This window comes from Dunckerocampus dactyliophorus, chromosome 9 (assembly GCF_027744805.1).
Source record: "Dunckerocampus dactyliophorus isolate RoL2022-P2 chromosome 9, RoL_Ddac_1.1, whole genome shotgun sequence".
Taxonomy (NCBI): Eukaryota; Metazoa; Chordata; class Actinopteri; order Syngnathiformes; family Syngnathidae; genus Dunckerocampus; species Dunckerocampus dactyliophorus.
In genome coordinates this window covers 1,230,587-1,472,766 of record NC_072827.1, presented here as the reverse complement: position 1 = coordinate 1,472,766, position 242,180 = coordinate 1,230,587, and the positions used below count along the sequence as shown (strand labels likewise).

Here is a 242,180-nt window from a genome sequence, read left to right as displayed (position 1 = left end):
CTCCTACGCACAAACACACTCTTACTTACTCAAGCGCGCACACACACACACACACACACAGTGGTCGACTGCCCGACACCCGGAAGCCCCACCCTATCCCCCGTTGGTAACCCAAGGAGCAGCGGAGCCGGGGACCCCGGGGTCCCAGACATACGATCCAGAACCCAGGGGCGGAGAGCGCAGACCGCCGGGGAGCAGGAAGACACCCGGCCACACCCCCCCAGCGGTAGGACGCCGCCAGCGAGGCAGACAGGGGAGTCAGCGAGGAGGAGAGCGGGAAACTGAGCAGGCAGGCGGGAAAACGGTCGAGCAGCCAGGCGAACCACCACACAGCGCCAACCGACACCCGCGGGCCAGCAAACCCCGAAGAGAGAGCGGGAGCACCACACCCCAAGCCGCAGGGAGGCCAAGCACCGGAGCCGAGAAGGCGAGACCAGCAGCCGACCAGCCGACGGCCCCCACAAGCCACCAGAAGCCAGACCAGCCACATGCCACCAGAGCCGACAGTGCACCACCCGCGCACCGGAGCCCAACCCCCGACAAGCCCACAGACAGACCGGGGGAGGCGAGGACACAGACAGCGGCCCGGCAGCGCACAAAGCGCAACGGCGACAGACGCCCAAGCGCCCGGCAGAGCACGACCCCCCCCAGCGAGCCCGGCCCCAGGGCACCCGCCCCCCCACCCCCACCCCGCCACCCAGGCCCACAGTACCCGCAAGCATGACCAAGCCCCAACCCACCAGCTGGCCCGGCGCCCCAGCAGCCGCCACAGCGCAGCAACCACCGGCCGCCGCGACAGCACACGGGCCACCCGAAGCACCAGCACCACCCCCCGGAGACCGCTGAACCCACCCCAAGAGCGCAGAGGCGCCCGCGGCACGTGTCAGTCCAAGGGGGGCACCGCAAGCCGCCCCCCCCGGCGCAAGCCCCGGCATCAACAGGCCCCAGAGGGCCACCCCAGGGAAGGGCAGGCGAACCAGACAAGGGCACCCCACAGGCCAGGCCGCCCCGGGCGAGCCACCGCGACGGCCAGGCCCTCGGCCACACCGCCGACCCTGGCGGGCAGACGCCGAGGTGCACGAGGCACCCCAATCCAGCCCGCCCCACCCGTGTATGTGATAAGGTGTGATAGTGTCTATGATGCAATTAAAAAAAAATAAATAAATAAAATAAAATAAAAGAGGATGGTGTATCTGCGTGCATGTATATGGAGTGTATGTGGATGATAGCTAATGATGCAATTAAAATCGGGGGACAGCTGCCGCTCGGAGGGCCCCTCACCTGGCCAGCCCCCCCAAACCCTAAGTGTCTACTCTGCGATTAAAATTGGGGGGCAACAGGTCAGTGGCACAGCAGGAGCAAAGGAGCCCCGCAAGGCAGCTCCCCTCCCCAATCACGCCCGACCGTAGGCCACCCCCCAATGTCCTATATATATGTGAGGTGGTGCAGTGGCACAGGAAGGACGGGGGCCCCACACCCCAACGCCGCCCAAACCGAGCAGGGGGGGGACCAAGGACACATGACCGACCGGCCGCCCACCACAGCCCAGGCTCGGGCGTGCCACAGGCCGCAGGACACACCACAGGCCCTACCCGGCCCGCCAGGATGCCCAGTCCGGCCCACCCAACCCCCCAGAGGCGATACCCCCAGCGCCCCCCAACACCGGAGCCCCACCGGAGGTAGCGTTCACAGCGCCACCCCCAAACCGCCAAACACCACGGACAAGCCACACGCCCCCAAGGCAGATCCGACCGCCACCAGGACAGCGGGAGCCGCGCCCACGCGCCCCCCGCATACCACCACGGCCGGCAAGGGAGCAACACCACGACGACCACAAGAGCACCGGTCCCCACATAGAGCGGAGCACGGCCGCACCCACGAAGCACGCAGGCCAGAGGCGCCAGGGAGGGACAGAGAAGCAAGCACCGCACGACCGGGCCCGCGAGAGGAGCGGCCCCCCGCCCAAGCAGATGCCCCCGCCCGCCCCGCCCCCCGCCACGCCGCAGACCGGCCACCGCCCCACCCCCTGCCCATCCACCAACACGCCAAGGGGGAAACCCCGGAGGGAGGGAGACAACCGCCGGCCCGGAAGCAAGGACCAGCCCGACACCAGCAGGCAGCAGGGACCGCCAGCCCGACCCCCAAGCCCCCGGCCAAAGCCACCCCCCGACCGCCCCACCCCGGAGCAAGCATCCCCCGCCGATCCCGGGAAGCACCACGCAGATGGACACCACGCCGCCCGCCCCCACGCGCAACCCGCCCACGGCCCCCACACGCCCCACCCACCGAGCCACAGCGGCCCCGTCCCTGAGGGGAGAAAGCAAGGGATCCCCCCCACCCCAGCACCACGCACCCCCCACCCCGAGCCCAAACCGCACATCCGCGACCCCCACCTCCGCGCCCCCCGTCACCCGGGGGACAGCCACAGGCGCCGGAGGATAACAGGCAGCTCCCACCTATCACACATACACCACACACATAAATCATAAATGTGTATATTTTTCACAATGTTAAATTAAAAGTTTTACATTTTCGTTCAGCCTGAATAAAATGATTGGCGTTGAAGGCTGTCCCTCACTGCTGGTGTTCACATAGATGTTCGTGGCACGTGCAATCTTAGAAGCCATCAACAGTTTGTATTCATGTTATAATAGGATGTACATTCAGTGATAGCTCATGCTGGGAGATAAACTTTGCCAAATTGCTATCATAACAAAAACACAATTTCCTATCCATCCTGAGGAGGCATACATCAAATCAGGGCTTCTCAACTGGCAGTGGCAGGGATCAACTTATTGCCACCCGTATGTGAGTAATGGTTTCACCTTGGCCACCGTCAACTGATAGGTGGTGGCGGTGGTTATCTTTGCCTGGGCAAAAAAAAAATAATGTAATGATCCGATGTCCACGAATGCACCTCACGGAAGGCGAAGGACATTGAGTGGGGACATAACATGCCGTCTGTCCGACACAGCTGCAGATATCTGCTGGAGAAGAGCGCACCATGAAGGCAGACAACAGCGTCTCATCGTTGCAGCGCATGTTGTGTTTCAGACGGTCCTCCGTGGTCACGTTGAACTGTAGCAGATGACCCTGAGCGCAGTGGTTTTGCCACCAGGGGCAAGGATGACTCATGAAAATAATAACTCCAAAATAATACTTTCATCTCAATCAATTTATTAGAATTTTTTTATCTTGAAACAATGTATTTCATCAAGTGGAAATAACAGATGCTGGTCCTTCCTTTTCACAGTAACCCCTGAAGTGCAACACGCCACCCTCCCCCCAAGTTGTTTTCATTCCAAACTATATTTCTTCCCATAGGAAGCAACATAACGTGACAAAAGAAATAACTTCTGAGGCAAGGAATGTGTTTCTTTTGTCAAACGTCAACGAGTTCATGTGGTTTTATTGATGTTGAAGTCCCCGCTTTTACAAACTGTGTCCTGATTGGCTGACTGGCTGTCCATCAAACTGTTCACCATGGCTTTACCAATCATGGCTCGGTTTTTAAAGAGACTCCTGGAGCAGTCCCGTCCACGTCCACAAGAGGGAGGCAGATGCCACATGTACTACGAGTGCTAAAACATGCTGTGTGGTTTCTAAGAGAAAAATACTTTGTTACAATATGTCTTTAAATTCAATAAGAAAATGTGTAAGACAGAAAAAGTGATCTTAGCTTTGTGTTACTGGTGACAAAGCAAATGAGTGTAATATCCAACATATTTCATTAATAATGAGTTGGTTTTATCTTTCCAATGTGCCAAAGGCCAATAAAAAACACGGTGCGGGCTGAAAAAGGCCTGGCCGCACTTTACAAGTGTCAGTCAATTAGTGGATTGGGCAGATACATTTCCAGAAGTTCCTATCTAATATCAAATATATTGTGACTAAAAGCAGCAGGTGTGTGTTTATGCCAAATATGGCAACAGGAAGTGAGTGGTGCCTCATAGAGAGCCTCCACCCTCCCGCCGCGCTAGACTCAGCGGTCCACAAACTGCAGGTTGATGGGTTTGGCCGGGCAGAGGAGGGTTCTGGTGATCGGCGTGACAGCGGTGCCGGAGGGGTCAGGCCTCACCTCAAAGTGTCGTATCAGCTTTGAGAGAAGAGAATGCTTAACTTCTTTTTACACTTTCAAGTCAAAAGGGGGCTCACCGTGGACAGCAGCAGGTACATCTCCAGCTCGGCCACCCGCCGACCCAGGCACGCTCGGATCCCAAAGCCGAACGGCACCGATCCAAAGGGGTGCTGCGTGGCCTTCTCCTCGGCGCCGCGGAGCCATCGCTGTGGCAGGAAGCGGTGCGGATCGGGGAAGATGCTTTCGTCAAAGGAGACAGCGTAGTGACACAGGTGGAAGAGAGTCTGGCGGGGGGAGGATAAGACACACGCTGTGATTTTAAACAAAATCCCAGCTGGGAAGTTGTCCACACTGACTTAAATATTATTTTCGAAGCCCAAACATCCAAAGCGGCGGTGTGAGTGCTGGTTGCCATGGTGAAAGGCGTCCTAAGAGCCCCACACAAGGAAAAGTGATGGCCAAGAAGTGGGCGTACCTGAAGTTAACGTGCCAGGCTGCGTGCTGGTTGGTTACCATGGCAAACACAGCCTCAGGTCCGTTCTTTTGTGATATTATAAAGCTGCTTTTTAGGATGAATAGGGATGTTCCCGTGAATGAATACGTTGATAAATTAGGGACGTACAGTATCGTACATTGGCTTATTCTAACCCAAAAATCTAATTAAATATGACCTGCATCAGAACATTACAAAGGTTTAGATATCGGTGGGGGGACACTGTTTTTTGATTATAAATGTTTAGGACGTCTACTTTGGATCAATGCGTGTGCGATTCATATGGAAAAACCAAAAGAACAGTGAAGTGGTCTCCCACATTGCAAAGTCTGGTCACCCCTGATTAAAGGTAGGGGTAATCATCAGGCGGGGGCCGTATCAGGAATGATGACATCATGCAGATGTGGAACTTCTCACAGTTTCAGAGACATTTCGCCGAGTGCACTGCAAGCATTCCGCGATGAGGAAGCTTCAACACATCAAACCGTATCAGCCACCTGAAACGCCAGCGTTGATACGACACCCCGAGTTCGTTCCCTTCGGTGTGGCGTTGGAAAAGTGCCAAAGAGGTTTGCCAGAGACGGCCTGAGAGCTAAAGCTATCTGTGATTTCATCATGGAAACGATGGCGTTGGATGACCAGCCCTTTAACATTGTTGAAGAAAATGTATCAGTTATCGGTATCGATCTCCAGACACAGGAAGTTCTCGATATCGTTATTGCGCATCATAGGACGTTTTTATTTATGGCCCTGATGGGGTACACTTAACGACCTCATGCTTCTGTCCGATTTGAATAAAATTTGCTAAAAAGGTGGTTTAATCCAGCTCCGATCCAGATTGCACATTTGCCAGCAGTGTAAATGCAACGTACTGTAAGGATGTTCAGTCACACGTAAATGTGCAGTTTCGCTTCTGGTTATGTCAACAACCGGTTATGTCGACGTCAGCCAAGGGGCATCGACATAAACGGATTCCGCTGTACAACAATGTAAACCTGTTAGGAAGGACTTGCCACACGCTAATTGAGTTTTTGTTGTCATCTTCCACAAAGATGACGATGATTTGATTTATTTTTTCTCACCCCTTTCGGGAAGAGATGATCTCCCACCACGATCTCGTTTTCCACAGTGAGGCGAGCGTTTCCTGGGACGACAGGATAGAGCCTGGATAACAAAAAGATGACATCATAGCGGACGTTGCGTGCATCGTCTTAGAGTGGCACACATGCGCTCACCGCAGCGTCTCCCTGATGACGGCTTTCAGGAAGGGCATCCGAGCGATGTCGTCACCATTCGGCATCCTTTGGGCAGGATAAGCGCGGATCACTTCCTGGTAGAGCTTTTCCTGGATGTCCGGCTCCCTCGCCAGGTGGTACAACACCCAGGAGATGGTGTTGGACGTCTACGCCACACAGCGCATTTCTCAGCGTTAGCGGAAGGGCTAGTCGACAAAGGCCTGCAACTTCTCTGTTAGACTGTCGCTCACAGTGTCCACGCCTGCCAGGAGGAGCTCCGTGATGCTTCCCAGGATCTCTGTGACGTTCATCTTCTTGCTGAGGAGGAGGTGAGTCAGGTAGGCACCCTCAACGTTACGCTCAGCCTGCTCCATATTCTGAAGCTCCTCCACCTTCTTCTGCACCAACTCCTCAGCTGTGCGCACACAACAGACAACAATGTAGTAGTGATGCAGTAAAGTCACAATAATAAACATTACAGTGTTCCCTCACATGACTGCAGTCTACTAGGGGAGGTGGGTTGCCAGTAAATGGGGGGGGTGATATGATATTTTTATGTCAAACAAGGTGGTGACACCTGTGAGTGAGTGAGTGAGTGAGTTACAACGACAGGCTGCATTCGCTACCATTATCATGTCTTTATGAGCACGGGTAGCGCCAAAGCTACTTGTGGCTGTCCACAATTCTTCATGGCGAGCTGCCATAAATAAATGAATGGATGGATGGAAGGATGGATGGGTGGATGGATGGAAGGATGGGTGGATGGATGGATGGATGATGAATGGATGGATGGGTGGATGGATGGATGGATGGGTGGATGGATGGGTGGATGGATGGATGGATGATGAATGGATGGATGGGTGGATGGATGATGGATGGATGGGTGGATGGATGGATGGATGATGAATGGATGGATGGGTGGATGGATGGATGGGTGGATGGATGGATGGATGGGTGGATGGATGGATGGATGGGTGGATGGATGATGGATGGGTGGATGGATGGATGGATGGATGGATGAATGGATGGGTGGATGGATGGATGGATGGATGGCAAACACTGATATTGTTGGAAGAATAGCTAACCAAGTGGCTGTCTTGTTAAATAAAGATAATCCACACTGTGCCACTAGTAAGAGAGCCAAGCAGGAGGAGGTGACCTTTGCCCTTCTGAGAGGGTTATCAGGATGTACTGACCTTGAACTGAAGTGACAAAGTAACCTGATAAATGGCCTTCAACCAGTATTGATTTGCTCATGTGAACTATTTTTAACTTTTGTGTGTAATGATTGATGACAAAACAAAAAGTAGGATGCAAACTAGTTTGTTTTGATAGGAACATTATGAACAGGCTAACTACGTTTCTATTGAGTATATTTCTACATTTCAGTACCGTTACAGCTTCCATTCATGTGTACAAAGAAGCTTTTGGTTTTGTTTTTCATTCTTTAGGAGAACAAATCGTGTGTTGCAGGTTGAAAATACAAAACTTTGTACATTTGAGTGACAAAAGTACACTTGTACTTGTTGTACTTTTTCACTGCTGTTACTCACCAACTTTAAAGAGGTGATCCCAGGCCGCCACAAACTTGGTCCAGGGGGGCAGGTAGGGCCACTGCCACTTTGGGAAGAGGACAATGACGGGAGAGAGCCGGAACATTTCCCCCACAGAGAAGATGAACTTCTGTGTCTCGTCCGGCACCTCCTTGTTCATGCAGCCCATTCGGGTCTCAAACAGCACAGAGCAGATGCCTGCAAGGGACGGGAACGTACAGCACAGCAGCACAGGCTTGAAACGACACACCTGTTCAAGGTCAGGCTTACAGCAAGTCTTTGTGCAAGAACATTTCATTGTCCTGCCTGTCCACCTGACACACCTTTTATGGTTACGTCTCCTTTCATTTTGTAAAAAAACTATATCAAAAAACAAAGTACGGCTGTCAAAGTTAGTACGTTAATAACAACTTAACGGAAATTCCCTTTCACGTCACAATTTTTTTGATGTGTGATTAACGTGCACACTTCCTTTCCGGTGTGGCAGTTGATGTTGACCCACAGCCGGGAACAAATATTGGGCAGGCATGGACAAAGACAAGCGTATTTTAAATGCTACGTTTATCTTCAAAGCCCTGGCAGATGGCTCACTCGACAAGACCGAAGCTGTTTGTATCTACTGGTGCTGCGAGTTGAAGTGACGCAGGAGTAAGTTGAGTCTGACATGCCAGAGAGAAGAGAGAAGATATTTTTTATTGTCACTCATACAGCCGTGCCTTGGCATACGAGTGTCCCAACTAACACGTGTTTTTTAGATACCAGCAGTCTCTCGGCTGATTTTTTGCTTTGAACTACAAGCTAAAATTAGGGTTACAAGCAATGTTCCCCCTTATTTTCTAAGTATCTGAGCATACACAAAAACGACCTAAGCATTTCTTGGACCTCTCTGAGCGGCATCAGATGTGCACACCGTAGTATCGCACCTGTCCAAAACCTGGCAACTGACAACTTCCATTCTGTCATATTTTGTACGTGACTGGTTACACTTTTCGGCCTACACTTTGAACACCCCTTTTATAGTCAGGGTTGAGCTTGTGATGTGACGTTCATCTCTGTGAGTAACCACAACTCTTGTCGACCATTGAGCTTGTTAGCTTCCTTCGTTGCGCTGGTAATTAAACAGAGACAGGTAGCATTCATGCAGCTGGAGCTAATCGGTGTCGCTTTATTGCAAATGTTGAGCCGAAATCTGAGAAGGTGTCCGCGAAGGTGGGCGGCGCGCCCTCCGGATGAATCATACACAAAATAATGTAAAAAAGCTGGCCAATCACAGCCTTTACAGTCTGCATTGCGAGATTTTTTTTGCACATCACACTACGCAGGAGGATTTGGAGGGGGAGGAGCTGGCGAAGCGTACACCGACACCTCCACACGGGAGCATAGGCTTCAGAGACTGAACGTGAAAGTGCAACCCATGAAAGCAACGAAATAGGAAGCGTACGAGCGTTTTCAATGGTCAAAATGCGTGCTCGCTGGCATACATACACATTCTTTGCAGTGAATAAATCATTCTCAAGAACAAAGAAGGGTAGTTGGGGGGCGGCGATAGACACAGTGTTGATTGGTGAACAGAGAAAAGTCAATTCAAGCCATTTTTAAAGAGGAAAAACGAAAGGAAAGACCTTCAAAGGCAAACTTGTAGAGTTCTTCCGTCACGTCGTGGACCATGACCCCGCTGCCGGCAGTCTCCCTCAGCCAGCGCACTCGCTCCACAAAGTCGGCCACCACCTCGTTGACTCTGTCGGCATAGGAGGAGACGTGCTTGGGCTTTAGCATGCGGGGGTTCAGGATGCTGCGAATGCGCTGCCAGTTGGCTCCCATCCTACAAAACGCAAAAACACAAAGGTGGCTTCACAGCGTGGCTGCTCCCCCTAGTGGGGAAACAGGCAAATTACAGTTGCATATACCCCTTGACAAAAAACAATGTCATAAATTGGTCAAAATCCAAGACAGACTCCATTTTTGGACCATGTTGAGCTGTACAATAGTGTTGCAGACACACAACATGTCAAAGTCTTACAAATAAGACTGTGAGCTGTGTTCCGTGCAAAGCAAAAAGCAGCCTTGGAAGAGCGCTGATAAGTCCAAAGCATTCAACAGATAGAGCGAAAAAGGGCTTGCCCCCTTCCTGATTTCTTATTTTTGTTTGCCACACTTAAATGGTTCAGATCATCAAACATATTTTAATATTAGTCAACTGAACACAAAATGCAGTTTTCAATGAAACTTTTTATTATTAAGGCAGAAAAAAAACATCCAAACCTACATGTGAAAAAGTGATTGCCCCCCCCGTGTTAAAACATAGTTGAACCAAGATGAATTGAGATCCGTCAGTGTGTAGAAGGTTATAAAGTCATTTCTAAAGCTTTGGGACTCCAGCCAACCACAGTGAGAGCCATTATCCACAAATGGCCAAAACAATGAACAGTGGTGAACCTTCCCAGGAGTGGCTGCCCACCCGAAATTAACCCAAGAGCACAGCGATGACTCATCCAGGAGGTCACATAAGACCCCACAACAACAATCAAAGAAGTGCAGGCCTCACTTGTCTCAGTTAAGGTCAGTGTTCATGACTCCACCATAAGAAAGACGCTGGGCAAAAACGGCCTGCATGGCAGAGTTCCAAGACCAAAACCACTGCTGAACAAAAACAACTCATCTGATTTTTGCCAGAAAACATTTTGATGATCCCAAAGACCTTTGGGAAAATACTCCGTGGTCTGACGAGACAAAAGTTGAACTTTTTGGAAGGTGTGTGTCCCATTACATCTGGCATTTCAGAAAAAGAACATCATAGCAACAGTAAAACATGGTGGTGGTAGTGTGATGGTCTTCAGGACCTGGAAGACTTGCTGTGATAAATGGAAGCATGAATTGTGCTGAAGGAGAATGTTGGTGACCTCAAGCTGAAAGCAACTTGGGTTCTGCAGCAGGACAATGATCCAAAACACACCAGCAAGTCCACCTCTGAATGGATGAAGACTTTGGAGTGGTCTAGTCCAAGTCCTGACCTGAATCCTACTGAGATGCTGTGGCATGACCTTCAAAAGGAAAAGCCTCTAATGTGGCTGAATGACAACAATTCTGCTAAATTCCTCCCCAGCGCTGGAAGAGACTCATTGCAGGTTGATTGCAGTTGTTGCTGCTAAGGGGGGCCCAGCCAATTATTAGTTTTAGGGGGCCATCACTTGTTCACACAGGGACATGCAGCTTTGGATGTTTTTCTCCCTTAACAATAAAAAGTTTCATTTAAAAAGTGCATTTTGTGTTGTTGTGTTGTCATTGAATAATATTTATATTGAATAATATTTCTTTGATGATCTCAAACATTGAAGTGTGACAAACATGCAAAAAAAAAAAAGAAATCAGGAAAGGGTCAAACACTTTTTCACACCACTGAATATTTTGGGGTGCACTGCTGCATGCCAACACAAAACAGACAGAAAGACTAAAAACACACTATCTGTCACCATGGCTCATTGAGGTGGCTTAGACCTTGCGTCGTGCTAGCTTTCTGCTATTTCACTCCAAAACCAAGAGGGTTCTTGACAGACTCACTCAGAGAGCGGTCCGTGGGCTTGATTGCGGAGCTCCCTGTAGGCCCTCCAGTGTGGCATGTCGGTGCGGACCGGGAGTCGCCCTTCCTGCCTCAGCACCTGCTCAATGAGCTCAGCGCTGGCCACGTTCACCACCACCATTGGGCCGTATTTGGACTTCCACAGGGGGCCGTAGATCTTCTTGTGTTCGATCTGCAAACACCGGCGAGCATGTATCACTAGGAATCACACCTGAGCAGGAAAAGTTGTCGAACGACCAGAAAAAAGCATAAGGGAAAAAACGTGCAGCAACTTTAGGATGAGAACTGTTGACCGTTAGATTAGAGTTTTCCCATCGGTTTGCCTCATTTCCTGAAACACTCAATTACATTCGCTCAATAACACGGACAAACCTCCAAACAACCTGGCAATTGTTCACAACTGAATTACATTTCCAGTTCATTTCATCAATTTGCAAATGTCTTAGTACATGTCCCAACGTGTAGGGAACATCTTTGCACATGATTAAATCCAGGTAGCTTCAGCTAGCACCGTTAGCCTGCATTTAGCAAGGTTCCCGACTCAATAGACTTATAATGAGCTTATGAAAAGTTACTCTTCCTTTTCATGAGCTCATTATCGTTACTCGCCTTATCCAACTATGTTTTCTTATGCCTAGTTCATATTATTTATTAGGATTGTCAACTCAAGTAGTTACAGTGACAAGAAATCCGACTACATTGGAAACTTGACTCCTATTTTTTCTACTATTTCCCACATTTACATTATCTCATTAATTTTCTATGTATTCAACTAGAAGGGAGTGTATTTGGAATACAGGAAGTGAACAAATGCATACTGAATATAGGATTAAATCAGCTTTTGGACATGCGGAACTGTGAACTGTAATATGTGATGTATTCCGATGTAACTTGGAAGCACGTTCAAGTCAATGCAACCATTAAACCATGGTGTTGTGCTGAAACCATCCAAATGTATTTTGCCAAAAGACCCTAAGAGTGTTGAGAACATCCGCTCCGTTGAGAAGGATCTTTGCATTTTGGTGGTAGTGACTTGTCATATGGGAAAGGAATTGGCTCGGGAGACACATGAACGTTTGCAAGTCAGCTATGGTGAGCCTAACCCAAACTTATTGCAGCAAGGGCCACATACTGAAAAACGATAGGATACGAGGGCCACTTTGATACTTTTTTAAACTAACTCATAGAGATGTGCTAAGAAGCCTTATGTAGCTCAAGAAAAAACGACTAATTTGATGTTTATTTCATAATAATATGAGTTTATTCTTGCAAAGTTGCGACTTTTGTTCTTCGTTCAATCAGGACTTTTTTTCTTAAGATTTTACTTCATTCACGTAAAATTAGTGCTGTTTTTTTATTTTCCAATTATTTCCGCTTGTAAATTTTCTTATGGTAATTATAACTTTATATCTTTTAAAACCAATAATGTATTTTTTCTTTATTTCAGCATTGTTACTCAAATGAAATTTTTCCTCATTTTACAAGTTTATTCTCATAAAATTGCAACTTTTCTCATTTATCATCACTCTCATAACATTTCTGCTGTTGATTTTTTTTGTCTAACTTTCCAAATATGTCAACTTTCTTCTTGGATTATTTACTTCTTCTAATATTTTGACTTTATTCCCATGTTATAATTTTTCCCCCAACCTAAGTTTCCAAAAATTACAACTTTAGTCATTGTTTTTGGTTTAAAAAAAAAAATCTAAGTATTGTCTTTAATACTTCATGCAACATTTTTCCTCATACTATTACTTTATTCTTGTGAAATGATGGCTTTTTTTCCTTGCTAGGTTACAACTCTTGTCTTAATATTTTGACTTTTTTTGATGCTATTGTTTTTTTTTTAAGTTTCCTTGTTAAATTACATTTTTAGACTCTGCTGTGGGCTGATAAAATCACAGCTGCGGGCTGCAAATGGCCCCCGGGCTGCACTTTGGACACCCCCGGCCTAGCCAATGGAAAAAAACTGTAATTTGCACAGCAAAATAAGAGACATTTGTCAAAATGCTAGTCATGTGACACTTTATCCTTGTGACATTAGGAATTTTTTTTGACAGCGAGTCAATTGGATGAGCAGGTTTGGCTTAGTTTTTCAAGATTTAAGATTCAAGATTCAAGAGTTTTATTGTCATGTGCACAGTAAAACAGCAGTTATACTATGCAATGAAATTCTTATTCTGTTCATTCTCCCAAGAAAAGAAAGAAAACACAAGAAAGAATAAGAACATAAGAAACATAAATACCAATAAATTAAGGAACAACAACAGAAGAGACATTAATACAGATAAATAATACAAATAAATAAATAAATAAAGTGCTATGAGTGTGTGCGTGTGTTGCGTGCGGCGTGTGTGAGTGCTTCGTTGAGAAGCCTGATGGCCTGTGGGTAAAAGCTGTTTGCCAGCCTTGTGGTCCTGGACTTCAAACTCCTGTAGCGTCTGCCTGACGGTAGGAGTGTGAATAATGAGTGTTGTGGATGTGTGCTGTCCTTGATGAGGTTGTGTGTTCTTCGTAGGACTCTAGATTTATAAATGTCTTGCAGTGAGGGGAGGGCTGCCCCAACAATGTTCTGTGAGGTCTTGATCACCCGCTGGAGTGCCTTCCTATCACGTGTTGTACAGTTACCGTACCAAACAGTGATGGAGGCACTACTCTTGTGTAAATATTACAATATTATTCCTCTTCGTAAGTGTCTTCTTGTAAACAGTGCAACTTTTTCCCCTCAAAAATTGCCTTTTTTATTTATTTATTGTTTTGGCTTTTTGTTGGCAAAAAAAATGGGATTAAATTGAGAAAAAAGTCAGAATGTAAAGAGAAATAAACTAAAGTAATTACAACAATACTAATCATTAATAACACAAAGATTTGTCTTTAAATATGTCGACTACATTTTTTTTGTCATTTTACAATAAAAAAAAGATATAAAAAATCAGCCCTGATGCATGTCATATTCGCATTAAGTATTCTGACAAACTTTTCAAACAGCTAAAAATGATGCATAATGCAAACAATAACTTGCAACAAAAAAATGCACAATACGGGGTGAACAATGGCGCTTGGCAGAGGTCTGACTACTTTTCTAGTTCAACTATGTTTCTGTCAGTTGCCCTTTAATCCATTATTATACAGTATATTTGTTATCATTATGTCTGTATATCATTTCTTTACAGTAATTATAAACCTTCACTCCAATTGTACCACATTGTTCATTATGTACTTGCCTTATCATCTTCCAAAGTACAGTGTTTACAATTGGCAAAGAGTACAACTGGTATACAGCAGGTGAGCAAATGTACTGTGATTGATGTGAAACGGAAAGGAGGTAGAATCAAATTAGCTTTGCTTCTTCTAGTCCTTTTTGGACACGTGGACCTGTGAATTGTAGTATGTGATGTATTCCAATGTAACCTATATGCACATACCGTATGGTAATGGTAACAGTAATAACATACAACCGTTACCATACATGACTTATGAGAGCCACTTCCTGATGTTTGTGTTGCAAATCAACTGTCACTGTGGTGAATAATCCCAGAGAGAATGTCATAGGAGTGTCAGTATTCTGAGGTCAGAGGAATTGAGTGCGCACAAAAGACAGCAAGGATGGCTGCACATCAACACTAAAACAAAAACAATCGTAGTTAGTGCGCGGCACGTCTTACTTGCATCTGCTGCGTGGTGTTGAAGTATCTCTTCACGAAGAGCCAGTACAGTGTGGTCAGGAAGCTCGGTCCGCCCAGCTCGTCCATGCTTTTGGGTTTGCTGTCGTCAACCATCGTGCCGCTGTAGCTGGACGACGCGTTGCGGCGCTGAGGCTCCGGCGCCGCCGCCGTCGATGGCGACGTCGTCTTCGCCGCGGTGGTCTGGAGCCAGCGGCGGTTGGCCCGCAGGCCGAAGCCCGTCACAACTTTGGCCAACATGCTCGGCTGGGCGCTGACTGCGTGAAAATGGCGCAGCGAGACTGCACATCTGCGGACTTTGCACTCTCACACGCACACACACGCTGAGGACAGTTCATCTCAGTGCGTGTGTGCTCGTGTGTGACATGAAGAAACATGTTGCTACGCGCTGCAACACATGCGTGACTTCAGGAACACGGTGTCTTACTGTGCCGGAAACAATCATTTTAGTCACCCGATTGGCATCTTCGTCACAGACGCCTACATGGGCACACTTGCAAACCACAGCCTGGAATTCTCAAATTGTTCGCCAGGGACCCATCCTGCCCATTTCTGGGGCTTTTATGAAATGATATTGGATCCCAGCAGAAGAAGACAGCAATTTAAAAAACTAAACTAAATACTCCATAAATACACTATTGAGTTGTGTACAGGATAAGTCTGCATTCTTCTCCTTTTGGCCCCCACGCTGGAGTTCTGCAGTCTCCATCTTCGACCACACATACTCTGTTGCGATTGGTCAAGGGTGGAAGCTCCCCCTGCATCCAAGTTGTTCAACAAAGCAATCAGGTTCAAATGAGACAATGTCACGTCATAACCTCATAGTTTTTAGTCCACATCAAGTAGTTACTAATCAGAACGTAATACATATCAAACTGTCACTTATTTTATGTTCATTAACGATAATTAATGCAATGTAATTTAGGTATTTCTGCTTGCAAAAGGCCAAGTCCCATGCAAGTACGCCCCCTAGCGCCTGTGAGCAGTATGCAAGATCACTGGCCGTACGGTTAAATAAAAAAATAAAAATACACAGTAAACCAATTAAAACCTTTATTTTCCTTGACAGAAATGACACGGATCCTTTTACAAATAAGGCAAGCGGTTGCTTCTCCAAAGACCAAATCACCAAAGAGGCGGAGCTCGGCAGTGCTTCTGATTGGCAGAGAAAGAAAAAACGCAAGGCGACCTAGCACGACCTCTCAGACCCTTTTACAATACATTGAATCTGTTAGGCTGGGGGTGTCCTAAGTGCAGCCCGTGGGACAAAATTCTAAATGGGGTATATTGTAAAAACAATATGAATAGATTACTAATGACATATTTGGTATTACACTCATTTGCTATGACGAAAAGCTAAGATGTGGTTGTTCACATAGCTTTGCATATATTTACTGACACTGCTTTTACTTGTTTTAATGTACAAAATGTTAAATCAATTTTACTGTATGCAGCACCACCCTGGAAAGGGTTTGGACACCCTTGTATCACCACTGGTGAAACATATGCTTCTGAGAAATAAATACATGATTTTTGGATTCAAGTAATGCAGGTTTAAAGCTACAAGTCATTCCTGACCTGGTCAAAAGAAAAGAAATCAGCTACATTGGCAACTTCATACACTAGCAATGCTAGCAACTAGTCTCATTTCCGACCACTTACATTGACACCCAGATCCAATGGCAACTGGCTAGCTTGGCGATTAAATTCAGCAGCAACAAGCCAGCAATGGTGGCTACTAGCTACACCGCTAACACAGTTTGTCACAAGAGAGTGAAAAAGAGTTTTGGTCAACATGCGAACATAGACGAGATGAATGAATGGACTGCTGCAAGTCTGAAACAAAAAGCATGTCAGCTGACATGCCAATTGAAGGCTTGACAAACAAATTCAACCAGTTTTCTTGAGACGGGAGATGCGCGACACGCATAATGTGGAGCGTAAACGTGAAACGTGGAAAGCATCAGTGAGACTTTGAAGACATGATCAGCAGGCAGACTGCATTGGATATGTTTGGTCAGCGTAACTGCGGCGGGGAGAGGACGCTGGAGTTTCCCATGATTGCCGAACATGACCTTGCATACGGTGGTGCACTGAATAAAAATTCCCCCAGAAAAGATGAAATAGAACTGAGAGAAAAGGAAGAATAGTTTGTGGAGACTGACGAGGCACATGATGCATGTAAGCTAGTGATGGGAGCAGATGTCCTCCTTGGTGATTGGTCAGTCACTTTCGCTGCCCGATTCACTCAGCTGGAGATCATTCTCTGCACAAAAAAAAATAATAATGACTCAACGGGAGCCCATCCCCCCCATTTTGAAACAAAAGCAAATTCTCTCGGAAGGTTGTTAGCGGACACGTCGCCTTTGCCGTTTGCCGAAAGAGGTTCACTCTGTGCACTGGTTTCAGCACCTTGGCGCGTTTGTTCCATAGCGTGAATGGAGTCCTTTTGTAAGTCGTAGTCTCCGTCTCGGTGGGGTCGGTAGAATATACACACACAGGGCACGGAAGGGTGTAGCCTCGTGAGGAGCGATGCAAGGTAACGTAGTAGAAATGTAATGAGTACATTGCAACATATTGTCTTATCTCATCTCATTCTCATAGACCCAATCGAGACCCGAGTGTCTCGTGACACCCCTCCTTTTTATTGTTTCTTTTCAAAGCTTTGAGCGGACTGACCCCCACAATACATCACGGACCACACCCTAATTTACACTCCAGCATGTGCGCTGACGTCCGAGGGCCAGCTCCAACTGGACTTAAAACCAGAGCAGACTGGGCTTTCTCTGTGGTCGCCCTCAAATTGTAAAACACTCTCAGTGGAACGCTCACGTCAGAACAGCCACCGCAGTCAAATGCTTTAAGTCTAGTCTTAAACCCAAATTTCACTCACTGGTTTTTGACTTGGTGTGAGTCGTGCGGGCCTCCGTGTCTTTTATAAATTTGTTATTTGAATGTCTTTACTATAGCTGCTTGAAAAGCATTGCTCCCATTTATTTTCTAGTTTTTATGCTTTGAACTGGAACTGGAGTATTTACAATGTATTGTTTTTTACGATCTGTTTCTGTTTGTAAAATGCGCCTTGTAAAAAAAGAATGTGGATTGGACTGGAATAAAACTGAAGATGAACAAATATGAATATTTGAGTCCTGATTCATGACAGCTGAGCAGGGAATGCTTACATGCTTGCTGTGGGGGAACACAGAGAGGCCAGTCGGCTTTCAAAAAATACTGTTGACCTGTACGGGAGTCTAAACTAAGGTGATCCAGAGGGCGTTTACTCACTCAGCGTGTTCATGAGTCCTCCTCCAGCACTGCCACCGCCACCGCCTCCACCTCCTCCCCCTCCCTCCTGTGAGCCGCTGCCGGCACCGACGACTGGCATGCTGTGGTTGGTCTGGGCCAGGGTGGGCGCCGCACCGCGCTCGTCCTCTGAGTCGCTGCTGCTGCTGGAGCTGTCATCGCTGCTGGATGACGAGGAGCTGTTAGACGAGCTGTCGCTGCTCATCTGGTCCATGACGCGAGCCTCTGCCATCAGCTCTGTGAACACAGTGGCAGCAACACTGCTAAGCCTGGGTTATGCTCCTGCACAAAGGCGCCGGCGTAAGCCGCGCCGGCTGACTCCTCCCCCTTGCGTTTTGCATGCCACGTGCTCAACTGTCGGAAGGGGGGGGCGTCGTGACACCACAGAAGCACGTTCCATAACGAGACATTTAAGAATAGCAGGTGCTACCATATTTCTACTATATACACACTGCATTATGTTCTGTAGCCAATTTCAATCCAAATGATGAAACACTTTCAAACATGCCTTTTCACGCCAGTACCTTTCTCAATGTCGTCCATGGGTGACGCAGGGGACGTCTTCTCTTTAGGGGGAGAACTTTTGGAGCCTGCTGAGCTCTTGTTGGAGCTTCCGCTGCCAGTGCTGCTCTTCATCTGCTGTCCCAGTCGACTGGTCTGCTGCTCCAGACGAGAATGGATCTTACTGCTCCCCTCAGCCCTGCAGGAAAGTAACACAAAAAACCCAGGATGAAACGTTGTCAGCAAATGTGTTGTGACGAAAGTGAAAAACGTTTTGCTTGTTTTATTTAGTTTGAACTAAGTGGTCTTGATTTCAAAGTGTATACTACCTGTGCCTGCATTTTTATTTTCACTTTTATTTTTACGGTGGCCAACAAAGGGCAAACACGCAGCAACGTCCAAACGCTCCAATCTCAGAAATAATCCAACACCAAAACACACAAACGCTGTAAAACACATGCTAAGGGGAAAATACTGCACTCAAACGTCGCAGGATCAAAAATAAATATGAAAGAAAAACGCTGCAAATGCCAAAAACACACAACAGCCAATTTTCAGAGCCAAGAGTTTCACAAAGATATAGAAAAAATGTTCATGTTTTCATTTTTACCGACTTTCTTTTGGCCATCTCATTCACGTCTTTAAAGTCTGATATGCCCCAGGTCTCTAGCCTGGCTAATCTTCGTTTTGTTCCGTTTTTGTCACGCATGTGTTTTGGGGGTTTGTGTGTGTTTTGGGCATTGCCACATTTTTCTTTTGCATTTGTTTTTTGTCCTGCAGCATGTATAATTTGCAGCATTTTCCTGTTGCATGTCTTACGATGTTTCTCATTTGGGATAATTTCTGCTTTGTATGTTGACCCAAGAGCGGGGAAAAAGTTTGAGTACATATGGACACAGTCTTTAGCCCCCACTCAGCCCACCTGGTCTTCTTGACTGCAATGTTGCTGCTGAGCTTCTCCAGTCTGTACTCGCCAGTGTCGTGGTTCACGATGAGGATGCACTCTTTCATGTACGACCTCTTAGAGCCCTTGAAAACAGTCACCGGAGTGCTCGAGCCCTAAAAGCACAAGCAAAACTTTTCAAGCACTTTACCCCTTAATCTGTAATGATAACGTTTAACATTCACCTCCAAGTTGGGTAATGTGATGGTAACTTGCTCTCCTTTGCCCACTTCAAGTTCCCCTTCACAGGTCGTATCGATGGAAGCAGGTTTGAAATCATCTGTGGAAGAAATACAGAAAGGTCAACTTTTACGTGACACCGTAAACAACATGGCCTCTACAGTTTGTCCATATTGACTTGTCCTTGCACTCTACTGCCACAAGATGGCGGTGTCGCCCTCGTTTAAGAAAGGCTAACACGTTAGCTACCAATTTGACAGCTGCTACAGTATCTAACCATTTTGATCACCAATGAGCGTTTTAAAAACAAATAAAACATCGACATTGTGGTGAAACATAACGCTGGTAAAACTGGACCCGGTAGGCGGCTAAGTTTTATGACCGGCGGTCTTCAAATGGAAGGCTAACCACCTAGCAAGCATGCTACTGTTAGCTGGGGTAAAAATGCTCAGCGTCACTTTCCGCCTGAAGCGTCCACTTACATCGCACCGTGTGAAAGGCACTTTTGGGGTGCTTCTCGAACGTCTCCCCCAATTTCAAGACGTGCTCTTGGTTGTCAAAGTTAGCGTATGTCGTCCCATTCATCCTGAGAGTTTGGTCAGCTGAAAACTTTTCGCTGTTCTTTTTTTATTCGACAGCCATGCAAGGTGCCTCCGAGCTTCGCCTCTTCTTCGTTCTGATTGGTCGGTCGACTGGATCTGTTTGTTCATTGGCTAATGGCCTATCAATCTAAATACGTCATGCTTCCTATTTACCACGATCATGAATGTTTTTTTTTATTGAAGTTAATTCGTTGTTTTGATGCCGTGATATGTGACGTAATTATATAAGTGTTAATATAAGACAGTATTTTTTATTATACATTTTATTTTTTTTATTTATTGCGTTAAAATATATATATATATATATATACACGTATATATATATATATATATACTATGATATTAATTATACTATTTTTGTTGTTTTGCCATTAATTTTGCCGCCTGGGCCTTGCATGGTCTATGGCAGGGGTGTCCAAATGTTTTCCAGCGAGGGCCACATACTGAAAAATGAAAGGATGGAAGGATCACTTTTATATTTAGTAAAGTAACACATAGAGATATGCTAAGAAGCTATACTGTATGTAGCTCATGAAAAAAATGCATTTCACCTTTGTAACAGAGGTGAAATGCTACTAAAAATGACGTGTTTTCCATAATAATACGAGTTTATTCTTGCAAAATTGCGAATTTTGTTCTTCTTTCGATTATTACTTTTTTCTTAATATTTTGACTTTATTGTCATAAAATTGCAGCTGGTTTTATTTCCATTTCTGGTGTTTTTTTCAAAATTGTCCAACTATTTCATTTCAGCTTCCCTCTTGTAAATTTTCTTCCTGCAATTATAACTTTATATCTTCTAAAACAACAATGTATTTTTTCTTTAGTTCAACATTGTTACCAAAATGACATTTTTTCTCATTTTACAAGTTTATTCTCATCAAATTGCAACTTTTTTGTCATTAGAAATGGTTTTTTTGTTTGTAATATTTACTTTACATTTCTGCTGTTGATTTTTTTCTGCATCATTTTCAAAATATTTCAACTTTCTTTCTAATATTTTGACTTTATTCCCATGTTATACATTTCCACCCAACCTATGTTTCCAAAAATTACAAATTTAGTCATTGTTTTTGGCTTTAAAAAAACAATAAAAAATCCAACCATTGTCTTTAATATTTCAACTTCATGTTCCTAAAATGACATTTGTCCTCATACTATGACTTTATTCTTGTGAAATTATGGCTCTTTTCCTCGCTAGATTACAACTGTTCTCTTAATATTTTGACTTTTGATTTATTTTCCCATTTTGTTGCTGTTGTTTTTTTTAGTTTCCTTGTTAAATTCCATTTTTAGACTGTGCTGCGGGCCGATAAAATCACAGCCGCGGGCCGCAAATGGCCCCCAAGCCGCACTTTGGACACCCCTGGTCTGCGGTCTTTCAGCCATCAAGTACTTACAGATATACCGAGGACGCAACAGATAGAGCGTACATTCAGTTTTAAGAATTTATAAAAGCCATTTCACAGAGTTTGGTTTACTTAAGAGTGTTCTTGATGCGTTGGGTTAAATGTGCAGCATCGCTGGACACGTGTGCATGCATGTGCAAAGTAATCACAAAGGTTCGCAATGCATAAAGATTCTCCATTAGCAAACGCACTGATATGACCGTGGAAAAGCTAAACACCTCACCCAGATAAGTGAATGCAGTGGAAAGCCAATCCGGACCTCAACAGATTGACGAATCCCACACATTAGCGGCATGGCTGAGATGTAGAGGGACAGCTCGTCTGACCTGAAAATAATCTCTTTCTTTCTTTCTTTAAACTGTTAATGAATCCGATAAACCCGGCTCAGTCTGCACTTTAGTGAGGGGGTAGGTGGGCGGGTGCACATGCTGCTATCACATTAAAGGATCAATGTGTGACACAAGTTCTCCTGGTCACTTTGGGCGACTTATCTTCAGTTTGGGCATGAAAGAAGGTGGACATGGACACTTTTGTAGGTGTATCATAATATAATGATGAACTTCTACCATTTTAATAATGGGGGGGGGTATCATGGTCAACATATGGACTATTTTCAGCGAGCAAAGATGTCGATAGCCTGTCCATTGTTAACATCCTGTTACTGTGAACCGAACACACTTCTGCTATGCTTAAAACGTTGATTTTCTGTACCACCGCTTCCTGTTCAGGGCCGGGGGGTGGAGTCTATTTCAGCTGATTGATCACTTGTCAGTGACGCAGAACCAATCACACACACACACACACACACACACACACACACACACACACACACATCTTGTGCATTAAGTCAAGTCACGGCATTTTAGGGGCTACTTCAGACATTTGTTTAAAAATATATATTTTTAATCAATATTCTCAGCAACTGCATGTGTTAGATTTTTGTACACGGATTATATGACAATTTGGGGCTTTTTCATTGCTATGTAACGCTCATGTGTTGGCCCTCAATAGGCTATGCTAGTGTTGTGGCTGGTATTGATATCATTTTCTCGCGAGAAACATATTTCTTTTTGTAATCTTCAGAAAAAGTTTTATGTCAACTGTATTGACCAGTTACCGGTTAAAAGCCATTATTTTGATGCTTGGTGTGAGAGTAAGCACATGGCGTACAGTGGGAGGAAGAGGCTGTTCGGTTTTACGAGGCGTCCGTGAAGGCAGCGCAGTTCCCAAGGAGAAAGCCGCAAAGAAAGAGGTCGCGTGCTCATTATCCTCCGAGGAGAAAAATCCAGAAAACCACTGAGCGTTCAAGCTTTTTCTTCGTTTTTCGTGTCAATACAATACATCGATCTAAGTGTGTAGATGGGAGGCTTCACCCTGCACACCGAGCCTACTCGGTACCGGACCCAGATAAAACCTGTGATGGAGGTGATGGACCACAACTAACTCAGAGTGAGTGTATATTTTTCCACATTTCGTACAAAAAGAAAGACTTTTTAGGACAAATGATGATCCATCTGCCTGGCTCGATGTACACCTCTGCAGCCCTTCACCTACCGATCAACTATTGATCGATTGGACCAGCAGCCATTCAGTTAACACGTGAATGTAAAAGAGCATTGAAGGCAGCTTCAGAGGTCCTCAATGTTGCTAAGATTACAAAAAGAACAAACACTATAAATAGTGAGGCTGTCAAACAAAGAACGATGTATTTCCTAATTTTCCGAGTTCATTTAACATTACAATAATAAGAAATCATATAAAAACACGCTTTCTTGGTGTTTCGGCTGAAAAATAAAACCATACAAAATTTGGACATGCATTTGACTAAATTTGCATGTAAAAAAACATCATGCTAATCTTATTATCTTATATTCGTGTGAATGCGGAGGGAAGAGATGAGAGGCTGAGGACTGTAACACTGGTTAGCACATCACAGCATATCATAGCAATCGTAAGACACCGTGCAAATAGGCCCCATGGTGGCTGTGAGCAAGAGGGACTACATCAGAGTCATTTGGATCGACCCGCCCACCTCTATTTAGTTGCTTCTAGTGCAAGGATAATAGGATAATAGTGTGTGGATCTCAGTGTTGGATGTAGTAAACTATAACGCCATGCAGTGTAGCGCTTGCCTTGGCTGCTCAATCACTTCAAAGGGAGGGATGGATTTCCTGCAGGTGCATGATGGGTAAATTGGCTTCCATGCCCTGTGAAGCGGCTGAATTAATGAACTGCTGTGTTGTTACACGCTGCTTCCCTCGGGGGCGCTCTGGAGCCTCTCGTGAACGGTTTTGATGGGAGGCGGTGTGTGTGTGTGTGTGTGTGTAGGTGTGTGTGTGTGTGTGTGTGTGTGTGTGTGCCGTGAGTGGAGATGCCTCAGGATGATGGCGGCGTGCCCGGCTCGCTGCAATCACAAGTCGCTCATGAAAACTAATGTGGTTGTGCTGTTTGCGCAAACAGCGTGGAACCTTAGCGTCAGAGAATTAGCAATTACTGTATAGTGGTCACATGACTGCAAAAGGACTTTATTAATTAGCTTCCGTTCTGCAAAACAAGCTAAACACATACTGGCCCACACTGGATTGGTTTTAGCATCTTTAATGTACAAAATGTATCAAAGTACAGTGGAACCTCAGTTAGTGTCCACCCCCGGTTAGCGTGTTTTTGAAAATTTATAGCAACATTTTGCCTCGGTTTGCGTATTTTTCGGTTAGCATGAGTCCAACTGTGTTCTTCATGTACTTTTTGTCACAAAAACGTCCTCGCTCGCACCCTTAGCTTGCCAATAAAACAGCAACTGGAAATGTTACGTCGATGTCAGCGGTTGACTCTGAAAAACTTGAACACAAAACATTTTTTTTATAGCTTGACATATTTTTACATGCATGAAACAATCCTAAATGCACATAAACGAGGAACAAAATAGATAAATGAACATTTAAGGTTACTTTTACCTTCAGTGACTGTTCTCAAAGACATTATATGGCGGCGAGATCAGCACCTTCCTCTTCGACAGCACCTGCCTGTTTTGCCATGAGTTATTTCTTGAATTCGATCGCGTTTCTCACCTTATTTATGAAAATTCTGGCACTGGCAACTTTCTTTGGCATTTTGGGTAATTGAGGTGAGAAACACTATTGAGCGGGCCTTTTCATGCGGAAAAACTCCCGCCCTGTGCACTTTCAAATTTTTCAAAGTACGCGAACGGAAAAAAATGGCAGACGGGCAGGAGATCCTCGCAGCTGAAGTACAGAAACATCGGCAGCCTACCCTGACGCACATTAGTTTAAGCATGAAGAAACACTGAAACAAGCTGTGTTTTAAGTCAAGTTGTTTGTTTGCAGCACTCCTATTCAAAGGACGAGTGGACCACCTTCTCTTCCTTTTCTGTCGCAGCAGCAAATAAATACAACATGGTTCCTCTTCTTCAACAAGTAGGCACGCAAGTGTTGCCATGTTGGAAGTCAAGTAAACAATGGTAAACTTCTTCCGCTGGTAGACGCGTGTTTCCGATACACCGCCCCCTGCAGTTCGGGAGCAGATGCTGCACGGAGTAGAAAGTCACACGCAGCCTCTCGAGCGGATTCCCGCACGGAAAGTAAACCTCAGCCTTAACAGTATCAGCTAAGGTGCATGAATAACGCCTTACATGGAGTTTCGGTGTCCGTGTTGTCTGTGAGTCTGCGTGTCGCTCTACAAGAGGTCGGGATCAGCAAGGCGAAAGGTCGCGTTGTGAAACCTGCAGACAGACGTGCCTGTCGGCACAGCGAGCCTCATCGGGATCAATAAGACGAGATTTAATGAGACAAGCCAGTGTGTTGTTGTCAGACACGAGATAATGTGAAAGGCCCCCCGAGGCCCCGCAGTGTGTATTTACTCCCCCCGGCCTGTCGTTTGTTGCTCCCTCCTCTACCTCAGTTCGCATCCATTAGCTCATTGGCTGAGATCAGCTGTTTTCTCACTTCACTGACTTTCCAGACGAGTTGAATCAATGCACTCAAGTCATGTTACAGAATGTTCAGGAGTTCTACGCTACAGTGGAACCTGATGCTGGCTGACTTACGTCGACATAAGCGGTTGTCGACATAACCGAAACCGCTACTGACTTTGTTCAGAGACACAAGGGGAATGTGTAATAAAGGAGTTTTGTTTGTTGACATGGTTTTCCTAAAATAAAATGAATGTTACTTTTACCTTCATGGCAGACGTGACGGTTCCCAAAGACACAATGTGGCAGCGGGACACCACACGGACACGATCCTCCTGTTTTGTCATGACTTATTTTGTCAATTCACTAGTGTTTAAATATGGTTTTTAACATGATTACAGCCCGCTAGACATGAAATAACACCCCTATAGTCACCATAGTCACCTGTAACATAAGGCATATAAGACATAATATAGACTCACTGATGTTAGCATTGACAGTCACAGTATCACCGAATACTTCCTGCGGTAGCTACTGACTCATCAGTGTAACATTATTGACACCAGTGTAGAATGCTACTAGCCTACGGTTTGCTTACTGCACGCTTCTATAGCAATAATGCTTATGTACTTGTACAGTACATTAGAATTGCCTTCTGAAATCCTTATTAGTATTTGAGTTCATTTAGCCATTTTGCTTAATTTACACCAAAAACACATCAAATTTGCTTTTTCACTAAAAATATGCCATAGTGCACCACCAAACAGCGATGGCTTTTTAAAATGAACATATTTAGAAAAAGCGTGAAAGTGTGAAGCCGCAAAAGTTGACACAAGAAGTGGCGAGGGACGACTGCACTCTCTGGTTTTTGACATTTGTATTCCAACTAAAGCTCACAGACAGCAAACTGGCTATGTGAGTCATGATTCAGAATTCACAAAGCGAGCTAGCGCAGTAGCGCCTGTTTCCACGTTTGTAACCTTTCGTTGCTAGGCAGGATTCGCAGAACAACTGACCCATCTGCCAATGAGAAGGGTCACATGCAGGCCACGCCCACAAGGAAACGATACCACACACATCCCACTGTCAAGATCATGAGATGATGTGTATACATTTATTTTGCAATTAAAACGCCACTCTATATCATATATTTTTAAACATTTGTATTTATTTTGAACACAACATTAATAATCTTGTTATTAATACAATTAATATTAATCATAATAAGAATGTCTCCATCAAGATCATTTCAACAAAATAGCAGCACTAAAAACAAAACAGTGACCCAGAAACATTTTTAAAAAGACCAAAAAATACATTAAAATAATGTCATGTCAATAAATAACATATAAAACTCCTTGAGAACCCTAAACCCTCTGCTGCATTTAGTAGCTAAGGAAATTGCTCCAATTAGGAGACAACTTTATACGTAAAAAGCACAAAATCCTCACAGCAAGCCTACTCATTTCTTGTCCGAGCAGGGACGCTTGAGCTAGTCAGTACTAGCCTTGACAAGAGGAACGCCGCCGCCATTGAGCGATTACGTTGCGGTGCATGTGCTATCTCCTGCTGATTGCAGCGGAATGTGAAGGGGAGGGAAAAAAATCCAAGGGAACAACCTCGTCATTCCCGTGCAGGAGAAACTCCTTTGTGTCCGTCCCGGCTCGTCCTCTTAGAACAGACCGAGAGTGGATCGAGTCCAAATTAGGTCTGACCTACCAGTTAGTGGTGGAGTCATGAAGAATGAAGCTGAACAGGTAAAAATACGTTCCAACGCTTACATTTGCTCCCGTATGACATGTGAGAGATGTGGCCCACTGTAATCCTGTAATAATTCATCGGGATCATTCGACATAATCCCTTCATGAGTGTGATTACAAGGACCGAAATTCATTAGTTTAACGCTGGCCCAGTCCACAGTCTGCCATCATGCAAATGCCCGGCACACAATGTAAAATACCCACGGAAGCTTCTAGTTTCAAGATTCAAGACATTCAAGATTCAAGAGTTTTATTGTCATGTGCATAGTAAAACAGAAAGTTCTACTATGCAATGAAATTCTTATTCTGTTCATTCTCCCAAGAAAAGAAAGAAAACACAAGAAAGAATAAGAACATAAGAAACATAAATACCAATAAATTAAGCAACAACAACAGAAGAGACATTAATACAAGTAAATAATACAAATAAATAAATAAATAAATAAAGTGCTATGAGTGTGTGTTGCGTGCGGCGTGTGCGAGTGCTTCGTTAAGGGAGCCTGATGGCCTGTGGGTAAAAGCTGTTTGCCAGCCTTGTGGTCCTGGACTTCAAACTCCTGTAGCGTCTGCCTGACGGTAGGAGTGTGAATAATGAGTGTTGTGGATGTGTGCTGTCCTTGATGAGGTTGTGTGTTCTTCGTAGGACTCTAGTTTTATAAATGTCTTGCAGTGAGGGGAGGGCTGCCCCAACAATGTTCTGTGAGGTCTTGATCACCCGCTGGAGTGCCTTCCTATCACGTGTTGTACAGTTACCGTACCAAACAGTGATGGAGGCGGTAAGGACACTTTCCATAGTGCATCTGTAGAAGCAACTCAGGATTGTGGTGGACATGCCAAATTTCCTCAGTCTTCTCAGGAAGTACAGTCTCCTTTGGGACTTCTTCAGAATTTGTTGGGTGTTGTGAGACCAGGTGAGGTCCTCGCTGATGTGTGTGCCAAGGAACTTGAAGGTTTTCACCCTCTCCACCTCAGTCTCATCAATAAACAGGGGTCTATGCGGCTCCTTTTCCCTTGTTCTTGGGTCGATGATCATCTCTTTAGTCTTATCTGTATTGAAAAGGAGATTGTTATCACGACACCAAGCTATGAGGTCCGCCGCCTCTCTTCTGTATGATGTTTCAACACCACCAGTGATCAGGCCGATGACTGTAGTGTCATCCGCAAATTTAATGATGCTGGTGTTGTTCTGGGAGGCCACGCAATCGTAGGTGAAGAGCGTGTAGAGGAGTGGACTCAGCACACACCCCTGTGGGGTCCCAGTGCTCACAATTCTTGAGCTGGATGTGCGATTGTGGACTCTGACTGACTGGGGCCTGCCTGTTAGAAAGTTAAACACCCAGTTACAGAGGGAGGGAGACAGGCCAAGTGGGAGGAGCTTTGTTGTGAGTTTGTGGGGGCAGACTGTATTAAAAGCAGAGCTATAGTCTATAAATAGCATTCTGACGTATGTGTCCTGGCCCTGTAGGTGAGAAAGGGCTGTGTGGATGGCAGTGTTGACTGCATCATCCGTGGACCGGTTCTGGCGATATGCAAACTGTAGAGGGTCCACAGTGGCCGGGATGCTCTTTTTGATGTGGGTCATGACTATTCTTTCAAAGCACTTCATAACAATAGGAGTGAGTGCTATAGGGCGATAGTCATTCTTGCTAGTCAGTTTTTCTATGCCGTGCACCTCAGCGTCAAGATTACGCTTCCAGATGTTTAGCAAGTCAACGTACTGGAAGGCTGCCTTTGCATTTGCCTCATTTGTTCAAGAAAGACATCACTCAGCGCTAAAAAAGCAACTTCAACATGTTGGTTAGTGAAGGATCACCACCATCCGTAAATTACACGCACAGGAAGTGGAAAGCATTTTCATTGCAAAACATGGCCTTTTGAAGCAAAACACAACACTAGCATTTTGTTGTCGTTTTTGTGAGCAAAAATAGGGTTAGAATGGTAAAATGTGCGCATAAACATGACCAAACTATCCCTTTCCTGAACTAATCAATTGCAAAATATAGCCTTTTGATGCAAAACATAACACTAGCGTAGGCGTAAAATACATGTAAATAGCCTAATCCGTTCCAAGATGTTCCCAATCTCACCCCTTTGCCCTTCAAAATATACAAAGTTCACCAAATATGGTGGAAAAATCTAAGAAAACGTTAGCATAAACATAGTAGAGTAACATTCCAATATAAAATAAGGTAATAAATAAGATTACTGTAAATGAATAAAACTGAAAAACAAAAACAATCCTACCGTTCACGAGATGTCTTGATCAGGAGCGCAAGTGGAGGCAGGAAGGAGGAGGAGGACTAGCCTTAAAGAGTCTAAGAGTCAGCTGGTCTCACAGACAAACGCACACGCGCTACACGATAATGCTGTGTGCTAAATTTTAATTTGTAACTTAACTTAATTGTTTAAGTTAGTTTAATGTCGACTACGAAGAGGAAGGAGGTTGAAAGGAGAAGCCCGTCTCTCACACAAACTCACGTACGTGCTGGATAAGTCAGCCAATGAGATGAGAGCGTAGGCGGTGCCCCGATAATCAGCCAATGAGATGAGAGCGTAGGCGGTGCCCCGAAAATCAGCCAATGAGAGCGTGAAGCGTCAGAAGGCGTCACCAAGTGTTAGTCTGAACTTGCACGACTTGAGGCATTAATAAAGTTGATTGAAAAAAAAAAAACTTGCACCGACTTGATGCTTTATGTTATATGGAATTTCTTCCGTAATACGAAGCAAAAACTTTACATAAATTCTTTACGTTCAGTGGAATTTACGTAAAAGGAGGTTTACGTTATGCGAGGTACTACTAAACGGTTGCATTTTCACCAAACTAACCTTTTTTTCTGATCTAATACAGCATTTTAATGGAAGAATATTGCATTTCCCAGGGAAACCACCAATTTCCTGGCTAAATACATCATTTTTGTGCAAAATATGGTATTTTTTTGTGGCAAGTACAAGATTTTGGAGTGCGTCCATTTGTTCACGGATGTTTGTGGCAAAATATGACATATTTTCGAGGTCTAACATAGATTTTGTGATCAGCTGTAGTATATTAATGGTAAAATGCGTCTGTGTAGGCTCTCAGTCGTACAGGAGTTGTCCATCGAGGGAAAGGCTTCTTGAGACGTCATCTGTACTTCTGTGAAGAAGGTGTCGGACGTTTCGCTCCTCATCCGAAGAGCTTCGTCAGCGAACTAACAAGTGCTGGTAGCCTAGGCCTTAAATACAGTAAGAGTGGGCGGAATTGGTGTGCCAACACCCTCCTCCTATTGGTTCCTTACACTAAGCCTGGGCGGAGTAGTGGTCTAATCCTCTCCTGCCATTAGCACCTCCGATCAACAACTCTGATACTGGCTCGTTAGCATCTATTGTTCTGGCTCGGCCCTGCCTTCACCTCATTAGCAAGACTAAGAGCTGTGGGTTTTGGTGTCAGTAACCTGCTGAACACAGGGTCCAAATTAAACCTCAAACCACCATTCCGATTCAATGATGGCTTCTGTTGTTTGACAAAAATAGCTTCCTTTACTCCTCTTTCAAACCATCTGTTTTCTTTGGCCAAAATCTTTACCTCGCTGTCCTGAAAAAAGTGATTGGTAGCTTTAAGGTGTAGATGTACTGCTGATTGAGGTCCACTAGAATTGTCCCTGCGATGTTGATAAAGCCTTTTTTGGAGCATTTGCTTAGTTTCCCCAATGTAGTGCTCTTTTGGAAAACAAAAAACAGAGCAATGTGGTCTATTCCATCTACTGTAAAGATGAGGAATGCAAAATGGCAAAATGTTTCATTCATTTACCAAAATCGCCTTTTCCTGAACTAATGCCGCATTTTAATGACAAAACATAGACTTGTGAAGTAAAACATAACACTTGCATCGCCTTTTTTGTGAGCAAATAGAGTTTTAATGGTAAAGTGTAACACCAGCAGAGCCTGTTGTTGCCTCTTTTGTGAGCAAATATAGGGTTTTAATGGGAAAATGTTGCATAAACGTGACCAAACTGGCCATTTACTGATCTAATATAGCATTTGAATTGCAAAATATATCATTTTAAAGCAAAACATAACACCAGCAGAGCCGTTTCCTGACCTAATACAGCATTTTAACGGCAGAACAGTGCATTTCCCTGTGAAACAAATATTTTTGACATTTTTGTACCAAAATATGGCAATCAATTGCATATATGGAAGACTTTATATACGATTTGGGTCATGTTTGTCCCTTTGTGTGGTCACAGGTGAATGATGATGAACAGAGAAAGGACCTTTTTAATCAAAATGTTCCCACAAGACATGAATTGTCATAAATGTCTTCCAAGATGAAAAATGAAGACTCGGTTGTACGCTACAGCAGGTGACCTGGCGACCAACTGGAGTGTGAGTGTGTGTGTGTAAATAGGTCACACACAAACACGGAGGCACATTTCCCTCATCCATTATTTAATTTTCCATCTGTAGCGGATAGGGAAGCACCGTCGGGGAAGCGGCATTTACATCAGGTCAGGTGTTGCGTAAAGGAACACACTGACCTGCATGTACTTGTGCGGACAGTATGCATGTCAGGAGGGGTGTGCACCGAGCGGGCCCTGCCCTCTGCATCATACTGCAGCACACTGTGTTCTGGTTCACACCTCCATCCAGGTTCTTGACAGCCGTAGAGGGACCGTCGTTTACACATCAGCAGGAGCGACTTGTGATGTCGGCAGCAGGCAAAGAGAAGACACAACGCAACACAGCAACGATGGTGTCACTTGAGAAGACGGCAGCGAGCGAGGTCACCGGACTGAAAGAGGACACGTGGAGACGCCATTAAGAGACGACCTCGGGGGTCGTGTGTGATGCTGATAATAAAAAAGGATAAGATATTTTTGGTGCATGAATGGAAAGAAGAGCCTCAGCCAGAGAGAAACAACAACAGAGACTCAGAGGCCTGAGAGGCAACAGGAATAGTTTACAGAGTAAATATTTAAAAGGCCGCACGGAGGTCGTCTTCTGCCTCGAGAAGCAGACAGCGTCTCCACGGAGACCGCCAAGCATCTTTAGCGTGTTGAGGAATGTTGCAAAGTCATTATTATCATCATGATAATGATGTTAATAAGTCTTACAGTATAATTAATAATTATTGTTAATGACAATGAAACCGAGACACCGCTCAATGGACCTGTCAGGAAGGTGCACTCACACCAGACCACGCATACCATGATGGACTTGGGCACGGTTCCCTGTTCCTCTCCTGACCCCGCTGGCCTGCGCTCATACCGAGCATTCAAGCAAGCCCGTTTGCTTGTGTTCTTTACTGCCATTTATCTGACTTTGTGGACTATTTCCAGTCTTACTTGGAATGGTTGTGATCATTCATTGTGTGCAGGTGATGCATCACAGCACCCAGCAGAAAGCTGAGTCATCAAAAATAAGATCCAGAAGCGTGAATACAATAGTTAAACATACCTGGGAGGAGTCGTCAGAAACACAGTCACCGCGGGGGGTCTCCACTGGTCTCCTGGGACCCGCATTTTCCCGTGGTCGTTAAGTCATGACCCACGTTTATAGAGGGTTGATCGCAGTGAATTGGTTCCAGACTGAAGACGCACCAGAGTTGCCTTCCCAAACCGCTCTGAATACGCTCTCCGAAAAGCTCTCTTTATTTTCTATTGGGCGTTCCCTAGTTACAGGAGAGTTCAGCTTCTCAAGGAAGGGGCCTACTACAGCTGGACTGTGTGTCTTTGTTTGGCTATGTGTGTGTGTGTGTGTGTGTGTTGTTATCATGCATGTGTTTAAATCACTTTTTTTTTTTTTTTTTTTTTTTTTTTTTTTTTTTTTTTTTCTTTTTTTTTTCTTGACCTTGATGCTTGTTATAAAGCAAATTTGGAGCGCCCGGACCGGAGCAGGAGGGGACAGAGAAGAAGAGAAAAGGAAACGGGGGGGGGGGGCGAGAGGGGACAAAAACAAAAAAAAGAGAGACAAGAGACAAGGACAACAGCAGCAACAACAACAATTGTGACAGAACAACAGAAACATACCGAACGACATCAGCAAATAAATGTCCGTGACAACTATAAAGACGAACAAGGATAAAGGACAAATCAATATCAACAACCACAATGACAAAGCTGTCAATGACAATCAGACATAATAGCAGTCATGAAATGATGACCTATGACAGTGATCACAATGACAATACTGCATTGAAACAGTCGCACACAATAGCAGTCATGAAATGATGAATTATGATAGTGATCACCATGATAATACCGCATTGAAACAGTCACACATAACTGTAGTAATGAAATGATTATCCATGATAGTGAATAGAATCAAAGTTACTGTAATGCACATCATTGTAAAAAAAAAAAAAAATACATATACACACATATATACATACATACACATACATAAATACATATATACATATATATATATATATATATATATACACATATATACCGCACATACACACATATATATATATAGTCATACTGCTGAAATCACCGTCGCTGTAATAGAACCAACAACATAATAACACCCTGGATAACTCAGTGAGTAATGTGGGGAAGTACGTATGTACTGTGAGTGTGCATATGTACAGGTATCTCTGTATGTAAGGAAGACTTCATATATATATAAAGGTGCAGGAATGTGTGGGCGTGTGATTGTCACTGAGAGTGCATGAAAGGAAAGGGGCCGCCTTCCACCTCCCAGAGAGCCCCGCCCCAAATAGCAAGGCCGGGCCCCGGCCGCCAGAAGGCCACCAGGCCCATAGGGGCAGGCAGCACAAAGAACAGTGCCCCAAGAGCCAGCCCAGAGAGCCCCCCCCCCCGGGAAGACCAGTAAGGGGCCGAAGAGAGGTAATCCCAGCCAAGGACAGGGCGCCAGCGGGCCGGAGGACTGCCAACCCCCGAGACCAGCGAGAGATCACACCCCACAAAGGCAGACGGGTACCGGGGGCCACAAACCGGCAGGCCCAGAGACGCCTCCACAGCCGGAAAGAAGCCCGCCCGCGCCGGAAGCGCCAATTCTCCCCCACCGCCACCCCCACCCCCAGGGAGCGGAGCCCGGCCCGCCCCGGGCCAACCCCCGCCCGACCCCCGACACAGGGCCGCCCCGCCAAGGGATGCAGGAGGCACACCCTCCACCCACCCGGCGGAGGCACGGGCGGCAGAGATGTATCGCCCAGCACCTGACCCCACGGAGCAAACCCCTGTATGCCCCCCCCCAAATAAATAACTAAAATAAATAAATAAATAAAAATACACACACGCACGCACATACACACTCCTACGCACCCACACACACGCACATAAACGCTCCTACGCACAAACACACCCCTATGCGCACGCTCATACACACTCTTACTTACTCAAGCGCGCACACACACACACACACACACACACACACACACACACACACACAGTGGTCGACTGCCCGACACCCGGAAGCCCCACCCTATCCCCCGTTGGTAACCCAAGGAGCAGCGGAGCCGGGGACCCCGGGGTCCCAGACATACGATTCAGAACCCAGGAGCGGAGAGCGCAGACTGCCGGGGAGCAGGAAGACACCCGGCCACACCCCCCCAGCGGTAGGACGCCGCCAGCGAGGCAGACAGGGGAGTCAGCGAGGAGGAGAGCGGGAAACCGAGCAGGCAGGCGGGAAAACGGGCGAGCAGCCAGGCGAACCACCACACAGCGCCAACCGAGACCCGCGGGCCAGCAAACCCCGAAGAGAGAGCGGGAGCACCACACCCCAAGCCGCAGGGAGGCCAAGCACCAGCGCCGAGAAGGCGAGACCAGCAGCCGACCAGCCGACGGCCCCCACATACCACCAGAAGCCAGACCAGCCACATGCCACCAGAGCCAACAGCGCACCACCCGCGCACCGGAGCCCCACCCCCGACAAGCCCACAGACAGACCGGGGGAGGCGAGGACACAGACAGCGGCCCGGCAGCGCACAAAGCGCAACGGCGACAGACGCCCAAGCGCCCGGCAGAGCACGACCCCCCCCAGCGAGCCCGGCCCCAGGGCACCCGCCCCCCCACCCCCACCCCGCCACCCAGGCCCACAGTACCCGCAAGCATGACCAAGCCCCAACCCACCAGCTGGCCCGGCGCCCCAGCAGCCGCCACAGCGCAGCAACCACCGGCCGCCGCGACAGCACACGGGCCACCCGAAGCACCAGCACCGCCCCCCGGAGACCGCCGAACCCGCCCCAAGAGCGCAGAGGCGCCCGCGGCACGTGTCAGTCCAGGGGGGGCACCGCAAGCCGCCCCCCCCGGCGCAAGCCCCGGCATCAACAGGCCCCAGAGGGCCACCCCAGGGAAGGGCAGGCGAACCAGACAAGGGCACCCCACAGGCCAGGCCGCCCCGGGCGAGCCACCGCGACGGCCAGGCCCCCGGCCACACCGCCGACCCTGGCGGGCAGACGCCGAGGTGCACGAGGCACCCCAATCCAGCCCGCCCCACCCGTGTATGTGATAAGGTGTGATAGTGTCTATGATGCAATTAAAAAAAATAAATAAATAAATAAAATAAAATAAAAGAGGATGGTGTATCTGTGTGCATGTATATGGAGTGTATGTGGATGATAGCTAATGATGCAATTAAAATCGGGGGACAGCTGCCGCTCGGAGGGCCCCTCACCTGGCCAGCCCCCCCAAACCCTAAGTGTCTACTCTGCGATTAAAATTGGGGGGCAACAGGTCAGTGGCACAGCAGGAGCAAAGGAGCCCCGCAAGGCAGCTCCCCTCCCCAATCACGCCCGACCGTAGGCCACCCCCCAATGTCCTATATATATGTGAGGTGGTGCAGTGGCACAGGAAGGACGGGGGCCCCACACCCCAACGCCGCCCAAACCGAGCAGGGGGGGGACCAAGGACACATGACCGACCGGCCGCCCACCACAGCCCAGGCTCGGGCGTGCCGCAGGACACACCACAGGCCCTACCCGGCCCGCCAGGATGCCCAGTCCGGCCCACCCAACCCCCCAGAGGCGATACCCCCAGTGCCCCCCAACACCGGAGCCCCACCGGAGGTAGCGTTCACAGCGCCACCCCCAAACCGCCAAACACCACGGACAAGCCACACGCCCCCAAGGCAGATCCGACCGCCACCAGGACAGCGGGAGCCGCGCCCACGCGCCCCCCGCATACCACCACGGCCGGCAAGGGAGCAACACCACGACGACCACAAGAGCACCGGACCCCACATAGAGCGGAGCACGGCCGCACCCACGAAGCACGCAGGCCAGAGGCGCCAGGGAGGGACAGAGAAGCAAGCACCGCACGACCGGGCCCGCGAGAGGAGCGGCCCCCGCCCGGCGCCCAAGCAGATGCCCCCGCCCGCCCCGCCCACCGCCACGCCACAGACCGGCCACCGCCCCACCCCCCGCCCATCCACCAACACGCCAAGGGGGAAACCCCGGAGGGAGGGAGACAACCGCCGGCCCGGAAGCAAGGACCAGCCCGACACCAGCAGGCAGCAGGGACCGCCCGCCAGCCCCCCGCCAGCCCGACCCCCAAGCCCCCGGCCAAAGCCACCCCCCGACCGCCCCACCCCGGAGCAAGCATCCTCCCGCCGATCCCGGGAAGCACCACGCAGATGGACACCACGCCGCCCGCCCCACCGCGCAACCCGCCCACGGCCCCCACACGCCCCACCCACCGAGCCACAGCGGCCCCGTCCCTGAGGGGAGAAAGCAAGGGATCCCCCCCACCCCAGCACCACGCACCCCCCACCCCGAGCCCAAACCGCACATCCGCGACCCCCACCTCCGCGCCCCCCGTCACCCGGGGGACAGCCACAGGCGCCGGAGGATAACAGGCAGCTCCCACCTATCACACATACACCACACACATAAATCAGCGAAATAAAATAAAATAAAATAATTTTAAAAAAAAATAAAATAAAAATAAATAAATAAAAAGGGGCAACCCAAACCACCCTCCCACCCAGGGGAGATGGCTCCGCGGGGGCAGCCGGGCTCAGGCACCCGCGCCCCCACCAGGGGGAGAGGCCGGCCCCCACACCCCACACCGGACGGCCCCACGCGGCAGCCGAGCAGGAGGGCCCAGGGCAGTCCCCGCCCCACCCCCAGAGGCAGAGGAGGCGAGGGAGAGCCAGCGCCACCAGCCGCACACGGGCCCCCCCAGCAGCAGTAGGCGCCCGGCACCAGCAGGATGCAGCACCCCATCCACCCACCACCCCGGAGGCCAACCAACGCCGCCCCCTGGGCGACCCCCCCGACCCCGCCCCCGCCCCATCACCCAACCCGGACCCCTCCCCACCCCCACCCACCAGCCCCCCCAGGCAGGCAGCCCAGCAAAGAAGACCCGGGACACCAAGCCCGCCACCGCCCGCCCCCGAGGTACCAGGCCCACCCAGCGACCAGGACCACACCCCACGCCAGATGAACGAGACCCCCAGGGGCAGAGACAGATGCCCTCACCCCCCTGAGAGTCAGGTCAGGGAATTAATTATTGGTGCCCATATAGACTGAAATTCTGACATTTGTTCTTTAGGTTCAGCAGACATTCTCTCCATAGCTATATGATCTAACAAAAGATTTTTGTAAAGAGCTATGTTCAGTTTCTTCCTTGATTTCCAATTGATGAGAATGGTTTTCTTGGCGATGCTTAATGCAGTGATGAGAAGCTGTGTTTGATTTGTTTCTACATCAATTGTGGAGAGATCGCCCAGCAGGCATAGTAAAGGAGAGGTAGGAATGGAGAACCCAAGTGCCAAAGATAGGTACTCACACACTCCGTGCCAAAAATTTTTAATGGGAGCACAGGTCCACATGGAGTGTAAGTAGTCATCTATTCTATGGTCTGAGCAGTGTGTACAGATGTTAGAGTCAGTTAAGCCCATTCTAAACATTCTATGTCCTGTGTAGTGTACTCTATGAAGGATTTTAAACTGAATCAGCTGTAGGTTGGGATTATTGATTAACCGGGAAGCATTAAGACATATTTGCTTCCAAAATTCAGGGTCACAGCTTGTAGATAAATCTGAGCTCCATTTGGAGATTGGTACTCCAATTGTGTTGTCATTTTTTGAAAGTAGAATATATAATTTAGATAATGTTTTAGGGGCAGATATTTTTAAAAATTGGTCAATAGTGGTATTGCTTTCCCATGATATGGTCCTGAAACTTGCTTTAATTATGGATTTAATTTGTATGTATTCAATAAATTTGTTATGATTTATTCCATACTGTGTAACAAGGTCGTTAAATGAGATAAAGTTGTTTCCTATAATTATATTTTTCATACAACTTATTCCTTTTTCGTGCCATGTTGGGAAATTTAATGGTTTCTTTTTAAGCAAGATGTCAGGATTATTCCAAACGGGAGTGTATTGGCAAGGAGTGAGCGAGAATTTTGTTATTTTTAAAAATTCCCACCAAGCTGTCAGAGTGTTGCTTATATTTATACTTTTAAAACAATTATTTTTTCGGAGGATTTGGCTAATGAAGGGCAGGTTACAAATTGGGATTTCGTGGCTAAGTGATTGTTCTATGTCTAGCCATAAATAATCCAATGGGTTAGGGTTGATCCATTTTAAGATATACTGTAACCTGTTTGCAAGGAAGTAGTTGGAGAAGTTTGGGAGTTCTAAGCCCCCATATTCTTTAGATTTTTGTAATGTTTTGAGACTTATTCGTGCTGGCTTATTTTTCCAAAGAAATTTATTTATATATGAGTCTAATGACTTGAACCAAATTATAGATGGTTTAGTGGGGATCATGGAAAATAGATAATTAACCTTGGGTAAAATCATCATTTTCACGGTGGATACTCTGCCTGTAAGTGAGATGGGCAAGGTTCTCCAACGTGCAAGATCATCTTCTATTGACTTCAATAGTGGAGTATAATTCAAGCGGATCAGGTCTGACAGGTTGGAGGAAATGTTAATACCCAAATACTTAATGTTCCCTGAACACAGTGGTATAGAGGGGGTGCTCTGGAAACCAAAGTTAATGGGCAGTACTGTGGATTTAGACCAGTTAATGGAGTAATCTGAGAAGGTGCTATAATTGTTAATGAGTGAGATAGATTCGTGAAGTGAAGAATGTGAATTATCCAGGAAGAGTAATACATCATCAGCATAAAGGCTTATCTTATGATGAACATTTGTGGTGTGGATCCCTTTAATATTTATATGTTGTCGAATTGCAGCTGCAAGAGGTTCGATAAAGATAGCAAATAGTGAGGGAGAGAGTGGACACCCTTGCCTAGTACCTCTTTGTAAAGTAAATTCTGGAGAGATGTGATTGTTGGTCCGAACAGAGGCCTTCGGGGTGTTGTATAGTATTTTAATCCATGTTCTGAATGAGTCTCCAAAGCCAAATTTATGTAGTGTTGCAAAGAGAAATTTCCAGTTTACTCTGTCAAATGCTTTTTCAGCATCCAATGAGACAATTGTGGTTTCTAAATTATGGATGATAGAGTAAATCACTTTTCTAACATCACAGGATAAGACCAGGAGCAGGAGTGTAGCTTGGCCTTGAGCAACTCAAAACTCCTTCATGTCTCCGAGTCACACAAGACTGGTCTTTTGTTCTTCTCACGGGGCCTGCTTGCTCCTTTCTGTGCACAAGGGTACACGAATACAACAAGCAATAGTATTTCTACAAAAATGGGTGATAACTTATATACACGTATATACATTTCTATAACAACAAATAAATTAAAAAATCAGCCAATAAGGAGCAGGTGTTGGTGTACGGCGTTAGTCCCACACTGAGGTCCAGTTCACTGGACACCCCAGTCAACATGAGACGGGTCCTCGTGCTTGGATAATTCATGAGGACTCCATAATTCATGGCGTGGGTTCCTTGCTTGCTGTGTGGTTCTTAGTCCGCCATGTTTGCTGGGGGCAAGGGAACAAACAAAACGAAGCTGCTGTGCCGGTGCTTCCTCACGCCCGACCCACTCTGCACAGCTGCCATGACTGGGAGTCAGATGTCAGATGTACAGCTTCCTGGTTCCTTCTCTGTAACTATAAATTGATCCTCAAAACGGGAGATTATTGTCATTTCTGAAACTAGGGACATTGCAGTAACCATAGGGATCGCGTCACAGCAGCTCCCGGAATAAACAAAGCAGAGTGGGGGTTCGTTTATGCAGAGGAGAAGCAAGTTTTGTGTAACCTGTCTGCTTCACACTGCCGGCGTCAGGGCTCAAACGCAGGACCTTCGAAATGGGAGACGAGAGCGCTGACCGCTCGGCCAAAAGCCTGGACTGTCGACCGAGCGTTCAGGTTTTACCAACGTACGCTTGCGCAGCCGCACTGGCTGGCATCCGTTACGCTTGCACAACAAAGTTCTTGATGAAAATGTCGATTTTATCGGACATTTGGTTCTTTTCCTTGTTCGTTTTCATATTTCGCAGTGTTGTTTGTCACATTCTGCCTGTTTGCAAAACCGGAGGGCGTCCGGGTGGATGTTCGCACACTCTCAATAGTCAATATTTTATAGTTCATGGGTCACATTGTAACCCCCCAAATCCTTTATTCATTGTTATTCTGGGTGTCTTGTTCAGTCGAATCATATGAAAATGTCATGTGATGAAGATTGTATCATTCTGACACTGGGGGTGCCCACGGCTGCTGCTGAGCATACATTTTTACACAGAAAGTCTTTGTTTTTGTTATATTAGCCTATTTTTTTTGCCTATTAGCCTAAATTCAGCCTCATTTGTGTTAATAAAGAATTGAAAATGGCGTGCATGTTTAACAGAAGACCTATACTTGTGCAAAATGGCGGCACGTACACGCAGCGAAGCCCAGCGTCTCTTCTGGATTTGCAGTTTTGTAGCACTTTTTTGCTCATATCGGGTTTGGTTTCTTGACGAGCTCAACAAGAGGTTTTGGATCTCGGATATCACAGATCTTCGACTCTCCAGAGTACCGTAGTCTACACACACCACCCAGCCGGTTGGAAGTGCTCGCATGTGGCGTCGAGAACGTAAACAAGGGCGAGGTAGGCGCAGAGGAAAACGAGCTAAGCTCAAGCTAACACCGCACACATTCCCTTTAGCGAGCATTTTCCTCGCTGAATGAAATGGACGAGTTACGATCCCACATCGACTGCAATGTCTTCATTTTCACTGCGACGTGACTAAAACAGCGGACTACCGGACAATGCTACTGAGCTAGCCGAGTGCCACGCACTTTGGGCTGATTGATCAGCGGCAAGGCGGAGGAATGTGCATCTGGGAGAACTGCTTTCTGCGTCACTAAATACACAACGATATTGTTGTTGCACACTTACCTTGTTTATTTGTTTATCTGAGGGTTTTATCCTTTTTCTTGAAGGTGGTGAAAGTCGCAAATGAGATGAGTTTATTTGTAGTCATCTCCATTAGTGGTGCTCTAAATCTAACCATTCAGCTGTCAAAATCCTTAGTTAGTTCATCCTACCAAGCACGTACAGCACAGCTTAAATAATACAACAAATATAACTGGTTTTGTCCACACGGCCACATTTTTTAACCCAATGCGACCCTCGAGTCAGAAAGTTTGCCACACAGACAACAACGCAACCTCCGTGTCAGCATGCAGGCCACACAGAGCGTCTCGCTTGTCGGTTTCCATGACAACCAGGAGGGCTGTTCACACTGGAGCATGCTCAGTTGGCCCCTCCTGCTTGTAACAATAGCTATCGAGGTCTCTCTCTCTCTCTCTCTCACACACACACGATCATTGACATGCTTTACTCCAGAGAGAGGAGGCGGTGTGCTGTGTAGCTGCAAACACACAACGTGAGTACACAAACGTCTCCTAGCTTCCGTTTGCCTGAGCGTAAAACTACTTTGAATGTGGCGGGTGTGTGCGCGCGCGCGTGTGTGAAGGTGTGAATGAAACCTTTCAAGAGTCTTTTAAATGCTTCTTTAAAGGTGGTGTGCGGGGTTGAATAATTGATGCATGCTGGGAAAGACGGGGAATTTCTGCTGGTGGTGATGCTCCGCTCAGACATAAATAGCCCCGACCAGGTTGTCTTTTTGTGGGGTCTCTGCGTGGCTCAGCCGAGAGGAGGATGAGGTTAATTGGAGAGGAGAGAGGCAATCACACGATACCCCGCGGCATCCTATGAGTTTGTACCACAGAAACAACCAGTCGTGAAATGGCTTAGAAAAATAACAATGCTCATTTTTAGCATTAGCTGCTTATTCACCAATGTAATAATAATTATTAATATAATAACTCCAGTGGTTCCCACCGGACAGTAATCTATTTGTGGTGTTGATTTGTAGGGGGGGATTACATGATCATGCAATTTGCATAGTTAACAAAACTCCCGCCAGAGTGGAGGTTTTCAAAAAGGCCAGCTCAAGTGTTTGTCTGCAGGGATGCGGACTCTGCATGGGTCCGTTGTGGTGAAGAGGGAGCTGAGCCCAAAGGCAGAGATCTCAATTTAGCGGTGGATCTACGTTCCTACCCGCACCTCTGCTCATGAGATTTGGGTAGTGACCAAAACAACGAGATGGCGGGTACAAGCGGCCAAAATGAGTTTCCTCCGTAGGGTGGGTGGGCTCTCCCTTCGAGATAAGGTGAGAAGTACTGTCATCCGGGAGAAACGTGGAGTTGAGAGGAGCCAGATGAGGTGGCTTGGGCATCTGGTAAGGATACCTCCCGGACGTCTCCAAGGGGAGGGCACGTCCGACCGGAAGGAGGTCTCGGGACACGTTGTGTCTCTCAACTGGCCTGGGAACGCGTCGAGATCCGCCAGGAGGAGCTGGACGAAGTAGCCGGGGAGAGGGAAGCCTGGGCTTCCCTACTTAGGCTGCCGCCCCCGCGACCCGACCTCAGATAAGCTGTAGAAGATGTAGACGGGTAGAAGAGAGCTTTTGGTTTTGTAAGAAATATGTGACATTATCTTGTGTATTTAAACCTTTGTTGCCAACAATGAAGCCATCACCTTATAACATTCATGATGTTTCCTGGGCTCCATATAAATGTGCATTGATTTTAAAGATAAGGTACGCGTCATGCTACACCCAATATCTCACTATATTGACGAACAAATGCGTTATAATGCGCAACCAAGCCAGTGGTGGACCTGCATGGGCACATGAGGGGTGCTAAGAAGCAGAGCTACGGTGCCACCTACTGTACAGAGTTGGAACCACGAGCTGCCCAGACAGTCCCATTATAATGTGTTTGTGAGCGAGGGCCATCAGGTAGAGACAAATCTAGCTGTGACGGTCCACCGAATGACTGTAAACGGTTAAAAACTGAATTAATGTTAAGGTCAAACCCGCGACTACGTTCGTGTGCGTAATAAGGACGTGCCATTGATGCCTTAGTGACGGTCTCATCGGTGCTGCGATTAATCACGGCGAGCTGGCATTAGCCGTTAGCACGTTGCCTTCATCAAGTCATACTTACAGAGTGACAGAAAATTAGTAAATTGGAAAATAAATTGAGTTGACTCTGGCGATATCGATGCAGGGGGAAAGGTGGGCAGGAAGAGGCTTGCAGTTGACACTCCACGGCAGGCTAATCATGGCTGTCCTCGCCACTTTAGATAAAGACTTCCCGGGGTTAGCAATTAGAGGTTTCCATGTGCCATTGATAAAAGGATGCAGAGGCACCTCCGCCTTGAAGCTGTCGGAGCAACAACAGCAGACGTTAAACCCTAACGGCTGTGTTTACATTAGCTGGCATACTCGTGCTAGAAATTAAATACATTTTTAATTACTGATGCACTTCAATAAGGAATTTTAATTTACTAAAAATAAAACAATATTTTACACCAGGGGTTCTCAAGTGGTCTCAACCTGGGACCCACGTGATCCACTTTTATTGACATTTTTATTCACGTTATTTTTAAATATCATCTTTTGAAACAACACACAAAACCATATGACCAAAGTGCATTTTAGATGACGTTATGAAGGCATTTTATTAAAGAAACGAGGAGGAACATAACCACGTGCATACAAATAACGCATAAAGTAAAAGTAAATATCACAATTGCTGTAAATAAGACACAAAATCATTTCACTTTTAAATGCGGACAGAGTGTGTATTAAGGAGGAAGATGCCTATCAATTCATAATAATAATGGATTACATTTTATAGGACTTTTCAAGACACCCAAAGCGCTTCACAATGAAGTGAAACCATTATTCATTCACTCCTCAGTCACACACTGGTGGTGGTAATCTACAACTGTGGTCACAGCTGCCCTGAGGTAGTCTGACGGAAACGTGGCTGCCAATTTGCGCCTACGGCCTCTCTGACCAGCACCAAACATTCATTCACATCCATACATCTGTTTGGGCATCATTGTTGTTGCCCAGGGACACAACAACAGTGGCTGGGTGGAGGGAGCAAGGACCAAACTGCAAAACTTCTGGTTTCGGGACAACCTCCTCTACCTCCTGAGCCAATGCCGCCCACAAAACTGAGTTCTGTATTTACTTAACAAAGGTTTTATAGCGGCCATCATGTGACCTTGGAACAGAATACAGCAATCCCTCTTTTATCATGGTTACTTGCTTCCAGACCCGACTGTGATAAGCGAATTTCCTTGAAATACCATTCCTTATTTTTAAATGGAATATTTTTGTAATTGGAGCAGAGAAAACCTGTTTACCACATTGCGGTTTTGAACATTATTAGATCCCTCTAAACGTAAAATAACACCCCATAGTCATCTTTACACTCTTATTACCCGATATCGTAGACATAATAGGAGACAATAAGACATAAGATAGACTCACACGTTAGCGAGTTCTTTTTTGTTCCGGTTTCTGGACACGAGTACTTCCTGCGGTGGCTATTGTCTCCTCAATGTAACATTACTGACACCTAGTGACCGGTGCAGAATTTTACATCTTTCTGAATGCCTCATATTTGTATTTTAGTTCATTTCGCCATTTTTATGCTTGAAAAGGCTTAATTTAGGCTATATATACTGCTAAAAGAAAATGAGAGGAACACTTGGAAAACACATCAGATCTAAACTGGGGGAAAAATGATGTTGAATATGTTTCCTGATAATAAGTGGGTGATGTATTAGTAACAAAATGATGCCACATCATTTGATAGAAATGAAAATGATCACCCTATAGAGGGGGGAAATCAAAGACACCCCAAAAATGAAAGTGAAAAAATGATGCAGCACACTGGTCCATTTAGCTAAAATGTCATTGTAGCAACTCAAAATGATTCTCAGTAGTTTGTGTGGCGCCCACGTGCTTGTACGCATGCCTGACAACGTGGGGGCATGCTCCTAATGAGACTACGGATGGCGTCCTGGGGGATCTCCTCCCAGATCTGGACCAGGGCATCACTGAGCTCCTGGACAGTCTGAGGAGCAACCTGGCAGTGCCGGATGGACCTAAACATAACGTCCCAGAGGTGTTCTATTGGGTTTAGGTCAGGTGAACGTGGGGGCCAGTTAATGGTATCAATTCCTTCATCCTCCAGGAACTACCTGCATACACTAGCCACATGAGGTCGGGCATTGTCGTGGACCAGGAGGAACCCAGGTCCCACTGCACCAGCGTAGGTTCTGACAACGGGTCCAAGGATTTCATCCCGGTACCTAATAGCAGTCAGGGTGCCGTTATCTAACCTGTAGAGGTCTGTGCGTCCTTCCAGGGATATGCCTCCCCAGACCATCACTGACCCACCACCAAACCGGTCATGCTGAATGATGTTGCAGGCAGCATAACGTTCTCCACGGCATCTCCAGACCCTTTCACGTCTGTCGCATGTGCTCAGGTTGAACTTGCTCTCATCAGGGAAGAGCACAGGGCACCAGTGGTGTAGTTGCCAATTCTGGTGGTCTATGGCAAATGCCAATGGAGCTCTACGGTGCTGGGCAGTGACCACAGGGCCCACTACAGGACGTCGGGCCCTCGGGCCACCCTCATGGAGCCTGTTTCTGATTGTTTGGTCAGAAACATTCACACCAGTGGCCTGCTGGAGGTCATTTTGTAGGGCTCTGGCAGTGCTCATCCTGTTCCTCCTTGCACCTTCTACGGCCCTGTCCAGCTCTCCTGGAGTAACTACCTGTCTCCTGGAATCTCCTCCATGCGTCCAGGTACCTCAGTGATGCCCTGGTCCAGATCTGGGAGGAGATCCCCCAGGACACCATCCGTAGTCTCATTAGGAGCATGCCCCCACGTTGTCAGGCATGCGTACAAGCACGTGGGGGCCACACAAACTACTGAGAATCATTTTGAGTTGCTACAATGACATTTTAGCAAAATGGACCAGTGTGCTGCATCATTTTTTCACTTTCATTTTTGGGGTGTCTTTGATTTCCCCCCTCTATAGGGTGATCATTTTCATTTCTATCAAATGATGTGGCATCATTTTGTTACTAATACATCACCCACTTATTATCAGGAAACATATTCAACATCATTTTTCCCCCAGTTTAGATCTGATGTGTTTTCCAAGTGTTCCTCTGATTATTTTGAGTAGTGTATATATAGAATGTGCTTAAAGGTGTATATTTTTTTACTCCTAACAGGCCGTATTCAACCACGAAACAGCAGCGAGGGTGTGGAATTCAAAGCGCGGTGTGGCGAGGGATGAAGGGATTTCTATTTACGTGATTTCCTACGGGACATTTTTTTTTTGTGCGAACAAATCAGAGATCGTCTTGTCATATCTTAGTCAGCTTGTTGCAAAGTGATGCGTGTCACTGCTTTTCGTGAGCGTGCGAGCGTGCGAACATCACTACGACGGCATCATGCCTCTCTGCTGAAGCCCTCAGCAAGGTCAAAGGTTAAAAGGTCATATAAATTGTGTTTTCTCATATTTCTCACTCTGTCTCGCCACTCCGCGGTTGAGTGACTCACTCACTGACTGGCTGACGATCCCCTCATCCATCTCAACTTCTCGCTCCCACGCCAACCATCAGCTTCTCCAACGCGCCCACGTCACCTCTTTGTCTTTCTCTCCGCTGCTGGCTCATAGACGGCCGATCGAGCTCAGTGTGTGCGTGTACGTGAACGTGAGCAGATTGTTGATGTTTGCGTCGCCAGTGTGGGATTTGCTGATGTCACCACGAGCCTCTGCGGGGATGACAACACACAGCAATGCAGCGAGGCTCGCAAGCCTGTTTGTTGTGTGCTCCAGGAATTAGACTGAGTCACCCTCCCGGGAAGTACAACTGTTCACTTTTACTAGTGTGACTGAAAACAAAGGTGAAGCGAAAGAGAGCTACAGTACAGTGTTCATACATTCATTTATTTGTGGTGGCCCGCCACAAATAAATTTGGTGCTACCTGTTCGCCCTTGCTCATTAACACATTATAACGGGACTGCGTAACGCCGCTTGTTAACAGAACTAGGCAACTGGCCTGCCAGAAGAAGATGTAGCAGCTGGAGGGATCATGTGTTTAGCACGTAATCACAACCCTGGAGATACTCTGCACTAGCGGCAAATCTAGTGAAGAGACCTCACATTTCTGCAAATATTTTATGATATCTTTTCGTGGGACAAAACTAAAGAAACAACACTTTGATACGATGTAAAGTAGTCAGTGTGCAGCTTGTATAACAGTGTAAATTTACTGTCCCCTCAAAAAAAACTCGACACACAGCCATTAATGTCTAAACCGCTGGCAACAAAGTGGAGTACGGTCGCCCCTCGCCGCTTTGCACTTCACTCTATCACGGTTTTTCACAAAAATATGCTGTTTTTTGGTTGAATACTGTTGAATATTATGAGTCAAAATATGCATATTTAAGCAAATGGTGCCCTTTTTTGCCTAAATTAAGAATTTTCAAGCATAAAAATAGCTAAATGAGTATTAGTAGTTTAGTATTCTGCACTGGTCACTAAGTGTCAGTAATGTTACTGTAATGTTTGGTGAGACACACAAGCACCAGACATGATTTACTGCAGGTTTGTAGTATCTCACAACAGGCATAATAACCCCCAACAGTGCTGCAGCCGTAACTCACGCCAAGCTAAAACTCAACTCTGAACTCCCGACGTCACTTCCTGTCCGTACCACGGGAGCACATTTACAGCAACACACACAAACATGAGTGTTATTTATGTCTGAAATGGCTTATTTGCTGTTATTATGTCTACTATATTGGGTAATACGACTTGAAAGATGACTGTAAGGCTGTTATTGCATGTTTAGAGGGGTGTAATAATGTTAAAAGCCATATTTGGAAGGTCGTAAACAGGTTTTCTATGCTCTATACTACAAAAATGTATACATAAGGAATCCTGCCACGCAGAAATAGACTTATCACGGCCGGGCCTGGAACCACTTAATCGCTATAAACCTGAGATTGCTGTCCAACCTTCATGAAAATGTCCAAAGTGTGAACACCAAATTTAACACACATGCTCCCCAGTCAAACCTGAGACCATGTGACGGGTCACATGACCCCCTTCATGTTGTCCCATGAAAAGATAGAATAAAATATGTGCCGAAAAGTCACTTTTATGAGGTAGTGTATGACCCTTCATCAATCAATAGGAGGCAATTTGTCATGTTGCAATTGACATATTTGCAATCAGGCTTATTTCCCTCTGTGATCGTTTAGTAATGACTAGTCTGACTGCTTCATCGGTCAAACACACCGCCACTGAGCTTGCATATAAATATTATACGTGCAATTAGCTGGATTGATGCAGGGCGAAGCACTGCTACCCGCGTGGAAAACATCAGAAGTAGCAGCTCTCAGTACGATGCAGACGACAACCAGCTGGCCCTAATAAAGTGGCCAGCGAGTGGCATGATGCAAAGCGAAAAGAAGGTTCAAAGAAGGCGACAAGATGGCGTGCGGCAACATCAGAACCTCCTTGAAGCTCCCGTCTCTGCAAGCCTCCTTTATCTTCGCAACGAGGCCTTGTTGCTCGGAATGGCGCCTATTTGCATAAGCGGCCTTCTCTGAAGCTCCTCGCCGCGGGAAAGTCTCTCAGTCGGATGCGTGCAGCGCTCCTGTGATGCGTGGACGTTCCAAATACAAACACAGGCAAGGGAGCGCCGGGTTTTCTATCAGTTCATTGTCGCTTTAGCTGACTGGACGTGACCTACTGTACATACCGACCGCCCTGTTGGCTTGTGGGGACAAAGTCAAACAAACCAAAACCACAGCACAGACCTAAAGGGAGTCAAGACAAGTTTGTTCAGTCGAACCTCCATTTCTTAGGAAATAATAACCTTCATTAAGTGTACAGGCAATGTTTTAAGTCACATTTTAACATACAGTCATGGAAAAAAATGATGACACCAGCCTTGTTTCTTCAGTTCATGGATCCATTTTAACGCCTGGTACAGCTAAAGGTACATTTGGTTGGACAAATATGATGATAACAGATATAGCTCAGAAGAGTTGAATTTAAGAGCTGATATGTAGCAACTTCCATGCTTTTCTGATAACCAAAATCGCTTAAGTTCTTACATGAATAGCTATAGCACTGTACTGCCAAACAATGGAACTCTTATCAGCTATTTTTGTTGTTATTGTTATATTTGTCCAAACACAGGTACCTTTAGTTGTATCAGGCATTCACATGAACAAGACACTGAAGAAACAAGGGTGGACTAATCATTTTTCCATGACTGTACTTCACCATCATGCAAGCGTACAAAAACGCTAACTAAAACAAAATATTAAAAAATAATTGAATACATATAATATTATTTAATGTTATTGCTCTATTACTATCCATTACTTATCTGTCAGTTTACCTTAACTCATTCAATCCCAGCCACTTTTCAAAAGAGAACCCTTCAATAGCGGCCATTTTAGTCCATTCTGTCTGATCTTTCAAGGCACACAGAATATTGTGTTCTATGGTTATATAAACATGGAACCTACCAAAGGAAACATTAGACTCTCATCTTTCATCAGAACCTACCTTTTTCTGTTCTTTAGTAATCAGCAGTAAAACATACTGTAGGTAAGTTTCAGGAAAATATTTTTGCTTTTGTGACAGCTGAAATATCTAAACAACTATACCAACATAAACAACACAAAAAAGGGTTGTTTTACGTCAAAATAATTTATTTACAAATAAAACACCATCAACTATTTACAATTTTCACATTTGGAACTGAGCTTCGTGTGCGCGTGTGCACACGCGTTAAGCTTCCCTGTGCAATGTTACACTCCTCCATGCTCTCTCACTTCCTCCTTCCAGTCGTGTGTTTTTTCCGTCCACGTGACTTCTGCCAAGCTCTTCTCAAATGCACTTCCGCCACCTTGTGGCCGTTTTTATGGCTTAAAATTGCTCTGAAGTGAAATGCATTATTTGGGAGGTGCGTCATCACCTCTTTTTGCCTCTAGCGCAAACAACCCAGTCAAAGACGTAAGAATACGTTGTTGGGATCAGACGTTCAGTAACCACGTCTTTGGTATTGAATGATTTAATGGAATAAATTTTCAATTTATTCTTGTAATTATTATTGTTGTATTATTTAATGACTAAATAATGATTTATGATGTATTATTACTGTTTACGTATGTATGGGGTTATTCTGTCAATTGCGTGTGTTCCAATTAGAAAATGGTCACTTGTTGTTACAAATGTAAGTTGTTGAGCATGTTTGAAAACTGTAATCATAATCAAAAAAAAGCTAAACTAGCTGTTCCCGGCACAATACTATCATTTACTGGACTTTTACAGTTATTGATGGAACAAGTACGTATATGTAACTGATAAAATTGAATTAATTGCATTGCTTATATTGCTCGTAAATAGTTAAATACGTGCGTATTATGTAGCTTTGTAATGCTGTCAATCATTTATCACTCCATGGATATGTGGCAGTATCTGCAGGGAGTCGCGTCAAAAATGACAGCGTCACTTGTCAGCAGTGTTCCACATCCCAGCGTCCCATCGGGGGGTTGCTCTACTTTACATTCATGCCTGCTGCTGCTTTAAGTGAGGAATCCACATTGTTTTGTTGTCATGTGTGGGAAAGGAAGTGAAGTCTAATGAGATGTTTCATGATTTCAGGTCAAACCATTTGCTCTTCATTAGAAGATGGTGAGGCTGTGTGTCAATTCCAGCACTTTCGTCAGTACACTTCAACAAGTACACTGTCTACACTGTGCACTTAGTACCCGAGTGCACACATTTTGACAGTGTGGTGCTGTTCTTAAACCAATCATAAATCATTTATTTATGATTTATTATTACTGGTTACTTATTTAAATCCACTACTGGATTTACCCACATCACGTACCCGCTTCTTCTTCTCTCCTTTTTAATGGTGAATTGCAACCACTCGACGTACCATTATTGCCAACATAAAACAATGACAAGCTTTTCTTCCCGTTTCTCAATTGTATAATGATTAAGAAATCAATTTGTTATTGCTTTTTCTCGCTTTCGTGTATCACCGGCCCCTAGTGAGTTCGAGATTACCCCGTTGGTTTTTGTTTGGTAGCCCCTCCCATTCCGCTTCATGATGGTGGCCATTGACGGTGGTAAACGTCCATTACTGCACTCTCACCACTTTGACCATTTTGAGTTTTAAGTGCAACATCAGTGTACTGACAGTGTACTACATTTTGCCAATTACGAAATTGCACAGATTGAGAGAGACAGCCAAAAATGAGCAAACAATCTACCCCCTTTGGGTTTGTGTGGGGATTGAAGAAAACACGTCCGCTTTGTGCTTCTCTCCAGAGAGAAACTAACGTTGTAACTGCCTTGTTGCCTAATTCAATTTGCAAGGGAGGAGCAGGTTAGGATTTCTTTTATGGTGTCAGGATGCATGTGCTGGATCAGCGCCATCATGTTTGTTCATTGTCCTCATCCAGGTCCTCGCAGATCAAGACCGAGGCCGAGGTTGAGCAGAGGAGGTGCTTTTTGGGAACGCGAGCCACTGAGCCATATGAAGCAGCGGCAGTGTGGAGGCCAGATGAAAAAAAACGGGGCAAGATAAGATGGTCCAGATGCGGCGTTTACTAAACCTGATCCTATGAAACATGAAGCCTGCTGTTAGCTAACCCCGACAAAGTCGGACAAGGCAGAGAAAAAGTCATTTTGTAGCTGCTGTGATGTTGCATCGGGATACACTCACACAAACACACAAACTGAAGAGCCAATACAAGAACTGTATCAAAGATGCAATGTTTGGGGTGGTAGTAGCTTGGTAGCTTCAAGACCCTCTGGAGGTTCAAACAGAGAGGCGAGTGCATTGTCAAAGTACCAAAGAACAAAGAACTGACCCCACAAACTGACAAGGTGCCACACCTTCCTGGATTCTGCAGAATTTCAGTTTGTTCAAAGTTCAAATGTGTTTGCTCCACAAGAAATCTTGGAAGTGGAATTGTTGTTGTTTTTGCACCAGTGATACTAAAACATAAAATCTATTCAACCTGAAGAGAACTTTACCTTTGAAGAGTACGTCTTGAGATCCGCTGATCAGCTCAGTTGTTTTGCCTCGTCTTGATGTTTTCGTTTGGGTTGTGGACTACTACAACTACTCAGTGGCGGTTCTAGATTCGATGGCGCCCTGTGCAAGACCCGAGGTAAGACTAACCCAACACAGTGACTCCCAAATCACTTGTTTTTGTTATCCAACATGTTTCTAGTGGCAAAAAATTTGCGACGAGCTTGAGTCGCAGAGAAAATAGTGCTTAAGGAAGTTCTTTATTTATGGCTCATAGGTTAGCAAATACTCCAACACAAACAGAGGGTCATCGACTTGAACCACTACCTCACAGTGCGATCGACACAAACAGAAGGCATTCTAGGTGTGCTAGGTGAGCTGATAACTTTGTTCTTCTGCGATGTGTGGGTTAAGCATTTGCTCAGCTGCTGTTAGCAAATACAACACATAGCCTGTGTGCAAGTGAATGCTGAGCAATATAAATATCAATATTTATTCCCTGTCATCCTGCGGCACCCTGGGCAATTGCCCATGTGGTCCATGGCTAAAACCGCCACTGCTACTAATGAATTGCTTGATGAAGTGCTTTTGGTTGCAAACAAGGTGGAGGACCGCATCTAATTTTAGCTTCAATGATATGACGCTTGTATATTAGGCAACCATCAGTGAATAAGACGAATGTCCTCCTTGCTTGGAGAACCGTCCATTCAATAAACAGCAACAAATGAGATTGGAGGAAACATGCTCACACGTCCTTGCAGTGTGACAGGAATGAAGATTCGTCCATTAGCCTGGCCTGTCCATGCCTCGGCATTGGGGAACGCCAAGAGTCTGAAGAAGATTGGTTTTGATTATTCGCCTAATACATCTTGGATGAGCCCTCTGAAGCTGCGTTTCATAACCGCAGCCTAAACGTCGTCTGAGATGCGAACCATGGACATTTTGGTTTTATTTGTGGTCATTAGTGTCAGCGTGGTCTTGTGGCTAAAGCTAACAGTGCTGTCATATTAGAGGAAAGAGCCGAGCCAAGCATTATCTTCATTACATCCCGCAATATCACCGTTTCTCTTAACGTTGCCCTCATTTCCTCTCTCTCGCCATCGCATCTCCGCCTCGTTGAGCAGCTCTACTGACCTCTCTCATATCGACCAATCTCCTCTCGACATCGCACAAGCAGGGCAATAAAAAGCTTTGATTGTTATTCTTGCTGCAGACAGAGAAGAAAGCAAAAACCTGAGGGGGTGTGCCATTATTCTAATGAACACGCTTCCTGAGGCAGCCTCTTCACAGCTTTGTTTGCACGGTATCAGCATGTGTGTGGACTATCTGAAGATCTTCAATGAATCAATGTCCCAAAGCCAAAACCCCTGTTCAACCCTTCGACTCTCCATGGGAGAGCGCAATTCTAGATTTCTACAGGAACCTTGACCCCCCTTAACTGTGAAGAAATAAAGACAACATTGTGAGAAGGCTAAACAACAACCACAAAACCAGAAAATTTCATGTTTCTGGTCTGATTTCTTCATCTTTTCTTCACCCCCGCAGGCTGCAGATGAGGACACCAGCAAAATGCGACCGTGAGGGACCCTGTCCAAAGCCATGCCAGATGTAAGGTCTCCACCACCATGTGACTACCCCTCCACCGCATCCTGCATCGCTGCTCCGTCCGCCAGCTCACCGACGGGCTGTGTCCCCTCTCTGGTCATAGACATGGAACCCTGCATCGCCAACCTCCTCCCATCTCCTGACCCCCTGCCTGCCTTCCCCCGACACAGGCCCGTTGTCCCCCACTATCACGGTCTTCAAGGGCCTGCGTTCCCACTTGTGGCCAGGTGTAACAGCAGCACACTTCTCAATAACTTGGGTTTGAGACATTGCCCTGGAAGGCAGGGACCCCCAAGGATGGTGCCCGAACAAAGACTGTCTCCAGACTGCTGCCTCCAAGCAGGAAGCAGCAGACCGTACAGGAGCATGGAGAACCTGACCTCAAACTCTGTATCCGATTCAGGTCTGAACTCATCCAGTGCTGCTGCATATAGGAGTGTGGACAGTGAGTTTATTTTGCGCTGTACCTCTCAGAGTCACTGGTATGATGGGCCTCCAGAGGGATCAATGGTGTCCAACCCGGAAAGCCTGGCCTACTACCCTCGACATGGAATTCAAAGGAAGGATCTACCCCTCTTCCCCCAGTTGCTTTTACCTAGAGGTGTCGATGAACTGGATGCAAGGAAAGGCCTGAGGGAAAAGCTGCGCCTCCAGAGTGCAAGATCCGGGATAGAATCTCTAAAGTCCCTACCATTACGGCCTCAAGTGACCACAGATGCTGGGGAGGGCGTGACTCATCAGAATTCAACACGGCCAGTGTGCGGAATACGCATAACCTGCCCAGAAGACATCAAGCAGGAAGTCCTAAGGCGGCTTCAATTGCGCCGGCAGAACAGCAGCCCAAACCTGGCGCTCCATAGCACCCCGCACAGCCCCAAAGTGCTTCAAGCATCCTACACGACAGACAACCTTTCAGGCAACACGAACGGCCCTCATTCTGTATCAGAATTCCAAAAAGGGCCTGTTGGCCGTCTTTACATCCCGACCTTTGAGGAATTCAAGAGGATGAGGCAGAAAGGGAGGGAGCAGAACCAGGAGTCTACAGCAGGTTCTATGGTACAAGACAGTCTACCTCCTTCTGAGGACGCAGATCCTCTACAGAGAGGGGACTCAGAGGCAGACAAGAGCACAGGCATAAGCAGAGTCACATGTAATGGCACCGCCACAAGCTCTCCAATCCGCACAGGCCCGTCTCCTCGTTCACCCCTAAAGCCTGAGGATAGTACAACCCAGCGAAGATCTCTGCTGGCAGGTCCATATGAGGATGGTAACGGACGGCGCAGGAGGTGCAGTCTGGAACCAGTGGGGTCAGTTCCTTTCCCTCCCAGCAGGGGGAATGGGGAACGACCATCCAGCTGCTGCCCGGCGCTACTTCTCGAGGGCACGGACCTATCCAGCTACGGAGCTAAGATCTACAAGATGAAGGACGGCCTCATAGGCTCAGCGCTGGACCTCATCAAGAAGAGGTTAGTCAGGGAGGGGAAAGCAACCATTTCATAGTTCAACAACAACACCCTGGTCATCTAATACCTTAGTCGGGTGTCGTTTGTTGGTTGAGCAGGTAGTTTGCAGGGTTATGAAAACATTTTAGAACCAATTTCTGCAAAATGTTTAGAATCTGACATGTTTAGGAACTCTGAGTCTTGCTGAAGATCTGTTCTCTAGCTAGCTACTGTGTTTCTTGCATTGACCACAGTGTGTGTGTGTGTGTGTGTGTGTGTTATCTATTTTGAGTAGATGTGTTGCATGTTGTCTTATCGACTTCCCACATTTGTGGCGAGCTGCCAGTGTTTTTAGTGTGGGCGGAGGAAGAATAGACTTCCCTCGCTGTCGCCCAAATAAACAAATGCAACCTTTGACTCATTTGTGATCAAGTACTTGAGCACTGTCGTGTTGTTTCGGTGTTGTTCGCTGCAGTATGCTATACCCAATTAGCCAGCTAACTAATGTGTCTGCTGTTGATGGGTATGAACACGGATGACTTGCTGACATAGTATAATAGTTAACACATATCAGCATTGTTTTGCTGTTGCGTAGCAGTCATTTGGTCACAAATGATCATTTAGAGATGAATGTGAAGCCTCTTTGTCTGAGACCTGCTTTGCAGAGCAGAAAAATTGCACACGAGCATAAAATATAAAGTAGTATAAGTAGCATAAAGTAGTCCAGGCTGTGTCTTATTACAATAATATGCATTCTACTTATTACACCTGAGAGGATTTGTTTTTTTATGGACAAGGAACTACTGAAGCAGTGCAACTAAGTTAATTGTGCATAGCAGCAGCAACAGTGGAAAATGAGAATGGCGGTGGAGGAGTGTGTGTTGTGATCACTTGTCCCTATTTGGGGCACGCACACACACACACACACACACACACACACACACACACACACACACACACACACACACACTCTGAGGAAATACAGTCAATGAATTAGAGTGACATTTGCATTAGTGGAAGTGACAAACGGGCTAATTTCAGCGTTAAATATGGCCGTGTTAAGATGTAATCAACTAGCGCGATACATCAAGCTGCAAGTTATTACTTTTCATGCATCATGGGAGGTGTGACAGCTAATGCAGAGAGATAAAAAAAAAGCCATTGGCAAACTGGTTTTGAGACAAAGCTTCAGACAGAATGAATGTGAGACAGCACCTGCTGAAAGGAGACAGACATTAAGTTGTTCATTGTTCTGTGTGCGTTACAAGAGCAAATAAGTTTGAGGATCATGTTGTTTCATCTTGAAGATGTCATTGTGCGCTAAATGAGAGCTGCTCTTCTTACGTGATGCTATGATGAATTTGTGCATTTTCTGAGTTAAGAGCATGTCATTTGTTTATTGGCTGGATGCACTGACTTGCATATGTGCAGTTGAAAAATAAACCACAGGATTATTTTCTGAGTAACGATTAAGGCCAGGAAAAGTATACAGACCATGCCTTCATCAAACAACAACGTTTCTCAGCACATCAATGACACGGGCGAAGGATGTTTTTCAAAAAATAACAGCAAATACGAGGCAGTGACGTTCACGTGCTACAGCTGGATGAGTCATCAGATGTTGCTGGTCTGGCAGGTGTCCTGCTGTACGCACGTACGTTTTTCAAAAATGTGAATTCATAAATCGTGCTGTTTTGTGGTTGAATGCGGCCTATTAGTAGGAAAGGAATATGCAGGTTTAAGCTAATTTGACATAGTTTTGCAACATAAAAATAGCTAAATAAACTAAGGCATTTTAAGAGACTGGGATGATATGGAGTATTCTACACTCGTCACTAGGTGTCAGTAATGTTATTGTAATGTTTGATGAGACACACAAGCACCAGATTTGATCACCAGAAAAACAGGCTTTTATTGCAGGTTGAATGATCTCACAACAGGCACAATAGTGCGTAACACGGGCTACTCCCAGCTAAAACTCAACTCTGAACCCCTGAAGTCACTTCTTGTAAGCGCCACCGAAATACATTTACAGTACGAGTACGAGTCTTATTTATGTCTTAAACGGCTTATTTTCTCTTATTATGTTGGGCAATACAAATCTAAAGGTGACTTAAAGGGGTGTTTCATGTGTAGGGGGCTCTAATCATGTTCAAAACAGTATTTAGACGGTCGTGAACTATGAAAATATTTGATATATAAATAAGGAATCCTACTTCACATATCACGGTTGGGTCCGGAACAATTAATTTGCGATGAACGAGGGATTCCTGTACATGGCTTCAGGTCAAATGTCTCAATCTTCACGGGACTGTGAAGTGTGGGAACTGCAAGTGAGGAACGCTGGCATCTCCAGTGGTGTGTGGGTTGTTGGTCAAGACAGCAGTTTTGGATTTAATGACAGATTTTTTTCCCCCTGAAAATTTGTCCTAATTTGTACAAGCAAATGTGTACAAGCAGTGTTTTTTAAGTGGAGAAAAGCAGCCATTGATAAGTAGAAATATGCTTCCGCAATGACCACTACAGTCATACAATGCAAAGGTGATAATGAGGTGTTTGAAGCAGGGGCAGGAAATAATGGAGGACTGATGCTGTGTTATATGGCGTTAGCTTCTCGCCTATGCTGCAGACAAAGGAATGTTGGAAGTGTGAAGTGTTTGTTGTCTTTAAACAGTGTCCCTATAGTCCTATAGTCCGGGGCTAATGTGGCTCATAACTGTCCCCTGGGGGTGGGGGTAAGATGAAGTGTTTTGGGGGTGGGGGGTAGGGAAAGCGGATGATAAGCGGGATAAATGAAGACGTAGCCACAGGGAACATGTGAGCATCAGTGGGATGCGGAATGATTATCAGGGATGATGTAAGGAATCCCTCGTTTGACTTTCCTTGACTTCCTCCCATCCTCACCCTCTCCTTCCCTCACCCCATCTTCCCCTTACCTTCTCCACCCCTCGTCTCCTCTCGCCTACCAGCTGCAGTGCAGAGATCTCCTCCGAGGCCCCCGTCAGGCTGTCAGCTGACCGGGTCGGAGACATCGCCGCCCCCAGCGCTGGTCGTCAGCCCTCCGCCGTTTCCATGGCAACCACGGCCTGCGAAGGAGCTGGGGTTGGCGACGAGGTGCCTGCAGCAGCGGGAGCCGCAGGAGGAGAAGAGGAGGAAGCAGGAGAATGCGTAAGGATTACTCTTTTTTTTTTTGGGCATGTCTGCATGTGTGGAGGCATTTGCCGCGTCCTTGCTCCGCGTGTCAATGCAATCATCTCTCGGCGTTCAAGGATGGTGGGGACACGCAAAGGGGACTGCGACAGAGACGTGCATGTCTCTCGCACATGCCGATACAGAACAATGCGCGGAGACAGGAAGGACGAGCGTCCACTTCCACTAAACATCTCCATGTCTGGGAATGCTGAGAAAAGAATAATTAGAATTACTTTCATCCCTCACGTCCCCCCCCCATCCTGCAGCAGCTTCTCCAGCTCAACGCTGCATTCCTGGAGCCAAGCGGTGCACAAAAACCATGCACTCAACCATTCGTAATCCGAAAGAAGCAGTCGAGGTTATCTTTACGAAAGGTCGTCTGGTTAAGTGGCGATGGAAGAAGTTTACGTGTTGTTCACAGTGCAGCTTGTTGACAGTCAAAGTTAAAGCAGCATTATGTAATAGTCTTGGACCAAAATAACAGCCGCAGCATCATTTTAGGGGGGCTGTCGGGGGGACGTCGCAGGGAAACAATGTCACTCGAGGTGAGCGGAAGGGAAATCTGAGGAAAGAGCTTTGTCTCGTTTGTTGATATTGCGCAGAATTCTCACTTCCACTCATGGACGCCATATGGGGGTGTTTGTCTCCATGTGCCCTGAGACTGACTGGTGACCAGTCCAGGGTGTACTCTGCCTCTCGCCCAAAGTCAGCTGGGTTAGGCTCCAGCATACCCCTGTATCTGTACCCTCATGAGATAAGCAGAATAGAAGATGGATGGATTTGTATTGCTTCCAACTATGCAACTAACTAAATTCAGGTTAAAATCAAATAGTATAAAAATTTTAAATAATTAAACAATTTTAATGGGTCAGTTAGAGCCTTGAGATGTGGTGACCACAGCTGCTCAGGGGGCCCCCCGCTGGGATTTTTTTTTTTTCATGGGGCCCAACAATTCCTAGCGCCGTGCCTGGTTCCACTCACTGCAAACACAGAACGCAATATGTTGATAAGGCTAGCCATTAGCCGTTCTTATTTAGACTAGTGTGAGCAAAGAGCATAAACATTGAGCATAAAAATAGCTAAATGAACGAAAATAAAAATACAGTCAAACCTGTCTTAGCGGCCACCTTTATAGAACGGCCACCTGTCTATAGCAGCCACTGAAAAATCCCCCCCAGCAAATGTACATGTTATAGACCCTGTGTATAGCAGTCACCTGTCTAACGCAGCCGGCGGCCACCCATTTTGTCTCCCTTGGTCAATATCTGACCGCATATAGCGGCCAAATTAACAATTCAAGTAGAAGCTTCATGCACGAAAAAGTTTTGTTTTCCAATCAATGAAGCCGTCGTGTGTAGACTTTAATTACTGAGTCCTAGCTCAGTCACAATCATTCACAAGATCCACACAAACTGTCAGTTGTTCCACATAAAAAAGCCGTCTTCTTTTGAGCTTGCTATTTCCTGGTCAAACATGTAACTTTAAGAGCATTTGCACCAAAACATTACCGCAAAGTAGGCTGGGAACAGGACGTGCTCCCAGCGACGCTACAATAAAAAAAAACATACGCTAGCATGCATGCGGCAGCGGGAGCAAAACTGAGTTGGGTTGTACTTAATTGAAGTATTTTAGAATGTACTCACATTATTTTTCATCAATCCTCATCCACAAATCCATCAAAGTCCTCATCTTCTGTATTCGACACAAACAAAGCCGTCTTCTTTTCCGTTCGCTACTAGTCTGTTAACTTGTCAGTGTTATTCAGCTCCGAAGCAAAGAAGGAAACTTCTCCTGTTGCTTCTGCCAACTTTATTTATTGAACGCGGCCACCAGACAGCAGCTCAGAACACACACACATCTCTCAGCATCGTCTCTCCTTCCTGCTTGCCCACAAGGCAAAGGTTAAACAAGCCCCACTACATAGCTGTCCAGCCAATGCCTGTAAGAAATGACACCGTTTATTTCCTGGTGTGCACTGGTCAATACTGTAATGCCGCTTGTTGTGGGGAAGGAGAGACTCACGTCGCCGATGCACTTTAATGGCTTTATTAACAGCGGAGAACACTGCAGGACTTTACATCCACGCCAACATAAACACACTTCCCAACTCTCTCCAAACTCACAGCTAGCACTGAGCCTAGCTCTCCTGCTCGGGACGCCCACCGTCACTTCCCGTCACTTCCTGTCACTTCCTGTCACTTTCTGATGAACTAAAGCTGTAATGACACTCTGCCGTATAAAAAGTAAAATATTAAAAACAAGCGTAAGACATTACTAGCACAGCTTTGTTCTGTGGGTGGTGGATATATTCTATCAGTTATTATTAAGCCTCTACCTTCCTTTTAGTAAGTAAAAACCTTGGCTATGATTGCACTACATTGTCATGTAGACCTACAAAGTACACTTGGAAGAACAAGAGGTGAATAAATGTATTGCAACTGATGTGAAACTGATGAGGGGTAGGATTAAATAAGCTTTGCTTCTTCCTACTCCTTTTTGGACATGCAAAATTGTGAATTGTACTATGTGATGTGCTACTGTTTGACTCATATGCATGTTCAGGATTAAAACCATGAACCATGATAATAACAAGCCTAGTAGTGCTGTACAACTTTTATCCGCAGTCTGCAGTGCCCTCTACTGGTCAACATTATTATTATTTTTTTTCCCTTTTTTTCCCTCTACTGGTCAACATTCAAACTGGACGTCAACCTGTCTATAGAGGCCACCTGTCTATAGCGGCCACTTTTGCAGACTCCCTCTAGTGGCCGCTATAGACAAGTTTGACTGTATATGGCATTCAAAAGTCGCATTCAAAGACATTGATATGTAGCATTCTACTCCGGTCACTAGGTGTCAGTAATGTTACTGTAGTGTTCGGCGAGACACAAAAGTGCCAGACTTGATTGTCCGAACAATAGGCTTTTATTGCAGGTTTGAATTATCTCACAACAGGCACAATAATCCCAAGTAAAATCCCTAATAAAAAGACGGGCTACTGGTGCGGCAGTAACGCCAAAATGAAACTCAACTCTGAGGCCCCGACGTCACTTCCTGTGCACCCTTCACTCAGCTCCCCTCGGGAACACATTTATATCAACACACAAACACAAATCCTATTTATTTACTCCCGTTATGCTTACTATATTGGGTATTACATGTTTATACGTGACAAGGGGGGAGTTATTTCCTGTATAGAGGGCTCTAACAATGTTAAAAACCTGTATTTATAAGGTCATAAACAGGTTTTCGAACATTGCACAAATTAAATAATACTTATCTCGTGTGGAAATGCCGTCGCCTATTGTTGCATCATCAGTGGGGACAAGCTGCAGTACACATACGCTGAAGCTGAAGTTTTGGAATGTCTGCACCCTCGCCGAGTGCCAGACTGCCAATGTTAAACAGGCGAAGTCAATATAGTGCTAAATATTAGCCGGCCTTTTTTTAGCAACATTTTTAACTGCTGTGTCACGACCTCCAAGGATCCTCCTGCAACTGATTTGTAAGTCCCTGTAGTTAAACAGTTAAAAAACAAAACTACAGCAATAAACCTACATTTGTTGACAAGCTAAGTGTAGTACATTGTGTAAGGCGTTGGACAGCTCCTCAACTGCCCAAAGAAAGTTACCTCATGGCCTCTGTGACCTTTGAACTCTCCATTGCAGGTCAACTTTTATCTGCTTAGTCCAGCAGCACTGGAGTAAAAGTAAGATGTCCAGAATTCTGCTAAGCTCCTCATGCGCCTGTCGCTTTAAGAGAACCCCGCCTTCCAAAAGCCAAGCGTAAAATGTGATTTGTGACTCCCGTCCGTGCCTGATTAACCCTCAGAGCTCGTCAAAGGAATTCTTACAGGGCTCTCTTGGAATTACTGCGCTGCGTGTTGAGGAATTCTTGGCTTGAGATTCAGATGAGCGTTTGCTCGAGGAACGTGTCAAGTTCAGATGATAGCAGATGTTTGGCCCTGTCACATGACCTTCGCACTCCGTCTCGCTGTGAAATTTGGATTCTCGGCAGCTCTCCAAGTAGTCAAGAGGGATTACCCAATAATGTCACGGTGGTGAAGACATCACACAGGAAGACTCATCTCCTGAGTGGTGGTCCGTCTGTTGCCATGACAACACGACTGACACACGTCCTTCCCATCAGAACGCTGCGCTAGGCTGCAGGCGCTCCAGCTCGGACGCTGCCTATGAGCTGTCGCAGACGCTGAGGGCACAGCGAGAGTGTCGCCTCCGGCCGCACTACAGCGACCCAATGCCAGCCGACGCCTCCAAGCGCAAACAACTGGAGATGAAGATCGCTGCCGCCGCCCATGCCCACACTCATCGGCGGGAACGAGACAGTGGTGAGTACGCCGCCATGTCGGGTCTGAACATGGTCAGATAAAGACTTTTCAGTGCAATGTAGATTAAGTTATGTTTCCACCAAGTCCAGTTTATTATTATGTCAGGCAGACGCTACAGGAGTTTGAAGTCCAGGACCACAAGGCTGGCAAACAGCTTTTACCCACAGGCCATCAGGCTTCTCAACGAAGCACTCACACACGCCACACGCTATACACACTCACAACACTTTATTTATTTATTGGTATTACTGTCTCTACTGTTGTTGCTTAATTTATTGGTATTTATGTTTCTTATGTTCTTATTCTGGCCGCACGGTGGCCAACAGAGTAACAGCTTGGAGATCGGGAAGACCTGGGTTCGATTCTCCCCTGAGCATTTCTGTGTGGAGTTTGCATGTTCTCCCCGTGTGCGCGTGGGTTTTCTCCGGGTACTCCGGCTTCCTCCCACATTCCAAAAAAACATGCAGGTGAGGTTAATTGGCGACTCTAAATTGTCCATAGGTATGAATATGAGTGTGAATGTGAATGTTTGTCTATATGTGTCTATATGTGCCCTGCGATTGGCTGGCGACCAGTCCAGGGTGTACTCCAGCATGCCCCCACGACCCTAATGAGGAAAAAGCGGTATAGAAAATGGATGGATGGATGTTCTTATTCTTTCTTGTGTTTTCTTTCTTTTCTTGGGAGAATGAACAGAATAACAATTTCATTGCTTAGTATAACTGCTGTTTTACTATGCATATGACAATAAAACTCTTGAATCTTATAACGTGGTTTGGAAGCGAAAATCCTAATCTGGTATCATTGCAGGTGACATTGGTACCATACAGTTTTTGGTACGCTTAAAAATGTAGCTACTGCTTGGTGGAAACATGTCTTTCATGATGCACAGTGAAGGTCATTAGATCCTCTTTTATCAGCTCCAGCAGCCCTTCGTGGCCACTCAGAGCCGCCAGGTGAGGAGCGGCAGGTAGGTCTGAGTGTAACCCGGACCAGGCAACATCGTTGGAGTACCATCAGCAGCCTGAGCGCAGACAGCGGCGTTGTGGGCCTCAGCGATGAGCGCGAGGACGAAGACAGTGAGCCCCGGCGTCCGCGCCGCAGTCGCGGGGCTGAGGTGGAGCGGGTGGACAGCGGCATTGGCCCAGGCTTGTCTCGCACCTGGAAAAGACCCTCTACCTCGCTCCGGAACTGGGACGTGCACAGACCATGTCTAGACTGCAGCCGGAGGGACGAGGCCTCCAGGGAGCGTGGAGCGAGCATGTGTGAGCGATGCTGCAAGCTGCGTACTGAGCGCAAGGAGGCCCTTTTGGAGTTTCTGAACACAGAGGCAAGCTACGGCGAGGACCTGCGCATCATCAAGGAGGAGTTCTACTGCCCCATGCAGAGTGCCGGGCTGCTGACAGCTGATCAGCTAAATGTGGTCTTTGCTAACGTCCAGGAGCTGATAGACGTCAACGACCGCTTCACAGAGCACCTTCAAGACAGCATCGACCAGGCCATCGACCAGGTGAGCCCTTGTGCAACATCTCTTCATCAGCTCTGTTCTTCTTTGAATGAGTCATTTTGGTTTTCCATAAAAATTGACACAACAAACTTCCCCATTGATAAAATCTTTGATATATGCTCTTAAGACCGGATACTGCAGATACCACATCTAGGATTTCACTAACCCAAAGAGGACTTTGATGTAAAATGCTGAGACAAGTACTTTAGTCACAAGTCTGGTTGTTGACCTCCCAGCTAACATTTGACCTCAGGGAGACGAGGATCTGCTGACGGTGTCCATCGGCGAGATCTTTCTGGAGTTTGTCAACATGCTGCCAGCCTTCCAGACCTACTGTCTGCAGCAGTCCACCTCAGTCAACATGCTCAACGCGCTGGAGAAGGAGAAAGAGCTGCTCAGGTACTTGCAATGTGCACCGATTATTCTTTGCTTTTGTGATAGAATCTGTGTGATACAAGAGTCACTGCAGAGGTTTTCAGGTTTCCACCACATCTATTCTGTGTAATTCTTCATGGAAAAGACAGGATGTTATCACTAATTCAGATGATCCTCTATTTTGAGCTGCAGTGATTCCTATTTTTAGACGGAGCCAAAACTCATCCGTGAGTCACGTTGTCCCACGTATTGCCAGAACACATTCTTGGAGTTACAGTGTGCGTTTTCTCTCTTTCAGGATCTTCCTGGATGTTTCCCAGAACGACAACACGGCACTGCGTCGAATGAACCTGCGCTCCTTCCTCATGGCGCCCCTCCAACGTGTCACAAAATACCCGCTTCTACTGAGCCGAATCATCAAGGTCACTCCTGAAAACCACTCGGAATATGCACGTCTACGTGAGGCCAAGAGTCGCGTGGAATCCCACCTGGAGCACATCAACATGAAGACCAAGCAGGAAGGCAACGGGGTCTCGTGGTCGCTCCGCTCTTTCCGCCGTGACAGCCGGAAGAATCGGGAAGTAATCAATATTGAGATGCGAGAAGTGTCGATGAAGACGGTAGGGTGGGCAAGGGAAAACACCCGCTTTGTCATGGAGGGGCCGATCCAGCTATCCCAACCAGCAGATGGCCAGTGGGTGAAAAAGGGCGCCAAGGCTCTCAAGTTCCAGAATGTCCAGAGTCTCCTGATGGTGAGGACCCAACGGGCTGTAGAAGGCCAGGGACAGAGCGCCGAGCTGGGCGAAGGTGGTGGAGAAAGCATCCAAGACGGTGTGCTGGTTCTTATCAAGGACAAGAGCAGTGGGAAATTCGCTGTGATGAGGGAGCCCATCCACCTGGGGAACTGCGTGGTGTCCATGGACCCAGAATGCGATGACACCTTTGAGGTGCTCGACATTCGACGAGAGTCCTTTGTTTTCCGCGCCGTAGATAAGTCTCGCACTCAGCACTGGTTCCATCAGATAAAGACATATGCTCGAGACTTGGGAACGTGGAGGAAAAGACGCAACGCTTTGCCCAACATCATGATCAACACCAACCAGAGTCGCTCCTGAGACCAACCATCTGACTGCCTTCCTTCCCTTTGCGATAAAGAACCCCAAACTGCAAAGCTGCACTTTGGAGCCATGCTGCTGCCTCTGTCCAGTGAAAAAGAGGACAATAGCACATTTTTTTTTTTTTTTTTTTTTTAAACAAAGCTGTAGCTGATCCACGCAGTCATGAAATCACATGTGGAGACCTACTTTTAAAAAATGATCAGATACTTGGACAACCAAAAAAAATGGGGCTGTGTGTCGGCCATGATTGTAAAGACTGTTTTGTCCTTCATGAAGAAGAGTTGTATTTTCAGTACTAGTGTGTCTGCTGGGAAGCATGACTGAACATTTTTATACCAGACTGTGATGGAGATAACTGGAGTTTACAGACATGCTAGCGGTTTGTGTGTTTCCTGTTTGTGGTGACCCCCCCTTCCTGTGTACTTGCCGCCACCTAGTGCACTCTGGCGGCAGAGCAACATTCACTGCCACAGATTTGATAGTATCTGGGAGAGACTTGGATGGAAACACTGTTGAAGCAAGATCTCACCTTACAGCAATAATCTGTCAGTTCCAGTACGCGTAGCCGCTTTATTCCCCAAGACTCACTTTGCTGTCATTTTCCTGCTTATTGTTGGTGGACTCCTAAAATCAGTCTGTGTTCTCTTATGTGCAATCCAAGTCAAGTCATGTCATGTTTCATTTTGTTGTTCAGCAGAGTTTTTCAACCTTAGTCTGTATGAAATGTCTTTTTTTTTTTTTAAGAGCGGCTCGCTGGTATCATCTGCTGTCTGTCTAATGGACCGCCATCATCAAATTAGATGATGTTGATCGTGACAGTGCGTGTTCCTTATTTATCTGTTTGTGACATAACATTATATGATCTGCACATTGTTAGATTTAATTATTACCCCCATATTCGATGTACGCTCTTATGCATCTTGTACAAGTACCATCAGGTCAAAAGGCATTAGGGAGGCTGCACAAAAAGTCACATCACTGAGCAGCCTCAATAATCTCTCCAACAATACTTTCTGTATCCCAGAACTGTAGCTAGTCTCGAGTGTGAAGCCTTCCGACCCACTTTGAATGAACACTACCTTGTTTTCCCCTTTGATAATCGGTTCATTGGGTCACATCCTAATCAGAATCAGGTCCAGATCACATCAACCGGTCCACGGTCTTGATATGGTTCCAGCCTCCAGTCAAAGTAACCAACTGTCAAATAAGAAAATCTGGATTGAGCCCAAAGCCAGGCATACAGTGTGAAAATTGAGACCGTTTCAAATTGATTCCTCGTCAGCCTACTCACTTTTGATTGTCCAGAACTCAGCCACACTTTCTCATAGACCGTATCTATCTATCTCCCATCTGTTTCGAATAAGCACTAGCTTGTGTTCCTTGGTTTGGTCCATTTGGTTATTGGTGAACACAGTAATCCAACTCGGGTGCAGACCAAATCAACCAGTACATGGTTTTGGTATGGTTCCATCCTCTGAATAAATTATGCAACTGTCAAATCAGCAAATCTGGATTGAGCCCAAACTGTGTGAATTGAAACAGTTTCAAACCGATTCGGAGTCCGCCTACTTTTGACTGGATTTCATTTGGACAATTGATTTCAAGTCTCGTTTGTCATCCAGTGTCGAGGAGCGTTTGGCAGCTTTCCACAGGTCAGGTGACAATCAGATCAATTTCTGGCTTGAGACTCTACGTAAACCCTCGATATGTTTTTCCAATCAAAAGAGGGAAGTAATAAATAAAAGCATTATGTTCTGCCATCAGCGCTGCTGTTAGGATTACATTGTATCTTCAGGACCCAAAGACGGTGTTCAGTGTGTTTGCAACGCTACCACAAAAGCCTTACGTTTGTTCCAGCTCATTAGCTAATCGTTTATTTTGTGCCTAAGTGTTCAAGAGTTTGTGGTCAGGTTGAGAAACTCTGCTCAAAAGAACGCCTTGACTGTGTCTAACGTATGAGCTGATGTGCCTTGGCTCGTTCAAACTTCAACATTTGCAAAGCCTCACTGAAGCATTTTGACAAACTGCCCCCTTTTGGTCCACTTTCAGTCTTCAGGCGATATTCACTATTTCAAGTCATGAAAGCTTTATTTTGTTTATAGCACTTTATTGAATGCTCCAGATAGAAGCGTTTACATGATTGCATTCTGCACAACACTCGTTCCATCAGTACATCTGATGTCGTTTGTGTTTTTGAAGGGTGACTGACCAAGGTAGCGAATCACTGTGTCCACACCAACACTGCTGTGCTCCCCCCCCCCATTCTCATTTCAAATCAGACCTGCTGTATTGTTTCCTGATGTAATATATTGTGAGTCATATTAAAAACATTTTCAAATTGTGTTGTTTTTTTGGTGACTATTTGTGTTGTGAATGCCAGAAGACAGACAGATGAACCGTGCCGTGTCGCGCATAATACATTTACATTTTAAGGAAGGTACACACACTGAACACTCCAGGATCAAAAACGTGACAACTGATCACTGTAAAAACACAACAACACACGCAAAGGTGATGGCACATGCAGAACACCACATCAGGTCCACTTTTGAAGGAGCAGCTTTCTAACATTTCTTAAGCTATTCCTTTATGAAAGCCTGATACAACTTGGTAAGGAAACAAAAACTGCGGGAACAAACAGTGTTATTGTGTCAGATATTTACTGGTTTCTTTTTTGTTGCAAATAAAGTCACAGGGGGGGAAAAAAAGAAAAAAAAGACATCTTTTCCAATGAAACAATCATGAATCTCGTGTCGACAGCAGAGCAAGAATTTTAAGAACAAAACCTGCAGAGGGCGCCAATCCACAGCAGGCCTTGCACACCCACAAGAACAAGGCTGCCCAAAGACCGCCCCAGGAGGCATTTGTGGCATATGACTTTTTCCCCCAATTTAAAAACAGAAAGCTGAGCTGTAGGGTGTTCTGTGTTAAATATACTGACCTGATTCATATATTAGTACAGTCCTACATTGGATTGCTTTTGCTGTCATTAAACAAAAGTGAAGGATTCAAATAAAGTGGCCCCTTCCCAAATCTTCAGTTTTTCTGTATCCGACCCTTGTTGGAAAAAGTATGGACACCCCTGAACTGGAGCACTGATTAACACACGCACGCACGCACAATCTGTCTTTGACCGCTGGGCCCTCAGTCAGAACCTGGTTTTGGACTTCCAGGTGCGGTAGTGTCCTTTGATCCAAATCCCCCTCAGGGCAATCTCTTATTTGCCTCCCCCGTGCTCAGGCTCCTTGGCCAAGCCTCGGATGGACAGGTCGTAGACCACCTCCTCGATCTTCTTCACGTCGTACTTGAGGCCATCGTAGCGTTTGCGAAGTGGGTCGTTCTTCAAGTTGAGGAGACGGAAGCCCGAGTCCAGCTCGTTGATGAAGTTAGAGATGCGGAGCGGGCGGTTGTAGTCGCCCGCTGTCACACTGTTGACGGCCAAACGCGACTGCGAGGGAGGGGTGCAAGATTAAAGGTGCTGAAGGTCCCATTGCGTGTTAGGAAGAAAACTTTGGGGGGAACCATTACCAAATGAGATGTTTGCATTAAAAGATGATCACAATGCATCCTTCAATTATTTAAAGGTACTGCAGTTTCTAGTTACGTGCCATACAAGTTCTACCACCAGCCAATAGGGAGGGGTGCTTGCATGAAATCTACTGAATGCTACGTCCTTTTCAGATGAATCGACCACCATTACAGCGCTCAGCTACATTTTGGCTTGGCCGACATTTCTCAGAAATACAGTTTTTAATAAAGTTTTCTGTACCGAGTTGATTATTTGCACTAGTTATTGCTTTGTAACCTTGTGTCATTAAAAGCATTTTTTTTGTTATATTATCACTATTACAACTCTCAAAATGTGCAAAACTGTAGCATATTACACTATTACTGGTTTTACATTACGCTAAATAAAACATGACATTTTCATGTGCTGCTCCGGGGAATGTAGTGGATTCTTACAGACAGTAGATCCCCGTTTTTCGTTGGGGTTATGTTGATGCGGCCGTAAAAATGTCTATTTTTGACATTTGGCTCGCAGTCTCTTTCTCTCAGTGGGTGGAGGCGGGGCTGGGAGCATACACACAAGGTGAGTGTAGCCTCGTGAGGAGCAATGCACGGTAACGTAGTAGAAATTACATGAGTAGATTGCAATACATTGTCATGTACTTTTTCATTCTACTTTTCCTAAAAGTAACGTAAAAATCCCGTCCTTGTAGACCCAACCTCGTGAATCGTCACATCAACCGAGTGTCTAATGACACCCCTACTACTTACTAAAACTTATTTTCAGTGTGACTATGCAAATGAGGCAAAATGCTGTTAGTTTTTTTAATGAAGGAACTCACCAGTTCACTAGCCATGATCAGCACCCCCGCCAGGTAGTCCTCCACGTCCAGGTGAAAGCCTTTGTCTCGCACCACCTCAACTGTGGCGCACACACACACACACACACACACACACAACACACTCAGTGACTGTTGTATGACGACAACAATACCCACACACATACACGACCACACAATTGTCTACCTACTGTCCAGAATCTCAGCCACTTCCTCTCGAGTCACGAGGGTTTCGCTCTCCAGGTAGACGACGAAGGCCGCCAGGAAAGCCAAACGCTGCAGGACGAAGCGCCAGTGTTCATGAAACCTGGAGGAACAGAATATTAAGTGAACCGCAAGGATAAATGCATTGGGACACATACAGGAAGTGAAAAGTTAAGAACATTTGGAGATTGGGATTTTTTTTGGTCAATTTGTGAGGTCAGATGTCGCCGATTCTGGACATGAGAGGATAGATCATCTCAATGGTGTTTGATGACGTTCTTCCACAACAAACTCCTCCTAGCATGCCTTCATGGACCTTATGGGCATTCCCCAAAATGTTCCTTCAATGTTGTAAGCACACAATGGTCCGAAATGCCTTGCTAAGATGAAGAATTAAAGGTTCAGGGCCACTCAGAACTCTAGTCCTGTATTATGTGGACAGTTTAGTGATTAAGTGTGCAGACACTTAGAATCTAGTATAGTGTTTCCCAACCTTTATTGGGCATATTTTGCATTAGAAACCTCTCAGGGGACACCACCAATTAAAAATATCCAAGTGTCTTATTCTATTGTATGAATGGCTCCACAGGTAAATTCTGCCATCTAGTGGAAGAGCATGTAATTGTTCAGCCTCTCAGGGCGCAGTGGTTGGGAATCAGTGCTCAAGCGTAGTGTACCTGTAGTACTGGTCCACTGGAAACTTGGTCTTCAAGTCAGCAATGTGTGTGCGGACCGTCCAAAACAACTCCCTGGCTTTTGTACACTTGTCAGGAACTGATGGAAGACAAAATATTAAAACATTACAATAGTGAATGAAAACCTAAGCAGTACAGAGACAGTTGGACGGAGTAGAGCACTCACTCTCCTTGAATCCAGACGGCTGGTGCACACTTTGGACTACAGTCAGTATCTCTCTGGCTGTCTGCTCCAAGACTTGTACCACTTTACGGATTTCCTACAATAGCACAAAAAACAACAAAAATGTGCTTGTCGAATCACACAGAGACGACGCCGTAAACTCACCTGTTAAACTGAAAGGAACACAAGTGACAGATATATGTCGAATATTAGCTAGTAGCAGCTAGCAGCTAGATGTGGCGAGAGTCGTTCTTACCTCTCGGACGTCCTGGTCTGCGCTCAGGAAGCCTTGAATGTAGGAAAACATGTCGCTTACCGACATGGCCGACTTCTGTTGTACACCACACAACACACAAACGTGAAAAATGTTATTTTTCTCAGGAGAAGCGCCGTCAAACCACTCGAACGTGCCCGCGATACGTCACTGCGCATGCGCTACCTAGGATCTGTCCCTCTGAACGCGCGTAGAGAAGGCGTCATAATGTCGTCGTCGCCCCTTGTGCGTCTTAAATGTGAAAATGTGAAATACTATTGTTTATAGTTTCATATGGGCATAAATTGTTACTTTATATTTTTTTGGTTATATCGTAAATACTATACGCATATTGGAAAATTAAAAGGGATAATGTTTCATTTCCGCAACAAACCAGTTGAGGGCGTGAAAGCAACACAAATTCGCATGCTGCCTCCAAAGACTGGAAAATACTCAAATCTGGAGGGATTTTTTTGGAACCCAATAAAATCCATATTTGTGTTAGCTCTCCTTTAAGTATTTTGGAGGAATTCTGTGTGAACCCGCACTGTGTAAGTAAACGTTGCTGCTCCGCCTCACCACCCCGGGCAACAGCGACTTTACGATTTCCCACAGTACCTTAAGGCGCCACATTCTGACTACTGTCGCCTGTTGCTTGTGACGTTGCATTCAGGGCCAGTCAGTCAGTCAATGGGCTGCAGACACCCGGCTCGGCTCGGCTCGGCTCTTACATTCCCGCCGTGGATGTAATCTGCTTGTTTTCGAGACTTCTCTCTGTGGATTTTGCAAACAATGCCCCTCGCTACATTTTTTTGAGACATTCTGAGATGGAAAAAACCTCTGTAGAAGATGAGTGCGTGGATTCTGGTGCAGAAACTGCAGGGTGAGTTGTGCAGAAAAGGAGAGAAATGACTACCAGATGCTCGGCTCACAAGCAATACACACAACCTAATGTAGCTCAACATAGTACGTGTTTTGAAGAATGTGAGTTCAATTGCTCTGGTTGGAGATGCTGCCTGAACACTATTCTTTCTCAGCGAAGTTTTATTTCGATGAATGTGTTTGTGTTCACTTTGCTTGCAGACTTTAGTCAGAGATGGACCTCACGAGTGGTATGTTCTTCTTCATCTTGTTTGTGTGCTGTTTAGTGACCCCGTGACACGTTAATGACCACGTCACCCACACACAGGACACTTAAACTCGGATTAAGATGCTCTATGTCTATGAGAGTCAATACAAGACACGTGTCAATAACGTTTCGGACCATTTGACCCTCTCAAATAAGGTGGCCGACATTTTAGATCAGGTCTGGGCAAACTTTTTGACTCGCAGACCCCACTGGTCTAAATTGGCCACACAATGGACAGTCATTTAAGCATCTGGCATCCTTTGTTTTGCATTACCGCATGCGGAAAGTGTTAAGCCAGAGCATGATGACAGCCCGACTCAAAAAAACTGAACTGGACTTCTCATTTTTTTCTGAATAAGACACCTAGAATGTACACCAATAAAGGATTTGGGATTTACATTGTGAACTATGTACCAAAAAAGACTGAACATCAAGTGTGTGAATGTCCCTTCGGACCACCTCCTCCACATGTTTTCCAAAAAACGCTGACAAAAAACACCAAAATGTCCCATAAAGTACTACTTTTCTGCAGACCTTTGTCCCAGAAAGCTCGCATCTGAAACAAATCCCCGTTCTGCTTCGCATGAAAGCCTTCCTGAAGCTGCTGTGCTGCAGTCTTTGTAATTACCGTAATGACCCGTTTATCACTCCAGAAACCACTGGAATGATTTAGATCGTTCAGGAATTTAAAAGTACCATTGCAAATCCTATTGTTGGCTACAGCTTCAATGTAATTTGCTTAGCGGTCCGTGTATGGCTCGCGCGCCAAAGTTTGCCCAGGTCCCCTTTAGCCACAGCTCTCAGCAGACTGGATTGTGCAAGTGTAGCTAATATTGTGTTAGACTACTGTAGATAGGAAGTGTGCAGTAAGTACTCCTGTGGCGAGGAATGGATTAAGATGTTGACTTGTCTGTTTGCGTATACGTCCTTTTTTTTCATGTGTCCTGTGTGCGGTGCAGTTGGCCCTAATCTTTTTCCCACATCCCATTGATGTGAATTAAGGATCCACAAATGGGATTAATGGCAGCGTGGCTGGATGGAACCGCTTCACATTTGGACTTTAAATACAGCGCGGTGGCAAGGACAGGATTAGCATGAAACAGACACAAATCTAACGTTGTGTAATTGTGTAATGCTGTGTAACGACTGAAAAGTCACACTGCAGTGGTAGTGAATGTCAAAAGGCGTTATTGCTGTAAATATTCACATGCAATCAAAGTAGAAAAAAAGTGTGACTCGCTGCTGGACGGAAGAGCAGCACTCCAAATATTTATTGGTTCCTAACGTAATAGGTACAGTAACGATACAGTAGCCCCTCGTTTATTGCGGTTAATTGGTTCCAGGCCCTACTGTGATAAGTGAATTTCCGTGGATTCCTAAATGATATATATCTTCGTAATTAGAGCACAGAAAACCTTGTTTACGACCTTCTAAATACGGGTTTAACACGATCAGAGCCCTCTAGACATGAAATAACACCCCTATAGTCACCTTTACACTCTTATAACCCAATATAGTAGACATAGTAAGAGAAAATGGGCCATTTGAGACATAAATAAGACTTGTGCTTGTGTGCTTTGTTATAAATGTGTTCCCTAGGGGAGAGTTGCGTTTCAGCTTGCGTGGGTTGCAGCCGCAACACTAGTTTTTATTAGGAAGTTTTATTAGGGGTTATTGTGCCTGTTGTGAGGTAATTCAAACCTGCAATAAAAGCCTGTTGTTCCGGTGATCAAGTCTGGTGCTTGTGTGTCTCACCAAACATTACAGTAACATTACCGACACCTAGTGACCAGTGTAGAACACTACAACGTCTTTAAATTTCTTGTTTGTATTTTAATTCATTTAACCATTGTTGTACTTGAAGGTGTAGGCAAAAAATATGCATCATTTGCTTGAATATGCGTACATTTTGACTAATAATAGGTCGCATTCAACCATGAAGCAGCATGATTTAATAATTTATATATTTTTGAAAAAATGTAATCGAGTGAAGACGCAAAATTTGAACCGCAATGTGGTACTCCAGTCGTCTACAATACTTCGGTAAACCTCACTCCCTGACGCCTTCAGAGCTGCGCCGGACAACGAGTTGACAGCTCGGGCTTTTAGCTCGTTGCCTACTGTAACGCAGGTTCACAATGAGCGTTGACTAGCAAACAAGCTAAAAGCCCGAGCTGTCGACTCGTTGTCCGGCGCAGTTCTTATGGTGTCGGGAAGCGAGGTTCATCAACATGCTTGTGCACAGCCTTTACACTAGCGCTGCTCAACTTTCATTTCATTTGTGAGCGCGGGTTCAAGCCCCAGCCAGGGAACGGGCCTGGAAATTGTTCCACTAGGTATTGGATTTTATTTTCTTCTAAATAAAAAATAAAGCCGCAGATGAACTAAAGACACGCTTCCATTAAGCTGCACAGCACAGTTCAGTTTGCCAGACCAGTGGTGCCACCATGAAAGTGTGCTGAAAAGTGGGACAGTACGGGGCCCTTCACTGTCGAAATGTCAAAGATGACATATCACGCCAAACCGTACTGAACTGTACTGCTAGATGTAAACAGGGGGGCTTATTTTCATGCGACTGTATCTGGTGATTGCTCTGATATGCTGTGATGTATGAACATTTCCAGGCCTAGAAGCACTCTTTCTACACCACCCGCCTCGCTGCTGTCACAGTTAACGTTGTTTGGACTAGAACCAGACAACAGCAGTGTGTGTGTGTGTGTGTGTGTGCGTGTGTGTGTGCGTGTGTGTGTGTGCGAGTCAAACCAGAGACACATCTTCCTCTCAGGCCTCCTCTTCCTCTCTATCTCCATCACCGCGGTCATGGCGTCTCCCTGTCTGTTTATGCAGCGACATGTTTGGCGTGCTCGTGCAGGGCGACCCACAAGGCTCGCTTTGATTCTGATCCCATCGTCCAAAGTTGGACAAAACCCGTCTCAAGGCAGGAACCGGATCAGACAGAATTCCTGAACGCGCTCCTTGGTTAAATGTGCTTTTATTTGCATTTTGGGGATGTTTTTGAGTGCCGGTTTGGAGCTTGTTATTGCCAGGACTGTTAGGGGGACGGGACCACACAGGATCTGGACCTGGTCCGCTGCATCTGTAGAACTTTCTTAGGTACTTTAGGGATTTTCCATTCGTTCAATTTGTGTTCAGAGCGTTACCTTGGCAGAGGTAACCAAGGGTCCTACCTGATGTCATACCGGATGTCTTCTCTTTCCTTCCTGCCTCGCTTCCTAAATCAAATTTTAAAAAAAAGCCAGAGTGGCTTCCAAAAGCCAAACCAGCAGCTTGGTGCCGGTCCAAAGGCCGTCAGGCCACACTGCAGCCCAGCCAGCCAAGCGTGCTGCCAGCGTCCTCTGTTGTTGTTGGACGGCAGCGCTGGGCGTGTGTCTGAATTGGTCCTGTTGGGTCAGAGCTCCAAATTGTTTTCAGTCGCCATGACGTCTTTACGGCGCTCCAGTGTTTCCTGCCTCATTTTCTCGTTAGTGACGTCCCGTGACAGGAAACACAAACTTACCATCCTTCCCGACAACCTCGTCAGTCCACCAGACAAGTCATGTGCACACAAACGGTGCTTGTGTGTCCTCTTTCTAGGTTGAAGTATTCTACTGAAATACTATCAAAACAAACCTGCACATACTTTAGAGTAGTCAGTGCACAGCTTGTGTACGACTACAATGGGACCTGCTTAAGTCGACAGCCCGTCTATGTGGACTAACTCCCAAATCCACCGTGTTCTTCTTACTAAAACGTGACAGCTTAAGTGGAAGTGCCTTGCCCAAGGACGCAACAACAGTGACTGGGATGGAGGAAGCGGGCATTGAACCACCAACCTTACGGTTTGTCCTACTCCGACTAAAATTTTGGACATAAAATTTCACACAGAGACAATAGACCACATGCAGACAAGAAGGTAAGGAAAACAATCACCATGGAGTGTGCCGAGTACATCTTCTCAGTGCACCGCATCTGGATTCTGCTTACCGTCATGGCGGCCAAACCTGCGCACGGCCTACTACAGAATCTGTTTTTCTGTCTAGTGCGGGGGTGCTCACACTTCTTCAGCCTGCGAGGTACTTTTAAAATGACCAAGTCTCAAAGATCTAATTTGGTTGGTCCTGATCAAAGGCGCTAGATCAGCTCGCGATCGACGTAATGGGCACCCCTGATCTAGTGTCTTTGGTCAGGACCAACCAACTTAGCTCAGCAGATCTGTTAGAGAAGAGTATCAAATATCATAAAAACTAGGGCTGTCAATCGATTGAAATATTGAATCGCAATTAATCGCACTTCGTCCATAGTTAACTTGTAATTAATCACAGATAGAAATACGTTTTTATCTATAATAACTGCGCCTTTGAAAGATCATTTTAAAGTTATGTGCAGTTTTTTTAAACAGCTCAACACAAAATGGACCTCACTGTATAAAAATATGCATATGGAAAAAGACAACGTACAACAAGTAGATCTCGATAAAGCCGAGGTCACAACCAGTCATACGGGCTCCTACGGGCCGCAACAAAAAAAACGCAGCCAACACATGAGATTTTTGAGCCGTAGACCGACCGCAGAGGTTTTTTTAGGCTTATGTTTTTTTTTCACTTTGTTCGTCTTTGTGTGTTGTCCGTAAGGCCAACGTGTGACTTTCGTACGTTTGCTAGTGTCAGGTTTCAACAGACGTTCGGATATTTCGTATGCGTGTCAAAATCTTACTCCTTCATGGTCAACACAACAGCGTTCTATTCAAACAAAAAAACGCAGAGATTTGGTGAATGCCCAAAATTGCACGCCCGGTTGTGACCTCGGCTTCAGGTAAACTGTCCACCACTCAAATAACATTCTATTCAAGCAAATTATTGGACTAACATTACAAATAAAGGTTTGAAAAAACACCCGTCAACTAAGGGAAACGAAAACAGGGTTTTAGAAAAAGAAATATTGACAACTTTCAAAAAATAAAGTACTTAAGAACAGTCAGTAGTTCACAGAACTAGGACTACAAGCCCTCCAAATAGCTGTCTTCGGCTATGCCTGCCGGTCACCAGCAACTCCTAACACAAATTTTAGCTCGCAGCTCAGAGCCGAGGGACGGCCCACATCTAGCAAAAAAAAAAAAAACGCACAAGGTGGCACACTGGTGTGCCAAAGGAGCAGTAGTGGTGTACAAATGACAATAAAAAGCACTCAACTCACAGCCAGCTGCCATCTGCAAGGGCACTGACACTACACTCGCCATTGAAAATACCCTTGTGTCCATTTCTCTTCATATTTGTTGCCGCTTGTGGCTCAACATCAACTGCAACAATGCTGCATTTTCTCAAACTACGGTGTGGGCCGAGGGTCAAACAAGATAGTCAAAAAAAGTAGTGGCGCCAAAGGGAATTTCCATTAACTTCTTATTGTGGCGATAAATTTGACATAAAAACACAAGACTCTAAGAGTCAATTCATGAATGACATCGCTCCTCCCGTGGGCTGATGAATGAATGATAGCTAACCCGTCCTGGTTGGCGAGGCTCGCTGGGGGATCTTTTTGGTCTTTTCCAAATTGGACAGCATATTAGTGTGAATCCAGATGGTGATTTTTTTTCTACTGTGAGGCCATGTGTACTTGTTTTGTGGACTGGACTGGAGTGTCAATGAAAGCGTCTCACCTTCTGTTGTCTTCTGCAGGTCCGACTACAGTCCCCTGTCGTCTACAAGCAGTGAGTACTACACACACACACACACACACACACACACACTCACACACGTACACAAACATGAAAGGCTACATTGGCCACTGTGATGTAAAGCAGCACGTGTAGATATGCTAACAAGTTATATATGGTATATATTTCAAGAGATCGGTGAAAAAGCCTTTTATTAGTGTCAACTTTGCTCTTTGTTCCCCATTTTTGCCGTTGCTTTTTTGTTTTATTTTCCAAATATTTCTTCTCAAATAACCTTTGTCATTTTTTTCTTTGTAACATTACGACTTTATTCCCACAGTATTTGGACTTTATTTCCTTAATATTATAGTTTAATTCCCAACCTAATTTTCCAAAAAAGTACTTTATTTTGTTTGCTTCTCATAATATTACAACTTTAAAAAAATATGTCAACTTAATGCTAGTAAAATGAAGAGAAATAAGAAAATTATTATTCCCATAATATGTTGACTTCATTCTCCTAATATTTTAACTTTTTTCACAACGCAATTTTCCAAAAATTGCAACTTTATTTGTTGTTTTGTTTTGTTTTTTCGTATTATGACTTTTAAAAAAATGCATTTAACATTTCAACATTATGCTGTGAAAATGACTTTATTTTCCCTCATAATATTACAATGTTGTTCTCATAAAATTCTGACTTTTTCCTCTCTCTCTTTTTCTCTTAATATTTTGACTTTTTTCTTGTAAAATTACTTGTGATTTTTCCACTTGTTGTTTTTTTTTGTTAAATTATGTGCGGCGGGCCAATAAAAAAATAAAAGCAGAGGAAGACTTATGAAGAAACGGGCATAAAAAAATCCAGGTCCAAGAACTCAACGAGGTTTGCAAAATATACAGTAAAAGGCCGCTAATTTGATGGGCTACAAAACATTCAAATACACCAACGCATGCGGGCTTGCTCCTTCTTCAGGGTGCGGCGTAAATAAAAACAGGCAAGGGCCGCAAATGGCGCCTGGGCACACTTTTGTGACGTACTGTAAATGTTTTACTAGTGGAGTGAATGCTTGAGCAGGTCCAGTTCTGAGAAGGTATGGTTTCTGGGTCATGATGAGGATTAGACCCACTAGCGGCTTGTTAATCTGCTCCTCGGGAAGCGGAAGTCCAACACTGCGTGCGTGACACACCGTGTTTATTATGACTTGCAACGGTGGTGATGCGCCATGTGGCGCACGTCGGTCTCCTGCCGCCACACGAGTTTATTTAAGCTTGCCTGGAGAGCTCGCTCATGTTTATGCAGGTGGGCTTAACCCGTGAACTTTGACCTCAGCCTCCCCGGATCGCATTTCCTGCAGCAACAAAGCAGTAACGTGTCAGCATCTGTACCAGTAGCTGCAGAGCATCGCTTGGTTGATAGTTACCATGGTTACAAGGAGCGGGTGACCAAGACCCGTGTTGTTTCTGCGGGTGTGTGCGCCTGAATGGAGGGCGTGCCTGTCAGTGTGGGCCAGACGCTAAGAACAACAAGACGCCACCAGAGTAGAGACACATGCTGTAATGCATGAGTGCAGATGTCTGTGGGCGTGTGCGTCGTCAACATGGCCACGGCTGTTCTGAGTCCAAGCATTTCCTGATCTGAAAGAAATTAGGAAGGAAAAATATGAATTTTCTTTTTTAAACAAGAGCATCACAACAGAAGCCTGAGAGTCACATGACCACGTGAACACTTGCTTGTTTGGTGCCAGCAGACGCACGCTCACGTGTGACGCACAAGTATCGTTGGTCTTCTTGACTGAGTCTGGTTGCTCCGATCAAAAGTCACACGGATGCTAACACTAACATGAATATTAAAGTATCAAATATTTACCATTACAACAGCGAGGATGGGCCTTTTTCATTTGTAATGTTTTACCTTAACTCATTCAATACCAAAGACGTTGTAGCGACAGTTACGTCTCGTCCTGGTCGCTTCTGGGTGCGGGGAATTCAGGAAATAACTCGCTCCAATAATGCAATGTCCAGACGGATGCTTACGTTGGAATTAATATCGTATTTATTGTATACAAAGGGAAAACGATGAATTATATGTCCAAGATGGCAAATGTTATGGCTGCTTGAATGTATGGATTGTGTCAAAGTGGTGCAAAGTGGTGACCTCCCGTCACCCTGATTTCATGCACCATCACATCCGCACCTACCTGTATATATGCAACACCTCCATACCGCCACCAGTGGTCAACCAATTATAGCACGCCACAATTACCCTAACACAAACCAGGTGAACTAAACCCAAAAGCAACATAGATGGCTCCTACAGACGTATTGATATGCTTTTTACTTTTATTTTGCACAAGAGGCAAAAAGAGCAGTGCACTGCAGTTTTAAGCCATAAAAACAGCCACAAGGTGGCAGCAGTGCATTTGATAGACCTTTTGCATGCAAAAACACACTCCACAGCAAGGAGGAAGTGAGGCAGCGTGGAGGAGTGCACGTGCACACGCACAGTTCAGTTCCAAATGTGAAAATTGTAAATCGTTCATGATGCTATATTTGTAAATAAATGACTTTGATGTAAGACGACCCTTTTTTGTGTTGTGGTATCGTTGTTTAGATATTTGAGGTGTCACAAAAGCAAAAAAAAAAAAAAAAGTGTCAAAGTGAAAGTTATGCTTGAAATGTATCCTTTTCCTCCCTTTTTTTGTTGGGAAGTGATATTTTCCTGAAATGTACCCACAGTATGTTCTACTGCTGATTACAAGAACAAACGAGTCCAATCTTTCCTTTGATAGGTTACCATTGAACATAATCTGTGTGCCTTGAAAAATCAGTCAAAATGATCTTAAATGTCCGGTACTGAAGGGGTTGAATTTTGAAAAATGACTGGGATTTAATGAGGGTTTTTTTAAAAAAAGCAGTCACGAGGCAGACAAACACTGGCGAGTCCACGTTGGTTTGGGAGTCTGACATATATGACCTCCTTACGACCTTCTAAATACGGACTTGAACATGATTGGAGCCCTCTAGACGTGCACTCCAATAGCCACCTTTACACTCCAAGAAGTAGTAAACATAAGAGACAATCAAATGTAATACAGACTCTTTTTACTTCCTGGTGGCTATTGTCTCATCAGTGTAGCATTGCTGACACCTAGTGACCAGCGTACAATACTACATATCATCACAACGTCTTTGTTTTCGTTTAGCCATTTTTATGCTTGAGAATGCTTACTTTAGGTTTAAAAGTGTTCTTAAATATGTATATGTTTGACAAATGATAGGCCGCATTCAACCACTACATTGGGATTATTTATTCATCAATATATTTGGGAAAAATTTGAAGCCCAAAGTGGCGAGGGATTACTGTATATCTTGATTGAGATGCCAGAAAAAAACTTTGTAAATGTCGTCGTCGGGTCACCCACTTATCAAAATATTAGGTACACCTTCACACTTTTAATTTTAGTTTTGGTTTTAATTCACTTTGCAAACTGGAACATTTTCCTTCTTATGGCCAGCTCCTCCCCCATCATGTCACACTCACACACACACACACACACACACTCACACACACACACACACAGTCTCCAGTGTTGCTAATCACTCACACGTGTGTTCTTTTCTACTGTGTCACCAGCAGTGTGTGCGGCCAGTGAGCGCACAAAGGCAGAGTGTGTTGGAAAAAAGAGCAAGTGTTGCATAAAAAGTGTGTTAGTGGTGTCAGACGTGACGTCCCCACGGCGCTAATGATGACTCATAAGAGAGCCAGAGAACAAGGAAATGTTTAACTGTCTTGTCTCTTGTCCGTGGAGGTGACGTGTCCATGGGCGAGCTCCAGGACCCCTTCCTGGTCAGCGTCCACCTGATTGCCGATCCCGGCGAGGGTCTCTTCCTGCAGCGGGCAGCAGATGGCATCCTGGCATGGGTCCACCCTGAGCTGCAGCTCTTCAAGGTCTCAGAGCGGGCCGGCTTCTCCCGGCACCCCCGACCCAAACGGCATCACAGCGGCGTCCAGGCGGGCGCCCCCCAGCCGGCCCTGGCGGTCATTTTGTTCCTACAGGAGGGCTGCGGCGGCGAGGAGCCGCACCGCTCTCTCAGGCGGCCCCCCTGGCGCCACCATCACAGCGAGGAGGTGAGCGGCGGGCGGAGGATGCTCCCGCTGGCGCCGAGCACTCAGGACTTCTTCACCTTAGCGCCCGGCACGCCGCTGTGGGCAGTGCGGCAGGTGCACTACGGCAAGGAGATTGTGCGCTTCACCCTGTACTGTTGCCATGACAACTACGCCGACACAGTGCGGCTCTACAAGCTGCTGCTTCAGCGCCGGCTGGCCCAGAAGAAGCAGGACTTCTGCTTCCTGGTGGTCTACTCCAACCCGGACATGGAAATCCAGCTGTCCTTCAAGAGGCTCCCCAGAGGTCAAAGGCCGGCGGCTCTGGACTCGGCTGTAATGGAGGTCAGGGTGCGAGACGTGGGGGCGCTGGTGCCCCTCCTCCCCAACCCGTGCAGTCCAATCAGTGACGTTCGCTGGCAGACGGAAGACTACGATGGTAATAAAATCCTCCTTCAGGTGAGAAGGTCTTGAATGAAATGTTGTCAGTCACATTTGAACATTCTTAAGTGTCTTACAAGTGTAAAAAGAAGTGAAGCACAGTTTAATGGAAAAACGCACAAAAGGGAAATAGAAATCATCTGTTCCAGGGTCACACTGTGGCCCTTATTGTTTTAGGTCACATTTGAACATTCTTAAGTGTCTTACAAGTGTAAAAAGAAGTGCAGCAGTGCATAATAGTGAAACCTAAAAACAAAACAAGAGGGAAGTAGAAATAATCTGTTCCAGGGTCAAACTGTGGCCATCATAAAAGCTTATTTAGGTGTATAGGCAGTAACTTAAGCCGCATTTTAACATTTCGAAATGTCTTACAAGTGTAAAAAGAAGTGAAACACTGTATAAATATGTAACTAAGCTGTCAAGAGAGTTAGCGTACGGTGACGCCGGAGTCTTACGGCTTTGAATGCAAGTCTGCTTACTCTACGTGTCACCCTGCCTGTGGTCTTCTTCTTCTCTCGGCACCCTTTGTTGACGCTCATCCAAGGACTGCTGCAAAAAGTCTTCAGAAAAAGTGCCACATATTGTTCAACTTTGGACTTAAGCGGCGTATTTATCCTGAAAAGTCCCTTGTCCCATGCGATTTCAGATGGGATCTGGGTCCAGGTGGCAGCAGATTAGTTTGGAAAGTCCAATTGGGATTAATCAGCCGTCCATTAGTGGGATTGGAGGGAAACAAGGTGCTAATGTTCCGTGACAAGCTGCTCTTTGGTGTCCACGCTTTGAACCACTCAGCGCATTGATCTCGTTGGACGCAACGTCAAAAGCAGGCTCACGTAGAACCCAGGAAACATCAGGAATGTTGTTTTTAACATGCGCGTCTGCCACTCAACAAAGTCAAATATCACACATTTTTAGGACACAAACCAGAAGAAGCTCCATTTTACCCGTTTACACCCGCAAACACTGACTTGTAGTTTTTGAAAATCCAGATTCTTGGTGGAGTTTTACATCATCAAGTGCACAACCCGGTGCCACAGGTAGATTGTGGTCCTGCAGGGAACACTGCAACCTGACTTGTGGCCGCCTTTCATGTGCAGAACAAGTGTTGGAGACCACCACGTGTAGTCGAGACTTCTCTACTTGGACGTGTGATCCACCCATGATGACTTCTCCAGATGTTGCTGGGACTCCTAAACAATGTGTGTGTGTGTGTGTGTGTGTGTGTGTGTGCTCAGTGGAGGTGGTGTTCCTGTACCCACTATAATGCACCCACATAAATACACTCGAAAATACACTCGTCCCCAACTAGCGAACACTCGCGGATACGAACACAAGCCGACTGGTCTATATTTTATTTTACTTTATTTTATTTTACTATTATTATTATTATTTTGTAGTCGCTCAATTAGTATTTATACTGCTACTGTACATGCTTGACCAGTAGAGGGCACTGTGACACTGTTAGCTATTAGCTCCTTTGTAGCTTTATGATACAACCCGGACAGAGCGTGTGATTAAAGTTTATGAAGAGTTAATAGGCCTGATTAATTCTACACCACCCACAGAACACTACCTCTTTTAGAAGAGTCTAACCACCACCATTTGTTCTTTTTCAATAACTCCTCCTCCTCCACAACGACGTATGCTCGACCACTCCTCTTCAAAGGTAAATAACATTTATCATTACGTATTATTATATCACTTTTAATATTGTTTTTTCCATCAATTATCCTGGTTTAATATTACTACTGCATCCAAACTCATATTTCCATACATACACATATACTGTATATGTATACACGTACATGTAGTACCTACATATATCATTGGTAATATTACCTTTTCCCTACTTAAGAACGATTCCACTTAAGAACGGTCGTCTGGAACCAATTGTGTTCGTAAGTTGGGGACCTCGTGTATTATCTTTCCAAGTATGTTTCATCTCACCGTGATGATAACGTGTACATTACTTTAGATTTACAGTCAAGAAAGAAACAGCCTTTATCTCAGCCGTGTGTTTTCGGTGACAGAGCACGTATGACTAGTTTCAACTTTTTGTCCTTACATGACACTTGTTTTCTTGTATTTTTACAAATATTTCAACTTGTACATTTCTTCTCCTAATATTCTGACTTTACTGTATTGTTACTGTATAGTAGTTGGACTTCATTATAAAGTAGTAACTGTTCCCAACCTAATTTTGCAAAAAAAAATGCAGCGTTCTTCATTGTTTTGTTTGCGTCTCATATGATGCCTTTTTTTTCCTTCAAGTTTTCAGTTTTATGCTATTTTTTCTTTTAATATTATGACTTCATCCTCTTAACATTTCATCTTTATTCGTGTAAAACTACTGCTGTTGGGTTTTTTTTTTTGCGGTTTACTTTCATTTTTAGAAAGTGCACAGGGCCAATAAAACCATTTTTTCAAAAAACAGCCGCTGCCCATAAATGTCGTCCGCGCCGCACTTTGGACACCCCATCTCTTTAATTGTTTGGGAAAGGAGCAATGAGCCACCCGTGCATTTTCTTGAACATGTCTACAGTGGTGTGAAAAAGTGATTTCTCATTTTTGTGCATGTTTGTCCCACTTCAATGTTTGAGATCATCAAATGTAAATATTAGTCAATGACTACACAACAAGCACTTTTTACATGAAACTCTTTATTATTTAGGGAGAGACAACTGCTTGGGTCATCCTTAGCAGCAACAACTGCAATCAATCTGCATCGGGTGGAGTCATGAACACTGACCTTAACCGAGGGGTCTTTTGTGACCTCTCGGATGAGTCGCTGCTGCGCTCTTGGGGTCATTTTGGTTGGCCGGCCACTCCTGGGAAGGTTTACTACTGTTCTATGTTTTGGCCATTTGTGGGTAATGGCTCTCACTGTGGTTTGCTGGAGTCCCAGAGCTTTAGAAATGGCTTTATAACCTTTCCCACACTGATAGATCTCCATTCATCTCAGTTAAGTTATGTTTTAACAGGTGGGGGCAATGACCTTTTCCACACAGTGCCATGTAGGTACTTAATAAAAAACCATGTCAAAAGTGCATGTTGTGTTGTTGTGTTGTCATTGACTAATATTTACATTTGTTTGATGATCTCAAACATTTCAGTGTGACGAAAAACAAGAAGAAATCAGGAAGATTGAGACAGCGGGGTTATGTGGGTTATGTACATGCACACGACGGGCTGGTGCCTATTGGCACAATGGAGAATGCAGCTTTGTGAAATACGTGGAAACAGCAAATTATTGGTATGAACTTCAGTGCTCTTTTCCCACCATTTTTACTGTTTTTTTTTCAACTTTCTTCTTGTAATATTATGACTTATTCCCATAATATTCAAACTTTTTCCCCAACCTAATTTTCCAAAAATGACAACTTCATTTTGTTTTTTCCTCATGATATTCCGACAAAATAACGTATTTTGTCTTTAATATTTCAACTCTGTGCTACTAAAATGACATTATTTTTCCTCGTAATGTTACGAGTTGGGGGCCGCACGGTGGCCAAGTGGTTAGCATGGTCCAGGTGTACCCTGCCTGTCGCCCAAAGGCAGCTGGCGTAGGCTCCAGCATACCCTCACAACCCGAATGAGGATAAGCGGCTTAGGAGCCACTAAAGTGTTTTTACGTTTTCCTCTAAATATTACAAATGTATTCTTGTAAAACTGCAACTTTTTTATTGTTAAAATATTTTTTTCTTACTATTTTGACTTTGTTCTCATAATGTAATTTTTTCCTTTACAAAAATGACTTTACTTGCTGTTTTGCTTTTTTCTTGAATATTGCTTTAACTTTATACGACTAAAATGATGTTGTTTTTCCAGATAATACGTTATTCTAAGACTTTGTCTTGTTAGAATTCAAATTTGTTTCTCTTTTTTGATTTTTGTGGTTCTTTTCTTTAGTTTGAAATGTGCAGGGGGGCCAGTAAAAAAACAGCTGCAGGCCACAACTGGCCCCCAGGCCGCACTTTGGCCACCCCTGTGATCGCCAGTGGTGATGCTTTATATTTTGGGGTGGAAAGAGTGTCATTTGGAGCCAAGGAGGAATAGCACCTTTAAGTGAAAGTGGTCTGAGTTTCTTTAAAGCGTTCACACACCCGTCCAATGTGGTGCTGATCCAGATTGGAATTGTGTGGCCTTGCTGTGGGTCTCTGCTCCAGTAACTTGCTAATCTTTCTTTGCCAGGTCCAAGGCGTCCACTTCAAACTCAGACATGATCCCACCCACATTGCTGACTCTTCCTTGGCTCAGCCCGCTTTTACCTGGAGCTCCGCCTCCTACAGGAGCCACCGACATCGTCATCATCATAGGAGCACATCCCGTCCCAGAGTCCACCATCACCAGGTGTCGGTGTGCTCTCTCCCGCTCTGCTGTGAGGAAGACGAGGGGGGCGGGGAGTGGTTCTGGCGCGACTGGTGCCACCCGTCCAGGGGGAGGGGCCAGCGCTCCAACTCCCTCTTCTCTCTGCCCAACCTGGGCTCGTCCAGCTCCACCTGCTCCTCGCCGGGCCCCTCTCCAGCTAGCCCCCGTCAGCAGAGGTGCTCCTCCCTCATCCCGCCCTTCCGGCTCAACGTGGACGCTCTCTTCGGTGCCGAGGAGACGGACGTGGACACGGGGAATAAAGTCCAAGCGGGCGGCGTGGACCTCACTGTGGTGTCTGCGTACGTCCAAACTGCCCTCGAGGCTTCACGGCCTCCACCGGCGCCACCGGAACACATTGCTGAGAATAACCTGAAGGTGGCCACATTTGGACGGACACATGTCTCTGCCGGGACGAAGGACTCTCCGACAGTGTGTCAGCCCCTCAGTGACGACTCCACGAACAACGATGAGGACCACCAAACACCTGCAGAGAAATGTACACAGGATGATGATGAGGACGACCAGGAATTCTACATTTGATGCGCGCCTTTGTTCTCTGCTGCCCTCTGGTGGACTCACCTTCACTTTGCTCTGTGCCGCCCCCTGGTGGACACATCATATCTAGCGTATTTGTGCATGTTGCTTTTTTTCCAAGCGTAAACTCACTTGTATACGAACTGCTTTACATGTTTAAAAGTTTGATTTCTTTCCATTCGTTTACTTTAAAAAACAACAACTTTGGCCTAAGGGATAAACATAAAGATGTGGTGAAATAACACACATTCACTGAACACTCACTGGTCATTTCATTAGGTACACAATCTAATCCCAGCCAATAGTAAAAATGCTGCCATGACAAAGATAATGTTTGCTTTTTTACTTTTGATTGACGGGACCTTATCTTGCTACGTGTGTGACAAAACATTGGAAACAAGCACAATAATAAACATATGGTTGGATTAATAACTTTCTGTTAACATTATCATCTTTGTCAAGGCAGAATTTTTGTATTGTATTGGCTCTCATGGGATTGCATACGGAATGAAAAAAACATGAATAAAAGGCCAGCGAAGGACCAATAAAGGTTAACTCAAGTAATGAATGAAAATCAGCGTTGCCTTCACAGCGCAGGGGTGTCCAAACTTTTCCCAGAGCATATGGGGTATAGGTACGGTGCACTTTGGGGGGGGGATGTAAAATAAAGACAAAGCTTTGCTATTATTAGTTATTAGTCTCATCATTTCAGCTTTTTCTCTTTAAATTGTAACTTTTTGCTCTACTTTTCAGAACCAATCAGGCCAACACCCCAGGACACCCCAGTCAGCCAAAACAGTATTGTCTGTACAGTCCGATGCTGCCCTCTTGTGTTTGTTTTCTGAATTGCATTCCCTCAACCATCCTTTCATCCATCTTCTCCTTTCAGGACCTGATCAGCTGTCAATCAAGGAGTGTTCTTCCACCTAGCATCTTCTTATAAATAAAAAATTAAGTGTCTGTGTCACTGTGCAGATAAAAAGACCCCAAAAAAGTGTGTCCGTAGCACATCACTGCTGACTGGAACGTTCCACCAGCTTGCCGACCATGCCTAAAAAAGCCTGATTGAATGCATTGGTGGCCGCCAGTTGCTCCCTCCTCAGAGACTCCTCCATCTCTCTGGCCAGGCGCATCTCCTCCAAGGCAAGCTGGAAGTGTTCAGACCGCTGCTGGAACTGCAGCTCCTGCAGGCGGATGACGCGCTCCTGCTGCGCCTCCTCCACCTGATGGTGCCTCAGGTCGGCAGAGTGGATCTGGCGGAGGACGGCCACTAGCTCAGACTCGCGTGTGCCTTTCCGTCCTATTAAATCAGAGAACTTGTTTTTTTAACCGACAACAATGCAAATAAATGGGAGACAAAAGGCTGTACACTAAGTCCCCTACTAACGAACATCCGACATGCGAACACTCGTAGATACGAACACAAGCTGACTGGTCTATTTTTTCATGTGTTTTGCCTTATAACCCATAATTATTTATATTTAAGTCCATATTTCACATGGTTGACCAGTAGAGGGCACTGTGACACTGCTAATGGGACCAACAGGCGATGAAGACCAGTGGGAGGAGACATGAAGAAAAGCAAAATTTTAGCTGTACCACTGATCTAAAAAAAAGACTGGATCGAGCAACCTATTGTTTTCACGCGCCAAAATTTGAAGCCAGATTTTTTCGATCGCCGCCATCTTGGCGAGACCACCTTACGCGCCACAGCTTTGTGATTGTGCTGGTATACGAACGCAGAATTAGTGAAAAATCATCAAAAACATCAGGAGTGCCAGTGAAGGAAGCGAGGATGAAGAAACACAACTTAAAAAGCACTTCCCAAGAACCTTCCACTCGTAAGTACTTTTACTTGGCACCTTTTTTTGACCTGATATATGTGCCACTACTTGAACGGCTTTGCTTTGAAAAGTTCTTACTTTGAAAAGTTTTACCAGTGCGTTGCCATACTGTTGTCTCACAGCAAAGTGGTCTCACCAAGATGGCCGCCATTGGCTTCAAAAATAAAACAATAGAAGCTCGATCCAGTCTTTTTTTTAGATCAGTGAGCTGTACATGCAACCCGGCACAGCTTATGAAGAGTTAATAGGCCTGCTTAATTCTACACCACCCACAGAACACTACCTCTTTTAGAAGAGTCTAACCACCACCATTTGTCCTTTTTTTCAATAACTCCTCCTCCTCCACAACGACGTATGCTCGACCACTCCTCAAAAGGTAAATAACATTTATCATTACGTATTATTATATCACTTTTATTATTGTTTTTTTCATTAATGATCCTGGTTTAATATTACTACTGCATCCAAACTCATATTTACATACATACACATGTACTGTATATGTATACACGTACATGTAGTACCTATATCATTGCTAATATTACCTTTTCCCCTACTTAAGAACAATTCCACTTTAGAACGGTCGTCTGGAACCAATTGTGTTCGTAAGTTGGGGACTTAGTGTAATTGTAAAACGTACTGCGTTTGGGCGTGGACTGCGCCACCATGCTGACGTTATCTTCCTCCTCAGACTCCACCTCGGACGGCTGCGATGGTGTGGGCGTGGCTTCTGGCGGCGGGGCGGAGACGCTTTTGGGGCTAGGCGCCTCCACCAACGTCGGACTCAAGTCTTGAAGACATGAAGGACAAGAGTGTTTACGCTGTGTGGACAATCAACTTCAGTATCAAACAATGACACTGAACTCTTTGCTCAGTCCTAAATCTTAATAACTCAACTCAACAACTCACATTTTATGTTTCAGAACACTTTTCTTTCTAGTGTTCTCACATTATTAACTGAAAAACTGAATGAAAAGCAGGCCTGCGGACGCCTCATGTGGTCGTGGGGGGCTACCTGGTACCCGCGGGCACCACGTTGGTGACCCCTGCTCTAAATCAACGGAGAAATCTCCTGTTTTCAAGAACCTACTGCCAAAAACGCTCGTCCAAGATCTTTTATACACTGCTCAAAAAAATTAAAGGAACACTTGGAAAACACATCAGATCTAAACTGGGGGGAAAATGATCTTGAATATGTTTCCTGATAATAAGTGGGTGATGTATTAGTAACAAAATGATGCCACATCATTTGATAGAAATGAAAATGATCACCCTATAGAGGGGGGAAATCAAAGACACCCCAAAAATGAAAGTGAAAAAATGATGCAGCACACTGGTCCATTTTGCTAAAATGTCATTGTAGCAACTCAAAATGATTCTCAGTAGTTTGTGTGGCCCCCACGTGCTTGTACGCATGCCTGACAACGTGGGGGCATGCTCCTAATGAGACTACGGATGGTGTCCTGGGGGATCTCCTCCCAGATCTGGACCAGGGCATCACTGCGGTACCTGGACACATGGAGGAGATTCCAGGAGACAGGTAGTTACTCCAGGAGAGCTGGACAGGGCCGTAGAAGGTGCAAGGAGGAACAGGATGAGCACTGCCAGAGCCCCACAAAATGACCTCCAGCAGGCCACTGGTGTGAATGTTTCTGACCAAACAATCAGAAACAGGCTCCATGAGGGTGGCCCGAGGGCCCGACGTCCTGTAGTGGGCCCTGTGCTCACTGCCCAGCACTGTAGAGCTCCATTGGCATTTGCCATAGACCACCAGAATTGGCAACTACACCACTGGTGCCCTGTGCTCTTCCCTGATGAGAGCCAGTTCAACCTGAGCACACGCGACAGACGTGAAAGGGTCTGGAGATGCCGTGGAGAACGTTATGCTGCCCGCAACATCATTCAGCATGACCGCTTTGGTGGTGGGTCAGTGATGGTCTGGGGAGGCATATCCCTGGAAGGACGCACAGACCTCTACAGGTTAGATAACGGCACCCTGACTGCTATTAGGTACCGGGATGAAATCCTTGGACCCGTTGGCAGAACCTACGCTGGTGCAGTGGGACCTGGGTTCCTCCTGGTCCACGACAATGCCCGACCTCATGTGGCTAGTGTATGCAGGTAGTTCCTGGAGGATGAAGGAATTGATACCATGGACTGGCCCCCACGTTCACCTGACCTAAACCCAATAGAACACCTCTGGGACATTATGTTTAGGTCCATCCGGCGCCTCCAGGTTGCTCCTCAGACTGTCCAGGAGCTCATTGATGCCCTGGTCCAGATCTGGGAGGAGATCCCCCAGGACACCATCCGTAGTCTCATTAGGAGCATGCCCCCACGTTGTCAGGCATGCGTACAAGCACGTGGGGGCCACGCAAACTACTGAGAATCATTTTGAGTTGCTACAATGACATTTTAGCTAAATGGACCAGTGTGCTGCATCATTTTTTCACTTTTATTTTTGGAGTGTCTTTGATTTCCCCCCTCTATAGGGTGATCATTTTCATTTCTATCAAATGATGTGGCATCATTTTGTTACTAATACATCACCCACTTATTATCAGGAAACATATTCAACATCATTTTTCCCCAGTTTAGATCTGATGTGTTTTTGAAGTGTTCCTCTAATTTGAGCAGTATATGTGGCAGGACCTACTGCCAAATACGCTAGTCAAAGATCCTCTACATATGACAGGACCACCGTGCTGTTTTTAAGAACCTACTGCCAAAAACGCTAGTCAAAGATCCTATTATCTGTAAATGTAGAGTATATGAAGTAGTTTATAATGATACTGATCTCGTATAAAGCAGCGAAGGGAGGCTAAAAAGAGTAAAATAATAAATAAGTGATTCAAGACTGTTTTTAAAAAGCAAATTGACAACAGTTCCAGTTCACCGTCCTCAATGACGACTTCCAGGAAACCTCCATCGTCCCTGGCTCTTCTGGCGTCCCTGTGGCCGTAGATGGCGTCCATGTGAGGGAACCATCTCCAGCCCTTCCTGTTGGAGATGTTCTCCTTGATGGCTCTGTAGTCGCTCTTCATCTTCTTCAACTTCTCTCTGCACTGCCGGAAAGTTCTCTCGTAGCCATAAGAAGCCATTTGCTGGGCAAGTTCTCGGTAGACTTTCTCGTTCCTGGTTCCGTCCAGCTCCAGTTGGATCTTCTCGTCCGACACCAACATGAGGAACTGTGTTACCTCGCTCACGGACCAGGGGATGGTCTTATGTGGGGCCATGCTGGTGGGATTTAAAAGAAACCACGAAAGAAAAAGAGCAGATTATTGTTCGCTTCTGGTGTCAATAATTGTTTTGTCGCGTACTGATGACGTACGAAGACAGCAAAACAGTTGTTTGCGTCATCAATGTGGTATCCACTCGGCTCGCTCTTTGTTTGGGTTTATTCACTATTTCTGATAGAATATCAGTGACTTTATGAAATAAAACACATTATTTTTAATCCTTTTTTTGTCTAAATTATTATTGTTATTATTTTAAACCCAACATTTTTTCTGTACTTATCTAATTTCTTTCTTCAAAAAAAAGTTAATCCAGCCTTTATGTTACGGTAATTATCAAATACATCAAATAAATGCAAGGCTACTACAAAAGTACCTGCTTTTGTCAGTAGAAAATAGAGATGGGAAACTCGATTCCTTCAACTGACTCGAATTCTCATGGTTTACTCACTGAGGCGTGTCGGGTATTTGTTTCACACAGAGCGAATGCGCAAAAACTCATGTGAATCGGCCACTCCTTCCACTCGAGTGACTCGTCTCGGTGCACGTGCACATCCCTCTCGATTTATATCCCCGAACAGTTAGCGGGGGTGGCTAGCAGCAGCAGGGGTGAATAACTCACTAATTCTGAACATCTCGTTCATGACTACCACATCTCTAACAGGAAAGTAAAACCATTCTAAGACGAGTAAATACTGCGCTGTGGAAACGGGACGTTTAAGTATTTGCAGTAGTTACAAGCAACATTTCCCCCAAATTGCGGCCATGTTTGGGATTTGTGGCTCCCGTCCTTGTTCCCATGCTCCTTTCCCGCCTCACTCGCATCTGCGCTACGAGGCGGCGGTGGCCGCGTGGAGCAGCTCCAGTGGTTCTAATCCCCACAGGCGTACCTGGCAGATCGCTCTGGCGACACCGGCTCACAGCGCTGACGCTCCCGCCCTACACACGCACACACACACTAGGAGTCACCTCTAATCCTTGCCTGAAGGCCCCAGGAGTGAGTGGGTGGAGGGGGGCTTGGGTTCAAACAGGAAGTAAATAGGACATCACAAACAACTTCAGATCAAAGTTTAGATCAACTTTAATTCACGCGGAATGCTTGACAAAATCTACAAGTTGTCTTAACAGGAAGTTCCCCTTTCACTTCCTGGTAAATATTTTTGGCTCCGCCTCCTGTTGCTTGCTGTTTTTGTTGCACTGTCTATTTCTTAGGGGTGGATACTGTGATGTACTGTATTGTTATGCAATCATTGTATTGTGATACTATTGATATAAAAAAAATATCACAATAATATCATAGTGATTTTCTATACAATTCCCATCTATTAGGGGTGGTACACAATATTGATATTGTGATGTACTGTATCATTATCTCGTATAGTTGGTATTGGTACACCAGCATCAAATATCAGTGTGACAGTTTGACTTTTAATATGATGCAGATGTGTTTATTACACCAGACAATGGACAAATGCTGATGTCACCGTACGCCTGCTAGCTGGCCTCGTGAGGTGAATCTGAAATCTGGTTAAAAAAACAAAAAACAGCCCCATTGCTAATCATATTTACGAGGCATGGGCCAGCACTCAGGATTCTGAAGGCCCTGGGAAGATTAGATTGACACATAGAAGCTGAAATCTGATTGGACAATAACAATCCAACATACACATACACTTACTAGGAGCAGTGCAGCCAACATCCGTCCATCCATCTTCTATGCCGCTTGTCCTCACTGGGGTCACAGGGGTATGCTGGAGTTTATCCCAGCTGACTTCGAACAAGAAGCGGGGTAACCCTGGACTGATTGTGCAGCCAGCATACAGTATATATACAGTGTCTACTGTATATACAGTACGTACTGTATATACATATACTGTATGTATGCATCACCAATAACTAACATTACCAAAAATACACCATTAATTTCTACTTGCTATGTTTGGGATTTGCAGGATGGGGGGAGGGGGTCGTGCAGCATGCCTTCCCGCCCCCCGCCTGGCTCCTGGTCCCGGGCGGGTGGCACGGACGTCGCCGCCAGAGACCGCCAACGTGTTCCTGCGGTGTTCCCCTTTAAACGCGTCTCATGACCGCAGGGCCTCCTCAGTGGAGGACGAGCTCCTTGGACCAGCAGACGGCAGGGCGCCGATGACCGGATGAGACAAGTGACATCATCAGGTACTCTCATCATCACTCCCCGACCGTGATGCATGATGCCTTCATCTCCTGCGCTTTGATGTTCTTTGATGTGTTTTCCCGCAATGTCGTCTTAATGGATTGCAAAATGCTTGGCTGTGTTGCATGATTCATGTAATTAGCAGAAGTGCTAGCAGTATTATTGGTATTATTAAAAAAGGCTCCTCATCCTACGGAGAACCGGTTCTATTATCATCTAAATCATATCATATACTGTAAATACAGCAACCATGATGATAATAATGTAAGGTATAATATATACTGTATTCATATATGATAGAAAAGATTAAAAAAAAATATTATGCATTTCTTATTGTTTATTAATAGTTATTAATTATATTTACCATTAATGATTATTATTTATGAAATTAATATTTTAATTGAAATGATTAATAAATTTTTTTATTTTATTAATTCGTAATATCTTTTAGGCTTCACACATATATTTTTAAAGATTTGTACAAATGCCTAGCAAGTATTTGTTTTAGCTGTACTTATAACAGAGACAGGCTAAATATTAGTAGATAATACATATAGATCATATATATTGTGATAATATATATTTGGATGATTAGATTTGGTGTTTTAGTGACGCTATTAAGACGTATGCACACTTTAAATCAAATCTACAGAAGAAAGCATTCAAAACAATTATTATTGTATTATTTTGTATGATATAATTACTACAAAACTGGTTTGAATATTCAGTGTGACGCAACCTACCTGTATGTACCTTGAACCCGTTCCTCGGGTGTGCATGGCAAAGTTAACGTTTATTATTTGTACGCTAACAATGGAAACACAAACACAACAATGTAAACCTGCAGGAAGCGCCAACCTAAATGTGTAAACAAAAGTGTAAAATAGTGTTGGACTAATACTTTTGCACTGTTTTCAAAAAGAAAGCATCTAGCCGTCTGCATTTCCTGTCTTTTTCCACAAGGTTGACCATTGGACCATCAGTCTCTGACCCCTCCTGAGGACATGTGTCGCCTCCCAGCGTCCTCCATCTTGTTGTTGCTCAGCCTGGCGTCTCCAAGCTGCCCCACCAGCAGCCCGCAGGCTGCTATGAGGCACCTCCACGGCAGCTTCGCCATCAGCTTGTACGGCGCACTCATTGACGGCCGGCCTGACGGCAACCTGGTTGTGTCCCCGGCCGGCGTGGCCGCCTCGCTGGGCCTGCTGCAGCTGGGCGCCAAGGGAGCCACGCTGGCCCAACTGGAGGGCAGCCTGGGCTACAACGTGAACGGTACGGAGCGCAGAGGCGGTGCCGTTGGTACCAGGTGGCGTGGAGCGGCGCTGTTGTGGCCGCTGGGTGTCTGGAGCCGTAATACCTGCCTCCATGCGCTGCAGCGCTAATCTCATTACACACTGCTTGCTTGGAGGCCGCCGGGTCGAGGGGTCGCCACGTTTAATTACAAACAGACGAGGGCAGCCAATTGGTGGATGTGATGTCACATGACATATGGCCGGGATGGACATGTGGGTTGCTCATGACGTTCTTGAACACCAGTTTTTCCAGGTTTTCATGAAGAGCATCGCAGCTACAAGGGCTGTGTTGTTTCTTCATGCTAACTGGTCACTTCCTGGTTCAGGGGTCACTGGAACTATTTTATTGAAGCTCAACTGGCGGAAAGAGAAAACACATTTCTCTAAGAAAAGTGCAAAAATCACAGAGCACGCTGTTTTAGTAAGCAAGTCACTTCCTGGTTCACAGAGGAGAACATAACATAACAGGACCATTTCATTTTTGATCCAGGGGTGGGGTGAGCTATTCCATCGTAGCTCAATCAGCAAAAAAAAGTGGAAAAATGACAGAAGGCTGCATTTAATTAGCTAGCAGCCTACTTCCTTGTTCATGGATGACGTAGATAGCAGGACCATACCAACTTAGATTCAGAGATGGAGGGAATGGTTCTTTTGTATCTCATTTGGCAGAAAGAGAAAAAACATTTCTCTAAAAAAAAATGGAGGGCGTAAGCTAACAGGACTGTTCCATTTTTGATTCGGGGGTGGGGTGAACTGTTCCATCACAGCTCAATCAGCAAAAATTCTTTAAAAAGTGGAAAAATGACAGGACGCTGCATTTTAATTACTTTTATTCAGCTAGCAGGCTACTTCCTGGTTCCTGGAGGATGACGTGAGATGGCAGGACCGTACCATTTTTGATTCAAGGATGGAGGAAATGGTTGTTTCGTCGCTGAATTGGCAAAAAGATCAAGTGAATTGAAAAAAAAATAAAAATCCTGGATCGTCAACGCTTTAGGTCGCAGGATACTTCCTGGTTGCTGGAGGATGTGAGATGACAGGACTGTACCATTTTTGGACTTCAGGGTGGGAGGAATGGTTTGGTCTTAGCTCAATAGAAATTACAATGAAAATGCAAACATACGCAAAAAGTGTAAAAAAATGGTTTGGGCCTCATTGAATTACTAAGTTAGTTAGCAGCCTACTTTCTGGTTCAGGAGCATGACAAGATGACAGGAATGTACCATTTTTTATTCCTGGGAGATTCCATTGTAATTTCATCTGCAAAAATACACCCAAAGTGAAAAACTGCCAGAGGAGCAGATGAGTTGCTTTGTGTTTGTGTCAGCAGGTTAGGAATAACAATCAGGATGATGCAGGGGGGACTGCTAAGCAGCAAAAAAGGAAAATAATGCCTCCGTCCACATTTCTGTCCAGATTTGCACCAAACTGTATACACCATGATTGTGTAGGGGTGTCTAATCCTGCTACTGTAACTGTGTGTGGCCCGCAGATGCGCAGGTTCGAGAGCTGCTGCTGCAGTCGCAGGCCGAGACGAGCAACAACAGCAGTCGGGCGGCGGCGTGGCTGCGGAAGACGTGCGTCTTGCTGGTGCAGAGCGGCGTCAAACTTGTGGACGGCTTCACGCAGAACGCCGCCGCCTGGGCCGACGCCAGCGTGGTACGAGGGAACTTCAGTCAGCCCGGTCGCGGACACGGTCATGGTAAGCCATCTCAGCGATCCGGCAGCTTTGCTTCACTCTGTTGTTGCTTACGAGGCTGTCAGTGTGAAAGTCGTGCGTACCACACTCTCTATTAATGCTGGCCCTTACCGCTATTACAACATTGGTTCTGTTGCAACAGCTGTGTTGTGCAATATACTCGTTCAGGAACTACCACATGGTCCCACAGATGGGAGTAGCTGTATTTGAAGCATCATGAATGGTCAGCCTCCTGCAAGTTCATCTAGCTCTGCGTGCGCAACCTTCCCGATGTCATAACTGCATTTAAAGCATCATGAGCGGTCAGCATCTGCCCAAACGACACCTTTTGCACCGTTTAATTAAAGTCCTGTGATCATTTTAGACAGGTAATGGTGACCAATGTGAAGGCTTTTAAATGAATATTTCATCAAATGTGTAACTAGTATGGCTGACATGACAGAACCAATATCATATCAGAATAAAATAGTCCTATTTTAATCAAGTTTAAGTTTTCCCAGTAAGTTAAAAAGACAGGTCATCAAGAGCGCCCTCTGCTGGACAACTATACATTTTCCGATTGGATTTCATTCGATGCTGTTTAAAATGTCGTCATGGTCACCAACGATGCTGCCTGACTTTCCTCCACCTTACTTACCCCACCCCCATCCAGTCGAGGCATGGCCCCTCCAATCGGGAAGCAGCAGCGGGGAGATGTCGGGCTCAGGTGAGGCCCAGCAGGGGGCGGAGGCGGTGGCATGGTGGGGTCATGGCCTGCAGATGGCGCTGGTCAACACGGTGGCCTTCAGGGGCGTGTGGCAGAAGCAGTTCCACTTCAGCAACACTCAGAACCTGCCCTTCATCCTCTCGGATGGGACCCCCGTCAAAGTGCCCATGATGTACCAGACTACCGAGGTCAGCTTTGGTAAGACAAACCGAGACCACGAGGTATTACACAAGAAGTCTGTTCCAGGGTCAAACTGTGGCCACCATAAGTTTTATTAAGAGCACAGGTGATGTTTTTAGTGTCATACAAGTGTAAAAAGAAGTGAAGCAGCCCGAATGTCCCCATCAGGGCAGTTCAGGACCACATCAGAGCAGAGGTACACCGTCTTGGAGCTGCCCTACCTGGGTCGTTCTCTGAGCCTTCAGGTGGTCCTGCCGTCCGAGAGAAAAACGCCGCTGTCCTCGCTGGAGGCGCAACTGAGCGTTCGCCACATGGCCTCCTGGGACGTCGGCCTGCGCAGGACCAAGATGGACGTCTTCCTGCCCAGGTTCCCATCATGCTTGTCCTTCTCAGAGATGATTTTAGAATTTCAGACCATCGTGATGTTTGCATGTCCAGGTTCAAGGTGCATAATAAGTTCAACTTGAGGTCGACACTTCCTGTCATGGGCATCAGCGACGTCTTCAGCCCGACAGCCGCGGACTTCTCCGGGATATCAGGTCAGTGCGGCAGCACACTGCCGCAGGTCCAGCAGGGGCTCGGACTTATATTGTCCTCGTGTCTGTGCAGCGGAGGAGAGTCTCTACGTGTCGGACGCCTTCCACGATGTCACCATCGAGGTCACAGAGGAGGGGACCAAGGCAGCTGCCGCCACAGGTGAGGACAACTTAGTCCAAAATATTTCACCTTTCAACAAGGAACCCAAAAGCAATGATGTCATGGTCCACTAGGGGGCATTCTTACACAGCAGCTGGTGTTTGTATGTATGACAAAGTACAGGACACATTGAAAAACAAACAAACCCTGAGATTTCAAGAATAAAGTCATAAATTTACGAGAAAAAAAGGTCGTAATATTGCGAGTCGTAAATTTCAGAAAAAAAGTCGTAATATCACGTGTCATACGTGTCGGAAGGAAAATAGAGAATAGCTCTTCAGGAAGGAAGGAAACTTTCCTCTTGCTTCAGACAAGCTTTTATTCATAATGTGGCAGCAAAAACGGATGAGCATGTCTGGCTAGCCCTTCTCACTTGTGCCTTCCTTACCCCGCCCCTTTCAAAGTCCCCCCTTTTCAAAGTCATCTCAGACAATGCCTCTAATACAACCCCTGGCAAAAACGATGGAATCACCAGTCTCGGAGGATGTTCATTCAGTTGTTTAAACTTGTAGAAAAAAAGCTGATCACAGACATGACACAAAACTAAAGTCATTTCAAATGGCAACTTTCTGGCTTTAAGAAACACTAAAAGAAATCAAGAACAAAAGATGTGGTAGTCAGTAACAGTTACTTTTTTAGACCAATCAGAGGGAAAAAATTATGGAATCACTCAATTCTGAGGAAAAAATTATGGAATCATGAAAAAAACAACAACAAAAGAATACTTCAACACACCACTAGTACTTTGTTGCACCACCTCTGGCTTTTACAACAGCTGGCAGTCTCAGAGGCATGGACTTAATGAGTGACAAACAGTACTCTTCATCAATCTGGCTCCAACTTTCTCTGATTGCTTTTGCCAGATCAGCTTTGCAGGTTGGACCATTTTCTTCAACTTCCACCACAGATTTTCAATTGGATTGAGATCCGGACTGTTTGCAGGCCATGACATTGACCTTGTGTGTCTTTCTTCAAGGAATGTTTTCACAGTTTTTGCATCCTGAAAAATGATTTCATCATCCCCAAACGCCCTTTCAGTTGATGGGATAAGAAAAGTGTCCAAAATGTCAACGTAAACTTGTGCATTTATTGAAGATGTAATGACAGCCATCTCCCCAGTGCCTTTACCTGACATGCAGCCCCATATCATCAATGACTGTGGAAATTTGCATGTTTTCTTCAGGCAGTCGTCTTCATAAATCTCATTGGAACGGCACCAAACAAAAGTTCCAGCATCATCACCTTGCCCAATGCAGATTCGCGATTCATCACTGAATATGACTTTCATCCAGTCATCCACAGTCCACGATTGCTTTTCCTTAGCCTATTGTAACCTTGTTTTTTTCTGTTTAGGTGTTAATGATGGCTTTCGTTTAGCTTTCCTGGATGTAAATCCCATTTCCTTTAGGCGGTTTCTTACAGTTCGGTCACAGACGTTGACTCCAGTTTCCTCCCATTTGTTCCTCATTTGTTTTGCTGTGCATTTTCTGTTTTCAGGACATATTGCTTTAAGTTTTCTGTCTTGGTGCTTTGATGTCTTCCTTGATCTACCAGTATGCTTGCCTTTAACAACCTTCCCATGTTGTTTGTACTTGGTCCAGATCTTAGACACAGCTGACTGTGAACAACCAACATCTTTTGCAACATTGCGTGATGATTTACCTTCTTTAAGAAGTTTGATGATCCTCTCCTTTGTTTCAATTGACATCTCTTGTGTTGGAGCCATGATTCATGCCAGTCTACTTGGTGCAACAGCTCTCCAAGGTGTGATCACTCCTGTTTAACTGCAGACTAACCAGCAGATCTAATCTGATGCAGATATTAGTTTTGGGAATGGAAATTTACAGGGTGATTCCATCATTTTTTCCTCAGAATTGAGTGATTCCATAATTTTTTCCCTCTGATTGGTCTAAAAAAGTAACTGTTACTGACTACCACATCTTTTGTTCTTGATTTCTTTTAGTGTTTCTTAAAGCCAGAAAGTTGCCATTTGAAATGACTTTAGTTTTGTGTCATGTCTGTGATCTGCTTTTTTTCTACAAATTTAAACAACTGAATGAACATCCTCCGAGACTGGTGATTCCATAGTTTTTGCCAGGGGTTGTATAAGGTTACAAGGTTTTTCTTGTCAATTTACGACTTTATTCTCATAACATGAGTTTTTTCTCAAAATCTCAGACTTTAATAGTCTGTAACAGGCATTGCCTGAGACAGCTATGAAAATGAGGAACTTATGTGACCTTTGGCCTTGGGCAAAGGTAATATTACGACTTTATTCTCGTAAATTTGAAACTTTTGCTCATAAACTTACGACTTTTTTTTCCCCCGAGATTTTGAGAAAAAAGTCGTACATTTACGACTTTATTCTCGAAATCTCAAATTTTTTTCCCCAATGTATTAAACATTACAGTATAGTCCTTTATTCCATTTATTTTAGTGTTGGACCGTCTTCAAGCATTTTTTGGGGGGAGATTCATCAACGACAGTCTTAGTACTTGACCAGCTCTGCTAATGGCTACTTTCAGTTATGTCACAACCGCTTATGTCGATGTCAGTCAGCCAGTCGGGAGCGGCGTCGACATAAGTGGGTACCACTTTTCTGTCTATTTTACAACAATGACGCAAAAGGAAGTAACTTTGGTGTCATCTTGCAGCCATGGTGCTACTCAAACGTTCCCGTGCTCCCGTTTTTAAGGCAGACCGGCCCTTCTTATTCCTCCTGAGACACATTCAAACAGGTAAATATTCAGTTCAAACGGGTACCGAAGCGCTTTCTTCCCGTTATTAAGACTTTGGCATGTTTGTTTGCATCTCCAAATGTGTTATGGTTGCTTCTCATGCTTGTGGCAAATGTCACCAAAAAAGGTTAAAAGAAGAAGTAAAAGATATTAATTTTTAAATTTAAGATATTAATTTTTAAATATACAGAGTATTAATACATTTGTATTATCATTACATTATAATATATATTAAATGTTATACTGTATAATATTAAAATAAGATTGTGGTTTATTTCTGTTTTATTAAGTGGATTTGATTGAAATAATAATGGTTATTTTGCGTATGATTTCAGGATCCATCTTGTTCATGGGCAGAGTGACGAACCCAGTAGACCAGTCACACACAGATATTTAACACACACACACACACACACACACACACACACAGAGTCACTACCAGTATTTATTTGTGGGCCAACAGCCAGGTCCTCGGGCACTTCCGGAAGAGGGACAATATTTTTGTATAAATCTGTAAATAAAATTTTAATACATTTTTAACACTTGCTATGTTTTCTTTTTTTGAGAAAAAAACATTTATAAATCTATATTTGATAAGCCTATATAAATAAATGTAGATATAATACATAATTATTAAAACATTATTTCATAATTAAAATATCATATTTTGTCATTTTATGAAGTATTTATTTTTTCCAAGTGACACAGCAGGACATCAGGTGACATAGCAACACTTTATTCATCATAATGGGCCTTTACAGTGGAAAATAGAGCTTTTATTCGTGGAAATATTTACAAAAAGGCCACACATTTGTCCACCGTCTTTAAATATTACTCTAGGACTATTTACAGTAACTTTACAGTATATTCAAAATACTCTTTTGGTAGCGGCCTGCTCACCAACACACACCTATGGCTGATGTTTGGTCCCTGTTCCAGATCCAAAAACAACTCTTATGTGTGCTTGACCCCCCCCAAATCTCCTGCCTCAGAAAAGTAAGATCTGCAGCAAGGTAGTCTTCAATAAATGTACACAAGTGCATTGGTGGTTAAGTGACTTGGATGGCGGCGGCGGGGCCTATCACTTTGGCAACCAGCGAGCGACACATGTTCTCAGGTAAAGATGAAGATAAAATGCAGATAACTTGAATGGTTGACCATTGCTCCCTTGGTCTTTGGTTGCCTGTTGACCACCCAGCGGTCAGCAGTCAGTCACTCACTGGTTACCCATGACTATACTCTTTAGTTGCTGCTCAGAAGCTTTTTGATTGACCATAAGTCCCTTGTCAGATGCCAATTGGTCATCGTTCAATCAATTGCAACTCTGTCATTTGCGTCTTTAGTCAGACGCATGTAGGTAAGCGACTTGCTTATTTGGTCAGTCCCTCACTAATCAATCAATCAGTCTTTAGCTGCCCGTCAGCAGCACACTGGTCAACCGTAAGTCGCAAGTTGCTCTGTTGCAGTTTGGCTGCCTACTACTTTCTCCATGGTTGATCACCAGTCAGTGACACGCCCATTAGCTGACAGTTTATCGCCAGTTAGACGGCAGAGCAGTCACCGCTTCCCCATTTGCTCCTCAGTCAACCATTACCGATCGGATAGCCAGTCAGTCCCAACTCGGTCATTCACTAAAGTATTTTTTAGTCGCCGACTTCTTGATCGCCAGTCGGTCACTGACTTGGACCAGTAATGAAGAGTACTTTTGTTTGCAGAGCAAAAAAAAAAAAAACAAGCTCAAAGTGCAACCAAACAATGACGGAAAAGGCAAATGACAAAGTATGAGCAACAAAGAGCGCTTCATGAACACACAGAACCGGGCGCCCATTCTGACGACATCTGCTTAGTTCTGATGGAGGAAGGGGGGTGGATCTCAGGTGACTGAGGATGGTTTCACAGAAACCGCAACCACCGGAACATTTGTTCTAAAAAGGTGTGAAAGTCTGCAGCAAGTACTCAACGTCATCATCAGGGTCAAAACCAACAAACCCATCCTCTGTGTTGGGAGTTATACAAAAAAAAAAGAATCCTCTGAGGCGCTAGACCATCTTGTCTCTGCAAGATGGAGGCAGAGTTAGCGAGTTAAGTTCATTTGAGGAATGAGGTCAGAGTGGGTCCACATGGTTCATATTGTTCGATCTGTTGTGGATCTCTTCCAGGAAGTTTTCCAGCTGCTCGATGAGAACACGCTTCTTGAACCTTTTCAAACAGAGGAATACAAAAATACGCTGCATTATTTGAACCCTGAAACTGCCAGGTATGAAAAAGTAGACAACTTGGCTTGGGAAAAAATTACTTTTGCATTAATTGAACCCGTAAGAAGCCAGAGCTAGTTGTGCTACAAGGAATATGATGGGGGGCATACCACAGACCAACACACATGACACATTCTGTTGGCGTTTTCCTACAATACTACTACTACTACTACAGTGGAACCTGTTTATGTCGACAACCCAAAGGTAGCCTTTATCCAGAAGCATGAGGAGAATGGGTGATGATAAAGGATTTGTCCAACCCTTTGGTTGTATGTCTTGACTGCAATGACAATAAGTAGGGATGCATGATATTTTTCCAAGCCGATATGATACTGATAACCAAAAACGTATTTTATTTATTATTTTGTTACATTTAGATTTAACTGTAGCTTGTGCACAACTGGAGGTAAGAACAACTCAAAGTTGGATTTGACAAACTGTCCAAGCAAACCAAACAGGACATCACGACTATTAACAAAACATTTTAAAAATAGCGGTGACTCAGAAGCGCAAACCGTGGCTCAGAGTGGTTTGCTGGCTGACGGGAGCTGGTGTCTTTGGCGATGATTGAGGATGCAGTGCTGATGGGAGTGGGCCCCAGGCCTTTCTTTGCAGCTGGCTTTGGTGCAGCTTCTTCGGTGGTGCAGACGTCTTTGTTGGGCTTTCGGGGCGCCATTGTGGCAATGCTGATGTTTCAGGTGGCCGGTGGGGCTTGGTGTATTGAGGGGTCCCCCCCCCCCCCCGCTAGGAAGTGTTTGCGGAGCGTTTGGTGGAGCTAGCGCGTGAGGTGTCTGAGGCAGTGGCGAGGTCCCACGTGACTGACTGCATGTTTGTTTACAGCACGTCACATGCAGGGGAAAAGGAGCACTTGATTGTTCACCCTCTCAGTATGGGTAATCGTGCCCCCTTGGAGCATTTTTTTTTTTAAATGATTGGTTATTGGATTTATTGGTATGACATAATTCCTTTTATGGCTACACCCCCAACAATAAAGCATCCATACATGCACAAATTTTTCCTCTGATGGCTAACAAACTTAAAAACAGTGGTAGAATCCAGGTAGATACAATCATGTGTTTATTTTGAAGCTTACTTAGTCACTGTGTGCGTAACTCCACAGTAGTTATGTTGTGGTTTCATGCTGCTTACTGAGAATGATAAAGGTAATAACGTACTACAGCAAGTGTCAACATAAACGAACCAGTTTTTCACAGAAATGGCCCCTTTGGCTCTCAACAGTATGTTGCCCGACATAAGCAAGACCAACTTGAGCAGGTTCCACTGTAATTCGAATTGAAGGAAAGAACATATTCATATAAAAAACACTGAAACAGTTACACAGAAGTTAGGGCTGGGTGATCAATATCGCCATAAATTGGGCAGTTTTACTTCGACAACGATAAATCCCCGGCCTCTATATATCCTACAATTGAGGAAAAGGCTTCTTGAGACGTCATCTGTACTTCTGTGAAGAAGGTGTCGGACGTTTCGCTCCTCATCCGAAGAGCTTCGTCAGCGAACTAATAAGTGCTGGTAGCTTAGGCCTAAAATACAGTAAGAGTGGGCGGAATTGGTGTGTCAATACCCTCCCCCTATTGGTTCGTTACACTAAGCCTGGGCGGAGTAGTGGTATAATCCTATCCTATTAACACCTCCGATAAAAGGGGAAGTGTCGCTCCCTGAATAGGGTATGAACGACTCTGATACTGGCTCGTTAGCATCTATTGTTCTGGCTCGGCCCTGCCTTCACCTTATTTGCAAGACTAAGAGCTGTGGGTTTTGGTCTCAGTAACCTGCTGAACACAGGGTCCAAATTAAACCTCAAACCACCATTCCGATTCAATGATGGGTTCTGTTGTTTGACAAAAATGGCTTCCTTTACTCCTCTTTCAAACCATCTGTTTTCTTTGGCCAAAATCTTTACCTCGCTGTCCTGAAAAGAGTGATTGGTAGCTTTCAGGTGTAGATGTACTGCTGATTGAGGACCACTAGCATTGTCCCTGCGATGTTGATAAAGCCTTTTTTGGAGCATTTGCTTAGTTTCCCCAATGTAGTGCTCGTTGCATTCCTCATCTTTACAGTGGATGGAATAGACCACATTGCTTTGTTTCTGGTTTGGAGCCTTGTCTTTAGGATGCACTAATTTTTGTCTCAAGGTATTTACTGGTTTGAAATAGGTAGGAATTTTGTGTTGCCATAAGATCCTCTGGAGTTTTTCGGAGACCCCCGCTACATAAGGGACTACCACTCCTCTCCTTTTTACTTCTGTGGGCTTTTGGGTTTCTTTCCCTACTCTCTTCTTTTGACATTTGTTAAAAGCCCACTGTGGGTACCCACAGGTTGAGAGCGCTCTCTGGACATGTTGTGTCTCCTTTTTCTTTCCCTCAGCACTAGTTGGTATTTGTTCCGCTCTATGTTGGAGGGTCCTAATAACCCCCAGTTTATGTTGTAGTGGATGGTTTGATTCAAAAAGCAGGTATTGGTCAGTGTGTGTGGCCTTTCTAAAGACCTCTGTAAGTAGCTGTCTGTCCTCTCCTATAATTACCTTGCAGTCTAAGAAGGCTAGTTGGCTGTCTTTAGTGTCCTCCCGAGTAAATTTGATATTGGTGTCCACCGCATTGATGTGATCTGTGAAAGACTGAATAATCAAAAAACAAGAAATTCAGTCTTTTCTTTAGTGTCCTCCCGAGTAAATTTGATATTGGTGTCCACCGCATTGATGTGATCTGTGAAAGACTGAATAATCAAAAAACAAGAAATTCAGTCTTTCACAGATCTGTGAAAGACTGAATAATCAAAAAACAAGAAATTCAGTCTTTCACAGATCACATCAATGCGGTGGACACCAATATCAAATTTACTCGGGAGGACACTAAAGAAAACCAACTAGCCTTCTTAGACTGCAAGGTAATTATAGGAGAGGACAGACAGCTACTTACAGAGGTCTTTAGAAAGGCCACACACACTGACCAATACCTGCTTTTTGAATCAAACCATCTACTACAACATAAACTGGGAGTTATTAGGACCCTCCAACATAGAGCGGAACAAATACCAACTAGTGCTGAGGGAAAGAAAAAGGAGACACAACATGTCCAGAGAGCGCTCTCAACCTGTGGGTACCCACAGTGGGCTTTTAACAAATGTCAAAAGAAGAGAGTAGGGAAAGAAACCCAAAAGCCCACAGAAGTAAAAAGGAGAGGAGTGGTAGTCCCTTATGTAGCGGGGGTCTCCGAAAAACTCCAGAGGATCTTATGGCAACACAAAATTCCTACCTATTTCAAACCAGTAAATACCTTGAGACAAAAATTAGTGCATCCTAAAGACAAGGCTCCAAACCAGAAACAGAGCAATGTGGTCTATTCCATCCACTGTAAAGATGAGGAATGCAACGAGCACTACATTGGGGAAACTAAGCAAATGCTCCAAAAAAGGCTTTATCAACATCGCAGGGACAATTCTAGTGGTCCTCAATCAGCAGTACATCTACACCTGAAAGCTACCAATCACTCTTTTCAGGACAGCGAGGTAAAGATTTTGGCCAAAGAAAACAGATGGTTTGAAAGAGGAGTAAAGGAAGCCATTTTTGTCAAACAACAGAACCCATCATTGAATCGGAATGGTGGTTTGAGGTTTAATTTGGACCCTGTGTTCAGCAGGTTACTGAGACCAAAACCCACAGCTCTTAGTCTTGCAAATGAGGTGAAGCCAGGGCCGAGCCAGAACAATAGATGCTAACTAGCCAGGATCAGAGTCGTTCATACCCTATTCAGGGAGCGACACTTCCCCTTTTATCGGAGGTGTTAATAACAGGATAGGATTATACCACTACTCCGCCCAGGCTTAGTGTAACGAACCAATAGGGGGAGGGTGTTGACACACCAATTCCGCCCACTCTTACTGTATTTTAGGCCTAAGCTACCAGCACTTATTAGTTCGCTGACGAAGCTCTTCGGATGAGGAGCGAAACGTCCGACACCTTCTTCACAGAAGTACAGATGACGTCTCAAGAAGCCTTTTCCTCGATGGACAACTCCTGTACGACTGAGAGCCTACACAGACATATCTTTACAATCTGAAAATAATTGCAGGAAATGCAAATCAATTGCTTTTCGTTGATTTATTGACCAACTGGCACACATTACTTTCAATGAAATATAATGCACGTAATGGGACACACCTATTCTGCCTACAAAGCCTTCTGAAAAAACCTCTGAAAAGCACCAACAGCGCCCATTTACATAATGTGCTTTGGCTGGTTACGACAGTTTTCATACTCACTTTGCATTTCATGTTCTTTTGCTTAACATCATCTTTGTGGAAGCCAAAATAAATCTCCCTGGGACTGCGGTCCACAAATATGAATGTACGGTACACACCCTGGCATGCGCACATCCTCTACACACATGTACTAAGCTACACATACAGCCATACAACATGACTGGCATCACGTGTCATGCAGTTACATTACTAATGGCCACATATCACACTGCCGTTGATATCAACCCAACCTACCACAACCATGTCAGCTAATATATTCCAATAATAATAATAATAACAATAATAACAATAATAATAATAATAATAATAATAAATATAGTGACTCATTTTTCTAACAATTCTATTTAATTCCAGACATTCCATTGTCATGTTATTTGTCTATATGTGTATGCCATGTTGGCTTTAGAAGCTGGATAGATAACCATTATCAAAATGATCATTTACACAACGGAAAGAGAATTCCACATGTTCTTGTAGTCACGTGACTATCTATTCATGTGGTCAAACAAAGCATGGAATCCTTAAAAACTGCTACTAACAGCAAACTAATCATGGTTTCCTACAGAGACACTTTTATGTTTTTATTTTCTTGTTCTTTTATTTGTGAATTGCCAATTTTGCATAATTGGCCATGATGTAGCCTAGCGCATGAGTGGGAAAGCTGTCATAGAGAGCAGTCATCTTCCCCGCAGTGCTCTAGTATCCAACTGATAACATAGCTAGTTAGCTACGTCAGCGACTAGCTTATACGGCTGAGATGTCATCACGCATCAATGCGAGTTGCCGATGTGAGCCAAGAAAAGTTGTAAGAGACTTGTAGATTTATATACAGAGGCTCCAAAGTGTTACTCTACTTTGATTGACTTTGTATGGACTTACAGTATTTCAGGAGCAAAATGCCAATGAAAGGGTTGAAAAACGTCTATTTCTAGGCGCATAAGCGAGTGAAATGTTGGCACCGTACAGCCGCTTCTTCATTTGAACCATCACCCGTTCTCCCATCGTCTGTTTCCCTTCTTATTCAGGCTGGATGGGTGGAGTCACGTGACGACACATGTGGTACCTCGTCTTAAAGGGGAATGAACATAGCATACCAGCACATGCAATCTAAACAGAAAAAAAAGACTTTTCTTTTTTTATTAAAACACCAAATTTATCGAAATGGGCAAAATGATGTCGGTTATTGTAGTAAATTTCGGTAACGACACATTTTCGGTTTATCGCCCAGGAATAATAGGAGTGTTTCATTAGCATTTTTGCTATCCAACAAACATGACACACCAGGCTTTCAATATGGATTTGAAGGCTATATGCCACACGGGTTCAAGCTGCATCTGACATATTTTACGACATTCAAAAGCATCACGGCTTTTTATGGGTTAATAAGACCTCCAGCAGAAAGCGGACTGACAAAAACGTACCTGGCCGCCTCCTTGATGATGTTTTGGAGGAAGATGAGCCGAGTGTCCAGAGTACCTTGGATCTGCTTCAGGAAGTAGAAGATCTTCTCGTAGTCTAAAAAGCAAAGAAAATGAGAAGAAGAACCACTAGAGGGCAGAAGCATAGCTTGCAATGAGACATTTGGAAGTGACGAGGTAGAAATCGTGTTATGCTTCATATGTACATCATGCCGTCTGTTACTCACGTCTGCCAGGTTTCCTGATCTCCCTGGTGATGAGGGTCCTCAGCTCGTTGTTAACCTTGGTGGTCTCATTATGGATGTGCTTCTTCAGGGCAGCGGGCGACAAGTACCGGGGTGGTTGATCGTCCACCAGAATCACCTCGGCTCCCTCCTCATGCTCCTCCTCACCCTCTCGCCCCTGACCGTTTTCCTCCTCGTCCCCATCCTGGTGGTCCACCAATGAGTGGTTGTCCTGAGGGTCAGCGGGTCCTGAGTGTTCCGACTGGTAGTCTGAACTCCTTTCTGGGCTGCAGTGGTTCTGATGGAGGTGGTTGATGATCAGGTCTGGTTCCGCTTCTCCGTCGCTCACATCCATGTCTGGAAAAAGTCAAAGATTTTAGTGGTGTGTTTAAGTCTAGTCAGGACAAAAGAGGGTTCCCCTACTTGAATTTCATCAGTGATCTCACCTGATGTGAGTCGAGGGCTGGGAGGGGGGTTTACGGGGGGCGTGTAGCTGCGGCCGAGGCGCAGCAGTGGCGACATGCAGCGCCTCCTCTTGGGGCCCCCGCCCGTCATGTTGTTGTCCGATGGCCTCTTGCCTTTGTTCTGGGGGCTTGTCACAAACTCATCTGCCTCGTCGATCATCATGCCCTGAGTGGGGATAGAAGATGTGTTAGAATCTTCATAAATGAGGTTAGATTTCAGACTGACAGAGACGGGACACCTTCTTGTCCAGCTTGAAGGGGTTGCCGAAAGTGTGCAGGCGTTTGGGCTGCTCGGGGTCGGCGTCTCGCAGAGGCTGAGGAGCAGCTTTGAGGAAGTCCTGGTAGTTCCCCATCTGGGCGATGGGGACGCTGTGGAGCTGATCTGTTGAGCGTGGGGGTGGGGGGCGGGGCATACCAAACCAAACCTTTTATCCTACTTTCTACTTATAGTAATACATTTGCAAACATGTAAAAACAAAATTACCCACAACATGATCCAAGTTATGCAACACTTCAAATGCACACAGCAGGGTTTCCAGTACATGCATTTATGGGTGGCAGCCTGCCACGAACAAATTTCGACCGCCACAGGCAGATTTGGCATTACCCGTTTGCCCTCAGATGATAGATGTGTAGCTTGTTGTTCCAACTCCGTGCAGTAGATGGCATTGTAACTCTACTTCTTGACACACCTTATACCCACAAACCACAACTGACTTGGTCTTGCATTATAGCGCATGTGCTCAACAATATAGTGATAAATTAGGTGTACAATGACGTGTACATTGTCTTAAAAATCAGCACACACTTAGCTGGAGCCAAGTAAACATCATGAATGTTTCTTTTAATCACGCATAGATCATAGATCGTGTTCTGTTGTTAAATAAGGTTTGAAAATATGACAATGTTGCACATTCCTTCCTTAGGTTTTACCCATCCTCAGACAAACACAGAGTCTGAGTTTCTGAAAATCTCCCCTATGGCTGGAGTTTTGTGTCATGGCCAGTTATGCAAATTAGATGATAGCGTCATCTTAAGAAGCTTGAGGCACACAAATTGCAGTCGGCGAGGCTAACTGTCTCACTCTAGCAACAGTGCTAGCTAGCTACTTTGCTACAATGCGTTTCAGCCACTGCGTCTATGTTTACAGCACGTCGCACTACTTTAAATGGAGCGTTTACGTGACACTATAGGCGTTTGGATCAGATTGGAGGGGTTACTTTTTTACGCGCCTCCAATATCAAATGTAGTACATTTGGCCAGTAACGGACTGACACCCATACAGAGTATTGGATCGTCCCATTCCCCGTTTGGAAGCTGACTATCATCACACAGAGGCAACGTGGCGTCCTACCGGAGTCATGGCCACGGAGACTGCAGACGTTGGTGTTGAGAAGGTTTCTCCTCATGCGGCTCAGCTGGTCCAGCAGGTGACTGCGCGGGATGTCGTAGGGGTTCCTGAAGCTCTGAGGCTTCAAGTCCTGTAGGAGGAAGCCAAACATGAGTAAAGCCGTGAAGCTGCATGACTAACGTTACAGCTAGTGATGCCGTTGTGAAGATCAACCTTGTTGAGAAGCGCCAGGTGAAATCCTTGGAACTCCTTGGGGTTGAGCTCGAGAGGAAGCACATGGGCGTCACCAGAAAGACTCTGCAGCTGCTGGATGAAGTCTCTGCGCTGCGCCAGAGAGATGCCTCCACCCCGCCAGCAAACCTTGATGCCGGCTTCAGGCGGCGGCTTCTTTCCGATGGAGGCGATCAGGCGGTCGTACTCCATTTTGGTCTGTGAGCAAACAAAGCGGTGCAAGAGTTATGAGTCTGCGTGAAAAGACACGAGGCACAGGGCGCAGCGTCTGACCTGCTGGCTGAGCTTCTTCAGGTAGGAGACCACGCTGTAGCTCAGGCCGTACTCCATATTGTCTGCCAGCAGGTTGGGAGCTCCCATGATCCGTAGTGCCTTCCTCAGAGACTGTGGAGAAGAGGAACGCTGAACATAAGACCTGCAGACTCCACTAATTTTTAAGTATGACACTGTGAGCACTGACCCCAATGTAGTATGGAGGCATGGTCTTCAGGTAGTTCTCAAAGGACTGCCGCCACTTGATGGTGGGCTTGAACTTGTGCACTTTGATGAGATCGTCTGGAGGAAACAGTTTTAGTTTAGTTTTTAGTTTTAGTGTCCATTTACCCAATAATAAAAAAAGAGTATCTTACATAATGGCATTAAATTTAAAAACATATACTGTATATATAGGCTACCTATGCTTTACGCATGGGATAGTTACCATTTATCAGTTTTCTGATGTTATTCCTCCATTTAATAGGTTCTCCGTTAAACTGGACAGACATTTGTATATGTGAAGTATGTGTTTGTAGAGAAAAACAGTACAAAATCAAAACACTCACTACGGACCAGTCAAACGTTTGGAGACACTCTGCCATTCAATAAAATACAAAAGCGTCTCCAAACTTTTGAAGAAGATGGATGAATTACAGGATCAGCCAAACCTTTGGAGACACAGATTCATTCAACAGAATGCAAAAGTGTCTCCCAACTTAGGATCGATCCTGTAATTCTTCTTCAGTTCAATCATGTTTTTAAGCAATTATCAAATAGATGCCTTTTATTTTCAAGCTCTGAAGAGCATCGATGGTGTGAAACATTTCTGGAATGAGGTGACCTGACAAGGTGTAGAACAATCGTACCTAGGAGAGGCAGGAGCACGGGGTAGTTGTAGGGCATGACAAACAGGTTGACACAGTTGAGAGCCGTGCTGGCCTTCAGGTAGCCAAAGGGTTGGCCCAGGTCACTGTACTTGGCACTGTTACACACAAACACCTGGGGGGGGACATGCGTTAGTGACCAGCAGGTCAAACTCTGGCTATGCTGAAATTGTGCCAATGATCTTTGGACATCTCACAGAGAAAAGTTAATGTTCTTTCTCTGACATTTATACAACCAACAATCCCGCACATGTTCCGTGTTTTACCTGCCAGCAGGTGTGTGGAGACTTCCTCTCCAGAATGTACTGCGTGAGCGGCGAGGGCTCCAGCTCGTACTTGTCGAAGGGCACCTTGTCAATCACCATAGGCTCGGCGTCCAGGCAAGAGAAGCGCACATGGGGGTGGGCAGAGCGGGGCGGCTTAAGACAAAACGACGAAGTGAATATACGTCAGCAAATAAATACAAATATTGTCACTGACCACCAGGAAATACACTCAGAAGCATTTCTCACCAGGGTGGGGGAGTTCTGGTCAGGCCAGAAGGCCTCGGGGATGGGCCAGTGGCCGATAGGAACGCCAGTTTTGGGATTGGGTCGAACGTAGATGAGCTTGTGGCAGCAGTGCCAAGGCTGAGGGCCGGACTTGAGCGACTCAGCTGGAGCATCTGAATGACACCACGAAACATGAGAAGGTTTTTTTTTTATGACCTGCAACAGTGTAAAAAGACTCCAGTGGGACTCACCTTCCAGTGGGGGAGGGTCCGGCCCCGTCTTCTCAAAGTTGATGACCACACCGCTCTGGATCTTCTGAACTAGAGACTCCAGACACTGATTCAACATACGCTGAGAGAACACGCTGTATGAACGTCCTGCAAAAACACAAACCCCCACACGGAGAGCTGTACTAACTGCAGGACCACTTGGGGGCAGCAGAGGAGCGACAGCACTGATCATCTGAGGTCATCTGATGAAGGAACAGGATGCCACTGGGCCAATAATCCCATAATTATCCTGTGCATCCACCTGTTGCCTTTCCATACAAAATTTTTGTTTGGAGGTGTGCTGTCGGATTTTTAAAAATGTAAAATATGAGCCTTGCCGCGATAAAGGCTGGCGACAGTGTCACACAGCCACTCCATCAGTGGCTCTGATAGGTGCGGACGTAACATCACAACATCAGCCGTCAGTAGTGATTTAGACAGGCAGCATATGCAGCTGGAGGCGTAGAGGCGTCGTTCCTCCATCAGCGTCTTTCTCGATTGATACCAAGTCAGCTCAGTGCTTTCTTTACAAGCAGTCTCAGAAAGTGACTTCAATCCATGACTTGTCACATTATTATTAGCAATGTGGCTAAAAGAATACAAGGAGTGTAAAGGTGGCATTATTTCATGTCTACGTGGCTCTAATAATGGTCAAAAACAAATTTACACAGTCAAACAGGTTTTCTAGGCTCCATGTACAAAAATATTCCATTTATTAATATTGAATCCTACTTTGCGGAAATTCACTTACTGAGGTGGAGTCTGGAATCAATTAACCGCGATAAACCTTTCACACTCGTATTACCCGATATAGTAGACATAAGCGTAAGTAAGCCATTTAAGACATGAATAAGACTCTTGCTTGTGTGTGTTGCTACAGTATATGTGTGTTCCCTATGGGGCTGAGTGGAAGTGACATTCAGGGTTCAGAGTTGAGTTTTAGCGTGGTGTGGGTCACTGCAGCAACAGTAGCCTGTATTTTTATTAGGAATTATTGTGCAATAATTCAAACCTGCAATAAAAGCCGGTTCCGGCAATCAAGTCTGGCTTTGGTGCATCTCAGCGAACATTAAGGTAACATTACTGACACCTAGTGACCAGTGTAGAATGCTACACATCAATCACAGCATCTTTAAATGAGTCTTCGGAATGCCTTACATTTGTATTTTACTTAAATTAGCAATTGTTATGCTTGAAAAAGCATAATTTAGGCAAAAATTATGTACAATTTTATATTTGGCCGTATTCAACCACGATACAGCATGATTTATAATATATGTTTTTTAATGCAACAGAATGAAGCCGCTAAGTTCGAACTGTTCAGTGTTGAGGGGATGACTGTACACTAGGTACCCAGCTTACGAACACCCGACGAGCGAACACTCACGGATACGAACACAAGCCGACTGGTCTATATTTTATTTTATTTTATTTTGCCTTGTAGTCAGTCGCTCAATCAGTATTTATACTGCTACTGTACATGCTTGACCAGTAGAGGGCACTGTGACACTGCCAATGCAGCCTTAGAGCTAATGAGACCCACAGAGGAAGAGGTAGACACTAGGGAGGTACAGTGTAAAGCTAAATGGAAAGCTAAATTATACAACACGGACAGAGAGTGTGATTAAAGTTTATGAAGAGTTAATAGGCCTGCTTAATTCTACACCACCCACAGAACACTACCTCTTTTAGAAGAGTCTAACGACGACGACGACGGCTTGTCCTTTTTTTTCAATATCTCCTCCTCCAACTCCTCCACAACAATGTATGCTCGACCACTCCTCTTCAAAGGTAAATAACATTTATCATTACGTATTATTATAATCACTTTTATTGTTTTTTTCATTAATTATCCTGGTTTAATATTACTACTGCATCCAAACTCATATTTACATACATACACATATACTGTATATGTATACACGTACATGTAGTACCTATATCATTGCGAATATTACCTTTTCCCCTACTTAAGAACAATTAGACTTAAGAACGGTCGTCTGGAACCAATTGTGTTCGTTAGTTGGGGACTTAGTGTATATCATTGTGTGTCATAAATATGCTCTCCAGTGGCCGTGAGCAGTACTGTCATGAGATCATTGCTTTTCTGTCCATGATTCCATGACTCAATTTAAGCATGAAAGTAACTAGAGCTTGGATTATACCATCACCAACTTCAATTTCGGCGCGTCTACTGGAAATAGGGACGCTACGATCAGGGTTTTATGCTGTTGATTCCGATCATCCATGTGGAAATTTAAAAAAATAATTTATGAGTGCTATTGGGCCGTGGTGCCGTATAAGGGGGACAAGTTCGGACAATTCCAAGGTCATCTGACTGCAAGGGGTCCAGAAAAATAGGTGATTATTATTATCACAAAAGGGTGATTTTTTTCCTTCTCCCCCATGGAGCCCAGAATTCCAGGCTGCACCCCTGCTATTGGCCACATTATTTGAATAAAAGGAACCATAAAATCACCTTCATTTAGACAAAAACATATTTGACTTACTTTTTCAAGAGACTGTGAGAGTACACAGTTTGTTAGCATTCTAGCCCCACTTCAAGGTACCGTGAAGTGGTGCTCCAAGTGACAGAGCAGTTGGCACACCCGGTGTCTTCCACCACTGAGAGGCTGGTCATCTACCTGGTAGTCTGATGAATTCAATTATTTTTCCGGTTATTTGCTCAGGGTCAGCTACATTAGCTGCCGTTTGACTGACGATCAAGAACTCACCATACTCCGTCAGGTGTTTGTTCTTCATGTTAAAGCTGTTTAACGTGCTATCCTGGTGAGATATTTTTCATGACATGTTTTGCAAGGTGCAAAATTGATATCACTCTCACAAACGGCAGGTAAGTTCCACACGACAGACATGTGTTTTGAGTTTGGCACACCTACGCAGTGTGAAGAAAAGTGGGTGGGGGACACTTTCTACAGGCTGCACGCTGCAATAGTACGAGTTAGAGGTGATCGGCTTTGAAAGGCATTTATCGGCATGTGCCGATCACGTGCTTTTTCCACAGAAATCCGCTGATACTGATCGGTGGCCAATCGATCGGAGCATCCCTAACTGGAAACACAGGAGGCGCCGTCAAGTCACATGACTCGAGTGAATGGTGGACTTCCTGCAACCACCACTAAAGTTTGTTAATCCTCAATAAACGTCAGCAGTTGACCTACCTCCAGTGACCTCACACATGGGCGTGATGGCCGAGTCGTCGGATGGGACGCCGCCGACGGGATCAGGCTCTACTGATGCGTGTCCGGGGATCCGCAGCACGAGTGCGAACAGACGCTGATCCCAGCGGAATGGCTCCTTGGTCAGCTCGCTGCCTGGCAGGGGGGTGGTCAGAGGCAGATGGAGCTGGAGGAAAGAGGGATAAATATGAATGAATGAATAAATGATACACTGCCGATAGGGGTGTAACGACACATGTATTTGAAGTCTGATTTTTCAGTTGGGTACATAGGTGTATTTCCCAGGACAGGAAGTGCTTATCGTGTTACAAGTCTACTCAGGAAACAAACTGTGCAGCCCAGCTTTTGGTTTGAGGGAGTCATGGCAAGCGATAGTGCCAAGGAAACTGCAGAGCCTGAAACCACTTCCTGGTATCGTAAGATGACAACAATCAGGGTTATTCATAAATGTGTTCATAAAATCTATTTAATTCAAGCCTCCATTGTGAAGTGTTCCATGACGTAATAGATGTTTGTGCACGTGTCTTCTAAATAAAAATAAAATAAATAAAACCTGCACCACCTGAACCATGTGTCACTATGTATTCTTTACTTGCGTATTTTGCTTGCTGCTGTAACAAGTGAATTTCCCTGCTGTGGGATAAATAAAGTACAATACAATACAATACAAATAGTCGACACGGTGGCTGACCTCGTCCTGGACCCCCCCGCTGCTGGTCAACTTGTTGCCGTCAGTGATGGCGATGATGATGGCGGGCTCGAGAAAGAAGGGGTTCCTTCCCTACGAAAGAGAAAGGAACTCGTTTGAGGCAACACAATGCAGTGTTTCCCACAGGACCGCAATCTATTTGTGGTGGTAGGGGGAGGTGAGTGGAACTAGGACACCGTCATAGTCTAATTTGCATAACTGGCCATGATATAGGTGCATGTAATTGTAAAGGATGCTGTAGGAAAATACAAATGTACTTCCTTCTGTTGCTGATTTTTCCTGGGTTTTTGTTTAGGTCACCAACAAGACAAATCCTATAAGACCAAGTTGGCAACACTGATCCCTCTTGCCATGTCGTCTTATTCTCTGGCAGACCAGGTGCGTATGAGGTGTGTTAAGAAGAGAAGTTACGATGCCATCTACTGTATGGCATTGTAACAGCAAGCAACTTTCACAGACAATCTCATTTTTATATGTGTATGTGGCTGGCCGCTACAAATGCATGTATGGGAAACACTGCAATGATGATGTGTCAAAAAACCAACAACAATTAAAAAAAAAAAAAAAAAAAAAAAAAGACACTTGTGTGCTAAGATTTGGTTCCAAAAAAGTCCCATCAAGACGGGCCTGGTCCAACATGAACAGTGTGGCCTCTGCCTGCAATATGATAATGCAAACAAAGACTCCACGTATCCATGACAACCATCACTTCCTTGAGCCCAAATCCCTCTTTTACAATCAGAGTATTGTGTTACACTGGTGATATTCAAACCTGCTTTTCGCTCTTGCTAATGTCCTTAAGGTGGCTAATACAACAAATACTGCTTACTAATGATGGGAATGACTTAATGAAGAGTGGGGATTAATTCCCCCCCATCCTCCAAAGCCTCCTCTCTCAGGGGAAGAGTCCTTACCCATGCCTGGCAACATGGATTATTCTTTGCCAGAGTTGAGGGTGGCTTTTAAAAATCTCAAAATAAAAAAATGTAGACAGCAGGCCACACTTCAATTTAATAACCTCTAATATTAATCTTCAGGTTATTTATATCCTTCTTTCACTTTGTCAGCAAGTAGGAGCAATATGCTAACATTTGTCTGATAATCCCACAAGTACTTATTAATCAAAGGCTAATAATATTATTACCCATGTGTGCAGTGCATAAACAACCTGGAATGTTATTGAGGCGGTTGTGCACCCTACGTAAAAACATCCCCATTCAAGCAGTGACAGCGACAACATGTATGTAGGAGTCGGACGTACAATTAAGCCACGTGAGGTGAGATGCATAATACATCTTGTTATAGACGCTCTCTCAGCTGGTCGGCAGGAAACGTTAGCAAAACATTATCAGCATCCTCCTCCTCCTCCAACGCACCCAGATAAGACATCAGGGTGGCAACAGACCAGACTTTTAGTGATTTTTTTTTCTTCTAAAATACGACCTATTCATGTCAAAGCAGTTGGGTTACATAGGCAGTCATGGAAAAAATGACTAGAGCACCCCTGTTTCTTCACTTATTCAACTAAAGGTACATCTGTTTGGACAAATACAATAACGACAACAAAAACAGCTCCTAAGAGTTTCATGTAAGAGCTAGCCATGTCCGTGGTTTTCTTGATAATAACCAAAACCACTTAAGCTTTTGCTTCAATAAGCAATGGCATTGTACTGGCAAATAAACTCATCTGAGCTACTTTTCTGGTCATCGTTATATTTGTCCAAACAAATGCACCTTTAGTTGTAGCAGGTATATTCAAATGAACAAGAAACTGAAGAAACAAGATTGCCTAATCATTTTTCCCATAATATAATGTAAAATATACATCTTAAAAATGGCCTCACACCACAACAATTGCAAACTATTTTCTTTGTGTCCTATAATGAGAGTTAAATATAGTTACCTACAGTGGAACAGTCTGCCGATGCTCCTGCTTTAATGCTGTATAACTACACGTAGTAATTCACACCGCTCAGCAAAAAAGGATGAATACTACAACACATCAACATAAAGCCTTTTTTTTTATATACAGATGACCCCTTTGGAGCTCACATTTGATGTCAGCATGGACTTAAGTGGGTACATGCACCACTGTGGACCGGGACTTGATCGACAGACAGGCTGTTTACATGAGTGGGTTCCAGTGTACATATTATATGTTGACCTACATTGCATTGGTTTTAGCATTTAATTAAGTAAACAAAGGCCTCTAAATGACAAATAAAATGGCCCCCGCACACTTCATTTTTTCAGTATGCGGCCTTGGTAGAAAAAGTTTGGACACCCCTGGGTTAACTGATGTATCACTGTGGGTTACATGTAATTTAAAGTTAAAACTGTATAGCATGAGTGTGCTTGGGAGAGTGGTGTCACAGTATGATGCTTGATGCTTGGAGGACTGTTGGGAGAGGGGTGGAGAGGTGGTGGGGGGTATTTTTGGGCCACCTGGTCAGTCTGACCTGCCGATCTGGCTCTTGAGCACCACCTACCTGTCCATAGTTGTCTATGCCGGTCACTAATCTATTGAGATTGAGCAAATCAAAAGCGGTCCTCAGTGACTGGCCGATGGTGGTGAGTCCGGTGGCCTGCAGGTTCCTCAGCTCCGTCATGAACGTGGCGTGGCTCTCCTTCCATCCCGCCTTCAAGAAGCAAGCGTGTGCGCACACACACACACACACAAACACCACTTTCAGGTTAACACCACGCAACACTGTTTTAGGAGATAAGTGCTAGCACACAAGTCAACTTTCTTTATACTGCATGTGCGCTGATAAACATCTACATGGGTGGTCGCTGCTTGTATTTTTTTAGTTTTGGGCTAGATAAACAAATTTTTTTGTATACTAATTTAATCCTTGTGGGAAAATTCACTTCAGTTAAATTCAGTTTTCTGCCCTATATTTTCATATGATATTAATATACACTATACACTCACTTGTTTAGCTTTAATGGCCGAATAACATTAAAAGGTGCAAATCCTCAACTGTTCACTTGTATCGATATTATAATTATGAATGAATAACACATGACTAATGATGACATTCAGACATGTGCACGGTCAAATGTGGCTCAATTTGGCCTTGGTGAAGATGATTTTGTTCAAAATGTGTGTTAAAATGTTGGCTCCCAAATGTACACTAGGGGGTGGGCGGATCTATTCTAACTATTGATAATTATCAATACCAAAAGGTGTCATCAGTATTGGCTTAATACTAGCATATAATGAGGTGGATATTTATCAGTATAGCTTGCTGTATCGCCCACCCCTACTGTCTAACAAATGTACACATACACCATGAAAATTAGCTTGTATTACTCCAGTGTAAAGAAGTAAACCGGAGTGAAGCCGGATCAAAGTGGGCTAGTAGTGTCATTTCTCTTCACCCCCCCCCCCCCCGAGGATGTGTCAGTATAAATAACTCCCAGAGTTCCTCGCTGCTCGCACTCCAACAAAATGTCGGCCATGTTTTAAAGGGGGTACGAGAGCTCCTCCTGAGGACTCTTACACCACGGCTGTGCTTGCTCACCACAACGTGGAGGGACAGTGACAAAACTTGGACATGAGCCGAAAGCAAACTCTACCTTGATCCCGAACGGAATGTCTTCCAAATTGACCAACATGTACCGGTCCCCTCGGCTGGCCGGATCTCTCCCTCGGAGCTGTGGAGATAGTACAGAATGGTTTAGAGACAGAGGGGGGAGGTTGTTGTGTTTTTGACAGCTTCAGATAGTAATGAGGACAGAAAAGGAATTTTAAAAAAAGACCATCCAGGCCGAGCGGGATCCACCACGACAGTGTCCCGTCCGCGGGTTACAGTACCTTCATAAAAGTCTCAACAGCGCCTTTTGCTATGTCCAGATAGGTAGTGCCCAGATGGCTGCGCTGGTTCATGGACGCGGACGTGTCTACCAGAAAAAGTAAAACGGGCATTGTGGTGCTAACAAGACGTTCTGCATGGACTTGGTGTCAGTGGAAACGGTCAAAAAAAATCTTTTGTTCTCCTCCCGCCTGTGTCACCTCGGCTAGCTAGTTAGCCAGCTAGCTAGCCAGCTAGCCGGCTAACTGTCTGTCTCGCACATTCTTTAAAAAAAAAAGTGTAAGAATAGTGAGTGGCGAGGCCCCTGCCGGCCAACTACACTAAAGAGCTCACAGCCTAAGGGCAGCTCATGAATTGACGAGGGTTTTTAGGTAATGGTTACAATATTGAGTAAATAGTCCTAAGTTTCATAGCAACAAAGTTCCTCCTCACAGTGAGTGCCTGCTTCTCCCTACACTGACTGAGCTCAGCAGTCGCCGATAGTTTTACTGGCAGCCCAGCGCCTGGCCACGCCTCCTCAGCGCTCTTTCAACGTCACGTGTATACGGTGCCGTGTCGCCACTGGCTCATCGGGTGCAACTTATTACCATATCCAAATAAGGCCAAAGCCGAGCGGCGTCCTGCGCATGCTCACTGTGGCTTTGCAAAGAAACTTACTGTTTACGTCTATCTGTTTTTGTGTGACACAATCGTGCGCTTTAATAGCGCCATTGCCTCATATGGAGTTATTTAGAATTATCAATCCTACAAGGAGGCATGGGATGCTGTTGAAAACAACTCAAGACAATGCAGGAAAATATTGTAACATTAACCCATAAAACGACATGTAGCACTCGAAAACACGTCACAAGCAGCTCACATTTGACATGATGGCTTAAAGCAGGATAATATTGTGAAACTGGTTTCGCTGAATAGCCGCTGAGAGACTGACGTGCCCTCACACACCCTGAAGCTCAGAGGACAACACTTTTATTTTGTCTTACCTCCCTTCGTGTTATTTAGGAAGTTGTGACGTACACTTTTATGGCGTTATGTGCTTACACGTTGCTTGCCACAAGTTCCATCTAGTATTATAGTTCAGTTTCATTTCAACTGAGGTTGTGCAATACAACTGACATACAGTAATATGGCTCCTTGGAAAACACCAGCACTTCCGCAAAAAAGCGGAAACCGTCCTGATAATGAACCAGCTGAAGTTGTTATTGACTAAAGTTCGCATGCTTTATGTAGTATACAAAACCATGGTGGATAGAGCTTTATCACACGTACACGCACAATCATGAGTTTGAAATTACACAAATATTCCACCTCTTCACACTTTCCCCTTAATAGTTACTTATAATTGATTATAATGTGTATGGATTAAACAAAACTGAAATTCATTGTTAATGCATTTGTACTATTTTTATACGAAGCAATAATAATAAAACGCATGATTCATATTTTTCGCCCACATTTTTTGCGCTTTTTTTCTGAAATTAAGAGAAAAGCACAACCGGATATGCTGTTTGCTAGTCCACACACCGTGCCATAGCCTTTTCTAGTTTGATGTCAGTGGGTCATTTTAAGTCGATTTAAATTAAAATACATCGTTTGTGTGTTATATGAGACATCGATTGAAACAAAAAAGTGATCGTCAGTATTAATTTTCATCGTAAAATCTGCACCGGAAGTTTATGTTTCTTTGAAAAATTAGCTTGACGTTAACTGAAGTCCATTGTGAATGGGGGTAGTAGTAAACAAAAACTTAAATGGCCACTAACAAGAGCTAGCTTGCCTAATACAATACAAACTGCTACAAAAACTGCAATTACATGAAGGAAAATTCAATAAAGTCTAAAAACCTGCTTACAACGTTGAATGGTTCAAATACTGCCGTGTACAAACATGTTACAATCACTGTAATAATACTTTATTTAGCTAGACACGAAGTTTTATTTTGGTGACCGGAAGTTCTTGTCGACGTTCTAGCAAGGCGTCAGCTGACCATTGTGGGAACACCGAGTGACACCTGTCCGTGTGGCCGACACACGGCGACCACCACCGGAGACGCCTCCGAGCTCTTTACCCGGGTTTAGAAGCGGAGCACGGAGCCGGCACCAGCATGGCGGCCGAAATCGAGCCGCGACCGCAGGTTCGGAAACCATGTTTGCTTAGCAAGATCGAGGCTTTCCAAGATGTGGTGAGCGCGGCGGTCATCATTCCCAAGGAAGACGGCGTCATCAGCGTGTCCGAGGACAGGTAAGACGCCACCCCCCACCGTGAACCTTACTGAGCCCGCTGTGTAACAACCCTTGACGTGCCCCATGACTCACCCCGCGGTGTGGATGTTTATTCATGTGACCACAAAGATGTCAGCAGACTTAGTAGCCAACATTCTAGCTAGCAACACACCTATTAGTGCAGTACTCATTATTACTTAGTTAACGGAGGTGACTTTAATTTAGCTTGATTATCCAATTATTACTCTATCCAGTACAATGTACATTTCCTGCTCCAGGTGCAAAGGAGTATGAATACTTGTATGAATATGAATGCTTTTACTCACACCAATGCCACCATTTTCCAAAACAAGCACCTTATCTTGTGTATTTATGTGAGTTAAGCTGATCTGGTAGCGAACATGCTAGTTAGCGACATGCTAATTAGTGCGGTCAGTAATGTACTAATTACTAGGTAGTTTGCTAATAGCTAGCATGCGTGCATTTCTATACACTTTGTTATTGTCACCATTTACCTGAGCAAGTCCTTCATTATTCAGTAGTGTAACTAACACGTTTTGTTTATCTTGTTGACCACATTGGGCCTCGGTGCTCACAAATGTTTGTTTTACCTTTACATCCAGACTAAAATGTTTTTTGCACTCTCACAGAACAATTCGTGTTTGGCTGAAGAGGGACAGCGGTCAATACTGGCCCAGTGTCTACCACACGATGCCATGTGAGTGTCCTCTCCTTGTGGACAAAGTACAAGTATTTCCTGTGCAGCAAAACTAAATTAAACATAAATGCCACTGCTGTATAATTCTGCATAGCAAACTTGAATATTTTTTGGTTTGACTGTCACCGCTCGTCTTGGCGATTTGGCCGTAAATGTCTCAGCTTCTTCCGTTTTAGCCACTCTGGGTGTGAATGCTCTGAATGTTTGCACTAGAGTGAACTTTTACGAGCTGTTCAAGAATCTAAAAAGCAAACACACACAATGGCGGCGACGTCTGACTGACAGACGGGCTTCATTTCATTCCAGAGCTGTTGTGCAGCGTAAAGATTGTTGTTGCTTAAACAGCCAGTACAATAGCACACATTGGAGTCCACGAGGAAAACTTCTGATGGAATCTTCATTGAGGGGAATTTTTGCTTTTTAAATTTTTTTTTATTTTTTATTTTTTTAGCAAATGCTCTCAGGAAGTTGCGACATCAGGCCGTTTTTGGCGTCTTGGACATGCCCTCTCTCTTGTACACTTCTGTCCATACAAAGACAATAATGCTCAATTTTGAGTGATTCATTTAACTATTTTTTTTCTTAGTGTGCTTGTCCAAGTGTTGCTAATGTTTTGACCCTCGCCTGTAGCTGAAGAAGCACACTGGTGAGCTTAATTAGGTTCAAACTGTAACTGTATTGTTCATTAAATACCATTAATTTCTATGTTGTGCCTCCAGCCTTGTGTTCCTGCATGACCTTTAACCCCGAGACCAGGAGGCTATTGGTGGGGGTGGACACCGGGAGCATCTGTGTAAGTACACTCGTCACCCCCGCCTTCCTTCAGGCTTGCTGCAGGGTGTATGTGGGTGTTCACCCCATCATGTCAATAAAAATAGTCTGTTTCAGTCTCAAGCTGCGGCTACCATAAAAACGTAGCCGAACAGGCAATGTTTTAAGTCACATAGTAACATTCTTACAGGTCACACAAGTGTAAAAAGAAGCTAAGTAATGTTTGATGAGTGACACCGCATTGTCTTACTTTGCTCCCAGGAATTCATCTTGGCGGAGGATTACAACAAGATGACACCAGCACATTCCTACCAGGGTGAGTGTTTGGAGGGCATTCCTTTTTTTATCATTTATTTCTTGACACACACACACACAGGTACAGCTCAGTAAAATAGAATATGGTGCAAAAGTTATGTGTGGTTCATTTGCTGATTAGACTCGGACTTAGACATTATTGCTGCACAATGGAAATGGCTTGACTGCCATGAAAAATATATTCATGAATAAATCGTGCTGTTTTGTGGTTGAGTACGGCCTATTATTAGTCAAAACATACACACATTTAAGCAAATGTTAATTACTTTTGCCTAAATTAAGCACTTTCAAGCAAAAAAATGGCTAAAAGACGCATCCAAATTTGTACATTGGTCCCTAGGTGTCAGTAATGTTACTGGAATGAATGACACAGTGAGTGTCGAACATTGTGTGTGAGACACACAAGCACCAGACCTGATTGGCGGAACAACAGGCTTTTATTGAACAATCTCACAACAGGCACAGTAATCCCAAATGAAAATCCCTAATAAAAATGACATATATATATATATATATATATATATATATATATATATATGAGTACACCCCTCACATTTCTGCAAATATTTTATTATATCTTTTCATGGGACACCACTGAAGAAATGAAACTTTGCTACAATGTAAAGTAGTCAGTGTACAGCTTGTATAACAGTGTAAATTTACTGTTCCCTTCAAAATAACTCAATACACAGACCTTAATGTCTAAACTGCAGGCAACAAAAGTGAATACACCCCTAAGTGAAAATGTCCAAATTGGGCCCAATTAGCCATTTTCTTTCCCCAGTGTCATGTGACCCATTAGTATTACAAGGTCTCAGGTGTGAATGGGGAGCAGGTGTGTTAAATTTGGTTTTATCACTCTCACACTCTCTCATACTGGTCACTGGAAGTTTAACATGGCACCTCATGGCAAAGAACTCTCTGAGGATCTGAAAAAAAGAATTGTTGCGCTACACGAAGATGGCTTAGGCTATAAGAAGATTGCCAACACTCTGAAACTGAGCAGCAGCACGGTGGCCAAGACCATACAGCGGTTTAACATCACAGGTTCCACTCAGAACAGGCCTCGCCATGGTCGACCAAAGAAGTTGAGTGCACGTGCCCAGCGTCATATCCAGAGGTTGTCTTTGGAAAATAGACGCCTGAGTGCTGCCAGCATTGCTGCAGAGGTTGAAGGGATGGGTGGTCAACCTGTCAGTGCTCAGACCATACGTCGCACTCTGCATCAAATTGGTCTGCATGGCTGTCATCCCAGAAAGAAGCCTCTTCTAAAGATGATGCATAAGAAAGCCCGCAAACAGTTTGCTGAAGATAAGCAGACTAAAGACATGGATTACTGGAACCATGTCCTGTGGTCTGATGAGACCAAGATAAACTTATTTGGTTCAGATGGTGTCAAGCGTGTGTGGCGGAAACCAGGTGAGGAGTACAAAGACGAGTGTGTTTTACCTACAGTCAAACATGGTGGTGGGAGTGTCATGGTCTGGGGCTGCATGAGTGCTGCCGGCACTGGGGAGCTACAGTTCATTGAGGGAACCATGAATGCCAACATGTACTGTGACATCCTGAAGCAGAGCATGATCCCCTCCCTTCGGAAACTGGGCCGCAGGGCAGTATTCCAACATGACAACGACCCCAAACACACCTCCAAGACAACCACTGCTTTGCTAAAGAAGTTAAGGGTGAATGTGATGGACTGGCCGAGCATGTCTCCGGACCTAAATCCTATTGAGCATCTGTGGGGCATCCTCAAACTGAAGGTGAAGGAGCACAAGGTCTCTAACATCCACCAGCTCCGTGATGTCGTCATGGAGGAGTGGAAGAGGATTCCAGTGGCAACCTGTGAAGCTCTGGTAAACTCCATGCCCAAGAGGGTTAAGGCAGTGCTGGAAAATAATGGTGGCCACACAAAATATTGACACTTTTGGCCCAATTTGGACATTTTCACTTGGGGTGTATTCACTTTTGTTGCCTGCAGTTTAGACATTAAGGTCTGTGTATTGAGTTATTTTGAAGGAAACAGTAAATTTACACTGTTATACAAGCTGTACACTGACTACTTTACATTGTAGCAAAGTTTCATTTCTTCAGTGTTGTCCCATGAAAAGATATAATAAAATATTTGCAGAAATGTGAAGGGTGTACTCACTTTTGTGACATACTGTGTGTATATATATATATATATATATATATATATATACATGTGAATATATATATATATATACACACACACACATGTGTATGTATATATATATATATATATATATATATATATATATATACACATGTGTGTGTGTGTGTATATATATATATATATATACACGTGTGTGTGTATGTGTATATATATATATATATATATATATACACGTGTGTGTATGTATATATATATATATATATATATATATATATACACATGTGTGTGTATGTATATATATATATATATATATATATACACATGTGTGTATATATACATGTATGTATATATGTGTATGTACTGTATGTGTGTGTGTGTATACATATATGTATGTATGTATGTATGTACAGACCCTTTCCAAAAAAATTGAATCTCATGGAAAAGTTTTTTAATTTCCATAATTCCATTCAAAAAGTTAAACTTTCATAGATTATAGATTCAAAAAATTAGAATACTGTGAAGAAATCACCATTTACTTCTCAGTTTTTGCAGGAAAAAAAAGAAAGAAATTAGGATCACATCAAATCAATCAAAATATGGTACTTTCAAAACGATATGTCAATCTTCAATACTTGGTTGGGAATCCCTTTGCCTTAATCACTGCCTCGATGCCACGTGGCATTGAAGCAATCAGCCTGTGGCATTGCCTGGGAGTTATGGAAGCCCAGATTTGATGCTTGATCCTTGATGCTTGCTGTCAGCTCTTCTTTGTTGTTGGGTCTGGTGCCCCTCATTTTCCTCTTGAGAAAACCCCATAGATTCTCAATGGGGTTTAGGTCCGGTGAGTTGGCTGGCCAGTCAAGCACTGTGATGGCATGGGCATCAAACCAGGTTTTGGTGCTTCTGGCGGTATGGGCAGGGGCCAGGTCCTGCTGGAAGATGAAATCTGCATCTCCATACAGATTCTCAGCAGAAGGAATCATGAAGTCCTCTAAAACATTCTGGTAGACTGTTGCGGTGACCTTGGATTTAAGAAAGCAGAGTTTACCAACACCTGCACCGGACATTGCACCCCAAATCATGACGGACTGTGGATATTTCACACTGGACCTCAGGCAGCTTGGGTTCTGTTCCTCACCCGTCTTCCTCCAAACCCTTGGACCGTGATTCCCAAATGAGGGAGAAGGGAGAAGTGTGATATACACGTCCCCTGTCATACAAAATTTATTTGACTTTGATGCTTGTTATAAAGCAAATTTGGAGCGACCGGACCGGAGCAGGAGGGGGGAAACGGGGGGGGGGACAACAAAAACAACAACAAAAAAAAAAGAGAGACAAGGACAACAGCAGCAACAACAACAATTGTGATAGAACAACAGAAACATGCAGGACAACATCAGCAAATAAATGTTTGTGACAACTATAAAGACGAACAAGGACATAAGGACAAAACAACATCAACAACCACAATGACGAAGCTGTCAATGACAATCACACATAATAGCAGTCATGAAATGATGAACTATGATAGTGATCACAATGACAATACTGCATTGAAACAGTCACACATAATAGTAGTAATGAAATGATGAACTATGATAGTGATCACAATGATAATACTACATTGAAACGGTTACACATAATTGTAGTAATGAAATGATTATCCATGATAGTGAACAGAATGAAAATTACTGTAATGCACATCATTATAAAAAGAAAAAAAACAAAACAAAAAAAAACTATAGTCATACTGCTGATATCACCGTCGCTGTAATAAAAGCAACAACATAACACCCTGGTTAACTCAGTGAGTAATGTGGGGAAGTACGTATGTACTGTGAGTGTGCATATGTACAGGTATCTCTGTATGTGGGGAAGACTTCATATATATAAAGGTGCAAGAATGTGTGGGCGTGTAATTGTCACTGAGAATGCATGAAAGGAAAGGCGCCGCCTTCCACCTCCCAGAGAGCCCCGCCCCAAATAGCCAGGCCGGGCCCCGGCCGCCAGAAGGCCACCAGGCCCACAGGGGCAGGCAGCACAAAGATCAGTGCCCCAAGAGCCAGCCCAGAGAGTACACACACGCACGCACATACACACTACTACGCACATACACACCCCTACGCGCACGCACATACACACTCCTACGCACTCAAGCGCGCACACACACGCGCACGCACGCACGCACACGCACGCACGCACGCACACACAGTGGTCGACTGCCCGACACCCGGAAGCCCCACCCTATCCCCCGTTGGTAACCCTAGGAGCAGCGGAGCCGGGGACCCCGGGTGTCCCAGACATACGATCCAGAACCCCGGCGCGGACCACCGGGGAGCAGGAAGACACCAGGCCACACCCTCCCAACGGTAGGACGCCGCCAGCAAGGCAGACAGGGGAGCCAGTGAGGAGGAAAGCGGGAAACTGAGCAGGCAGGCGGGAAAACGGGCGAGCAGCCAGGCGAACCACCACACAGCACCAACTGACACCCGCGGGCCAGCAAACCCCGAAGAGGGAGCGGGAGCACCACACCCCAAGCCGCAGGGAGGCTAAGCACCAGAGCCGAGAAGGCGAGACCAGCAGCAGACCAGCCGACGGCCCCCACAAACCACCAGAAGCCAGACCAGCCACATGCCACCAGAGCCGACAGCGCACCACCCGCGCACCGGAGCCCCACCCCCGACAAGCACACAGACAGACCGGGGGAGGCGAGGACACAGACAGTGGCCTGGCAGAGCACAAAGCGCAACGGCGACAAATGCGCAAGCGCCCGGCAGAGCACAACCCCCCCCAGCGGGCCCGGCCCCAGGGCACACGCCCCCCCACCCCCACTCCGCCACCCAGGCCCACAGTACCCGCAAGCATGACCAAGCCCCAACCCACCAGCTGGCCCGGCGCCCCAGCAGCCGCCACAGCGCAGCAACCACCAGCCGCCGCGGCGGCACACGGGCCACCCGCAGCACCGGCACCGTCCCCCGGAGACCGCCGAACCCGCCCCAAGAGTGCTGAGGCGCCCGCACCACGTGTCAGTCCAGGGGAAGCACCGCAAGCCGCCCCCCCCCGGCGCAAGCCCCGACATCAACAGGCCCCAGAGGGCCACCCCAGGGAAGGGCAGGCGAACCAGACAAGGGCACCCCACAGGCCAGGCCGCCCCGGGCGAGCCACCGCGACGGCCCGGCCCCCGGCCACACCGCCGACCCTGGCGGGCAGGTGCCGAGGTGCACGAGGCACCCCAATCCAGCCCGCCCCACCCGTGTATGTGATAAGGTGTGATTGTGTCTATAATGCAATTAAAAAAATAATAAATAAATAAAATAAAATAAAAGAGGACAGCTACGAAAAGCTGGTCTCTGTGTCCCTGAGGGGTGTATCTGTGTGCATGTATATGGGGTGTATGTGGATGATAGCTAATGATGCAATTAAAATCGGGGGACAGCTGCCGCTCGGAGGGCCCCTCACCTGACCAGCCCCCCCCCCCCCCCCCCCCCCCCCCCCCCCAAAAAAAAAAAAAAAAAAACCTAAGTGTCTACTCCCGCCTCATTCCACTCTTTCTGGATCTCTGCCAGATTCTTGAATCTTCCCTGTTTGATAATCCGCTGAAGCCCACGGTCATCTCTTTTGCTGGTGCATCTTCTCCTGCCACATTTTGCCCTTCCTCTAGACTTTCCATTGATATGCTTGGACACAGCACTCTGTGAACAACCAGCCTCCTTAGCTATGAACTTTTGTGGCTTACCCATCCTATGGAGGGTATCAATGATGGTCTTCTGGCCAGTTGTCATGTCTGCAGTCTTCCCCATATTGAACCCAACTGAAGCAATTTAATGACACCTGGGGAAGCCTGTGCAGGTGATTTGAGTTTAGTAGATGATTAGTGTGTGACACTCACTTTAAAACATTCATGCCCTGCAAAATTTGGGCTGATTTCTTCACAGTATTCAAATTTTTTATATTCCTTTGGCTGGAAGCCCAAATTATGTAAAAATAAACAAATAAATACTTGACATCGTTTAAATTGTGGGCCCTGAATCTATAATCTATGAAAGTTTAACTTTTTGAATGGAATTATGGAAATTAAACAACTTTTCCATGACATTGAAATTTTTTGGAAAGTGTCTGTATGTGTGTGTATACACTGCTCAAAAAAATGAGAGGAACACTTGGAAAACACATCAGATCTAAACTGGGGGAAAAATGATCTTGAATATGTTTCCTGATAATAAGTGGGTGATGTATTAGTAACAAAATGATGCCACATCATTTGATAGAAATGAAAATGATCACCCTATAGAGGGGGGAAATCAAAGACACCCCAAAAATGAAAGTGAAAAAATGATGCAGCACACTGGTCCATTTTGCTAAAATGTCATTGTAGCAACTCAAAATGATTCTCAGTAGTTTGTGTGGCCCCCACGTGCTTGTACGCATGCCTGACAACGTGGGGGCATGCTCCTAATGAGACTACGGATGGTGTCCTGGGGGATCTCCTCCCAGATCTGGACCAGGGCATCACTGCACGCATGGAGGAGATTCCAGGAGACAGGTAGTTACTCCAGGAGAGCTGGACAGGGCCGTAGAAGGTGCAAGGAGGAACAGGATGAGCACTGCCAGAGCCCCACAAAATGACCTCCAGCAGGCCACTGGTGTGAATGTTTCTGACCAAACAATCAGAAACAGGCTCCATGAGGGTGGCCTGAGGGCCCGACGTCCTGTAGTGGGCCCTGTGCTCCCTGACCAGCACCGTAGAGCTCCATTGGCATTTGCCATAGACCACCAGAATTGGCAACTACACCACTGGTGCCCTGTGCTCTTCCCTGATGAGAGCAAGTTCAACCTGAGCACATGCGACAGACGTGAAAGGGTCTGGAGATGCCGTGGAGAACGTTATGCTGCCTGCAACATCATTCAGCATGACCGGTTTGGTGGTGGGTCAGTGATGGTCTGGGGAGGCATATCCCTGGAAGGACGCACAGACCTCTACAGGTTAGATAACGGCACCCTGACTGCTATTAGGTACCGGGATGAAATCCTTGGACCCATTGGCAGAACCTACGCTGGTGCAGTGGGACCTGGGTTCCTCCTGGTCCACGACAATGCCCGACCTCATGTGGCTAGTGTATGCAGGTAGTTCCTGGAGGATGAAGGAATTGATACCATTGACTGGCCCCCACGTTCACCTGACCTAAACCCAATAGAACACCTCTGGGACGTTATGTTTAGGTCCATCCGGCGCCGCCAGGTTGCTCCTCAGACTGTCCAGGAGCTCATTGATGCCCTGGTCCAGATCTGGGAGGAGATCCCCCAGGACACCATCCGTAGTCTCATTAGGAGCATGCCCCCACGTTGTCAGGCATGCGTACAAGCACGTGGGGGCCACACAAACTACTGAGAATCATTTTGAGTTGCTACAATGACATTTTAGCAAAATGGACCAGTGTGCTGCATCATTTTTTCACTTTCATTTTTGGGGTGTCTTTGATTTCCCCCCTCTATAGGGTGATCATTTTCATTTCTATCAAATGATGTGGCATCATTTTGTTACTAATACATCACCCACTTATTATCAGGAAACATATTCAACATCATTTTTCCCCCAGTTTAGATCTGATGTGTTTTCCAAGTGTTCCTTTAATTATTTTGAGCAGTGTATGTCAGGTGTTCTGTCGAGTGTTGGCCCAGGGCCAAAGCTCGGGCCCCAATATGCGAGAGCCGAGGGCAGGTAAACAATTCTTTATTGCTGAAGATGCAAAAACGAAGGAGCAAAAAGTACAACCAAGGATAGAGTAACAGAAAATCACCGGAGGAAGTCACAGGGAAAAAATCCTACCATAACACAGGGAGCTACCGAGAAAAGGGATGGAGGTAGAACGGCAACACTATAACTGGTCTAAGAGAACAAAGGAGTACTGCAGAAAAAAGGCACCAGGCAGGCAGCAACAAAAAAACACACACTGCACGCGTAACGTGAGGGGCCAACCAGGTGGAGCCGCAAGAAGGCTGGAACGTCTGCTGGAAGCAAAGAGGGCATGCAGCAGGAAGGTGCCTGTGACGAGGTGCAGGAACGCAACAATCTGGCACCTTGCGGTGGGGCCTTGCTGCTTAAGAAGGGCTTCCCTCAATTAGCTGCAGGTGTGCCAAATTTGGACCGTGGTGTGGGAGGCGTGCTGCAACAGAGAGCAGAGAGGAGACAGAGCAGCGTACAGAATCCTCACAGTGTGTGTGTATATATATATATATATATATATGTACACACACATACATAAATATAATGCCGATAACAAATATAGTTCATAAGAGTTGAATTTAAGAGCTGATATGTAGCAACTTCCATGATGATAACCAAAATCGCTTAAGTTCTTACATGAATAGCTAAAGCATTGTACTGCCAAACAATGGAACTCTTATCAGCTATTTTTGTTCTATTGTTATATTTGTCCAAACACAGGTACCTGTAGTTGTATCAGGCATTCACATGAACAAGACACTGCTAATCATTTTTCCATGACTGTATATAATTGTGTCCTGTCGTTCATCTTTCTCTTCATAAAATACAGCAAAAATGGGCAGAACTCCCACAAAGTGGCAAATGCGGAAGTGTATCTATAAAATAAAAGTGGGAAATATGCCCATTTTTGCTGTATTTTATCAGATTAATCATCGTTTTTAAATGAATTAATCACCATTAGCAGCCACATGTGAAACATGCCAGTTGTTACTTACTGTGTTAATGAACAGAAAGCTAAAAGACAGGACAGGATGATATATATTTGTGTGTATTAACAGCTCCGAATGAACTGAATATGTCAATCAAGCCAAAAGACAGCACACCAGCCTAAAAATCTATTTGTCTAACACGAGTCTCTTTAATAGCAGCACATTTGAACCGCACTTTAAACGTGTTATTGTGAGCAATGAGGGGTTGCGTTCAAAGACATCACGTCTTTGAAGGTCAATGTACTTGTTGTCAGTGTATTTTCCAGCATACTTGAACGTAGCAAATTGTACATGTGAATTAAGAGTTACAAAGTTAGTGATAAGAATATCCACTTCACGCTTTTCTTGATCTTGCTGTTTATTTACATACATGCATTGTAAAGCCGTTTTTGTGACTTGTGACTTGAACTAAAACGTCTTAATCAGAAGTGTTATGTGATGAATGTGGTGCTCTGCAGCCCACCAGGGCAAAGTGACGGTGGTTCTGTTCGTGCTGGAGATGGAGTGGCTCCTCAGCACAGGTCAGGACAAGAAGTTCACCTGGCACTGCTCCGAGAGCGGCCAGCAGATGGGCACCTACCACACTGCAGCCTGGGTCTCTGGACTACAGTATCCTTATCAGCGTTTCATGTGATCGCTCCTCTGGCCAACTGATGAATGATAGACACGGGACTTGACACCGCTGGTGGCATCTATCACACAGTAAAGACATAAAAATAAAAGTCATCTTGTAAGCGTTGATGTTAAAGATAATTTACACGTGATTGTGCATTTTTAAGCATGAAAATTGGTAATTGAACTGAAATCCAAATATAAGGCATTCAAGAGACATGTTCAAGTTGTGGTATGTAGTATTGTACACTGGCCACTAGGTGGCAGTGACGTTACTGTAATGTTTGGTGGCACACACAAGGAGCAGCCTTTACAATAATACTAACATAATCATCCTGATAATAACATGCGCTACTGTTGCGGCCGTAACTCAGACGCAGTGAAGTAAGAACTGAACCCCTGACCTCCTGTCATCGCCCCGAGCAACGCACATGAACACGAGTTTTATTTATGTCTTATTTTCTGTTCTTGTCTCTACTATATTGTTGGGTAATACGGGTGTAAAGATGACCCTTCAGATGTAGAGGGCTCTAATAATGTTAAAAACCGTATTTAAGAGGTCTAACGAACTGTGAAAATATTCCATTTCTAAATAACGAGTCCTACTGGAAGCCGGGTCTGGAACCAATTAAGCGCGCTAAATGAGGGATTGTGTATCACTACATTGATAAACAGAGGCCTTGCAATGCCGTCTAGTCAGCTGTGGTTGCTTTCTCAAGCTTCTGATTGGCCAGACTGAGAGACGGCTGGTGAATGTTGTTCTATGTGAACAGAAATGATGATTTAAATATCCGCCTTCGTGTGGACGTGGCCTTAACCTTCCCACAGATTTGACGTGGAGACGAGGCACGCTTTTGTCGGCGACCAGTCGGGTCAGGTGACCATCCTGAAGCTGGAGCAGGACAGCTGCAGCCTGGTGACCACCTTTAAGGGTCACACCGGTACGTGCGTGACACAAACCGTATGCGGTTCTGCACCCAGAAAATGGGCGTCGTCTTAGATCCTCCAGACACCCCCCCTCACAAGGTGCTCACATTTGTCCTTTATGTGCACCGTGTGAGTGTGCACTCTAACCTTTGACATGCGTGGAAGACAACATGAGCACCGTGTCAGCACATTTGTACAACCGTGGGCGTTGTGGTGCTGCGGTGCCTCATGTGGTCCTGCAGGGGTCAGTTTTGCATTGCAAGTCAAATGGTTTCAAACAGCAACAAAATAAAAGGTTTACCTGTCATTTCCCCGTCAGGTCACGTGACTGCGCTCTGCTGGGACCCGTCCCAGAGGGTCCTGTTCTCAGGAAGCTCAGACCACTCTGTCATCATGTGGGACATTGGAGGACGCAAAGGCACCGCCATCGAGCTGCAAGGACACAAGTGAGGCACATTCCACAGATGTTTGTGTTTCATTTACAAGTGTTCACGCCACGTGTCTGCTGACAGCGACAAGGTCCAGGGATTGTGTTACGCCTCACACACACGCCAGCTCATCTCGTGCAGTGCGGACGGCGGCATCGTCATCTGGAACATGGATGTCACCAGACAGGAGGTGATGACGCAATGGATGTTTTTGGGCTTCTGGTTGTGTTTCCAGTGGGAGAACCACCACTCTGTGTGCACGTGTGCGTGCATGTGTGTGTAGACTCCAGAGTGGCAGGACAGTGACTCCTGTCAGAAGTGTGAGCAGCCGTTCTTTTGGAACTTCAAGCAGATGTGGGACAGCAAGAAAATAGGCTTACGTCAGGTACACGCCGCCCACCACAGTTCGAATCTGTCAGGAAAACTGCACTTTTTGGGGGGGATTTTGCCCATCATCCACAATCCTTATGGGAGACATGAACACACACGTCTCTCTATTCCAGGGGTCGGGAACCTTTTGGGCAAAGAGAGCCACGAAAGCCACATACAGTATGTAAAAATGTATTTCCATGAGAGCCATGTCATATCGTTTAACACCGAATACAACCAAATGTGTGTATATTTAACAATTTTAGACTGCAATAAGTCTCTGAATGTATTCTTTTTAATAGTGCTGTTATATGGAAGCTAACCAACAATAAATAAATGACTTTTTACCATTAATGCCACTTCTGGTGCTGCATGCTTTTGCGCCCTGCTCCGTATCTTTCTTTCTTTTCCTTTTTCGTCAAAAGGGTCGTCTCTGCACAATTAGCTAGCTGACTATTTGATTAAAGGAGGGACGCCCCCAATAATAAAGTTTTGGTGTCTGACACGGGAAACTTGGGAAGGACAGCTGGCATTGCGCTAGAGAATCAAATGGATGGATTAAAATGAAAATAAATTTAGAATGTTATTTTTAACACTGTGATTTCTGTACTGTTTTACTTTAAAATGTCAGGAAAACAAATGAAAATAAACACATTTGATGATGTTAAGAAATGTCTGAGAGCCAGATGCAGTCATCAAAAGAGCCACATGTGGCTCCCGAGCCAGAGGTTCCCTGGCCCTGCTCTACTGTATTCCATGCACTCTCAAGATATAAACACGGCTGAAAGGTTTAGCTGAGAACTTCTGGAAAAAACTCTGCAACTCTGCTCCGTTTCCATGCAATGTGACGTGCATATTAGCAAGCTACAGCGACATTAACATGATTTTTATTATTAACATTGTTACGCCGATCGAACTACGTTACTGCCGTATTGACACCTTGCCACACCATCCCAGCTAGCTATTAGCCGGCTAGCAACGAGCTTCACCACACACCCGCAGTGCCTCAAAGCTACGCACTGGAGCTGTTGCTACTGCTGCTTTGTTTTTATTGTGGAGTTTGGAAGAGTTAACGCCAGGTGTGGGCATTCCTTTCCATGTTGCTAAGTGAAATCAATGAGCCCATGAAGGAAGTTCCGCTAATGCTTAAAAGGACCAAAATACTGCAAGTATTCCATGTTATCATGAATGTACCTGTTACTACACGGTGACAGCATGGATGGAAAACCATCCAACCTTGTAGGAGGCGGGCTTTTTAGGGCGGCATAGGTGTGTCCCATTATGTGCAGTAATGAGCTCTCTTTGTATCTGTTTTTACATCTTTGGAAGGCACAGAAAAGAGAAAGATGTGTGTTAATGTCTCACGTAAGGATTTTGGATGATGGGGAAAAAAAAGTGCAGTTTTCCGTGAAGTGGCATGCAAGTGTAAAAAGAAGAGAAGCAATAATAACAGCAGGGGTGTAACGGTATGACATCATCACGGTTCGGTGCGTGCCTAGCTTTTAAGGTCACATTTACGGGAACAAAATGCAAAACATAAAACTGCATTCTCTTTACTAATAGTCAACCACGAAGCAGCAATGATTCATTTCTTTTAAAAGGATGAAGCAGTGAAAGTGGAAGTGTAACGTGGCGAGTCATTCTATTGTTACAATATACCGAGGGCCAAGAAAAAGTCATTCCAGACCGCAGACGTACTGAGCGAGCAAGCTTGTTGCTATGAGGAGCATGGTATCACTCATACTTGGCAGAATTACCGATACTGATATGAAGCGATATTGGCCAACATGCCTACTCTGTGCGGTAGGAAAAAGGCATGGTGAGTTCAGGTACCGTTACACCCCCGTCCAGTAAGAAGTGTGCAGTCACACTGGAGTTTTACCAAAATCTCCACCCTCTCATCGGCGTCAGCACCACTGCAGGAAGTGTGGCCAGGCGCTGTGCGGCAAGTGTTCCTCCAAACGTTCCACCATCCCGCTCATGGGCTTTGAGTTTGAGGTGCGCGTGTGCGACGGCTGCCACGCCTCCATCACCGACGAAGAGTGAGTCGGCCCTCTTTTGAGTGTGACGACACGGCACGGAAACCTTACACTTGGCTTCCATGTTTCCTGTCTTGCAGTCGCGCGCCCACCGCCACCTTCCACGACAGCAAGCACGGCATCGTGTACATGCACTATGAGCCCACCACCGGGTGCCTGCTCACATCCGGCGCCGACAGGATCATCAAGGTCACCGACGTGTGCTTCATGTCTTTAAATGACCACATGTGCCACCTTTCACAGAGCTTTATCTCCAAACGCCTTATTCCATATTTCCACAAATGTGATTTACAACTATGGCTCACTGTCGTCTGCCGGTTCCTTAGCTTTGGGACATGACCCCCGTGGTGTCCTGAGTTCAGCACTCTTCCGACCCGCCGGGAAGCTCCTTACGCCGCCCTGAGCTGGCAGCAGGCGCCCTGGAGCAAGATGGAGGAAGTCCAGCTGTACAGGGGGACGGGGCCACAAGTGGTCTGTTGACCGACTGTGATGTGATGTGATGTGATGTGTGTGTGTGTGCGTGCGTGCGTGCGTGTGTGCGTGCGTGCCCAGGGTGGACCACTTTTTGCTGCCATGTGGCTCCTAGTTAGGATGCCAGCACCGAGTGAGGACCTCATTAAGGTCCTGCTGCAAAGGACCCAGTGGGTTTTGTGAGCTAATTTATTAATAAATGTAAAATTGTAGAAGACACATGAACCATCTTCTTCATCGTAATCATGCGAGCTCCGTTGTGTTAAATAACGTGAACGTGTGTGGCAGTGCACTGGTCTCCTCTCCAAAGACGTTGAAGGCGTCCCCTTCATCTGCACTCAGTATAAGCTCCTTTCCTCCAAAAATAGCTCATTCCTCCCCAGTCGGGGTGCCTAAAGAGGCGGAGCTAGACATTGTGCAGTGTGCTGATTGGTGGACAGCGAACGATCACAAGTTCATGTTTTGTTACATCCCAGTTGTCCCTTCAAGTATTTTTACTGTAATTTATAATTCCTCTTGCATTCTTTCTCATCTTATTGTAGATGACAAATCAGCGTGCTGCTATCACTTCACTGCTACGTCTTTGTGTGTCATTCTAGTACTTGATAGGGAGAATCGAAGTAAAACATACCGTGTCAACAAAATCGTTCATCTATTCTCCCGAAGTCTCTGGACAAAATCACAAGTGTGGAAGCAATGGCTAGTTTCGCTTTTCACGGTTATCTCGACACGAGCGAGCCAGTCCGAGGGGCATCGACGTAAGCGGGTTCCTCTGTAATTGCATTGTGAGACAGGAAGCGTCTTAAAAGTCTTAACCTCCTAAGTAATTGTTGCGGTATATACTGTAAAAACACAACATGCATTTCAGGCCAGTGGTTTTTGTTGCATTGTGTGTGATAGAGCAAGTCACCAAGTGATGTCATGGATGCATTAAAGAATCTTCAAGTACAAAAATGTTGGGTCTTTTCTTATGAATAATTCCTTTGAGACTTTATTGGAGTGTTACAAACCTCTGATGATGGACACGAGTAACAGTGATGTCACACTCAGTCTGTAAGCTCAGGGTGTCAAGCTTGTTTGGGTTTTTAAATTGGCCCTTGGTATATTCTAACAAACACTGGATCAAAATGTTAAGACCAGTTGGAAAAATTGCAAGAATGTACATTTTGGAGTCTTGAGGAGGTTCTAAGTAGAGCTTCAAAATGCAAAACGAAGAAATGGGATTGGACAAAACAGTTTATTGCAAACAGGCAAGCAAATAGGCCGCTCATCAGTTGATCAAACGTCAAGACTGAACCCCCCCCCAACATAGAAATAAAGTCAAAAAGCGACTAGGTAATTAGTATTTGGACCGTTTTTGTTCATCTGAAAAATTGGCTAGGACGTGCTTGATGCCAGTGTTTCCAGGAGGCCAGTGGGAATGTTGCCCTTCACGGAACTGATGTCCATTTTTGTAAACTTCCCTTGCCATCCAACCCCAAATGTTGCCAATTGGATTTAGATGAGGGGAACACGCAGGATGGTCCAAAAGAGTGATGTTATTCCTCTGGAAGAAGTCTTTTGTCAATCAGGCATTGTGAACTGCAGCCTTGTCCTGTTGAAAAAAAGCCAGTCATCACCACACAGACGAGGGCCTTCGGTCATGAGGCATGCCCCCTGCAACATGGGGGATGCCCCCTGCAACATGGGGGATGCCCCCTGCAACATCTCCAAATCGGCAGCTGCCGTTTGACACCCCTGCATGACCTGTAGCTCCATTGATAAGATCATGATGGCGCTGCCTCCGCTGTGCCGTGCAGCCATCAGGACCATTACTCCAACATTTTTTGGTCTCACTCTCATTTCTTCTTTTTCCATTTTCAGCAGTGTAGTCCATTAACAGTGACTTACCCTCCACTTGGTCTCCTAAGCCCAGTTTTTTTGAGAAGGCATTTTTATGATTAAATGTATTAATCTTTTGAAGGCATCTTGTTTTGAGAAGCCAAACTCTGTACTTACTTGTCCCCAGCAACTAAGTGGAACTACGTTCTTCATCACAGAAATCAGACCAGAAGTGGACTTAGGAGACCAAGTGGGAATAAGTGGCTGTTATTGGACTGCAGTGCTGATGGGGGTGTCATGCAACTTCATGTCAAAAAATCCAAACTATCACTTTAGGATCCAGCTTTGCAAAATGTCTTGCAGTTTTTCCAAAAATGACCACACTTTGGAAATCCTGAGCTTTAAATTTGACCTACTTTGGACTGCTTTAGCATCTTTAATGTAGAAAATGTAGCAAAGTGGCCCCCACATCCTTCCATTATCTGCATGTGCTGATACATTTTGGACACTCCCACTTGCACTAATGTTAATCTGGTCTTCAGGGATTAAAGATTGTTTGTACTCTCCTGATCAAAATCTTAAGATCAGTGAAAAATGGCTAGAATGATCATTTTGCTCATTTGGATCTTAATGAGGTTTGAAGTAGAGCTACAATATGCAAAAACAAGAAGGGGGGGTGAGACAACAAGCACTTTGAAAAAGTCATTTATTGAAAACAACAATTCAACTGAAATAGGCTGTTTATCAGCTGATCAAAAGTTTAAGACCACAGGCTATAAAAGGCCAAATGTGCTCCAAATGTCCCCACTGTCATGCCCTCCTGATGCTGAAGCTAAGAAGCTTTCTCTTTTCCAACGTGGTGGGATTGTGGAGCTGCATAAGCAAGGCCTCTCGCAGCGTGCCATGGCTGCTGAGGTTGGGAGCAGGAAATCAGTCATTCTACATTTTTGAAGGATCCTGAGCTCATGGAACAAAAAAGTCAAGTGGTAGACCCAAAAACATCACACCTGCGCTGAGCCGGAGGATCCGATTGGTTGTCCATCAAGACACAGGGCGGTCTTCCACCCACATGAAGGTCCTCACTGGTGCCGACTGGAACGCAATAACCATCAGACGCCATCTGTGGGAAAAGGCTTTAAAAAACAAAAGACAAATTCAAAGACCTCATCTCCTTTTTAGACTTTGCCTCAAACACGGGACATTGAAAGGTGGAACAAAGTTTTATTCTCTGATGAGATAAAATGGAACCTTGACGGTCCAGATGGCTTCCAGCGTTACTGGCATGACAAGGAGATCCCACCTGAGATGTTTTCTACCCGCACAGTGGAGGGGGGTCCATCATGGTCTGGGGTGCTTTTTCATTCAGTGGAACACCGGAGCTTCAGGTGGTGCAGGGTCGTCAAACGGCGGAGACTTACGTGCAGATGTTGGGGCGGGCATCCCTCATGACCGAGGGCCCTCGTCTGTGTGGTACCAGCTGGGTTCTTCAACAGGACAACGCTGCAGGTCACAATGCTGGCTTGACCAAGGACTTCTTCAGGGAGAAAAACATCATTCTTTTGGACCATCCTGCATGTTAAATCCCATAGAGAACATTTGGGATGGATGGCAAGGGAAGTTTATAAAAATGGCCATCAGTTCCAGACAGTTGATGCCCTTGGTGAAGCCATCTTCACCACTTGGAGCAATGTTCCCACTAGCCTCCTGGAAACACTGGCATCAAGCATGCCCAAAGCCATTTTTGACGTGATGAACAAGAACGGTGCAGCTCCTCATTACTGAGTCCTACTGACAACATTTGTTGTTCTGGTTTGGAGAGTTTTTTGTTCTTTTTTGAGCGATGGTCTTAAACTTTTGATCAGCTGATAAACAGCCTATTTCAGTTTATATGTTGTTTTTAATCAATGACTTTTTCAAAATACTTGTTGTCTCACCCCCCTTCTTGTTTTTCATATTGTAGCTCTACTTAGAACCTCATTAAGATCCAAATGTGCAACATGATCATTCTAGCAACTGGTCTTAAGATTTGGATCAGGAGTGTATCATGAAGCTGCACAGCACATGGTGTATGAAATGCAATACGTTCACAATATTTCAGGTGTGACATTTGCTGGAAAATGTGTTTAAGATGTAAAAATGCAGCATGAAGTGGTTAAAAAATAAATAAAAAGAGAGGCAAAGGGACAAACCTCAAGGTTTGAACTTGAGCGCCAAATCACTGAGCGCCGCCAACAGTCTCTCTTCCTCCTGAGACGACGTCCTGGAGAAGGCCAGCGGGAGGTGCGTCGCCACCGCACGCCGATCTGGAACCAAACGTTCAGCACACGTATCACATGACCGCGACAACGCTTTGCTTCTAGAACACAGCGCTTCCCGTGCATTCCTGTGGGCCCTCGCACATCAACACATTCGAACGGGACCGTCTGGGAATCAATCATCCTGAATCGTCAGCACGTGAGCCTGTCTTCTGCCCGTGCCCATAATTCACCATGGCTAGCTTACAACACACACACGCAATTTTTTGCATATAAAAAGGGGACAGGATTTTGTTTTTGATTTCGAGCCGAGATGGCTGCAGCAAGCAAGCAAAAAAACACAAAACAAAAAAAACTGAAAAAGAAGAAGTGCAATTTCACAGGGGTAATGATTGGACAGATGGTTGACAAACAAAACAAAACACAGCAAACAGAAGAGAACAGCAGAAAGTAACAGGGGCCACTTCGGAGGCGAGAACCCTGGAGGAGATTAAAAGAAGAAGAAGAATCCCACATTAAAAAGAGAGACTAAAACGCACGTGGGTGCCACCGGAGGAGCAGAGGGAACCCCGGTGCCACCTCCACCGGATGAGCGCATGGCTTCCATTCCAAGCCAAACTGCCATCAGTGGCGTTGCTGCCAGAGAAGAAGAATACGTAGCAGGAGGGCTCACTCTATTAAATGGGTATTCAGACCCCTCTAGGATGTCTGACTTTCAGAGACCAACATGAAAGCACACATCGCTCTTCTGTGGGCCCCCGCCCCCACAGGTGGCTCTGTCTTGTTTGTGACCTCAAAGAACAAAGTCGTTTCTATATTTCTTCTTTTTCCTGTTTTTTTTTGCACTTTTTGTCTTCCACAGCATCCATAAAAATGACATGGCCCACCCCCACCCCCGCAACCAAACACCACAAATAGATTGCAGTCCTGTGTGAAACACTGAAATCCATAGAATAACTTGATCCTATTTAAAAAAAAATAAATAAATAAAAAAAGGAAGCCTGACCTTGAAAGAAGAGTCCGCTGGGCTGCCTGGCGGCGGCGGCGGCCACGGCGAGCCACACTATGGTGTCAGCGCCCATGGCCTCAGTGCGAAGTTTGCTCTGCATCTTGGCGTGAAAGGACGGCATGGAAGACTGCACGGCTACGAGGATGACAAACCTTGCAGCCAGTCACCAGTTATCAGTAGTTGACGGTTAAGAATGTCCACCAGGTGGCATTTTAAATCACACTCAGACTGATAAATAAGAAAGTTTCACGTCAACAGTGAAAGCAAACGTTTGAAGTGAACGGCACATGTGTACCTGGTGTGTCGGCCCAGCCCGGGTGCATGGAGGAGAAGTGGACATCTTTGTACTGAGCCGCCCACCTCTCGGTCAGAACCACCTGCTGCCTCTGTGCAACACACACAACACATGACGAAAGGCTCCTTTCTCCACATCCTCAGTCGTTCGTCTTTACTTTGTTCTGTGCGTAGGCCATGGTGCCGTCAAACGTCCCCTTCTCACACTGGAGGTCGTCTACGTTGAGCTTCTGCGTGAGCATGCCGCCTGACGAAACAGTCACCTGAGAGGACACACTTGGTGTTTTACAACCTGCGCGTCTTTATGAATATATTGTGTCCAGCCCACCCACCACTCGGGGGTCCTCAGCCTTCTGCAGCGCAGGTAGAAGAGCTGTGGTCAAGATGTACGTGCCTGGAATCAACAACATATATATATATTTTATATGGTGGAACCCGCTGGTGTCGACCAGCTCCTCAAGTACCGGTTTTAACGGCGTGTACCAAGTACTCCTCAACAAGCACAGAACAGACAGTGTGACGTGTTTGGTGTGCAATTACTATTCTGATTTACTTTCAAATGTTGGATTAAACTGTTTTAAATATGTTTTTTCTTTATTCAAAGCAGCTTTCCAACAAAACACAATATTTACCGAAACATGACCTCTCAGACTTTTTACGCAGCTGTGCCCGGGTCATGCTTTTGGGACTGGATAGTTCTACCACGACTAAAAGTAATAAAATGACTAAATTGCCACCAGTGTGTTCTCTGCATTTTGGAATCCAATCTTTCGGCTGTAAGCCACCACGTGACATGATCACCCTATAGAGGGGGGAAATCAAAGACACCCCAGGACACCGTCCGTAGTCTCATTAGGAGCATGCCCCCACGTTGTCAGGCATGCGTACAAGCACGTGGGGGCCACGCAAACTACTGAGAATCATTTTGAGTTGCTACAATGACATTTTAGCTAAATGGACCAGTGTGCTGCATCATTTTTTGTGTCTTTGATTTCCCCCCTCTATAGGGTGATCATTTTCATTTCTATCAAATGATGTGGCATCATTTTGTTACTAATACATCACCCACTTATTATCAGGAAACATATTCAACATCATTTTTCCCCCAGTTTAGATCTGATGTGTTTTCCAAGTGTTCCTCTCATTTTTTTGAGCATATACAGTGTATATATATATATATATATATATATATATATATATATATATATATATATATATATATGTATAAACATATACATATATACACACACACACACACACATATATATACACATACACCTATACAGACAAACATATACACATATATATATATATATACACACACATACATATACATGTATGTGATGTTTTCCAATGTAACTTATATGCACGATGAAATAAATGAAACCGTTACCACTGACAGTAACACTCACTAATGGGCTGATGTCATGCCAGTACTGCTCACAGCCATACTTGCTACGATACCTGGATAGCGCTATCATACAGTATATGCCGTGATGAAAGTTAAGTTAGGAGTTAAAAGTTGCTTACCGAGTGTATTGGTGGCAAAGTTCTTCTCTAAACCTTCCTCCGTTAGCTCTCGCTGGTTGACCATACAACCTGCATTGTTGATCTGGTCATACGATGACAGATTTAGTTTTACACACACACACACACACACACACACACACACACACACACAGAGTTTGTTAGGTACCTACCAACACATTGAGGACGTTACTCTGGACAAAATTCTGTGCAAACTCCCACACTTGTCTGGCGCAGGACATGTCCACCACATGGACATGAACATTCTGCAAAGAATAACATTCATTCACACCACAAACAATAAAGATTCAAGATTCAAGAGTTTTATTGTCATATGCACAGTAAAACAGAAAGTTCTACTATGCAATGAAATTCTTATTCTGTTCATTCTCCCAAGAAAAGAAAGAAAACACAAGAAAGAATAAGAACATAAGAAACATAAATACCAATAAATTAAGCAACAACAACAGAAGAGACATTAATACAAATAAATAATACAAATAATACAAATGAATGAATGAATGAATAAATAAATAAATAAATAAATAAATAAATAAATAAATAAAGTGCTATGAGTGTGTGTGTGTGTTGCGTGCGGCGTGTGCCTGACACATTTGTCATTTGAATTGGCTCAAAAGGAATAATGTCGCCTCACCTGGTTTTTACTGCACTCCACAATTTCCTCCTTGGCGGCGTCTGCCCGCCCCTTGTTGCGACACACCATGTGCACCGTCCCCCCTGAACACACACAATCAGTGTGTCACCTCACACACACACGACAACACACAAACATGACAAGCAAGCTTCATCTGACCTCTGTTGGCAATTTCCTGCGCCGTGGCTTTTCCCAGGCCGCTGTTGGCGCCCGTGATCATGAAGGAGCGCCCACTCAGGTTCACTTCCAGGTCGGCCGCAACAAAATTCTTGGCTGCCGCCTCATAGCCGCTCCTGTGGGGTTAAAGGGCAACGGGTGAAGACAACATGGCTAATTCCCCTGACATCCCAGAAGTGTTTGCTTACATGGGCGTGCTCCAGTAAAATTCAAAATACATTTGAAGAAACAAACTACTTAAAAACATTTGACTTCATTAGCTGACAATAACGGTCTTACACAATTACATTTAGCCACTTTATGTTAGATATTTAACGGATATGATTGTTTTAATTTCAAACAACAAGGCTATCCAGCTTAACAGCTATAGGATGACATTGAAATGTTACAAACTAATAGCTCAAAGCAAAGGATTACTGTAGCCATTACAAGTAAGATATTTTCTCATTTCATAACGAAGCAAACGGAAATTTCCTGTAGCTTCATCAAGGAAAACAATTATGCAACAGCTTCGAACATACAAAGAATACAAAAACAAGGTAAAACACAAAGGATACAGGTTGACCGACACATTCATGACAATACGGCAGAAATATAAATGAATACTTTAGTTACTGAAATACAAAAAGAGCATTTAAACATAGGCATAAAGAGTGTTCTTACAACTTACTTAGTGTATTCGTGGAGGCCTTTGACAAACCACACCGCGTTCCTGAACATGGACATGTTTAATCTATAAATTGACGGCTCGAGCGGTCATCTCAGCACAGGGCAGCGACAATACAAGTTATTGTTTATGCGTCGTCACTGATCTGTATTATATATCTGGATAGCTCATACGTCGCACCCGCCCGTGCAAGCCGCTGAAGCCAAAGAGACGCCATCTTACCACTCACATGTCGACTACATTGGCACAGCGCACATAGTGTACAAAGCAGATGAAGAGGCTAGCAGAACATCTATATTTGACATTAAAAAGCGGGGAGATTCTCCCATTCCTTCAAGTAACGCAACCTTCGTCCCTTAAAAACCATTTGATACGTTATTCTCTATCTTTTGGCTATATTAAATGTACTTTTTCCCTTCCAATTCTCATTGCCTTTGGGACAAAATTCTACTGTGCACCCTGGCTCAGCACTCCCCTATAGCAATGATAGTTTTACTCCTCTAGAAAGAGATTTTCATTTGAACTGCATATCCCATCCCTTTTTTCCACTAAAATCCATGGTCATGATCCTTTACTTTTTATTCTTACTTTCATACAATTCACTATGCTCTCGTCTGTACAAAATATGAATCATAAAAGAGACAAGTTTTAAAATCATTTCACATTTTGATTATTTTTTTGTTTGTGTTATGAAATAGAAAAAAGCTCTTTTCTGATATAGAAATATATTTGAACAAAAACCACAGGAATAATATGTGATAACCATAATGTGTAATAACCATAAACACACACCAGAAAAAAACCACAACACTGAAACAAAACCATATGCTTTGGGTAAGACAATACGTTGTTTGCAATCTCAAACATACCGGTATGCATGTTCAGGAATATTATTTTCCAGAACATATCATATGAATGAATCCTTTTACGTCAGTCATTCAGCAGCAAAAAAAAAGGTTGTTTATCCAAATGAAGGGTCAATTGTATGCTAACTGGCTTGCTAACTGCACTGTATACAATGCCTGGTAAGCATCATGGAAGCACTGAGATTCTCCCATTCCTTCAAGTAACGCAACCTTCGTCCCTTAAAGAAATACATATATCATGATAGAACAAAAAAGTACGTACATTTCCTCTTAGCTATTATAGAGCTATATAAACGTATCAATTCTGGACATACATTTAATCAGACGAATTTTACACGATCGAAAATATCTGAGAGATGGACAGTGCAAAACCCTTAAATGATCAATCATAAATCTACATTTCAATCATACTTACAGGTGAAATGTTCGTCCACAGCCTTTGAACTGGAGATTTGTACAGTTAATAGCTGCACATGCAGGCATCTTCAGGCGAAATTTGTGTCCAATCCGAATGAATAAAAGAAGTTCACCACGAATGCAAAAGCTTGTCGAGAAGTGTTTCTTGAGAGTGGCAATATGGCGGCCGTTTGCCTTCACAAGTCATAGCCAATGAGCTATCCAGATATATAATAGAGTGCAGTGATGCGTCGTAAATAACATTATGTAGTAGTGGGCGAGACCCGGAAGTGCTTTTTTTGGAGAGCAGTTCACAGCGCCACTTGTGGCGCGGAGTGGAAGTACGGTTAGCTTTTCGGGAAGATAGCCATTTCCAATTGAATTTTAGCGTTTTGATTGAATTCAATCTTAAATTCTTTCTATTCAGTTTGTTAACACTAAAGTCAGACTATCGACGATAGTTTAACTGGTTATTAGATAAATATATTGGCTTGCCGAAATTTATACAGTTGTCAGGATGGCCGAGTGGTCTAAGGCGCCAGACTCAAGGTGTCAACCTTCCCATGAAGCTGGGACTTCTGGTCTCCGAATGGAGGCGTGGGTTCGAATCCCACTTCTGACACTTTCTTTTCACAATTTGGATCATTCTCATTTAATGACGCAGCAATTGTGTCTGACGTGTTCATGCAAAAGACGTACCATTGAAATGTGAAGAAAACGCATCAATGAAATCATACAACACGTGCTGACCTGACACAGTTTGATAACATTTCAGTTCAGTTGACAATGTCTGACTAGCATTTATGTCCATCCATCCATCCATCCATCCATCCATTCTTCCTTCTCCGCTTATCCGGGTCTGGGTCGCGGGGGCAGTAGTGTCAGTAGGGAAACCTAGACTTCCCTGTCCCCGGCCACCTCCTCCAGCTCCACCAGAGGACACCGAGGTGTTCCCAGGCCAGCTGTGAGACATAATCCCTCCAGCGTGTTCTAGGTCGACCCGGGGGCCTTCTCTCGACTGGGCATGCCCGGAACACACCCGGAGTAGATGCCCGAGCCACCTCAACTGGCTCCTCTCAATGTGAAGGAGCAGCGGCTCTACTCTGAGCTCCTCCCGGATGACCGAGGTCCTCACCTCTTAGGGTGAGTCCAGCCACCCTACGGAGGAAACTCATTTCAGCCGCTTGTTTCCACCATCTCGTTCTTTCAGTCATGACCCACAGCTCATGACCATAGGTGAGGGTGGGAACATACATCGATCGGTAAATTGAGAGCTTTGCTTTCCGACTCAGCTCTCTCTTCACCATGACGGTCTGTTACAGTGACTGCATTACTGCAGACTCTCCAGCCTTCCCTCACTCGTGAACAAGACCCAGAGATACAAACTCCTCCACCTGGGGCAGGACCTCATTCCCAACCCGGAGGGAGCAATCCACCCTTTTCCCACTGAGAACCATGGCCTCAGATTTGGCGGTGCTGAGTCTCATCCCAGAAGCTTTACACTCAGATGCAAACCTCCCCAGTAAACGCTGCAGGTGACAGTCCGATGAGGCCATCAGGACCACATCGTCTGCAAATAGTAGAGCTCCTAAAGCCCCTGAACTGGACTCCCTCGACGCCTTGGCCTTAGCATTTGTGTAACAATGTTTATTTCTCACTGCTGGTGATTTACCATTTTGATACACGTAGCTAAATAAACAAGCTACTTGACTGTAAATGCAAACATACTGTGTACCTAATGAAGTGGCAACGGGTGCATGCATGCATAAAATCCCCTGCATTCTATTTTCACATTGGCATTTATTAAATAAAACATTTCACCACACAAATGTCAGACTGTATAGTATTGCTCCTTAAATAGATGATGTAATCATGTCGTCACAGCTGTACACACACACACACACACCATGTGTCATCATTCACTGAAAAATAACATGGAAATTATTCAAGCTGTATGAGCGTCTCCAAGCAGGATCTCCATGCTGCACAGTCCAGACGTCGCGGGGATGATGGGAAAGGTCACCGCCGCATGTCCTTGTCCAGTAAGTCTTTGGCCTGGTTAATCTTAGTGGCGAGATACGGCGACCCACCTGCACACGCGCACAAAAAAACACGTTAAAGTTAAGATTTGTTGTGCTCCTTTTCACACTGTGTCAGACAAGGTGTAATAACATTTTTTGGTGTCCTGCTTGAGGCTGGCATCAAGCAAAAATGGAAGAAGTCATAGTCACCTTACCTTTATCCGGATGGTTGAGCAACATGATCCTCCGATGTGCCTCACTTACTTTGGACTTAGCGCTGCCTGGGCTGAAAGCGCACATCCACAAGAATCCTTCCATCACATGTCTGTCAAACAGCTGTCCCAATATGAACATGTTCCTCCTGTATTACCTGATGCCGAGGATGAGGTTGGCCTCTCGTTTGGACATCTGTTGCTCAAAGCCCCCTTTGTAATACGACGAAAACGTCTGAGGGGATGCAAAGAAGAAGGCAACCTGAATTCTTTATTGGCTACTTAATAATGTCAGTTAAAAGTAGAATGTCCCAACTTATGGGCATTAACATTAGTTTCACCATCTATGAGAACATTCGTAGCTCGTATTGTTCTCATTAGATGGTGTGCCTAATGAAGTGTCCACTGAGAGCACGTTAGGATCCATGAGAACGTACAGATGTTGGCATCTTCTTGACAGTTTCGGTGAACATCTGTCCAAGAGGTTTCCATAGCCGGAATGCATAGCGACCTGGGAAACACATTTAAGGAGTTAAAACCACGCATCTGTGTGAACCCGACACATTCTTACAACAATACGTGTATCTGCATCGAACCGTTCAATACACATGCGTACCGAACCGTGAGCCCTGTATCGAACAATACGCAGTTTTATATTTATTTGATCAAACTGCTGAAGACACAAACGTGGACAGTTCCATCACCCTGGCTGAGGTATCTGGTAGTCAAAACGCTCCCCAGTGGCAAAGCGCCGGGAATGGACGAGTTTCGTCCTGAATTCCTCAAGGCTCTGGATGTTGAGGGACTGTCTTGGCTGACACGTCTCTTCAACATTGCGTGGAAGTCGGGAACAGTACCTCTGCATTGGCAGACTGGCGTGGTGGTCCCCCTTTTCAAGAAGGGTGACCGGAGGGTGTGTTCCAACTACAGGGGGATCACACTCCTCAGCCTCCCTGGGAAAGGCTATTCCAGGGTGCTGGAGAGAAGGGTACGGCCGTTAATCGAACCTCGGCTACAGGAGGTGCAATGTGGTTTTGGTCCTGGTCGCGGAACACCTTAGGATCTCATCTCTGCTATTTGCAGACGATGTGGTCCTGATGGCCTCATCGGGCTGTGACCTGCAGCGTTTACTGGGACGGTTTGCATCTGAGTGTGAAGCTTCTGGGATGAGACTCAGCACCTCCAAATGTGAGGCCATGGTTCTCAGTGGGAAAAGGGTGGGTTGCTCCCTCCGGGTTGGGAATGAGGTCCTGCCCCAGGTGGAGGAGTTCAAGTATCTCGGGGTCTTGTTCACGAGTGAGGGAAGGTTGGAGCGTGAGGTCGACAGGCGGATCGGTGCAGCGTCTGCAGTAATGCGGTTGCTGTACCGGACCGTCGTGGTGAAGAGACAGCTGAGCCAGAAGGCAACACTCTCAATTTACCAATCGATCTATGTTCCCACCCTCACCTATGGTCATGAGCTTTGGGTCGTGACTGAAAGAACGAGATGGTGGATACAAGCGGATGAAATGAGTTTCCTCCGGAGGGTGGCTGGACTCACCCTAAGAGATAGGGTGAGGAGCTCGGTCATCCGGGAGGGGCTCAGAGGAGAGCCACTGCTCCTTCACATTGAGAGGAGCCAGTTGAGGTGGCTCGGGCATCTAGTCCGGATGCCTCCCTGGTGATGTGTTCCGGGCATGCCCAGCTGGGAGAAGGACACGCTGGAGGGATTATGTCTCACAGCTGGCCTGGGAACGCCTTGGTGTCCTCTGGTGGAGCTGGAGGAGGTGGCCGGGCACCGGGAACTCTGGGCTTCCCTACTGAGACTGCTGCCCTCGCGACCCGGACCCGGATAAGCGGGGGAAAATGGAATGGAATGGAACTTCTGACGGCGCTCTGTGCATCTGTGATCGACGACTCTGCACAGCGCCACTGAGCTCTGCCTCCCACATTCATACAATGTTGGCAATTTCAATATAATTCAAATTAAAAAAGGTAATGTAATTATCAAAAAAGTATCGAACCGTAACACAAACGTATTGAACCGTGAATTTTGTTTAATTCTTACCAGCAAAACCTGCAGCAGCCACGCCGAGACCGACCACAATCAACGTGCGTCCCTGTGGGAGATAGAGAACATGGATATGGTATATTTGACATCACGTATGTGAATATGATAAATGAGTCAAATGAAACCACGACCATGAAGGACAAATAAATTGAATGACGACAGGACGCGGCGGCAGCTAGCAAGCTGGCGGTCACCGCGATTAGCAAACACGCTAGTTAAGCGGGGAAACAAACGCCTTATCAGACGCAACAAAGTCGACAAAACACTCAAGTGTGACACCAAACACTCACCAGCTGTCTGTCAATTTCTGCGTCACTTCGCGAAGTGTTTTTCGGAGCATACTCCGCGTATGTCATCATATCTCCGCCGGAGGTCGCCATGTTTGTCAGATTGTCAGTCCGTCTTCCGGTTACATTCGTGCAAATAAAAGTCTTAGCGGAAGTAAAGTCTCAAACGGTTTCAAAAAGTCATTTGCCGATACCGTGCCGATATTGCACCAAATATGCGTGAATAAAACTGTTAATGTAAATATAATTGGAAACTAATGGTGTCGCCGTAGTCGTCTTTGAAAGGAGCTGCTAGTTTAATACTTTTACCAATAGATGGTGCTATTAGACATCTAATGTATGGTTGTGTTTCAACTACTGTACACTTAAGCCCGGTGCAAGTTGAAACACAGTAATAATATTACTAATATTATGTGAGGTTTGTGTGTGTGTGTGTGTGTTTTTAAGCGTGCATGTATTCATTTAAAAATACAAGTGTCAGTCCTGTAGCACAGTTGCATGCTGCTCCGTAGCTGTTATAATATACGACAAACTAAGTGATTTATAAATATGGATAGCGCATTTTTTTTTTGATTCAACGCTTGTACCGGATCCAATTACATTAGTACCTAATAAACAGGCCAGTGAGCGTGTGTTCTTAATCCTGTTTCTTGTCTATTTCATTCATGCATTACCTTGACCCCAAGTGTTGTGTGGACCTGGGAGCCATATGTCTTTGTACTCACTCTGTATGTATGTATGTGTGTGTGTGTCCGCCTCAGAGACCCTCAACATGATGAGGGCTCCAGCAGGAGTCTGGGACGCAGAAGCACCAGGAGCTGATGGAGTATCAGGCCTGGAACTGTTTTCTTTTGTAGCTGGTAATTGGATTTGGTTGGGGAGCAGAGAGAGATGGCAGCAAGTATGAGCGCTGAATGACACACAGGAAACACACAACACAAATGTCTGTGTCTCCATCACAATGACAAGTCAAGCTTATATCCAGTAGCTCACAAAAGTGAGTCCACCCCTCACATTTCAGCAAACCTTTTTAGTATAGCTTGCCAAGGAACCATACTATACAAGCAAGAGTAGTCAGTGTACAGCTTGTATAGATGTAGTATTCACGGAAAATGGGTCATCACATTTGTTATTGTCTAAATAGTTGGCAACACAAGTAAGTAGCAAGATAATTGTGTAAAGCATGATGGTGGCAGCATGCACGAGTCCTGCCGGCGCCGGGGAACTGCGGTTCAACACAAGTGTGTAGCACGATAAGTGTGTCTTGCCTGCAGTCAAGCAAGGTGGGGCCAGCGTGCAAGAGCGATACCGTCACTGAGGATTCAATAATAGTGTGTACATACAGTCCGTGCTATGTGTGTCCGCCTGATCATTGTTGTCCAGCATTTCCTTCAGCATGGCACTGAGCAGAGTTGCACAGATGGCATCACTGGTGGAGCCTTCATCTTCTTTCCTTCCGATTGAGGACACTCTGCAGGTGCTTCACGGAGGAAACATAATCGGCCACTCTCCGCTTGCCAGCAGCACTCATGCACGCTACTGCCTACAAAACACTTGCGACGAGGATGGGATTCGAACCCACGTGTGCAGAGCACAATGGATTAGCAGTCCATCGCCTTAACCACTCGGCCACCTCATCTGTTGTCAGTGTAACCTGACAGTGAGACCCTGGAACCCAGAGCAACAATGGTGACAACAAGAACAACTCCATTAGTGGATGTAATCTCCCAAAATAACCTCTTGTTTGCCTTCATCCTTCTTCTATTACAGTTCTGTTTTAGGCTCAGTCTACTTCCTGTTGAACAGCTGCAGCATTCTCTTTGCTCTTTTCAACGTGTTAGCAGCATTAACCTTCTTATTTCAACAAATGACAATGCGGGATTATTTGCATATTAAGAAAATAAGCGTGTGTTTTTTGTCTGCAGCTCCATCAGAGACAGGGCAAGGGGGGACAAGCGTACACCCGACATCCGAGCGCAGCGTTTCCATGGAAATGGAAGCAACCACTCGGCACTTCAATAGCGGGCGGCCCAGTCGAGGTAGACGGGCCATTGTGTGGCGTGCGTTCGGGGGTCAGCGCGCCGGTTGGAGAGGGGTAAGAGGGGGTCAGAGTGAGACAACACACAAGGCAGATGAAAGCGCTGCACATCTTACATGTAATCATAATTTAGTCATCACGGTGAGATGCTGGAGAGAAATAAAGTAGTAGTGTGCGTGTGTGAGTGCTGTGAATAATGTATTCTAGATGGGAGGTGTGGGCAAACATGCTCTGATTTCTCACAAGGAGCCTGACATCCAAGAAGAAAAAACACCTCCGTGTTATTGTCTTCTAGTCCTTTTGCTGGGTTTAACATTCCCAACTGTAATGCATGTGTATAAAGAAGCTCAAAAATGTTCATATTAGAACGCTGTGGTGTGCCGTCAGGGCCAGCAAAGCCTCCTCTGCTGGCCTCAGGACTATCAGAAGCACTAAACTACATTTACAACTTAAATTCTAGTATTTGTTCATGAAATTGTAATAAATGATTCCCAGTAATCTATTATCTATGTATAATGTGTATGTGAGATGGGTTTTTTTTGTCCAATCAGATTTCAGCTTCTACGTGTTGCCATGTCAGTCTAATCTGCTCAGGGCCTTCAGAATCAGGAGTGCTGGCCCATGTCACATACACACTATTAGCAATGGGCTGTTTCCTCAACCAATCAGATTTTAGAGTCACCTCATAATCTCAGTAACGTCAGCACATTACCAGTTCATTTGAGCGCCTCATCACAGCATCACATGACTGTGCGCGTATTCATCAGAGAGTATGACGATTCTTATGCTGAGTTTGATGCTACAAATGCACGTCTCTGTTACAAATATGATGCAAAATTTACTTGTTTGATACCTATGTTCGCCCAAAGTCAGCTGGGATAGACTCCAGCATGCCCCCGCGACCCTAATGAGGAGAAGCGGTATAGAAAATGGATGGATGGATGATACCTATGTGACACACATACATATGACATGCGTTATATGATGCTAGGTGGTTGTACGGAGTAAATAATTGGTAGATTTAGTGGACTGAAGAAGAGACTGTAACGGGAGGAGACCGGAGAGACCGCTAGTATCTAACAACAATTGTTGCTTCTAAGATAGAACTGTGTTTGGTCTGAGTGGAAATGTGATGCTATTCCTTTTTGATTCAAAGGTCATCGACCTACCAACCAATCCTGTAAATAGTTGAGGTGTGAAATATAACTCAAGAAAACCTACTGGAGTTGAGCGACTAAAGCGTCCTCTGCAATCTTCTCAGCCTTTGCAAGTGTGGGCTGGCTTATGTCCAAAAGAACTTGACAGTTGATAACCATGGTGCAGTTGTTGGACAGAAAAGAAATTCCTTAAATGTTCCCAACAAACGTTGAAGACCAAGCTGAGAACTACCGGGAGGATCAAGTAACAGAACTTGCGATTATTAGAAGGAAACAAGCTGTTTCTAATGGTTCCTTCACAAAGAAATTGATGTCATTCACGCAATGACGGACAAGATGACGGAGAAAGAGCTCCGACAGGAATTTGCTACACTCTCCAGACACTTTTGTGACGCAAGTGAAGACTACAAAATTGGACTCCTTGAAATCGAAGATGATGATTGGAAAAAGAACACAGCGCTTACAGAGCACTTGGACGTAGGAAAATTAAAAGTAAAGCCAGAGGAAACTGAGGAACTCCTTCGTACCAGTCTTTTGACGAGATATATAAAGAATAGCCCGATATCTGTCATTAGAAGGGCTGCAAGGGAATGTGACTTACGTAATTAAACCGCTATCTCCAGCAGACATAAGTCGTGATCACTACAAATCATACCTGGACGACCTGGAAAAACAGGTGTGTGAAGCTGTGTGGAAAATGTGGGTACCACAGAATGGGATGAAGGAACTAAGAGCAAGGGTCGAAACTATCCTAGAGACTAAAAGTGACCTGAAGCATAAGAAATCCCCATTCTGCGTCCCACAGACTGATAAAGACAGTTTAGTGCAACCACCGCCAGTCCCAGCCTTGTCTACAAACGTGAAAGCAACTCATCTACCCATGTTCAGTAGTTCCAACAGAGACTACTACAGATGGAAGAAAAACTGAACTTCACTACAAAAACAAGCAAGCATCTAGAAAGCTCACTTAACAGATTGGAGGATTATAAAAGACCTTTGATTAACGTTGAAGTGATTAACAGTACTGGTGAAGAAATATTCAGAGTCCTTGAGAACAAGTATGGAAACAAACCATCCCTCGTCGCTGAGATCCTGAGGGCGTTCCAGCATCTACTGTACCTCCCATCAAGGGGAACAACCCAAGGCAAGTCACTGAACTCAGCAAAAAGATAGAAAAGGCTCTATCAGATTTAGAGGATTAGGGCACGGTGGAAGGTTGACTCATTGTACTGTCAGTGGAAAGTAAACTATCCTTTTTCCTCCAGGACCAACGTTTGCAGACAATCCAACCGGTTCAGCAAATTGCTGTCATTTCTGAAAAGACAGGAAAGGAGCGTTGAGGAAATTGAACGATATAACACACATTGCTCAAAGACACCTGACGACGCTTGAAAGAATGCAAGCATTTATGAAAACATGGACCTCAATGAGGGGCAATGGAAGCACATGCTTGGACATCACAACAGGATCTTTCTCTGTGGGAAGTTCCCAAGGCTAGGACTGCACGACAAAAGGCTTGCTGTGGCTAAATTAGGAGCCTGAAAATGATGTCTAAGATGCCGTTGTTTTTTCCTTGTCTCCCTAGACAAAGTTATGGCTTCTTGTTTAGTGTCCTTTTTTCATTCCTGCCGGCTCATCCTGCAGTCCGTCTGTATCTAAGGTTGTTTTTTGTTCCCTGTTTAGACTTTGTTCACCCCTTCGATTTCTGCAGTGTGCGTTGGACTGTTTGCACCATCGTTTTTTTGTTCTTGCTATTAAGTTCCAAGTAAAAAAGAAGTTTTCTTACCTGGAGTTGTCTCGCCACTGCATCCGGGGATCCTACGTCTGACTTCACGCACCAGCGTGACACAACCATGTTGAAATAGTTTAAGGTTCTTGAAGTATCTGGTATCTTGACGTCTCGCAAAGACTTGACAAAACCATTCTTACAATCTCTCACGAAGTAATTCAAGAACACAAGGTTCTTCAGTATCTGATAGCTTGACTCTGCCAACAGTCAAGAGGACCTTGACAAAACCATTCAAGGGATTAAAAAGATTCTAAAGGCGGGGTACTTTTTCCTTTTTCCTTAAACCTTTGGGCTTGGTCAGGCCAAAGCTCGGAAAGCTAAGGAAACCTTTGTTCTCCAAAACCAAGATGACAAAGCCTGAAAGAAAGAAACTGTGAAGCTTGCACAAATCAAACACCACACAAGTTTCACAATACGAGACTGGCAAGGAAGACCGAATAAAATCATTCTCTGACGGCAGTGACAAAACCCATGAAACTGTCCTGTACCAAGTGATTCAAATATGCTACTAAAATGCCATTATTTGTCTTCATAATACTGAGTTTATTCTCATATTTGGTCATTTTAATACAAATCACAAATAAAAAGATGCAATTTTCTCTTAAAATTACAGCTGTTTTTGCCATTTCTGCTATTGCTTTTTTCCCCCCAACAATTTCAATTTCTTGTAAATGTTCTTGTTATCATATGACTTTATTCCTATAATACAATCTGTTTTTCCAAAAATAAAACTATTGTTTCTCATAAAATTATGACTTAAAAACACATCTTTCTTTAACATTTCAACTACACTCAGACATTTTTCCTCATATTACATTATTCACATGAATTACGTTTTCTTGTTAGATTACAACTTTTTCTCTTAATACATTTTACTTTATTCCTGTAAATCAATTTTTGCATTTTTTTTGCATTGGCATTGTTACCCACTGTGCCAGTATACATAACTGCCAGGTTACTGATAAACCAAAACACCCACTTAACCCTTTATCTTGGAATACTGATATTCCCCTTTATCTTGGAATACTGATATTCTTTTCTGCTAATAACTTTGAGCATTAGTAACTTGTGTTTAAGGGACATGGTGCTGATTCTGAAGGCCCTGGGCAGATTAGACGGACACGGCAAGACATGAAAGCTGAAATCTGACTGGGCAATAACATACACACACTGCACACATTCACTTAACTTTAGCGATGATGCAGTATGAAAAAAAACATGCAGACGTAAGATTACTGTGTGTACCTGGGAGGCGAGTCTCTTTGCAGGAATATTAAACCCATGTCTTGTTTTCTTCCATATTGTACTGAGTAGCCAGTTCTTATATTAAAATAAATGCAATTTTCTGTTCTGTGGTTATCATTTACAGTATCAATTACAATAAATACATTGATATCGACTGCATCTCTTTAACAATTACACAACCCTGCACATTTACGTCTATGCCGATTGCACAACATTTATATATTTTTTTTATTGTAATTATATTTCTTTTTTATGTTAAATGTTGTATTTTATTGTTGTTTGTTTATACTGTCAGTAAATGTGGTTGCTGTAGCAAAGTAATTTCCTGCAAAGAATCAAAACGGTATCTATAGCATTCATCACACTTTCTTTTCTTAGTACACTTCTGTGGTTATATGACATCAGAAAAAATACACTCATAAAAAGCATTTTCCTCTCCATATATTTGCACAATAATAATAAATGGGATTTATATAGTGATTTGTATTGTGCTTTTCAGGAAAAACAAATACACAGCACATTAGGGGTAAAACTGTTGTTACCTTATGTCTTTTCATCCACCCCGCAGCCATCTTCTCATGTGGATCACAGTGGTTTATAGAGTGCCGTGACCTTTGTTTGTGCATTGATGCTTCCATCTAAGGATTTTCCTGACTGAGAATTGAGTGGAAGTGACCTACGTACAATATGATCCCATGAAGCCACACGACGGATAAATAAACAAACAAAACACGGTATATTTACGCATTTACAAGTATGGAAATCAAATTAACTACACTATATGTCTCACATTATTGCGTGAACATTATAAATACAAAGACGGAACCTTCCCGCTGCAGCCTCAGTTTACACTCGGACAACTTTACCGCGAGGAGGCTGTCAAAATGACTTCATGGTAAACACAGTAAGGTGAGTCCAAATTCAGCCTCTTTAACTTCTCTTGTGCGATGTTACAGTCACGCCATGATACCAATAAATGTTAGTGGATGTGTAGTGGTTGTCACTTGATGTAAATATTGATTTTACCTCTCGCTGGGTCGACATTTTCCGGTTATGAAGAGAAGCTACCCGTTAGCTTCGAGCTAACCAGTACCCGACTGGCGGCACATTTGAGATCCCCCCCCCAAAACATACTTAGTAAGTCAATAAGCCGAGCAAACGTGCACATTTCTACGTATAAATGTAGGTGTGGTGATTTAAAGGGGCGTTTTTAGAGGTAGCATACGTTAGTAAGTGTCGCTAGCATCCCCGAGACGCTGACCGTGACGTCACCTCTGTCATATTTGCAGAACGAGATGCTGACTTTGCGTTATGATAATCGCACATGCGCAGTATGCCTTTGCTGCCACCCGTGTAGTTTTAATCAGTTTTAATGTATTACCTGTAGAATGAATGTTTTTCCACTACTGCCATTATGTGTTGTGTGCGTTCTACAAAAAGGAACTAGAATACTCTCAACAGTTTTCTTTTAGGAAATGAAAATGTTCCATGACAGGGAGAAGTGGTGAAAAAGGGTCTTTACTAGTAGACATGTGGCGTGACCCTTCAATGAGGTAATGGCTGTGTGAATAATTCAGATGAGTGAGAGAGGCAGAGCTGGGGAAAATCAATGAGAGCAAATTAGAGAGACATGTGAGACAGGGAACTAGAGGAGATAAGAGGATGGATGGATGGACAGTAGCTCCACCCTTGGCCTGCTTTGTCTCCAGCGGCAGGAAGAAATTGTGGTCTGGCTTTGACGAAGATGGGTCCGAGCTATGAGGAACATGTCTTTATTTTAGAAACAAACACTAATGTTGACAAAGCCATGAATCGTTCTTCCCCTGCAGCTATGTTTCCACGCATGTTTCCTCATTGCTGTTTCTTCTTCCAGTTATAGACATCATATAGTTGATGTCTTCATAACTACAAGACAAGCTGAGCGTGGATGCCTAAAGCTGACTGGACCTCCTTGCAGTTCTGAAGCCCTTCAGGCAGGAATTTTGAATGTTAGTGTCAAACAGCACTTTTCAACAAAAGGCAGAGAAGTAGAGAAGAACACCCGAAGGTCCTCTGGAACCTGGTCCTGTCTCAGCTGGTCCATATGCCTACAAGACATTTGTCCAGCTGACAGCGAGCTTGTTTGTTGGACATGAGCGTGCTGGGCTCCATTAAGGCTGGAGGTCTACTTGTGTGAGATTTAAAGCCAGGAGAAGGCCCAGCCATGGAGGGTCTGAGGCAGCTGGACATGGTGGGTGACATCAGCCCGGCTGTGGAGGCCACTGAGGACTTCATCCACTGCATGGACGGCATTCATGGCCAAGGTCTGAGCCAGGGTCAGACAGGGGTCCTCCAAGCCTCCATGCAACCCAGGAAGCTCCAGGAGGTCTCGGGTGCAGCGCTGGCTAAGCTGAGCTCCAGTGGTGTATGGAGCCTGCTGGCGGGGGAGCAGCCAGAGGTGGGACCACTAGGACTGGCGTGGGCTGACAACCTGAGCGTGCTGGGCCTTGGCGTGGGGCTAAGGAACGGCAAGAGGAGCCGAGCGCGCTCCACCAACGACCTGGCGGCCCACGGCAAGGAGGGTAACGGCACCTCATCCAACAGCACCTTCAAGAAGGGACACAACCGCTCCAGGTCGGATGTCAACTACCGGCCGTCCGCCTACACGGACAACGGACTCCTCACTGTGGACACTGTGAAGAACAGCAACCTGCAGCACCAGCACCAAGGTGAGCCCCCCACCCCCCCCCCCCCCCACCCCCCACCCACCCACCCACACACACACACACACACACACACACACACACACACACACACACCCGCTGCCAGGCCACCTGTTAGTGATGTCACTTTGCAAAAGAAACACTTTATATTATTATTACAATCATCAACTGTAGTCCTCATCGAGTGATCTGAAGAAGCACGTTGATTATGTCCCACCATGTCTTCTTCTTCTTCTGTTCTTGTGCGATATGTCCTCAACACACAAGACTGCATGAATGTCCTTCTGTCCTTTGCAAACATCCTCAGAGGAGGCGGTAATGACAGAAAATGATGATAACTTAAAATGACACAGCTGTGCTATGACACTCACTATGCTCTTGCTCGCTCTCTCTCTCGCACACGCACACACACACACACACACACACGCACGTAACCAGTATTTGTATATTTTGGTCGTGTGAAGGAGATCCAGAGGGATGTTGAGGGATAATAGCTTGTAATCCTGTCGGCAAATGGACTCAAATGAGGCGAGAGAGGAGGAAGCTAATTAGGCGCCTCCTGACACTGGCAGGATTACGTAGCATTAGCATATGTGTGAAAAGCTAGCAGACTATTTAGCCGGCCTGAAAGACAACGTAGAGAGAGGCCCCCGACCCCTGCTTTTCCATTAGGCAACAGTTGGAGATGTTTCCAATGGTAAATGCTGATTGTTAGCAAGAACACAATAAGAACATCAGGCTGTCATTCATTCAGATGAGTTCTTGTCATTCACGATTAGTAAATGGCTGCTTTTGTCTTGTTACCTCTGCCAAGGAACTTGTGCTTTCATTTGACTTACCTGTGGCCAACTTCCTGTCTACCTTCCTGCTATATTACGCTGGTGTTTTTGAATGAGGGTTAATAGTAGGGGTGTAGCGGTATGTTCAGTATTACCTTGCTTTTACGGTCAGGGTTGGGTTCATTTTGGTTGCAGTAAGGGAACAAATTGGAAAAAACAAACTGATTAGCTTTTGTTCAAACAGATTTATTGGGTTTTAAAACGAAACAAAAAACTGCAAACTGCCGACAGGTAATTTTTCAATAAATTAAATTATTGAATAAAAAAAATGTAGATATTGTATACATTAAATTTTCGCCATACACAAGTCCCCCGTGGTGGCACAGGACCAGGGAAGTTCAACACAACCAACCACATCGCGCATCCGAAGCAGCACCGCAAAAAAACAGCACGAGGATCCTACACCCTCACCACCAAAACATCTGCATAGCGTGAGAAAGTGAGTTTCTCTCATTGCTACTGTAGCTGACTATTATTGCCTGTTTGATGAGTAATATCACTTGATTAAGCCTTTTTTTTAACACCCCACAGAAAAGAAGTAATAAAAGTATATATGATTTGTGCTGATATCTGCTCTGAGTAATGGTATTAATAGTTCCAGCGTGAAGCCCCATTCCCCATCTGTACCAAACAATGGCGGCATATTGCTTCTGTCTTACCCACTTGTTTTTATCCGTTTATGTATTTCACCGGGAAGGCCTAAGTGTTCCCAAACTGGAGACTTCAATGACAGAAGAGGGTTTTCAAGCTCTGGCTTCTCCTTGTCGCTATCGCTAGCCATGACTCGGCTGGATTGCGCTGGATTTGTTCCTCCCACGCCAGTATGGTTCCGTACTGAAAAATCCGATTACAAACATTTGTACGATTACATTCCTACTGGGCAGAGGTGAGAGAAAGTCAGTGTTTTGCAAAGTGAGTCTCAGGTCTTTAATCCCCAGTGTCAAGTAAAGACATGCATGTCCAAGTCAAGACTAGGCAGGCCGAGTCAGATCCGAAATCATAGGCTTGAAATATCCAAGTCCTTACAATCCTTACCGCCTCCATCACTGTTTGGTACGGTAACTGTACAACACGTGATAGGAAGGCACTCCAGCGGGTGATCAAGACCTCACAGAACATTGTTGGGGCAGCCCTCCCCTCACTGCAAGACATTTATAAAACTAGAGTCCTACGAAGAACACACAACCTCATCAAGGACAGCACACATCCACAACACTCATTATTCACACTCCTACCGTCAGGCAGACGCTACAGGAGTTTGAAGTCCAGGACCACAAGGCTGGCAAACAGCTTTTACCCACAGGCCATCAGGCTTCTCAACGAAGCACTCACACACGCCGCACGCAACACACGCACACACTCATAGCACTTTATTATTTATTTTTTGGTATTAATGTCTCTTCTGTTGTTGTTGCTTAATTTATTGGTATATATGTTTCTTTGTTTTTATTCATTTTCTTGTGTTTTTCTTTCTTTTTTTGGGAGAATGAACAGAATAAGAATTTCATTGCATAGCAGAACTACCTGTTTTACTGTGCATATGACAATAAAACTCTTCAATCTTGAATGTCAAATGTTGACACATCCCAGTGTTAATCACTGCCACTCTCACAGAAATGTACACTACATCCTCATTGTTTGCTCTTAAACCTGACAGACGCATTCAATGAGGAAGCTTCTGAAATGTGGTGTCTTGCGGTCATGTTAGTGGAATACTTAGAATGGGGACACATTTTACTCAACACACTCACTGAAAAGTATTTTCAAGTCAACCGACTTAAGGCCCGAGTCAAGTCCCAGTTTCAGTGGCAGATTACTATCACTGCCCTGCTCCACCGAAAGACTAAGCAGATCATTCCTCCCCCACACCATGCGGCTTTTCAACACAACACAGGGGGAGCGGTAAAAACACACACAGGACTGGATTTACAGTATTAAATTATGATGTATTACTCTTATGTTATGTTATTATTATTATTATTATTATTATTATTATTATTATTCATTATGTATTATTGCACTTGCCTTGGTGGTTTTATTTTATTTTGTGATTTAAACGATTAAGTTCATTAAGACATTTTTGCAGAGCTGCTGGAAATGTGAATGTACTGTATCTTGACTGACTGACGTCAAAGTCCAACTCGAGCTGCAAGTCTTTGATGATATTGTGAAGTCCAGTCCAAAGTCGTCAAACTTGTGGAGTCCACACCCGTGCTGGGTAGTCTTCCAGTATGTTACTGGTACTCACTGAAATGTTTTCATATGTTATCATTACCTTTCCTTGCTGATTGGCTAGAAGTCATGTGGTTTAACTCTCTTATCGTTATGAGCATGGTGTTTAAGTAACCGGTTTTGGTTCCTTGATATTTTCGTTCATTCATTTTCTATGTTGCTTAGTCCTGATTAGGGTCACGGCTTGATATTTTCATGTTAAACAAGAATAGCTTGAAATCCATTAACATAACAATGCTTCTGAGAGCAAACACTCCTAATAGAATTATTTATTTCTGGTGGACTTGCTAGTTACTCTAAGTGATGTCCAGCCTAATTGAGGGGGGCAGTTTCCCTCTCAGGCCTCCCAAGCGTGACGACGGCCAACCAGCTCGACTCCGCTTGGTCTCATTTGCATATTCATGCAGCAACCCGCTGACATCGTCGTTTTGATAAGATCGATGAGCGGCTCGCCTGGCCTAACGTACAAGTGACAAATGTGGTTTTTCTTCTCTCTGCTCTGATCGATTCTGCCGCCTGGAAATCAAACGACTGACATCCGTCACTTGGAGCGCTCAGCACACCCAGGGCTCCAAATGAAATGATGTGTGAGCGTTTAAACTGTAACGCAGCTGCAACACTGATTGCTGGGTCACATGACACCCTTTGTAAATAGACGTAGTTCTGTTGCTGTGGGTTCAGCGCTAATGATGGACAATACTACAACACTGTTCGTGGAAATGACCCCTTTTGGAGCTCGAACGCTTGACCACGTATGGCGACGCTGACTTAAGTGTCTTTTTATCAGTCAGAACAATGTTTTTATGTAGAAGCACGTGGAACTCAACTTTTGAAGCAACCTTGCGATGCAAGGTTCAAGGGCAACTAAAAAGCAGTGATGGCATTGCCAGAAGACCATGGCACTTCCTGTACAGCAGGATTGCTCTGATGTTGTTTATATGTTGGTCACAGCCACTGGGGGGCATGGCACCTGGTGATTGTTACGACATGACACCCTGCATCATTAAAGCCAAGGTGATGAGAGCAGGCCACCATCACACTAATGGCTTTGCATCAAATATTGTTCTTCTGCTTGTCTTTTACTGCTCTTAGTACTATAGTGTAAAATGCATACAAATCTCATAAAAACTGAAGCATAACGATGCTTATTTCTGAGCGATATTGAAGCACGACAATCCACATGTCGCACGTGCAGTGTGACGTGAAGCCACCCAGACTGACTTTTATCTACCCTTCATGCCATCCTCGCAGTTCATTTTGACAGCAGTTTTGAATTAAATTTTTTTTTGTTGTTGTTTTTACAAAAATGGATTTTAGTCATATTTGTCATCTGATTTAGTTGTAGTCGACTAAAATAGTACACAGTATCAGGCATCTTTCAAGGTTCCCTGAAAGCACCTTTTATTAAGGCTACTTGCAAAGCATCTCAATAACATTCATAACATTTAAAGATAAAGTACGTTTTCAGATGATGAATAATAATAACATATGAATAAAATGGCACAGTACAGCTCCTGTATAAAGTAAATTATTTGTTTTTGTGGTGATAATTGCTCAACATGGTTTACACGTGGTCTTGTGAGTGTGTGAAAGTGAAATGTGTTCTCATGTTTACTTTTTTCTTTTGTAGCTTTTATAGGTTTTGAGGTGGAAACTCCAAGAACGTGCCCCTAATTTGCCCCTACTGTCTACAGGATGAAATGAAATATGATTGGATTTCTTCAACAGTGGTAAACGCCTGGTCATCCAGCACCATTATTTCCATGATGAAATCACAGACCGCTTTAGAGTTGTCTCTGGTAAACTTTTCCAATTCTGCAGCAATAGGAACAAACCCTGGGCACCGGGCGTTGTAGAGATGCTGGCGTTTCACAAGGCTGATAAGGTTTGATGTGTTGAAGGTCCATGGTTTTTTCCCCCTCATTGCAGAATGTTTGCAGAGCATTTGGCAAAATGGCCGTCTGCACAGGTAATCTCACCTCATTGGAGCTTTTTTTTTTTTTTTTTTTTTAAGTGGTTATCGCAGTTTTCTTTAATGTTAGCGGATTTATCAGTATGACGTCATAACATAATTCCCCAATACCAACCTGATAATTGTGCACCCCTGGTGCAAATACAGTGGAACCCGCTTATCTCAAAGGCCCTCAGACTGGCTGGCAGTTGTCCCATGTAAGTGGTTGTCGACGTAACTCAAACCGAAATTAAACATTGCATCTACTTGTGGTTTTGTCCATAGACATAAGGAGGATGGGTGATAATAAAGAATTTGTTGACATGCTTTTTCTCAATTTGTGTATATTTTTATTTTGATTCTTGTGTTTTCATGATATTTTCTACTCTTATCTAACAGAGCTGCTGTGGTAATAAAACTAAAATTGCAATCAAGCTTTCATACATGTGCAAACCTTTCTTCGGGCGGCTAGCGATTTTATATATTAAAAAAAAAAGGTGCATTTTGTTAGTTGCTGTGATAGATCCAAGGTTAATACTGCCATGCTTTTATTTTGAAGCTTAATTTCCACTGAACAGGAAGTCGCTGTGTGCACGTTTTAACGCTTTGGAAATAGACGGTAGTTCTGTTGCTGTGGGTTCAGCGCTAATGATGGACAATACTACAACATTGTTCGTGGAAATGACCCCTTTTGGAGCTCGAACGCTTGACCACGTATGGCGACGCTGACTTAAGTGTCTTTTTATCAGTCAGAACAATGTTTTTATGTAGAAGCACGTGGAACTCAACTTTTGAAGCAACCTTGCGATGCAAGGTTCAAGGGCAACTAAAAAGCAGTGACGGCATTGCCAGAAGACCATGGCACTTCCTGTACAGCAGGATTGCTCTGATGTTGTTTATATGTTGGTCACAGCCACTGGGGGGCATGGCACCTGGTGATTGTTACGATATGACATGATAATGCTTCAGTACGTTTTTAGTGACATCATCTCAGCATTCACATGGAGGTTCTGAAGGAGTGGGAATGTTCTTGTGTGTCATCCAGGTGAAAAGAGCAGCAGCAGCAGTGTTCTGAAGCAGGCTGAGATGGAGCATCGTGAAGGCCAGCGAGGTCGCTGGACCATGTGTCACGTGGAGCTGACGCCCTGTGAGCTCCGCCTCTACACGCTTGACAGCAGTGCCAACCGCCAGCTGGGCACCGCCTACTCACTGTCGCACTGCCAGAGTGTAATGTCGCCGGCGCCGTGTGGCCAGGTGGGCCAGCCCGCTGACCCGCGCACGCTCCAGACAGTGTTCTTCAACAGCACGCGTGTCCAGCTGAGGGCGGGCAGCCAGTGGGAGGCCATGGAGTGGAGGCAGCTCATGTGGGAGAAGGTGCAGGCGGTGAGGCCTGAGAGGCAGGGGAACCGTCAGAGGAAGGCGGTGGTGGAAAAGGTCGCCACATTCCCCGCCCCCATGTCGCCCTCCTCGTCACCCTCCAGGTCTGACGGCGACAGTGACACCTCGGCTGAGGTCTCACTCCGGTCTGATGGCGGCCCCCTAAGCAGACCGACCACGCTGCCGCTGTTCAGCCAGCGATGCCAGGATGTCTTTAAAGCAGGACTGCTGCACCAGCTTCTGGACCAGAACAACTGGAGGACCCTCACCTTCGTCCTGACCAGAACCGCCCTGCAGGCTTTCCCCACAGAAGGCCGCGGGTCTGTGTCGCATCCCGTCCGCCAGTACCCACTGGCCTCCTGCCTGGGTGTGCATCCAGACCCGGAGCAGGAGGAGCCGTGGACAGACCGAGGTGACCGCTTCCGGGCAGTGTTCCCCAACGACATGCTCCGACTCCGAGCGGACACCAAAGTCAGGGCTCAGGAATGGATGGAGGCCCTGAGAGACGCGGTGGGTGCGCAGCAGCCTGCACGTGAGGAGGGGGACGCGCCAGCCCTGCAGGGGGTGCTGTTGAGGTCCCGAGAGAGAAGGCACAGAGACGCCCAGAGAGCCAAGCGTCAGTCAGTTACCACCAGCTTCCTCAGTCTTCTCACCTGTGTGGCCGTGGAGAAAGGACTGACTGCTCAGAGTTTCAGGTGTGCAGGTGAGATGGTGGAAACGTGCACCTGTCAATCACACGACACACCACCAGACATCATCCTGGACATGTCCCATACTTGTCCCTCCTTTTGCTGTTCTTATTTATTACCTTCCTCTTCTTCCTTTCACGTTATGTCCTTATGGTTCATCTTGCATCCATTTACTCCTAAATCTAAATCGCCTTAAACCTTTCTTACAGCAACATAGTGAAGCATCATAGCTCCGCCCACTTCATAAACTTGACTCGTACATGTGTGATTGTTCTAATGTATGGAGCGTGTGCGAGGTGTCGATGCCGCTCCATTTTCACTCTTTGAACTTGTTTCATGTGTGCACTTTGCATATGCACGTTATGTACATACATACATACATACATACATGCACGTACGTACATACATGCATGCACGCACACACGACATGCGCCTGTTTAACTTCAAAATGTACTCTGCTAATTACACCTGGGAATTGATCTCTTTTGAAGGAAACTGTGTGTTTATTTGAACAGCCGCGTACTTGTCACCCCTTGACACTCGCATGCACACACACACACACACACACACACCCCCGCAGTGTGCACAGTTTCCTCAGATTTGGTGACCCTGCGACATTCAGAACAGAACTTCGGGTCGGAACATCTCTACATTCATGACACACACACACACACACACACACACACACACACACACACACACACACACACACACACACACACACACACACACACACACTCTCGGTACCCAGTCGTGCATGTTGGAGTGTTTTTGTCAGTGTGAAAGAAAACACATCAAAGCCACACACACACACACACACACTCGGAGGTGTGCTAGTTTGGACCCGCGGCGGGCAGATGAAAGCCCGCTTTGGCCTTCAATGCTGTCCCCCTCCACCGTGCACTCACCCTCTCAGGTCAAAGTGAACACCACCACACCTCCCACCCGGCACTGTTCCCCCCGCCACACACAGAGCGGAGGTACAATCGGTGTGGACCTTTTGAGCTGCGTTTAAATTCTCATTCATCTGCTCGTTGCTCCAATAAAAGATCAGAGAGGTATGGTGGAAACTGACAGAAGCTTGAGTGAGCAACAATTAGCAGCAGAATAGAAGCAGTAGTCGCAGCATGGACCAAAGTAAGGAGGAGGACATCACAGGACAGATACAGGGATTGGGCCCGTCCAATCCACTAATGTTATCTGGTTCCGATGCCAGTGTAATTCATGTATCAGAAATTGCTGATACCATCTGTGGAGATTTTCCATCCATGACCCATGTCTGTGCTTTTGTTGTGTAGCTAGAAGAATATCAGAAAATGCAGCAAAAAGAGTGTCTCCACGCATGCAGTCGTCCTCCACACACAAGTGACACGTTCACAGCCACACAAAACAGTCAGACATCACACAAAACATCTTGGTTGCTCCAATGTCATACTTGCCTGTAGAGTGGACTTCATTACAGTCTCATACAAAATCCTCCAGAAGTTATGAACGATGTTAAGACTGCCTGTGAAGCCGTGAACATGTCAGGATGAGCGTGTGTGTGTGTGTGTGTGTGTGTGTGTTACAGCGCTGCATGTGTGGAGACGGCTATGTTTGCTGTTGTTCTTCTAGCTACATTTGTTTCTATTCTTTTGCCATTGTTTGACATATTACAGCAAACAGAGCTCTGGTATCAGATATGTACTGGTATCAGCAGATATTCAAAGGCAGGTATTAGACTGGAGGCTCGGTGCATCCCTACAGCAATACAGTGACATACATCCCAGCAACATGAACATTTGACCTTTTACCCTAATGCAACTCAGTTACCATTGAAAATGGCCAAATGGCTTTCAATGATTATTATTACATAGTTGCAGATGCAATTGCAATCGTTTTATTAATGCAAGCTATTTTTAAGACAACTTTATTTTATTACCACTTTTAGACTTGGATGAAGTGATGCAGAGCAAACCTAGAAGAGAGAGAGCTGTCATTGGTGCAGACTTCAATGGACATGTTGGTGCAGGAAACAGAGGGGATGAGGAGGCGATGGGCAGGTTTGGTATCCAGGAGAGGAATGCAGAAGGACAGATGGTGGTTGACTTTGCAAAAAGGATGGAAATGGCTATAGTGAATACTTGCTTCCAGAAGAGGCAGGAACATAGGGTGACCTATAAGAGTGGAGGTAGGAGCACACAGCTAGACTACATCTTGTGTAGATGCTGTCATCTGAAGGAGATCAGTGACTGTAAAGTAGTGGTAGGCCATAGTGTAGCCAAACAGCACAGGATGGTGGTGGGGAGGATGACTCTGGTGGGGAGGAAGATGAAGAGGACAAAGACAGAGCAGAGGACCAAATGGTGGAAGCTGAAAAAGGAGAGTGTTGCATGACTTTTAGGAAGGCGTTAAGACAGGCTCTGAGTGGTCAGGAGGTGCTTCCAGATGACTGGACAACTACAGCTAATGTGATCAGGGAGACAGGCAGGAGAGTACTTGGTGTGGCATCTGGAAGGAAAGTAGACAAGGAGACTTAGTGGTGGAATGAGGAGGTACAGGAGTGTATACAGAGAAGAGGTTAGCTAAGAAGAAGTGGGACACTGAGAGGACTGAGGAGTAGACAGGAGTACAGGGAGATGCAGCGTAAGGTGAAAGTAGAGGTAGCAAAGGCCAAACAAGGCGCTTATGATGACTTGTATGCTAGGTTGGATAGTAAGGAGGGAGAGACTGATCTATACAGGTTGGCAAGACAGAGACACAGTCATGGGAAGGACGTGCAGCAGGTGAGGGTGATTAAGGACAGGGATGGAAGTCTATTGACAAGTGCCAGTAGTGTGATGGGAAGATGGAAAGAATACTTTGAAGAGCTGATGAACGTGGAGAATGAGAGAGAACAAAGACTAGAAGAGGTGACTTTTGTGGAGCAGGAAGTAGCAAAGATTAGTCAGGATGAAGTGAGGAGGGCATTGAAGAGGATGAAGAGTGGAAAGGCTGTTGGTCCTGATGATATGAGTACATATGAGTACATGTGTGTGAGTGAGAGGCACCCAAGTGGAAGACTGAGCTTACAGGGAGAAGAGATCCAGAATGTGAAGGATTTGAAGTACTTAGGGTCAACAGTCCAGAGCGATGGAGAGTGTGGAAAAGAGGTGAAGAAGCGTGTACAGGCAGGATGGTACGGGTGGAGAAACGTGTCAGGTGTGATGTGTGATAGAAGAGTTTCAGCTAAAATGAAAGGAAAGGTGTAGAAAACTGTGGTGGTGTTTGGTCTCGAGACAGTGTCCATGAGGAAAAGACAGGAGACAGAGCTGGAGGTAGCAGAGATGAAGATGCTGAGGTTCTCTCTGGGAGTGACCAGGAAGGATAGGATCAGGAATGAGTACATCAGAGGGACAGCACATGTTAGAGGTTTTGGAGATAAAGTCAGAGAGGCCAGACTGAGATGGTTTGGACATGTCCAGAGGAGAGATAGGGAATATATAGGTAGAAGGATGCTGAGTTTGGAACTGCCAGGCAGGAGGCCTAGAGGAAGACCAAAGAGGAGGTTTATGGATGTAGTGAAAGAGGACATGAAGGTAGTTGGTGGGAGAGAAGAGGATGCAGAAGACAGGGTTAGATGGAGGCAACCGATTGGCTGTGGCGACCCCTGAAGGGAAGAGCCAAAGGAAAAGAAGAAGGAGACAGGATGTGTGCCGCTCTTATTTTGTGTGGTGTGTGTTGAAAATGTATTTCTTACTGTTGCTAGGTGAGATAGCTAGCTGGGTGCCTCTTGCAGCCGTGGCTGTTGTCCTTATTTCACGCACAAAGTCAGCGGGCATCCTAAAACGCCACTCATACAGCCGCACTAGCATGCGCCACTAAACTAAGATAAGCCAGCCAGTTTAGGCCAGCCACTGCTGTACGTCAGCTCACGCTCGGTGACGAGTAGAGTGTTTGCCGCCTCAGCATGTTTAGTTGAGGAGAGGGCTGGGTAGTGTTTGAGGCCATGCCACTGTGGATGAGCGGTCCGCTGGGGAAATATTTCCCCACAAAAACATTCATTCTCACGATTACAGCATTTCATTCGCAATAAGTCCATTTCTGTGAGAGTCCACGTTTTTATTGGCCAATTCTGAGATTCCGTTCCGCGGAAATGATAGGGCCCTACTTGATGCTGATAATAATCACATGTCAACATACACGCGCCGTTTTTCATAGAAATTACCCCTTTGGGGTCAGCGTTTGCTGACAAATGACGAGATTCGTTATGTGATCTACTTCCTTCCTCTCAGGTTTGAAGCGTGCTCGTCTTCAGGTTGACACACGCTGACACACGCTTCCTGTGATGTTTTTTCTTGTTCCTCTCCAAGATGTTTTTTTTTTCTTCCCAAACTCAGATTATAATCTCGCATGTCTTTTCTTCTCTGCGTCTTCCTCCTCTGAGGTCGTGGCGGCCTCACGCTGTCTGAGATGTTTGGTTTGATAAGGCCCACCTGTCATTAGTGTGTGTGTGTGTGTGTGTGTGAGAGAGAGAGATGGCGTGAGCAGGTCCGGGTGTTTGGGTGAGGGCTGAGCCTAAAAGGGCCCCTCCAGACAAAGATATGAAAATGAATAGAAGGCAGGGTCTATTTGTTCCTCACGTCTGTGTTGTGACTACATCTGGAGGCACGAGACTTCACAAGACTTTGACAGCTGCATTGTGTCACTTGAACGTGTCACACGTGCTATTGATGTTAGCTTGAAACAAACATGCTAACATCTTATGAGGGTCAAAGGTCTTTTTAAAACACTGATATGGTTTAGTATCTTTGCGATTTTAGATTTGGGAGGAATTTATTGGGGGAGTGTAAAGTGACACCTTTTAATGGCAGGCTGTCTCGTTAACCGAGTCATAACGTGGACAAGTCATACAATGACAGGAATGCAATTGCTCCTCCATAGGTTTGTAATCATTACTGAAATTACTCAGTGATCCAAAAGTCGGCCGTGGTTAGCATGTTGGCCACACAGTCAGGACATTGGAAGACCCGGTTTCGAATCTCTGCTTCGGCATTTGTGTGTGGAGTTAGCTTGTTCTCCCCATGCATGTGTGCATTTTCGCCCGGTACTCCGGTTTCCTCCCACATTCCAGAAACATGGACGTTAGGTTAATTGGCCACTCTAAAATGTCCATAGGTGTGAATGTGGGCGTGAGTGAATGGTTGTTCTTTTTTTTTTTTTTTTAATAAATGTCTATATGTGCCCTGCCATTGGCTGGCCACCAGTCCAGGGTTTACCCCGCCTCTCGCCCGAAGTCAGCTGGGATAGGCTCCAGCATACCCCTGTGACCCTAAAGAGGATAAGCGACATAGAAGATGGATGGATGGAGCACGCGACACCACAGTACATTTGTGCGTATAATCAAGATGTCATTTCATTTGTGTGATCGCTCCTCTCACAAGTAATGAATGACGGCAGCCACCTTGCGCAGTAGAAATAATCAGAATGACATGACAAAAGACTGGAAATAATCCACAAAATCAGGGAAATTAGAATAGAAGCTATGCGGCAAACAAACAGGTTGTAGGCTGGTCCAGCGTGGCAGGAGTGACCTGTTGTGGCCTGCCTGTTGTCATGACATCCTCCCCGTGTCATCAGGCTGTCAGCGTCCAGTGGGTCTCTCTAGAGGAAAGGCCAAGGTGTGCCATTACAGTGGTTGGTATTACTGTCAGAGCTGCCACCGGGACAACACCGTCCTCATCCCAGCACGCCTGCTGCACAACTGGGACACCAGCAAGCACAAGGTCAAACAACAAACCAAATATAAACACAAAAGATTATATTTAAATGTAATAATTTATTTGACTGTGCACTGCTGTAGGTGTCGAAACAGGCTAAGGAGTTCCTGGAGTTCGTGTACGAGGAGCCACTGCTGGATGTCCAGCAGCTCAACCCTGGTCTGTATGAGCACTGCGAGGCTCTCAGCGTGGTACTGCACCTCCGCCAACGACTCCAGTCGCTGCGAGCATACCTGTTCAGCTGCCGTGCCACCATCGCCGAGGATCTACGACGGAGGTAACTTTGCTAGCTGCTAAAATGGGCAAGCAGGCGAAGCACACATTTATTGGTGCTGCTTCTTTTACATTGTAATGCTTTTGACACCGCTGGCTTGTCTGACAACCATTAGCTATTTCTTTTGAGGGTGAAAAGGCAATTTAAGGTAGCATAGAGCTATATAATCTGTATGCGTGTCGCATCTCAGTCATCCAGATCATTGTCATTCTCAAAAGGTCTTTCTAAACAGAGAATGGTTATGCCATCACCTATCGTCTGCTTACAACAATGTGCAGACATCTCTCCCCCAAAGATTGTCTCATTCCACAGGAAGAGTGGCCACTAACCAGACAGGCAAACCAACTATTGTCATGCAGGACTGCTGTTGGCCAGCCACGCTGATGACAATAAACCCCAATATTCCTGTTGTACGCTAACCGGAGAATGCACACAGACCCAGGCAAGATCGTGGTGTCAATTTTTCAAGTTAATCAAAAAACACACAAACCGGGGCTAACTGAGGTTCAGGTGTTCCAAAAAAAAAAGTATTTATTTCTATTGACACTCGGCACACTGAAAATGGCACCTGCAAACCAAACTGGCCGACTCCCGGTGTGTTGCACAGAGCATGGTCTTTGGCGATTTTCATGCACCCTGTCATGATGAATACAAACTATTTTTGCCATGATAAACATGCAGGTTTTCCAGTACGTTAAAGCACTGAAAAAGCTGATTTGGTTTCCAGAATAATAATAGTCATAGTCATCATAAATTTGAAAAGATTTGAAGTCACATTTAGACCTACGCCTCCTTCAGGTGGACAGAGTACTGTCCTCACCTTTTCTCTGCATTTTCCTGTAATGTAAAAAAAACGCTCTAAAACCCTCTACAAACACCTAAGCTGCATCCATCCAGTAGTGAAGTGTAACGTGCCGACTCTATTGGCGACCATGACTCTTGTTGATGATACTCGTGACACTCAGCATCACACTCACGCTGACACACGCTGTCTGTTTGCACACGTGTGCAGCGTCATGTGAACAAATGCTGCTCATACATGAAATGTGTGGTCTGTTTATGTGAAGGGGGGAAGGGGGGGGTTGCTGATGGATGCCAGCTGCCCTGTCCCTCATCCATCCTCAACACACAAACATGTCCTCTTCTGCGACTCCACAACACGACTACATGGGCCACATCATTAGGTACACCAGATTGTGAGAGCCAATATAAAAGCTAACGATGCTCGTCGTGGGAGAGGTGTCGATGGTGTCTGCTGTTTACGTCAGCCACTTTCAAACACAAGAGGATTCATGAGGGTACTTTCCCACACAACCTGGAAAACGTAGCACACGTCACACTTGGAAGCATTAGGCATACCTCCAGATAGAAGATAATTAGTAATACAGTATTAGTGTCAAAAAAGTCCTAATTGCTTAGTGTGTATCATTGTTTTGATGACATGTTTCAACTTTGTCACCAAGATGGGTGACTCACCTCTTCACTTCTTCTCCACCACAGAATCTTCCCTCGGGAGTATTTGCTTCAGCACATTCACCTCTACTCCATGGCTGACCTGCAGCAGGTACACGCACACGCACACACACACACACACACACACACACACACACACACACACGTACAAGGTGCTTTACCACAGACTTGCTTTATGTGGACATACTGTAAGTATTGGGACTGACCTCTTGAATGAATGAATGAATGAATGAATGAATGAATGAATGAGAGGATGGACTGGAGTCCTTAGCGGTCTCTGAATCTTCATTCGTCATCTTAGCAGTTGTACCCAACTTTGTTAGCTCTATGAAAGTGTGCCTGGAGGAGTTTGCTGTGGGAGAACTAGAACCTTAAGTGACCTCAAGTTATGTGGGGATGATGACATAATCGTCTAAATAATTTGCAAAACTGGACATGACCCATTAGCAAAACGTGAGTAAAACATGAAAAGCAAATTCCTATGTTTACAACTGCAAATGCACTTTGTTTTGTCACTTCTTTTAATGTCACAAACAAGACGGAGCCGCCTGTGAGTGCTCTTTGATGGGGGGAGGGGCCCACAGCAGCACCTGTAGCTACGTCCTTTCATGTCAGAGTCGCCAAAAGTCTCTTCACTAGATTTGTCAGTCACTTTGTTTAAAAAGTGCACCTAGAGGGCAACACAGATCCCTCCTGCTACTTCGTCTCATGCTCTGGCAGACCAGGTGCGTTATAATGTATTTATGAGCAAGGCTAAATGGGTAGCGCCAAATCGCCACCAGTAAATAATGAAATGTGTGGGAAACACTGTGTGGACGCTAGGGCTGCACGACTCTGCAACATTTTTTATTACTATCGTTATTATTAGACTCCTCATTATCTGCTGTAAAGAAACTGCCATGGTCTTTCTGCTGACAGTTGACTTTTAGAAACAAAACATGGCAGTCCAGTCATCCCTTGTTTATCGAGGTTAATTGGTTCCAGACCCAATGGTGATAAGTGAAATTCTGCAAAGTAAGATTCCTTAATTATAAATGGAATATTTTCATAGTTAGAGCATAGAAACCCTGTATACGACCTTCTAAACCCAGTTTTTAACATTATTAGAGCCCTTTAGACATGAACTAACACCCCTATAGTCACCTTTATACTCCTATTACCCAATATAGTAGACATAATAAGACATAAGGGAGTAGAGTGAGTGATGGACAGGAAGTGATGTCGAGGGGTTCAGAGTTGAGTTTTAGCTTGCCGTGGGTTACGGCCGTGTTTTTATTAGGAATTATTGTGCCTGTTGTGAGATCATTCAAACCTGCAATAAAAGCCTGTTGCTCCGGCAATCAAGTCTGGTGCTTGTGTGTCTCACGGAACATTACAGTAACATTACTGACACCCAGTGACAACTTTAGAACACTACATGTCATCAACGTCTTTGAATGAGTCTTCTGAATGCCTTATCTGTGTTTTTAGTTAATTTTGCCATCTTTGTGCTTGAAAATGTGTAATTTAGGAAAAAAAAATGCATAAAGGAAAAATAGTGACAAGTAGATACTCAAGTACGTTGATTTCAAAAGGGTTTGGTAACACAAATATACCGGGCCAGAGTTTGGCACCAGTGGCCTAGGTTTTCCCACCCATTTAGAAAAACACCAGAAAGAGCAACTGTATTATTATAATATACTCTATTAGGGCTGTCAAAGGTTCCTTTATCGGCACAACTATGCGCACGTCCTGTGTGACCCTCAGCCCACACTGTAGTTTGAGGAAGTAGCGGTGACTATGGAGCCACAAGCGGGAAGAAATATTGAGAAGAAATGGACAAAGAAAAGAATATTTTAATTGGTAAATTTAGCTTCAAAGCCGTGGCAGATGTCTCTCACAACAAGACAAAAGTTATTTGTATCTACTGTCTTTGTGAGAAGCGAGCTGTGAGAAGTTACTGAAGCACTGCTGGTATTTTTTTATTGTCATTTATGCCGTGGTATCTTGGCATGCAAGTGTCCCAACTAACAAGTGTTAGCAGTGCACTAGCTAGTGACCGGGAAAGATCATCAGTAAAACATACGTAATTAAAAGCACAATATGAATACAGACCCACCATCCACCAGTACGAGCCTGGACTTTTAACGTTAGTGTTTTCACAAATATGCACATTAGCACTCAACAAGGTCATCAAATCTTACCTTGATGCATTCCCACGTAGTATCAACATTTGGGACCAAATATGAGGTGAAAGAAAAAGGGTAAAAATACAGTATAGCAGTCTTATCTGCACAGCGTGGTCAAGGTTACATGGTGCGTTCAGGGACCATCAAAAGTGGGACAAAGCGCCACTCACATTAAACATGCAAAAACTGGGGGATTTCAAAATATATACAGTGTTCCCTCGCTACATCGTGGTTCACCTTTTGCGGATTAGAATTTAGGCATATTTTTTAAAGTACAATTTTGCTTTTTTAAACTTTTTTTTTTAACTGCGTAAGAACGTGCATTGTGCTCTCCATCTTTGTGGTGTATTGGAGTGATCTATCGCTGCTCTGTTGTACGTGTCTGTTATTGTATTTACTACCGCTGCCAGTAGAGGGTGTTGTATGCTCATGTGAGACTTGAAGACGTGTCCAGACGTGTCCACTTCATCTTAGTATGTAGGGAGCCACAATAGTCCTGATTGGCTAAAGGAGAACCCGCCCATTGTGTTCTGCATTCTGATTGGCTGTAGACTATTGTCAATCAATCTCCTTGGTGCAGGACTGCCTGTTTCCTGTTGTATGATCGCTAGCTGCTAGCGATCATACACGCTGAATGAAGGCAGAAGTTATGCGGCTGTAGGGCGCCTGGAATACTGTAAATGAATCTTTGGTTGATGGAGGACGAGGAGGAGGAATATGTTTGAACAAGGATACAAAAACGCTACAGCCTAACAGCGCCAGGACAAGCCACGATCAGAGGAGTGAAATACGCATGAGTCACTTCATTTCTTGTGTCCAATCAGTAAGTTGATCATTAAAATTCAAAGGAGATTTGAACTTGGACAGTGCATAAACGTGATCAAATGTTATTGCCTGTTTGAGAAAAGTGGCTTTTACAGCCTTAAAACATATACAATCATTGACAACAATATAGTTGGCTACTTGGCGGATTTTGCTTATGGTGGGCTCTTTTGGGAACCTATGCCCCGCGATAAATGAGGGAAGACTGTATATTTAAAAAAATAAAATAAAACAATTGCCCATATTTCCAAAATTGATCCCTTTACATAAAATGTGATGTAGTCATCGTAGTTGCGTATCAAATCGTTTACCACAAAGAGATTTACATCCCTACTTATTATAGATCAAAACTTATATATTCTATTTGTGATTAATTATGAGTTAATGATGGACAAAATGTGATTAATTGTGATTAAATATTTTAATCGATTGACAGCCCTAATAAAGGCTTGTATTCAACCATGAAACAGCATAATTCATTCACATATTTTTGAGGATAGGCTCCAGCATACCCCCTAACCCTAGTGAGGACAAGTGGGATACTAGATGGATGGAGGGATGGATGGATATATTTTTGAGCGAAGCTGTGAAATTCTGCGAAGTGCAGAGGGATGACTGTACATTCATGTACATAATAATGACAAGTCAATAGAAAACTCAATGCAATTGCTCCTCTTCCAAGCTGATGAATGCTAGCCAGCAAGGCTCAGCAGTGAACCAGATGAGTGGCGCCAACTCGCCCTGGCCGGGGGGAGCGATGAGGAGGACGCGTTAGTCTGAATCCAGATAGCAAGTTTTAAATCATTTTGTCGTGCAGCCCTAGTAAGTTAGGTCTAATTGTGTTACCAGGCAGATAACAAGTCACACTGACTACATGCTAATAGTTTTTACAAGTGTGTGTGTGGTGTTCCAATGGGGCCAGCATGGTGGTGGATTGGAAGGGAGGGGGTCATCGGAGAAAGCGTCCACAAATGAGTGAAAAGTTCTTTTGTTGGTCATTATGTTGCACCCTGCCCCACTTTTTTTCTTCTTTTATGGCAGGCTTCCTCGCTGGCTCGGCCTGACAGAGACTCTCACGGTGAAAGACAGGGCAAATCTCTCCCCCCACCACCACCACCTTCCCTCTCTAACGAATCCATCCCCTCCTCCTCCTGCACCCCCACATGGCTTGGCTAATTGGTCACATTGAGACTCAACAGGCGGGAAAACAAAGCGTGACATCCCTCCATTGTTGTGGACATGCAATCCGCCTCACACACATACTTGGTAGCATGTTAGCATGTGGCTAACACTGATTATTTTGTACCATTTTTGTAATCATCACGACTCCGGGTCGCCGCTGCTTCTTGTTCCTCCCCTCTCGGAGCTCCACAAGCACTTGTGTCTTAATTGGCGCTGCACATGAACAAGAGCTGCTCCTGCTTTTCATGCTGCTTCTCAAAGAAGACATGCTTGTCATCAGCGTGGCTTTTCTTCTTCCCGCTCAGAGGTCAGCCCAAGCCCCGCTAGCGTCCGGACCATATGGAGGGAGCATATTTGTTTGTCCAACCACGCTTTGGCCCTTTTTTTAAAGCTCTGTGTGGGCTAACAAGCACTGAAGTGGTAGAAAAAGAGTTTGCATCATGCCTGGCTTAAAGCGCTAATCATCCATTGTAATGAACAATGTTACGGGGAAGGAAGTTACGTGAAATAAGTGCACTCCGGCGTTACAGTCCTCACAAAGTTAACACAACTCTGCTTTACTTCTTTGTACACTTGCATGACACTTATTTTCAAAATGTGACTTCAGCCCAGGTCACAAGCGGTTGTACGGGCTCCTACTGCTGGTCTACGTGCAAAACAACGCAAGAAACGCGCAGGGCGCGCATGTGACGTGCTGATTTTCGAGCTGTAGACTGGCCACTCAGGTTCTTTGTCATGTCAACCAAACTTTACAGGCGCTTGCAGTTTTTTCAGGTTGCAAGAAAAGCCAATGCACTTCCTACGTCTGTGTGTAATAATTCCTAAGTTGTTTTTTCCTCTCTTTGCTCCGTACGTTTTTTTGCATGTTTGTCACACTTCAATGTTTCAGATCATCAAACAAATGTAAATATTTGTCAATGACTACACAACAACACAAAATACAGTTTTTAAATGAAACTTTATATTAAGGCAGAAAAAACATCCAAAGCTACATGTCCCTGTGTGATTGCCCCCTAAAGCTAATAACTGGTTGGCTGCAATCAACCTGCAATGAGTCTCTTCCAGCGCTGGGGAGGAATTTAGCAGAATTGTTGTCATTCAGCCACATTGGAGGCTTTTCCTTTTGAAGGTCATGCCACAGCATCTCAATAGGATTCAGGTCAGGACTTGGACTAGACCACTCCAAAGTCTTCATCCATTCAGAGGTGGACTTGCTGGTGTGTTTTGGATCATTGTCCTGCTGCAGAACCCAAGTTGCTTTCAGCTTGAGGTCACCAACATTCTCCTTCAGCACAATTCATGCTTCCATTCATCACAGCAAGTCTTCCAGGTCCTGAAGACCATCACACTACCACCACCATGTTTTCCTGTTGCTATGATGTTCTTTTTCTGAAATGCCAGATGTAATGGACACACACCTTCCAAAAAGTTCAACTTTTGTCTCCCAAAGGTCTTTGGGATCATCAAGATGTTTTCTGGCAAAAATCAGATGAGTTGTTTTTGTTCAGCAGTGGTTTTGGTCTTGGAACTCTGCCATGCAGGCCGTTTTTGCCCAGCGTCTTTCTTATGGTGGAGTCATGAACTCTGACCTTACTGAGGCAAGTGAGGCCTGCACTTCTTTGATTGTTGTTGTGGGGTCTTTTGTGACCTTTTGGATGAGTCATCGCTGCACTCTTGGGTCATTTTGGTTGGCCGGCCACTCCTGGGAAGGTTCACCACTGTTCATTGTTTTGGCCATTTGTGGATAATGACTCTCACTGTGGTTGGCTGGAGTCCCAAAGCTTTAGAAATGACTTTATAACCTTTTCTCACTTATCTCACTTACTTTCTTGCTGATTTGTTGATGAATTTCTTTAGATGTCAGCATGATGTCTGGCTTATGAGGATCTTTTCATCTACTTCACTTTGGCAGCCAGGTCCTATTTAAGTGATTTCTTGATTGAGAACAGGTGTGGCTAGAGAAATTGAAGTCAGGTATGATAAACCAGTTATGTTTTAACCGGGGGCCAATCACTTTTTCCACACAGGGCCATGTAGCTTTGGATTTTTGCCCCTTAATAATAGAAAGCTTCATTTAAAAAGTGCATGTTGTGTTGTCATTGTCTAATATTTACATTTGTTTGATGATCTGAAACATTGAAGTGTGACAAACATGCAAAAAACAAAAGAAATCAGGAAGGGGGCCAACACTTTTTCACACCACTGTCTATGCGTATATGTACAGTACGTATATTATGGTGTGTTTGTGTGCTGCCAAAGCGCACTTTTAGCCGATTAGAAGGTTGAGGAGCACAAAGACTCTGCATGAAGCATGGAGGAGGAGCTGGGACTGCAGTGGGAGGAGTCTGTGTGTGTGTGTGTGTGTGTGTGTGTGTGTGCGCAGGTTAGAACATTGACGCGTGTTGATGACTTGTGCAGGTTGTTGTAGGCGGGCAGCGTGTGGCCATCTGGCTCACACTGACACGTAAAGAATGAGACATAACTACTGAAAATGAGAGAAGTGATGGTAACATACTTTGTGTATGTACGAGTGATCAGTCCCTGAAGGCATCACACGACTTATTGATGAACAAATGGAGTCCAGTAGTTCAAGTGTGGAAAGTTCTGACTAAATATTTGGGACATGGGGCAGCTGCTGGAATATTTTGTGTGTGTGTGTGTGTGTGTGTGTGTGTGTGTGTGTGCATTTAGCCCAACCCCCCACAAAGAGTGTGACCCACCTCCACCAATGTGCTGCCTGTCGTTGGATTGTCTGCTCCAATTAGAGGAGAGTTCTTAATTAGTGAGCATGTCAGCACGCATCAGGCCAGGCATTCGTCACTGGGATGGAGGGAGGGGTAGGAGGGAAGGCGGTGCTGGTCCAGCCCCACCGCATCGGGTGACGGTGTTGCCGTCAGCACCTGAAACATTCATCATCCTGTCCGTTAAATTAGGAACACTTTGCATGGCGACTGTGTCTAGACGCTAAACACTCCGTCATTTAGTGGGAACAACAACCTTGCGTGTGTGTGTGTGTGTGTGTGTGTGCATGTGGTCCACTTGCATGAAGGAGGTTCTAATTGGCAGGTGGAGGCACTTTTATGTGAATGCAGCCTCTCTTCAACGCCGTGTTGATCTTCACTGCTGGTTTTCTTTTCACTACCGGTCGTCCACTCCTATTTCCTACTAGACTAAACGCACACGCACACGCACACACACTCTCCTCCGAACCGCTCATCATGAAGAACAACTTGCCAGCCGTTTCCTTCACATGCTAACTTTTCCCTTTCACTTCCAAGAACACGCACAACTTCTAAGATGGAGCGCTGCCATGTTTCCCGCAGGAAATCATGTGTTCCAGTGTCAAACTGTGGCCTTCACAAGTTCTTAAATGTTAACACAAGTGGAAAAAGAAGCAAAGCAGCAAAATGTGTGAGAGTCTGCTTACTTCACGTCACTTCCTGTCTTGCTCCCCCTGCAGGTGATCGACGGTCAGCTGGCGCCGTTCTTGTCCAAGGTGATAAAGTTCGCCAGCTTGCACGTGTTCAGCTGCAGTCTTTGTCGGGAGAAAGGCTTCATCTGTGAACTCTGCCACAACGAGCAGGTCATCTACCCTTTCCAGGAGAGCACCACCAAGAGGTGACTGATAACCTCACTGGTAGCTACCAGCTCCGCATGGAGGCGGCGGAAAGAATGCTGATGTGTTGTTGTGTCTCCAGGTGCGACGGCTGCGGCGCTGTCTTCCACGCCGAGTGCCGACAGAAAGCTCAGCCGTGTCCTCGCTGCGTCCGCAGAGAACTCCACCACAAGCGGCCGTCATCCTTCTGGTCGCCGGACGACGACAGTCCCGGCTGCTTCCACCTGCCCTATCAGGACACCTGAGAGCCTGAGACACGCCGACTCGTCTGGTCTGTGCGTTGGTAACCAGGGGGTGGAGCTCAGCTGAGACGCTTCGGAGCGCAAACGTTGCACATTGTCGTCACATACGGCCCCATCAGGAGCGTACAAGATGGCGGCGTTCTCTTCCCTGTCACTTTGAAACACTGATCGACTGGAGAAAAACAATTGACAGTGTAATTCCTTTATTCCAGAAGGTCTTGTGGCTCCGCCTCCTCATGATTAACAGATGAAATGATTAAAGACATTTGCTGTGAAAATAAAAATCATCCTGTTACTACTCTCCCTAAAAATGTTGCATTTCACCAAAGTTTGATCTGCAACAGCAGCCCCTACAAGAAAACATAAAAGTCACAGCTCCCAAAAAAGTAGCACCTTGCTAATATTTTTGTGTTTCTGACTTAAAAAAAACAAAAAAAACACAAATGCTACACCATAATCCCGTTCATCGCGGTTAATTGTTCCAGACCTAATAGTGTTAAATGGACTTCTGCAATATAGGAGTCAATGTTAATAAATTGAATACTTTCGTATTTCAAGCATAGACAACCTGTTTGTAACGTTCTAAATACGAGTGTTAACATTAATAGAGCCCTGTAGCCATGAAATAACACCTATAGTCACTTTTACACTCTGTGTTTACGTCACATTGAGCAGGCTACGGAATCACAGCAGGGACATAACAGACGGCCGGCGCTAGCATAGCAAGCTAGCGAACTAACGAGTAAGCCTCTCTAATTTACTTATTCTAAACGTATCAAAGTGTTTCAAACGAATTGGGGAAGGATGACAAAGAAGACAAAAAATTACCACTTACAGACGGAATGAGAGGAGAACCTTTTTTCAGCCGATCTCAGGCCATGGCATGTCGACTCAGCTCTGCTAGCTCAACAGCCGGTCTCCATGCAGTGTGAAAGGTAATGTAAACTAATCTCATGTCTCATAACAATACTGATAACTAGTGACCACAATACTACATACAACTTGCCTTGCAATATATTTGACCAATAACAGGTCATAGTCAACCACGAAACAGCCATCATTTATTAATAATGATTTGAAAAACCGCGATATAGGTAGGGATTACTGTACTGTAATTGGCTACAATCTACGTGTGCTCACAAGGGGTATTACAACATCGCCAATTGTTCAATGAAATGTAAGCATTGTCAAGCCAATGAACAATTTCAACTTTTTAAAGATTAATAAAAAAGAAAACCAAAGCTAGAAGTGGAATTCAAACATTTAAAAGTTACATTTGAGTATGTATCTCTGACATAATCACGAAACGATTCTCAAAAAAAGGCCATTGGGAGTCCTTCATTTAACGTTAGCGTGCTTCTTATCATGATAGCTTTGTTAGCTGTTAGCGTCTCCATCCCCAAGGTCTGTTCTGTGACGTCGACAGCCTTTTGTTTTTGGGATCGTGAGGGACTGGCGGTGAGACGAGTTTGGATTTGTAGCATTCAGCCGAATTTGAGCCATAAAAGCAGCGTCAAGACGCCGCTGCCCCGCGCTTGAATTGGAATTAATTCAGGGACTAAATATTGTTCTTTGGCCCACAGATGTACTTTAATTTACTTTTCATTTGAATAGGTGGTGTATTTGGCCATGAAGTTTGTGTTCCACAGTATTTACCGAAGCACTCAGTCTCCACATTTGCACTTTTCAAGCTGTTGTTTGTGGTTTCATGGAACTTGATGCAACAGCGCGACGCTCATTTTTTTGGTTTAGTGTATTTAGGTTGTGTTCATTGCCAATAAAAACTTCTAAGTAAGAATATCGCGTTGTTTTCTTCTTAAGCCTTTTTGCGTATTCTAGGTGTTTGGTGAATTGTTGTGTAGACGTTTCATTCAGGGTTCCCATGCATTCATTTATTTGTGGCGGGCCGCTATGGGTGGTTTGCGATCCTGAGAGGAAATGCTGGCTTTGCGACCAAAACATGTGACGACGAGGATGGGATTCGAACCCACGCGTGCAGAGCACAATGGATTAGCAGTCCATCGCCTTAACCACTCGGCCACCTCGTCTGCTGGCAGCTGCCATCAACTTGTGTTTCTGCAAAGCTGTCCCACACCTGGACGCATTCCAGTCCAGCTGATTCACTTGTGTTCTAGTTCTGCTTCGTCAGCGTACTAAAAGCGGTCCAGCGTGTCACCAGTCTTCAGATTTGGTGTCCACCTGTCTCTCTATGTGCTCGACATGCTCCAACTGTTCCACCTTCTAATTGTGTTCCAGGCTCTGGCTTTGTCCAAAAACTTGACTTCCAGCTGTGCTTTGCCTTACAAAAGTGCCCCCCTTCGGTTCCGCCGTGTTCCAGGTGTATTCTAACTGCTGCACTCATCTTCCCCTTGTGTCCTTGTGTTCCACCAGTCTTCAAGCTGTGTTTCAGCTCTGGCTTCCACCTATGGTGTCCAAAGTGCAGCCTGGGGGCTAATTGCGGCCTGAGGCTGTTTTTTTTTTTTTTTATCAGGCCGTGGCACATTCTAAAAATATGATTTAACAAGAAAACTAACAATAGCAAAATAGAAAAATCAGCAGTAACCTTACAAGAAAAAAAGTTCAATTTTAAGAGAAAAAAGTTGTAGTCTGATGTCACAAGTCGCAATTTTATGAGAATAACACAATAAGGTAATTTTTTAACAATAAAGTTGAAATATTAAATAAATATATATTTTAAAAGTCATAATATTATGAGAAAGAAATAAAACAATGAATAATGACAGTCATGTTCACTGCTGGAAAAGTCAGTGTTTCGACAATAAAGTCAAAATATTATGGGAATAAAGTCATAATTGAGACAATTTACAAGAAGAAAATTGAAAGAGTTGTAATTTTACCAGAATGAACTCACAATATTATGAGGAAAAATTATGTCATTTTCTTTGAAATTTTTGGAAAATTAGGTTACAACCACAGTAGAATTTCCCCCCCCCCCCCCCCCCCCCCCCATTTTACAAAAATAAAGTCAAAATATTGAAGAAAAAAAAAGAATTCAAATGCGGAGCTCCAGACTAACTCTTTTACTTTCTTCCTCTTCAGGAGTTAGTGTGGGTTGGCTAACGACCTCATTTGTGCGTCACTGTGAGTAAAGGTGAGCTATTTGTGTTTTACTGTATGAGACTGCCAACATTTACACTGTACTTTATTTACAAAGCACAGCTCCACTCAAACACAATTATGAAGTTGTTAATTTACGAGAAAAAATGTCATAAGTTCACAACTTTATTCTCGTAATAGTACGATTTTTTTCTCGTAAATTGACTTTATTCTTGTAAATACTGTATACAACTTAATTGTTGTAAATGTACAACTTTATTCTAAGTTTTTACTTGTAAATTTACAATGTTATTCTCACAAAATTATGACATTTTTTCATGTAAATGAAAAACTTTATTCTTGTAAATTTACAACTTTATTTTTGTAAATTTATGACTTTATTCTTGCAATATTCTGAATTTTTTTCCCTATGTGGCCCTAACACCGCGTCGTAGTGTGGTCCCTTGAGGAGATCAAACTTTGTCCAAGCCATTGCTCTCAGGTGTTCCAGGCTTCACCTTTGTCCAAAGCCGTTCCAGCTGTGCGGTTAGTTCCAGCTGTGTCGACCTTGCTTTGGTAGCTCCAACACTGACGGAAGACCCCCGTGTTCTACCTGACTCGTACGTAAATGTCTCCACCAAAGTGACGACACAGGTGACATCTTCTACACACCAGCACAGGCCAGCATCATTGGGTTCCAAGCGGGGGTGGGCGGCACGGGGGTGTGGGGGCGTGGCCTCTCGCTCATTTGCCTGCGATGGAGCCTCAGCAAATTGAAGCTGAGTGTGGACCTCGCTTAATTGTCAAGGCCAATTAGTGCACTGTGGCTGCTCCACAATGGACGGAGTGCAGCGAGCAGAGGACGAGTCTTTGTGCGCGTCCACTGGCCCGCCGACCACTCGGCACTCATTTAGGGGCTGGGGGGCCGCGGGGAGCCAAATGCCAAGCTAAATGAAAACAAAAGACACTTTAAGGAGGGGGGTGAGGCAACGGTCTCTCTCACACACACACACACACACACACACACACACACACACACCACACACACACTGCAGGGCCCCAGCAGCGCTCCTGCTGACCTGCTTCTTCTTAGGACCGTTTGGATCTTTTCAGCGAAATGGGTCACTGTTAAAAGTGACACAAAAAAAACTACTACAACCTCTGAGTTCAAACACAATCCGTACCAGGACGATGACCACTGCTACATCGCCTGTTCCAGAGTGAAACTGCTTTATGAAGTGTGCCGTCCCAGGTTTGAAGTCACATTTTACCTGCACCCTTAAGTGTCACACAGGTGTAAAAAGAAGCAAAGCGGTATTCATAGCTGCGCTGCTTTGAACGTGAGCCATCAAAGTTGCAGCATCGCTTTTGGAACTGTCCGTTTGACACAATTAGGTGGGCGCCACGCAACGTCCGTTACGTAAGGTGTTTGCTGGCGGCGCCGCGCGTCATCCTGATGGATGCTCGTGTTTGCCTCGCTTTCTCAAAGTAACCTGAGAGAAGGTAAACGGCCACACAAACAGACACACCCACACTACCACCTTTGTACACCCTCGCGCCACCTCTAGCCAGCACTGAAACACTGCACAAAGTCAAAAGGTCACCCCGTGTGTCGCCTCCCTTCTATGATGTTGAATGACTTCCAAGGGCTTTGAGCTCATCTTATTCTCAAATGATGGCATTTTATTGTAGTATTTTCACAGCAATGGCAGTCATTCATTAACTGACGGCTTCGCGTTCTGCTCGTAAACGCCAACTTCCTAATGCGGACGGTCACAAAACACAAGCAGCTGGTGCGTTCAGGCGCATTCAGTACGCGACGATGAAACGCTGAAGGTTGTGTTTCAAATTACGACAAATATATTTCCCTGTGTATTATTGCCACAAACAAAACGAGCCTTAAATTGAATTCAATGTGGGGATATTTAGTATGTTTGTGGGGCCCCCATGTGCCCAATGTGTGGCCCTTTAAATACTCCGAATTTGTAATTAGGTCGTTTAATGGACAGTTAAAAGATTTAAAAAGTGAATATTGTACACAAGTGTGCAGTTTACTGTCAAGAATGTGCTCGTACAAAAATAAGACCAGCTGGTCGTCCTGAGTGAGCCGTCGTCGTTGCGTAGTCTCTGAGAAGTCCGACGGTCCGTGAATGCAGCGTGAGGCTCAGCCCAGCAGGCTTGATCATGAAAAGCTTCAGTTCTTCTCACCTGAGAGAGCGGAGGGATGCTGAGGGACGTCGCCGCGGTTCTCGGCGTGTCTTTTCCACGCAGGACACAAGTTGGACGTGAAAGAAATACAAACGAGTTTCCGTTTTGAGGGAATTTTCATTTGTCGGAGGCTTTATCGGAGGATTAAAGTGCACGTGAAGTGGACGTCGACGTAAGACTTGAACTAGTTTACTTGTTTTTCTTCGCGTCCTTTATCGGACTCAATGACTTTCACCAGGAGGTGTTTTTGTGCTTCTAACAACTTGTAAGAATGCTCTTGGCACGTTAAATGCAGCGGACGTCACGTGACCGCCGGAGATGAACTTTCTCCGGGTGAATGATTGACGTGTGCTGCTGGATTAATAATAAATAAGAGGCTTGGAACGGGACTCAAGCAGAGCAGGTGCGGCTACTTTTTCAAGTCTTTGCTACTTCTTGGATTTGAGCTAAATGGGGTCCACCGTGCGGCTGCTGGTCCTGGCCCTGCTGGTCCAGAGTCCAGGTGCACTCCAGGGAGCGTCCAAAGAGCTCGTGTGCGAGCCCATCACGGTGCCCATGTGTCGCGGGATCGGCTACAACCTGACCTACATGCCCAACCAGTTCAACCACGACACCCAGGAGGAGGTGGGCCTGGAGGTGCACCAGTTCTGGCCCTTGGTGCGTATCCACTGCTCTCCGGACCTGCTGTTCTTCCTGTGCAGCATGTACACGCCCATCTGCCTACCGGACTACCGCAAGCCCCTCCCCCCGTGCCGCTCCGTATGCGAGCGGGCCAAGCGGGGTTGCTCGCCGCTTATGAGCCAGTACGGCTTCGACTGGCCTGAGAGGATGAGTTGTGAACGCCTGCCCCGCCTGGGCGATGAGACCCTCTGCATGGACCAGAACAGCAGCGAGACCACCACCGTGACACCCCCTTTCCCCAAGCCCACCCATAAGGGTCGAGCTAGACCTGCAGGACCGCCTCAGGGTGAGTGCCGCTGCAGGGACCCTCTGGTTCCAATCAAGAGGGAGTCCCACTCCCTGTACGGGCGGGTCCACACGGGGCCCCTTCCCAACTGCGCCCAGCCATGCCACCAGGCCTACTTCTCGGCAGACGAGCGCACCTTCACGGCCTTCTGGGTGGGCCTGTGGTCATTCCTGTGCTTCGTGTCCACACTGACCACAGTGGCCACCTTCCTGATGGACATGGAGCGCTTCAAGTACCCAGAGAGACCCATCATCTTCCTAGCCGCCTGCTACCTCTTCGTGTCGCTGGGTTACATCATCCGCCTGGTGGCTGGTCACGAGCGGGTGGCGTGCGCCCCCAGCGGCGGGGGTGGCGATCAGCTTCGTGTCCTTTATGACACCACTGGGCCCGCTCTGTGCACGCTGGTCTTCCTTTTGGTCTACTTCTTCAGCATGGCCAGCTCCATCTGGTGGGTGGTCCTGTCCTTCAGCTGGTTCCTGGCAGCCGGGATGAAGTGGGGCAGCGAGGCCATCGCCAGCTACTGCCAGTACTTCCACCTCGCCGCCTGGCTCATCCCCAGCGTCAAGACCATCATCGTCCTGGCTCTCAGCGCCGTCGACGGCGACCCGGTGGCCGGTATCTGCTTTGTGGGCAACCAGAGCCTGGGGAACCTACGGGGGTTTGTACTGGCGCCTCTGGTGGTCTATCTCTTCACGGGCTCGCTCTTCTTGCTCGCCGGCTTCGTTTCACTCTTCCGCATCCGGAGCATCATCAAGCAAGGTGGCACCAAGACAGACAAACTGGAGCGGCTCATGATCCGCATCGGTGTATTCACGGTGTTCTACACGGTGCCCGCCACCATCGTGGTAGCCTGCCTGGTCTACGAGCAGCACCAGAGACCCGAATGGGAGCGAGCGCTGGCCTGCACCTGCGCCTCTGAGCGCCAGCGTTTAGGCATCGGGCCGGAGTACGCCATCTTCATGCTCAAGTACTTCATGTGCTTGGTGGTGGGCATCACCTCCGGGGCCTGGATCTGGTCGGGAAAGACTGTGGAGACCTGGAGGAGGTTCTTGGTGCACTGCTGCCCCTGCTGGCAGCACAAAGTGGCAGCTCCGTCCCCCTTGTACACCCAGGCCACTGCTGCTTTAACTGGACCTGCCCCAGGAATGTATCATAAAGCTTCGTCTCATATATGACACGCGTCCATGTTTGGAAAGCCAAGATCCCAACACCTGACAAACATGACTTTACCACATGGACCCCAAGATCCATCATGGAATCACTTCCTGTGACGCACTGGCAGAGAAAACATTTATTTATGTCAATTGAATGTGGTATGAAGACGTCCTGCTTCAAGTCAATCATCTTGTACATAAACGTGTTGTAAAGCTTTGTGTTCTGGTCGGCCAGTAAACGTATGTGTGACACCTGTGGCTTGTTTTGATGTGGGTTACTAAAGCTGCAGTCAGTAACTGACTGGTGTTGGCCTCCAGCGCCATCTGCTGGTTATGAGTGGAGTTGCTCAGCTCTGACAGGTCCATGCTGGACCGCAGACCCTCAGAGGCGGAAAAGCAGTCATGTGACTTTTGTTTGAGGTCAATTCCTATTTTGACCGTGCTGTTGTGGACGACTTCCTGGATCGTGTTCTGATTGTTTGCCACTTCAAATTCTGCAGTTGCTCAATTTGAATGGGCACTTTGGAGCACTTTGATGACATCTCAAGGCAGATTTCTGTCATACTTCTACTGATTCATGCACTTTTTTTTACCTATTGTTTTTCTTTCATGTAATCTCACAAGGGATTCAAACATGAGGGGTGTGTGGTCCGATGGACTTTTCTGATGTCATTTGCAAATGCTTTTTGTTAATTTTCCCTTAAATGTTCTTTATCTGCAGGCAGTTGAAGTGAATACATTAATTTTTTTTATTATTATTTGTAGACTTGGTCAGACATTAATAAACAATTAAGCAAATTTGAAACTGATGTCATTTTTAGCATGTATAATAGATGAAAATTCTAATTTAAGGTCGTATAGTACTTGATACTTACATTAACCTTTTAAATTGCGTATACTTTTGCACGCACTGTCCATTAACGCTTAACATTAATGACGTAAAGCTATGTTTCCATGGCAACACTCACCTCTGGTAGCTAACATAGCAGGCAAGTCTGTTACTCATGAGCGCCTCTTGAGGAAATGAGGGTTTTACAGGGCAAAATGGCAACAAATTGGCCGGCCTTTGTCCTCTGTTGTCTTCTAAGACGTCATTCTTCTTACAAAGGCAGTTGTTTTTAAGTAGGCTACGAATCCCAGTAAAAACATCGACGAAATCAGTCAGAAATGACCGCCAGGTTTGTTTTGGCGGAGATGGGGAAACCTGACGGGACTTCCGTATGTTAGCTGTACCGGGATACACTGCGTTACGTAGTTTTTGTTAAATCATCAAAAATGTAGTCAATAACCTTGATAACGCCACTTACTTACGTAGACTACTCCAGAGACGTTCGTTTTAGCGGCACTGTTTCGCTACAAATATTCACTTACCACAAGCACGGTTGGGATGTGACATCATCAACATGCGCCACAACAAAGGCCGTCATACATGATTAGTGTTTATTTAAAATACTCCATTTGCAAATGGGTTTCCATTTAAAAACGACACATTTCACAGCTAGTAGCCTACACAGTAAGCAAGACCAACCATCGTTTTTGTTGCGTTTAGTCCCCTCAGTAGGATTCTACAAGTATGTAATTTGTTCAGTGATGAAAGTAAATGAAAGCAGGAGGGAGAGGGGGTTACAATACTGAGAGTGGACTTAAGCTTCTTTCATTGTCATTCTTTCAGTAGTAAGATCCATCCTGGTCCATAATGCGGACGAGACGTCAAAAAGCGAGCCCTCACATTAGCAGTGGTGATGGGCGGAGCTTTTCTTCTGAACTGTTCTTAGGTGCAGCATCCACAGGCTTGACTCACACATGATCAAACATCAGAAGTGTTATTTGAACAAACTAGGTTATCTGATGTAACACATCAAGTCTTAACTAAGATGGCAACAGAAATAATAGCAACACTGTGAACATAAAGACCCAGAATGTTCTGTTGCATCCTCTTAATTATTAATGATGTGGTTCAAGAAAACACCTTCCACTTACTGTCTTTTAATTACTATGAGGCATTCTTTTTCAACTAAAATAAAATTAGAAAACCTGTTGCTTGGAGTCATGTAATGAGGGTGAGTTGCGTATAAATAAACGTATAAAACAATCGTTGCGAGTTGCATTAGAGTTCACGCCTCACTTCTGATTTGAGACTTGCAGAAACAACACGGACACAGCGTCGTGTGGTCGTGTGACTCTCAGCTTCGCTTTGGAGAGCAGTCGCGTGTCGGGGCCTAAGAGAGCACGGCGTTGGAGCGTCGTATGCCGATCAGGTTGTCGGCGCTGAGCGAGCGTCTCATGGCTGCTCGGCTCAGGTCCTTGTACTTGTCTTCACACAGTCTGGAGATAGCCTGCACACACACAACACTATGTTTTGGAACATGTTTCTTTTGGCTTCTAGGTCAAATTGAGAGCCGTTTGCCCATCACTTCAGGTTGTGAGGGTCCACAGCATGTGCAAAGCTGCGACAGAAGCTAACCTCCAGTTTCTGGGCCCGCTGGTTGTTGAGCGGCTCCAGGGGGAAGCTGAGGTTGTTGTCATCGGCCAGCTGGCGTAGGTCAAAGTAGTACTTGGCGTAGACGCTGGCGGGGACGTTGATGTTGAACTGGAGGAGTTCCAGGAAGTGCCGCTCCATCTCGTTCCTGCACAGACAGATGGAGACAGCTGAGGCCCAGACTCTAGGGGTCGACACCAACATGCGAGTCAGGAGGCAGATGTCCAACATGGAGAGCACGGACACTAAAATGTTAATAGAGCCAGGAAAGATTATGATGATGATCCCATAAACTCAGATGGGGGCACATCTAATGAAGAGTAGAACAACACTGGCAAACAAACTCTCCTAATGAACATCTAATCATCTCCTCATCATGATGTCCTACTAGACACCATGACATCATGGCTAGATATGAACCTTTTGAGTAGAAATCACCAACCACCATCGCATTTCCCAGTAAAATCAGGATTTTATCAACTATTTTATTTTGAAGAATGACATTAAGAATTGTCAGCGTGTCTTTACGATTTGTTCTGGAGAACTTCCTGCCTTTCAACCTGAATAAATATACAGTATACAACTAGAAATAAAAACATATCATGTATCTTTGCTCCCCAATGTTCATGACAACCCCCCCTAAAATACACATCAGACCGAGACAAACAAGCACGCATGTGGACTTGACTACAACCTCCAACATCCTCCCTCTTCAGAGAGAGGCTAAGGGCGGTGGTCGCCATAGAGACCGCATCCAGGTTGCTTTGTTGGCCGGCAAAGGTAGCGCCAAGCTGCTGTTTGTGTGTGACACGGAGAGAGATGTCTGGTCTCCCGGGGCAACTAATGGAGTGGGCGAGAGGCAGGGCCATTATGTAGAAGCAGTGAGAGCCCTTGAGACCCTCCCTCCATTTCTCTCTAAACCTCAAACCCCCACCCACCCTCTTCATCTGACCCGGCTCACAAAGACACTTAGATGGCAGCAATGAAAACAGAGCTGAGAGTTGAGGTCACACACGCACACACAGACTTTGTTTGTTCCTGGGTGCATTCTTGAGGCACATGATGCACGTAACAAACTACGACCTCTGACAAGAACAACAGGCTGACAGACACGTGGTTGTCCTGTCCACTCACATGTCCTCCACGGTGATGTCCTTCAGGATCTGGCAGTAGTCGACATTCCACACGGCCTGGTCGTCCCACACTTTGGAGGCCAGTAGGATGGCTCCCAGCACGATGCGCTTCCAGTTAGCGGGGCAGATGTCCAGCTCAGCGTAGGTCAGCAGCCGCTCCAGGTAGACCTGCACGGGGGGGGGGGGGTCAAAGTTACAAAGTTAGTTTATCAGCACAATCCCTTTTAAAACATATTAGCTCTGAGGTTGGTGCCAGACACATCAGTCTGCAAGATTGTACTGCCCTCTGGTGTCCACATTTTGCAAGTGTTGTAGTTTGCCCAACATTGTTGCTGCAAAAGTTTCACTCCCAGATGCACTGAAAAGTCATCCCTTGCTATAACCTGGTTCAGATATCGCTCCCTCATTATATCGTGGCTTTACAAAAATAATAAAAGATCGCTGTTTCGTGGTTGAATACGGCCTATTATTACTTTTTAAAAATTACATATTTAGCAAACTGGATGTATTTTTGGCCCAAATTAAGTATTTTCTAGCATAAAAATGGCTAAATGAACTAACTAAAATACAAATACAAGGCAGCAGAAACATTCTACTTGAGAATGTAGTATTCTACATTGGCCAGTAGGTGTCGCTACATGAGACGTGATCCAGGAACAGGTAGTTATTGTGGGTTCTAATTATCTCACACAATAATAACATACCACAATAATAATAGTAAGAACAACAAGGGCTACTGTTGGGGCCGTAACCCACAACAACGTCGGAACCTCCGGTGGCGCTTCCTGTCCGCCTGGCACTAAAGTCCCCCAGGGGAACACGAGCAGGAGTTTTATTCACATATTAAACTGCTTATTCACTCTTATTATGTCTACTTTCTTGGGTAAAGCGAGTGTATAGCCACTGCAGGAAATACGCTGTCCAGAAATAAAACAAGGAACTACTAATGTGCGAGTTCATCTTATTTATGTCTAATATGTCTTATTTTCCCTGTTTATATCTACTCTTTGGGTAATACACATGTAAAGGTGATCATCTGGGTGCTATTACATGTCTGGATGTTTTTAATAAACTTAAAACACATATTTAGAAGATCGTAAAGAGGTTTCCATACCATAACTACAAAAATATTCACTTTAGTAATATTGAATCCTAATTCAGGGAAATTCACTTATCACGGTGGGGTCTGGAACCAATTAACCACGATACAGGAAGGAAGACTGTAATGTTGTCGCCGACTGTCTACCAAAATAAAAAGAACAAAAAAAGGAAGAGGAGACTTACAAGAGTAACAATGGCACATTCAGCCGTGAGTTGCGCAGCACTAAAGAGTGTTCTGACAAAACGGTAGATGACTTTGTGCTCCGGGTCGATGTGCAAGTAGTCATCTGGCACTGGTTCTCTCTGTGTAACACACACACACACACACACACACACACACACACACACACTTGTTTGATCCTGTCACTGTAGATGCTGATTGAGTTGTGTGTTAGCTGGGTGCAACAGACTCACTGATAAAGGGTGCATCTTCTCATCAAAGATGTCCAATGACCTGTCTGAGTCCCTGCAGAAGACACAACTGTCAGCGGTGTTTCATTCCGCTCCACACATACTGACATGCACCTACCTGTTCTTTATGTGGTAGTAGATGGCTAAAGTGACACTGGAGGAGTACACAAACACACGGGAGAGAATGTTTAGCTACATGGGAGGAGTGTGTGTGTTTAATGTTGGCTGGCACACATGGATTTAATCTGACACATAAATCCACACACACTGCCTTAAACGGTGCGTTGAGAGGATCTGTGTGAATATACTGTACAAGTTTATCTCTTGCTTTCTGGCACAGCAGGATTATGGCGCCCCCGTCCTGAATGTAGACACCAAAAACGGCAATGTCGCACCATTTGATTGTGCTTTTGAGGTTGGGTTGGCTGACGGTGCTGTCGTCGATGAAGATGGTGGAACACGAGCTGTACTTCTTTGACAGCGGACCGGGAGACACGTGGCTGATGTGGTTTATGTGGTTGCTTTTCCTCCTGTCACGCACTGGAAGACAGACAATATCAGTGACAAATGACTCGTCAAGGATGAATGTTGTTATTGAACAACTACAGTGTTCAGTGTGAAGCTAAAATATTCATAAAGCTCAAAGCTGAACATTTAAGAAAGTATAAATCAGCTTTTGGCTTTCTTAGCAGAATACAGTGGGGAGAAAAGCTGTTTGCCCCCTTCCTGATTTCTTTTTTTTTTGCATGTTTGTCACATTTAGTTTTTTGCATGTTTGTCACAAAATGTAAATGTTTGAGATCATCAAACAAATGTAAATATTAGTCAATGACAACACAACAACACAAAATGCAGTTTTTAAATGAAACTTTATATTAAGGGAGAAAAACATCCAAAGCTACATGGTCCTGTGTGAAAAAGTGATATCTCCCAAAACCGAATAAGTGGTTGGCCCCCCTTAGCAGCAACAACTGCAATCAACCTGCAATGAGTCTCTTCCAGCGCTGGGGAGGAATTTAGCAGAATTGTTGTCATTCAGCCACATTGGAGGCTTTTCCTTTTGAAGGTCATGCCACAGCATCTCAATAGGATTCAGGTCAGGACTTGGACTAGACCACTCCAAAGTCTTCATCCATTCAGAGGTGGACTTGCTGGTGTGTTTTGGATCATTGTCCTGCTGCAGAACCCAAGTTGCTTTCAGCTCGAGGTCACCAACATTCCATCACACCATCACACTACCACCACCATGTTTTACTGTTGCTATGATGTTCTTTTTCTGAAATGCCAGATGTAATGGGACACACACCTTCCAAAAAGTTCAACTTTTGTCTCGTCAGACCACAGAGTATTTTCCCAAGGGTCTTTGGGATCATCAAAATGTTTTCTGGTAAAATTGAGACCAGCCTTAATGTTGTTTTTGTTCAGCAGTGGTTTTGGTCTTGGAACTCTGCCATGCAGGCCGTTTTTGCCCAGCGTCTTTCTTATGGTGGAGTCATGAACACTGACCTTAACTGAGGCAAGTGAGGCCTGCACTTCTTTGGATGTTGTTGTGGGGTCTTTTGTGACCTCTTGGATGAGTCATTGCTGTGCTCTTGGGTTAATTTGGGTTGGCCAGCCACTCCTGGGAAAGTTCACCACTGTTCCATGTTTTGGCCATTTGTGGATAATGGCTCTCACTGTGGTTTGCTAGAGTCCCAAAGCTTTAGAAATGGCTTTATAACCTTTTCTACACTGACGGATCTCAATTAATCTCAGTTAAGTTATGTTTTAACAGGTGGGGGCAATGACCTTTTCCACACAGGGCCATGTAGGTTTGGATTTTTTTCCCTTAATAATAATAAAAAAATCATTTAAAAACAGATTTTGTGTATTGACTGTATTGTTGTCATTGACTAATATTTAAATTAGTTTGATGATCTCAAACATTTAAGTGTGACAAACATGCCACTGTATATGCTATATAGATACATATACAGCTTATTATTATTATTACGCACATATTAATCCCAATGAGTTTTCTAATACATATTTGCTCTTTTTATTTGTCTATGTCATACACAGATGTGGAATGTTGTGTACCTGTAAGTAGGGCTGCAACAATTGACCAACTAATCAATTATACAATTAATCAACAACTATTTTGGTATTCGATTTTTTTTTTATTATTTAAAAATGTAACTAGCCTCTGATTTCAGCCTCTCAAATGATATTTTCAAATTTGCTTAGCACAAAGCAGAGTTGTTATCTTTGTGTTTTAGGCAAAACAAGACATTCACACATCAACACTGACTTCAGAAAACAGTCTTTTCTGATACGCTGCGGACCAAACCACCAATGTTTGCGTTTGGTTAATGGTGACATGGTCTGTCTAGGGCCTAACCAAATACTCCAAAAAGTCACCATCAGATTAATCAATTAAGAAAATCATCATTAGTTGCGGCGCTAGTTCTAAGTGCAGAGGGAGTAGGTAACACCACAGTTATGATGCTCACCGTCTGTCTGGGACTTGCTCAGGAAGATGGTGCTTGCTCGGGCGTGGTCCGATGGGTTGGACTCCAAAGCCAGCTCTGTGAAAAATAATAATCATGCATACGCTATTAATGAAAGACAATTCATGCAGAAGAAGACATTAACTTGTGAATGTATGAGCCACGGTAAATCCTGCATGGAAGTATGAAGTGAAGTGGCAGGCTGTGTAGTAGTCTTATATTAATGATGGACATGGGAGTTATTTATGTTTTGTCACTGTAGAACAGTCTTCGATAACGGCGGGCATGTGGATTAACAGTTCAACAGCATCTATCTTTGTTTAACTCAGAGATGCAACTTACACGACGCTGAAATGCTATAATACGCGCTCGAAAACTTGAATGACGAACAACTAGAATGTTCTCCTTGACGGGCCCTGACAGCGTGCTTCTACAAGGACGTTCTTCTCTCGGGGCACTAAAGTGTAGTATTACATTGTTTTACAAAGTCACGGCTTACCATGGTGTAAACAATGCAGTTTCTTCACCGTTTCTCTCGTCGTGCTCTGCTGCAGCCAAGTGAGTGCGACAGCCAGAGCTGCACTTCGCTGGTCTGTATTTGTGTGTGAGAGGGAGGCGCCAGGTACAGCGCAGAGACACGCAGGAACGCAGCAACAGAATCTCCGTGCAGCAAAAAAAGTTAATACTTGTATATTCGGTTACATATTCACTGATGTTGATTTATGCGTGATATGTCATAATTGGCCTGATTAATTATAATCCATCATTTACCACCATCCCTTTCAGACACTATTCTTACTTTACTGGCCTTGCCTTACTGGGCTGCAGCAGCCACACCAGTGGTGCTATGCAGCCATTCAAAACATTAGACTGTATATGCATTCAAGCTATGCAAACATGTGGAGTGCAGCAGGTAGAACTGAATGCTCAGAGACTGTTGAAGTGAACATCACCCCCTCTATCAGCTGCTTTCCACACAAAACACGCACTAAGGGCCATGAGTGTCAGTCCGCATACTGGATATACATTTTGAGACTGACTGCCAGCAGCTTGCACTGTGTGTCATTTTAAAAACCGTTAAAGCTGAGCACTTTTGTGTTTTGCATTTTGTACCCTTACCGTACCCCAAATGAACCGCCATGACCTTACAGTAAATACCAAGGAACGCATCGAACCGTGATGATGGCGTACCCCTGCATGAAGTTACTACTACATGTCAAAGTTTATGACAGTTTTTTAAAGTACAAAGTCCAACTTCCCAGCTTTCTGGCAGGCAGCATATGGATAACGTTGCAGCATGTGGTAATCACAGCCACGTAACATTAAATATAAATAATGTTCCCTTTACAACATGCACAAGTAATTCAATGTTGAGGTTTATTTCTGGCTGTTATGTACACTGCAGTTAAGAGGCAAACACCCCACAGGATTATGAGCGTTGTCAAGAAGAATAAACAATGGAACACAATCAGCAAGAAGTACTAACTGTACAAACCGTCAGGGACTTCTCTGTCGCTGATGTGTTGCAGGTAGGGGGCGCTGTTGTCGTCGCTCACTTCCGTGCTGGTCAGAAACTCCTCTAGCCGCTCCGCCGGCTGCCGCGACGGCAGTTTGGGACTCGATTCCGGGGAGACACAACATGACACGGTGTTTCCCATCCCGGGCCGCCTGTGTGCTCAGTGTCCAAGTGGTGCAAATAGTTGTAGCTAGCTAGTTAGCTCGCTAGCTAGCTGGCTGTTCACTCCAGGCTACACTCAGTATTAGCATAGCATTAGCTCGTTATGCTAAACAGCCTCCGTCCGCCAACTCCCGGCGATGGCATTCCTTGGCCATTTGCGGGGAAGCAGCGGCGGGGCACTCCCAAGAATATTCAGCCGAGAAGGCTCAGCCTACTTGGAATGTTTCCTCCTCGGATAAAGGCGATGATTTTGTGGAAGAGTGCGTTATAAATTCAGCTTGTTGCCCTCATTCATTCATTCTGCTCCGAGTCAGCTACCTAGCATTGGAGCTACCGAGCTAACTAGTTCGACAACTTTCTAAGATGTAAGGCATCAATTTGTCTTATATGGATGAAACAAAGCAATGCTCAAATGCCACACGGTTCAGTTAAGAGTTTTTACGTGACTTTCCAAATAGTTCCAGATGGCCTCTTGAGTTAGCTAAAATTCAGCCCGAGGCTTCTGAGGCCTTCCGTGTAAAAACCGCCACACACACACGAAAAGACAGAACTCCAACGCCGTGTTGCTTGATTTAGTTAAATCAGCTGCGGTTTCTCTTCGATAGCCATCAAACGATCAACTTTAGTAAAGTCCACTATTCTGTTTGTATTCCGTCACTCTTGTATTGGACGAGCAGCTCGCACAACCGCCATCTGTTAGCCTAGCTAGAACTCATACAGCGCAGATGACGTAACCTCGCCTACGCAGGATTCCATTCGATCTTATTGGTGGAGAAATCACAACAGTTGTTTCAAAGGCCGCGTATTGGCACAGAGAGCTGACCATCAGGGGAGGTTCACACAGTATTTACATCGATGCTATTTTAGGAACGTCACACTTTTTTTTTTTTTTTAAGTATTTTTGCCCCCTTTCCTGCTGTCAACGAACGCCTCATATTTGGTTGATTATGCTGGCACCTTATTTAATACCGTTATGTAGTATCTTAAGTTTATAATCAACAATAAGATATTGTCTTAATTTGATGTTAACTTTTTGAACGTCTGCAAGCACTTGATACATTTAACAGCAGTCGATTGTTTTTGGCGGGGATCGACGTTTGAGACGTAAAATGGTGATCGTCGCTATCATTTGGTAATATTTTGCCTAAATGAGGTAATCGGAACAACATCAAGTTCAGTCAAATTATAGCTGAAAGAACTACAGCACTGTAAGTACATATGTGTAGTGTATGGTTGTGTTTTTGGATACCATATTTGACTGATTGCCATGTAACAGTCTGCACGTGCAATTTATTGCGACAGTACAAGTGCTTACAAAAGAATAATAACCAGCGGCTATTGTTTCATATGGAGACAAGGTTGAAGCACAGAGTGTAACAACTCATACACCGACCTCTACCAGATGACAATACATGGCTTTTTGGAGGCCCGTACACAAAGTCATCACATGACAAGATAGAAAACTACAAATGTGCCTGTACACTCGGGGATGTTCAAGCACCAACTCACGGGAATGTTGTTGGTGTCAACATCATTGCTATTTAAAAACAGACATTTACAGGTTATTACTTTCTTTGTTCAGTCAGCACCAAAAAAACAAAAACAAACCAAAGAAACACATTTTAACTCTCATCATGGCACCAACTAATGCACACATTCACATTGAGTATGCGTTAGTTCCTCCTGCATCCACCCCGTTTACTTGTCAGTACTCCTCCGGTCACTTATTGATGCAACAACCATAGCACGGAGGCCATTTTCTTTACACTACAAACACATTTGTATACTGTGCAATAGCAAAGTCTATCAGCTAGAAAAATACAACTGGTGTTTTAGCTTTAAACACTTTCTTTGTTCAACACGCCATCAAGGCAACAAAGTCCACCGAGCACCAGGGAGCCAATGAGAAGGCTGTGTTTAAGAGCAGCTGTTGCGTGTGTTAACCTCCAAACATCATCAGCTGCCAACTGGGAAAACACTACAATACTTTCGGGCAAAAATAGGGATGGGCCCTACAATCGTTAAAATCCTGTCAAGACGTGTGGAATTGATTGCTGATTAATCACATTTTGAAGCAAGTGAGGCAAAAGTGGGTGCACTACTTGGGTTCAACACAGTACAGGTGCTGTTGTGTGCACGTTAAAAATAGTACTTTAAAAAATTAGGAATATATTAATCTTCCCCGTAGTTGAACCAGGAAATCTTGTCAAATGCCCATCCCTATAAAAAGTATTTGACACCTTTCGAAAGAACGTTTGTGCTTTCGTTTGCTATGTGATAAAATACCATTAAGAACATAAAAATTGAACAAAACATGGCACCGCAACCTCATACATTTCCAACAAGCAAAGGCCTATATTTTCTTTTCTCGTGCATGTAGCTGCCATGACCGCTAGGCCTGCTGGATGACACGCACGCACGCACACTCACACACACACACACAGGCAATGTACAGTATATTTTACAAATATGTTTGCCATAAACAGAGATACATGAAGTTGACACATATTGTAGCGTGTATGTACACATGGTATAAAAAAATAAACACATCTATGAAGACTTGTTTGAGCGGGTTCTTAGTGCTCCTCATGCAAATCGGGTCTACTTACTAGATGGAGATGTGAGTTTCCTTTGTAAAAGTGGTGTTGCAAAGTCCCCTAATGAAGAACTGTAGTCCAACGGACGTAAAAGCGTCACATTAGGATACCGTGACGTGGCAATCCGAGGACTTCCAGCCGCAGTCGGTGGTTGGGAGCTTGCTGGGAAAAATGAAGAGTGGACTTGTGTGAGTCCGACTGGTTCAACGATCCTCTGGTTCCCCCCGGGATGTGAAGCGAGCAGTCCTTCCAAATGTATTCAAATTCGGGGACTCAGCTTGCCCAAGAGTGCCGTCTGCAATAAGATGCTGTATTCTGGTTAGTAGTTTGTACACCAATAAGTTATGCTAATGTTGTTTAGCTCAGATACTGGATTACGGATTGCTCTGTGGGACTCATTACCTGGCCCTTAGGTTCAGGTTTAAAAGCAGCTAAATATTGCTCATAGACGACGCTGCTCTGATTCCTGCGAGCGCTAACGTTCACATTTTCTAATGGTGATGAATAAAGAGTACCCTCTGTCTTGGGACCAATAGAAAAGTTAAAAGACAAACTCTGGATCGACTCAACTGACCGAAGGGGATGCGAGTTAAGGGCGGCAACGTCAGACCAAGTCGGCAGGCAGAGCCGAACAGTCAAGAGATTTTGAACAAACTGAAAGGCTACTCGGCCTGATCTGACCGTTCCGGAAGGATGGGCTTAGTCGGATTTATGACAATAAAGGTCCTTGAGGGCTTTGAGCTCTTCGATGAGCGTCTTGTTTTGGTTCTCCAGGACGGCCACTCGGTTCTCCAGACACTTGACATACTCCTTCTTCTTCCTGCGACACTCGCGGGCCGCCTCTCTGCAGGGACAGTTTGCTGAGTTACACCATGGACCACGCCATATAAATCTTTCCTATGCCTACATGTCACGGAAAACTGAGCGACTCTTTATACGTCAACATTCATACCTGTTCTTCATTAGGCGGACCTCCCTCTTGCGGGTGACCTCCTCTGTGGCGCCCTGGGTGGGCAAGGCGGGTGACGAGGCCATGACCACCCCAGGGCCGATGGTGTTGGCAGGTGCCGCTCGGATCTGATAGGCCTGGACATCCCCTGAGGCGGCTTGGTGGTGAGGGGGATAGATTCAATTAAAACTTTGATCTGTCAAGGAAGTAATGTCAAGTAAAACTTTGATGTTATCTGTTCAATGAATTGTCAGTCTAGGGCTGCACAAAAACACTCTGTAGACAACCATGTGATCTAACTTCAAAAATGATGTGAAGAGCCGCTTCACTAACAAACGCTGACGTTTTACACAAGAACTCACGCAGCACAGTCGTTAGCAAGACGCCCAACACTTCCTCCTTACTTGGCCCGTCCCCAAGCGCGCCTCGCTGGCCAGAGCGAGTTGGCTCTGCTGCCCTGTTCTGACGAGGCTGTGACTTTTCTTTTGACTTGTCTTTATCTCGAGCGTGAACATAGTGGTGTGGCCAAGTGTGCCATGTTTTTTGACTTGATGGATTATTTTGTCTTTCTATTAATTTCTGTTAAAAAAGGTCCACTGTTAACACCCTCCCAGGAACAACATGGCGTGTGTAAAAATCATATACCATATTTTCATGACCATAAGTCTTAAATTTTGTCCAAAATGGACGGGGCGCCTTATAATGCGGGGCGCCTTATAATGCGGAGCGCCGTATGTGTGTACCGAGTTCCAAAATCTGTAAGTGTTGCTGTGTGACTTTTATGAGCGCTCTGCTCGACTGACTGGGAGTGTCTCCTGCCGACACGCTGCTTGTATAGAGGAAAGGAAAGGTGGACGTTACTGAGGACGCTAAAGGCACGCCCCAGTACTTATATAAGTATATTTTATGAAATGGCGCCATCTATCCATCGGGCAAGGACTACCGTGGCGCAGCGACATCCAGCGGATTACAAAGAAAGCTGGCCATCTTCCGCTCCGACTGCAGTAAAAACACTGCAGAGAACTACTACCCAACTACATCACCAACATGGACGACGTGCCGCTCACTTTCCACATCACACACAACGGGGCACGAGAAGTCAGCTTTTACTGTCGTGCTTGGTTGCCATGATAATGGACAGAAACTGCTACCTGTGGTAGTTTTTAAGAGAAAGAAATGTTTCCATCCGGACCAATCAAAGGGGCTGGAAGAACGAGTGGCTGAGTGGCTGAGTGACGGAAAGAGACCGGATGTTTTTTTCACACGCGTCACAAGTGCAGCAAATGAACTTGGAGCTTAACATCATTCCGGGAGGCTTGACGAAGGAACTCCAACTGTTGGACATCGGTGTAAACACGGCGTTGAAAGTGAAGTTGTGAGCGGCGTGCGAGTGATGGATGACAGCTAGCGAACACCGCTTCGCTAATGGATTGTGGATGCTTGGGCTAACGTGTCTGATGCACTGTTGTTGGAGCTTTCACAAAAGCCAGCATCATTTCTGAGGCGCCGCACGGCAACGACACTGACTGACAATGACGATGGGAAACCTGGCGTGTTTGATGGAGAACTTGCCCCGCTCTTCATTTGGGATATAAAAGATGAGGACTTTGATGGATTTGTGGATGAGGATTAATGAAAAATAACGTGAGTACATTGTTAAATACTTCAATAAAGTACAATCCAACTCAGTTTTGCTCTAGCTGGCTTTTTAAAAACATACAATAGCATGCCTGCTAGCATATTGTAGCGTCGCTGGGAGCACTTCCTGTTCCCCAGCGTGCTTTGCGGTAGTGTTTTGGTGCAAATGCTCTTAGTTACATTTTTGAGCTATATAGTTACTTATTGTTCTGCAAAAGTAGCGGTAGTGTCTTGTCTGTTTTTGCGTTGCTGTGTGATGTTTTTAGTTGTGCACCATGACTGAGACTGTTGTGTTGAGTGATGACCATCCTGATTTCAAGTGGCTCTGATAAACTGAATGAGAGTCCTGTTCTTAATTTATCTAAAGCAGGGGTCACCAAGGTTTGTCCTTGTGAGAGCTACTTTTACAAAATGAAAATGGCCAAGAGCTACTCATTTTTGTAACATTTCTTTTCAGAGCTTATTTTAAACCCAAACAAAGCGAATATGCTTGTTTTACCAGAACATGAACAAAATGCTGGTGTCCACAACTCACATGTTGTATTTCAGAATGCATTTCCTTCTACTGTTCTTTCATTATTAACTGAACACCTGAATGAAAAGCAGGCTTGCGGGCACCTCATGTGGTCGTGGGGGCTACCTGGTGCCCGTGGGCACCACGTTGGTGACCCCTGGTCTAAAGAAATAAAGCATTGTCACTTCCTCACTGACTTCTGAGTGACACGATACCGTGCATACCTGCGCCCAATAATACGGTGCGCCTTGTGTATGTGTTAAATACAAAAATAGCACCTGTAACTGAGACTGCGCCTTTTAATACGGTGTGCATTATGGTCGTGAAAATACGGTAGTCAAATCATCCCAGAGAATCACAATCTCAATTCTAAGGAAGAAAATGGTCATTCACATTTTTTGCAGTAGGGCACACTCACCTTGCACTACCACCTGGTTGCTGGGAACTAGTATCTGCTGGCCGTCGCTGGTCTGTGCGTACTGGAGGATGGTGGCTCCTGGCTGGGCTGCGGCTGCATTGGTCATAGTTAAAGCCTGGAGGCCCTGCACGCCGTCTGTCCCGTTATTAGCCAGTTGAATGGCACCGCCCTGTGTGATGGCGACTGTGTGACACGAGCGGCACGGTAAGAGGAGCGGTGCTAGCGAGCTGTGATGTCACACGAGAGTGTCGCTTACTGTACTGGCCGCTGCTGGTCTGGTAGATGGGGGTGGGCACTGTGACGGTGGTGATGGCGGGCGTGGCGGCCGCCGCAGATGAGTCCTCCTCTGCCTTTTCCTCCTCGATGCGAGGGACAGCCGGAGCATCAGAGGACAGATCGTTGAGGATTTTCCTGTTGAGACAAAAGATAAGAAAAAGAAAGCTGAGTTCCCCCCAGCCAAAAATGATCATGAATGCAACTTTAACATTTTAATGACTTGGCCTTGCATAGCTTACAAGTTTTTAGGAAACACAATAGTTGGTTTTTGCATAGTCTTGGAAAAATGATTGACTAACGGCAAACAAAACATAACCCTGCCTTCTTCGTGCATGGGGGAAATAAGAAAAGAAAAATGAGTGTTGCAGAATGGTACCTATATGAGGGTCGGCGTGAGAGGATCTCCCGGCGTTTTTGAGAATCGGTCACGCTGTCAACCGACTCCTGCGAATCTTCACTTTCTGCTATGGTGGAGATCTGCAAGACACGGTCACAATGAAAGATCATTTGTTGTTCAAGCTTGCTAACCTCACCGATAGGGTTTAACGATACGTGTATTCCTAACTGGATTTTTTGGTACGGAACCTTCAGCTCGGTCATTGGGAAGTCAGTACAGGCTTCTAGCTTAGTATATATTGACCTACACTGAACTGCTTTTAGCACACGTAGTCATGGTCAAAAGTTTTGACAATGAAACAAGTATTTTCACAAAGTTTGCTGCTTCAGTGTTTAGATCTTTTTGTCAGATGTTACTACAGTGGTGTGAAAAAGTGTTTGCCCCCCCCCTCCTGAATTCTTATTTTTTTTGCATATTTGTCACACTTACAGTCAATGTTTCAGATCAAACAAATGTAAATATTAGTCAATGACAACACAACTAAACACAAAATGCAGTTTTTAAATGAAACCCTTTATTATTAAGGGAGAAAAAAATCCAAACCGACACCCTGTGTGAATAACTGATTGTCTCTCCCTGTTAAAACATTACTGAGAGTAATTGAGCTATCAATGTGGAAATGTTATAAAGCCATTTCTAAAGCTTTGGGACTCCAGCCAACCACAAATGGCGAACACATGCAACAGTGGTGAACCTTCCCAGGAGTGGTCGGCCAACCAAAATGACCCCAAGAGCACAGCGATGACACATCCAGGAGGTCACAAAAGACCCCACAACAACAATCAAAGAAGTGCAGGCCTCACTTGCCTCAGTTAAGGTCAGTGTTCATGACTCCACCATAAGAAAGACGCTGGGCAAAAACGGCCTGCATGGCAGAGTTCCAAGACCAAAAACACTGCTGAACAAAAACAACTCATCTGATTTTTGCCAGAAAACATCTTGGTGATCCCAAAGACCTTTGGGAAAATACTCCGTAGTCTGACAAGACAAAAGTTGAACTTTTTGGAAGGTGTGTGTCCATTACATCTGGCATTTCAGAAAAAGAACATCATAGCAACAGTAAAATATGGTGGTGGTAGTGTGATGGTCTTCAGGACCTGGAAGACTTGCTGTGATAAATGGAAGCATGAATTCTGCTGAAGGAGAATGTTGGTGACCTCAAGCTGAAAGCAACTTGGGTTCTGCAGCAGGACAATGATCCAAAACACACCAGCAAGTCCACCTCTGAATGGCGGAAGACTTTGGAGTGGTCTAGTCCAAGTCCTGACCTGAATCCTATTGAGATGTTGTGGCATGACCTTAAAAAGGAAAAGCCTCCAATGTGGCTGAATGACAACAATTCTGTTAAATTCCTCCCCAGCGCTGGAAGAGACTCATTGCAGGTTGATTGCAGTTGTTGCTGCTAAGGGGGGCCAACCACTTATTCGGTTTTGGGAGCCATCACTTTTTCACACAAGGTAGCATAGGATTTTGTAAAAACTGCATTTTGTGTTCAGTTGTGTTGGAATGTTGTGTTGGAACAAGGAATGAGAGAACCTTTTTTTCCCCACCCGATCTCAGCCATGGTATATCAGTCTCAGCCATAGCATTTCAGCTAGGCTCGGCTGGCTTGGCAGTAGTTCTACATGCAGCGTGATGGGAAGATAATAAGGATGGCTGTCTCATCAATGTAACATTACTGCCGCCTAGTGGCCAGAAGATTCAAGAGTTTTATTGTCATGTGCATAGTAAAACAGCAGTTCTACTATGCAATGAAATTCTTATTCTGTTCATTCTCCCAAGAAAAGAAAGAAAAACACAAGAAAATGAATAAGAACAAAGAAACATAAATACCAATAAATTAAGCAACAACAACAGAAGAGACATTAATACAAAAAAAAAAAAAATAATAATAAAGTGCTATGAGTGTGTGCGTGTGTTGCGTGCGGCGTGTGTGAGTGCTTTGTTGAGAAGCCTGATGGCCTGTGGGTAAAAGCTGTTTGCCAGCCTTGTGGTCCTGGACTTCAAACTCCTGTAGCGTCTGCCTGACGGTAGGAGTGTGAATAATGAGTGTTGTGGATGTGTGCTGTCCTTGATGAGGTTGTGTGTTCTTCGTAGGACTCTAGTTTTATAAATGTCTTGCAGTGAGGGGAGGGCTGCCCCAACAATGTTCTGTGAGGTCTTGATCACCCGCTGGAGTGCCTTCCTATCACGTGTTGTACAGTTACCGTACCAAACAGTGATGGAGGCGGTAAGGACACTTTCCATAGTGCATCTGTAGAAGCAACTCGGGATTGTGGTGGACATGCCAAATTTCCTCAGTCTTCTCAGGAAGTACAGTCTCCTTTGGGACTTCTTCAGAATTTGTTGGGTGTTGTGAGACCAGGTGAGGTCCTCGCTGATGTGTGTGCCAAGGAACTTGAAGGTTTTCACCCTCTCCACCTCAGTCTCATCAATAAACAGGGGTCTATGCGGCTCCTTTTCCCTTGTTCTTGGGTCGATGATCATCTCTTTAGTCTTATCTGTATTGACAAGGAGATTGTTATTACGACACCAAGCTATGAGGTCCGCCACCTCTCTTCTGTATGATGTTTCAACACCACCAGTGATCAGGCCGGTGACTGTAGTGTCATCCGCAAATTTAATGATGCTGGTGTTCTGGGAGGCCACGCAATCGTAGGTGAAGAGCATGAGAGGAGCGGACTCAGCACACACCCCTGTGGGGTCCCAGTGCCCACAATTCTTGAGCTGGATGTGCAATTGTGGACTCTGACTGACTGGGGCCTGTGTCCTGGCCCTGTAGGTGAGAAAGGGCTGTGTGGATTTTGACTGCATCATCAGTGGACCGGTTCTGGCGATATGCAAACTGTAGAGGGTCCACAGTGGCCGGGATGCTCTTTTTGATGTGGGTCATGACTATTCTTTCAAAGCACTTCATTGCAATAAGAGTGGGTGCTATAGGGCGATAGTCATTTAAGCAGGTCACATTGCTCTTCTTGGGTACGGGCACTATGGTGGTGGACTTAAAACAGATCGCCAGAGGTGAGTCCTGTGTGCTCCCCAAGTCCAGCCACCCTCTCTGCTCATCAGGGGTTTGGGTGTCAAAGCGGGCATAGAACTCATTCAGCTCATCAGGAAGTGTGGTTTGGCTGGACGTGGCTACGCTACTCCGCTGTCGATAGTCTGTGATGTGCTGGAGCCCCGCCCACATGCGCCGAGGGTCTGAGGTGGAATAGTAGCCCTCCAGCTTCTGTCTGTACTGTCTTTTGGCCTCCCGTATGGACCTCCTCAGGTCATATCTGGCCTTTTTGTAGTCCTCAGCGGTGTCCATGACAAATGCTGTCGAACGAGCGCGTAGCTTAGCCCTTACATCACAGTTCATCCACTGTTTTTGGTTAGGGTATTTTCTGTAATACTTGGTGGTGGTAACAGTCTCTATACATGTGCTAATGTAGCCAGTAACAGCAGAAGCATATTCATCCAAATCAACAGTACAATCTTCCCTCCCCGCTGCAGTTTTAAACACATCCCAGTTTGTGCAGCCAAAGCAGTCCTGAAGTACTTGATCAGTTTCTTCATTCCACACTTTAACTGCTGTACTTACAGGGGGAGCTTGCTTGAGGAGTTGTCTGTATGTTGGATAAAGGAATATGGAGATGTGGTCGGACTTTCCAAAGTGGGGTCTTGGAACAGCCTTCAAAGCACCTTTCATGTTGCTGTAGACTTGGTCCAGGATGCTATTTTCCCTCATGGGAAAGCTTGTATTTCACTATGTTTTGGCTAATAATCGACCAGAGTCTACCACAAAACAGCGAGGGAGTGATAATCAAACCACAATATTGCGAGAGACGACTGTATGTGCAAATTGCCATCATAAAAACTGAGGCAGCAGCCTTTGTGAAAATATTTGCGTCATTCTCAAAACTTTTGGCCGTGACTGTACATGTATCAAAGTGACTCACCCCCCATCCTTGTATTTTTTCTGTATGCAATATATGTATTTTTTTTAATTACAATTGTGTTTGTTGGAGAAATATTTATTACAGTTTTCATTTGACAAGTTATGCATTAAAGCTATTTACTCCAAGTTATGTTTTGCATAAAATGATCCTGATCTGGAAAGTGAGATTCATTCCCAAGTAGTGACTATGGCGTACCATTGCACCCGTCCTCAGTAACATTGACCACATTATTCAATAACTTAAAAAATGTATGTTTGTGTGACCTGCACAGCTTGGACTTGTGGGGACTGGATGACAGACGACTGAGCTGCCTGGATGACACCGTGCACTTGCACCGTTTGTCCGTTCGGAAGCTGCACCAGTGTAACGGTGGGGCCGGTTGCCGAGGTGTGGCCAGCTGTCATGGATACCTGAAATTCACAAGGCCTTCAACGTTGTCAACCTTCTTGAAGGTGATGCTGAGTTGTGATGGGTAGGTGTTTACATCACCTGCGCCAAGGTGGCAATCTGCGCCGGGGTGATCTGCTGGTGTTCCGTCTCTGTAGACTCCGCTCCCTGCTGAGCCTCAGCCACTGACTCCATCTTCATTGGCTGAGCTGAGAAGGAAGAGGAAGGGCAAATTCTGGTAATGAATACTTGCCCCTGTGCTGCGGCATACAAAGACACAAACACTTCATAGCTTCTTTAATAAAAGTAACTATTTAGCTTTTCAACAACACTGTATTCTATATATTTGAAACGGGAGCACCACTGTAAAAACATCCTTGTGAGGATGTTTTGTAATTGAAAATCCATTACGGGGAGCTAAAATAACACTTTCAATGCAAATTATTTCATACAAATAAGATGATAAACGCACAAAACCGACAAACCAAAAAGAAAACTGTCTCCTAATAAATGTGGGAGTATGTACACAATCTGCACGTACTGGAGGTCGTCCGTTTATGACTTTTCTGGTTTTCGAGCACTCCCATAAATGACTAAGCAATATAGTTCATAAATACTATCCCAGAGGTGGCCATTAGGGCTCCAGTGTTGTGTCTAGTAGTGATGTGTCGGTCACTAACAAATCAGCTTGAAGAGTCGGCTCTTTTAAATGAACAGCAGGGGCTGGTTCTCGTCATTGGGAGACTATTCTTTTTTTCCTTGTCTTTTTTTCCTGTTAAAGACGAATGTCATTGGTCAAGATGTGTGGCACACTGAGCAGGGGGAGCGGCGGGGTTAAACACGCTGTGGTGCTCCTCGAGCCGATTCGTTCGTGAGGAATTTGCATAAAGAGATTTGACCTATTTGGACCTAATTTGTCTATTGAGATCTGTCTTCTTGTATTTTATAATATAACATTATATTATATTGTTGTAGCTGTTTATTAATGTTTAAAAAAAAAATTGATATCACGTATATTTTAAATTAGTAATTCATTTTACACAATGCTTATAATTTGGTAATAAATTAATTTAAGACAACAAAAAAATCTGAGGAGCCACTTGGGAGCCAAATGAGCCGACTATCTTTAGTGAGCCGAGCCATAAGAACAGGCTCTCTAAAAAGAACCAAAATTTCCATCACTGGTGTGTAGGTTATCAATAAAACAGACGGTATACAGTAAAAAATTCAATGCAACATACCCTCTTGTCTCGTGACACACCATAAATCATGCAATGACTTCCTGTTCAGTACAAAGTAAACTTCAAAACAAAAGCATGGTGGTTTTGGCTATACAGTAATTGGATGAATGTTGAAGAATCGGGCGTGGAACTTTGCACTTGTCACGAAACAGGGGTCCGTGAAGTGGCGAGAGCAGAGGAGTAGTGACCGTGAGGTAGGTCTTCAGCTCCCACAAAACAAAATCTTCCCAATGCTGCCTTACTCTAATTACAGTCAAACCTGTCTATAGCGGCCACTAAAGGGAAACGGCAAAAGTGGCCGCTATAGGCAGGTGGCCGTTATAGACAGGTTGGCGGCCATTTTGAATTTGTGCACGCACATATTAACATGTCTGTGATTAGAAGCTTGTTGTGTTACAGATACATATAATTATACTGTTACATGTTGACCAGTAGAGGGCACTGTGGGACTGCGGATAAAAGTTGTAAAGAACAACTAGGCTTGTTATTCTACACCACCCACAGAACAAAGCTGTGCTACTATATATACGGCAGAGTGTCATTACAGCTTTAGTTCATCAGGAAGTGACGGTGGGCGTCCCGAGCAGGAGAGCTAGGCTCAGTGCTAGCTGTGAGTGTTGAGAGAGTTGGGAAGTGTGTTTATGTTGGCGTGGATGTAAAGTCCTGCAGTGTTCTCCGCTGTTAATAAAGCGATTAAAGTGCATCGGCGATGTGAGTCTCTCCTTCCCCACAACAAGCGGCATTACAGTATTGACCAGTGCACATTGTCTCACACCAGGAAATAAACGGTGTCACTTTTTTATGTGGAACAACTGACAGTTTGTGTGGATCTTGTGAATGATTGTGACTGAGCTAGGACTCAGTAATTAAAGTCTACACACGATGGCTTCATTGATTGAAAAACAAAACTTTTTCATGCATGAAGCTTCCTTCTGCTTGAGTTGGTATTTTGGCCGCTATATGCGGTCAGATATTGACCAAGGGATACAAAATGGGTGGCCGCTTGGCCGCATTAGACAGGTGACCACTATACACAGGGTCTATAACACGTACAGTTTCTGTGGGGGATTTTTCAGTGGTCGCTATAGGCAGGTGGCCGCTAAGACAGGTTTGACTGTATTTTATCCGAAAAAACAATTTCCGGCTGCCATTTTCAAGAAAAGTGACCGACGGTACTACTGCTGGACACCCTTCGAGATGCATACATGGACTTCCTAAAGTTGTGACGTGAGAAAGGCCTCACAAAAAATCTCATAAAAGGTCTCATAACCGACCGTTCACGACTTCATGATATGGCACTTCCAAATTACGTAGAACAAGAGTACACAAACACGTCTGAAATGATGGAAATGTATGAGAGAGCCTCGTGTAATCATGAATTACTTGATGAAGTGCCACGAAAACGTTGTGGAATCTCATTCCAAGACACACCTGGGGGCTAATCCCCACGTAGCTTTCAATTCTGGTGACGTCCCCGCCTCTTCCACAACAATAAAACACTGTGAAAGTATCGATCGAAAGAGCGCACTCAAAAGCATGTTATAGTTTGATGAAGCGCTTGTTTTAGATTATATTATGCATATTCCCAACGTGTAATATTAAAATGAACAAGAGCAGCGTGTGAACATGCAAGGATGCTGCTGGTATATGAATGCGTGTTGGCGCCACAGGACGTGTCGTGCGGTGAGCTCACTCTTTGCGTGTCTCCTCTGAGCGCCATGATTGGCTTTGCACATTTCTCCCTCGACTTTTCAAAAGAATCACTCAGCCTTCGCTAGGCGGGTGACAGCGGAGCCACATGGCCGCACGGGCGACGCCCCCCTCGGCCACCAGCATTGGCCACGTCCGGGTCGGTCGGGTGAAAAAGACCCGGGACAAGCTACATACGTCCGGGCCCGTGGTGTGGATGTGGCGGCTGACCACATAGATGGATATGTTTGACGTTGTAAAGTGTGTTGACGTATGCAGGGTAACGCAGTCCAAGATGAAAGCAACTTACATAAAAGTGAGAATGTCAGTGCTGGTTTGGGGGGAAAAGCGCCAAGGTACTCACGCTAACCTCGCCATGTTAGCATAGCTATCTGGTTAGCTAGCACGTTCAACGGGTGCTAGCTAGTCAGACTTTCCATGCATTGAATGTTCCAAACGGCACATGGAGGCAGGCTCCCCGTCTCTCAAACAACCGCAGCCTCCCCTCCCTCCAGTCCGCTAAAAAAAACACCACGGCGCCATGATCTCTTTGTTTCCTTCGGGCCGAACCCGGCCAAACCGAATCCTTTCAACAACAAGCGGGCACCGTCCCGCTTGAGCCCCCCCGCCGCGCTTCTTCATCCTTACCGATACAAACTCCCTTCGTCGCTCCCAGGCCTCCGGAGCTCCACTTTTATTGTAGCCGACACGTAAGAGCCCGCGTCAGGCTACACCTCCGCCGCGTCACCGCCAACAACAACAACAGAGATTGGAGAAAGGGACGAGGCGAGCCGATAGCGACGACCCCCGGAAAGTATCGAAGTGTCACCGAAGAGAGACGGAAAAAGACGAAGTGAAGCGGAGGGACCCGAGAAGCCGGTGCACGTTTTACTGGTAAAATGAGCACTTTTGTTTGCATATTGTGTTGTAACTTTCAGTCTGTTCATGCATATTTTATATACTTTACTCCAAAAACCGGAAGCAATAGTATCATTTGTGCAACATCAGAAATCGAGATTCAATTTAATGTTTAACTCAATACACATACAGAATCTAACACATCGTCATTAGGTATGCTTTCATAATACCTCTACTGTATTTGAAAATGCATTCATTTCCCGTGGACTGATAACTGATGATGTTATTCCGCGTAGTCGCCGTTAGAGGGTAGCATAGGACCAATTTCACACACTTGGGTGTTTTGTAACCCAATGAAAGACACACACACACACACACACACACACACACACACACACACACACACACACACACACAATGGTGTTCTAAAATCCATCACGTCCTGAACACTGAGGATAACAGACATCATCAATCAGTCCTGGAACATATACGATACAACATTGTATGTATTTTGCAAAGCTCATAGGACAGATATCATTATTTCCCTGATGGGGCATTTATTCACTCAACTGCAGAGAGTACCAGGCCTAATTTGGGAGGAGGCCTTAACTTGTACAAATCCTAAAGGCACAAATCAAACAAGTGCATCTGTATCCTGCACTAGCTATTTTCACGGGCCCACACCTGCATGTTAATACCCCTGTACCTCATAGTGGCGCCGTAGAGCTGAAGAACCTCTCCCACCACTCACGGCGTGCTTCCCCCCATGCGCCCCCATCACAGCTCGACAGAGGACAGGAGCAGAGACTGCTGGCGTGTCATGGTGCTGATATGTGGAGTTTATCAAGGCAATTCCTTTTATAATCCTCCTGATGCTCGTTGCTTGTGTTTTATCTGTTTAATAGCATTTTACGGCTACACACCGTAAAGAGCCCCTTTTTATTGTGACACCAAACACATTGTTTGGGGAATTGACCCTGCCTGGCTAATGAACAGCAGTGAATTTGCAGCCGGTTATATAAAATGCAAGGAGAAGCAGGGAGAGGATGAGGAGGGTTTTTTAAGGTGTGTGTGTGTGTGTGTGTGCTCTTATGTCCCATTAGAGATTTGAACAATACTGCTGCTTTAGTTTATTATCCTAAGCAATACTGCAGTCATTTAAAGCCAAATGAAGTTGCATACATGACAAATGAGAGGATAAACGTGCTCTTTAAAATGTCTTCTAAGTTGGCCGACTAACACAAGACAGGTTTTATGTTTCTTTACATGAAGTTACGACATTGTGAGACCTTCTAAAGTGGACCGTGTCAGCGTTTCAGTTTGTCGCACGCTTGATCTTCGCATTTCGCAGTGCATTTCAGTACCCGGATGTTGCACTCAAAACAGCCACAATGGTGAGTGTGCAGCAATGGAGCTCAACCACCCTCAAGAGTCTCCATCTTGACTACGTAGCGGAAGGAGACGGACCAACTCCAGTGGTTGCGATTCACACTTCACAAGGAGAGAAGAAGAGGAAGCGGGTAAATATTTTGCGATCGTTATTTGTGGTGACAATGATAGTAGAGTAATCCCTTATCCCTTTTTGTGGTTAACTGCTTTCAGACACGGCCGTGATAAGCGAATTTCTGCCTAAGTGGGATTTTTTATGTATAAATAGAATGTTTTCACAGTTAGAGCATAAAAAACAGTTGATTACATTCTAAATACGGGTTTTAACATTAATAAAGCTCTCTAAACATGAAGTAATACACCTTTACACTCCTATTACCCAATATAGTAGATAAGACATTTTAGGCATAGACCAGCCATAACATACTCACACATTAGCATTTGACATCTTACTTCCTGCTGTCACATTAATGTAACATCACTGACACCTAGTAACTAGCATAGAATACCACATATTACATCGTTGTGTCTCCAGAATGCCTCACATAGTGGTACCTCGGTTAACATCTGCTTCGGTTAGCAAGTTTTTTTGGTTAACAACCACAATTTTTGCTAAAACTTTGCCTCGGCTTGCATTCGCCCGCTTGTTTAGCATCCAACACACTGTCCGGTTTGTTTACAACGCCACCTTGAACCATGCGTACGAGACAAAATCTTGCGATACTTGCACGTGGTCGCGCAATGCACTGTGGGCCGCGAGCGCCATTTTAGGACGTTTGTATCCATTCAATAGTCATTATTTTTGCATCATTTTCTGCATGTAACACTATAATTATTGTCTATAAAAACATTTTTGGGTGTCTGGAACAGATTAAATGGATTTACATTATTTTCTATGGGAAAATTTGCATTGGTTAGGGTCTGCTTTGGTTTGAGTCGGACATTCTGCAGCAGATTAAAGACGTTAACCAAGGCATCACTGTATTTGTATTTTTGTTGTATTTCATGCTTGAAAATGCTTAATTTAGGTCAAGAATATATAAAATCTGCTAAAATAAGCATTATTTGGACTAATAATAGGCCGTAGTCAAGCTCGAAAACAGCTTTTTAAAAAAAAATTATTTGGAAGAACCGTGAATCCGCAAAATTCGAAATGCGAAGTAGCGAGGGACGACAGTGAGTGCACAGTATACACAGTACACTTACTGAAGTGTAAGTACAGAAGTGCATGATTTGAAAGACAGCCCGTGTCTTTCAAAATAGACAGCATATAAAGTCAGCCAATAAAATCAATTCGAAGGACAGGCCATTGTAAGAAATAGGGAAGCAGAAAGGTTTTTTTTCACCACAGCTCAATCTGCTGGATCTGGTGGGTCACTGTCCCGCATATTCCCAATGGAAGGGCCAGAAATGTATAGAAATGAATGATAATAATAATGACTAGATTTGCAACACCATCTGGATCTGCAGCAACACTGGCCCGCGTAAGGTGAATCAAAATTGAAAAATAAAATTCTGAGACATCTTTAGATCTTTATTTTGATGGTGTATTATTTTGTGTCTGTACGTACAGTCGTCCCTCGACACATCAAATATGGCGACTTCACTCTTAAAAAATAAATTAATCAACAATGCTGTTGTGTGGTTGATTACAGCCTCTTATTAGGAAGAAAATATGCACATTTAAGGAAATGTTACATATTGTTTGCCTAAATTGAGCATTTTCCAGCATAAAAATGTCTGAGCTAAAATACAAATATAAGGCATTCAGAAGGTGGATTCAAAGATGTGATGCTCTGTAGTGTTCTGCACTGGTCACTAGGTGTCAGTAATGTTACTGTAATGCTTGGTGACTCGATTGCTGGGACAAAAGGCTTTTATTACAAGTTTGAATGATCTCACAACAGGCACAATAATAATACCATTTTCTATGTCAGTTATCCTCATTAGGGTATGCTGGAGCTTATCCCAGCTGACTTCGGGTGAGAGGCGTGGTTCACACCTGGACTGGTCGCCAGCCAATCGCGGGGCTAATAATAACATAATAATCATAATAATAACATGAGCTACTGTTGCGGCCGTAACCCACTCCAAACTAAAACTCTGCTCTGAACCCACTGATGTCACTTCCTGTCCTCCACACGTCTGGAGCACATTTATTGCAACACGTACAAGCGCCAGTCTTATTTATGTCTTAAATTGCTTATTTACTCTTATTATGTCTATTATATTGGTAACAGGCCCGCGACCCTAATGAGGATGAAGCGGTATAGAAAATGGATGGATATTGGTAACAGGGTGTTAAAGGTGACCATAGGGGTGTTATTTCATGTCTGGGGGGCTCTAATCATGTTAAACTATTTCGAAGGTCGTAAACAGTTTTAACAGTCTTTATACAAGTGTAGAAAAAAAGTTAACCAGTGTGAAAACCTTAAAACCCTCTTGAGGCGCTCTTAACTTTTAGAGCGCCATCATAAAAAAGTATAGAAAGAACTTAACATTAACATGGTAAAAACGGTAAAGCCACTGCTTCTGCCATTTTATTGCAGAAAATCTGGTCCAATTTCAAATGTGTTAGGTACCACTGTATTATTTTCTTCTTCTTCTTATTTTTTAAACTGCTCAGGATCTGAGTTTTGCCGTTTGTCACGTTTTTGGAATGCCAAAGCGTCATAGAACATGAAACGGGTGCATGTTGCCTGTTTAGTTAATTGTCACGTGTCACCTTTTCCATGAGCAGCAGCAGCACGTCTGCTTGCTGTTGTTCATATTCTGTCAATTCTTTTCAATAACACCTGGTGCGTTTTACACCTGTTTGACAAGTGTTATCTTTTTCTGCCGTGTTTGTGTGTGTAATCATGCATCAGCATCACCTGAGGTGTGTGTGAATGTCAGGAAAGGCTAAAAACAAAAGCAAATGTGTGTTTTAAGTGGAGTGTTAGTGTGATGCATTCCAAATGACAGGCATCATCAGGTATGAGGGAGAGGAAAGTGCAAATAAAAGCACACTTACATGCTAGACGAAGAATCAATGGAAGCATTTGGTCTATTATCATAAATACACTGTGTGTGTGGGTGTGGGTGTGTGTGTGTGTGTGTGTGTGTGTGTGTGTCCAGATGGTTGAGTGAGACTTGGCTGGTGTGTACAAAGGATGGGAGAGAAAAGCAGGCAGAAGGTGTCTTTTTGACTCTGTGTGTGTGTGTGTGTGTGTGTGTGTGTGTGTGCACGTGCATGCGTGTGTGTGTGTGTGTGTGCGTGACCTTGAGAAAGGAGGCACAGTTGGAGGAGAGGGGAATAACATCCACCCCTCACCCTGCACCCATGCCGCCCTCCCCCAAACACCCTCCCCCCGGGTTAAAGAGGGACTGGTCCCTTTTTCTTCCGCTGCTGCCTTCATCTTTCCTTTTCTGTTGTCTCCTTGTTTCCCCCTCCTCCTTCCTTATCCTTCACTTGTCTCCTCTTCATCCCACCTGTGACCCCCACCTCTCCATTTTGGTCTTATAACCCCTCCCCCACTTGTTTGTAATTGCCCCTTTTAATTCACCTAGCATCCTTGCCTCCTACCCCTTCATGGACATCTTTCCCTGTCTATCTCCTTTCATACTTGTTTCCTTTCCTGTCCTCTTTCTCACCCACTGTCTACTCATCTCCTCTCCTTCTTTCCTTCCTTCTAACCTGTTGTCCTTCCTTGGTCTAGTTTCCTATCAGTGTTTCCTTGTCGCTTTTTTGCTTCCCTCACATCTTTCCTTGTTGTCTTCATTTCCTTCCCTTCTTGGCATCCTCCATTCCTTGCCTTGCCCACTGTCTCCTCATCTGCTGTCTTCTTACAGTATTTCCTTCTTTTGCCCCCTCTCTCCTTGTCCTCTGTCCTTTTGTTTCCTTGCACTGTCTCTTCCTTTCCTGTCTCCTCCTCAACTTATTTCCTTCCTTGGTCTAGTTTCCTATCAGTGTTTCCTTGTAGCCTTTTCTCTCCCCTAACCTCTTTCCCTCCTTTCACCTTATTTCCTTCACTTCTTCTCATCTTCATTCCTTTGCCTTGCCCACTGTCTCCTCATCTCCTGTCCACTTCTTTCCTTCTTCTACCTCCTGTGTCTTCTTCCTCCGTCATTATGTTTCCTTGCTTACTCCTCCTCCACTCCTTTCCTGTCTGTATTCCGCCCTCTTCCTCCCTTACTTCCTTGTTTTTCCCGGACACCTTCTCATCTCTTCCTTCCTTGTGTTCCCTCCTTTATTTCCTTGCTTTGTCTCCTCGTCTCCTGTCCTTCTTACTTCTTACCTTCCTTCATCTGCCTCCTTTCTCTCTCGCTTCCTATGTGTCCTTGTCTAATTGCTACTTCCTCTGCTGTCTCGTCGCCTCGGTCCTTGCTGTCACCTTATTTCCTCCCCTGCAGCCTAAATCCTCCTCCTCAGCTCCTGTGTCTTCGCTGGGTGCGCCCCCCCCCCATGTGCCTTCACGTTGAATAAGTGCGACGTGCGCTCTCGTTGCCCGGCATGAAAGTGCAGATGAGAGGCAGGAAGTGGAGGCAGAGACGTGTCAAAAGAAAGGAAAGAGACGACGAGGAATCCAACCTGAAAGCTCTTTGAGGAGAAGGTAGCGAGTCCGAGGGAGGGAAAGGTGGGGGTGTTTTAGCATAAATCAGGCCGAGAGAAAATATCTGCTAATGTGCTTCACAGTCACTAGATGTGGAAAAAAAAGATTTGTGTCAGCCGGTCTGCGACTCGCTCCACGTAACCCACGTGCTGCGAGTGGTGGGGGCCAGGGGTCGCCATCTCCGTACTCTGACGGATTACTGGGCTCAATATTGATTTGAAATGATCCTTTGACACAAGATGGCGGGGGTCAAAGTTGTTTTTAGCTTACTTTGCATTGAACAGGAAGTCACTGTGTGCGGGTTTTAATGCCGTCTAACGAGACAGTTCATTGCTTCCAGACCCAACCGTCATCAGTGCATTTCCGCTAAGTAGGATTCCTTATATGTTGAATATTTATGTGGTTAGAGCACAGAAAAGCTATTTACAACCTTGTAAATACAGGTTTTATTCATATTAGAGCTCTCAAGACATGAAATAACCCCCCATAGTCACCTTCACATTTGTAAGACATGTAATATAGACTCACATGTTACAAGTGGGGTCACATTACCACCTGTGGTGGCTATTGTCTCATCAGTGGAACATTACTGACACCTAGTGACTAATTGAATGCGTCTTCTGAATGCTGTATAGTTATATCTTACTTCATATAGCCATTTTTATGCTTGAAAATGCTTAATTTTGGCCAGAAATATGTAAAATGTCTTTGAGTCTTCCCTTGCTACATTGTGGTTCACCTTTTGCAGACTCGCTGTTCCGCAGGTTTGTTTTTTTTTTGTGCAATTGTAGTACATTTGAGAGAACCAGCACATTGTGTTCTGCGTCCTTATTGGCTAAGGGAGAACCCGCCCATTGTCTTCCGCGTCCTGATTGGCTGTAGACCGTTTCGATCAATCTCCTTGGTGCCAAACTGCCGTGTTTACTGATGTCTGATTGCTAGCAAACAGCTTGCAGAGACTCTGAAGTCTGTATGTTTGCACATTTTTGCACGTCTCCCCGACAAAACCCACGATGTCGATGGAATGTTCTGTGCCCAAAAAGCAGAGGAAGATGCTAACCATCGCACAAAGAGTTGGACTTGTGGACATGCTGGAGGAAGGTAGACGTTACGCGGCTGCAAGGAGCCGTTATGGAATACTGTAAATGAATCTTGGGTCGGAGGTGGAGGAGGAGGCTGAGGATACAAAAACGCTTCAGCGGAGCAGCGCCAGGACGAAGAGGCAGGGTCACAGGAGTGGAATACATGTGAGTCACTTCATACTTTCTCGTGTCCAACCTCGTACGTGGATCATTCAAATTCAGATGAAGGGTTGAGTTTTTTTGAGAATGTTTAAACGAGACAAACGTGACAGAAGTGTATAGAATCATTGTACAAAAATTAAGTTGGTTACTTTGCGGATTTCACTTATTGCAGGCAATTTTGGGAACCCACCTCCTGCGATAAATGAGGGAACACTGTATTTAAAGAAAACACTGTAGAGGGAAGCCGTTAAATTCAAAGACCAGTATCACTGATACCGGTACTGATACTTTGAATGATTTTGTGGTTTTTGCCTTCAATTGACACCTGATGTTGGTTATGTTTATAATCACTATGAAAGACAGGACCAAGATATTAGGAAAACAAAAATACATTGAATCAAGATACTTACTTGTCAACGACTGACATTGTTGAGTCCAACTGTGTTCTTAATGAATTTTTATCACAAAATGTCCTTGTTAGTAGCCCACTAGCTTGCTAACAAAATGGCAACCGGAACCGGAAGTCAGCTACGTTGCCCAGCGGTTGACTGTCAAAACACGTTCTTATAGTTTTACAATTCTAGTTTTACATGCAGAATTCTCAATTCTCAATTCTCAATGATGAATGAAAGGGATAAACGAACATCTAAGGTCACTTTTACCTTCAGTGAAGACGTGACTGCTCCCAAAGACACGAAGTAGCAGCGAGATCAAACACCCCCTTTCTCTTTTGTCATCAGTTACTTCTTGACTTCAATGATAGTGCTTCTCACCATCTTTATCAAAATGCTGGCACTTCTAACCTTCTTGGGTTACTGAGTGGAGAAACACTACTGAATTCAAGAAAGAAGTAAATAGGCAAAACAGGACGGTGGTGGTTGATCTCGCTGCCACATGGTGTCTGGCAACAGTCACGTCAAGAATCACATCTTCAGTGAAGGTAAAAGCAGCCTTAATGTTCATTTATCCCTGTCATTCATCATTCGCATGCATTTGGAATTGTTTTCTGCGTGTCAAAATATAGTTGTAAAATGATAAAACCGTCTTTTGTGTTAACATTTTTTGGCCTTCCGGAATGGATTGATTGGATTTGCATAATTTCTTATGGGAAAAATATATTCGGTTAGCATCCCTTTCGGTTAGATTCGGACCTTCTGGAACGAATCCATGATGCTAACCAAGGTTCCGCTGTATTGTCTTTTATCATATGCAACAGTTAGTGCAAGATGACGAAACAATAGCAATGGCTCTCATTCAAATCCTCTGGCTCTTTGCCCCCAAAGCCCTCATGTGTCCGAAAAAGTATTGCCTGAGTTTGTAAACAAAACGATATTTGAACAACACAAGAAAAAAACAAACAGGTACAGTCAAACCTGTCTTAGCGGCCACCTTTATAAAACGGCCACCTGCCTATAGCGGCCACTGAAAAAATCCCCCCCCCCCCAGCAAATTTACATGTTATAGACCCTGTGTATAGCAGTCACCTGTCCAACGCGGCCAGCGGCCACCCATTTTGTCTCCCTTTGTCAATATCTGACCGCATATAGCGGCCAAATTACCAACTCAAGTAGAAGCTTCATGCACGAAAATGTTTTGTTTTTCAATCAATGAAGCCGTCGTGTGTAGACTTTAATTACTGAGTCCTAGCTCAGTCACAATCATTCACAAGATCCACACAAAGAACTGTAATGCCCCTTGTTGTGGGGAAGGAGAGACTCACGTCGCCGATGCACTTTAATGGCTTTATTAACAGCGGAGAACACTGCAGGACTTTACATCCACGCCAACATAAACACACTTCCCAACTCTCTCCAAACTCACAGCTAGCACTGAGCCCAGCTCTCCTGCTCGGGACGCCCACCGTCACTTCCCGTCACTTCCTGATGAACTAAAGCTGTAATGACACTCTGCTGTATATATAGTAGCACAGCTTTGTTCTGTGGGTGGTGTAGAATAACAAGCCTTGTTGTTCTTTACAACTTTTATCCGCAGTCCCACAGTGCCCTCTACTGGTCAACATTCAAAATGGCCGCCAACCTGTCTATAACGGCCACCTGTTTATATCGGCCACATTTGCCGTTTCCCTTTAGTGGCCGCTATAGACAGGTTTGACTGTATTTGTAGAAAAGAAAATGTAAAAATGATCAAACTCGTGATGCTCGTGTCCATCTAATGCCGATACTGCCCTGCTATTGCTAACATCGATATTTGGATCAATTCACCCACCTCTAGTTCTCGACATAAGCGGGTTCCATTGTATTGTCGCGGTGTCAAGCCAAGAACCCTATTGATTTTGGATAGGGTAGGATAGTGCCCGAGGTAAATGTGACAAAGATGCTTGTTTATGTTTACAATTTTGGGACTGGCCTTTGCTGCATTAGTGCAAATATTTCAGGTATGTGGAAGCAACACCCCTGTAGAGTTTGGATAATGGGTCTTTGCAGACACGGGAAGTGACGCCTGGTCATTACATTAGAAACGTGGCACTGTACAAGCTCCACAATGACGTCTCATTCCATCCTCGCAGTGGGCTGTGGTATACAGAAGGGAGCGAGGATCTTTGTATGCAGTGGGATGTCTGGATGACATGCAGAGGAGGAGTAGAGGCTGCAGACGGGAGGTGAGCGGCGGGTGTCTTATCTCGACTATTTTTACGAGGCGTCTCATAAAAGCATGGAGACGAGGAGGCCGCGTGCCACCAGAGGACATTTCTTGCCGCTCACGGCCCCGCCTCCTCCTCGGCCCACTTCCTGCGGAGGACGGCGAGAGGCCGAGACGGATGAGAGTAATAAGCTCGGTGTCAGGTGAGGGAGAGCGCAGAGAGGAAGGTCGTGATGGGATAAACAGCAGAAGACTGCAAAGAAGAGGAGGTATGAAAATGGAGCTTGTGTATAATTCATGGAGCCAGAAGGAGCCCCTCACTGCGTTAACACACACAATTGGACAGCACACACACACACACACACACACACACACACACTTAGGTTACCTGCTTGCTTTGATCTGTCTGGAAAATAAATCACTGAAGACTTCTTGTGATATGAACATTCCTTGACTGGAGAAAATGACCAATAAATTGAGATTTAGTCCCATTAGTTACAGATGGCAGAAGGTAACATGTTTTCCCTCCATGAAATGCTAATTATGCTAGCAAGTTATCCAGTTCCATTACAACTACAGTTGCTATTCTAGTCACCCTCAGCCCCCGTCTGTTTTTTACTTGGGCCGAGGCACATTATAAAAATATAAGAAAACTTAAAAAAAAAAAAAAAAAAAAAGGAAAATTAAGCAGTAATTTTACAAGACTAAAGTAAAAATGTTACAGTGGTAGTTGGGATTTGTAGTTGGGAATGTTACTCTACTATGTTTATGCTAACGTTTTCTTATATTTTCCCACCATATTTGGTGGACTTTGTATATTTTGAAGGGCAAAGGGGTGAGTTTGGGAAGATCTTGGAACGGATTAGGCTATTTACATGTATTTTACGCTTCATATAGCATAAAATCCCTATAACATAAAAGAACGGATTATTTACGTTGCAGGGACGTCTACTGTACAATAATTGTACAAAAATATAGCTGGCTACTTTGCGGATTTCACTTATCGCGGGCTATTTTGGGAACCTATCCGCCGCGATAAACAAGGGAACACTGTACTCTAATGAGAAAAATTTGAATTTTATGAGAATAAACAAATAACATAATTTTAGTAGCATAAAGTTGAAATATGAAAGAAAAAAGATGTTATTTTTTTATTGTAGCATTACAAGAAGCAAGCATAACTTTTGCAAAATTAGGTTGGGGAAAAATTAATATTATGGTAATAAGGTCAAAATATTATGCAAATAAAGAAAATAATGCAAGAAGAAAGTTGAAATTGCTGGAAAATTAAAATAAACAACAGCAGAAAAAAACAGCTGTAAGTTTACAAGAATAAAGTAAAAATAGAGAAAATAAATCATATTCTAACAAAAAAAAGTTGCAATTTACAAGAATAAACTAAATAATATTATGAACAACAATAATAAACAACGTCATGTTAAGCAGTATAGAGTTGAAATAAAAAGAAGAAAAGTACTTCAAGTCAATATTATGAGACAAAACATAATATATTTGTGAGTTTTGACAAATTAGGTTGGGGTAAAAGTTCCAATGTTATGCTAATAAAGTCCATATATGAGGGAAATAAAGTCAGAATATTACAAGAACAAGAAGAAATATTCTGAGAAAAAACCCCAGCAAAAGTGAGAAAAAAAGCAAAGACCATATTAATAAAAGAGTTTTTCACCCATATCAAAAAGCTTTTCTTGAAATGTATACAGCAGGGGTGTCCAAACTTTTTCCAGCGAGGGCCACATAGTGAAAAGTGAAAGGATGCAACTGTGCCACTTTGATATTTAGTAAACAACACATGCAGACATGCTAGGAAACTACAGTCCATGTAGCTCAAGAAACACCTGCATTTCACCTTTGGAATATATCTGGAATGGAGGAGAACTGCTACTAAAAAGGACATAATAACACCAGTTTATTCTTGGAAAATTGCAACTTCTGTTCTTCATTGGATTATGACTTTTTTTCTTCATATTTTGACTTTATTCCTGTACAGTGACAGCTGTTTTATCCATTTCTGTTGTTTGTTTTTAATTTTCCAACTATTTCATTTCAGCTTTCCTTTTGTTATTTTTCTTCTTGTAGTTATAACTTTATTCCCGTCATATTTTTTTGTATCTTTTTTTAAAAAGCACACACATTTTTTCTCCATTTCAACATTGTTACTGAAATGATATTTTTCCTCACATTAAAAGTTGATTTTGCTAGATTACAACGCTTCTCTTCATATTTGGACTATTGATTGATTTTCCCATTTTTGCTTTTTTTTTTAAGTTTCCTTTACAGCTCAACGTGAGATCAGGGAATGCTGTGTCCTCACCTTCACAGAAACCTGGCTGACGGAGGATATACCGGACTCGGCGATCCAGTTGGAAACATTTGCTGCTTACCGGGGAGATCGGACTTTAGCGTCTGGTAAACACAGAGGTGGCGGCGTCTGTGTTTACGTAAACAAACGGTGGTGCACAGACGTACAGACGATGGAAAAGCACTGCTCACAGGACATTGAGCTGCTGATGGTGAAATGCAGACCTTTTTATTTGCCTCGTGAGTTTAGCGCTGTGTATTTAACTGCTGTTTACATCCCACCACGAGCTAACACCGCTAACGCACTAGGCCTCCTGCATGACATCATTGATAAACACGAGACCAAACACCCAGACGCTGTATTCATTATATCTGGCGATTTCAACCACTGTAACCTCAGGACTGTCCTCCCCAAATATTACCAGTATGTGAGCTTTACCACATTTGTCTGCATTTGTCATGGGCACCGCTGAGGACTACAAAAAGGCCAGATATGACCTGAGGAGGTCCATACGAGAGGCCAAAAGACAGTACAGACAGAAGCTGGAGGGCTACTATTCCACCTCAGACCCTCGGCGCATGTGGGCGGGGCTCCAGCACATCACAGACTATCGACAGCGGAGTAGCGTAGCCACGTCCAGCCAAACCACACTTCCAGATGAGCTGAACGAGTTCTATGTCCGCTTTGACACCCAAACTCCTGATGAGCAGAGAGGGTGGCTGAACCTGGGGAGCACACAGGACTCACCTCTCATGGTGACATCAGCTGATGTGCGCAGGGTTCTGAACAAAACAAACCCACGAAAAGCAGCAGGCCCAGACAACATCTCAGGACGTGCACTTCGGGTTTGCTCATCAGAGCTAGCTGATGTGCTTGCTGACATATTTAACCTGTCGCTTGCACAAGCATCTGTACCGACCTGCTTTAAGTCCACCACCATAGTGCCCGTACCCAAGAAGAGCAACGTGACCTGCTTGAATGACTATCGCCCTATAGCACTCACTCCTATTGTTATGAAGTGCTTTGAAAGAATAGTCATGACCCACATCAAAAAGAGCATCCCAGCAACTGTGGACCCTCTACAGTTTGCATATCGCCAGAACCGGTCCACGGATGATGCAGTCAACACTGCCATCCACACAGCCCTTTCTCACCTACAGGGCCAGGACACATACGTCAGAATGCTATTTATAGACTATAGCTATGCTTTTAATACAGTCTGCCCCCACAAACTCACAAATAAGCTCCTCACACTTGGTCTGTCTCCCTCCCTCTGTAACTGGGTGTTTAACTTTCTAACAGGCAGGCCCCAGTCAGTCAGAGTCCACAATCGCACATCCAGCTCAAGAATTGTGAGCACTGGGACCCCACAGGGGTGTGTGCTGAGTCCGCTCCTCTACACGCTCTTCACCTATGATTGCGTGGCCTCCCAGAACAACACCAGCATCATTAAATTTGCGGATGACACTACAGTCATCGGCCTGATCACTGGTGGTGTTGAAACATCATACAGAAGAGAGGTGGCGGACCTCATAGCTTGGTGTCGTGATAACAATCTCCTTCTCAATACAGATAAGACTAAAGAGATGATCATCGACCCAAGAACAAGGGAAAAGGAGCCGCATAGACCCCTGTTTATTGATGAGACTGAGGTGGAGAGGGTGAAAACCTTCAAGTTCCTTGGCACACACATCAGCGAGGACCTCACCTGGTCTCACAACACCCAACAAATTATGAAGAAGTCCCAAAGGAGACTGTACTTCCTGAGAAGACTGAGGAAATTTGGCATGTCCACCACAATCCTGAGTTGCTTCTACAGATGCACTATGGAAAGTGTCCTTACCGCCTCCATCACTGTTTGGTACGGTAACTGTACAACACGTGATAGGAAGGCACTCCAGCGGGTGATCAAGACCTCACAGAACATTGTTGGGGCAGCCCTCCCCTCACTGCAAGACATTTATAAAACTAGAGTCCTACGAAGAACACACAACCTCATCAAGGACAGCACACATCCACAACACTCATTATTCACACTCCTACCGTCAGGCAGACGCTACAGGAGTTTGAAGTCCAGGACCACAAGGCTGGCAAACAGCTTTTACCCACAGGCCATCAGGCTTCTCAACGAAGCACTCACACACGCCGCACGCAACACACGCACACACTCATAGCACTTTATGTATTTATTTGTATTATTTATTGGTATTAATGTCTCTTCTGTTGTTGTTGCTTAATTTATTGGTATTTATGTTTCTTCTGTTCTCATTCATTTTCTTGTGTTTTTTTCTTTCTTTCTTTTTTGGGAGACTGAACAGAATAAGAATTTCATTGCATAGCAGAACCACCAGTTTTACTATGCATATGACAATAAAACTCTTGAATCTTGAATCTCTTGAATTTATTCCTGTACAGTGATAGCTGTTTTTTCCATTTCAGTTTTTTTTTTTTTTTTTAATTTTCCAACTATTTAATTTCAGCTTTCCTTTTGTCAATTTTCTTCCCGTAATTATAACTTTATTCCTGTCATGCGCTGGCTACAAAAACTTAGGATCCCATGATGCAATGTCGTCCTTAGAAGAAAGCCACACCTCCTGGCCAGGCTTATAAGGTGGTGCGGGAATCCTGTGGCGGTCAGCCAACTGGCGGTACCGTGCCGCGGTCCGGGTCAAGGCTGCTCTCGTCTCCCTCCACACACGATGGGCCCGCCGCAGGTGGAGATGCATGGACGGAATGGACACCTCCGCCTCCTGTGATGGAAACAGCGGGGGTTGGTAGCCAAGAACAATCTTAAAGGGAGACATACCTGTGGTCGAGTAGACGAGGGAATTGTGGCCGAATTCCACCCAGGGGGGGTGGGAGGACCAGGACGAAGGGTGGCGGTGGCAAATGCAGGGAAGAGCTGTCTCCAGGTCTTGGTTCGCCCGCTCTGTCTGGCCGTTTGACTGAGGGTGGTACCCAGAGCACAGGCTGGCCGACGCTCCTAAAGCCTAGCAGAAAGCCCTCCACAACTGCGAGGAGAACTGGGCCACCCGGTTGGAAACCACGTCGGTGGGGATGCCATGGCACAGGAAGACGTGTTTAATCAGGAGGCGAGCTGTCTCCAGTGATGACGGTAATTTGGGTAGGGCGACAAAGTGGACCATCTTGGAGAAGTGGTCCACTATATTAAGTATAACTGTGTTGCCCTGAGAAGTGGGGAGGCTGGTGACGAAGTCCAAAGCAATATGGGACCATGGGCGTGACGGAATGGGCAGCGGAAGAAGTAATCCAGCCGGTGGGCGGTGCGAGGGCTTGTTCCTGGCGCAGACAGAGCAGGCACTGACGAATTCCTTAATGTCAGACGACATAGAAGGCCACCAGAACTTCTGTGCCACCAAAAATTGGGTGTACCGGGCTCCCGGGTGGCAGGCCAACCTGGATGAGTGTCCCCACTGAAGCACCTCCGACCTCAGCTCCGCGGGCACGAACAGTTTGCCGGCTGGGCAGCCCTCCAGCCACTTCCTCCCCGTAGCAGCCTCAGACACCCTCCTCTCCACCACTGGACGGCTCCCACCACCCTGGCCACAGGTATGATGGTCTCTGCTTGCTTGTCGTCGTCCGTGGGGGCAAAAACTCGAGACAGGGCGTTGGGCTTCACGTTACGGGAGCCAGGTCTGTAGGTTAAGGAAAAATTAAACCGGGTGAGGAACAGGGACCAGCGTGCTTGTCGTGAATTAAGTCTCTGAGCAGTCCTAATGTAGGCCAGGTTCTTGTGATCGGTCACCACGACGAAGGGCTCGGCTGCGCCCTCCAGCCAGTGCCTCCACTCCCTCAGCGCGGGAACGATGGCCAGCGGTTCCCTGTTGCCCACGTTGTTTGGCGCTGGTGAGGCGGCGTGAGCAGAACGCGAATGGGTGGAGCCCCTGGTCGACCGGGGACCGCTGGGACAGCACCGCTCCCACTCCTGCATCCGACGCGTCGACTTATAAAAAAAATGGAGAAAGAAAGGGTTAGGGTAGGCGAGTACCGGGGCGGTGGTAAATAAGATCTTAAGTCTACGAAACGCAGTCTCGGCCTCGGGTGACCAGACGAACGGTACCTTAACAGATGTGAGCTGTGTCAGAGGTTCCGCCTTGCAACTAAAGTTGCGGATAAATCTCCTGTAAAAGTTAGCGAACCCAAGGAACCTCTGCAACTGCTTCCTTGATGTAGGAGAAGGCCTGTCGACCACCGTCTGGACCTTGGTGGGATCGGTTCTAAGCCTGCCCTTCTCCATTATGTACCCGAGGAACGAGACTGATGAGGCGTGGAAGTTGCACTTGTCGGCCTTAACGTAAAGGCGATTCTCAAGGAGGCGTTGGAGGACCTGGCGGACAAGGAGGATGTGTGCCTGCGGATTACGAGAAAAAATAAGTATGTCATCAAGATAGACAAAAGAAAACTTATAAAGCATATCTCTGAGGTCGCGTTAATTAGGTTTTGAAAAACCGCGGGAGCGTTAGAGAGTCCAAATGGCATCACAGGGTATTCAAAATGCCCCAGGGGGGTATTAAAAGCAGTCTTCCACTCGTGTCTCTCCTGTATATGCACCAGATGATAGGCGTTACGCAAATATCCGAGCCGCGTGTAAGGAGGAAAAGAGGGAGGGAATACCGATTTCTGACAGTGATATCATTAAGCCCTCGGTAGTCAATGCAGGGCCTGAGCGACTTATCTTTCTTTTCGACAAAAAAGAAGCCCGCCCCAAGAGGAGAGGACGAGGGCCGAATAAAACCTGAGGCGAGGGACGATGAAATATATTCCTTGAGGGCCAACTGCTCCGGGCCCGACACCTTGTAAAGCCTGGCATTAGGTAATGGCGCGTTTGGCAGTAATTTAATGGTGCAGTCATAAGGACGGTGAGGAGGTAAAGTCTGGGCCCGATCCTTACTGAACACCAGAGCGAGGCACCACTGAGAACACAATTCTCTCCTCCGGAGGCGTCACCCTGCCGGTGTTGGGCAAGGCGGAACGTAAGCAGCTGGCGTGGCAGTAATTACTCCAATTAATTATGCACGGCTTGCACCAATCTATGGCGGGGTTATGTAACCTAAGCCAGGGAAGACCTAGAACAACGGGTGCCGACTGGGAGGGAATGACAAAAAATCTAACGGACTCGTGGTGGTTGCGATAGGAGCTCGGTCTGGTGTGTAACCACCGCCAGGAGGCGGCCGTCAAAGGAGTGTACCTCCTTGGGCAGCTGCAGCTCTAAGGTCCTTAGGCTGTGCTTCCTAACAAACCCCAAATTGAGGAAACAATCGTCTGCCCCACAGTCAGCGCAGACACCAGCTTCGCCTCAGCATGTACTACGGAGAGAAGACAATAGGCGGCAGCAGAGCGACAAGAATCGTAACAATTCCCATTATATTTTTTAAAATCTTTTTTTAAAAAATAACATATTTTTTCTCCATTTCAACATTGTTACTGAAATGATATTTTTCCTCACATGACAAGTTTATTCTCATAAAATTGCAACTTTTTTCTCATTAGTAAACTTTTTTTTTCTCTTTATATTTTGACTTTACTCTGGTCAAATTTCTGCTGTTTTCCATTTCTCCTCTTGATCTTTTTTGTATAATTTTCCGAATATTTCAGCTTTCTTGTATATTTTCTTCTCCTGATATTTTCACTTTATTCCCATGTTATACGTTTTCCTCCAATCTAACTTCATGCTACTAAAATGACATTTTTCCTCACGCTATGACTTTATTCTTGTGAAATGATGGCTTTCTTCCTTGCTAGATTACAACTCTTCTCTTCATATTTGGACTATTGATTGATTTTCCCATTTTTGCTGCTGTTGTTGTTTTTTTTTTTTAAAGTTTCCTTGTTAAATTACATGTTTACACTGTGCTGCGGGACGATGAAATCACAGCTGCGGGATGCAAACGACCCCCGGGCCGCACTTCGGACACCCCTGGTGTCCACTTATTGGAGTATCCCATTTGAGACACAGCCACGGAGTGGCAGGCGGCCACGACATCGCCTCTCCCCCGCTGTGTCCCGTCCCGTCATATCTGCCTGCTCGCACGCTGGCGTCCTGCTTCCCTCATTTCTCTCTGCCGCCATCTCCTCCTCAATGGCGAGGAGGCCAGGTGGAGAGCAGACACACACACACACAGATGGGGGGCAGGGCAGGGCAGGGTCCCTGTCGGCCAGCTTGTGTGTTGGTGGTGGTTGAGTCCACTCAGCCACACATGATGAACTTGAAACACACACGAGTGATGTACGTAGCAAATATGGGGCTCAGCATCCAAACAAGTCACCTGCTATTCCAGTCACACACACACACGGGCTTCACAGGTTGTGCGACTGTGACTTGTTATTAGGTGTGACTATTAGGTGTGTGTTACGCAACACCATCAGGGTGCCACTGCTGTCGTACAAATATTCATGCTTTGAGGAATTCATTTAACCAAACACTAATCCCTCATTTACGGCGGCTAATTGGCTCCACAGTGAATTTCAAGTGAATTTTTGGAGTTCGAGCATAGAAAATCTGCTTGCTACCTTCTAAATATGCCTGTTAACATGATTAGAGCCCTCGAGACATGAAATAACACTCCATAGTCACCTTTACACTCCTATTACCCAATATAGCAGACATAATAGGAGAAAATAATCTCTTTATGGTCTTCTTTTCATGAGCCACCTGTAACTGTCAATATACAGTATATATCACAGTGTGGCGGCTCCACGGTATTATACTGTACTTACAGCTCAAAATGCGTTATTTTCAAATATCTTTACTGAGAAGAGAACAAATCTGGCATGTTTAACCCACAGAATATAAGACGATGAAAGTATTTGAAATAAATCAGAAAAAATAAGTGAATTCTTTCATGAATCAAATGCAGCTGCTAATGCGGTCTACTGTGGCTAATCCTGCAACTCAAGGCACAACACAACACAACAGACAACACAAAACGAAACAAAGCAAAATGTGAATAAATGCACTGAAGCGACCCAAGAAGGACACAACTAATTTGATTTTTTGGAACTTGTAATGTTACTTTATTATTTCATGGCGGCAGGTCACACGTTTCCACAGATGTCCGCGTCCGGGTCATGTGACTGTTGTCAGCACCTGAGACGTTGTTATGTGGTTGTTTGGTGGAGAGTAAACACGTTACAGCACTTCTCCTCATCTCTTGTCTCCTTCTCAGTCACATGTGGCGGTTGTACGGCGTTAGCATGACGGCTGTTCCTAATATTCTGACACTCTTGCGTCTCCAAATACGTCATCGGGTGCTAAACTGCCACCATTACTGGGAAATAGTTATCTGGGGGGGGGGTCATTGGTTGCACTGGCAGCAGAAAGGAGTGATGATGTGTGCCACCGCCTCCCTGCGTACCTCAGCGAGCGTGACGCCGTCGTCGGCCGGCGCACGGCCTGTGATGACATCTTAACGGCGCGTGTCACCTTGACGCCAACGCTGTTGACATGACAGGCCGCACTCATCATCATCATCATCACCATCACCACAAGGTCAAGGGTCGCAGGTGTGCAGAGGTTGCGGGCACGCCGAGGAGGAACGTGCAGAGGTGTGATGGATGCTGACGGGCCAGACCAAGCCTAGAATGATGCTCAGCAGCTGGGATGACACGTAGACCGACCAATGACCTCGCTCAGCTTGAGAACACGCAAGAAGGCGGGACCTAAGGACTGTGCTGTGTACCGGATGGCGGTAAACCTTTCTTATTATGCCAAAGTGCATTTTGAATGTGATTAATAGCCGTGTGAGGCACATAGGAGTGTTTAGAGGGACGGCCAAGCGTTTTCCACCACATCCTGAAAAATGAAAGGACGCATTATGCTAAGAGGTTACAGTATATACTGTACATCGGGGGTGTCCACACTGCAGCCCGCAGCTGTGATTTTAGCGTCCCGCAGCACAGTGTAAACATGTAATTGAACAAGGAAACTTAAAAAAACCCAACAACAGCAGCAAAAATGGGAAAATCAATCAATAGTCCAAATATGAAGAGAAGCGTTGTAATCTAGCAAAATCAACTTTTAATGTGAGGAAAAATATCATTTCAGTAACAATGTTGAAATGGAGAAAAAATGTGTGTGCTTTTTAAAAAAAGATACAAAAAAATATGACGGGAATAAAGTTATAACTACAAGAAGAAAAATAACAAAAGGAAAGCTGAAATGAAATAGTTGGAAAATTAAAAACAAACAACAGAAATGGATAAAACAGCTGTCACTGTACAGGAATAAAGTCAAAATATGAAGAAAAAAAGTCATAATCCAATGAAGAACAGAAGTTGCAATTTTCCAAGAATAAACTGGTGTTATTATGTCCTTTTTAGTAGCAGTTCTCCTCCATTCCAGATATATTCCAAAGGTGAAATGCAGGTGTTTCTTGAGCTACATGGACTGTAGCTTCCTAGCATGTCTGCATGTGTTGTTTACTAAATATCAAAAAAAGTTTGGAAAAAGTTTGGACACCCCCGGTGTCCACTTTTCACACACACACACACACACACACAGGAAGCCTCCCGTCCCTGCGGATCATCCCAATTCTGATGTCATATTCTCCCCGGATCAAAGGCAGGTCACGTTAATTAGCCAATTTCACACTCCTGTGCTGAGACACACACACACACACACACACACACACACACACACACACACACACACACACACACACACACACACGCAGCAGACATGTTAATTAAAGAGCAGAGCAGCTGAAGGTTGCAGAGGAGGAAGATGAAGAGTGTCAGTCTTGACAGCAAACATCAAGAAAGTGCAGATGTTGATGTGTCGTGTGTCCTTTGTTTGTTTAGGAATGAATGAAGTTGTGCATGATATCGTATGTAATCATGCATGTGATGATACATGTATGTATGTATATATATATATATATATATATCTCTTTGTGCGTTTTATTAATCATGAAAGACCTCCTTCAATTCATCCTGCTTGGCCTCAAGGGTCCCAACCCCCCCTCAGTGGGAGCAGTTTGCCTCAGGCCTGGTATTTGTCTGTGCTGCCGTTGCGTCCCCACCTATCGATCTGCATGTTGTTTTTGATATCGTGGTGACAAAGGAGCTAAATATCATTCCTGCCGTGCGAATGTGGATTTGGTGTTAAAGAGCCCACGCTTTTTTTTCTTTAATTACAGATGTTTTTGATTTTAAATGTTTTTCGAAGCAGAGTATCAGTGATGACAAAGGCAGGAAAGTGTGATGATAGCCATAGAACAGGAAATGGAAGTTGCAGTGGTGCTGGAAAGGGTCCAGCTGCTCAGTACAATAAACATTACAGTGGATTAAATATCAGCCAGATGATGGCACCGTCTGAAGACACTGCGTGTGAACGCGTGAGCTGAATGAACGGATGAAGGGGAAAAAAACCAAAGTGAACAGGAAAGGTGCGAGTATCGAAGCAGAAGATTTGATGCTGCGCTGAAAATGTGCTGAAATTTAAAACGAACGTATGAATGAAGTGAAGTGTTTAGATATGTCTCCACTTATGAAAACGGTGCCAATGTCAGCATGCTAACATTAGCACCTAACATGGCAGAGCTAAGTGTCTGCTTGTGTTAATACCAATTAAAATGTCCAAAAATGCTACTATGCTAATATTAGTGTGTGTACTCATGAAACAGCTGGAATTAGCATGCTAAAACAAGCGCTAGCGCTATCTTTCTGCTAATGTTAACAGACAATTTTTATTTCCATCATTTCCTAGGGGCTGAATTGTTTTGAAATTGACATGGGGTCTTTTTGGTTGGTCTGACTTGATGGCAAGAATGAATGAAAGGTTGCACATCATGACTGACATCATTCATAAAACCATAAACCCCAGGAAGCTCCTGTTCCTCGCCATGTTGCTTTCAGGCCTTCATCGATCCTGCTCCTCTTTGTCTCCTCTCGTGTTGCGGGGTGTGAAATTGACCAGAAACGGACGGCACGCTGTGTCAACATGAAGGTCAGAGGTCGGTCCCCGAGGCGTCCCGAAAAAGCCCCGAAGCAGCTGCCGCTTCCTGCGATCTGCTTTGACCTTCATGTAGATCACGACAACACCTCCTAGCGTCTCTCGGCATCGTGAGGGAGAAGATAACCACGCAGATAGTTTGTAAAAAGCGTCTTTCTCTTCCCAGACACGTTTGGCCTTCACTCTCGGCTCTGAAAAGAGGCTCTGCGGCGAAAACATTCCTGGCTTTTCATTGGACGCTTTTAAGACGCGCATCAACCCACTCAAGGTTACATTGGAGCACAACAACACTTGTGAGCGGGAAGGATGGACGTGACGGTGCTCATGTGGAGAATGGCAAAACAGAAAAGATCATATATGTGTCCCATATGCTGTATGTGTCCCATATGCTGTATGTGTCCCATATGCTGTATGTGTCCCATATGCTGTATGTGTCCCATATGCTGTATGTGTCCCATATGCTGTATGTGTCCCATATGCTGTATGTGTCCCATATGCTGTATGTGTCCCATATGCTGTATGTGTCCCATATGCTGTATGTGTCCCATATGCTGTATGTGTCCCATATACTGTATGTGTCCCATATGCTGTATGTGTCCCATATACTGTATGTGTCCCATATACTGTATGTGTCCCTTATACTGTATGTGTCCCATATGCTGTATGTGTCCCATATGCTGTATGTGTCCCATATACTGTATGTGTCCCATATGCTGTATGTGTCCCATATACTGTATGTGTCCCATATACTGTATGTGTCCCATATGCTGTATGTGTCCCATATGCTGTATGTGTCCCATATGCTGTATGTGTCCCATATACTGTATGTGTCCCATATGCTGTATGTGTCCCATATGCTGTATGTGTCCCATATAGTGTATGTGTCCCATATGCTGTATGTGTCCCATATACTGTATGTGTCCCATATGCTGTATGTGTCCCATATGCTGTATGTGTCCCATATACTGTATGTGTCCCATATACTGTATGTGTCCCTTATACTGTATGTGTCCCATATGCTGTATGTGTCCCATATACTGTATGTGTCCCATATGCTGTATGTGTCCCTTATACTGTATGTGTCCCATATGCTGTATGTGTCCCATATGCTGTATGTGTCCCATATACTGTATGTGTCCCATATGCTGTATGTGTCCCATATGCTGTATGTGTCCCATATACTGTATGTGTCCCATATACTGTATGTGTCCCTTATACTGTATGTGTCCCATATGCTGTATGTGTCCCATATGCTGTATGTGTCCCATATACTGTATGTGTCCCATATGCTGTATGTGTCCCATATACTGTATGTGTCCCATATACTGTATGTGTCCCATATACTGTATGTGTCCCATATGCTGTATGTGTCCCATATGCTGTATGTGTCCCATATGCTGTATGTGTCCCATATACTGTATGTGTCCCATATGCTGTATGTGTCCCATATGCTGTATGTGTCCCATATAGTGTATGTGTCCCATATGCTGTATGTGTCCCATATGCTGTATGTGTCCCATATGCTGTATGTGTCCCATATACTGTATGTGTCCCATATGCTGTATGTGTCCCATATGCTGTATGTGTCCCATATAGTGTATGTGTCCCATATGCTGTATGTGTCCCATATGCTGTATGTGTCCCATATGCTGTATGTGTCCCATATACTGTATGTGTCCCATATGCTGTATGTGTCCCATATACTGTATGTGTCCCTTATACTGTATGTGTCCCATATGCTGTATGTGTCCCTTATACTGTATGTGTCCCATATGCTGTATGTGTCCCATATGCTGTATGTGTCCCTTATACTGTATGTGTCCCATATGCTGTATGTGTCCCATATGCTGTATGTGTCCCATATGCTGTATGTGTCCCATATACTGTATGTGTCCCATATGCTGTATGTGTCCCATATACTGTATGTGTCCCATATACTGTATGTGTCCCATATACTGTATGTGTCCCATATGCTGTATGTGTCCCATATGCTGTATGTGTCCCATATACTGTATGTGTCCCATATGCTGTATGTGTCCCTTATACTGTATGTGTCCCATATGCTGTATGTGTCCCATATACTGTATGTGTCCCTTATACTGTATGTGTCCCATATGCTGTATGTGTCCCATATACTGTATGTGTCCCATATACTGTATGTGTCCCATATACTGTATGTGTCCCTTATACTGTATGTGTCCCATATGCTGTATGTGTCCCATATGCTGTATGTGTCCCATATACTGTATGTGTCCCATATGCTGTATGTGTCCCATATACTGTATGTGTCCCATATACTGTATGTGTCCCATATGCTGTATGTGTCCCATATGCTGTATGTGTCCCATATGCTGTATGTGTCCCATATACTGTATGTGTCCCATATGCTGTATGTGTCCCATATGCTGTATGTGTCCCATATAGTGTATGTGTCCCATATGCTGTATGTGTCCCATATACTGTATGTGTCCCATATGCTGTATGTGTCCCATATGCTGTATGTGTCCCATATACTGTATGTGTCCCATATACTGT

The 242,180-nt window shown here is 45.0% G+C and overlaps 16 protein-coding genes and 3 non-coding genes across 46 annotated transcripts; 8 read left to right on the top strand and 11 right to left on the bottom strand.

The window, feature by feature from the left end:
- Positions 1 to 3,157: 3,157 nt before the first annotated feature.
- Positions 3,158 to 15,256, bottom strand: LOC129187954 (sterol 26-hydroxylase, mitochondrial). Of its 2 annotated transcripts, none has more exons than XM_054787812.1 (9): positions 14,602 to 15,256; positions 10,918 to 11,108; positions 8,982 to 9,097; positions 7,360 to 7,557; positions 6,058 to 6,221; positions 5,807 to 5,973; positions 5,654 to 5,735; positions 4,156 to 4,362; positions 3,158 to 4,096 (listed from the first exon to the last, which is right to left on the bottom strand). In XM_054787812.1, the coding sequence occupies exons 1-9, from the start codon at positions 14,857 to 14,859 to the stop codon at positions 3,983 to 3,985; spliced, it is 1,497 nt and encodes a 498-aa protein (XP_054643787.1). In that variant the 5' UTR covers positions 14,860 to 15,256; the 3' UTR covers positions 3,158 to 3,982. The 2 variants fall into 2 exon arrangements, with proteins under 2 accessions (XP_054643787.1, XP_054643786.1); XM_054787811.1 differs by having other exon boundaries at positions 8,982 to 9,181; positions 14,602 to 15,248.
- A 402-nt stretch (positions 15,257 to 15,658) lies between these two features.
- Positions 15,659 to 20,216, bottom strand: eaf2 (ELL associated factor 2). Its single transcript, XM_054787813.1, has 6 exons — positions 20,029 to 20,216; positions 19,552 to 19,646; positions 19,346 to 19,482; positions 18,447 to 18,622; positions 17,905 to 18,159; positions 15,659 to 16,885 (listed from the first exon to the last, which is right to left on the bottom strand). Exons 1-6 carry the CDS (start codon positions 20,129 to 20,131, stop codon positions 16,842 to 16,844), a joined length of 810 nt encoding a protein of 269 aa, XP_054643788.1. The 5' UTR covers positions 20,132 to 20,216; the 3' UTR covers positions 15,659 to 16,841.
- Positions 20,217 to 22,793: 2,577 nt separating this feature from the next.
- On the top strand, positions 22,794 to 68,492 carry si:dkey-91i10.2 (uncharacterized protein LOC555224 homolog). Of its 7 annotated transcripts, none has more exons than XM_054786719.1 (8): positions 22,794 to 23,006; positions 51,993 to 52,706; positions 54,113 to 55,638; positions 58,584 to 58,782; positions 62,956 to 63,154; positions 64,075 to 64,664; positions 64,915 to 65,060; positions 65,335 to 68,492. In XM_054786719.1, the coding sequence occupies exons 3-8, from the start codon at positions 54,167 to 54,169 to the stop codon at positions 66,149 to 66,151; spliced, it is 3,423 nt and encodes a 1,140-aa protein (XP_054642694.1). In that variant the 5' UTR covers positions 22,794 to 23,006; positions 51,993 to 52,706; positions 54,113 to 54,166; the 3' UTR covers positions 66,152 to 68,492. The 7 variants fall into 7 exon arrangements, with proteins under 7 accessions (XP_054642694.1, XP_054642693.1, XP_054642692.1 ...); XM_054786718.1 differs by having other exon boundaries at positions 52,845 to 55,638; XM_054786717.1 differs by having other exon boundaries at positions 51,993 to 52,940.
- On the bottom strand, positions 64,618 to 72,002 carry tsn (translin). Its single transcript, XM_054786722.1, has 6 exons — positions 71,819 to 72,002; positions 71,566 to 71,659; positions 71,382 to 71,478; positions 70,692 to 70,807; positions 70,504 to 70,583; positions 64,618 to 69,602 (listed from the first exon to the last, which is right to left on the bottom strand). Exons 1-6 carry the CDS (start codon positions 71,882 to 71,884, stop codon positions 69,372 to 69,374), a joined length of 684 nt encoding a protein of 227 aa, XP_054642697.1. The 5' UTR covers positions 71,885 to 72,002; the 3' UTR covers positions 64,618 to 69,371.
- Positions 72,003 to 72,499: 497 nt separating this feature from the next.
- Positions 72,500 to 89,408, top strand: LOC129187819 (protein FAM124A). Of its 3 annotated transcripts, XM_054787549.1 has the most exons (5): positions 72,500 to 72,698; positions 78,617 to 78,648; positions 82,404 to 83,158; positions 84,238 to 84,339; positions 87,332 to 87,481. In XM_054787549.1, the coding sequence occupies exons 1-4, from the start codon at positions 72,643 to 72,645 to the stop codon at positions 84,301 to 84,303; spliced, it is 909 nt and encodes a 302-aa protein (XP_054643524.1). In that variant the 5' UTR covers positions 72,500 to 72,642; the 3' UTR covers positions 84,304 to 84,339; positions 87,332 to 87,481. The 3 variants fall into 3 exon arrangements, with proteins under 3 accessions (XP_054643524.1, XP_054643521.1, XP_054643523.1); XM_054787546.1 differs by lacking the exon at positions 84,238 to 84,339 and having other exon boundaries at positions 87,332 to 89,408; XM_054787548.1 differs by lacking the exon at positions 84,238 to 84,339 and having other exon boundaries at positions 72,548 to 72,927; positions 87,332 to 89,408.
- On the bottom strand, positions 82,557 to 93,217 carry LOC129187821 (zinc finger and SCAN domain-containing protein 20-like). 2 transcript variants are annotated; one of them, XR_008572469.1, is made up of 4 exons: positions 92,783 to 93,217; positions 90,527 to 90,676; positions 88,088 to 89,342; positions 82,557 to 87,992 (listed from the first exon to the last, which is right to left on the bottom strand). XR_008572469.1 is itself a non-coding variant. In XM_054787550.1 (3 exons), exons 1-3 carry the CDS (start codon positions 93,120 to 93,122, stop codon positions 89,053 to 89,055), a joined length of 780 nt encoding a protein of 259 aa, XP_054643525.1. In that variant the 5' UTR covers positions 93,123 to 93,217; the 3' UTR covers positions 82,557 to 89,052. The 2 variants fall into 2 exon arrangements, 1 of the variants encoding a protein (XP_054643525.1); XM_054787550.1 differs by having other exon boundaries at positions 82,557 to 89,342.
- A 2,003-nt stretch (positions 93,218 to 95,220) lies between these two features.
- On the top strand, positions 95,221 to 103,062 carry serpine3 (serpin peptidase inhibitor, clade E (nexin, plasminogen activator inhibitor type 1), member 3). The gene is made up of 9 exons (XM_054787510.1): positions 95,221 to 95,297; positions 96,259 to 96,564; positions 98,077 to 98,280; positions 98,936 to 99,187; positions 99,338 to 99,536; positions 99,608 to 99,708; positions 99,779 to 99,865; positions 102,520 to 102,603; positions 102,939 to 103,062. The coding sequence occupies exons 2-9, from the start codon at positions 96,300 to 96,302 to the stop codon at positions 102,998 to 103,000; spliced, it is 1,254 nt and encodes a 417-aa protein (XP_054643485.1). The 5' UTR covers positions 95,221 to 95,297; positions 96,259 to 96,299; the 3' UTR covers positions 103,001 to 103,062.
- A 268-nt stretch (positions 103,063 to 103,330) lies between these two features.
- ints6 (integrator complex subunit 6) lies at positions 103,331 to 122,918 on the bottom strand. 2 transcript variants are annotated; one of them, XM_054787840.1, is made up of 18 exons: positions 122,456 to 122,918; positions 122,218 to 122,295; positions 121,125 to 121,274; positions 118,618 to 118,707; positions 117,909 to 118,092; positions 114,709 to 114,834; positions 114,479 to 114,630; positions 114,233 to 114,385; positions 113,949 to 114,081; positions 113,288 to 113,382; positions 113,101 to 113,211; positions 112,810 to 113,025; positions 112,600 to 112,726; positions 111,485 to 111,627; positions 111,228 to 111,411; positions 110,785 to 111,138; positions 110,561 to 110,654; positions 103,331 to 104,802 (listed from the first exon to the last, which is right to left on the bottom strand). In XM_054787840.1, the coding sequence occupies exons 1-18, from the start codon at positions 122,564 to 122,566 to the stop codon at positions 104,709 to 104,711; spliced, it is 2,595 nt and encodes an 864-aa protein (XP_054643815.1). In that variant the 5' UTR covers positions 122,567 to 122,918; the 3' UTR covers positions 103,331 to 104,708. The 2 variants fall into 2 exon arrangements, with proteins under 2 accessions (XP_054643815.1, XP_054643816.1); XM_054787841.1 differs by lacking the exons at positions 103,331 to 104,802; positions 110,561 to 110,654; positions 110,785 to 111,138; ... (3 more) ...; positions 112,810 to 113,025; positions 113,101 to 113,211 and adding an exon at positions 113,528 to 113,579 and having other exon boundaries at positions 113,313 to 113,382.
- Positions 122,919 to 124,422: 1,504 nt separating this feature from the next.
- wdfy2 (WD repeat and FYVE domain containing 2) lies at positions 124,423 to 141,149 on the top strand. 3 transcript variants are annotated; one of them, XM_054787189.1, is made up of 13 exons: positions 124,618 to 124,694; positions 125,326 to 125,393; positions 125,980 to 126,039; positions 126,113 to 126,186; positions 126,426 to 126,480; positions 135,786 to 135,936; positions 136,768 to 136,880; positions 137,186 to 137,312; positions 137,379 to 137,484; positions 137,578 to 137,679; positions 139,575 to 139,705; positions 139,783 to 139,891; positions 140,029 to 141,149. In XM_054787189.1, the coding sequence occupies exons 4-13, from the start codon at positions 126,127 to 126,129 to the stop codon at positions 140,056 to 140,058; spliced, it is 984 nt and encodes a 327-aa protein (XP_054643164.1). In that variant the 5' UTR covers positions 124,618 to 124,694; positions 125,326 to 125,393; positions 125,980 to 126,039; positions 126,113 to 126,126; the 3' UTR covers positions 140,059 to 141,149. The 3 variants fall into 3 exon arrangements, with proteins under 3 accessions (XP_054643161.1, XP_054643162.1, XP_054643164.1); XM_054787186.1 differs by lacking the exon at positions 125,980 to 126,039 and having other exon boundaries at positions 124,423 to 124,694; positions 140,029 to 141,148; XM_054787187.1 differs by lacking the exons at positions 125,980 to 126,039; positions 139,575 to 139,705; positions 139,783 to 139,891; positions 140,029 to 141,149 and adding an exon at positions 137,798 to 139,568 and having other exon boundaries at positions 124,423 to 124,694.
- A 247-nt stretch (positions 141,150 to 141,396) lies between these two features.
- Positions 141,397 to 150,034, bottom strand: dhrs12 (dehydrogenase/reductase (SDR family) member 12). Of its 6 annotated transcripts, none has more exons than XR_008572444.1 (12): positions 149,860 to 150,034; positions 147,894 to 148,027; positions 147,735 to 147,817; positions 147,253 to 147,345; positions 147,083 to 147,164; positions 145,885 to 145,946; positions 145,711 to 145,815; positions 145,554 to 145,644; positions 145,256 to 145,393; positions 144,184 to 144,297; positions 143,002 to 143,127; positions 141,779 to 142,904 (listed from the first exon to the last, which is right to left on the bottom strand). XR_008572444.1 is itself a non-coding variant. In XM_054787190.1 (11 exons), exons 1-10 carry the CDS (start codon positions 149,925 to 149,927, stop codon positions 144,185 to 144,187), a joined length of 969 nt encoding a protein of 322 aa, XP_054643165.1. In that variant the 5' UTR covers positions 149,928 to 150,031; the 3' UTR covers positions 141,397 to 141,767; position 144,184. The 6 variants fall into 6 exon arrangements, 4 of the variants coding, with proteins under 4 accessions (XP_054643165.1, XP_054643169.1, XP_054643166.1 ...); XR_008572445.1 differs by having other exon boundaries at positions 141,779 to 142,901; XM_054787190.1 differs by lacking the exons at positions 141,779 to 142,904; positions 143,002 to 143,127 and adding an exon at positions 141,397 to 141,767 and having other exon boundaries at positions 149,860 to 150,031.
- Positions 150,035 to 150,351: 317 nt separating this feature from the next.
- trnal-caa (transfer RNA leucine (anticodon CAA)) lies at positions 150,352 to 150,462 on the top strand. The gene is made up of 2 exons: positions 150,352 to 150,389; positions 150,417 to 150,462. It is a non-coding gene; the product is annotated as a tRNA-Leu (tRNA).
- Positions 150,463 to 151,610: 1,148 nt separating this feature from the next.
- On the bottom strand, positions 151,611 to 154,700 carry dnajc15 (DnaJ (Hsp40) homolog, subfamily C, member 15). 2 transcript variants are annotated; one of them, XM_054787104.1, is made up of 6 exons: positions 154,414 to 154,700; positions 154,121 to 154,172; positions 152,511 to 152,584; positions 152,232 to 152,308; positions 152,072 to 152,147; positions 151,611 to 151,930 (listed from the first exon to the last, which is right to left on the bottom strand). In XM_054787104.1, the coding sequence occupies exons 1-6, from the start codon at positions 154,501 to 154,503 to the stop codon at positions 151,760 to 151,762; spliced, it is 540 nt and encodes a 179-aa protein (XP_054643079.1). In that variant the 5' UTR covers positions 154,504 to 154,700; the 3' UTR covers positions 151,611 to 151,759. The 2 variants fall into 2 exon arrangements, with proteins under 2 accessions (XP_054643079.1, XP_054643081.1); XM_054787106.1 differs by having other exon boundaries at positions 151,688 to 151,930; positions 152,077 to 152,147; positions 154,414 to 154,667.
- A 1,267-nt stretch (positions 154,701 to 155,967) lies between these two features.
- trnas-gcu (transfer RNA serine (anticodon GCU)) lies at positions 155,968 to 156,049 on the bottom strand. Its single transcript has one exon. It is a non-coding gene; the product is annotated as a tRNA-Ser (tRNA).
- A 5,447-nt stretch (positions 156,050 to 161,496) lies between these two features.
- On the top strand, positions 161,497 to 189,199 carry plekhm3 (pleckstrin homology domain containing, family M, member 3). Of its 5 annotated transcripts, XR_008572440.1 has the most exons (9): positions 161,497 to 161,548; positions 162,513 to 163,347; positions 169,409 to 170,443; positions 176,028 to 176,173; positions 176,251 to 176,444; positions 177,942 to 178,005; positions 185,547 to 185,704; positions 185,785 to 186,879; positions 189,005 to 189,199. XR_008572440.1 is itself a non-coding variant. In XM_054787101.1 (8 exons), exons 2-8 carry the CDS (start codon positions 162,843 to 162,845, stop codon positions 185,945 to 185,947), a joined length of 2,265 nt encoding a protein of 754 aa, XP_054643076.1. In that variant the 5' UTR covers positions 161,497 to 161,548; positions 162,513 to 162,842; the 3' UTR covers positions 185,948 to 187,801. The 5 variants fall into 5 exon arrangements, 3 of the variants coding, with proteins under 3 accessions (XP_054643076.1, XP_054643077.1, XP_054643078.1); XM_054787101.1 differs by lacking the exon at positions 189,005 to 189,199 and having other exon boundaries at positions 185,785 to 187,801; XM_054787102.1 differs by lacking the exons at positions 185,547 to 185,704; positions 185,785 to 186,879; positions 189,005 to 189,199 and adding an exon at positions 181,946 to 185,527.
- trnas-gcu (transfer RNA serine (anticodon GCU)) lies at positions 187,911 to 187,992 on the bottom strand. Its single transcript has one exon. It is a non-coding gene; the product is annotated as a tRNA-Ser (tRNA).
- Positions 189,200 to 189,986: 787 nt separating the features above from the next.
- fzd5 (frizzled class receptor 5) lies at positions 189,987 to 194,280 on the top strand. Its single transcript, XM_054786998.1, has one exon. It carries the CDS (start codon positions 191,660 to 191,662, stop codon positions 193,349 to 193,351), a length of 1,692 nt encoding a protein of 563 aa, XP_054642973.1. The 5' UTR covers positions 189,987 to 191,659; the 3' UTR covers positions 193,352 to 194,280.
- A 476-nt stretch (positions 194,281 to 194,756) lies between these two features.
- On the bottom strand, positions 194,757 to 203,360 carry ccnyl1 (cyclin Y-like 1). The gene is made up of 9 exons (XM_054787327.1): positions 202,439 to 203,360; positions 200,947 to 201,021; positions 198,850 to 198,994; positions 198,573 to 198,608; positions 198,458 to 198,509; positions 198,227 to 198,346; positions 196,944 to 197,110; positions 195,795 to 195,957; positions 194,757 to 195,666 (listed from the first exon to the last, which is right to left on the bottom strand). Exons 1-9 carry the CDS (start codon positions 202,599 to 202,601, stop codon positions 195,550 to 195,552), a joined length of 1,038 nt encoding a protein of 345 aa, XP_054643302.1. The 5' UTR covers positions 202,602 to 203,360; the 3' UTR covers positions 194,757 to 195,549.
- Positions 203,361 to 203,891: 531 nt separating this feature from the next.
- Positions 203,892 to 217,471, bottom strand: creb1b (cAMP responsive element binding protein 1b). 2 transcript variants are annotated; one of them, XM_054787328.1, is made up of 9 exons: positions 216,979 to 217,310; positions 214,980 to 215,020; positions 213,841 to 213,947; positions 213,615 to 213,761; positions 209,390 to 209,490; positions 208,994 to 209,148; positions 208,738 to 208,920; positions 206,171 to 206,324; positions 203,892 to 206,062 (listed from the first exon to the last, which is right to left on the bottom strand). In XM_054787328.1, coding segments are annotated over exons 1-9 (1,035 nt in total). In that variant the 5' UTR covers positions 216,981 to 217,310; the 3' UTR covers positions 203,892 to 205,917. The 2 variants fall into 2 exon arrangements, with proteins under 2 accessions (XP_054643303.1, XP_054643304.1); XM_054787329.1 differs by lacking the exons at positions 214,980 to 215,020; positions 216,979 to 217,310 and adding an exon at positions 217,317 to 217,471.
- A 1,489-nt stretch (positions 217,472 to 218,960) lies between these two features.
- Positions 218,961 to 230,962, top strand: LOC129187667 (uncharacterized). Of its 4 annotated transcripts, none has more exons than XM_054787252.1 (4): positions 218,961 to 219,046; positions 224,348 to 224,754; positions 227,279 to 227,621; positions 229,639 to 230,962. In XM_054787252.1, the coding sequence occupies exons 2-4, from the start codon at positions 224,653 to 224,655 to the stop codon at positions 230,142 to 230,144; spliced, it is 951 nt and encodes a 316-aa protein (XP_054643227.1). In that variant the 5' UTR covers positions 218,961 to 219,046; positions 224,348 to 224,652; the 3' UTR covers positions 230,145 to 230,962. The 4 variants fall into 4 exon arrangements, 3 of the variants coding, with proteins under 3 accessions (XP_054643227.1, XP_054643228.1, XP_054643226.1); XM_054787253.1 differs by lacking the exon at positions 218,961 to 219,046 and having other exon boundaries at positions 222,335 to 224,477; positions 224,551 to 224,754; XM_054787251.1 differs by lacking the exon at positions 218,961 to 219,046 and having other exon boundaries at positions 222,335 to 224,754.
- Positions 230,963 to 242,180: the final 11,218 nt, after the last annotated feature.

Coding starts and splice junctions, on each gene's coding strand:
- dnajc15 (XM_054787104.1), bottom strand. CDS start 154,503: ATGGCGACCTCCGGCGGAGATATGATGACATACGCGGAGTATGCTCCG. Junction 152,585..154,120: donor GGCTGCTGCAGGTTTTGCTG/GTAAGAATTAAA, acceptor TGTGTTTCCCAG/GTCGCTATGCATTCCGGCTA. Junction 152,309..152,510: donor TCAAGAAGATGCCAACATCT/GTACGTTCTCAT, acceptor GCATCCCCTCAG/ACGTTTTCGTCGTATTACAA.
- plekhm3 (XM_054787101.1), top strand. CDS start 162,843: ATGGAGGGTCTGAGGCAGCTGGACATGGTGGGTGACATCAGCCCGGCT. Junction 163,348..169,408: donor CCTGCAGCACCAGCACCAAG/GTGAGCCCCCCA, acceptor TGTGTCATCCAG/GTGAAAAGAGCAGCAGCAGC. Junction 170,444..176,027: donor TCAGAGTTTCAGGTGTGCAG/GTGAGATGGTGG, acceptor CCGTGTCATCAG/GCTGTCAGCGTCCAGTGGGT.
- tsn (XM_054786722.1), bottom strand. CDS start 71,884: ATGTCGGTAAGCGACATGTTTTCCTACATTCAAGGCTTCCTGAGCGCA. Junction 70,584..70,691: donor AGTGGCTGAGATTCTGGACA/GTAGGTAGACAA, acceptor TGTGCGCCACAG/TTGAGGTGGTGCGAGACAAA. Junction 69,603..70,503: donor TGATCATGGCTAGTGAACTG/GTGAGTTCCTTC, acceptor CCTCCCTCGCAG/TCGCGTTTGGCCGTCAACAG.
- eaf2 (XM_054787813.1), bottom strand. CDS start 20,131: ATGAATGGGACGACATACGCTAACTTTGACAACCAAGAGCACGTCTTG. Junction 18,160..18,446: donor CATGGACGACATTGAGAAAG/GTACTGGCGTGA, acceptor CTGTGTTCACAG/AGCTGATGGCAGAGGCTCGC. Junction 16,886..17,904: donor AGGACTCATGAACACGCTGA/GTGAGTAAACGC, acceptor TTTTTTGTGCAG/AGAATGATCTCCAGCTGAGT.
- serpine3 (XM_054787510.1), top strand. CDS start 96,300: ATGTGTCGCCTCCCAGCGTCCTCCATCTTGTTGTTGCTCAGCCTGGCG. Junction 98,281..98,935: donor TCAGCCCGGTCGCGGACACG/GTCATGGTAAGC, acceptor ACCCCCATCCAG/TCGAGGCATGGCCCCTCCAA. Junction 99,537..99,607: donor ATGGACGTCTTCCTGCCCAG/GTTCCCATCATG, acceptor TTGCATGTCCAG/GTTCAAGGTGCATAATAAGT.
- LOC129187821 (XM_054787550.1), bottom strand. CDS start 93,122: ATGGCCCCACATAAGACCATCCCCTGGTCCGTGAGCGAGGTAACACAG. Junction 90,677..92,782: donor GGAAGTCGTCATTGAGGACG/GTGAACTGGAAC, acceptor CATGTCTTCAAG/ACTTGAGTCCGACGTTGGTG. Junction 89,343..90,526: donor GCAGTCCACGCCCAAACGCA/GTACGTTTTACA, acceptor CTGATTTAATAG/GACGGAAAGGCACACGCGAG.
- LOC129187667 (XM_054787252.1), top strand. CDS start 224,653: ATGAATCTTGGGTCGGAGGTGGAGGAGGAGGCTGAGGATACAAAAACG. Junction 224,755..227,278: donor GTCACAGGAGTGGAATACAT/GTGAGTCACTTC, acceptor CCATCCTCGCAG/TGGGCTGTGGTATACAGAAG. Junction 227,622..229,638: donor AAGACTGCAAAGAAGAGGAG/GTATGAAAATGG, acceptor TTTTTTTTTAAG/TTTCCTTTACAGCTCAACGT.
- fzd5 (XM_054786998.1), top strand. CDS start 191,660: ATGGGGTCCACCGTGCGGCTGCTGGTCCTGGCCCTGCTGGTCCAGAGT.
- LOC129187819 (XM_054787546.1), top strand. CDS start 72,643: ATGGAAAAAACCTCTGTAGAAGATGAGTGCGTGGATTCTGGTGCAGAA. Junction 72,699..78,616: donor TCTGGTGCAGAAACTGCAGG/GTGAGTTGTGCA, acceptor TGTCTTCTGCAG/GTCCGACTACAGTCCCCTGT. Junction 78,649..82,403: donor TCCCCTGTCGTCTACAAGCA/GTGAGTACTACA, acceptor TTGTCCGTGGAG/GTGACGTGTCCATGGGCGAG.
- creb1b (XM_054787328.1), bottom strand. Junction 209,491..213,614: donor CACAAGTCCAAGCTGTGCAG/GTCACACAAACA, acceptor CGTGTCTTGCAG/ATCTCCACCATAGCAGAAAG. Junction 206,325..208,737: donor CAACCAGGTGGTAGTGCAAG/GTGAGTGTGCCC, acceptor CTCACCACCAAG/CCGCCTCAGGGGATGTCCAG.
- ccnyl1 (XM_054787327.1), bottom strand. CDS start 202,601: ATGGGAAACACCGTGTCATGTTGTGTCTCCCCGGAATCGAGTCCCAAA. Junction 201,022..202,438: donor CGACAGAGAAGTCCCTGACG/GTTTGTACAGTT, acceptor TATTTTTCACAG/AGCTGGCTTTGGAGTCCAAC. Junction 195,958..196,943: donor GACATCACCGTGGAGGACAT/GTGAGTGGACAG, acceptor CTGTCTGTGCAG/GAACGAGATGGAGCGGCACT.
- si:dkey-91i10.2 (XM_054786720.1), top strand. CDS start 54,167: ATGCCAGATGTAAGGTCTCCACCACCATGTGACTACCCCTCCACCGCA. Junction 58,783..62,955: donor AGGAGGAAGCAGGAGAATGC/GTAAGGATTACT, acceptor CCTTCCCATCAG/AACGCTGCGCTAGGCTGCAG. Junction 64,665..64,914: donor TCGACCAGGCCATCGACCAG/GTGAGCCCTTGT, acceptor ATTTGACCTCAG/GGAGACGAGGATCTGCTGAC.
- ints6 (XM_054787840.1), bottom strand. CDS start 122,566: ATGCCCGTTTTACTTTTTCTGGTAGACACGTCCGCGTCCATGAACCAG. Junction 114,835..117,908: donor CATGTGTGAGGTCACTGGAG/GTAGGTCAACTG, acceptor GTGTTTTTGCAG/GACGTTCATACAGCGTGTTC. Junction 110,655..110,784: donor GATCAGGAAACCTGGCAGAC/GTGAGTAACAGA, acceptor TTTGCTTTTTAG/ACTACGAGAAGATCTTCTAC.
- dhrs12 (XM_054787191.1), bottom strand. CDS start 149,927: ATGCCTGCATGTGCAGCTATTAACTGTACAAATCTCCAGTTCAAAGGC. Junction 145,816..145,884: donor AGGCTGAGGACCCCCGAGTG/GTGGGTGGGCTG, acceptor GTGTCCTCTCAG/GTGACTGTTTCGTCAGGCGG. Junction 144,298..145,255: donor CAGCGGACTCTTCTTTCAAG/GTCAGGCTTCCT, acceptor GTTTGGTTCCAG/ATCGGCGTGCGGTGGCGACG.
- wdfy2 (XM_054787186.1), top strand. CDS start 124,558: ATGGCGGCCGAAATCGAGCCGCGACCGCAGGTTCGGAAACCATGTTTG. Junction 126,187..126,425: donor TGGACACCGGGAGCATCTGT/GTAAGTACACTC, acceptor CTTTGCTCCCAG/GAATTCATCTTGGCGGAGGA. Junction 137,485..137,577: donor TGGATGTCACCAGACAGGAG/GTGATGACGCAA, acceptor ATGTGTGTGTAG/ACTCCAGAGTGGCAGGACAG.
- LOC129187954 (XM_054787811.1), bottom strand. CDS start 14,859: ATGTTGGCCAAAGTTGTGACGGGCTTCGGCCTGCGGGCCAACCGCCGC. Junction 5,974..6,057: donor TCCTGGCAGGCGTGGACACT/GTGAGCGACAGT, acceptor TGTGTGGCGTAG/ACGTCCAACACCATCTCCTG. Junction 4,363..5,653: donor ATCATCTCTTCCCGAAAGGG/GTGAGAAAAAAT, acceptor TCCCCCCGCCAG/ACTCTCTTCCACCTGTGTCA.